This window comes from Lepisosteus platostomus, chromosome 4 (genome assembly GCF_059453375.1).
Source record: "Lepisosteus platostomus isolate fLepPlt1 chromosome 4, fLepPlt1.hap1, whole genome shotgun sequence".
NCBI classification, from domain to species: Eukaryota; Metazoa; Chordata; class Actinopteri; order Semionotiformes; family Lepisosteidae; genus Lepisosteus; species Lepisosteus platostomus.
In genome coordinates this window covers 46,288,221-46,576,578 of record NC_142614.1, presented here as the reverse complement: position 1 = coordinate 46,576,578, position 288,358 = coordinate 46,288,221, and the positions used below count along the sequence as shown (strand labels likewise).

General features: G+C 36.6%; 4 protein-coding genes across 7 annotated transcripts in view; 3 read left to right on the top strand and 1 right to left on the bottom strand.

Annotated features, from left to right (window-relative positions):
- Positions 1 to 63,198: 63,198 nt before the first annotated feature.
- On the top strand, positions 63,199 to 164,500 carry sv2ca (synaptic vesicle glycoprotein 2Ca). Its single transcript, XM_088629645.1, has 13 exons — positions 63,199 to 63,425; positions 90,799 to 91,487; positions 117,773 to 117,953; positions 126,905 to 127,056; positions 142,896 to 143,029; positions 145,108 to 145,197; positions 146,581 to 146,691; positions 147,535 to 147,623; positions 154,490 to 154,654; positions 156,345 to 156,478; positions 158,814 to 159,017; positions 159,755 to 159,914; positions 161,148 to 164,500. The coding sequence occupies exons 2-13, from the start codon at positions 90,905 to 90,907 to the stop codon at positions 161,329 to 161,331; spliced, it is 2,187 nt and encodes a 728-aa protein (XP_088485771.1). The 5' UTR covers positions 63,199 to 63,425; positions 90,799 to 90,904; the 3' UTR covers positions 161,332 to 164,500.
- A 6,178-nt stretch (positions 164,501 to 170,678) lies between these two features.
- Positions 170,679 to 284,703, top strand: iqgap2 (IQ motif containing GTPase activating protein 2). Its single transcript, XM_088629641.1, has 38 exons — positions 170,679 to 171,021; positions 188,619 to 188,718; positions 216,997 to 217,153; positions 220,227 to 220,304; positions 221,780 to 221,856; positions 226,536 to 226,603; positions 227,219 to 227,332; positions 227,672 to 227,850; positions 228,962 to 229,049; positions 229,150 to 229,313; positions 229,790 to 229,877; positions 231,162 to 231,325; positions 232,432 to 232,592; positions 233,212 to 233,336; positions 233,694 to 233,857; positions 252,455 to 252,545; positions 253,149 to 253,316; positions 254,546 to 254,688; positions 254,965 to 255,135; positions 255,781 to 255,864; positions 256,758 to 256,829; positions 257,178 to 257,247; positions 260,125 to 260,333; positions 260,594 to 260,743; positions 261,379 to 261,542; positions 263,889 to 264,113; positions 265,300 to 265,440; positions 265,851 to 265,935; positions 266,189 to 266,421; positions 268,943 to 269,075; positions 271,579 to 271,681; positions 272,139 to 272,280; positions 279,776 to 279,863; positions 280,234 to 280,446; positions 281,153 to 281,313; positions 282,222 to 282,365; positions 283,430 to 283,538; positions 283,840 to 284,703. Exons 1-38 carry the CDS (start codon positions 170,976 to 170,978, stop codon positions 283,951 to 283,953), a joined length of 4,986 nt encoding a protein of 1,661 aa, XP_088485767.1. The 5' UTR covers positions 170,679 to 170,975; the 3' UTR covers positions 283,954 to 284,703.
- Positions 235,925 to 249,600, bottom strand: f2rl2 (coagulation factor II (thrombin) receptor-like 2). 2 transcript variants are annotated; one of them, XM_088629642.1, is made up of 5 exons: positions 249,344 to 249,599; positions 240,499 to 240,603; positions 239,171 to 239,281; positions 238,702 to 238,809; positions 235,925 to 237,583 (listed from the first exon to the last, which is right to left on the bottom strand). In XM_088629642.1, exons 1-5 carry the CDS (start codon positions 249,408 to 249,410, stop codon positions 236,520 to 236,522), a joined length of 1,455 nt encoding a protein of 484 aa, XP_088485768.1. In that variant the 5' UTR covers positions 249,411 to 249,599; the 3' UTR covers positions 235,925 to 236,519. The 2 variants fall into 2 exon arrangements, with proteins under 2 accessions (XP_088485768.1, XP_088485769.1); XM_088629643.1 differs by lacking the exons at positions 239,171 to 239,281; positions 240,499 to 240,603 and having other exon boundaries at positions 249,344 to 249,600.
- A 3,385-nt stretch (positions 284,704 to 288,088) lies between the features above and the next one.
- f2r (coagulation factor II (thrombin) receptor) overlaps positions 288,089 to 288,358 on the top strand; it is a 6,590-nt gene continuing 6,320 nt past the window's right edge. For 2 of the 3 annotated variants that reach the window (XM_088629639.1, XM_088629640.1), the window contains exon 1: positions 288,133 to 288,358. This exon is cut by the window's right edge and continues 148 nt beyond it. Coding sequence is in view for 1 of the 3 variants with exons in the window: in XM_088629638.1 (XP_088485764.1) it covers positions 288,104 to 288,191 (88 nt within the window). In the remaining 2 variants the exon portion in view is untranslated. The other variant, XM_088629638.1, reaches the window with a different exon arrangement.

Sequence of the window (288,358 nt, the reverse complement as noted above, 5' to 3'; positions counted from 1 at the left end):
TTAGGATGCAATCACAGTTATTCTTTTGCACGTGGTGGTACTGACAGTTGTAACAGATACTGGCTACCCCATAATAACATACTGTAATGGTAATCTTGTAAACCCATAAATCTCACCACTAAAATTGAATAAAGAAGGAAAAATATAAGGCGATCAGTGTTTCGCTTTTTATTTTATGGGAATGTTGCATGTCTGTATTTTCTATGGTTTTATCTCTGCACAGTCCTACCACGCTCCATAGAATCTATATTCTTCATACTTAATCCTGAAGGGATTTTCTAAAGCACAAAAACCTACAATACTCTCACAATCACCTGCAAGCACAGTTGTTCAGTGAGCAATCAACAAGCACGGGTGAGAGTGATAAATCCCAGAAGACAATTCACTCTGAAGCTGACTAATGTGTTTGTCACAGATGTTCTTGGTTTAAAATTTGTATATTTTTTTGAACAGCACAATTGTTTCTGGAGTGAGTCATAGTGAGTCAGACAGAAGATAGCTGTCCTGATAGAGCACGATCCAGAGTTTTTTGAGCTTGTTCTGCACCATTAGGTAATTGTCTGTTGCTTTCCATCACCAATAGTCATATCCAGCACAGAAAGACAAGAGCAGTGGGTGTTCAGTGGGTGGAATCATGTTTTTTAATAATAAAGAAAGTCTGCTCTGACTGATAACTATTTCATTGCAGCATTCCAACGACTATTAACTTGCTTGCATGTGAAATAGTAGGATACTGCAGGTTTCTCCGAATATACACACAATTATTGTTTTTTTTCTGAGAATATGGGGCAGCTAATCTGATCTAAAGGTCATGCAGTGCCTTACAAATTATATCTGCATCAATTTGCTACATTTATCTTAGTTGCTCTATTTTATCAGTTGTGCCACAGGTTTAAAAGGCCATTTGTAGTCTCATTTTATTATAATTCAGATGTTTCTTTTGATTTTTTAAAAATAAATTACATTTCTTCAGTTAAAATATTTTTTACTACACTTAACCCTAAACAACAAGGTTCAAACAAGAAACAAAATCTTCACTTGTACCGTCACGTGATTCGTTTTTACCACAATTGATTCATTTTTACCACAAGTGATACTATTTGTGATGTCTTTTAGTAGTTACACAGCTTAATATATGTCTCTTAAGACACACTCATTTACATACAAGTGAAAGACAATGATATTTAATTACCTGGAAAGCAGTAAAACATTTAAGATTTCTTTGCACAGCAACACCTGAGCAAAGAACTGTAGTTTCCATCATTGTCAGTGACAGTTGAGTTGGTACAGAAGCTTCATTGTGTTTTGGATTTGCAGTATTGAAAAAAGTAGCAGTCATGCATGAATTTTCAAGAGCCACATACATGTACAGTAGCTGGACTTTGTCTCTACAAGGACAGTATGGAGTTAGAATGGATTATTAAGTAGACCGTTTAGTAATATAATATGGTGTATTATGTATTTTGGTTATAGTTCTATTTAATACTTTACAGGCATATTTTGATGCAGTAATGAAGACAGATGAAGTAAATGTAGGCTTTTATGTGAGAGTATTATTTCAATTGGATTTTATGTCTTACCTTTAAAATTCAAGTGTAGGTGAAATTCACTGAGACCTTTGTGTTACAGGACTGGAACCCTCCACAGAAACTTGTCAAATGTTAATCCATTCAGACTCTAATCTATGTGGCAAACACTGGATAGGAAAGTATTCAGCGGCATAGATATCTACTGAAGCATGAAGATAAAACTTGTTTTAGGAGCTCCTTCATTATGTCCCTATTCCTTTCAATTCACTCCTGTGGAAAGATGTTTTTGAAAATGAAACCTTCAAGGCTGGTTTCACAGTTCTGTCTCATTAGAGGTTTCATTTATATGTGAGGCTCACATTGCTTTGGGGAAGTGTAGACTGTCCAAGATGGTGCTAGATAGTTCTTTAGTCTATTTTGGGGGTTACTTGTTAGCTGAGGTATTTTTTCATGACAGTCTGGGATGATGTAAGGGATCTCTTAATAGCTTGACCCTGATTAAGGACAGGGTTACAGCAATCATTCCATCCATCCATTTTCTAATCCCTTTAGCCAGTTCAGGGTCGAGAGGTAACTGGAGCCTATTACAGCAAGCAATGGGGGATACACCCTGGATGGGACGCCAGTCCATCACAGTACAGCAATCTTTATTTATGTGATTTTTTCATGTAAAGAATGAGAAAAACTACATTGTTGTAAAAGTTGTTTAACTTTTGAAACTTCTGTGAACTGTCTTAATAACTTGTCCTGTAGACAGAACTACATTTATCTAGCACACATTTAACAAAAAAGTGATTACTACCTCGATTGAATTACACAACTCAGACCCTCCTGTTCTACCAAGTAATCAGTTAACACAAAACAGATGAGGTTCAGAGCACGTCCTTAACAATCTTCACTATAAAAGAGGAAGCTGTCATTACTTAGCTCTAATGCAGTATTCCTTTGTCAAAGAGGTTTACAATATGTATTTATTTATAACTCACCTTTGTGGAATTATGTATGGAACACAACAATTTTTTCTTCTTTGTTGCATCACATAATTATATGTGGGGGAGGATAATGGCTGAGCAGCTCCAGAGAAAGGGTCATTAAACTCCTCCCCCACCAACCAAGATCAATTAGAGAAAATTACAGCAGGTGCTGAACAGCACTGAAAAGTTTGGAGCTAACTGAAAGTTTGATGGTAAATGAAGCATTTACACAACCTTTCTGCAGCTCCTGCTGCATTTATATAGAAAGAAATAATCTGCATGTTGATTGAAAGGAAAATATTGTAAAAAATAATAACATGCAAGAGTTAAAGACTTTGTCTTTTCCTTTTAAAGCACAGACAAGTCTTTCATCCTTAGTCAACATGGAGAGCAGCTACATATCTGTAAATGTTAATGGGTGTATAGGAACAAAAGCTGTTCAGGAGTTATTGAATCAAAGAGAAGTGGCAGTTTCTCATGGTCTGAAACGTTAGTGATGGGAAAATGCTCATCAGTTTTGTGAAAATCAAGTTGGGTTTTTTCTCCTTTACCACCAAGGCTTATTGTGAGTGAAATGTATAAATTAATTAAAGGAAAAGAGGAAAGGGCACAAAAATGTCATTTTTCCTGGTAGTTATAAACAGTGGTCCACTTGTGCTGTTTTTCTGGGAGCAAATGAATAAAACACTGATCAATCTTGTATCCTAAAACCAATATTACCTGCCTGAGCTATTAGAAATAATGATTTATTTAATGACAGTCATGACATGAGTTTGAGGGATTACTTAAGAAGGTAATGTTCCTTTCAAACAAACATTCTCTTTTAAAACTGTTACCATGGATACATATTCTGTGATTCTTACTGTACATAAAGCTGTTGCTTTGCTATTCCTTTTTTATGGCTCAGTTTAAGTTTTTATACATAATGTATACATTTTGCAATCTGATTGAAGTCATTTTTTCAAGGTACAAGCATCACAGGAATGAGCAATGGCAAACAAGAAAGCCCCTATTCGGTAGCACGGCTTTGTATTTATAATGCAGCTAAAACTAACATGTACTGTTTTTGATTACATACTGTACTAGTAAGCTACTCAAAGTAACGCGCAGTAACAAAGCAACTTCAAAAGAAAGGCTCCTAGATTTTGTGCAAAGTACTGGAGAAGATAAGAAAGACACCGTAAAAATTTAATGCAAAAGAGGCTGCACTGAGTTTGAAGTGTGTGACTGGTGAAGCTTCAGCATTTAAAAGCAAATCAATGTGGTATATTTGGTTATAGATGTCACAGCTAAGACATTTGCTGTTTCTTGTTCTGTGTATACCTATTGTCTGTTGTCATTTCAACAGTGGATGAAAAAAGCTAATACCATCTGTACCATTTTAAACTAAGCTACCCCATTTGTATTGCTGTAAATATTTTGTGAAAGTAAATATTGTGCGTTTTATCAGTGGTCTGTATGTTGATTTTTTTAAAAAGAAAAGACTTTGTCATTTGTAATTTTATACGAATGTGTAGAACTATTTCTTTAATAACTTAAGTTATTTTAGCTGATATTTTTAAAAAGGTAATGTACAAAGCTCAGTTAAACAAAATCCATTTATATAATAGTGACAGAAATAAAAAAGATTGACATAGTTGTGAAAAACATAATGGAACCTATGAAATGGAGTGGCGATCAAATTCATATTCACTGAGCAAGTAGTTGGCCAGGTAAACTATAGTACGTATTTGCAATTTAAAATACATGGTATATTATTTGGAATGAGATATCAATCTAAAGAAAAATGCATCAATGACATCGTCCAGACTTAATGTCTGAAAGTATATGTGAACTATTAAACAGGCCTTGACAACATTCTGTTGCTCAACTATTTATTATTTTTTGTTATTTTGTGAATCCATGGCTGTGAAAAGGGATTTTCTTGTCCTTTCATTTCTTACTTTTTACATCTTGTGTGGATAGCATTATTCTTTCTTTTGACTGCATTGTTGCTCATGTCGCTCACCACAAATTCTACAGGGGAGGCAAATTAGTAGCATCATTTTTTTTTACAATTTGGTAAAGTGCGTTAGTGTTACACTGAACAGCCTTCTGAGGGCACTTAATCTCAGAAAACGTTTTTAAGGAATGAAAAGAGAATCATGCGAAACATATTTGCTACAGTATATTACAATAAAGATGATCCATATAAGGAAAATGCAGATGAGTGATACCACCAGTTATTGGGAATGTGATCGTGCAGTGGAGAAGATTGGCTAGATCTGGACAAATACACACTGTGCCAGCTCAGACTGTAGTTAAATGGCAAATCTAGTCGTTAGCAGGATCTGCACTGCTTTAGCCATTAACATTGTTATTTTACTCTTGTCCTCATATGGTTACATTTGTATATAGCACTATAACTTGAGTCCAGTCATTTACAGTGCCCTGAAAATATATTCACTCCTTCCAGTTATGCCTCCTTTTTTATTTAATTACAAATGATGTAAACGTATTTATTAAAGCAAAAAAAGCAAACCTAAATTAGTTTGGATACAGAAAATTCCTTTGACAAGAAACAGGGTTGTGGTGTCTGTGTGCAATTAAAGTGGCTCACATGATTTCAGAACATGTCGGATCCTCTGTCGCATAAGGAATTTCAAATAAAGAATCTTTCAAATAAGGATAAGCTTTCAAATAAGCTTAAAAATAAACTAGAATAATGGAGGGAGAGAACAGTTGACATATTAGCTTTGCAGTAGGTACAGTACTGAAATATTTTTGTATTTGCATTATAAAGAAAAAGTACTATATTTGCTATAATGGACAAAATCACCAAATGTTTAATATACCAGATCTTGTTTGATGGGGAGTTTCAGTTCTTGCTGTTAGTTTCTGTCACAATATTTTTAAATACTAAGATAAACCGTACTGTAAATAAACATTAACATTTTTATTTACTGGGAGAGAACTTGCACCCAAAAGGCAATTGATGCAATTTATTTCTTGGAACTGAATAAAGGTTAAACAATGCATCGAAAGCTCTCCCTGGGTGCCTTATATTTGCTGACACTGTGTTTATGCCATAAAATGTATTTTTAGTATGCATTTTTAAAAGGCAATGTTTTGCTTTTTTTGGTTGGCATGCTTTGTATTACATGACTGATTATTAATAGAGCCGGAGCACAGACCAGTTCAAACAAAATGTATTTTGACATCTGACGGTTTAAAAACAAGTGAGCAGACAGAATGTTTCCAATTTGATAAAATGCCTCATATATTCTGCACTGATTGTCGCTTTTTGGAAATGTCGAGTGTTGAAAGAGGAAGGAAAGCACATGCAAGACAGATATGCTTCTGCTTGCAGCAGGTTCAAATGAGAAGTCACTTTGGAGAGAAAAAGCCGTTGATACAAACCGAGGGTCAACGAAATAATAATCTTGTTCTGCCACCATCATCCCGCACTACCCCCATTCTACACCCCAATTTATAATTTAAAATATTTTGCACCTTTCATTGCTGCAAGTGCAGTATGCAGGGTGGTACAGATGGCACAGAAGCTGAGACCCTGGGTTCATTTCCTGGGGTGCTCTCTGCGTGGAGTTTGCATGTTCCCCCTGTGTTTGCATGGGTTTAGTCCAGGTGCTCTAGTTTCCCCCCCACAGCCCAAAAACATACTGGCAGGTTAATTGGCTTTTGGGAAAATTGTCCCTAGGTGTGAGTGTGTGCTTGTTTGTGTCTCTACCCCACGATGGAGTGCTGTCCCATCCACAGTGTATCCAGCCTTGCTCCCGTTGTTTGTTGGGATAGGCTCTGGCTATCCTGTGATCCTGTATTGGAATGAGGGGGTTAGAAGGATGGATGGAAGTGCATTACACTACACTTCAAAATATCACTAAGCATAGAAACCAAGAAGGTATTTTCTATGGACAGAAGGGTCACAAGATATTTCTTTTATTCTTTTAGAGATATTGCTAATAGGAAGCTGATAGTCTGTTTACTAAAACTCTGTATCATTGCTTTCTTCCCCACTGTAAATTAAACACACAGCCTGCTTAAGCTTGGTGGTTTGCAATGGAATCCATCATGCTCCCTTTGTTTAAATTCAGTTCACATCGTCTTCTCATAGGCTATAAGAGGTTCAATCTGTTCCAGGACAGTAATCACAATCCATTAAACTTTGTTCCCTGTAGTCTTTGTTCCCAGGTACATATACTGCCACAATTCCCTGCAGAGCTAAAAAAATGAAGCAAAGAAAAGACGCACAGAAGGAATCATTTGCTTTTACTTGAAAGAATAAAGCTTAGTCAGCTGCCACTGCTTTTTCAGTTTTGCATGTAATCTCTTATTAATACTATGGTTCCCTTGAATTTACTAACGGTACAATTGTAACCCTTCGTGTCACATTAAGTCAATAGTCCTGTGACAGTCCTGTAATTAGTTAGGAATACTTGTAAGTGCCAGTAATTCCTTAGTAATTCCTTTTTCCAGATTATAGGGGTTTTTCCTGTTACTGTCTTGCAAACTCAATTAATACGTCTGTGTAAGACCTGACAAACTGTCCACGTAGATCCATTTATTTAATTTATGTACAGTATAGTTTAAAGTTGTTAAGCTTGTTTCAATTGAAATGCTTACCAGAAAATCCTGTTATGAACAAGAGTAAAGATCACTACTTTGTCCATCTATCTAGCTGTCTCAGCTGCCTATCAATTCTGCATCTTCTGCCCGTATCTGAATTTCAATTAATTACATTTATAACTTAATCTGAAAACACATGGACAAGAACAGTGGAATATACCACGTCCCTGTTGGTTTTGCTTCCAAAAATGTAGGAAACTTCAGATCTAATGGCACATCAGACTGAGGATTCACAGCTGAAATTAAAACGTGCCTGTCAGCACAGTGCAATCAGCTATTCCCTTTTTCCACCTTGTAAAAGCATGATATACTGAGCAGCTTTGCTCATGAAACAAAAACAGTACCTGGCACCTGCTTCATGCAATTAATGCAGTTCTGAGAATGAAGGTAACAGCAGACTGGCAGTCTACCTGACAATTACCATCAACTACATGGATGAGAGCATTTTTCAAATGAATAAGATCATAATAAACACAAAGGACTAGGCTTGGAAAATCCCGCTGCGACATGTAGTTTGGCCCTTGTGTCATGGGACCTAAATGCCAATGATTTAATCATAATAGTGGTCTGTAATGTGAGATCCATTGTTTTGTGTCAACTGTCTAACACCCTATTTACTAAATGAATTACATGCCAAGGTACCTCATGTGCAACATATATTTAGCATACTGCTGATGCAGATTTACAGCAGATGAACATTAGCTTGTGGTGGCAGAATGGGAAAGAACGGGAGACAGAGAGAAGGAGGACAGTAAAAAAACACAAAAGGATTTAGCTGCCATCAGATGAATTGCACGAATTACACCCTTTGGATCAGTTGTCTGCTGATTTGAAAATCAGCGGAGAGATAAAAAAATAGTTGATTGTTGTGTTCTAGGGTGATGTGTGAACCAATTCTCTTATGTCTTGCTGGTACAGCTGTCTTTGAATCCTTGCGAAAGGACACAGTTAAAAAGCTCAGAGTCATTGTGGTTGGGAAAGGTAAAATAGCTATCAGCTTGGAGAGCTTTTTTTTTCCCCTATAACACACGTCCACAGGTACGTCTTTTAGTTGTTTTCTTGGTTCCTTTCCCCACAAGTGCTACACACTGCAGTGGAAACCTGTGGATGTGAGTTTTGGGGAAGAAATGCTTTAGTCTTGACAAGGGTTTTGGAGAGATACTTTGTGTGAGTCCGGAATCCCAGGGATGCAAACAGATTGTCTTCTTCAACTTGGTCAGTTGACTGAGAGTAGCAGGTCATTCCCCACAGCTTTCTTTGGAGTCTCATTCAGCCCAGAGCTGCCATTTCTCTCTCACCGCTCCAATCACAATATGTACGGATCCTTCATTTAATGCAAGTTAGTGGGTAACAGCTTTCATGCATTTATCAGTTTCCCCCTGTTAAATTTTCGTTTTCTGCCATGTGAAGGGAAAAGTAAATAGGGCACAACAAAATAAAAAATGCCACATTTCTTTTTTAAGCAGTAAGTCTAATACCACTTTTAGTAAGTCCCATGCAGTGGATTAAACAATAAATACATTATTGTTGCATTTTTGTTTGATGTTTCAATGAATGCCCTAGAAACATATCTCTTTTCCTCTGTAAACTTACACGTCTCTGTAAGCATGCTTTCACAATACCGGAATGCTTTTTTACTCACTGATCTCCTGCGAATAATGTGCCTGGATGTACCAATATATTATTCTAGCAAAGTCATAGCTTGCTTAGATAAACTATAGCTGGCTGAATGGATATACAGATAAATAGATTAGGCCCTAGTTCATGGACTCTACATCCATCAAGCTGTGTACGCCTAGCCTTTCCTCCGTAGTGCAGCTTGAAGTCATGCTTTGACGTGTTCAGCAACTTGAACGCTTAATGATATTAAGCAAATTGACTTCCAGTGAGATTGCTGTGATTATTGCTAGAAATTCCCTGAACGTCAAGAAGCACCAGTGTCTGCCAAAAGTGAATTCATCACAAAACAAGGGATCAATCCCGCACAGTGTATTATTATTTAATGTGCTTTAACAATGTTTGATTGAATTACATGTGTTTTTTTTTACTTTAAAGAACTGTTAACATTATTGTTTCCAAACAGCACATCAGAGTATCACTGCCATAACTTATTTTCCCTTGCATTCATCCTCAAGTTTATGCAATGGTCTGGAAATGTTGCACCAGGCATGAATCGTGCTTTATTTTTTGCTTGCAAAGTTATTGCTCTCCGGGATTGTTTTTGCATTCTGAATCTCTGCAGCAGCTCACCAGTTACTGTGGATACTCGGAATAAATATGGAGCATCATAAGCAACTACACTGCCATCACAGGAGGGGGGCCCATCCCTGCAGGTTGTGTGATTGGAATTTAAGAAGCAGAGGAGAGCGTTTGTGAAAACTCATTACTGTTTTGTGCCCACAGCATGAACACTTGAACAGCCCACCCAACAGGCTGTGAAACTTTCTCAGTTCTTGCATTCAACTTTTCCATTCTGAACATTTAGCTCCAATTGGAGGTTTTTGAAATACCAGATACAGTAGGATTCACTTGTTGTGCTGAATTGCACCGTTATACAATTACAAAAATCCAATTATAATTTTGTCCTCCTTTAAGAAAATGGCCTTTGATTATGTCCTGTGACAATGTAAAGGGTGTCATTAATAATTGTGCTTTGTCTTTGTGTTGACGTTACAATACCTACAATGTCCTGTTCTGATGTATTTTTTACTGCTTACAGAAGTAATGGTGGTACAAAGTGAGTGAAATGGCTTGACACTGAAGATCAGAAATACAAATACAAAAGGAATTTAAAGTGTTAAGAGATCATATACCCAATGTTCTTTCCCACTAGACCATTAAGGATGGATAATTCTTCTTACAGTACATCTCATTAAAAAAAAAATAAACCCATTTTCATGGAACCATTTTCAAAGGTAGAAATAGGTGTCTTTCAAGATACTAAAAACTTGACAACATCACCTGGGCTCATATTTACTGTGTGTGCTGTATTTATTATTTATGGCAATGTGTCCCATGTCAAAGAAATTTGGGCCTCTTTTCATTTTATCTTCAGTTAGCAAGGAATTCCACTGAGATACAAGCTCTCTTTTTCAGGGGGAAAGAAATGCATCCATTTGCATACATTTATATGTTGTCAATAAAAAAAAATAAGGACAGCATTTTCACAAACAGATGAGAAATATGTATTTCTTTGGCTTAATTGTTAAAATGAAAAATTATGTCAAGTATCAAGCACTAGGTTTAACATGGACACAAATGTCCATTGGGTCAGAGCTGGGATTTGAGCTCTTAATCTTTCGTATTTATCCTGAGCAATGACTAGCTGTGGGAGTTATCATTCATAGTGAATATTTGGAATGAAAAGAGGATTGATGTGTGGGATGTATTGGGCTCAGTCAGAGATGCAGCTCTGGAAAATAAACTTAAAATGAATGTTACAGAGACATTTGCTGAAAATGCCAAACCGATTCTAAATATGACCAAAGAAAGTATGTTACATTAGTAATGATATTCTAACAACTAGACTTTGTAGTAATGGAAAGAGTAAGGAAGCTAAGCATTTTTTATAACAGAGTGAAATGTGAAATGCAGTGTTTCAAAGAACGTGGATCTTTGATTGACAAAAATGGAATGGAGACTGTTCAAACAGATATAAAGTACAAGAAAACATTTAAAACATTTTTTACTTTTGACAAAGTTTATGGGACAACTAAAAATCATCAGCTGAGATAATAACCAAAATGTAAAGTTTCTTGGGATGTCTTCCAGCACTATTGCTTTTATATAAGATATCAGAATATATCTAACTCATACTGTATCAATACCAGAATGGATGCTACAGATATGAAAAAATACTATGTTAAGATTTAAAAATGGATAAAATAAATACTATTGCAAAACGGACTTAAATCAACTCATACAATGTGATGTGTTAAAATTGTAAGTAGTTTATACCATCTACATGAGGCCAGTCTAATTAGAGAAGAACCGTTGAATGTTAGAGGGCAGATACAATAAATAGAATAACTAGAACTAATAATTCAAAAATTAAGAATTTGATATTTATGAGATCTTTTAGGAGGTGTGATTTAATATTTGGGATAGTATAGAAGACATGCTCATCACTCAAAAGTTCATGTACATAGTACAGGACTGGAATTTCATTTGGAAAGTGTAAATCAATGTGTAAATGGAAATAAATTAGTTCATCAGCATGACAGATCACAAACTGCTCAAATAACTATAATTTAATTAGATTAGATTGAGTAAATACAAAACATATTGAGTACATATAAAATGAATATATTACAAGTAACACTTTTGACATATACTGTACTTATACTATATTTTTTGCCACTATAAATCATTATACAAAAGCAGCACTTAGATTTTTGTATAGATGCTTGTGCTTCCTACTTGAAATAAGTTTGATTTGCCACTTTTTCTTTATCCATTTCTTTTTTAAGGTCTGAAAGAACAGAACACAATTGCTTAAATGACTTTTGAATGGCTTTTAAATATTTGGTTAAATGTGTGTCGGATTTTTTTATTTCAGAAGCTAGAACCCCCATCAACAGAGTACACAGTTATTTTAATTTTAAATTTTGGTGGACAGTTAAGTTTTGTTTTAATGGCAACCCACATATTAAAAAAAACTAAATTATGAATTCATTCCCAGTCCAGAATATGGTACTAAATTCAAGGTCATTATCTAGGAAGAAGAATACACTTCTTTTGCTGTAACTGGGTAAAATCCTAATAAATACGAATAGAAAATATCTGCTTTGTCAGCTGAGACTCACTCATAAATCAACATCAGTCCCTGGGAGAGGAAAACCCCCCTATTGACCTGCGATTGATTTTTATTTATTTTCTGTACAGTAATCCCCAGAGAATCCCCCTTGTCATTTGCATTGCCTCTTCATTTCCTGTTGAATAAGATCTGCTTATTGGAATTGAGCCAGACTGTTAATGATTTGACCTTATCATTGTCAGTCAATGACCTGTTTCTGACATATTGGATCAGCTTTCAAAAGGTAAATCATCATAAAAGCACTCTTGCTTTTTATGACGTGAAGAGATTAGACACAAACGCTCAATTTTAACGCATACCTTGAATAGTTTGCTTAGTCTTTGAACAGTATTTGAAGTACAGCTTATCTTGCCGCAAAAGAAGTGAAGCTACCCTTCAATTTTCTGTGCTCCTTTTTGTTCCCATTTTTTATTCTTTAATTTGATCTATGATGTCAAAAAAGAATACTAAAGGTATGAAAAGAAATTGAATGTGTTGTCAGTGCATTGAGGGCAGTTGTCTAGAAACTGTAATTGCTTACCTCTACATAATAATGAATTACAATCAATGCTTTGTGTACACAGGAGGAGTGTATGTCTATAATAAATATGTCTGAAAGTGGGTTAAATTTTCATGTCTTGAAGTATTTCAACGTTTCTGCTCTTTCAGCAGAAACGTTGTGCTTTATTTGAATACCATGCAGAAAGAAAATGCTAGATATTCATTTTAACAGAAAATATTAAAAGCAACTTATTTGGCAAAACTTTTTCCCTAAAAGACAACAGCAGGCATAAGCAGTTGAGAAATGTGTCTCCCAAAAGGCAGAAGATAGACCTCTCTTCAAATATTACCAATTGGCCAAGATGGAGAGTGATGGCCTAACAGCACCCTTGTTCTGTAGAGATATGGGGATAGCATGACGAATTTCATTGACAAGCTTGCAGAGAGGCTTACAAGCAATCCTAAGGTGTTTGGTGACTGCTATTCTCTTCCCCAGTTACTGCAGTAACCCTACATTGATTTTCAGTTTACTCCTCAATGTATCACATGCTATATTGGCCCACAAGAAAATGTTATTGTAGATGAGATGAAGGCAAAAGGAAGAGGATAGAAGCATGGAAGGGGGAAGTGGTATTCAGAAAGAACCAAAAAAAACTACTAAATACCAGGATAAAATAGTGACCTTGACAGAAAGGACATTTCACTGACCTTCGAAAACACAATGGCAGGCAAAAACAGTTTTTACAATAAGAAAATGATCATCTCTAGATGCTGGATTCCACGTGAGGACATTTAGCAATATAATGAGCTGGAAGTGTGTGTGTCTCACAGAGATGACTTACACTTTTGAAGAACTCGGTAGACAAAAAAAAATGGGCTCCAGAGGACTCATCATCAATTTTGGTATGATACTTAGAAGTAGCAGCTAAATACATATTTAAAGTGGTTGGTGATCAATCTTCCTCTAAGGGGGAATGGCAGGATTGCAGGACTGACTCTGGTCCAGACACCACTGCTAGAACAATTGCGATTTATAAGAGGCACTCCAGACAGTAGTGAAAGTCATTGTCTAAAGCTGACAAGAGGTCCCATTCCAAAACTTCCAAAGCTAATTATTATAATGGTAGAGTAGGGTGTTATTTTAATATCTCTCTTTCAAGAGAGAGAGTGGGTCAGTCCAGGAAAGTGGTCCAATCCGGTATCCAGCTGGAAGCATGCTTACAGAAAGCAAATGGAAAGCTTAACCGTAAGAAAAAACTAAAATGGAAGAGAAGCAGCCCTACATATTCGCAGAGCAGGTCTGGAGAGAGAGAGTCATGCTCCTTACTCATCTATGAACACTGTTACTATAGAGCTCAGGTCCCTTGCCTTCTGGTTGGCAATATTCCATTTGTTGGTAGCTTCCGTGAACCTCTTAGGTTTGTCTGGTTTATACAGTATATTTTAGACATAAAAAGTAATTACTGTAGATCCTCATTAAAGTCTTAATAAAAGATGACTTAAATATATAACACACACACATAAGATGTATTTGGGTTACAAAATGTGAACCCTTAAATTTGGTAGCTGGTGGCACCTCCTTGAGCACTAATGACTTCATCTAGACTTTTGAAGGTTTCCTTGCATGAATGGTTCTTTTCAGGTCCTACCATAACCTTTCAATGGGAACTTTACATTTCCTAAAAGTGCTGGTACTAAAGTGTATGGAACTGACCTTTACTATACAGTGCAACACATTATTTATTGAATATATTATACAACAACCCACAAAGTATTTATAAAATGAAGGGTTTTAATGCTGTTTTTAAATTTCTCAGTCAAATACTCATTGTGATCTGTAAAGGATATCGTATGATGTTATGTCTGAAATTTGGAACTTCTTACTCGCAAATCAAATTTATACATGATTGTACTGAATAAAAATAGATGGGAAAGATATTAGAGTATGGTTGAACATTTCCATACAGTGCCAATATTCTTAGGATTTTTATGAATTGGAACATTGAGGAGATTTCAAGAACATTCAAATCAGCTGTATTAGTTTCACACCAGTTGACGTGTTATTTACTTATAATAATAAGAAATGCTTCAAAATGCTTTGACCAGAGCAAGCGTTATAATCCCATTCTGCCTAATTACGTGCAAAAGTGTGTTCAAACATATTTAAAAAGTAAGATGAGTCTTCATGATGAGTATGGTTTAAACTTGCTCTTATAAAAGGAAAACAACAGGCAATAGTGAAAGTGTTGTTCTTTGTAAGGTAACCTTGTTTTATGCTTATCTTCTTGGTCTATTTTAATTACAAATGTACTTTCCAAAAAGCAATCGATTTCCACTGGAAAGAATGTAGCAAACTTCCAAAGCTTTGGATTAGTCCCATAGGCAATTTTAAATGAATTAGGTGTTTGATCAAGGCTGATTAGCTTCACAAAAGAATCACTGTAACTTATCACTGATTACTGTGACAAATCCCCACCTTGTGGTAGTGTGGCTTTAGTGATCTGGGCATTTAAACACCCAATGATGGCTCTTCCAAATTCCAGAGATTTTTCTGACTTAATTTAAGTGAAGTTGAACACAAAGGAATATAATGCTCCTCTCTCTACCTTTTTTTCTGCCTTAGTTGTGGTCTGGTGAGAGCACCCTGTGTTCTAATTGAATTCCTGTTTCTAGGTATGCTGCACTGTGTCTGAGAATGAGAATCTGAGAGAAAAATATATGAAAGCCTAATTTATTTCTGTCTGCCACTGGGTCAGCTGCTGAGCCAGAATGTCCTTTGTAGCCTGACCTGACCTCAATTTCGCTTTGCACATTTTTCAAACACTCTCCTTTAAAATGCATGTTTCATTGGCTTCCAAGTTTTTCACAAAATGATTGCAGTTTTTGATCTTTTGTTGTTCAATTTTCTTTTGAGAGAATTTCTGTTCTACTTTTCCATTCTTCTGACAAGCCTTCAGCCAGGCTTCTGTAGAGAGAATCTTCCCTCCAGCTGTCTTTGCTTTGCTATAACCTAGCTGAGCTCAGGCTGAAGACTCTACACCAGTGCTGTCCTATTCTTTACTTCAACGTATGCTCCTGACATCCTGGACTGGAGCTTTGAGAAGATTGTTATCTCTGATTTTGCCTTTTCTAAGGTCTTTGCTCATTTCTTTCACTTATGTCTGCAGTGTATGTTCACTTCCAGCCTGCCTGGACTGCAGCTTATTGATCTGTGTCTTTTTGGACACAGATCTCATGTCATGAGGGAGTCAATGGCCTGAGAGAGGTACTGCCAGTGTACTGTTATAATGGTGTTCTGTTCCATTTTTCTTCTTATGAAGGAAGGCTGATGTGTTGTGGACAAAGACCAGACAGGATGAACATAGAAGAGTCTTCACCAGCTCAAGCTGCTTTTAGTTTTTCTCCCAGCCACTTGCCTGCATTTCCTGGACCATGTCTACCTTAGCATTAAGGACTCTCTTGAGGCAGGGAATCTGGTGCTGTATGGCTTCCCTCTGAAATCCCTCATTTGCCCTCAGAATGTCCAGCATTTAATATTGCCTGGGAGAAGATGTTTCGTGACCTCTGTTTGCAACCAGGATTCTTTACTGAGATCACGACTACATTTCTTAATATAAAATATAGGAGCACTATCCCATAGCACCCACCACATATGACAACTCTCTGCCTTGTGGTAGAGGGACTACAAAGGTTACAAAATAAAGTGCTTTTTTAAAACAAGATAAAGTTCAGATTAAGTTAGTAACTGAAAAGTACATTTAACTAGTGATACTCATTGCTTGACTACTATGCAGCCCCCACTAACAATCTGCAAGCCCCTTTTATACAACAACACACCACTAATTACTAATCTGAGAATGAGGACTCAAGTCATTTACAAATTATATAATAATTAACACACCCACAGAGCTCCATCTACAATTGCCAGAGGCTTTTTAGTGACTTCTAGTGGTAGCTTGTCTATTACAGCTGTCCCTGCACAGACCAGCCTGCCTCTATAGGAATACTGCCCTCTATCTTATGGCCTTGCTGAACATGAGGAACAAGATCACACATGAACCACTGCTATTCACATCAGAAATCTCTAAATAAATGCGAGGCATTCAAGCCAAATCAAATATGTCCATAGCTTGAGCAGTATGTAATGGAAATAGAAGGCTTCTGAGAAAATGTAAAAATAAAAATGAGATGTAAATCTCACTAAGATTTAGAAGGCAATTCTTCAATTACCCAGTCACCTGATATTTTAACTGGCACCTCTTCAAGATGATCAACATCACAGAATGCTCTTCAATGCATTGTAATAAGACAGGGCAATTACAGAAAGGTAATCTTTAAATTTCAAGAATAAATCACATTGTAAACCTTTGATCTTAAACATCATTCAGTGCAGAGTATCCTGTGTGAAGGTTTTAGTATGAGAGGTCATAAGCTTTGCAGAAGAAAATGCTAAAGCTCACATTCACTTTTTCACTTAATTACCTTCTGTGTATGAAATGACAAAATCTGGTAACATAAAATAAGAAGTCTGTTGAAGACACAAAAAGATGATGTACAGTATGCACACATACAGTAGAAGGCATGCATGTTTAATGCTTTTAGTTACATTACAATAATTTAAAATTTCAATACTGTGGCTTTCAGAAAAGCCACAATGCAAAATCACATGTAGGGTCTGTTCATCCACTGCCCCTTCAGAATTCAGTGGTGATAACCCACTGTAGAGTGGTATCCAGAATCGACTCAAGACTGCTCAGTCACGTGTGTAGACACAGTGACTGGACTGACAGGAAGGACCCCTTCTGCCCAGCAGCAACTGCTACTGATGGCGTACCGTAACTACACATTGTAGAAGACTTATAGACTTGTAGAAGACTTATAAAACTCATCTGACACCCATGGTACCATCACAAGAGTTAACCAATGAACAAAATTCTATCGTATGCTGGTTTATGGCAGCGTAACTTGTTATCCTTTCTTAATTCTGCTGCCCTACTGGGTGTGTTATTTAACAAAAAAGAAATGTTCACAACATAAAATATATGCTATATCTGCTTCTTGCTACTATTCTGTTCTCAGTCACATGCACAAGTTGTTCTCAGTCTATAATTCTTTTCCTGGCCATTTCCTAACATTTCTATGGATTAATTTCTTCATACAGCATATTAGTGCTCCATTTTTAGACTGTTTTATGATTTATTTGAAGTGAAAGTGTAACATTGTAATTCAACAATGCTTGCCATTTCTTTTGGTCAGTCACATGCTTTTGCTACTGTAGAAGGATTCCTGTCATAACTGTACGATCTGTTATGAGTATCGGGTTTATTCCACTCAAATAGCTCCCAAATGCACTGTTCAGATTTCTAAGACTTCTGGTTTATGTGTGACATATTCAAGAAGGCTAAGCAGATGATTACATGTATATACAGGATCTAACTGTAAACAAAAAAAAAATGACCATCTGGGACAATATTGCTAAAAAAATTGTTCACATTTTTCACAAAGGCTAAAAATGGAGACATACAGTGCCTTGCGAAAGTATTCGGCCCCCTTGAACTTTTCAACCTTTTGCCACATTTCAGGCTTCAAACATAAAGATATAATTTTTTTATTTTATGTGAAGAATCACCAACAAGTGGGACACAATTGTGAAGTGGAACGAAATCTATTGGATTTTTGAAACTTTTTTAACTAATAAAAAAATGAAAAGTGGGGCGTGCAAAATTATTCGGCCCCTTTACTTTCAGTGCAGCAAACTCACTCCAGAAGTTCAGTGAGGATCTCTGAATGATCCAATGTTGTCCTAAATGACTGATGGTGATAAATAGAATCCACCTGTGTGTAATCAAGTCTCTGTATAAATGCACCTGCTCTGTGATAGTCTCAAGGTTCTGTTGAAAGCGCAGAGAGCATCATGAAGACCAAGGAACACACCAGGCAGGTCCGTAATACTGTTGTGGAGAAGTTTAAAGCCGGATTTGGATACAAAAAGATTTCCCAAGCTTCAAACATCCCAAGGAGCACTGTGCAAGCGATCATCTTGAAATGGAAGGAGTATCAGACCACTGCAAATCTACCAAGACCTGGCCGTCCCTCTAAACTTTCAGCTCAGACAAGGAGAAGACTGATCAGAGATGCAGCCAAGAGGCCCATGATCACTCTGGATGAACTGCAGAGAACTACAGCTGAGGTGGGAGAGTCTGTCCATAGGACAACAATCAGTCTTACACTGCACAAATCTGGCCTTTATGGAAGAGTGGCAAGAAGAAAGCCATTTCTCAAAGATATCCATAAAAAGTCTCGTCTAAAGTTTGCCACAAGCCACCTGGGAGACACCCCAAACATGTGGAAGAAGGTGCTCTGGTCAGATGAAACCAAAATTGAACTTTTTGGCCACAATGCAAAACGATATGTTTGGCGTAAAAGCAACACAGCTCATCACCCTCAACACACCATCCCCACTGTCAAACATGGTGGTGGCAGCATCATGGTTTGGGCCTGCTTTTCTTCAGCAGGGACAGGGAAGATGGTTAAAATTGAGGGGAAGATGGATGCAGCCAAATACAGGACCATTCTGGATGAAAACCTGTTGGAGTCTGCAAAAGACCTGAAACTGGGACGGAGATTTATCTTCCAACAAGACAATGATCCCAAACATACAGCAAAATCTACAAAGGAATGGTTCACAAATAAACGTATCCAGGTGTTTGAATGGCCAAGTCAAAGTCCAGACCTGAATCCAATCGAGAATCTGTGGAAAGAGCTGAAAACTGCTGTTCACAAACGCTCTCCATCCAACCTCACTGAGCTCGAGCTGTTTTGCAAGGAAGAATGGGCAAGAATTTCAGTCTCTCGATGTGCAAAACTGATAGAGACATACCCCAAGCGACTTGTAGCTGTAATCGCAGCAAAAGGTGGCTCTACAAAGTATTAACGCAAGGGGGCCGAATAATTTTGCACGCCCCACTTTTCATTTTTTTATTAGTTAAAAAAGTTTCAAAAATCCAATAGATTTCGTTCCACTTCACAATTGTGTCCCACTTGTTGGTGATTCTTCACATAAAATAAAAAATTTATATCTTTATGTTTGAAGCCTGAAATGTGGCAAAAGGTTGAAAAGTTCAAGGGGGCCGAATACTTTCGCAAGGCACTGTAGGAAGAGTGAACTGACTGGCAGAAATTTTATCTTGGGAGTCTGTAGCATATGTGAGATGTATCTTGCTGTTTTAAGCAGGGTACTGCTTTTTTCAAAGTATTTTATTCCCTGCAGCACTCGTTTGATGTTTCCATATATCTCTCTATTACCTCCTTAGCCATTGTTCACCAACAAAGAAGGGGAACAGTGATGGTGAAGAGAGTCTATTCCCACTGTCGTACCACCCACCATCCATGTCCTTTACCACTATCATAGCTTCTCCACTGAGTACCTACAGTATTGGTAATGGGGTTTCCATAAAAATGCCAACTTTCCTTACTGCACCAAAGTACAAAGTCTGTACAGATCTTCTCAGTGTTGCAGATATCACTGTGTGTTTATATGCTGAACCTTAACACCTACTACAGGTGTTCTAATAGACAGTTATGGTTTAATGTCAAATTCAGTCTAATGCAATCACTAGTGTGGGAAAAGAATTTCACCTGACTGGCTGTGGTTATGACAGCTTGGCAACTTTACATTCAGGCAACTTTCTTGACCATCGCATTATACTACCTGACCCCAGAGCCAGGCTTAAACTCTGAGCTTCTGTGTGACTCAAGAAAGGTATGACAACTACAAGCGCAGGGTCTCTGAAAACAAATGGCTAGAAGAACAAATGAGAAAATCAATATCCTTTTCAGAGCAGTATATGATGAGTCACACACCTCTCAGGCAAGCAACAGCAATAGCTGACTACTTATATTTTATGGACTGTGCACGAAATATGAAGAAAAAAAAAGACAGGACAATAGAAAAATTAAGAAAAAAGGTTTTTAATGTTTGAGGTAAAACTCAGGCAAATTTTGAGTTAATAGCAAAATTCATGCATGTTCATGCTTCCCATTGGTATTAGGCTTAGCTGAAGAAATCGTAGACTAAAGCCAAAAGGTAGTTTGTTGAACCCAATGCAAATTCTTTAGATGTTTCCAAAGGTAGCTGAGCAACAAGTCCAAATCATAATCCAAAACGGTAGTCAGAGACAAGCACGAGATCCAGAGAGATAAGTTAATCAGGGCGCGTAGAGAAGAAGGATTTACAGGACAAGGATGAGCTCCGTTTGCAAAGCAATACTGAGCGCAGTAATGTGAGTGAGCAGAGCTTATGTAGTAATGGCAAGGAGGGTGTGGAGCGTGAGTGTGGTTTGTGACAATTGGCCTTGACCTCATGACCCATCTATGAGTTGGCTTCATTACTCTGTTCTCCTTCCCATTGATAGCTGTTGTGTGGTGAGTGTACTGGCACACTATGGCTGCCATTGCATCATCCAGGTGGGGCTGCACATCGTTGGTGGTGAAGGGGTGTCCCCATTACCTGTAAAGTGCCTTAAGTGGAGTCCAGAAAAGTGCTATATATGCCTAAGGAATGATGATGATTGTTGTTGTTGTTTAGAGTGAAGTCTGGTGAAACCCTAAAAGAGGCTCTACACGTGGAATGCTGTTAACAGTTTAGTCATTACAAAGGACAGTGTCACATAGAAGATTATAAATTAAAAAATTAGTCCAGCTTCTTTTGGCTTCATTGGCTTTTGCTCATAATTATTCTTCAAACCATAGTCATAAAACCCCCCATCACATCTGACCACTGAGTTCTGGGAATAATTCTCATCCCAAGAATTAAGGAGAACTACAGCGCTATTTTTATATTTAAGCGTTAGAAAGAATTGGCACTGATGAGTGCATTTCAAACCACAGATAAAGCACTAGTCATTACAGTGACTAGTGAGCAGGGAAGGCCACTTCACTGCAATTCTCTCGAACTCATGCATAACCATAATTTTGCGACAACAAAGTGACTATACAGTACTTTCACAACGTTCACGATTTTGTAAACGTTTTAATTAGGAATTTGTAATAATTTGCTATACAGTTAAATAATTTATTTTGTAACCAATATTTTACAACTGGTTTGAGAGATTAGGACTGCAATCCCCCTTTAAGGTAAAAATGAGATTCAAAGCACAGAAAATAGTAATTTAAAGCACTGACTAAATTCATTTCAATGGTGAATAATTTACCAGCATTTAATATTTTGACCAGCCAAGCTAGCAAATATCCGTTGCTTTTGAGAATCATCGGAATGCATGCTTTTCTCATAATAATCTTCTTCATTTCTAAAGGAAATTTCTGCTGTGTAGAGCATTCTATCTTTATTATTTTGCTGGATCCCAAAAGGTATTTTGCCTGGTTTTGTAATAAAACTTGCAAGATGTATGAAGATGGGTAAAGGTTCTCTGATAGTTATACTGAAAGAATAAAAAACACATATAGAAATATATAAACTAATAAACAACATTGTATTAGGGCTGATATTCAGCATATTTTGACAGTGTACTCAGTATTGAATGTTACAGTTATAGATACAGTAGTAAGAGAATTTGGAAATTAAGCAACTTTGAAATTCCCAAAGACTAAATCACAACTACTGTACCAAAGTCTAACCTAAAAACTAAGGTGACCTTTTCAGAGAACTAAAGTACCAATTCCATTAAAATACCATGTTGTAGAATAAAACCATTTAGTTTATTGTACACTATACAGTGCCTTTCAGTATGCATCATCTCAAGTGTCATTAGTCTATACAATATAACTCTATAGACCAGCTGTATTTTCTGCATACCAAAGTACAGTAACTTACTTCCTAAATTTTAACTTGCAATTCTGCTCTATCTTCTTCATCTTATAAAAATAATTGAAAAGTGATGGAAAAGGCACAGATATGCACAAACGTTTCACTGTACATTCAGCAACCAGGCAATAGATTATTCAGCCATTTTATATATCAGATACGATGTTTTATTTATCAAATAACTATTGCTTCATATATAAAACATTTTTATTACAAGAAAGATGAATGTTAAATCCATCTACAGTATCTTTTCTAGCCGCTTCATCCTGTTCTGGATTACAGGAGAACTGGACCCTGTCCCAGCAAGCAACAAGAGCAAGGCTGTGTCATCCTGGATGGAACACCATTCTACTGCAAGGAGCACAGCCACACACTCTCACAAAAGGGCCAGTTTTCTCAGAAGCCAATCAACCTACCAGGATGTATTTGAACTGTGAGAGGAAACCAGAAGACTTGGAGGAGACCCACACAAACATGGGGAGAACATCATAAACCCTTAATGAGATCAATTCTGATTACCTTCCTGGTTTTTGCTTTATGAATTACAAAATGTTATTTTCCAAATGCAGGTTTATTTTTATGGTCTCAGCTCCAGTTATGAATTCAGTAGTTTGATTAGATCAAATTGAATGCAAAAGAGGGATGAAATGTATAGAGGGTATTTTGTGTAACTCACCAAGATGAGGGAACGGCAGCCTAGCTTCAAGGGTGAGACTGCTGAACCCATGAAATGTGAGAAGGAATATATATATATACTGTGTATAGATGTTTGAGAGCAAAAGAGGGCGAGATTAGGGTCTGACCTTCCTTTAAATTGTCTGTTACAAATTCCAATACCAGATATGCTTTTAATAAAACATCATTTCCCATGTCTGAGAACATCATGTTCATTTTATGGAAGCTCTAATGCTCTTAGCCAGCATTATTAACAACTTGAGTGCTAAGAACACTGTATATGTTTGTCTAGCTCATTTCTGTTTAATGAAAACGTAAGCTACATTTACATCCAATACCTACCTTATGGCAAATATCTGACACTTTGTTGTCCATGGTGCAACTTCGTTTTGCATAAGGGAATGGAAACTCCATTACTTGAACACATAAATCTTGCAGGACCTAAAATATGGGTTACTGGACTGATGATCCATATAATTAAGTAAGCAGTTAAGTACATTGTTATCATTGAAGGAAAAAACCAAGACCTTGATCAAACTGTCTATCCTGTTCTATATTACATAGCTTGGCCTGCTTTATGCTGATAGCAAACACTAAACTGAGATAATAGACCAACTGTAGATGCAATTCCATTGTTTTTGAGGGAGCTCATTTAAGTATGTAAGTGTAGATCTAAACTAAACTACTACTAATGTTTCCTACAATGTTTCAACACAGTGCCATCTTTGGACAGTAGTTTCTGTTTCATATAGCCCACAAAAGCTGAAGCCATATAAAAATATTTTATAATATTTCAAACTGCTGGCACAAACTCTTGTGGAATTGCAATTGTACTCCATGTTTTGTGTTTCCTGGAGGAAGCTTTTCCACTCTTAATTTCTGAAATTTGAAAATTTTGAAATGTCTTTTCTCTATTTTTTTCTAAAACCTGCATTTGTTGCACTTTAAGAATACTGTATACTCAGTAGATGATGTTTTACTCAGAGATCTTCCTTGCAATTTGGGAATAACTTGGGCTGATTCACATATTCCACAGACTGACTGTAAAAGATACACTGTATGGTCTGGCCATGAATGATTTACTCCCACATGAACACTGAAAAGGGCAACACTGATAGCTACCTTGAGTCTGTAATTTAGACAGTGTCAAACTGTAGTGTTTAAAAAATTCCATTTCAAAGCAGCATCATTGAACGTCTCCTGCTCAGCAGAACAGCTCACATGCAACCGATCTAAGGTCTGATCACAAGCAACTATAGATCCTTTTTTATTCCAGATATTTCTTTCCATAAATGCTACCAAAACACTGGGCTTTGTTTCTGACTGTTCATCTGCTATCTCTCCTGATTCAAGAAAGGACATATTTTGTTTAATGGGTTTTTCTGATCTTGGCTGTCATTTGATGAATTATGGGCACTAAATTATTGGCTGGGAGCTCATTACTTACTGACATAAAGCCATTAATCAATACAAACAATTCAGAAAGAGGTTTTTACGCATGCTCAAAACCTACTGTATATTCTTAGACATACTCACTATTGTCAGCTTGTCAACAGAATATTCCTTAAGTCCCAGAACAGCAATATCTTTTTGGAACATAGTGACCAAAATTGTACACGGTATTCTTAATTAGGTCTTAAAAGTGCATTGCAGCAGTGTACAATTTTTACATTGATTGGCTTAACAGTGATCCTTCTCTTATTATTGCTACAACACAATGTCTAGAAGAAGAGAAGAAAGCATGTGTCAAGATAGAAAAAAATCTTAATTCTATTTCATTGATAGCTCACTGCTTCCCATCTTGTATTTTTATTTAAAATTTTGTGACCTGCATGTAATGCTCTGCACTTGTTAGCTGCCACATATTTGACTGGTCTTATATACTGTATGTGTCTAAGTTTTTGAATTTGCTTTGATGCTTCTAAAGTGTTTGCTGATTGGTATCACCGGTGAACATGACCATTTTCATATAGTAGAATGTAGACCATTTATTAAAATCAGAAATAATAGTGGTCCTGTTACAGATCCCTGTGGAACTCCACTAATGACACTACCACAGATTCAAGTGGTCACTTCATTGTACTGATGATTGGATTTATATCAGTAGAAAATGCACTCATCTCGGCGCCCATTTAGTGCCCATAATAATTAAAATGACAGCCAATATTGGCTATACAGGATTCTATTTACAAATTATTATTTTGAAACAACGGCTTGAAATCTAGATATGCTATATCATAAACTCTGTTCATTCCCATTACTGCCCATGCTTGGTCAGTAATTGCCTTGTTATTTTCTTCTTCAAATTATGTTCTATGAACACTCAAATATAGACAATACATCAAAGACTTATCTAAGTCACTTAAATTTAGCTGACTGTAATTGGAGCAAAATCCTGGTTTCTCTCCAATTGTAATCCACAAATTTGAAATTCACTTGTTTCTGTACTGTATGTTATGTTATTACAGTGTATTTGAACTAAGCCTTTTAGATTGGCTTTGTGGTAATCTCTTTTGTGTAACTTTAGGTTCCTTTGTCAAAATGTGCAATGAAGCAATATTTATTTCTTTATAAAGACATAGTCCACAAACAACAAATCACTGATCTTAATTAATGTATAACAGATTCAGAAATAATGAATTAGAGATGCATCCACATCATTTGAAATGTTATTTGGAAAAAAAAACATAGAAACAATAAGACATTGTATTGTGAGCAGCAAAATTAGTCTGTAGTACATACTCCAATGTAAAGTGTAATTGAAGGAAAGATGTATGTGTGGCTAAGATATAGTGATAGCCAGGATCTTCTAAACACCCTGGTCCTTTGTAGGAACTACCAGGAACTGCTCATTTTGCAGTACAGTTAACTATGTTTTTTAGGTTTTTTAAGAAAGGGAAATCATCTTTAGCATTGTCTCACAGCACTGTTTCCTAGATTCAATTCCAGACATGAGATATTGTCTGTGTGGAGTTTGTATATTCTCCCCACATTTGAGCAAGTTTCCTCTGGGTGCTACAGCTTCCTCCCCCAGCCCCAAAACATGCTGGCATGTTTATTATCTTCTTGGAAAATTGCCCTAGGTGGGAGTGTGTCTGGCTGCCCTGAGATGGACTAGTGTCCTGTCCAGGGTGTACCCTGCCTTGCTCCTGTTGCTTGCTGGGATAGGCTTTAGGTCTACCACTACTCTGAATTAGAATAAGTGGTCAGAAAATTGATGGATATCTAAAAAATATCCTTTATTTTTGTTTTTATTTATTTATTGCTTTTCTTTCCACATTTCATAATTCAAAGAATCAATACTGCACACATCCAAATCTATCGCCAGAAGGAATATGCTTCAGAATACTGTGTTTTCATTTCAAAGATGTGACCTTTATCAGGAGGAAAAAAGGGGATCATGAGAGACACAGCAATTATTTGTCGTGGTGATGACAGTAATAGAAGTCTGACTTTTGGACAAGCAGAATTTGTGATGTGATAAATAAATTCTGCCAGACATATTATTTCCTTTAATTGCGCCAGGATTAGACGTCCTCTGGAAATGTGCAGTTAAGAATGATTAGTGACAATAGATAAATCTAATAAAACCTGCATTTTAAACAGATATGATGCTGTGCATTATGGGAAGGGTTCAGAGCTTTAACCTGATTAACTGTAATGAGCCTTTGCCTTCCCTTTTAGGTGGTTCTGGATTGTCCTTCTGTGGCGATAATCTAATAGAAGTGAAAGGCATGATGAGTCTGCTTAATGTAACCATGCAGAGCGCTTCAGCTTGCAGTATCTCATAGCCATGGACATAAAACATGTGATGGCTAGCCTTATTTCTACTGGAAAACTAAACAAGATGTGGAATTCATATTTATTCACTACACAGTCTATGTACAGTATGTTTTTTTATCCTACTGGTTTATCTTTATCTTTATGTTTTAATTTTTAAAAAGTCCAAATCCTGAGTTTCCAAGTGGCTGGTAGAAGTTGGTAGAATGCTTCCAAGGCAGGGCGGGAGTTAGACAGCTCTTGGCTCTTATCATAGCGGTGATTCCTCAGTGAGAAGCATAGAATGCCTCCATTCAACCACTGCTAACTTAGAGCAAATTACTGTGGAAAGCTGTAAAACACAACTAGGTCTGGGTGTGTTGAAGGAGCCCATCTAATTCACTACCAAGAGGCTACAGTTAGAAAATGAATGAATGGATGGATGAATGGATAGATATGCAGTTTAGTTAACCTGCCAAAAATAATAAAAAAATGTACTCTTCCATTAATCACTTATTTATCTTTCATGATTATTAAATGTTTAAAAGGAGATGGAGTTGAACAAAAATAGGGAACAGATAAAAGAACTTCAGGTAAACTGCCAAGAAGGAAAGAAAGCCTCTAAGATTTCTCCTGAATCTTCCAACATCCTACTAAGATCCACAAGGATCATAATCGGCATTTTATGCTTCTTAACACTGAATGATAGAATTAATTTTTACCCAATTTGTTTGTGATATGTAATCTCAAAATGTACTTCAATCAAAAGACAAGATAAAACATTCAATAATAATTCAATAATGTTTTATCTCCATCGTTGAAACTACTAAGCTCATATTACGTACGAATTGAGGGGGATGTCTGCACTCTCACAAGGTTCACAATCTCTTAAATCATCTTAGACTGCAGTATTTGCTATCTTAATACGAAATTAAACTAACAGAAAATAATTACAATGATCAGCAATTACAATAAATAGCATTTATCTTTAGTGATATTAGGTGAGGTGAGCTACTGTATGCATTAACAACTGCTTCTGCAAAGTCATTTTTAAACAACACCCCTATCTTCTGTTTAATCTCAAAAGTGGCATTTCAGTGGGAAAAAAACAGGATGTGAACTGGAAGACTCCTGGTTAACAATTAGCTTTTAATTTGATATACAGTTGATGTTAAGGTGAAACAAAAAGGGACATATGGAAGTGCATTGCTGCCATTAAGGAAAACAATTTATTTAATGTGGTAACGCACGACTCACTCCCTAACCCACCTCAATTTCCTCAATATCAGATGCTGCCACTCATCCTTAATAATAAACCACGTTAAAACACAATCCTACTGTAAAATTAAATCAAAGTTTAATGGAAACCCTAGCAATATCTTAAAACTCACAATTCAAAACTTAATTCAATTGAAAACAATCCAATTGTGCCAGCGGCAACACTTACTTTTAAGTCATCGTGTCGAAATGCAACCTTCACAAAATGGTTGGGTATTGTGCTTCTTGGAAAATTCTGCTTCCTACTTTGTTGTTTTGATTTCTCTCCTCAGAAAGGCATTCTGAGCAATTTATGACCCATTGACCCATAATAATCCAGGGCTGAGCCTTCCTATTCCTGTGATCATACTCAATGCTTCTCTGGCCTGACTCTCAATCAACCTACCCTTTGTACTGTACATACATCATGGAATGCTCTTAATAATAAAAACAATAATTATAATAATTAATAATAATAAGTGACCTTTCCAAACCCAAGGATGCTGCACATAGTGATAAAAAATAATAATATTAATGATAAAGAAAAATCATATTAAATAGTTCGAGAATTTGTCTAGAGTTTACGGAAGGGCATTCCATAACAATGGAGCAGCGACAAAAAAAACTATCTCTGTGAGTTTTGGACATGTCGCAACTGTGAAGAGTGTTAGGGAGCCCATAGAGCAAAGGGTTGCAGACATCAAGCGATGATATTATGATTGCAGGAATCAGGCACTCTGGATTGGACATTAATAGAAATTGCCTAATGTGGACAGTATTTCTAATGTGAAGGAAGGTTGTCTCAATCAATTTTTCATGTGGACAGGAGAGGTTCAAGTGTGACTGTCAGTGCCTTACTAAAGCTCTCCAGGTTTTCCAACTGACATTCGCTACCCGCTAGTAAAATTACTGTTTTGTCACTATTTAGCTTGGGGGGATTTGTTGTCAGACAGAGCTTGATGCTTCACAAACAAGAGATAAGTGACGGGTGGGAGGGATCAGAGGGGGAAGAAGTTTTAATATAAATATGACCAGTGAAAATGAAGGAAGCATATTGTACAGTATTTCCTGACTGAGAGGAAGCATAATAGAAAGCAATGGGCCCAAGCCTGAGCCTTGTGGCACACCATGATTGACTGGAACCATGGGGGATTTATGAGCATCATGGGAAACAAAATGCTGCCTGCTGGTCAGATAAGAGCAGAACCAGTTAAAGACAGTACACTTGATAGACAAGAATGTTTGCAAGCAATTTAGCAATGCTGAATGATTTACTGTATCTAAAGCTGCACTAAGAAAAAGCGGCTTATAAAAATCCTGACCAGAGCGGCAAAGTGGCACAGCATCTGAATCCTACTTCTTGATGTACAGACCAGTGACAACTCCTTCTACCACACATTCTTAAGTGCTATATTCAACTAACACAAAGCTGCTGTCGATCTTTGATGGAGTTCAATAGATTGAGTTACATTGAGTTACATTACATAGCCAAAGGCATGGACAGGCCATTGTTTACATGTATTTTGTTTTCTTCTGTGTAGAAGTCCATAGATGTCACATTTTCCCACTGGGGAGCTGTCAGTAAACTGATTTCGTAAAGCTGTAGGAATGAAGACTACCACCTTGAGTCGCATAAAATAATTTATAGTGCCCCTAGGTCAGGTCTATTTGAATAAATCAATATAACCACAGATGAAATCCTCTGGGTTTCATTGTTCGGTCTGTTTGCTGTTATTGCTCATTTGAATTCCCTAAGATAGCATTTGCAAAAATCCCTTTATATTTGAGTATTTTTTTTTCTTTATGGAGATAAAAAGAAAATGAGAAAAGTTAGAGCTTGCATTAACAGTAGAATTCCAGGTAGATTTCAAGAAGAATTATTTACATTTAGGTTTAAAGTCTATATTTAAGGTTTACATTTTGATAGCTTTCATTGTAAAATTAATACCACATGAGTTTCCCAAATTAATAGCCTACTAAATATTAACATAAATCTGAGAGTAATGTGGCCTAAAGATAATTAAACACCTAACTTCTGTTTAAAAAGCAGTTGACTACTGTATAATTCTTAATAAAATACTCACAGGTCTGTCTATAAAAAAATAATACAGATATGTCATACAAAGAACTAGCTAGATGTCTTGTCCTTGTCCATCCATGTCATTCGCCTAAAGAATTCAGTCTTGAATAAGAACAATGAATTACATAAATAAAAATGCTAAAATAAAAAAAAAATCAGTCAAAAAATAAATGACAAATTCAGCTACAACTGCAGCTAACACCTTAACTATATACTGCAAATAGTTGGATTCAATTGTCAAAAGTGCATACAGTACAAGACAAGATATTCTTGTGAATTTAAGAGATTACTAATAAGAATATTATTCAGCTAAAATTTAAGTCTCTAATCATGATTCCCTTCTAGTAATGGGTTCCTAATAAGGACTAAATATGCCAGTAGATAGTTCTTGTTACATTGAAATTCCTTGAAGAAAGCATCTGGACATGCAGTGAAAATGGTGCAGCAATCTTCAGTTTGTCGTGAGCAGCATTCTGAAGCTCTGCAATTCTGACCTTTCCTTTTCAAGCATAATGCATATGCAGACAATTCTACTGTTGAACCTGGTTGTGAAGGTATATTTTAATGTCATATTTAGGAAATTAAGATCATATATAATATAAGATTATACATTATATATATATTTAGGAAAACCCATTTAGTAAAGCATGACCTAACAAACAGTCATGACTTGATGTGATTGATTATCAATGGTAATCTTAAAATTATTATAAGTCTGGCAAATTGTCATCTATACTGCATTACTGCATTACATACTTTACCATTCTATAATACCAGAAAGCTCCCACAAAATAATGAACAGTTTTGACAGAGACAAACTGAATTTCTTTAAATATTTAATAGAAAGGGCTTCAATTTATTATTTTTCTCAAAAACCATCTGTGGTTGACAAAAGAGTAAAAGAAATCATGAAGAAAAAGGAACATCTTTTACAACAGGTACTGTACAAAAATCCAGTTGGACTACATCAAACTTTTTTTAGTGGAATATGTTCTCGCTGCAGAAAACTAGCAGAAAAGGCCTGAAAATTACACAATTTGTCATGTTGTTTTGTTCCTCAGATAAAAAAAGCATGCTGGATTTTTTTAATACAGTATATTAAAAGAATCTCTCCCAACTAAAGAGCACCAAGAAAAAAAACTGTTTCTATGCCTTGGACTATTTCTCAGGTTATTATTGCCAAATATTCTGCATGAGAACACTGCTGTCAAAGCTCTAGTGTACTGGGAAGGGGACACGTGGAAATCTTACCACATTTTTGTATCTTCACCAATAGTGGTTTATGAGATATGTATTTTGAGAAAGATTATAGACAGAAATTAGATGATGGATTGTATTAGGTTTTATGTAAATTAGCATCAAGAATCCATTTAAACTTAGTGATTACTCTGATCTCTCATTATCTGATTTATGGAAATGAATAAAAGTACTGTACTTTTAAAATATTTGTTCGATTATAGCATATGATACATATACATATATAATGACACCTACTGCATATCTGTTAACCTGCATGTACAGTACATTATAATATTTTTTAGAAATGCAAGGTTAGGTGTGTTTATAATTAAATGATACATTAATTAGATCAGTCAGTATAGATCTTGCCGGGATGATGAGTAGTCAAGTTTAGTGGAACTAATTCCATTTATTATACAATACATTATTTAATAATGATGTTGTAGACAGAGGATATTAATAACTGTGTCTGAAACTGTACATGCACACCCAGTAATTGCACATACTGTAAAAAGAGCTCTACCTGTATTTGTGCCAGAGCAACACATCGACTGAGGTCAGAGACAGATTAAAAAAATATATCATTCTGATTGGAGGGTAAGCACTGGGCTTCTAAAAAATCCATTAACTTTTAATCCATTGAAAAAACTTTCATTTTAATTAGAGTGTTACTGTTACACACGAGAAAGTAGATGTGCATGGAGCTGTGAGTTGTGAGGGCTAGAGTCTGCCCCCCTCTGTCATCCAACGCCACTTCAGCTCAGGCTTGCTCTGGGCCAGTGGTACTGTGCTGAACCCCCTGCCTCCCAGTCCTGCTTGGCAGCGCAGAGACCCTGCCTGCTTTCCCCTGCCTGCTCTTCCCTGTTAGCTGCGCCTAACCTTCAGTCTCCGATCAGCCGATTGCTTAACGAATATCCTGGGTGAAAATATCTTCCTGTCCTCACAGTGCAAACCGTGATTGTCAATCCCACATCACTGCTTTTATCCTGTTTGGCTATCTCCCCCTGCTCTAGCATCTTCCCTTGCCTTAACTGGGATCAAGCACTTAGATTTCTCAGCCTGTCCAACATATGTGTCTTCTTCCATCTATCCGCTGCATCATACCAGTTACACTGTTTTGATGCTGTGGTTTTACATACAGTATATACTGTACCTTCTATTTTAACTATGTCAAATTAACTAAGTCAATATAGCTAATTTAACATAGTTAAGAGGGAATTAACTAAAACATTTACTAAAAGTTTGTATTATATCTTGTTGACTATGTATCGTTTAACCTACATTTAGCTAAATCTGTCTCGGGATGTCTGGTCTCAAAAGATAACATTGCCACATGGTGCCTTTATGCATACAGTAGCTGGCATAGTTCTCAGGGAAATGACTAGTGATCTCTCCTGGAACAAAGGGTCTATTCAGCAGAAGGGGCTGTTTGTCACGCAAGCCCGCAGTAAAGACAATATATGTACTGGTCGGCTTTCTAGAATGACCATATATAGCCACAATGCTAGCAGAGAGTCATGTGGAAGTGTATCTTGTATCATTTGTTTCACTGCATAAAAGAGCACTGTAAACGTTGTTTTTTAAGTCTTGAACCACAACACAAGACTTCCATATGCATATGAAATAAAGACAACTTTCAACACACACACTCTCAGCTGATGCCCTTTTTTCTGGCACAACATGTCTTCTTTTTGCCTGGTCAGAGAGAATGACCACAGGATGAAAAACTAGATTTTCCAAATCACCTGATAACACACAGATAATTTGGTCATCCATCTACCTACCCACCCATTTTCCAAACATTTTAGCCAATATGAAGTCAAACAACAGGTGCAAGACAAGATAATCCCTGAAGAGGATACCAGAAGTCTGGACATGGTTACTGGAATGAAACGAAAAGCAACTGGTGCAGCCTTTGTACAGGTATTGCAAGGTCTATAACATCAACTCAATGAAAATGCTGTAGGGTGATACTGACAAGAAAGAGGCAGCGGGGTTTGAAATCAGCATAGATATCCCTGGGGAGAATATTAAGCCAATATTATACGGCCTGAAAATTATGTTACATACTGTACTGTAACTTTACATGCATGTAACATGCAGAAAAATTGTATATCAATCATTGAAGCAATGCATAGATATGATCGTACAGTGGTGCAACTATTCTGGGAGACACAGTGATGTGGCAGTCAGCTCTGCATCAGAACTCTAAGTTCCTGAGTTTAACACAGGAGCACTTGTTTGTGAGTGTTTTCTCCTGATATTCAGGTTTGGAGCAATATTGCGTTTTTGTGACCAGATTTTGGTTGTGATGACATTTGGGAAGTTTCTACTGTTAGTTTATTGGCAGACCTAAGGGAGATAATACAGTATGTGAGTAATGCACTGGAGCTATTCACTGCCATTGCTTTTCAAATTAGCCCATGAGCTTGAGTCCACAAACACAGAGACAGCACCAAGAAGAAAACAGTATATCAGTTTTCTCTTGGAAATGGTAAATAAACCTGGAGTCAGTTAAATAAAAGCCCAAATGAGGTACTTTTAAAACTATGGTGATATCTTACTCAAATAGAACGTAGCCTTTTGATGTTGTTGCTTTGCTTGTTGCCTGGGATACTGAACTAAGGTACATGCTTTGTTAGATATCATTGTGTATTTCACATTCAGCCTCTATGGATTTCCTGTCAGAGTCTAGGCATCAGTCATATAATGCATGGTGGGAGCCAATAACAGGAGGTGTTTAAATATAGTAGGCCTGTGAATGAAGAATACACTGAGGAGATAACATTTTTTTATCTTTCCTTAATCAGATAGCCAATCAAAAATAAATGTACTGGCCTGAAAAATGGTATTGAAGGTTTGGAAAACAAAATAAAAATGTAAACCTATTCAATGTACACTGTACACTGATACATATATTTCTTATGAAAATATTATTATTATTATTATTATTATTATTATTATTATTATTATTATTATTACTTTCATACCAGACATCAAATATATTTAATACTATTCAATCCATTTTCTAATTACTTTGTATTAAATACAAGTTTGGGAGCTGGAGCCTATCCTGACAAGTAATAGGCACAAGTGTTACGATCCCTGCCTCCCGGCAACGGAGGAGGCAGAAGTAGGCGTAGCCCCTATCCATCAGTTCACCTATCAGTTTTCCTATTCACCACCACACCCACGTCTCATCCTACTTAAACACCTGTCTTTCCCTACCTCTTTGCTCAGTATTGGTTTTTCCTTTCGAGCTTCCTGGTTGCGCTACTCCTACTTTTACCCTGTGTTCGTCTTTGCTTTCGGTTTTCGGTTTTTCCCTTTGGACTTCGGCTTTTCGGATTTCGGCTTGGCTTGGTCACTTACGCTCTATTTCGGATCACTGGCTACCCCTGGATTATCGGATTGCTCTACTGACTACGACTTCGGATCATGCTTCGGTTTCGGTACTCGTTCCCTTTCGGATATCTGGCTTCCCCTGGACTCTTGGCTCGTTCCTTCGATTACGGCTTGCTTTTGGATTACGGCTTGGCTTTGTTCGCTCCTGCAAGTGGGTTCACTCACTGGTTTCGGTCCCTCTTACCGAATCCTTAACAGAATACTGAGCCACTTAACATGGACCCAGCGGAGCAAGAGGAGATTCGCTCGGCTTTGGATCAGCACGGGCAAGCCTTACTCCAGCTACAGGCTTCCGTCCAACAGATCTCTGCGCACCTGTCTGCAATGCCGCCCATCGGCAATCGAGGAAGCAACGCCGGAGCTGCCGCTTCGGCTCCGCCCCCGCCAGCTCCTACACCTGCCCCTCGACCTCTTCCACTAACTCCACCTGACAGGTTTGACGGCAAACCTACGAAATGTCGGGGCTTCTTAGCACAGTGTGCGCTGGTTTTCAGGCTCCATCCGGAAACTTTTTTTTTCTCCTCAGGACAAGATCGCCTTCATTGTTTCACTGCTAACTGGCCGCGCTTTGGAATGGGCTACTGCTCTGCTTGATCGCGGGGCTCCTGAAATTCAGGATTATGATCTTTTTTTAGGAAAATTTAAGGGGGTTTTTTGTCGTCCCATAGTTGGCCAAGACTCTGCCTTCCGCCTCTCCTCCATCCACCAAGGCCGCCGGTCTGTACATGATTATGCTATGGATTTTCGAGTAGCAGCAGCAGAGACTCACTGGGATGATGAGGTCCTTATTTTTCTTTTCCGTCAAGGACTCAGTGAAGAAATAAAGGACCATCTGGTAAATATGCCGCAATTGGGCAATACCTTGGAGGAAGTTATTTCACAGGTATTGGAATTAGAACTCAGAATTCATCATAGGAGTGCTGAGAGATCTCGGTTCCCTACAGTATACTAGAGGCTCCTCGGCTATCACCTTTCGGATCTGTCGACTCAGAACAACCTATGGAAATAGCCCGCACCCGGTTAACCCCTGAAGAACGAGAGAGGTGCCAACGAGAGGGTCGCTGCATGTACTGTGGGAAATTTGGACACTTTAAAGCGGTCTGCCCTGCTTCATACTCATCCTTGAGGCGCCGCCCACCTTCTCAAAATCCTAAGGTTAGTGAGAATTCTCAATTCCCTCAGCTTTCCTCAGGATTTTTTATTCGTTCTACACTATTCTGGGGTAATGAAAGGAGACCCCTTCTTGCTTTTATAGACTCAGGGGCGGCAGGAAACTTTATAGACGCCTCCATCGCTCGAGCTTGGAAATTACCCTTGACCCTGGTGACTATCCCTCTTCGTGTTCAGTCTATTGATGGCTCCCCCGTATCTCCAGGACTTATTAGGTGGCAAACTGAAATTATAAGCCTGCAGATTGGCGCCACCCATGTGGAAGACATCTGGTTTTATCTCCTTGAAACCCCAACACATCCTCTGGTGCTAAGCTTTCCTTGGCTACAGCAGCATGACCCTAACATTTCTTGGTCCCGTAAAGAAATTGTAGCTTGGGGACCCAGATGTATTAGAAATTGCTGTTGTCTACCAGTGAAAATTGCACTCACGGCGACGTCCCCTTCAGGGGTTCCTACCATACCCCCTCAATATTCTGATCTACAGGAAGCCTTTAATGAGCAGAAGGCCTTGGCCCTCCCCCCTCATCGACCATACGATTGTGCCATTGACCTTTTGCCAGGTACCATCCCTCCGAAAGGTCGTATTTTTCCACTCTCCAATTCTGAGTCTGAGGCCCTGAAAGTCTATATACAAGATTCTCTGAAGGCTGGACCCCAACCTCATCCAAGACTTCCACCTTAACTTCCCGGATCGTCCCGCTAGGGCGTCAGGAGCCGCCCGTAGAGGGGGGGGTAATGTTACGATCCCTGCCTCCCGGCAACGGAGGAGGCAGAAGTAGGCGTAGCCCCTATCCATCAGTTCACCTATCAGTTTTCCTATTCACCACCACACCCACGTCTCATCCTACTTAAACACCTGTCTTTCCCTACCTCTTTGCTCAGTATTGGTTTTTCCTTTCGAGCTTCCTGGTTGCGCTACTCCTACTTCTACCCTGTGTTCGTCTTGGCTTTCGGTTTTCGGTTTTTCCCTTTGGACTTCGGCTTTTCGGATCTCGGCTTGGCTTGGTCACTTACGCTCTATTTCGGATCACTGGCTACCCCTGGATTATCGGATTGCTCTACTGACTACGACTTTGGATCACGCTTCAGCTTCGGTACTCGTTCCCTTTCGGATATCTGGCTTCCCCTGGACTCTTGGCTCGTTCCTTCAATTACGGCTTGCTTTTGGATTACGGCTTGGCTTTGTTCGCTCCTGCAAGTGGGTTCACTCACTGGTTTCGGTCCCTCTTACCGAATCCTTAACACAAGGCAGGATACCCCCTGGAAGGGGAACCAGTGCATTTACGGGCACACACGGGCACAATCACATACAAACACATACACTCACACCAAGGCCAATTTTCTCCCACAGCCGATTAAGCTCCCAGTATGTCTTAGGACTGTGGGAGGAAACCCATACGAGCATGGGTAGAACATACAAATTCTGCACAAATAGACCCAGGACCCCAACCCTGTGAGGCAGCAATGCTAACAACTGAGCCATGAGCCCATATTTGATACCATCACTTTAAAACACAAAGTTTATTTTTTAGCAGTTCACAACATCTCCGTAGCTTTGCAAAGTGACTCTCTTATAAATGTGTAATTCATTTAAAAAACACAGCTGTCACATAATTGGCAAGAAAAAAAAACTGCTGTCCTCTGGTGAACAAAATCTAATTTGTATCACAACTTTTCTTTTTTATCAGTGTAAAAAATAAGTGACAACCTCCCAAGCAAGTCAACTCCTGTCCTTAACTTTGTGTTAAACCCTAAATGCTACATTACATCAATTTCCCCACGGGATTAATAAAGTATTATCTATCTATCATAGTATTCCCAATTGACCCAATTGACGAGTTTGGGGGTAATATTCTGCACAGTTGTGTAGCTTGAAATGTGTTATCTGCTCTTTTTTGCACTTTTGTATGAAAAATTAATTTGCAGTTCAGTCAGAAAATTTTCAAATTGGCTTAAATATACTTTGCACAAAGTTACTTAAATGTATAAAGTAAAATATATATAATCTGGGAGACAAATTCAGGAGAAATAAACAGGCTGAAATTTGGAAATTAGTGTGCTGTAGTTGGTCACTGGAAGCTGGTAGTTCTGTATTACTGGTGTACTGAATTTCTCTCCCAGATTTCCATTCCTCATCCACCCTGCCCAGTATTACATCTCTTTCATTTTTCCTCTTTACTGTTGTGAGAAATTCTTCATCAGAGGACAAGGACACAGTCTTGTTCAACTTTATTGAACCTTACTAAGTACAGCAATGCACGCTGGGTCTTCCCCACAGAACAGACACACTGCAAGAGGTTCCCAGCTCTTATATAGGGTCAGAAAGAAGTTTGTTTCAAAATCAGAGTGCCAGTGCTGTTTTTTTAATATGTAAATATTTCTTGTCCTTGCCTTTGATACGTAACATAGTTTGTTTATGTTGGTCTTGTTGCCTGTAGGTGATATGCTGGTGGGTGTTTGCCCTATTCTTTGATACAGTATGTCACACTGTTGATTTGTTTGTCTTGTTGTATGGGAAGTGTTTGTGAGTGTTATTCCTGAGACGAAAATCAGTTGCTTTAGCTGCTTTAATACCTTCCACAGTGTTGTTAAGAAGTGTGATTGAAGAGCCAGATATATTCAATATTTGTATGACCCACTTCATTGCTCACCATGTTGTCTCATATTCCTGCTCTCCATTTTCTTCACACTCTAAGGAGCCTTTATAATAAAAATCTTGTGATTTTTCTTCTTGCATAATACTTTTTGGTGTGGAATTAACGTCTGCTTTTTCCTTTGGGGCTAGCATGCTAATACAACTCCACACTAACTTTACTTCAAGACCTTTATCTTAGAAACGTAGAAGAGAAATCAAGCCTGAAGACAAGCAGTTATTATATTAAAGAGGGACAATAAGAAAATGTGATTATAGTGTCAAATATGCAAATCAACTCTTAATTTGAGCAGTAGGAGGCTGTCGGGTGTTGAAACCAGGGGCATCACACAGCTATGAGCTTTTCTAGAAGGTACAGTCAGTTATCTGTCCATGGATCCTCATTGTACTTCTGTCTTGTAGAAAAAAAAGCAATTAACATCAATGTCAGAATCCATCTATTATTAGACAGACAAATATAAAATGACAAATTACAGAGCACACACCACACTGCATCATAAATCTGCAGTGTTGACTCTCTACACATTCCAGTACCACACAATTATCCTGAACACCAGCTCATGAACTCTGATCTGGAAAGGGAAGATGATCCAAAACAGACCCTTTTGGTAAATTATGGCTCATTGGTTATGTTGAAGTAAATTTTGATATTTTGTTTTTTTAAAAGCTTAATATGTAAATAGATCTACAGCTCTCTGACATACAGCTCAGCCCCATAATTATAATTGGGACAAAACCTTATAATATCTGCTTCCCTTGACAGTTTTGTTGGGGTTATGACTTCATCTGTGAGTTTTTTTTTGTTTTAATATATTTCACAGCTTTCTGTATTTCTCATCTTGTATTTTTCTACCATATCCTTATTTTCCTGTATTCATATTATTACAATTGTTCCATTTCCCCCCATAATTCCTTACATTTTTTCCTTTATGCTTTTATTTAAATTGCTGAGCACTTCTTATGTTGACCAGGTCCCCTCCTGTCACTAAGCGTAGTGTCATTCTGACTGATGTGCACGACTCAGGCAAGTGCAAGCATTATAACACCTTGAGTCAAAATAGTGTCTATTTCATGATTTTTCCAAGTCATCCTTAAAGTACTAGTTACTTTTACTTTTATTAATCATTTAAACATTGTCTTGTTTCAATAATCTGTAGTCATCAGTGTATCACCGAAAAGTGTTGTTGTCATGACACCATACTGTATCTGAACTGTGAGTCTCTTTTAACAACCAGGCACTGTCAATTACATTTTCTTTGTGACTACTGAAGTTAGGAAGAGGAGGTGGGAGTAACACTACCCCAAAAATAGCATTTAGGCACAAAAACGTAGCCTAGATAAATCAAGGGTCTCAGAATCTATATGGTCAAACTTATGCAATATACAAAAGGCATATTGTTAGTGGAGTGCTACATAATGCTATCAAATTAGAATAAGAATTATAGTTCATACATAATGTTTCAATGTTTAAGGGAAAAGGAGTTTCTCTTGGGGATTTTAACTTTCCTCACATATGAGGGGAAAACTCAGTAAGAATGTCAGCAGCTGAAATTGAAATGGTAGACATAGACTTCTTTCTTACTCAGTTTGTTAGAACACCTGCTAGAGAAAATGCTTGTATTGATTTAACCTTTTCAAAAATCAAGACAGGGTGAGGAAAACAGAGGTGAGAGAACCATTAGGGAAATGTGTTTATACACATGTAGAGTCCAATAAAAAGGTTTCCAATTTCAAGAAAGGGTACTATGAAGGCATGAGGCAGACCTTAAGAGCAGATTATAACTGGTTTGATAAGGAATCAGTATATTAAGATGTGTCTCTATTACATGCACAGCTATGAACAATACTATTTAAAGTAAAACAGAGGATCATCTAGGAACTTCTTAATGGCAATAAGCATAGTCAACATGAATCTAGAAAAGCTAGGTCTTCCTTAACTTTCTTGTTCATTGGACATGAAGCGCTCAATTCATTATTTGTTTGACTTATTTACATGTTAAGAATTTCAATACTCTTTAGACAAAGTTCCTAAAGAATAATTCCAAAAATTGCAATTTATTTATATACTGTACTAGGATTAAGAAGTGGCTAATGGACAGGAAATGGACAGGAGGGTGTAGATAAGAGGCAAGTGCTGAAACTGGGTTGAAGCAATCAGTAGAGTACTTCAGGGACATATGCTAGGGCCTCTCTTTAATTTGTACTATTAATCTAAATTCTGGTATAGCAAGCAATCTAGTTGCAGATAATGCCAAGCCAAGAAAAGTTTGGCAAAATAAAGTTTAAACAAACTTAGACGAAATTCAGGACAGTTTACTTACAGTATGAGAAAGACCCAGGTGTGTATGGACACACAATTTTCATGTTCTAGGAATGCAGGAAAGCAATGTTAAAGGCCATGCATATTGTTTGAATCCGTAGAGTTGTTGAAAAAATGGAAATAAAATCAAGTGATATTATTTTAAAAAGTAGCAATTCACTATTGAGACCTCTTCTAAAATACTGAGTGTGACATGGCCACACACAATTTCCAAAAATATATTTTTGCTCTGAAAACAGTTCAGAGAGGAGCAAAGAAAAAAAAACAGATACACTTGTGGGCTGAAATGTTCTGCAATGATAGGTTGAAATAACTTAATCTTTTCTGTCTGGAATAGGGGAGGCTACAAGGGGATCAGATTTGATCAATTTCATGTTCATGGCCATTTTTAGCAAAGTCAGCCCACTGGACTTCAGAATCAGCATCATAATTAATAATAATAATAATAATAATAATAATAATAATAATAATAATAATAATAATAATAATAATAATTGATTAGACTTATATAGCACTTTTCTGGACACTCCACTCAAAGCACTTTACCCCCCCGCCACCACCACCAATGTGCTGCCCTATCTGGATGATGCGATGGCAGCCATAGTGAGCCAGTACACTCACCACACATCAGCTATTAGTGGGGAAAAGAACAGAGTCATGAAGCCAATGCATAATAGGGGATTATTAGGAGGCTATGATTGGTAAGGGCCAATGGGAAATTTGGCCAGGACGCTGGGGTTTTTACAGTATAGTGTCCCTGTCACTATATGGGGCATTAGGACCCTCATAGCCTCCTGCTGGCCCCACCTACTGTACATCTATTCCAGCAGCAACCTTAGTTTTTCCCAGGAGGTCTCCCTTCCAGGCACTGACCAGGCTCACACCTGCTGAGCTTCAGTGGGTTGCCAGCACACAAACTAGCAGACACAAATGGAAACTATAGGGACTGCATCTAAAAGGTTCTGAAGCTGCTCAGCCATGCTGATGAAATCAGTATCCTGGTTTCATTTAAAGAATCAACTTGATGAGATCCTTCGATCAAATTTAAAAAAAGTTAGACTAGCTGAATGGCCTCCTCTCATTTATGACCTTTCTAAAGTTTTACACCTCACTGCACTGCTAATTATTAAGTTCTTTAAAATGTTTAATTAAGTGTAATACGGACTTTAATGGAATTGTTCTTCTTTTTTAAGTGCAAGGATCATTGGTGTTGTGCTCAAGTGTAAAAAATGTGATCAAGTGTACGTTTCTGTCACTAATGATACAGCATAATGTTTTCCATCTTGTTACAAACTCCTTGCCAGTAGTTTTGCATAATGATGTATTTGTATTCCACATGTGGGACACATACTGATAAAAGAGCAAATAGCATTAGCATTTCAGCTGAATATTTGGAGCATTTAGGCCCTTTAGAGGCTCTATAATTAAAAAAGAAAATCTGCTCAGCTTTATTGAGCCAATGAAACAGGAAAGCAGGAGAAGAAAATGTTTCATCTTCTTTTCATTTTACTTTACATTTATGTTTTCATTCCATGATTTATAGCTCTGGTGGTATTTGTACAGCAGCAATTTACAATGCATGTGACTGCCAATATGAATATAGACTACACTGCTATTACTACAGCCATATAGTAGTAACAATATTACAATTCCGTAGAACATTAGATTGAAAACAAATCTATTCTTAATAGATTTAAGAAAAAATGCAGAAGCACTAACAGAAATGCATTCTGACATTTTGCCAAATTGGCCCTTTAATGAATGACTTACTGTCAAAGGTGAAAAAATAAGTAAGAAGCTGTTACTTCCACTACAACAAAAAAATATATATTTTATATATGGATACGTTCATGAGCTGAGTCCAGGGAAACTTATTGGGCACAAGCTCATTTATCTGTAAGCATTCAATTTTATTATTTCTTGGATGATGGGTGGATGTAACATACCGTAAATTTTGGAAAGAACATTAAAACATTTAGCAATCATAGTAGAATAAATGTTAAATCTATTCTTGGAATTATATTAGGTTATTGTGAATCCATGCATGTCAGGAAGTAATAATTGTACATATGCCTTATTGTGTGTCTTAAATTGTAGTCTTTTCTGAATTGAAGTGTCATTCAAGAAAACTATCTGTAATAACCACATCTGTGTGATTTAAATATTATACTTTAAGTCAGATTTTTAAACATGAAAGTTACTGTATAGTCTTTAAATTTTAAGTTATTTACCATTATAAAACAAATTATATGATTATATATACACACATAGTCTTTCCTCCCGGCGGCTGTCAGGGTGTATAATGCTGCCCTAGGCTAGGACAGTTAGCCCTTCATTTGCTCGTCTATGGACAGCATGTTGCTCCATTGTACTTTTTGGACAATCAATCTGTATATACGTATGCACATTTTGCACATATTTTACTGTTTTTACAGTATGATCATATTTTGCACACACCTAAAGTATGTATTTATTTTTATTTATCTATTTTATTTTATATTTATTTTTTATTACTGTACGTATTCTAATTTTTCATCTATTCTGATGTCTGTTTTTGCTTGTCTTGGGCTGGACTGCCGTAACACATCAATTTCCCTTCGGGATCAGTAAAGTCTTATCTATCTATAGTATATTCCATTTTAATAATGTTTTTAGGCATCAATGGAATTAGGAAAAAACAGTGAAATTTGTAGTTCAATACATTGTTGCATTTTACTGTACAAGTTACATTATTTTATATAGTTCATGGTATCTTTAAGATGGAACTAAGCTAAACAAATTATTCTTAGTTGTAAGAGCAGATTAGTTTCTAGCTGAACGTTTCTTCCACCAAATCTAGAACTCTCTTGTTCCCTGTCATCTTAATTTTATCCTCTGGGGTGAAGATGACAGAAACATAGTTCTTGCAGTTTGTGATAATTTCAGTGGAGTGCCCAAAACATTTCAGTATTAGGAACTCCATAGTGGAATGGTTATCCCATTCCTGTGATCAAGAGAAGAATTCTGTGCTTGTAAAATAGGTCAAGAGCTGAAGATGATTAAAAGAAATAAGGAAGACTAACAACAGTAGGATAAACAACATTGAGACAGGTTAAAAAAACCCAGTTACACCTTTTCTTTAGAAAGCTAGGCTGATAGCTGATTGATAGAAAAACATTTGGAAGTTTCACCTCCATTGTGTTAATTAAATCCTACTACAAGTGGACCATTATTGAGGTAATAACTAAGCACAAACTGGGAACAGCATTTATATTCAGCTCTAAGTGGTAATAAAACACTGGGGACACAATAAATTAAAGAGAGGAATCATTCACCTTTCCCATATCTGCCACTGACTGCACACTTTTAAGATAGAACTATCAATAAAAAATAGTCCCTATGTATTCTATGTGTATCCTATTTATTCTATGTGTATCCTACTGTATGTGTTCTATATATTCCTTATGCGATTTCCTCTACCTGCTGCTATTTATTTTATTTTTTCATAAGCACTGTAGGCAACTATTATGGTACAGTATACAGTCTACAGTACATTGCCATTGTATCCTGGTGCACACACACAGACATATATATGAGAAACACATAGCTACTGTATATAGATTACAAGCCCATGAAATTAGTATATCAGATCAAACTTCTTCACAAAAGATTATGAATATAACATAATTTTTACCAAGAAACAAATAGCCTTTATGTGCAACTGCAAGGGCTTAAAATATGCTCCCACTTTCCCTGAAAGAAACACACAGTACACATTTAACTATGAAACCACATTATTATACTGTAGCTAGATTTTGACTTCAAATTCTATTACTACACTAAAACCCAGAAGTCATCATTGAATCATGCGCTTTATTGAAGGATTGGACATGACAATACATACTGTAGATAAAAGATGTAAAAATATTTTACATTTTTGATCCCATTGTTAAGTTTAAATATGGTGTAGAGTACTGTAGTACTTCTGAGATGGATTACATTGTTTTCCAATGTCACCCAAGCAAATACAAAAATGTAGTAGTTCAACAGCCCTCTTAATTATGGAGACGGCCTTGATTATACAAGAACCTTAAGGAAAAAATCACATCCTTCTACCAGCACTTTGTGCTAGCAATCAGGAATAATGAGGACTGGGCAATTTTTCAAATGGAACCTTATTTATGTTTCTGCCTTCTTTGAAGTGGCCATTATCTTGATGCCCTTGTTTTTCTACTGTTTGAATGATTATGAAACCCATTTCAACATTCCATTTATTTTCATGATGTCTAAAAGTAGGACTATATTTTTGGAAAGACAACATACCGTACAGTGCATAATGTTACTACTGAGAGTCTCAAATGTGCTTGAGCTTCATCACTGTGAGTGTACTGTTATACAGCGGATTTGAAAAAGGACATCTTGAAGTTTGAAAAATACTGCAAAAGGACAGAAAGCAAAAAATATAAATTCCGTTTATTTTTAAACCTGGGATATAAAGGTCTCATAACTGTCAAAGAGCAGAATATTGAATATTGTTACTGACATCTCAATCTCCATATTTTTGCAGAAGTTCATGGCATGAAAACATGACATGAAAACATGTCTGTGTGAATCTTGTTTGTGGACTGTCTCTCAGTGAATCTTGAGGCACTTTGGAAAATTAAGGATACCTTCTAAAATTTGTTAACATCCTTTATGTGATTCATAATATGCATGCAGTAAATCTTGGTGAAGCACTCTATCACAGGATCTTCTAAGGTCCAGACACGAGTATAACAAGGGTCTCTCTGCTCCAGCTCTATTTTCAATATTTCTGATTGCCATACTCCATTTGATAACCGGCAAGCTTCCTGTTGGAGAGCAGCTGACTTTTTAAATGGATAGTAAATTTTTTAACTTCCAGAACCCCTGCTCCCAATGTCAATCATCACACTCAGTAAGCTGTAGGTGCTGCAGTATGTGTCTTGACAGACGTGGATCTGTCAACATATTTACTGAGGCATATCAGAAGATGAGACCTAGACATCTGACTCAGAAATCCAAAGTTCTTCATCAGCAATCTCCAAATGCACACATTCCAGCACCATTAATTCTAATTCATAGGGAGTGTGAAGAAAATAGATAGGTTCTTTCACAGAAGAATGATGAATGAAATTTATTTCTACTATATACAGTATCCTATCATTTTATTTCTTTTTTTTAAATTGGAAATAAAATGTTAGAACATATAGTTACAGGTATAGAATTTAAATCTAAGGATGTCATGTAAAAATTGTATAATGACCTACAGTAGTACTCATTGAGATCACGGTCAGTTTTAGTCTCCACGTTATAGAAAATATATTCATTTAGCTTTCAGATCCTTAAGGAAATATCCTGCACTGAAAGGCTGAAGGAAATGAGTCTTTTAGGTTGTGAATAGAGAACATTATGAAAGGACCTGATACAAATATTTAAAATTCTCAAAGACACTGAAAATTCAATCCAGCTGATTTCTTCAGATTTAAAGAAACATAAACCAGAGGACACAAATGAAAATATAAGAAAGTTCTTTTGAAACTTGGAACAGGAGGCTTCTTTGAATAAATTGAGATCCCTGGATCAATTAGCTACTAACTACCAATCAGGCTACTACTGCTTTCAGGCTAGATGGGATGAGTGCCTCTTCTTGTTTGTAGGTTTACTTACAGTATGTTATGAAAAAAATCCAGCAGTGTCTGTAATTGCAGCTTTTGGCCAGAAGGTGGATCATTGAGGATTATGATATGTACAAGTGAAACCATGTGATGGGCTACTGAGCAGTCATCATTCCTGCTTCACCTGCTGAAATGTGGTAGCACAGAAAACAACTGAAAGGATTACAGTCATTTTAACAACTTTGTTTTCAGTTTCTGTATCCAGAGGGAGGACAGATACTTCAACATCAGTGTTCTCTCCCAATAAATATTGAAACTATGATCATCTGCTATCAGCTCCATTGGGTTTGTCGTGGTGTCAAAATATCAGACTGAAGGCTCATAAACAAGGTTCTATTTACCCAGCACAGTCAATGAACTACATGGCTGGGGGGATGAGGAATTATGATATCAATACCAGTTATTGGGAGATTGTTGTCCTGGACTAAAGCAGATGGAGGAAAATATTTGAGGAAGGAGCGTAGAACTTTGAGATCATAAAGTTTCAGAACAAGGAAGTGAAATGAGAGTGTCAGGGAGAGCTCACTATGACTAATCCCTGAGACAATACCTTCTCAAGCTGCCAGAGAGTGTGCAGATCCTGTAACAACCTTATCAATCACCTTCACGTTCATGGAAGACAATGATCTTTAACCTCAAGGGGTAACCAATGATTATCATGCTTTAAGACTAGCAAAAAAAATTGAACATTCATATTGCTTTTGTTGAAATTCAACATGGTTCTCAATATCACCACAAATATGAATAGCAGATAAAACTCACTTTGAATATTCTTCAGGCTTTTATTAAATACAAGTAATAGGTTTATTCCATGCTGAAAAGAGAAGAAAGAAAATGCAACATTTCAGCCATGGAGCCTTCTTCAGGTGTGACCTTTTCAGAGAAGAAATTTTAAAAAAAGTTTTACATTTCAGGATGCAGCAATTTGGCGATTTTGAAATCTAGGGATTTGGCTTATGTGGAAAAACACGCCACTGATCTGTTGTAGTCATGTGCCTTATTTCCTGTTTCACTTATAATGGTGAAAATTGTTTATTGAAATTCCTAGCATTCTGTTTGCTATGGGATATTGTGTGAGTGTGGCAATGGCACACAGAGGAAAACAGATCTGAATGCACTGTCAGCATATTTATAGTATAACTGCCACTGAAAGGCCACTTAACGAAACAACTCAAATGAAAACTTTTATTTGTAAAATGATGAACCAGAAAAGACATGTTGTGGGAAATTCTGTTTAGTTTTTAGATAATGAGATTTAAACCATAGTAGTGAGCAAAAATGCTGTTACTAAATTTACATGTTTAAGTAGGAACTGCAACATGGAGACAATTATGGAAACCTTTTTGTCTTCCTCCCATTGGCAATACAAGAGAATAGTTGGCATTCAAAGGGATACTTTTACTTTTAGAAGCATCACAAGTGGCTCTCTAGTCAATGCTCCAGAATATTCCCATAAAAAGCACAGATTGAAATGAACAGATTTTCACATCACTAAATTTGGGGAAAAAGTACAGCCTTTCTCTGAATCATTTAAAATTTAAAATGTTGTCATTTCAACTACAGGCAAAAGGGTTAGGATCTGCTTTTGGGATTTTCAATAAAAGAGAAGAGCTGTCCAGGTACTGTACTGTACGTCTGGGCTATAAACTAAAAATAGTTTAGTGCAGAAAAGGAGCCCAATCAGAGAGACACTGTGATCACTTTAGAAGTGAGCCTGCACAGGTATACCCCCTTCATGAGGGGAGGAGGGGGGCAAAAGATGACAAAAGGAGTGCCTTCTGGCAAACCAGATGCCAAATGTCATGTCACCTAACACCAAGATTTTATTTCGCTAAAGATGCCACCCTTAGTCTGCATAAGTACAGTATGTACTGTACAAGATAACATTTTCAGTCTGTGTTTTGGCTGCCCTGCTGGAATACTATTTTAATTTTACACTCATCTGGGTCCTGTACATAGGCTAACCTGTTAAATACAGCACAGGATCTCTCCCAGTATTCTTGACAAGGGAAGAAAATTCATAGCCCTGCTCTCTATTGGATACATCCCAGTCTTGAAGAGTGCAACATTGCAGATAAGTACTGTAAGTATGTTTAATATTTTAACCAGAAGGTATTAAAATCAAACTGCCCAACTATTTATAGATCACTATAGCTGGCAGAGGCGTAGAATTGTCAAGATCTGACTCAAACGTCGTCCATGCATACTCCTGAGGCTGTACCATGAGCTTATCAAATTTTTGTGTGAAATGTGTGAATGCGGATCACGTGTTTACACCCACATCCAAAAATTCTTTAAACAATTGCATATTTTCTTTTGCATATCATTGCTATTTAAACATTGTCACACACTTAAAAAGTATGTTTTCAAAAGAATTGTACAGTATCTTGTAATGTATGTAGTTACTGTACTGTAAATAGGCACAGACAGGATATATTTGTTCTGTCTCTATATTTGTCCTGTCAGGATCCTGTGTTATCTGTTGTCACATACTGTGTCAATTTGCCACTTTGCCTATATACAGTGATTGTGTTTTTTTGTTTTTCACTGAACTTCTGACTTTTATGATGTCTTTGAAAATCTTTATAAGCTCTTGATCTCATTACATGCGGCTGCTTCATTGCCAAAAAGTCAGTTATTTCTAAAATGGCAGCATGTCTTGGAACACAGACTAAGAAAAATTAAAGTAATTGTGAGTTCAAAGTCTAAAATTTCCCTGCAGTAGATGTAAACGTATTGAAATAATGAATACTGAATGTGGGCTTTCTGTTTACCCAGGTGCCTTCAAGGCATGACGAGAAAGCTTGCTGCCTTTTATTGTATCTTGTTTGTACAGTATTTTAGCTATGGCACATGCCGCAGAGTTGTAAAACATCTTTGCACAATGCACATACAGCTGGGTTGAGTTTACATCAATTTAGAAAGTAATACTTTAAGTGAAATACGTCATATTTAATATTTAGCGTGTTTCGTACTGTATATTCATTTTTATTTTTAACTTTATATTTACTTACAATTAAATACAAAAGGTACACCAAATCTATCAAATATTTTCTTTTACTACATAAATGTGGAGCTGAGATACTTTCAGTATTAAATGCCAATAATGAAAAAAAACATATTGGAGATTGCATGTCATATATAAATTTTAATACCTTAATCTGGATTGAGGATATTGTAAAAAGATAGTGGGTGGGGGTGAGTAACAAATGTATGATAAATGTTTGGGTTCTTAAACTAAATAGCGCAGCACAAAACAGACGAGATTTATTTTGGCACAGGAAGATAGCACAAATAGGAAATAACTATTTCCCCAATTCCTTTTAACAGATTCAGTTTCTTTAGGTTACAGGTTACTTGGAAGTATCTGTCTGGTCAGGAGCTCACTCATAGTGCTGGTACTTCTTCTGTCTTCCATGTTGTCCCTATATCTTCTTTCTATCCAGATCTGTTTTCTATATCCTGCAATTTATGCTTTCTTGCTTTTCCTCTGTCCCATCCCCAGGGAGCCTGGCTAAATGACTTCACCAATAGTGATCATGTCATTATTAATTATTAGTCAAATTTCTTGGCCACCTGTCTTAGGTGATGATATAAGGTAAATGACAGCCTATGAAATGGTAGTAGAATACCCCTTGTCTTACCTAAACACTAGGGTACTGAGAGGTAAAATTCCAATATTTGATATCCCCAAAATATAAAAAGATCACTTATTCTATGCCAAAATACTGAAGCCTGTCATATGTATTTCAGCAGTATATACGATATAATATTTAATAATATTATTAAAAAAATATTTATTATATAAGCCGTGTAAGAAAATAATAGGTAAGTCCAAGGAACCCTATATAAAATGGAAGCTTTTTTGAAGTATTTACAAGTGCGTTTGAACCTTAAATTAATGTGGAAAAGCCACACTAGATTAAAACCGTCTATTTTTATTGAACATCATAGTTCAGGTGCTGTGTAACCCTCTTCACCTGATTATTTTGTAACAAACGTTTGACAGACAAATACGATATTCCATATAAGAATTTCAGAAGAGCCATCATATTTATAGGGAATGTGATTTTGTACATTTGTATAAGATCATATTTTCAAATGCTTGAAAAAAACTGCAGTGTAAGAATATTGTTTTCTGTGGTTAACATTTCTGAGTTTAAAAATAAAGTCATTTTGCACAATTTAAACACATTCAATTATAAATATGAATTTAAGTTTTCTGAAATGACCAAGCAATTGTACATAGGTATTAGTGAAATGCACATTACAATTTATTTTAATATAATATTTAATTAAAATAATTAAAATTACATTTAAAAACTATTTTTCAACAATGTAAGACGATAGCTTGCACAGTCATGTTTTTGAACATGAAGGTTTCCATTGTTGTTTTATACTCAGCTATGATTCCATTGGAGTTATTCCTAAACTATTATTCTGCACTTTTTATCTAGTTAGCTGAAATATTCCTCTCTATCAAAATAATGTGCGGATCTTCACATTTTATTGTTTAAAACTGTCAGCAAAGAACCTCTACAGCTATGCACAATCAAAGTGAATTCTAAGCCACATCTTTTTCAGGGTTACCTAACCAGAGGTAATCAGTAAAGACCAATTTTGTTTAAGGTCATACATTAAGATAAGTGCTTCTTTGCTCTCCAGCATTCTAAATGGAGTTATCCACCCTAAGGATTTTTGTTTTGCTTGCTATAAAAGGATAAAGAAAGGTTCAGACCTCCAGGTCAATGAACATTGTGAATCAAATTTTAAACGATAAAGAAATGTCCTCTTTCAATTTTGGGATTGGCCTCTCTGTAAAATGCCTTTTCATAGCACAAAAGATTTTTAAAAGAACAACCCCAAAATAATAAAGAAAATTGTGCTTTGGATAAATAGAACCTTAACTTTCAAAGTTTGAGCAGATGAATGTTGCTACTTTATCTGCATGGTCATGTACAATAGCTATGTTAGAAAGCAAGAAGGACCATAAAACATCAAAAAAATAATTCAAATGACTAAATGAAGATCTCCTTATTCTTTTGCTATGATTACACACGCAAATTTTCAAAAATGTGTTGTTTTGTGAAGCTGACAGAATCTTAACTTTGAAATAGTAACATGTCATAATATTAAAAAGTGAAACTGTTATATTAATATTAATTGCATCTATTGGAAAGTGCTATTAAGTGCAGAGTACTGTACAGAAGGAGCCACAGAGTTGTACATCCAGGTGGATGCTGCACGTTGGTGGTGGTGGAGGGGAGTCCCCATTACCTGTAAAGCGCTTTGAGTGGAGTGTCCAGAAAAGCGCTATATAAGTGTAAGCAATTATTATTATTATTATTATTACTTAAATAAGATATGGCAATACACAAAAAACACAAAATTTGCTGACAAAGCTTTAGTTCGAACATAGAAGGACTATTTGGACCACGATGATCACAAGTTACAGTCATTGCACTAAATTCTTACTTTTCATTTTCATACACATAAAATATGATTACACAAAACATACAGTAACTCATCTTCACCCACTTTTGTAAAGAACTATTAGGAGGATAAAATTGGAAAATGATCCAAATCTCTTTTCTTCTTTGTTCAGAGTGAACATACTTTCAGTGGTGTCAGAAAACAAAGGTTCAGCAAGGCAAGAAGAACCTGCTAATATGTTTTGTTAATCTTTTTAAGGTTTAATAATAGGCAATTAACACAACTAATATTGGATTGCACAATTTGCCTAAATAAAGTTTACTTTCTGATATTCATTCCTGGTATGCAGTAGAAATATGTTACAACTGCCTCAACAACCTCTATAATTGAAATTTATAAATGTTAAATTTAGCTGAATTCTACATACAGGTATAGCTTCCAGAAAAACTCACAAGAAAAACTCACCACAAGTGTGAGGTTTGCACCGAGAATTGCTAGACAGCGCTTTTAAAGTGTGGCAAAGAGTATCCAAAATTTTGCTGACCAAATGTGGTGGATAAATACAGTATGATGAAGCTCTTTGTTCTCAGTTCTAAAGATACAAATTCCTCCATCTTTGATTGAATTTCCGATTGTTTTTCACATCTTGACTCACAGGCAACAAAGCGTACAAACACTCACTCATTCATCTTTTAACACGCTACAGGCTATGCAGTGACATAAAGGAGACTGTGTTAATTGTAGGCAAAGTGCATCTCTCACTGACGGCCCCACAAGCTGCCGATGCAGTCCAGGTTAAAAGAGCAATTTCCAATTAACTCCTTCTCTTCCTGTGAAGGGTCTCATCCAGATCACCGCTTGGACAGTATCAGTCAGATAGTGACATGGTTTTATCCTCACATTACATGTCCGTATCACAGAGCACATCCTGTGGTCAGGTGAGCTCCTTTAATGGCTCAAAGGTTGAGTCCTTTGTTCCACTACCCTAAATTCTGTTGAACACAGAGACATCATTCTAAATTATCCATACTTGGCATGGCAGAGCTACTGAGCATCAAACATGTTACCTAGAAGGCCTGGTAACCAAAATCATGAGCATACCACAAATCCATGGTACTTTAAAAGAACCATGCCTTACTATTATTTAGTCATTTTCATTAAGAGGGTACTCCTAACTAAAATTTATACTTATAAAATGCAAAAGACTATATACAGTATACTGTATAGTGTAACAGACTCATATGAATCTGTTGAATATTTCTTATCATCATGCTCCCACCTGTACAGGCTTAAACATTTATGAACTGATAGAGCCGGCAGGGTATACAAAAACAGATGTAGGAGAGCCACAATCCGGCATTCTACTGCACTTAGCCTATTGGCATAGCAGTAATTTTGGCTTATAACAAGGTCTCTATCAATGGGCTAATGGGATTGGTCCTTTAAAATCAACTTGTTCATGCTACTAATATTTGTTTTCCCACTTGGATTGCATTACACACTGTGTCATGCTCTCTATCATTACACTGTAGGGACTGAACAATTTATTTTATAGTAATTCCTTTCACTTATGTAGAACTTTTTTTTTATCTCAGAGGATCTTGAAGTGTATAACATATGGAGGGGGAACACTTTTAAGTCACCACTGAAGACAAAACAATCATTTGGGTGACATGCAGCTACCACTACTCTTTTGAAAAATAGCATTGGGATGAAGTGTCCCCATACTGGGGCTTTGGAATTCCGTACCACCTGTCCAATTCTGTCTCACCTTCAGCCCCATCTTCAATACTGAACAAAATTACCTGGATCAAGTGAGATTGTCTACAAGGTGGTACACTATCACGTCTACTGCAGTGTACAGCTACAGCTAATAGACAGGTTTGGGCTACTGTTTTTTGCTCCAAGACTCCCACTTCACCCTGGACACCTGTTATGACAGCAATAGGGTCTGCAGTAGGGTGCTCAATTCTGTGAGCACAGTTGTCATCTTTCTGCATTCTTTATTCTGTGTTCTGTGTTCTGTGTTCTGTGTTCTGTGTTCTGTGTTCTGTGTTCTGTGTTCTGTACTCGACAAACAGAGTTCATAATTTTTTTCCTGAAACAGACCCATATTAGCCCCAGCTTAAGCTGTTTGTCCTACATTTTGGTAACAACAGAGTTCTCTCCTCAGATGCTACTAAACTGCAAAGAGGAACTCAAAGAGACAACAAAGATGGTAAAGGGGAACAGGAAGTGAAAAAAAGTGAAAACTGACACAGAGAAGATGTAGGGTGAGGGGCTGTGTGTTTTAAATATTTTACTACCAGACCAGTAATGGTTAATAATCACAGAGCATTTTTAGCACAAATGCTTACAGCTCACTGACAGCCCCTGCTTTAGTCTTTGAATAAATCGTCAGCCTGCTTTTGGTGTTAAAATGTGCAAAGCCACCAACTTTAAAAGTCTTCTCATAAAATTTCCTTTCTGACACAATAATCTCTTTCGGAACCCTGTCATCTTCAACATCTGCTTTACCAGATTATTTGAGCTCTAATGTATGATTGTACACTCATTCATCTTAATCTGCCACCTTTTTGAAGTTTACTTTAATCTATTTGACTATAATCTATTTGTAGAGCCATCTTCAGGTGTGCAGTCAGCTGTGAGTAGTGGTAAAGACTGGTGGTGAATTAACTGAGTAGACAGGGGTGCAAAATCTTATGTCTGCATAATACTTTAAACCTACTCGCTATGTTACTTCCCTTCTCTCACTTGTGCCATTGTGGTGACAGGGATGTCAGAAGCTGAGAGGAATCAAACCTAGGATGTTCATAAGCAGGTTCCTCAACATTGCATAATGTAAGCTTTACAATACATGTATAGATGTGGTTTACAAGTTCAGGAGTCACTGGCAATCAACCACACATTGCTTTAGAAATTAAATGGATGGATGACAGTTCCATCAACTACAGTATGTGTGACTGTACAATCAGATCAATGTATCTTCACAGTTGTGTTCAGTGTTCAGCAAATCACAGAAACATGCCACAGGCAGCACATGACTAGTGCCAGCACAGATATACTGTACACGAAAGGGTTATACATGAAAGAAGCGAGAAGAAAGCTTCAGGTTTTGACCATAGATTCCACCTTGATGTGTGCATTTGATGCACTTGTGTTCATCTTATGACTTTTATCAACACCAAATTTGAAAAATACTTATTACTAGACCAACATAAGCTAAGACGTTTTACAAACTACTGCACTGGTTCATTTTCAGCCTTGGGTATCTCTTTAGGAAAAAAAAAAGAACAGTTCTTCAGGGTATGTCCATCTGACCTGAGAGACGAGCTCTGAATAGCTCCAATGTACTGTACATGTACTGTTTACCTAATGGGTCCCCAGCATATTGATTCACTAGGGCAAAACTGTCAAGGATGCTTCCTGATTCCTGTTGACAAGATGGAAGATACAAGATGGACCATTCTTTGAAGTTCCATAAGCTTGGCTCTCTCCAACACAGCTTGTACAGATGCTCTGATAGTACAGTCATCCTGCATCTGAAGAGATTTCATGCAGTCAGACATGTTCAAAACAAAATGTCTAATTTGAACTAGAGTATATTACAGGAAAACCAGCTTCTGATGGGAAAGAACAAAAAAAGGCATTATACATGTAACTCTGGATTTAAACTGGAACTACCTTTTTCTTTTTTCAGCATCTAAAAACTACAAACAAATAATAGGTAGTGCACAATTTCACTCTTACATACAGTAAGCACTCTCTAACTCTATGTTTTGGTAAATGGAAGAAAATCAGCTTTTCCCATATATTAGAAATCATTTCTTTAGGGAGAAGTAAATGACAATTTCAACAGATTGGGCTCGGCTTAAAACAATATTTAAAACTAATATTTCAAATTCCGTGGAGTTATATGGATTTATGATTTCTCAGGGGCTGTTCTCTGTTTGCCAGCTGGCTCTGTTCAGCAATAGAGTAAAGTGCATCTTAGCCCACGTCCAACTTGCCTTTCTCTTATTCTGTATGGTAAGAGATGTAATTAACCTTGCAGTGATCTTGCTTTCTGTCACACTATGCTATTTGCACTGCCTCTTAACATTGTGGTACTAGCATCCACCCTTCAAAAGGTTTCTCATTCTGATGTAACAATCTGTTCACAAAACTGAACAGTGTAAGTCAAATGCAAGATTTCGGAATTAGTCGGAAATCATGATTTCATTTAGGTTAAAGTTATTTTGCAGGATATACTGTACAGTATAGGCTACTGAATGGCAGTAATCTTCACAGACATTTGAATATTTAATAATTTATTTTCCTGGAGGAGCAATACTGTTTAAAGCAGTAAGTGTATAAGACACTAAAAAGAGGTCCACTGGAACTGTTATGCTATGTTGTTTTGCACGAGGATTGTAGATTAAATTTGAAATAAGAAGTTGAAATTGACATTCTAGAATACCTGCCATGAATACCAATTTCACAAATTCTTATTAGGATAATCAAAAATGGCTGGAATTGTAGTCATTGATAACACTAAAGGCACATTGTTTTGTCTTTCTTAACTTGCTTTAAATGCAATTGAAATTGCCAGATAAAAAGGCATAATTATTTATAATTATTTTCTCTCATGTGGAATAGTTAGCATTACTTGTTTAACGTTTGGCTGGAAGATTGGATGAAGTTTTTTTTTCAAACAGTTAATATGATTTAACTGTGACATTTATGGCTGATGTTTTGTATAATGATAGATGTTTTTTTTTCCAGCAAATAAGGAAGATTTAAAAGCTCACTGGTTCGTGGGGCCAGATCTACTCCTGGCCTCTATAGTGTTAAATGGACTAAAGAGTATGTCCTCCCAGAGATGCCAGGACATCACAGGGGTAACTCCCAGTAATGCTGGTCCCCACTTAACATCTGGGTGGACCCCAAGGTACCATAGTAATGTCTGCAGTGGTAACTTAAACTCACAACCTGACAGCAAGGTAGAAACACACTGTATCCACCCATCCATCAATTTTCTAACTACTTCATTAAATTCAGATTGCAGGGGAGCTAGAGCCTATGCCAGCAAGCAATTAGAACAAGGCAGGATGCAAGGGACAGATGTCCATCACAGGTCAGACAGACACAGAGACACACACTCCAGGACCTGTTTTCCCAAAGGTCAATTAACCTATGAGTATATCTTTGGATTGTGGGAGCACTTGACAAAAACCCACACAAAGAAAGGGAGAACATACGAACTCCACACAGATAGCAGCCCAAAACTAAACACAGAGACCTAGCACATTGAGGCAGCAATGCTAACCACTCCACTACCATGTGGCTCTACTGAAGCTGTAACCAACTCCTAGCTGACCTGATTTTCTTTCTTCTTTATAAAGATAAGGCCTCCATTCCTAAAGTACTGCACCCGGCTGGGAGACATGTGAAAGCAGCCCCACTACACAACAGATCAGAAAGACAAGTGAGAACTTACTTAATTGCCTGAATTTTGGGGGGGGGGGGAATTTGGGTGGTTCTGGTTGAATAAGTCTACAGAGAGGTTACCAGGGTTCACCACCCCTACTCTTACAAACAGTGCCTAGGGCTCTTTAATAATCTTGTAGTTAGTAAGAAAAAAGTACCAAACTATGTCATTTGTAGGAAAACAAATGAAAAGCAATAAATTGCATAACCACCACATTTTTTTTTTCATAATAGATAAACTTTGCATTGAGTACTTTAAATTTTGGGTTAAAGTCTTAACCATTGGAAAGCATCTCATATTGCATAGTAACCATAGGGGGAAATTAGTTTTTCCTCTGGTCTACAAACATTACTTAAGGCCACATATTGTATTTTCTTAGAGGTCTTCCATTCCAGTACTGATCGTACAAAGCTTTACTCATCGGCTGATATCTGATGGGATATAGATAGAAAAAACAGAGGCATTTCTAAACAACCTACAATTAACACCCTTTCTTTTTGACACCTACAGGTGTCACTTATTTCTAAAGAAAATTATATATGTTCAGGAGCAGAGCTCAAATCTTCAGGAGAACAAAACCCCTCTCAAAAACCTGACAAGTTCCCCAGTTTCACACACAGCTGTAGACATTTGTGCTGTGTGGAAAAGAGAGAGAGAGAGAGAGAGAGAGAGAGCAACCACTGTGCTGCAATTAATTCTGAGGGGGAAGAGGTTAACAGTCTTTTTGTTTATTAGCATATAACCATTTGCATAAAAATGTAAGCATCAAACCATGTAATTTGAACCAAAAAAAACATTAAGAAAATAATGCTGCATATTCATCTAAAATATTTTTAAAAATAATTAAATGAGCTGTGTATTGGAGCAAACTTGTATCTCCAAGGGGAGAAGAAAGAGATGGATTAGGTCAGCATAGATACACACAGCGGTATTGTTGGATATGGGTGATCACCAGGTCAAATCCCGAAGGCATAGTCACACAGATTCTATTGATTTTTTGTAACTGTCCTGCTTAAACTGGTTTAATTCTAGCAAACCTAAGTCTAACTATATTTATGAGCTTATTTGTAATGAATACCAGAGGTCCTCACGGTTTTAAGGACTGGTGATAAGTGCTCTTGATTGGCACCAATGCCAACTCAGAAACCATGGTAGTCCTCAACACAAAAGCTACTTTTTATGTATATTAATGAAACAACAGCAGGAATACTGTATTCAGCTCCATTTAAAAGGGCTCCACGAAGGAAGATGAAAATACACAATTATCTCATTTTGTCGGAGACTGGTGTGTCCATGCTCACAGACTTAGCACAGTCCTGGAAAACAATAAAAATATTCCACATGGAACTAGAAGAATGTTTTTTTTCTTTTACAGTATACTAAAGGAAATTTCTGCAATAGCTGAACACTTCTTGATGGATAAAAAGTCTGTTGTGATGATAATATTATTCCAAATGCATCATGAAAATTGCACCTTGGTAAGTATTTGAATAATAAAATGATCCTATGTTATCCTAATTCGTAGAAGTAAGCCATATTTATTAAGATCATACACAATGCTGGGCTAACTTAAGCCAGACATTTATATTTTGGTAGACAAAATCAGAAACAAGTGTTTAATTTTTAAATATTAAAGAAAAATTACAAAAGTTTGATCTTTGTAAATTGATACATTGCGTGCTATCACCAGACTAGGTGTGATTCATTTCATGGGACATCAGGGGTGTGCTTTATACTTTAATATATAAATACAATAATCTAATAATATAAAATTAGAAACTTTTTTTTTATTTTCTAAAAGATTACTTAGTTAAACTATCTTCCAATTGCAATTCAATATTTAAGAACTCCTTCTTGCTGTAGACAAAGGACAGAATCATAAAAGGTCAAAATCCACGAAATAAGGGGAAACCCGGATGTTTCAGTTCCTGTAAATCTGTAGATTTCCTTCTTGACTGTGTTTCTTTACAGATGCATGTATGCCTATGCATTTCCAGGTTTATTCAGAATGAGAGTGCAGCTTAACAGAACTAGAAACTGATAATTATCAGAGGAGATGATCTAATTGGTAAAGAAGAGGGGGTTAATTAAATAAGATGTCAAATGAAATGAAGCAAAAGCTATTGAAACATGGGACAGGGAATGCCAGATGCCCTGTAATCCAACAGAGAAACCATCAGCACCAATATTATTTTTATACTAGAGCAATTATCTACAGAGGGGATCCAATCACAGCACCCCCTGCACCTCATGATGCTATTCATTTAAAAGGTTAAAAAACAGCTGTCGTTATTGTTAATTGCATGGAATGTTTATCTGCATTTAGAATTGAGTACAAATTGGCTTTGGGGCCTCTTTAAACACTGTGTCTTATCGGCCTTACAATTATTTCCCATAAATGAAATCACCATGTAAAAATTTGTTTGAATCGAAATTGATTTTGGAAATTGTTTCCATGAAATCAAGAAAAGGAGAGGGCTAGCTGGCAGTGATAAGCTCATGTCATCTGTCTTTACAATTTATAACAGCTCCGCAGGTGGCAATCTCAGGGCTAAAAAAATGAATCTGTCTGTAATTACAAAGTGTGGAATACCACTTGGAGAAAGCTCCAATTGGACATCTGTGAATGACTGTTCATAACTGGAAGTTCACACATCCACACACACATCACACATTCGTCTTTCCAGTCCATTGAAACAATTGGTGTATAACATCTGAATTTCCTTTCTGATCATTTCATAAACAGGGAGGATGAATTATTATTATCCACAATATATGGCAGAAGGATTCTAGAATAGTTAATGCGATCTTAGAAAAGGCACATATTGTTTAGCTAAACAGCTTTCCTTAAACAAGCAACTGAAGGAGTTTGTCACGATCGTAATCCCTCCTCTTAAGGGCGCTCCTGCTTTTTCACATTTTAGTTGATTATGTGCACCTGCCTCCTATCCTGCTCCTCCTTATTTAAGCCAGACGCTCTTACTATTCTGGGCTCAGCATTGGAAGATGGATGCCCGGAAGCCCGTCTACCAGCTGGTACTGGAGTGACGCAACAGCATAGGCTTCACCACACCCCTTTTTCTCCCCCGTCCCTGCACCAGATCCAGTTCCGGTTTTTAAACTTTGTCTTGTTTTTGTCTTGGATGGATCACCCGGCTCTGGACTCTCGGACTTCACCCTGGATTTCCCTATGGACTCCCTTGGACTAGTTCGCCATGGGCGCCCCCCCCCCCCCCCCCCCCCGAGCACCAGTTCACTGTTGTCACGCCCCCCTGTCTGTCAACCTGCCCAGTTCCTCGTTGTCTCCTCCCTGTGTCCATTTCCACTTACTTCCGGATAATACCATCTGCATAGGGTCCTGTACAATGCATTATTACAGAGTTGACACCAACACAGTGCATATCTTGTTTATATTTCCAAATGACTGTTGAAGTGGTTCCGCTAAAATATCAAATTCAAAGTTGTCTGAATTTTGATGTAATTCATGCTGGTGCATTAAGAACTTAAATGGCAGGAATCTCAAGTTAGAGTGCAAGGATCTTAGCAGTACCATAACATCTATCAATTTTCTAACCACATTATCCAAAATAGGATCATGGGGGAGCCAGAGCCAATCCTGATAAGCAAATCTTCCGAGGATACACCTTGAACGGGATGCCAGGCCAATTAACCTTCCAGCATGTCTTTTTGTCACAGGTGCCGGTCCAGGCTCCCGTGAAGTGTGTGGTTTAGGACCCTTTGCAGACGGTATAATCCAGATGTAACTGGAAAAGGACAACTGGGAAAACACGATGAGGATCAGGACGGGATGACAGACAGGGCGGCGTGACAATGGTGATCCAGTGCTCGGGGGGTGTGGCGCAGGCGAACAAGTCCGAACAGTCCAAAAGGGAAACTGGTGCGCAGTCCAGGGTCCAGGTGTTGGGAGAACCATCCAAGACGGACAAGGTTAAAATCCGGAACAGGAACAGGGAGTAAAAAACAGGATAACGAGGCCAGGCGCTCAGAGCCCCGGACTCAGACGGTCATGACACCAGGGAATAAGACCAGCCCTTGGTCTACCCGTCAGCCTGGGAAATAGGCAAGCCTCGTGGCATCCATCTTCCAGTGCTGTGTGCACTCCAGGAGAGCACCCCAGGTCCAGAACTGAACCCAGGGCCCCAGTGTTCTGAGGCACCAATGTTAACCATTGTGTTATTAATCAATGTTAACAAGTGTAAATTATTACAAGGAGGTAGGAACTACATTACAACCATAAGATGGAAGGCTCTGGCCATGAAAATTCAACTTACTGTAGGAAAACGTAGGATTTGAGTGTACATATTAACAGATACAATAATTGTTCTTCTATAGTAAATATGGGGACATGTTAAAACGGCTGAGAAAACTTTGATTGACATTAAGACATTATGTGGGCAATGCTGGACAACATCAAGACAGTAGTGGTGCAAGTACTGTATGTTCAGGACAAATATTGCCTTTAAAAATCACTGTGGTGGTAGCTGCGAAATTAAATGATATAAACAATTTACTATAGTACGCTGGCCCTAATTCTATTACACCATGTCACAATATGTCCTTTAATGGAATAGAAAATGTGAAGTTTTTATTATTCACCTTGTTTTAAGTAAATCTTAGAGTTGTGCTCATATAAGTAATGGGAACCACTGGTAAAGTTATGAAACTATATTTTTTACATTTATCACTTAATTTACAGTATTTGCCAAAGCAATTTTCATCGTAACGGTTATTTAATAACGGGCTCCACTGCAACGATCGTAAAATGGGCTTAATTTAAAGGAAAAATATATAAAGAAACACAGGATTGTCCCATCTGAGAAACAGGTTCACATAATCCATGCTACATTACTTTGACGAAATTAGTTTTAATTGAAATAAATATACGATGTGGAATTAATATAAGTGTGGGAAAATGTTTTTTTGTTGGTTCATTTTCTGAGAACAGACTAAGAAGCCTTTGTTAAGACTGAGAAAATCGTGGAAGAAAGCAGTTGCGCGATGTCCCGGCACTCCGCTTCAACTTAGCGCTGGCATTTCAGCACCACGGCCAGCTCCAGCAGTAGGAGAAACTTGCAAAAATCCAAAAGCAATATGTGTCATACATAATACGTTAGCATAAGAATTCCAGATACATTATATATATTCTCCCTAATGCTTGATATGTGATATTTATTCAGGAATTATAGCTCAAATTATTTTTAAGGTTCGCTGTTTCCAAGGTGATGTGACAAGCCGTGAAACGGAGTAACATGCTCACTTTCAAAAATACTACATTGTGTTCTGTGGTCAAAACAATTTTTTAAATGGAAGATATACTGTACAGTACACTATATAGATGGCAGCTGTCTTCTAATAATAAAAACAAGCCGAGTCTTGATATAATTTGATTTCCATCCTTTTTGTCGTGAATACTTCACAGGCATTTGTGATCACTGGATCACTGCGGATAAGGATCCAAAACGTTAAAAAATAGTTTTTTTATGTCATGGGCTGTTATTCAGTCCACAGACTAAGTGGCTAAGGTAGGCGCACGTGTGTCGTGGAAACATATAATCGGAAAACAGAATTATAAGATAAAAAAACGTTACCAGTAAAGAGTATTTAACACGCTATTAATTCTGTTCTACTGTATATTCTGCGGCTGTAATCCTAATATCATTTTGCTTCTATTGCTTTATTCTTACCTTAATTCTGAAGCTAAAATACCCATCCTCACATTTCTACCAACTAGCTGTTCAGCAAAGTGGATTGTTCACTTCACTCCCTGGGATACATTTATTGATTGCATTCTCCCTATGCTCTTCTCTCTCCCTCCCTCTCTGCCTCTCTCACTCACTGCTGCTGTTCTGTTCCTTCTTGTAGTACTGCAGAGGCTGAAGTGCAACGTCAAAATATTCTCCGGTAGTTACTACATCAGTTCCTGTGATATTATTGTGGGATATCAGATATATTCTATCCAAGACACCAACTGCTAATTTTGTGCGATGGTATCTGCTTTGAACAGTCCATCCTGCTAATCGGGTAAGGGGAGATTTTTCTTTTCCTATGAATAAAGTAGAATGGAAGATTTTCACAATCTCTGGTTAAGATATTTTACCTGCATTATAACCAAATAATAAAAGTGCAATTATTCTGAATGGTATGTTTGCGTGGAGTGCCTTTTTGGTAAAGAGAACTGGTAGAATTTTAACGTCCACAAAGAAGTTTATTTTGTATATCGCGGAGAGCAGGGGACTTTTTATCTGCATTATGCCATACATTTAATGCACTTAAAAACGCTTCAACATGTGCTCGCAACTTCAGTCTGGTTCGTCCTGTTAAGTACAGATAACTTTTAGAAAGAAAAAAGACTGTTTCGACATTGTACACATTGCTTATAATATGCAGTACATGTTTAAGCATATAGTTGGTACTGTAACAGTTTTCATCCTTTTGAAAGTTTACTGGAGTGTTTGATGGAGTTGATAAAATAATTATCGAAATAAGAAGTTTACTATAAATTAATTGCGCAAAATTTCATTTTACCGCATAAATAAAATTATTATAGTAAAATTATTCACTTATGCGAAGGAAGTAACTGATGCAGCGAATGAGCAGTGCAAGTAACAGTAGTAAAATCAATTTTACAAAGACGAGTAAAATGCTCTTTGAATTATTTGCAATGGAAATTGATCAAGTACGGGCAGAGACAGCTTTCCCCATACTAATACTTAGTAGCAGTTCTCATTTTAAAGCAAGGATTTGAAAACCTAGAAAAAAGTTATTTGTCGAGGCTTAATTTCACTTGAACTGCATGTCTTGCACAAAACAATGTACAGTATAAGGTGTTGCGATTGCTGTTGAAAGACAAGGTTTTTCATGTACTGTATGTCTCCGTGTTTTTAACAGTATAAAAATACTTGTGCCATACGTTAACAGAGGACAATCAGATATGGGGGACTAGTAATCAAGGAAGGCATCGGTTTACTACTCCAGCAACGCTGTGGTGCAAAATTTGTATTACAGTCATTTGCTTCAGGCGCACAAAGCACTCTGCATTACGCAAAAAGATCCATCTATTTAAGTGGAGCTCGATGCTGCGGGTACTGAGTCATCTTGGGATTGCAGTTTCACAAAGGAGGGGATTGATTCCAAAGCACAATGTCAGGGCACCAGAAATCTTATTACAAAAGGCAGATTGCGTCAGACTTCAACCTGTGATTAATGTCATTTTGGTTCTTACAAACAGTATTAGACTGATGACTTTTTGGAAAGGGCTTACGCAGAGGGTAAATCCACAGTGCGTGAAATGACCGATGCATGTGATCTGAGCAAGGGAGTTATTGCAGAGAACATGGAATCTTCTTAACTACATTTCACTCCTGTGTAAATAACGATCCTGGAAAAATTAGCCAGCCGTACAATTGTGTTTAAATAAAAGACACCGACTTAAAGAAAATTAAGAACAAAAGCGTTCTTAAATTGCTAAGAAATGTAACACATTAACGAGAAAAGATGTCTTTTAAAGCAAACTAAAAAAAAAACCTTGCACTTCAGAATAAATCATTAAATGAAACTATGTTTTTCGGTGGAAATACCAACTGTACAGTATATACAAGACACTTTCATTTAATATTTAGGCAAAAACAACATAAAATACTCATGTAAATATGTTTGAATATATTGAATGATTCTTTTATTGTGACTGCTGCTAAGTCATGAAACATACTTTTTATTTTTTTGCGATTTCATTTCATTTTAATTGAATCTCTAGGCATTATATACTGTAAATGGACATCTTTTAATTCTTATTCTTATTCAGGTCTTGAATCAATTTAGGGAATGCAGGATTTTTGTATTTAACTAAAACTCTATCCTCCTATGAATGTGCATCAATTAATTAAGCTCTTATTGATTTTTATTAATAAAGTCAAACTATAATTAAGTTAATGGCCTCTTCAAGATTGAAAACAGAGCTGCTGTTTAGAAAGTGTTTAATATAGCCATACAGTATTAGCATTTCAAACATTTTAAAAATGTGTCAATAACCTATAAAAGCTGTTATTTTTCAGTGAATAACACAACCCAATGTATACTCAATGAGTTTGTGAAGTCTTAAAATCAGTTCACTAACAACTATTTTACATTCCATGTACAGTACTGCCTTACCATGCCTTGCACAAGACAAGATGGCGTACTGAGTACATTCTCTTATTCATCACTGATGTGGTTTTCCATATTGATACCAATATTGATATTGATCATATTGATATGAATAAAGAAAAACTGAACATTTGCAACCATAGAACTCTCATCTTTCATGTTGTTTTAAAATTAACTTACTTATTTATTATTTAATTTACATCTAAACTCCCCAATGCACCTTTGGAAAAACACTTTTCCTACTGAAAAGCACAAGAACCTGAAACCATAAGAAAGGTGACTAATGGACTAGGGCATTTAGCCCATCTTGATTTCTTTGCTGCTGTGTGCGTGTTATATTCAGTTATGTTCCCATAATGATGTCGCTAAAGTGGACTGGTGAGATCATCCAATGACAATAAATGATATTTTGAGCATTGGAAAACAACTGGATTATAGCTCAAATAATAAAGTATAAGATGGGAGTTAATGAGTCTTGAAGTAGAAATAATAAGATGAAATAATCAATTAAGATAAAAATACATATACCAATTTCATTAACATGCTTGGTGTATCCTCTTAAACTCCAAAATTTATCCAATAACTATGTTGTCAAATGGGTGATTTGTGTTAAGCTCTCATGACTCTTAGAGTAAAAAAATGACCTAACACTTTCAGCTCTAAAATGTGTCTCCTCCTAAAATGCATTTCAAAGATGGGCATGAAGTAGTGACATGAAGTGACTTATTCTTGAATGCTTGAATGAAAGCTCTTCACACCTGCCCCTGTTTAAGATAAAGGAGATAAGGTTCCTTCAACCTGTTTATAATATTCATTTGACCTCAGAATTATCATGGTTACTTATCTATACATTCCATGCAAGGGAGCAAAAAAAGACCTTGTAGTGTTCTGACCAAAGCTGAACAGGATTTTTATGAATGACTAAGGAATCAATGAATGACTCTACCACAAATAAAGCAATGTTTTGCTTTGTGTTCGATTCTGCACTTTTCAATACATACTTGTATGCAAGGACATTTTCATAATTTCTTCTTATTGTGTAAGGGACAATGATGAATCACCATAAGTATGTAAACTGTTTTCAGAGGCTGCTGTTTTAATTTAGTAAAACCTATTTTGCACATTGTTGTATTCATGCTACTGTACCCATACTGTACTGTATGTAGCACTTTTCAATATTGGAATTAATTTGCTAAATGTGTCTCTAATTTTTAGGTCCTTTTGTATTTTCTTTTTTGCTAATACTGCATCTGCTGCATCCTTAACCAGGATAAGCAGTCTGGTCCTCCTGTTTATATAACATTTATAAAATGAGCAAAGTTACTAACCACCTGAGTGGCTCAGAATGCAAGTTCACATGTTCAGCTCTATGGCCCTGAGACTGATGGTTCGAGACAAGACTATGATATTGGAGTGCAAAAGCTCTATACAACTAACTGAGTACTGTTGAAGACTGGAGTGCTTGAGTAAGCTTGGGAGTTCCACAGCTTCCTGCACAGCAATGTTTCCTGTGACCTACTGTGGCCATTTAAGAGCTTGCAGTGGGACAGTCACAGATGCACTTTTCCTCTAGGTAGTGCAAAATGCTGTGCAGCTTGTACTGTGTCAGAAGAATGTTTTCATTTTCCCCATGAGAGCTTTTAGGTTCACAATACTAAAAATAGAAACAACTGCAAGCTCAAAATTTGGATTTGAAAACAAGAAAAATATTACTTATCTAAAAAAAACAGGTATGTTGTGATTCTATATCTAGATTACTGATAGAAATCAGAAAGAGCAGTGGGCCCAAGACAGATCCATGTGGCACACCTCTGTCTCTACTAACTTATTAACAAATTCTCAGTCCATGCACACACATGGTCTTGGATGTCTCACATCTTTTAATTGTATTTTTTTACATGCAAGATGTCTCTACTTAATAATACTGTTAACGTGGATTATGCTGTATATTAGCTGCTTCTCAGTCTTCATACCTTTATATAGTACATCCATCCTGGTTCAGTTTTGTTCCCTTTTCTGTTTAAGTATATTTCATTTACATTTATCCATTCACTGGAAGCAACTTTTTAAAATTTAGTTCAGAGATCATAATCAGTGGTATCTCTTTTTCATAAATATATCAAAAGTAGTCAATTAAATACAACCAGAAATCTGTATTGAAGTTTCTGCCAGTTTATTCATTTCAGTTATCCAATACAAAGAAATATTTCACTTTCAATTACTCTATGTTAAGCTTATTGAAAGCAGAGTAAGGTCTATCTTCTATCTTATGGTTTTGATTCTTCTTTTGATTTAGTCATCAAAACCTATTATATTATAATATACAGTATATAAACATATTTGTTAAAAAATCTTAAAACATGTAGGCCCAGAAAAAGATAGCTCAAATGGTTTTATAGATCAGTACAAAACAATTTAGGAGAAGTCCAGCACATACAGTATATGGTGTGTGTAAAATGATTGTTGCTGAGGGAAACAGAAAGAAAGGAAATCAAGAAACTAAACTGCAGACTCATGCAAGAAACAATAAAGGAAATGTCAAAAAAGGAAATAAACATGCTATTCTATATCAAAACAATACAAGGGATTTTGTTCAGTACAGCCCCAAAACAGCAAGCAACAGTAAACACTGGAAACAACAACAGCGGACTAATTGTAGACCATTAAAGGTAAATAGTAGAAGTATCAGAATTTGACAATGTTTTAATGATTGGAATGTATTACTGTCTTTTTGTAGTTGGAATAGAATTTCATATCCATTGGACTCCTGTCTACTATTTGCAAGCTTTATTTCATACTGTAATAGTCTGCATCTTCTGAAAACAATCCTGAGACTCTACCAGATATCTATTAGATTTTTACAATACACTTGTTGTTGCAAATGTTGCAGATCTCTAGTGATTTTCTTAATTCTGTTCCCCTTCTTATCTGAAGGTTGTATTGGTTGTTTGGAGAAAAGATAAGAGATCAATACAAACATTTGCTTTTTCCAGAGCCTAAATACATTGGGATAAACATTTCAGTTTGCATATACTGAAACAGACCAATTAATGCAGAGAAATCAACTTTGCTACATAAATTCTTAATTTTGATGTGTAGTAAAAAATTAATAATGCATTTTGTAATGTAATCCTACTATTTTGCCATTTAGCATTTTATCTATATTTCTGTATTACCTCAAAATAAGACAATAAAGAACAGCAACAAAGTTAGAATTAATTTATTGTGAATCTACAGACGTTTTTTTCATGCACCCAAAGTTTGTCAGAGTTCCTGTTAGTGGAGTATCCTTGTGTCTACTGACTTTTGCTTGTGCAGAGCTTTCTGCCAAGATCAAAATCTTTATATGTAATTGAAATTTTAATTTAAGTACTGTAACAATGTTAGTTCGCTTTTAGTGTGGGTTTCTGCTCTTAAATGGTGATTTTCAAAGATAAAGGCTTTAGTTTTAAATTAAGAAAACAATTAAAGGACAAAATAAAACCAATAAATAATAAAAGTTTCCGTTCATCAATCTTTAATAAAGTTAGTATGAAAATCAGCAAATACAGGGTCAGTTCAATATATGAGTTGGAAAATGTGCTTTAAGGTTTAAATAAATACAGACAGTATCTCACATATTCTACAACATATAGATACAAATGTTATTTTTGAGGTTCAAAATTGAAAATACTGTTTGAATTTCTCTGGTTGATGTTGTTGATTACTACACAGCCGCTGTGTTAAAAGCACATACAATGTTTTAAAAATAAGAAGAAGCTTTCCCACCTTAGTTTTTTGGTATTTCTGTTCTCTCACTCAGCCAAGTGCCATATGAATCAGTTAAATAAACCATCTCTGGGATCTGGCTAGGTCATACACCTATATCTCATGTTGTAAACTGATGTCTTCTGTTCTAATCTTGAATGTACTTACAGTAAAATTATACTTCTCTCCTGGCTCTGGTTGCATGAAAATATTAATGAACTTAATATTCCGATTGTATATACGTACCTGGAGTATATATTGAAATATTTTCAAACAACTATTGTATTGACTTCAATGTGTTCAAGAAAACCCTTTAATTCAAAGAACACTGAAAGGAAGAACTGTGGGAAAATTTAATCTAAGACCTCCTATGGAAATTGCTAGTGTTTGTCATGCTATTCATTACACAAAGAATCCCCTACTCTGCCTTACATACACACACTTATCAAACAATTAGATACAGTAACTTTGTGTTTTGTTTCGGTACCAATCCAGGTCTCAGTTTAAGACGAATCCTCTGAATATAAGGTTGCTAGTATTCGGTTCCTTTTTGCTTTGATGAAACCGTACAATCTCCGTGCATTTTGCTTCTACAAACTCAAATTGGCATAGCCAGTAGTGTGTTTTTTACACATCTTGGCTCTCAGCTGCAATGCCACATACAGGTGAGAACGAGGACATGTAGGCTGACACCTCCAACTCACTCACCTACGGCCCACTCATGTTTTTACATGTCAGACACAATGCAGCTCCCATACAGCCTATTGGAGAAGGTGTGTGTCCCTCACCAACAGCTCTGCATGTCTGCAAGCATGAGGGAGACCATCAGGGTTGCTGTGTTGCTCAACATGATACTAGTTGTCAGATTGTGCATTCAAGGTAACGTGGGTAGTAATGCCACTTCGATGAAATTTCTCTCTCTCTGCGTGACAAAGCACCTGCAGTTGCTACTCTGCTGCCCACTCGTGCCTTCATTTTACTTTTTAATTATTTTGATCAAATCAGCTACTTGTGAATTCAAAGGCGGGTGTGTTGTTTAAATTGGTTACAGTGATGGTTAATATTAATTACCCACCATCTGTGTATTCAAATTTCAAGTTGTGTAATTTGAGTGTTTAACATTTAACTTGGAAGAGAAAGTGAAATGTGAATTAAAAGATACTGTGGCGGTAAAAATCCAGTTGTAGTCTAATGGAAAGCACTTGATAACAATAGGAAAATTTGTTTTCAGTGGCACATATACAGTAGTATCTTTATACCATGACAGAAATCAAATACATAAAATATATCTGTAATATTTATTTCTTGTGTAGCTTCAAAGCATGTTAAGCATGACATGACTTATCTTCTATTGTTGTCCTAATTTTACATTGTTGGTAAATATACCCCTAAATGATCTACAGTACTGTATATGTAAGTGTAAATGTTTGGTCAATGGTGCAAACCTTCCTTCAGGCTGATATGACAACATCTCTGTGAAGAATAGTTTCTCTGATATTAGCTATTTCTTTGAAGAAAACAGAATTTGAGAAGGGTAAGAGAGCCGTGAAATAAAAATGACAAGTGATCATAACACTTTTGTCTCTGTGATTGAGCACGATTAATCATTTTTATCAAAGTGCTCCCATATAGTTTTAACTGTTGCAAAAAGAAGGCATCAGCTCTTCACTTAATGCAGTGTTTTCACAGAAAATCAAAATTGGGATTTAGATGTACATTGTCCAAACAGGGCACAGTGGCTCAGTGGTTAGCATTGCTGCCTGGTAGCACTGGGGACCCATAGTAGGTTAAATTCCTCACCTGGGGTGCTATCTGCATAGTTTGTGTGTTCTGCATGGGATTCCTCCAGGTGTTTTTTCTTTCACAGTCCAAAGACATGCTGTTAGGTTAATTTAACGTTCCGGAAAACTGGACCTGGTGTGTGTAATAAACTGAACGTGCACATCTGTGTGTGCCCTGTGATGGACTGGCATCCCATCCAGAGTGTACTTCACTTTGCATTTGTCCAGGATAAGCTACAGCTCCCTCGTCATCCTGTATTGGATAAAGGCAATTAGAAATTGGATGGATGGATTAACACAGGTTTGTACTTTTCTGGTAAGAAAAAATAATTGACAAATAGATGATGAGTTAGGGTGGGTAAAAGCTGTAGCTTTTAAAAGCACAGCTAAAAAAGTGAGAGAAATACAGATTCGAACTTGCCCGAACGTTTACCTGAAGGACTGCAGGTAGAGGTTCTGACTGTTGTGGCAGTTGTTCCTTCAGCAGCATTACGAAACACTGATCAGAAAGGGCAAGCTCAGGTGGATGAGGGGGAGGAGTAGCTGGAAGCCATATTGTGCCAAGTTGCAGGTTGAACATGGGGAACTTGAATCAGAGTTTTGTCTTGAAGCATGAAAATGTCTTGCCAGAGTTCTCCTAATGCACAGCTTTCTTAAGGCTAGCTACAGTAGCTGCTTTCAGCTGTATTTTTTCTCAAACGTGTGCACTTGCTGTTCTACACACTTGAAAAAGTTTGCGATCTTACAGCCACTTCTTCTTTGTTAATATTTTATTTTTGGTAAAGAGTCTTATAAATGATTAATGCATGTGAAGCAACAGCAGCTGTGAAAGATTTATGGTGCTTGGGCTTGTGTGTTTGACAACTGTATTTGCGTGAATGTCACATTTCAGTTTCAGTTATTCAAAAGCATTCCTTCATTTTACCTATTTACAATTTTCATTTCTCCTTAATTGGGATGGACGTGCATTTTTCCAGAGAGTTTTCATTGTCAATAGCATTAAGCAGACTTTTTTTTATGAATGGCTGCTTCTTTTTTCATTTTCACATCTGTGTAATTCCTCAGACATTTACAGTAAGTAGTTTAAGGTAATTCTTTTCAGATAAACCAAAAAATGTTAAATAATGCTACCACAGGCAACTTAAACAAAAATGGGCACCTTTTAGTCAGGCCATGTTCAGCACAGTCATCCACATGACAACATTTTAATTGCTTTGTTCTGTATTTATGTGGATTGCATAATTCAGGTATTGATTGGAGTGTCATGAATCCCTTATCTTCAAAGTGCAGGGTAGTTTAATGGTCAGAAAGAGCATTTCTTAATTAATGATTGCAGGTATAACTCTTTGGATACACAGTAAAAAAGGATCTATGCAGGAGCATACTACACTGCCAAGATGGGTAGTGGCTTTGAAACATGACACTACCTCAGAACAAAAGCCCATGCTACAAAGAGAATCAAGAAGTAAGAAAGTTGTTATTCATTGTAATGCTTAAGATCAGGCGATAAATGAGATAGCTCCTATCTTTGAAGCTATGCATCTTTACTGTCTTTAAAACCTTCTTTTTAAGCTATTAAATGTAATGGGTTATGTAACACTGAGGAATAAAATTAAAGTTTTCACGTTTGTATTTTTGAAAGGGTCTAAGAAATATGTTACTTTTTTCACTTGAGTGTGTACAGTATAGTGTTGCAGTCTTTTTCTCAATAATAGCATTGATGTCTGATGAAATTTGGTAAAACAAGACAGCCCAGACTTTGAGTGCAAATATAATCTTGTTAAACTTGAAATAATTACATATTCTGTACTGGAGCAGTCTCTCCATTTAGAGACTGAATCTGGCTGATCTGCATTATCAGGCATTAAGAAGACTTTCTTTCAGGAAGACAGTAGGTAAATTTGCATTTTTTAGGAATTTTCCCAGGAAATTATTTTTTCAGTCTTGGAATTAGGTCTTCATTAGATTACACATTCAATTACACATTTTTGTTTTCAAACATGTATTTTTGTTTTCAAATATAGCAACCAACACCATACAAAACAAGCCATTGTCATTGTAGAGCCTTGAAATGTTTTGCTTCCTTGAAAGAAAAGCTGTATCATGAGATGTACAGTGTCATCAACAAGCACTATTTATTTAACTGAACTTGCAGTAACTTTGGGTAGTAGGGACACTTAATTATATCTACCAGAGAAGAAAGGTATTGAGACTGTGTACAGTATAAGTATATAAAGAAGAGAAACATTATGAAACATTAATTTTCTTTTAAAAAGTCAATTTCTGAAATGACAATTTATTAATTTATTATCTGAGATGGAACTATAGATTAATAATAGGGTGTGGAATTGTACTATATTACATCTTTGTGCAGTGTTGCTGAGTGTAGTTAAGCCTGTTTCTTTGGATGTTAAGTTGAACATGTGTCAACACAGGGCTGACAGTAGCTAGACCTAATGAAGAAAGCATCATACAGTATTAACTCATTTTTGTTGTAGTACAAAATGCTTATTGTCATAATAATAATAGTTTTATAGAGTGTTCTTATTCAAGGACACCAAAGCCTTTTACACAATGGAGGGGTCCCATTTCATCTACCATTCTACATATTCTACAGCACCAAAGTTTGAACATTTAGTCCCCATGGTAGAGTACTGTATCTCCTGCTGCCTCACCAGCACCACAGGTACTAGTTTGGTCTTACTTGGAGGCCTTCAATCCTAGTGGTAGATTTGACCTTAACATAGTGACCTATTTTAATATTCCAACATAAGTGTGGGAAATTACTATCCTCCATTGATACCATATACATATTGCTATTGTAATACCTTCTGAAGTCTTTATAAAGTAAGTTGATTGCATTTATACCTTGTCTGAATTTGTTGGTTTTTAGCATACACCTATTGCTAAACCTTCAGAAGTTTTATTTTTCACCACTTTTGGATTGTGATACTGTCTTACTTCAGTTCCTCAATCTATGGATACCATTTAATGTAAAGTTTCACACATCCAACGCTTTTAGCTAGCCCGTGTTTCTGAAACAATAATAATTTTATGTGAATACGTTAAATAAAACCCTTGCATTTTATTTGTTAACCTTATACAGTTGAGATATAATCATTTAAATGATTAATATACTCCTGTTTTTTTTTAGATTACACCATCCTGCAATAATCTCTCTACTTCCATGGTTCCCAAGATTAAATACTTATCATCTACTCATATTATTCCTTAATATATTGGTGCTCCTCTGGTTCACATGCCACTCATCCCATTTGTACTGACCTCATTTGTTTCAGAAAGACTCTTAGAGCCCCATAAATTATAATTATTATATATCTATTACTCTACCTGTATGTATGCACATTACATAATCCTTATGAATACTAAACTGAAAACATTCTACTTGTTTTTACTTAAACTGATAAAGTGATTTGTAATTTACATGTTGCAATGTGGATTTGTAATGTAAATGGAAAAGTAATTTACATTTTATTAAAAGTGATGCAGTAACTGAATTATTATTCACATAAAATATTATCCAATAATACATTTTCTGAATGATGACGGCGGCATGCTAATAAAAGCACATCATATGTCATATGCAGTATCATATTGCAGTAATTAACACATTACAGTAACTAAAATACATACACACATTTTATGCACACATATAAGTATTTAGGCTTAATATTAGTCATTTAACCAGCTGTTTTGGAATATGGAGTGTTCTGTTCCCCTGAAACACTCAATATTCCAAAAAGAGAATAAAGACATGGGGTTTTTATCTTCCACCATTTGCTAAAGCATTAGAATTTTAGTGGAAACAATGAAGATGACAGGGGAAAATGACAGAGCAAGGAAAGTAGAAAACTACAGCTAAACGCTTCCAGTAATTTATGACACTTTATGTGCCTGGCCACTACAATGGGGATGGCTATAAAGCACAACAAATTGAATCCATGCAGGGAAATTCATGTACAAAGCTAGGCAGCAAGCGCCCCAGTTCTTTTCATTCCTGACCAAAGACCACAATAAGCCTGACTCCCGCATTGCACCAAATGGTTCATTAGTGCTGTAATGTGAAGTATGCCCTTTAAAATATGCCACTACTTGCTTGCTTTATGTATTTTTGAGGAATAGACACAAATAACTTTCTAAATGATGGACAAATCTAACCCAACTTATCATGTTCTATGAAAAAAAATTGTGGTTTCTGTAAAATTGTGGTTTGGTTTTTGCCTTTGATTAATATGTTGTGAGAAAAATGTTGCTGAAACTTATTACCCCAGGCCACACACTGTCATTGAAATTGTTACTGATTGTGCTTAAACAAAGTTTGCTGAATTTTGGAATGTAATGTTGTATGTGCCTTTTAAAGCTTATCTCTAGAATTTTAATGTTAAAGCACAATATTCATTTATCTTTGATTTTGCATGGATTACATGCACACTATATCTTGGTTTAATTATTTTTATTTAACTTTTTGCTTTCAAATCAGTTTTTAAAGTTAAAAGCTTTGAAGATTATGATATAAATATAATTTTCAAACCTTATAATCTTTTGAGAAAACCCCCAGAAGCCACTGAAGTTGTGCTTCATATTGTTCTGTATGTACTTGCCTGCACAGATGCCATGACACAATTTGGTTAGTTGGGGTCTTCCTTCATGTGTGTTTCTGATTGTGCACCCCTTTCTGATCTTTATCCCTTTACTGGCATTATGTTTTAGTTAAAGCACATGAAAGTTTGGATTGCTTTCAGAGTATTCTGGACATTTTCAGCACTTAAAAAGAATGGTAGTTCAGGTGGGTAGTTGCATCAGCATGTGTAGGCTGCAAAGGAACAAGTAATAGGTTTATTCCATGCTGAAAAGAAGAAGAAGGAAAACACGTTTCGGCCGTGGAGCTTTCTTCAGGTGTGAGGAACCTCACAAATGACATTTTCTTTACCTTTATTCAATTATATTATGTGATCTGAGAGAGGCAGAATGATGTTGTGGTAGGCATTGCTGCCTCACAACACTAGGCCCCTGTGTTCAATTCTTGAGGTGGTATCTGTGTGTAGTTTGTACAAGTATGTCCTCACTGTGCTTACAGTACGTGGGTTTCACCTGGCTGCTCCAGTTTCCTCTCAGACGCCAAAGACATACTTTGTATTTGTGTTGGTGTGTGCCCTGTGATGGACTGGTATCTCATCCAGGGTATATCCTGCCTTGTGCCTTTAGCTTGCTGTGGTTTAAAGCGGTCTCAACCTGTTAGCTGAAGTTTCTGTTTTTAACTGTCTTGAGGAGAAAATGTATCCAAGCCTGCCCTTTACGCAATGTTATTTACTAATTTATTGACAAACTGTATTTATTTCCTAGGTTATACATACATATTTATAAGAAAATGGATGTTAACAAGATCTAGTGAACTTAATTAAAGTCACAAAGCCCAATGATTTGTGTGATAAATTAATTTTACTGTTACTGTTGATATCAGAGCTGCAAGAACCTGCCGCTTTACCATCATAGAAGTTACAGAAGTTTGGAAACTTGAAATCCACTGCCACTTAGACATTAATGCTTGACACGTATGTTATTATTACCAAATTCAGAACAGCTCATGTTGATGCTCATTGTTGTTGACAGAGGAAATTCAGGTTTCTGTTGAATTGGCTTCTGACGGACAGATGTTAAACCTTTGCTCATCAAAGTAGACTTTTCTATGGGAGTGGGGTGGGGGGGGGGGGGGGAGAGGTCTGGTTTATGGGAAGCCAAGCTCTGAATTTTTATCGACCTTAGATTATGCATTAAAGATGTTAACAGTCTGAAAAACAAGTCTTTTTTGTCAGCTGCCGTTCCTTTTTGGTAAACTGCAGACACAAAGTGCTCATGCAGGCACAAATAGTTTAGATTTTCCATGAGGGAGAAAAAGAGCTTTGGGACATACTCACTGCTGAAGGAGCAATGGTTTTGTGTGACAGAAAAATAAAAGCAGAAATCTGAAGTGGAAAAACTTTCTCTCACCTTTTGTTAACTTGTCTCCAGGAGTGGTGGAATCATCGTGGAATCCAAGTAAAACATATTAGAGATGTATAGTAGCTAAAATGGTTCTCTGCAAGAATGAGAAACTATATGCATAGCCTATCAACAAAACTCTTTCATTGGTTCCTCAAGACAGGGGTAGTATCCAGGGACAAAAATTGCTAATGTATTCTAGCCCACATTCATCACATGGGTGACAAAACAAAATCAATTAAAGATCAATAAGGCTGACTTATAATACTGTATGTAAGGATGAGAACTAATTATTAGAATGAAACTAGGGAATATACTATATGTCTAAGAAATAATATCCTAGGAAATAATCAATATGGAATTAGAAAAGCTAAGTCTTGACGATCTAACTTATTAGATTTTCAGAAAGCTTTTTATAAAGTTCGTCATAAAAGATTATTTCTCAAATTGCAGTAAGCACTCAGGAAACTGTGAGAGTTTTTTGTTAATGAACAAAAAACCAAGCTTACATACTGTATAAGGAGTGAAAGTTTGAACTGGGGGGTGATGTAATAACTGGCGTAGCACAGGTGATCTGTACTGGACCACTGCTGCTCCTAACTTATTTCACTGATCAAATCTTTGTACAGTTAGTATAATAGCCAAGCTTGCAGACTCAATTAGCAAACACCGTAGAAGCAGTAGATAAAAATAAAAAAGATTCTGTTCAAATTCAAGACTAGACAATTACCTTACAGATGACAGACAATTTAGACAAGTGCAGGTTTTGCATGTACAGTAGGTAGCTAGAACATAAAATATAATTACAAAATGGGAAACAGATATAGAAGAGGTTACTTCTGAAAAAGACTTACTTTAGGTGTTTATGTTGACACATCATTTACTGTACATCTTCTTGACAATATGGAAAAGCAATTACAGTGAAATGGCAGATAAAATGTTAACGTTAGGGTACACAGTTAACAGCATAGAACTCAAATCAAATTGTATAACATGATAATAAGGCTTTGTTTAGAATACTGTGTACCATTTTGATCACCACGTGGTTGAAAAGATATTGCTTTTTTTGATATTCCAGATACATTACAGGACTTAAGGTAATGTTTTTTACTGTCAGACTGCAGCAGCTGAACCTTTTCTTTAACAGAGTAGACTACAAAGGGACCTGATATAAGTTTTCAGATTCCTAGACAATGACAAAGTCAGCCCAACAGATTTTGTTTTTCATTATAAAAAGTAAAACACAATCCATAGAACAAATGGAAACTACGTCAAAGTGTGAAACCAAGAATATGGGAGAAGGGGAGTTGTGAGAGTGGCAGTAACAAGTAACTGAAGTAACCTACTACCCTAACTTGTATCATGAAGTGGCTGATGACATTTTAGGACTAATTACAGTAGCTACTAAACAACAAATGAGCTTGAAGGGCCTCATGGACTCTTACACTCTAAATTTTAATTCTAAAAAAAGAAGAAAGCATGAACCTTTTTAATTATTTTAACAGGAATTTAAAAATATTCATATTGGGAGGAAGAATCGGTGCTAAATATTTTGAATGAAAGTAGCTGCTTGAAATAGTGGTCATCCTACTCATAGAAATGGTACAATACATTGATTTAACAAGCAATTTATATTCATACTCACCTCAAAACTGCGTCATACCCATAGAATGTTATTTTTGTGTTAGAGTTCTGTACAAATTGAATGTATAAAACCTGCAAAGCTACAGATTAAAATAAGTGAAATCCATTTTTTTTACTCCAACTGTGGGATTTACGCACCCAAGCAGAAATACTGTAGCCACAAAATCTAAAAACTCAGGCAACTGAAACCTCCTGTTAAGCAGTGCGGACACTAGGGGTGGGGCTCCTGTTTGCCTTCACCCTTCACAGTGACACCCACGAGCATCCCTTAAAGAAAAAACTTAGTATAGCCAATACATGCCAATAAATGACATGCCAGATCTCTCATTTTTATAATAAAGGTTTGTTCAGAATTACCTCATAAAACAATATTTTATTATTGTATATAACAATACACTTAGTAAAGTTGGTGGGTCTAAAAAGCATATTCCCTTCCCTTTATGAAGATAGTTGTCAAAAGCACACTGTACATTAGTGGTAAGTATGAAATTACTGTATCTTGAAATCTACAGCCAAGACAATCAATCCAATTGAAAATTGCAGAGGCAGCCAGAATAGATTTCAATGTTAAAATTCTAGCATGCTGTTGGAAGTATTGATTTTCATGTCAATGTCAAAAATTGTCCTTAGTTTTTGATATACAGTAGCTCATCGTGATCTGCTAAACATGTCTGCAGGGCATGGCTTTAGCAAGTGGTGTCTATATTTTATATTTTGTATTGAAAGAGATGCTTCAGACTGCTGCTAATTAAATATTTAGAGTGTGTCTTACAGAATATGAAGGGCAGGAAGTTTTGTCTATTCTCTAATGATGATGTGTAATATTTTGACAGAATTGCAGAATTGTTTGGGTTATAATGTCACAACAGTGGTTTTGAAAAGCCACAGACAAGCAAAAAGACTGCATTACTGTAGAGATTTATGTCTACCTTTTAGCCAGTACATGAATTTGAGAGGCTAGTGGTGATGTTCTCAATGTTTTAGTATGAGCACATGACTCTGACAAACTGAAAAGGTTTATTCATTGATAATGAATAACCTAATGTTTACAGTAAAATAGTAGGGGTTCTATCTAAGTAGACAAACTATTTTTCCATTACAGGTACTGTATAGTTTATGTATGAAAATAATTATACAGTTCTGATTGAAGCAGTTTTCAACACAAATTGTAGTTATGACATATATAACAAAACATGATGGTTTCTAATTATATTAAAAATTGTAATATTAAAAACACAATGTTTATTATGTTGTATAATAAACAAGTCAGGTGAAACTTTTCTGAAAAGCCCCTCAAAACAAAAGGTACAGTATGAATAATAGTGTTATTTCTTCACAATATAGAATTTATTCTATGTCCAAGTCCATTTTTCACTTAAATTCTTGAAAAAATCATCAGAATTTTAACGATTTGTGTTAATATCATAGAGAATTACTGTAAGACACCTTTAAACTGTCAATGATAATTAGTGCCAATTACTTTAAAAATGGACTTCCTCCTTATTGTCCTTATCCTTATCCAAGGCTCCAGACTATTTGGGGTAAAATAAAGTGGATACTAAAGTATTTATACAAGCTGATCTTATGGAGCAACATACCAGACCAGACATCAGCTCAGAAAAATGTAAAAAATAATCCTCTGGAGATGACCGATGGCTTATACGAGTGCGTGTTATACCTAGAGAGATAGTACGCAAGAGTAGGGAAATAGGGAATAGGGAACCTGAACAGCAAAACAGAACAGGGAGAGCAGGAGACAGGTGTGAGAGAGTTACAAGCATTCAACTTCAGCACTAGACACCTCCCTAATGGCTAAAAGCCCGCAAAGCACTGAAGGGAAATCTTCCAAATTTAAGCCTTCTTTTTATAAATCTGCCATATAGATTTCTCTTGTTTATACGGATACATAGGATATTTCAATAACTGTGTTATGGATCAAAGGTTTTCTCCTTGTTTTCCTTTACTTACCATTGAAGGATTATTAAGTTTAAACTAAACTCCTTCTCTCAAATCAAAAACTCACAACACATCCATTGGTCAGTCGGTCATTTGGTCACTTGACCACATCTCCCTCTGATGCTTCACATTGCACAGACTCTGCTCTCCTCCTGGATAGCAGATGCCAATGGTTCCTAGTAGCGTCTGCTTCCTTGTTTTTAAATGTCACCCGATCAATTAATTGTCTTCCACCAGTTTGTTGGCCAACTGAGGATGACAGGACCATTCCTCATTGCTCGCTGGGGAATGCAATTCATACGAGAATCCTTATCTGGTCTTCACCTACCATGCTGTTTAAATCTTTGCTTTTGTAAAAAATAGTTGAGACAAATGCTGCAGAAAATGGGTACCTTTGTCCTCTTGTTCAACTGTTTTTTAGTTCCCTGCTTTTCGTGGCTATCCAGGGTGATTCATAAATCGCATAACATTCTCAAGCCATCAGGAAATCCAGCTGGTTAGAGGAGATGCACTAATAAAGTATGCAGGACAGTAATAGTGTTATAAAGATTTTGTTTTTCAGGCGTTAAAGGCTCGATGTTCATAGGTAATTTTACTGCATGAAGCATAATCCGTGTAGGAGCTACACAAGATATTGCTTTTTCCAACACTCATTATATTCCTACTGAATAGAACATGCAACAGCAAACAATCATATTATAAGAGGTGGTTTAAGACAATACATTAACTATTAATGCAAAGTGGTCCTGAAATGTGATACAGTTAAGTTTGTTTTGTTAATTGCAAGTAGTATAAACTAGAACTACAATTGATTTTATTTTGGATTCACAAGCAATCTGCCTTTTGAGAAAGTGATTGGTTTTAACTAATAATAACAATAATAATAATTAATAATAATTGCTTACACTTATATAGCGCTTTTTCTGGACACTCCACTCAAAGTGCTTTACAGGTAATGGGGACTCCCCTCCACCACCACCAGTGTGCAGCATCCACCTGGATGATGCGACGGCAGCCATAGTGCGCCAGAACACTCACCACACACCAGCCATCGGTGGGGAGGAGAGCAGAGTAATGAAGCCAATTCACAGAGGGGGATTGTTAGGAGGCCATGATTGATAAAGGCCGATGGGGAAATTTGGCCAGGATGCCGGGGTTACACCCCTACTCTTTTCGAGAAACACCCTGGGATTTTTAATGACCACAGAGAGTCAGGACCTCGGTTTTACGTCTCATCCGAAGGACGGCGCCTGTTTACAGTATAGTGTCCCCGTCACTACACTGGGGCATTAGGACCCACATGAGCCACAGGGTGAGCGCCCCCTGCTGGCCCCACTAACACCTCTTCCAGCAGCAACCTCAGTTTTTCCCAGGAGGTCTCCCATCCAGGTACTGACCAGGCTCACACCTGCTGAGCTTCAGTGGGTTTCCAGTTGTGAGTTGCAGGGTGATATGGCTGCTGGCTATAATAATAATCCTCTGCTGGCAACTAGGAAAGCACTAAAAAGTAAACTAAGTTTAACTATTTTAATAGTTTAATACGGGTTTGTCCAAGAATATTCTGTTACAAAAGTTAATAGCTGAGGACCCCAAGCAGAAAACAATTCAGAGATAGAGGTTGTGGCCAGGCTAGGGTCCAAGAGGCAGAGAGAGGCTAGGAGACTCATAAACCGAGGAAACAGGCAGGGTTCGGGAGAAGAAAAACCACAGAGAGGACTCAGGAAAGACAAGGCTCTGACAAGTGTAAACACAATACTGTCCGTGAGGCAGGTTAAAGTAGCCAGGAGGAGGGGGGGTGTCTGATTACTTAATTGAAACTACACTGGAATGCAGAGAGTGTCGGGTCCTCATTGGGCGAAGTGTAACACATTCTCCTTTTGTTATTCTTTACATACTTTTCTTGAATTAAAAGCTGGGTGCTGTATTCACTTTTTAATGCAATTGTACTTCTAATTTCATTAAGTGCACCCAAGAGTGTATAGCTATTAACAGCGATTTTAACTAATGAAGGAGGCATAAGTATACCTTAGAGAATTCCCACAAAATTAAGATCAGCAAGATTAAGCAATCAGCTTTTTGTTTATTTTTTTTTCTCAATGGATTGCAATGAATTCTAAATGTGAGTTCCAGATTCATTGTATTTAAGCAAATTCCTCAAGCTATCTTTGTTATTCAGGACAGAGGTGCTTTTAAATAACAAAAAAAAGATAACTCTTCATTCATTATTCTGTAGAGTTATTTCCATTGCACTACAGTGGTACTGGTGCAGTGGTTACCATTGCTGTCTTGCAGCACTGTGGCCCTGGGTTCAATTTATGGAGTAGCAGCTTGCTGGGCTAGGGTCTAGATCATCCTCCTGCAACTCTGTACTGGATGAAGTGGTCTAGAAAATGTATAGATGGACTTGTGACACTTGAACAATATATCATATTCTTTTCATATTTTAACATTGGAGCTCTAACACTCTACTAACTCCACTAACATTAAGGTCTTCTTTAATTTTGCTGCACCACATTATTTATCCATAATATCCCATGATGACTCAGCAATTAACCTTCATACAGTATGTTCGGATTGGAGTCAGACTTGGATTCATGTTAGACTGATATACAAATGAGTCTATAAACCTGTATACCTTGTGATGCCGCGTGGGGTGGCTCATAGTAGAGGCACACAGGTTCTGCGTTGATTGATTGTACAGCTTTTCTCAACAAACCTACTTGATTTAGCTAGATACTTCACTTTAATTCCACAGCCTTTTTTTAGAAGATAAGATTAACAACATGGAAAATCTTAATTGGGAATATACTGTATAGTAAAAATGCAATTAAATCAAGATAAGCAATGACAAAAGCAACATTCGCTAGGAAGAAGGAATTACCATAATGATAAACACATAACTGAGGAAAAAGATCGACAAGACATTGATCTGGAGTGTATATTTTTGCACAGTAGGAAAGTGTACTCTTAAGAAACAAAGACAAGATGGGAGAAATTTGAAATATGGATATGGCAAAGAATGTTAAAAACACTGGCTGGATAAATATTATGTCAAATGAGGAAGTATTGCACAGAGTATATATGAAAAAGGAAGTTAATGGACACTGAAGGACAAAAACAGAAAAGCTGGACTGGCGGCATTCTGCTCATCAATCAGTAGCTCAGAGCTGTAGATTGAAGATGATTGAAGGCAGAATGAAAGGAAGAAGAGAGCACTACAATACTGAGATACATGCAGGGTCAAAGAATTTAAAGCCACCTGTAAGAAAACACAATGTTTTGCATGGAGGAAGGACAGCAACTAAAACTCCGTGGCTGAAAATCTGATGTACGTGATGATGAACATTGCCATGAATCATCATGATTCAATGTTTATAATTTGTGTAATGGTGTAATGTTGAAATTTGATGTAAATCACCTCAAAGGGATGTTACAAATAAAAAGCATTGCTCCTAAAACAAAATATTGAAATATGCTGAAGAAGATACTAGGTGCTGCATGTGCTCAAGTTAGCTATCATATTACTCCTGATAATCGCCTAAAGGTTGACAAACCACACCTAGGTATGGTTTCCTTATGAAGTGGCCAGCTGGTTTTTCTATCCCTGCTGAAGTGAAATTTACTTTCTATCCCCCACATCATGTCTTCACCGCTCCCGAAACCCCTTTCAGAATCACACTGAAATTCATATTTCTGAGCTGTCTCATGAAAGGCAGTCAAGTATGTATTGAATACATTAACTTTTTCAGAAGAAAGGCATTCATTCATAATGAAGTAGAGTGCTCCATGGAGCTAAGCTATTTTCTTATACTCTGGCAGTAAGTATTATATAGCTGATATGTACACAGCGTGATACATCTAAGTGGTACTTCACAGCTAGGTCTGAGAGATATTTAAGAATTCTTAAGAAATGCAGAGTTTTGACAATGCTGAATTGGCTGAATCAGGGGTTGGGGCTTTGGTTTGTCAATCCAGCTGAACGTATTCCTCAGCAGGAACACAGGGTTACATATTAGCAGTCTTAATTCAAGCATGCTACATTATCAAGGACAAAAACTTGTCACAACACATAGGTGCTTAAAAAGCTCAATTTTGTTACTGCATACTTTAAACAGCACTTGCTAGCCAGAGTGTCTCTGAAATGTTGCTACTGTTTCTCACTCAGCTAGCTTTACTAAGATAATATTGAATAGAAATCTTAGAGTTGTCCTTTAACTTTATCAAAAACCACAAAGGAGAATTATTAAGCAAAATCCCTACTGTATGTTCTTGACATGCAAATTAAAATCTCTAAATGGTAGCCCAGGTTGCTGATATTCTATACTACTTTTTAGGCATTTTCCACTATTTTGTGGATATTCCTCAGGCCCATTCCACTCAACACTGTCTATGAAATAGTTCCAAGGGAATAGATATAGACAATAGGAATGGATATCCAGGCCACAGTCAGATATTCAAGCAATAACAATCCTACCTTCCTGGCATTTTATCCTCTTATATTGAAAGCTCTTGACCAAGCCTGTCTAAAACATTTAATAAGAGACATACAGTAACTGTTTTGACAATTGAAAGTTTTCATCTTTTCAAACCTTTTCTTTGTTGTCTTTATTAATTGACTCATTAGGGGTATATGCCCTGCTTTAGTTCTTTATTAGTCATAGCTGTAAGCATTATTACCATTATATATAATTTTGATATTGTTACTGCTCTGACTGTCATAACCATAAACACACTATTCCAGATGTTGGAAACAGCTATACATTAACAGAGCTTAGCCATACTACCAATGTAATAAACTACATTGATAGTTTAGCTAAGTTTTACCTATTTCCTGCAGGTTTACGTTTCTGAAGATTTGTCTATACTCACTTTTCTTGCTTTGCCCCATATTAAATCTAATAAATTAAATAAATTAGTGGCAATCTTTGAATCAAAATAATATAGTTTATAAATTTTAATACTCATTTTTGTATTCAATGTAGTTATGTTATTGACCTAACAATACAATTCAGTTTGCTAGAATAATGTTGTATATTTTATCTAAAATACTTTTTGTTCCCATGTAATGAGGTAATTGAAGTGTTTGAAGTTAACTTTAATATTAATCTGTGGATAGAAAGGCACCATGGGGATATGTAATTGTATGTTCAAGTTCATATCATACAAAAAAAAGAAAAAATATTCATACCATACCAGGATCTACATTTAATTTATATTTGGATCCCATAAATAATGTTTGACAGGTTTAATCAGAAGAAGAAAAATGTTTTGGGCTCCAGAAGAATTCTTGTGAAATACAATATGTTGTTATTATTAAACATCATGTTTCACAAGTAATAGCAGCATCAGAAAATTAGTTCTGACTGTTTATTCACAACTTTGTCTTAACCGGCTTGGTCGCAGGATGAGAAAGTTTGGACTCCAGGTGAGGAGGCGAAGAGTTAAACAAGGGGTAGCTGCAAAGGTGGAGATGAGATGGAGGCGGAGGAGAGATACAAAAAATAAAACAATTGTGAGGAAGAGAGATGGACTTACTGTTGTTATTTATAGCACACCAGGAAGTGATGTCATGAAGACTACATGTTACAGCAGCTGAGGTGAAGCAGAACCTGGTCACATTCCTTCCCAATTCCTCATCAAAAGAATTATATTTCATTGCATTATTTATCTTGGTGCTCACCATTCACATTACTCAACTTTCCAAGTAATTGATGTTTACCTTTCCTGACCACTGATACCAGTGATGATGCTCATACAGTAGTACTGTAAGTTGAAATTAAGTGTCATGATTACACTTGAGTGTTCTTTGTTGATAATGATAGGTTTTGGTAAAGTTTCCTGCCTGAACACCTTAACCACTACTGAACTATTTATTGTGATGACACAACTTTTTTAGGTTTAATATGTCCCTTATGAAACCCTAGTATGGGCGGATATTAAGATTTGCTGTAACACTGTGCTTTCACTGCATGGTACTGCACTAGTCTACCTACATACAATGATTTTAAAAGAAGCATATATAATTTTAAGGTATTTACAAACATATTATTATGCTCAGAATTTGGTTCTCCCCTTGCGCCTGTATGTATTATTCTTGTAACGTTTGTTTTAGCCTTTCCTGTCAACTTTTAGAAGAGTTGATATGAAGTTTAGTGTTTTTGGATTAAAATAATTCCAGTATGAAACATAGAAACAAGGAAGTCAAGTCAAAAGCTTTTTATCACTAGCACAGTAAAATTGCTCAGAAGTTTTCCACTGTATATTGCTGAAAAAAAGACCTGGTAGGGATAGTTTTAAAAATTGAGACAAGGCATGAAATCGGTATTTCTTCAGTAAGCCATTTCTTGAATACACTACATTCTGTCTTCATGTTTCAAATTCACTGAAGCTTGGAAGACAGATTGATGTTGTCATCGCCGTCATCTGCGCCTCACACATCTAGTGATGAAAACTTGCTGAAATTTACTCGGGGAACAGCAGTACCTTGCTTCTCGCAAAGTCATTTTATTGCAGCAGATGTGCATTCAGAAAGCCAGCTAACAAAAAAGCAATGAATCCCAGCTGTGGCTCTCATCAAGTTTTCTATCAGGCTGCCATTCAATCATAAAAATAAGATGTGGAAAATGTCTATGTTTGTGTCTTTGTGTTTTTTCTTCCTGGATGCATTCCAGGTCTGAAACATGTCTTGTGACCTTGTGATGCTGTAGATTATTGATTATTCAGTGACCAGTAGTCTTAGTAGTCTTCCAAGATTTCATTGCAGTCATGGACTGCTGTATGATGTAATCGCAAACATTGCAACCATTGCAATATGTTGGGAAACTTTGTGACGATAACTAGCAAAATCGGGTCATATCGAATTAACCTAAATATCCTTTACAAACAGAGTGTTGTAAAGGAGGCTAAGAGCATTATGGAGTGTGCGGTTCTCTCCCTGCACTGTAAGCTGACGCTACTCCCATCTGGGAGACGCCTCTGTGTTCCCTGATGAAATGGTAATGGTCTCGGGAAATCTTTCATGCCCTCTGCAATCTCAAACTCAAACAATGTAAAGTAACTCTCTTATCTCTTAAAACACTGCTGCACTGTCTTCTTTGTTGGTAACATTTATCTGTCTTTGTTGTATTGCTGTAAAGGACTGTGCTGTGAAACAAATTTTCCCCGGGGCATAATAAAGCTTGAATTGAAATCCCTGACCTCCCTCAACGTCCCTCCAGAAATTCAACATTTTGTTTCCTCTGCCTGTAAGAGATAAATAAGTGTCACTATAGTGGCATATATTTAAAGACATAACCTCATATATCCTTTATACTGCATCCATAAATGCCATACTGCAGTGTCATTGATTTGGCCAAATACGTCAAATCTAAATAGCAAGTAAAACGTGAGCAATAGATACAAGATTAATACTAAGTTTCCAATATTAGAAGTGACACACTGCAAAAATTAAAATCTTTTTTAGCAAAGTATGTGATCTCCCTGAGCTCCAAATACCCTGTGGCTGAACAACTAAACAGACATAAAAATGCTCATGACAACATGCTTCACACATGTTGGCTACCTCCAGGTCTGTCAAGGGCAAACGATATTCCGCAGTGAATTAAATGCTATTACCACTTTCTCTTTTACCACTGCCAACTTACATATTCCCTGACCCATAGAAGATGGCAATTGTGTCTACCAGATGTCAACATATTACCCCTGAACAGCCTTCAAAGGGGCATTGTCTTCATTCAGATTGTGAGCTACTGTGCAGATGACTTCAGGTGTGTTGACTCTCTGCATTCCAGGATATGACCTGTTTCTCACTAAGCCAGTTCCTTGGTGCCTCTGGAGTTGTCTGCTGATTCTAATTCTCAGCTCATTCTCCTCGTAAAAAAATCTCACAGGCTGCCTTAAATTCTGTTGACAGAAACAAGGAGATTTTCATTACTCAAGCAGGCTGTGATCATATATTTTGCATTTCCTGTGTTAATTATAATAATGCTTTTCTTAACATGGCTGTTTCTAGAGATGCTTTATCAACTTGTGTAGGTAAATTGGAATGTTTGGGAATTTCAATTTTTCAAAAAAATGCATCCTGTGACAAAACAAATTGAAAAGACAAGTACTTCATGGAATACACTGTTGCAAGATTTTTTTTTCAAATGAGATGCACTGAAGTTGCTACAGTATTCCCCAAAAAAGGTTTTCAAGTTAACTTAGGTTTTCTTCATATTTTTATAATCATAACCGTTACTTCTCCTTCTTTCAAGAGAAGCATGCTACTTATCAATATCAATATGAAATATGGTTAATTTATTTACAATGGGTTAACTTAAACCATGTCATTTATCTGTGATGAAATGTATCAAGTACATTTAAAGGGGGAGAGGTGGTGATGGAGCAATATTAGAAATTTTTAAAATGGTAATTTTTTTAATATACTGTATGTGTCATATGAAATTAGCAACAATGCTGTTTTTATATTGACGAATGTTAGGGATGTTCAAGATTTTGCTGGTTCATTCTATTTTGTTGGGCTAGAGAAGCAATGGTTGATGAAACAATACTTTTTTATAAAACCTTGTTATGTAGCAGGACAGTTCCATTTTAATGAAGAAACCTGCTGTAAATACAATTTCATGTTTAACACTGAGACGTGGAGGCACAAAAAAAACGTGACTTGTGAGTGTCTCAAATGCAAGTCACAAAAATAATGAGCACTAAGTGAAACATCTTCCGTCACAAATTTCTTCTAAACCAAGTTCAAAACTAATTTACCTGACACAGAGGCAATGCAACTTACCCCATCAATAAAAACAGACGCTTCTACATTTTCACAATACATTTAAGACCTAGAAATGTAACACTGTGGTGTCATCCGGACATACTGTATACCCTTTGCTTCTAAAACTGGAGTATCTGAGAGAGTATGGTTATTCATCTCAGTATTTACACCCAGAATGCCACTTGATACCCATTGGCATAACTGTCGTTTACCTCAGCAAGTTCAAGACATATCCTGTTGTCAGCCTCCATAGGCTGTATGAGGGCACATTATGGTAAATTGAATTTTAACTGAACTGAATAGTTCTGAGACAAGCATGCATTGTAAGTTCTGTCTTTGTCTTTTACTTTGTCCCAGAAGGATTCAAGGATCAGCCAGTCATTGCTGATTTTCCATGCCAAGCTTCGAGGTTCTGAAATATGAGTAGAGATTGATTAGGATACTTCTATCCTAAAGCTTCACATTTGAGAGAGAAGCAAACACCATTTGGTACTTTTCAGTTCGCAGTTTCTTACAACTGTATTTATAAAAGAGGCCTAGAAAGACTATGTTCCACAAATTGGATAGCAAGTTTTGTTATCACTAGTAAAAGGGTGAAACAGACCAGCATATACTGTAGATGGAAAACATTGAATTTTGATTAAGCCAGCTGTGATAAAGAGTTACAGTAGGTGTTTATGTTATGTTTATGTTGGTTAGCAATATTAACGTTCAAAGTGCTGAATTAAAATCTATGAAAATTCTACATTGTCCTCGACCTCAATTAGAATAAAGTGTGCTCCAGAGAAGAGAGAACAGACATATTAATGGAATTAAAGAATGTGAGAGGCTAAAAGAAGAACTGATTTGTATTAGTCTTAAGCACAGAAAACTACAAAATGGGCTGATTCAAAATATTTAAGTGCATAGCCAAAATCAACCCAACGGTTTTTGTCAGAATCAACAGTTAAACTCAAACCAGAATACATAAATTAAGTGCACTTAAACATTGTGAATAGGAGGCACTTTTGTACATGCAGAATTGTAGGAGTATGGAAAAAAACGCCCAGGCATATTTTCAAAGCGGATTTGCAAGTCTCTCCCAAAACGCTCCTGAATGACATCTTCAAATCACTTACAGTAGCATCGAACAACCAAATGAGTTCAATGGTCTGAAGGGCCTGGTCTTGTTTGTTACTTCTCTCTTGTTCCCATGATGCTCAAACAGACCAAAGAGGATCCACAATTGTTTTTTAATTAGAATTAGTCATCTCATTTATAAGTTTATTAAAGTTCAATCATTAAATCAACAATTATTACTTGGAATGAAACATGGAAATATCTCATAGTTTGCTTATTTTGTTTCCTCTTGCAGACTGGTGAAGAGGACAGACTTGCTTCGTAATCCCCTGGCCAGAACTCTAGCTTGATCCCTAGTCCATTCCTGTAGGAACTCTACAGCTGGGTTTTGCTCTAGCACGATGGATGATACATACAGAGACAGGACTTCACTGGTTAAGGGGGCAAAGGACATTGCCAAAGAGGCTAAGAGGCAGGCAGTGAAGAAAGTGAGCCGGGCCGTGGACAAAGCCCAGGACGAATATACCCATCGTTCCTACAGCCGATTCCAAGACGAAGAGGAAGATGATGACTACTACTACCGGCAGGATGGAAACTACTCTGGAGCAGCCAATGACGAGGAAGGCTCCAGCGACGCCACCGAGGGCCACGATGAGGAGGACGAGATTTATGAGGGCGAGTACCAGGGTATCCCCACCACGGGGCAAACCAAGGAGAACCAGGTGGCTCTTGGGCAGCCAGTGCCAAATGAGTACAAAGACCGCCTTGAGCTGGAGACCGAGCGTAAAGCCGATGAGGAGGAGCTGGCGCAGCAGTATGAGCTCATCATCCAGGAATGTGGCCATGGGCGCTTCCAGTGGCAGCTGTTCTTCGTGCTTGGCATGGCACTCATGGCCGATGGGGTGGAGGTGTTTGTGGTGGGGTTTGTGTTGCCCAGTGCAGAGACAGACATGTGCATCCCTAACTCAGGATCAGGTTGGCTAGGTAAGTGACTTTCTCTAACCTTGTTTTGGAACAGCGGTATTTGTCAGTGTGCCATGACATAGTCCCATGTATCTGCCTTAGCTGAACAATTAACCGTTGCTAAGTGGCATTTTTAAAAAAATGTTTACACTTTTCAGCAGTTTAGCATATACTGTATGTTGGTTTTGTGTATATGCAGTTTGTGCAGAGGTTTTATTCAGAATAATGAACTAATTACATGAAGTTCAACTCCCAGGTAGATTATAAAAGTCTCTCACATACGGTGCCTTGCAATAGAGTTTGCAAAAGATAGAGCTTGAGCAAGTTTACAAAAAATAATAGATGCAAGTTTCACCTTCCCGGTGTGCAAAGCTGGAAATCCAAAAGGGCAACAAGAAATGTTTTCAAGGGTGGTTCCAAAAGTGCGTTCAGTGGTGACTCAAGGTGGGATGGATGATTCAAGGGATGAATACAGTACTTATGCAATCATCATATTTTACTTACTGTGCAGTATTTTTCTGACATTTAACGTTTTTGCTAAGTGCTCAGTTTGAGCATTCAGCACTCAGTTAAATTATTTTGAATAAAAATATTCACTCTAAAAGAAGCCAAGGTAAATGACAGTGTCAGTATACAGTATATCAAAGAGATAGTATAAAGTTTTTATGATTTGCTCCATTCTGATCTTTTACCTTAAGAAAATAAATAATATGACACTTTTTTATACTGATAGTAACTGATTGTACACAGTCACCTTTTTCTTTGATTCAGTTTTTTGCTTCCTTGTTATGAATCTAAAAAAATATTGACACAGGGATTCAGCCCTCTTACTGGACTTTTATTCTAGAATAAAATAGTAGAAAATGAAATGAAGTGGATAGTAAACTATTCAGTTTTTAAACATCTCATACATCAAGTAACCAAGAAATAACTGTGCTTTAAGCAGAGGAAATCAGAAATACTTTTTCTTTTGTAGTTTCATGAAGCTTATAGCTAATTTTTTTTCACAGCTGCTTCTTCAAATGGTTAAGCTGAGCTTTGCAGATGACATTTTTAATGTGTATTTGCATTGGGTTTGGTACAGGTCATTCGTTGTCATGGCACCAAGCATTGCCAGACAGTAGTAGGAGGCCACATGAGTAAATCATCTGCATATTTTTTTATGACAGTAGGGTGTGTGTGTTTATGTAAAATAAAATAAAATGGTTGTAGGCTGGATGCAAAACATGAAAATGTCATGGAAAATAATTGTTTGATTTGAGGATAGATATCCTGGACTTAGTTTTAAATGAAATGCTGTATTGAGTTCATGATTCAGTTTCAGGGTTATCAAGAGAGTGTGTTTAATTCAGGTTTCATAAAGTGTTGTTGGTAATATCTGGAATTATTTAATAATTAATAATAATTGCTTACACTTATATAGTGCTTTTCTGGACACTCGACTCGAAGCGCTTTACAGATAATGGGGACTCCCCTCCACCACCACCAATGTGCAGCATCCACCTGGATGATGCGACGGTAGCCATAGTGCGACAGAACGCTCACCACACATCAGCTATTAGTGGGGAGGAGAGCAGAGTAATGAAGCCAATTCATAGATGGGGATCATTAGGAGGCCATGATTGATTAGGGCCAATGGGAAGTTTGGCCAGGATGCCGGGGTTACACCCCTACGCTTTTCGAGAAATGCCCTGGGATTTTTAATGACCACAGAGAGTCAGGAGTTTACATCAAATCCGAAGGACGGCATCTGTATCCCTGTCACTATACTGGGGCATTAGGACCCACACAGACTGCAGGGTGAGCGCCCTCCGCTGGCCCCACTAACACCGCTTCCAGCAGCAACCTTAGTTTTTCCCAGGAGGTCTCCCATCTAGGTACTGACCAGGCTCACACCTGCTTAGCTTCAGTGGGCTGCCAGTTGTGAGTTGCAGGGTGATATGGCTGCTGGGTAGCCCAAGACTCGATGATGAAAGAATTCTAATCAGTCTATCCATTTTCTAAATGCTTTATCCAATACATGTAATGGAAGCTGTTCCAGGCTCCCGTGAAGTGTAGTTCAGGACCCTATGCAGACAGTATAATCCAGAAGTAAGTGGAGAAGGACATCAGGGGAAGGTACAGCAGGTTAAGTGCCGGTTGACAGACAGGGGGGCGTGGCATCGGTGATCCAGTGGTCGGGGGGCGTGGCTCTGGTAAACAAGTTCAGACAGTCCAAGGGGAAAATCCGGGGTGTGGTCCAAGATACAAAACCGCGTGATCCGCGTGACAAACAAGGTGAAAATCCAGAACGGGATCCGAAACAGGGACAGGGACTAAAACCAAGGTAACGAGGCCAGGTGCTCCAAGCCTCAGACTCAGATAGTCAGGATGCCGTGATGAAGCCTATGCAGTTGGGTCTCTCCTGGACCCGCTGGTAGATGGGCTTCTGGGCGTCCATCTCCCAATGCTGAGCCAGGAATAGCAAGAGCGCCAGGCTTAAATAGTGAGACAAAACAGGAGGCAGGTGCACATAATCAACTAAAACACGAAAGGGTTGGAGCGCCCTTAAGAGGAGGGATGACAATCGTAACACTACAGTGTTGCTGGGGGAGCTGCAGCAGAAACTGGCAGGCACAATCTGGATGGAACACCAGTCCATCACTGAGCACACATGGACACTAACACACCAGGGCCAATTCTCCCAGAAGTCAATTAACCTACCCGTATGTCTTTGGACCATGGGGTGGAGACCCATGCAAACACGGGGAAAGCACACAAATTCTGTGCAGATACTGTAGCACCTCAAAAATTAAACCCAGTGTCACAGCACCATGAGGAAACAGTGCTAACCACTATGCCACAGTGTCACTTATTCAAACACTGTACTGTATATACAGTATGGGGAAAAAGAAAATGAGGCAATTTTCTCAAAGAAGCTGCATGACAATCAGAAGTAATTCAGGTAGCCAACTGCAGTGTGTTTTAGGTAGGAAAACAGGAAGAAGCTGCACACCTTTTGAACAATGAAGGATAATTGCATCCAGTTAGGTAACTCAGTTTGAATTGTTTTCTAGTCAGTCCAGTCCTCTGTTGGGCATCATTTACAGAAACACTTGACAGGCTGAAGAGATCTATTTGAAAGAATGGAGAAAATAATTAACATGAAAAAGGAGTTCTGTTATTTTACACTTTCACTCTAATTATCATTAATGAGATATATTATGATATGTGAATGTGAAATATAGTGAGTTTTATTGTTTATTTTAAATTCCTTGGAAAAATGCTTACATTGGTCAGATATGTGTTGCCAATAACATAAAAAATATGAACATGAGTGGTATCAGTTGGTTATATAGTACATATGTACAGTATTCAAAAAGACGAAGGGCAGAAGTATTTACTGTATAAACCACTGTCAATGGTTTACCTGTTAAAAACAGTTAATGACTTTAATTTACGGAGTTTGTAACAAATGTTAATGACAGACAATAATAACAACAAAGCATTTAAATTTGATAGTTTTGTTTAAACGACATACTTTTTTCTTTTAAATGAGAACATTTTGCATTTAAATGACATTTTCATAGTACATGCGATAGTACTCTTAACACATCGGCATTGCCAAAAGGACTCTGCATTAATCTTTTACTCTGTTGGCTACAGTTTGTATGCTAATCTAGAATTGTTTTGCATGTTGTGAATAACATCTCACCCTACATGTATGTCTTTACATTCCTGTCTGTAGCTGTATGATACACAGACTTCTGTTTGTGTAGACACAGGAATACTGTCTATTTATTCTCCCTTCACATGACACATTTAAAAAATTCAAAAGTATTTGATGTACAGTAAGTATAGACTAAAAGCTTTAGATGTTTTTGTATTTAGAGATTCAATGATCTACTTACAATAACAGTAACAGTAAACCAACAGTAATTCTAAGTTTAACTGTCAAGTATTTTGTTCATGTTTAAAGATTGGTCAAAAACATTGAAGTACATACTGTACTGTATTTCTGCAGTATCAGCTGAAGATTTGTAAAACAATGTCTTTTCTGCTATTCACAGAAAAGAAAAACACACATTTAACTCAGGAATGCTCACTCACAAGGTGTTCTACTAAATGTATACAAAAGACAGTACACATGCACAAAGAGGAGTGTGACAATATTCTTCTGTTGTTATAGCAATGCTATTGTGCAAGGGACAATATTATTGCAATATATTGCACATTTTCACAATCATTGAAAGATATTTATATATATGCAGACAACACAATCCGGGGGGGGAGTGAAAAAAACACAGGGAAAGGGCATGCAAGGGGGCTGGAAGGAAAACAGGGGGTGTGTCCATGGTGCACTGGTGTTCGGAGGAGGTGTGGCCGAGGCAAACAGTCCAAGAGAGTCTGAGGCCATGAGTGAAGGAAATGTCCAAGACCGGGTAATCCATCTTGACAGACAAACAAAGTTAAAAGCCGGAGCAGGATCCGGCGGAGGGTCGGAGCAATAAAAAGGGGGTAACGGGACTAGATGCTCCCTGATCCCGGACCCAGATGGTCAGGACGCCGTTGTGAAGCCTATACCGTCGAGTCGCTCCTGGACTCGCAGGTAGGCGGGCTTCCGGGCGTCCATCTTCCAAAGCTAAGCCCAGAGTAGCAGGAACATCTGGCTTTTATAGCACAGGGCTGGAACCAGAGGCAGGTATGGGAAATGAGTATAAAACAAGGAAGGCCTTAAGAGGAGGGGTTTACAATCGTGACATTAATATAACCATAAAACAAATAAAATACAAAATATTTGAATATACAGAGAGCTTCTTGTTGAATTTTATACCAGCACACAGTTACTACAATATCAAAAGTTAGCAACTTTAAACCCTGGTTATAATTGTGTTAACAATTTAGTAATATAGCCATTTGAAGAACAGCCCAACTGTACTTCATAACACTTGTTTGACTGATAATTGTTCTCTTTGTGTTTTTTCCTAAATAAAGCCATTCAAATAAATAAATCAATCATAAATCTACAATAATAAACCATTTTAATGTATATATAAATATAGGAACCCATTTTCTGAAAGGAGTATTATGATGCAACAAGTAATAGGTTTATTCCATGCTAAAAAAGAGATGAAAGAAAATACAATGTTTTGGCTGTGGAGCCTTCTACGGTGATGTCTCAAAAAACTGTGCAAAACTTTTGGAACCTATTAGTTAAATAGAACTGTATTATATGGGTTCACACATCATTCTAAAATATCCCCCCTCAGTGAAATCCAGCCTTTAAACTTGTCATCTTGTCTTCTCTCTGACCTACTCCTGCTCTGGTCTTTCTTGAGAAGGTGCCCAATTGGATCTAGTCAGGGTGATTCAGGTACTTTCATTCTGCCTTGCAGACACTGTGCTGCGTTTCTCTCCATTGACCTCTTCTTTTCACACCCTCTTAGTTTCCCTTTTAAGAGTACCTGGTCTGAAGGGTATGTGGTCATGAGGGGTATGAGTTCAACCCTTCTGGCAGAAATGATGATCAACACAGGGTGAACAGCGAAGGACTCATGATATTTCCTGTACAAGCCTTCCCTGGGAAGAGAGGTAGTTCATGCCCATGTCCTGTTGTCCAGAATAAAAACAAAGATGTCGGGCTCCCAGGTGCTTCCACTATTAAAGGGACATACTCAGCCTGCAGGCTGAGCTCTGTGCTCTGAAGATCGTGCAGTATGTGCTTTAAAGTGACATATGCTGTGATATATTAATAAGAAACACCATTCTTCTTGTATAACATAGTCTGGTGCAGCAGCTGAATAGAAACAAGTGGCTTCAGTATATTTACACAGACTGACCACAGAAACATCATTCTAAACACAGTATGCAGTATATAATTATGGAAGCAGTATACAGTACTTGTCACAGTACACAACTGTAGATTTATATGGGCTGACTAGAAAAAAACTTAAAATCAGATAAATGAAATACAATTAAACAAATGCTTTGAGCATAAGCCTTTTCAGTCTTTCTACACTTTGACACCTGCCACACTTTTTACCTGTTTACCTATTCAACAGCACTTACAATATCACTGTGTAGTTTCATTGTTGTTCCGCTTCACAGAATCAGTGATTTCTCACAGGTTTCCATGACTGCTTTTCTTGCATCAACAGGGTTCATTAATGTGCATGTGGTGCATCAAATAAAATGAAACAAAAATCAGGATACCGAGTCCTAGGGAATCATACAAGGTCATTGAACCCATAGAGACGAATCCATATTTAGCACATCTTTTCTGCAAATTAGCATCTGATTGTGTCTTGACTGACCTCAGAACATAACACACTTTATAGTGGACATATGGGAACAAATGTTCTCCCCCTTAAGGTCTGATGTGCAGCGAAGCGTTAACTGAAAAATGTTTACGTCAATGGTGTTTTACCAAGCACAATTTCATACTCTCACCTACTGTTGAGAAAGATAAATAAAATAGAATTATTCTACAATTGCTTTGGAACAGAATTCCCAGTCACATGTTGTCTCATAAGGTGTTTTCAGGATTTATGTTGGAATAGTTAAGAAGAACAGTTTAGTCCAGTTCATGTGGTTTTATAGAAACGTAATTTAATAAAAATTCTATTAACAAATGTTAATTAAGTCATACAATTAAATGCTTTGTTTTTGTTGAGTCACTGGTTTTACTCAGAACGCTTCACACATTCAGTGACTCAGTCCTACAGTACAGTCTTGTGTCGAGCTATGAAAACTACAAAGTGATCCGTTTTGAATTCTCTATTTCAGAGGAGTGAACATTATTTTATTTTTAACTTAGATGGATGAAGACTTCAGAATGATATCCTTTCAAAGTGTCCTTAATTTGATTGTATTTGGAACACAATTTTGTAATACTAAGAATCTTTACAACAAGAGAAATATCATATTTAATGTTAACAGAATCTGTTTAAGGCATCTTGTGTTTTCATTAGATGGGATTTTTGAAGTAAATCAAGAAGATGAATAGGAAAATACTACAATTTAAAACAAATGAAATACAGACCTGAAGCTTCACGGGCTTGTGAGCATAGCGTGTGGAGCATCCAAAGGGGTCCAGAGAGATCTTGTTGCACAACTGGTGGAATTCAGCTAGCCTGCACTTTCCATTATAGCAGAGGCTGCCCTTTACAATTCAGTACATCAAGTACAGAGAAACCGCTTTTCCATCTTTGGCACAGTAACATGTAGTAGGCATACCTCTAGATTAGCTAGAATTAGATGCATCATTGTCAGCACGGGGCCCATTGCTACCCAAGGTATAGAGGGTGAATGGAAAAAGTCTGCGTACTTGAAGTCAAGTGATTAGGCCATCCCTATAAAGAGCTGCTCATTAATGTACAGTATGTTTGGTAAAGAACCCATAAGATCTCAAAACACGATTTGTCCTTATGTGTTCTGTTTTATGTTTGGGACAATTGTGGGTTTGAAACTGATTGCAAATCATATGCCGTTAACTCTTTTTTACATTCAACCAACGAAAGGAGAACATTTTCCTTTGAAACAGCTGTTGTGTTATATATCCGTCCAAAGGTGTGAAATTGAGTATGAATCTCCCGGTACTCCTGAATCTCAGGTACTCCTGATACTTCCGTCACCTCTCACTTGTATTGTTTTTTTACTTTTCAATAATATTCACTGGAATGCTCTTTTACTGATATTCAGGCATCAAGACATTGGAATACGGGAGAAAATATTAAAGGAAAGCAAAACAGAAGCATTTATTATAGTTCCAGCATGACATATTTGAATTAAATACCCTAGAGCAGAGATTTAACAAAAAGTTTATAGTAGCCCCTGAGCTGCCTACTCCTGCAGTATGACACATACAGTAGGTACTTTAAAGTCTGGGAAGGTAGCGAGGCACCAATGTTTCTTTTATTTGTAGCATGAAAACTGTTTGTGTTGTTGTCACGGAACATGAGCTCTGATCTAATGGACTAAGTAGAAAAAAGTGTACTAAAGCCTCACAGCCACATGGGCTTTGAGAAAAGGGATTTGTTGCAGAGTTCAACTGGGTACCAGGAGCTAAGCTAGAAGCAGTTAAACTGGGACTATTTCTAAGGAAGTAAAGGTAAAAGCCACGTCAATTCATCTTACTGGTCAGTTGAAACTCTACAGAATGCCAGCAACCCTCCCTTTGTCAGCTTACGGATATAGTATTTTTCAATTGGTGTAAATCTTTCAAATGAACATAATGTGTTTACATTTTATTCCCTTGTGTTGTTTTCACATCCTATGCCATGAGTGCACATGCTCACATCGCAGAGTTCAATTGTGATTTATAAATATGCACAGACGCCTGTCGGGAAATTTGAAGCAAATCTTGTGGAACATATGTCAGAAAGCTTCTCAGGCATAACTTCCATCCTTACCTCACCACCAGGCAGTGAAAAGATGTGAATCCAGTGATAAACAACAGCAGTCCAGGATTTAATTATTTGAGATGCCAAAATATTTTTTGGCTGCGGAGCCTCAAAATAGGGGGATTTGCAGAAAACCGCTGAGCATTGTCACAACCCTAACCTAGGAATATCCATCTCTTTTCATTTCCTTCAGTCACCTTAAACTTCATCTCCTTTACCTTACTGTAATCATTTCTTTTAAGTCCATTTTATGACATCTACTTAAAGCATACTCCTGAAGTAATCAAAAATATCAAAACTACAGTGAAACTCACAGCGATGCTGAATATGAAGAGCAATCAGAAATCCAAAGCAATCAGGTGTTTACGTAGCACTCCTGTAAATGTGGTGTAGACCAACTGTACTGTATATTCCTCCTTGCAGATTTTTTTAAGCATTAATGTGCTAGTCTTTGCTTATTCTAGTATTATAGATCTTTGCAACGGTATGTTTAATATACATTCTGCAGCAGAAGGACTTGCAAAGATGTCTGATTTATGTAGCTGTAGGGGGTCTTTACTGATTCTTTTAGATTAAAACAAATATTGCAATTATTTTGATGTGTGTGAATGACACAAGATGTTTTCTTGTCACTCCTAGCACTTTTCTTCAAAAATCATAATGGGGTTTATTTGCACAGAGATCATTGAATTCAGCAAAGCTTGACATAATATTTAACAAATTTAATTACATACTGAATCAATTCAGAAAGAAGGGTAGACGAATATTAAATTTCCACTGCAGAAAATTGCTCTTTCCATATAACAGGTGACTGAGCATTTTACACCAGGCGCAGGTAAAATGAATAAAACAGAACTGGTTTATGTGCAGCTAATATAATTTTCTCCCTCTCAGAGGAAGCATCAAAGCGTGAAATCAGAAAAGACTCCATGATGCAGCTGAATGCTTCTGTTGGTTGTTAGTCTCTGGGGTCCATTCAGAGAATCTGACAGCACAAAGAATTTGTTCCATTCTCCCTGTGTTTCATTTCTTAACCTCGGTACCTTCAAAAAATGCTGATACAGGGAAAAAAGATTCAGCCTGCCTAAGACCAAAAACGTCACAAATAATTAACTATTTTTTCACAGTAATAATAATACCAGTGCAATTTTGCTCTAATGCTCTTTTCTTCTTCTTGTTTTATTCTTCAGTTAACAAAGTATTTTTTTAAACAATTCAAGATTTATGCTATTGGTTGACATAAATTGCTAGTGATATCATGTACAATCCAAGCTCTAGATTTGCTACAGGCTATAACATTATCATCCAGTTCAACAGATATTCTGTACAATTCTCGTCACATATTCTTGATTTTCAACTTTTGTGGTTTCATTTTCTGTGTACATTTTCACTCTTTGGTAAGATCAGTTTTGTTTAAATCATTATTGATAGATGCTTCATATTAAAATATGGTGCTATACAGAAACTGAGCACAAATAAGCCCGTCTTTTCAGTATTTTTACAGTTCTGACCTTTTCATTCCAAACTGTTTTAATTTAAATATCACAGCTTTGATTCAAATGCCTGTTAGTCTAATTTTAGTGTGATTTGTACTGTACATTTAAAACGTTTTAGGTACAGTAGATACAGTACTTTGACATATGTTCAGAATCCACCACACAACCTCCCTGGAAAAAGATACTCTTATCTTCCTTGTGAGTCCTCCTATGACGTTTGTCATTTCAGAGGAGACAGGAGAGGGAATACAAGCAAATGGAAAAAGACTAGCAGATCGCTGAGAAATTGATATCTGTTCAATTTCTGTTCAGAATGTTCAGCACTTCACTCTGTTTCTGATTGCTCTGGGCACCCTGGGGCTGATGCTCTATTGCTGTTCAGCTCATAAAAGTCCCCTTTCGCTTGAATTCAAAGTGTTCTGTTGTTGTAGATCGCAGTGTCCCCCCTCAGGTCCCACTGTGCAGAGCCATAAACCCCTCACCCTTCCGTCTATTCATGTTCTGGGGATATTGTGCTGTAGGAGGTACTTTTCTTTAGATTAGATGTCAATCAGAAAATCCTGACTACTTGGTGAAAGATCCCATGACTGAAAGAGTTGGGCATCTTACAGGATCTTCTCATGGCACACGGCACTCTGGGCTTCAACAGTCTGGCCTACCTAAAGTTCCCCCTTGAATCAGCTGGTGATCGTGACCTGGTCTGTGGTGTAGCGGGTCTGCTGACATACTGTATGTGAGAGTGGAGGAGAGTGGAGGAGATTACTGCACTTCAGTAGTGCATCAAGAGGACCCTTTCCTGTTTATGAAAAGTGCTATATACTGTAAATGCCAATTTTCTTAATGATCATTCATTATTAATCAATACTGTTAATGTATAAAGTATGACTACCGCATGCTTGACATACATCACTGTTTGACATTTCTTAAACCCAGATAAAAGACAAATGTTTATTTTCAAGGCTACAATGATGAAAGTTTGTTAGGGTGAATGAAAAATATTGAATATTTTGAAATTTCAGTTAAGAAGTAGACAGGTATTGAAATGTTACATTTACAGTGCAGCATAAGTAGACAGGTATTGAAATGTTACATTTACTGTGCAGCATAAGTGCATACAAAAAAATTGGAATGACACTGAGAATTTGTTTGTATAGAGCTAGCAGGAAGAGCATAAGGATTACAGTCACTGCAGCTGAAATGGTGCTTAGAGGTCTGAGGGAGTAATATCTGCCCCGTGGTTCGCTTCATCTCTGTTGTTTGTGTTCATTTTTTATGGTTCGAAAAGAAACAGACTGACATAATGTCAGTAGATTACCTAATTTAATTGGAATGTAAAGTTGCAACCCAGGTTTGGTGAGACAGGCACTTGATTGCTCTAATTTAGAAGAAAAAAATAGTGTCCCTGTTCTAAGAATAGCTGCATTGTATTCTGAGTTGAGGCTCTTGCAATCCCGGATAAGTTACCTCTCACCTGTTCCACAAACTAGACAGGGCTCATTAATCAAACCAACAGACAGTTTAAAGCACCTTCCCCACTACTCTTAATTTAACCATCATGCTCTGTGACATATTTTACATATCCTTAAAGTAAAATGCTATTTTCAGACATTCCCAATAAAAGTGCCATTGTTTCAGGTTCACAAATACTACAGTATATCGTGTGGCTGTACTGTATGTAATGTAAGAATCCCATGAATCTCAATAAATTCCATGCATTATATACTATATAAATACATAAATTCTTTATATATATCTGAATTAAACTTTATTAAATACATACCATAATCCAATAATACAATTTCAAGACACAGAGTGAGTCATTGTTTGTGCATAGTCACAAATATGAGCGCCAGCACAGCTACACTACATAGAACATTCATAAACCACAATAACGATCATCAAAACATCATAACATCATGATTCAATGGTGTGAGCATGAAAACAGATGACAACACCCAGGATTTTGGCAAAAGGTAGTGTTTTCTGATGAATCCCAGTTCTGTATCTTAGTCACCAACATATGAGTGCATATTTACAACCAAAACCATGAACAGTTCACTGAGGTCTGTGTAAAGGGAACAACATTGCATTCCCGATGAAAACTGTGGGAACAGTTCAGCATAATGTTGAGAACATTTTGAAAACTGCTCTACTTGTTAACTTGTTATTATAGTAACAGCAATGTCAGCAATAACAGCAAGCCTTAATTTTTCGAAATTACAACACTCGTTACTACACATCCAGGGTAGCTTTATACCTACGGGATTAACTGATGGCATGCACTTGCTACTCTATATATGGACCATTGCTTCATCAGCCACCTGGGGCAAGCAAATCAGCCACCTGGGGCAAAGCACATGTAGGTCACAACTACATCCAATTGTGTCACGCCTCTGGCAGATCTCTGTAGTCAATGTGGTCTTTTTTCTATCAGTCCATATGACACAAAATCAGTTACACAGTTGTACCTTACTTGAAAGCACCACACTTGTCTGAACCACATTTCCCAGAGAGCAATAGTGAGTGACCTGACTAATTGGAGGACCACAACAGGAAGCAGAGGTTCGCTTTAGGAAGTGAGCAGAGCCTCTCTAATGCACTGGATCATGAGAAGATAGGACAAGGGAAGCAATAGCCAAAAAGTGAGTTTTTTTTAAGTGTTGTGGAAACTTTGGTATCCAAGGGACATTTTGTGAAGACATTAAGGACCTTAGGCACCTGGCAACGCTTTGTAGAAGGGAACTTCAGAGTGGGAATTAGAGCTTAGAGCTTATAATTTGGAGAGAGCTGGGTTTTATTTGGTTTTGTTTTATTTTTCCTCACACTATTAATACTATAATAAACCCTATTTGTTTCCTTACACCTGCTTTTGTATGTCTGTTTACTGACTTCCACCTATTAAAAGATTATTGCTAAGGCACAAAACATAACGCTACAGTGCATGTCTGTGAATATGCATATTTTCAGTTGACATGGTGGTGTGGTGGCTAGTGCTACAGCGTCACATTTCTTGGGTCATGGGTTTAATTGTGGCCTGGGGTGACATTAAAGGTGTGGTCCAGCTGGGCGTCACCTCCCAGAGACCCCCTCCCAGGATGAATACTTACCTACAATGTATGGATGTACTGTATGTTTCTGTTTCAGTAACAGTCATCAAATGTGCTGAGAGATTCATTCTGTACTGAGTGAAACAATGTCAGTGAGGTTTTTATTATTTTTTATGTACTGTATGTATACCTGTGTATACAACAAAGATCACTGGTTAAAGAATGGGATATGGACAATATGGAAAAAGACGAATCCCCATCTGCATTGCACTGCATCCTGGACTTTCATCACTGTAAAGGTCCCCTACAGGGTTTTGACAGCTCCCAAAGAGCAATTAAAGAAGGTCTTAATCATTACAAAATCACTCATTCCTGACAGGCCATTCAGGGGCTGGTGTTTAACATACTATCAGACAGAAAACAAAAACAACATCTGTGAAAAGAGCAGTGGGCACTCCACCTCTAACTTCAGTGACTTCCCAAAAGGGAGTCTGTTGAAACGTCATAATAGCAGACCTTTTCTTTCTGGACATGACATGCTGGGACTCAGGGTTAAAGGTGAATTTGTCTCCATCTGTTGATATTTCAGCTGCTACTCTTTCAGTTCAAAGAAGCCAATCTGATTGTTTACTCTTTTTTCTGTAAGCATATATAAGTCCATTCTGATTCAGTTTGTATCATTTAAATTGCTTAGAACATGGCTAATTTAAGTTAAAACTTAAGTGGATGGTAGCTAATCTTTGCAGGACCTTTTTTATTTTCCATAGATAAAAAAGTGTTCTCATTTTTTAATTTCTAGTAAGACCTTTTATTTTCTTACAAACGTTCTGTAGCCTAAACTGTTGCTTAGTGTAATACAAAGTAATATTTTCACATCATACTTTTTTAACATTGACATTACAAGTCCTTCAGATGAGACGTAAAACTGAGGTCCTGACTCTCTGTGGTCATTAAAAATCCCAGGGCGTTTCTCGAAAAGTGTAGGGGTGTAACCCTGGCATCCTGGCCAAATTTCCCATTGGCCCTTACCAATCATGGCCTCCTAATAATCCCCATCTATGAATTGGCTACATTACTCTGCTCTCCTCCCCACTGATAGCTGATGTGTGGTGAGTGTTCTGGCGCACTATGGCTACCATCGCATCATCCAGGTGGATGCTGCACATTGGTGGTGGTGGAGGGGAGTCCCCATTACCTGTAAAGGTAATGAGTGGAGTGTCCAGAAAAGTGCTATATAAGTGTAAGCAATTATTATTATTATTAAGCATACGGTTTAGATTTTTCACTAATGGTGAAAACACAATTTTCACAGGCATCTACTGTATGCTAATGCTTTGTTGTTGTTTTTTGTGCCACAAATTGCATGGGCTAAACATTCACTAACTTACGGACAATTACGGTTGAATGAAGTACACTGTATTTTTTTTTTGCTAGTATAAAAGTAAGGGGACAAGGTGGGTGATAGTGGCGCAGTGGTTAGCATTGCTGCTTTTCATCTGTGTGGCCCAGGGTTTGGATCTGGGGGTCCAGTGTGTGTGGACTTTGTATATTTTCCTTTTGTTCATTTGGGTTTCCTCCAGGTGCTCTGGTTTCCTCCCACAGACCCAAGACACACTGTTAGATTACTTGGCTTCTAGGAAAATTGGCTCAGGTGTGTGAATGTTCTTGTCTGTATCTGTGTCTGTGCTGTTTGTTGGACTGAAGTCCTGTCCAAGGTGTATCCTGCCTTGTATCCATTGCTTGCTAGGACAGGCTCTGCTTTGTGACAATGTATTGGTTAGAGCAATAAGAAAACACTAACAGTAAGGCTTAATACTCTTTTCTACTGTATGTATTTTATATAGTACATCTAGGAAATGTTATAACTATATCAGCACTTTAACACTAACAGTGGCTGTCTATTCTGGCATTACAAGCCTGGACTTGAAAGAAAGAGGTACTGTATCTGCATGCACAATGTTTTCTTTGAGGAAGCAATAAGCATATTTCAACAGAGATTAGTAAACAAGTGAAGAGCCTTCCTTGCATTATGCTCATAGGGTTGTTGGCTTCTCATTATTAATAAACACATTGTTGCGGAACACACTTTTGAAATCCCAGACAGATGATAAGACAAGCCTGCATAATCAGAAGCTCACTCAGGAGATAACTGCATATGAGTAAAGAATATAATAAATATAAATATAATAAAGAAAAATATCATAAAGAATGTACTAATATAGAATAAAATACTAAAGAATATAATAAATAAGAATATGAGTATTGTCAAAACATAATTCTATTGTCTAATGAGTATTGTCTGAAATATTGCCAGACTATGTTCAATGTTACTGCTAACTGTTGCTGAAAAGCTGACCCACACATTCGTCTTCTCCCGATTTAATTACTGTAATGCTGTACTTTCTGGGGTTTCTAAATCCACATTGAACAAACTCCAGTACATGCAAAATTCAGCAGCCAGAATCCTGACAAGGTCTTGTGAAGTGATCACATTACTCCTATCCTGGAGTCCTTTCACTGGCTCTGCATGGCTTGTGTATTTTTGTTGTTGTCATTCTGTAAAGCATTTGAGGAGCCACCTTTAAATGTACAAGATAAAATAAAGTGTATTCTCATTCTCATTCTTATTCTCATTCTTATTTGAAGTGTTGGGAAAGCCGTCCCTGCTCAAATAAATCCACTCACTCTTTACAAAATTTGCATAATGAGTAAATACCAGGAGCACATTTTCATTTATTATTAATCTATTCCTTTTTTGGGGTGGGGGGTTAGTTCTGCTAACCCACATGTTTTGGATCTTGGGTTTGCTTCTGGTCTGGGGCCCCCCACTGTGCAGAAAATGCATGTTTTTCTTGTGGAGCTTCTCAGCTGTTAGCTGAGGTAATTGGTGTCTGAATTGTCCCCATGAGTTCCAGCAATGGACTGAAATCTTGTCTAGGGTGTAGTCTTTCCTGGTCCCCTACACTTGGGATAAACTCTGGGTTGCTGCAATCCCTTGCAGGAGTGAACAGCTTTCTTTTGTAATCATTTGTGTGCAATAATATATTGCCAGGCATATTGAATCAACAGAACAGATTGAAAGGCTGATGTGCTAATGACAAATGTATTGCAATTAAAATATCTAAGACTACCCGCCCCTCAAGGAATGCATCAGTCTTGATGTAAGGAAGTCCCATTGAAGAACGTGGGCAGCAGAGATTTGTTTTTTGCTGGTTGTATGATGTTTTTACACTACAGGTGGGATATTATTATACAAATGGTTCATTGTGTGGTGCTGATTTCATAGTGATGTTCTGGATAACAAAATGTTCAGAGTGATCCTTATTCCTTGCTCATGTTCACATGTGCAAAACAATGACTATTACTTGTCCTCAGAGAAAATACAGGTACAAATAGTGAGGCTGTCTTCTCTTTTGGTTATAAAAACGTTGTTGACAGCTAAACGTGCAAGTGAATACTAATGAAGCAATTTCTGTCACATAATTGCCCCTCTGCATTGTTCCAGATGAAGGACTTTTTGGCTTGGAGATGGAGCTAAGCAATTTCCTTGGTCATAAAGAAAGTTGGCAGAATAAAAATGTGTGTCTGAGCAATTAGAGAATTCAGTGCTCACAGCACTTCTGCAGTGAAATGGAGCTGTTGTTGAGAAACCCCTAACCCCCTGACTCAGTACAAATCTCACACTCCTGTACTGTGTGCAAGGCTTATTCAAAATACAGGAATTAAGTTTTCTGCTCCCTTGTCAGTCCCTCTGTCTCTCATCTCAGTGGTGCTGGATACAGAGAGGTCATTCCATTTGGTTCACATTTAAGGTGTTTTTCTAGCTGATAGAGTTTCCTGATAAGGAACAACTCCCAATGCTCACCAGCCACCCTAATAAATGGTCATCTCTGGCGCCTTACTGTCTGGGAGATTCCAAGGGAGAGTCTCATCCCAGGTGGTTTACAACCCTAAGGTCAGAGTGCATTGTTACTCATCATCCACCTCGATCAGCCAATAAGGAACTGGTAGGGCAGGGTAACCCCACGTGGGTCTCGGATACCCACGAACCTTTCAACCAATGAACGACCGTAGTTGCTCCAGGTAAAACAGGCAGCACACGGCCCAGAGGGTGCTCCTCCAGGACATTCTCAGACTCATCTCGGACAATCACACAATGGCCAGTGTGTCAAGCCTGCCACTGTTTCTTTGTGTCCACGGGAGATCTGAATCCACACAGATTGGATGAGTATTCAACCTTCTGCATTACAGCTCGAGAATTCAATTGTTAACTCAACCCCAGTTGATATCAATTTAATTCCTGTGAGTGATGTACTTGCCTTTGAGTATCTAGTGTAGAAGTTGTAATCTAAGTTCATTTATGAAATGGTATAAATGAATGGTATACTGAATGTATGTCCCTCTTGGTTTGTAACTCTTCATGAATGAATATATACCTTTTGTATTCTGCTAACCCTCACTGATAAGATCTGTTATGTTTGTGCATATTTTATGTATTAATAAATGTATTGTCGTGTATTAGTATCCGTGTGTGTGCGTTGCTGAGTTATTCCGCAAGGTCAGTTTTCTAAAAGCCATCAAAAAATCATTTTGTGACTTACTGCTACAATTAATAATTGTCCCAGTAAATGCACAAAACCCCTACATTTACTGGTGCCTCATGAGAGGATGCCTACAACTGTCAAGCTCATTATTAATGAAACACTTATCCTTCATTGAGAAATGATTAGTAAAAGGCTTTCACAATAACAACAATAGCATATTAGCATCTTTTCAGTAGGTCTTATTGTACTTCGTCAAACAGAAATTTTAAGATGTCCATATCGCTTAGTAGAAGACATCACTTGGTTTAAAAGAATAGGTTTTTAGCTTTGTTTTGTCTTGGTACTGTTCATGGGGTGTACCCACAGTGATCATTAAATATACCTATATATTTTTAAAAATATATAAATATAAATATAGTACATTTTCTGGACATTGATTACATTTTAATCATTATTTTGATAAATTTCATTTAATAAAAATACTTTAATAATTTAATAATTATAATAATACTTATTGTTGTGTCTGACAGACCAGTTGATGGGGAGGTTCAAGTGTGATGGTCTGGGCAGGAGTATGTAGTCACTGCAAAACTACACTCTACTTCTAGTAATAGGATGGCATCCTTATTGCATAACACTACACTAATCAAGAGGTGGGACTCATTGCCCTTCTTGCTGGTCATCCTGAAGTGACAACATTCTAGCAGGACATGTCCTCATGTTCCTCATGCAACAACATTTTTCTGGCAAGGTGAGTATGCCAATATGTGAATCAACATATTGAACTTACTTCATGTTTGTTCAATAAAATGTAAATCTGCCAGAAACAAAAAATTGTGATTGTTTTGATGACTGATTTCTTTTTGTAGAAAGATAATTTTGAGGTTTGGTTCAGTGTATTTCATATATGAATAGTTACTTCCATTAAAAGTGTTTATACATGTGTCTGTTAACACTGCACAATGAAGCTGTAGGATAAAGGAGGCCAAGACAAGACCATGAAATATCATTATTAGTGAGAATTCACTGATCCTGTTTTATCAAAGGCTTGCCAATGAGTGTTTTCATTGTAATACCTTTGGGAGCAATTGGATTAAGCAAAATCCTGAATAGCAGGATGTGCTCAGCTTCATTACCAACAGAATGAATCAACGGTTTCTTAGTATTGTCTGTAATTCCTTTATCTGTCTAAATAATAGAACATCATTTCAGGATGCCAATTGATATGGTACTTTTACTGTACATGATTCTTGTGTGTACTGTACATGAGTCATACTGAATACTTAATCTACTCAGTGGTAACATCCTGCATTAATACAAAAAACATCCTGTATACAGTATATAGTTTATCACAGTTCAATCACAGGAAGCAGATGGACAGAAGACTCTTCAAACAAGAATATTCTCACACAGTATTTTACTTTATAATCATAAAATTGAAATACATTTTTTAAAGAGAAATGAGACATCCCTTTTTAATTTTCAGAAAAGACTAAATAGATTACTTGATTATAGCATAATTCCACAATTTTGGTGGTGAAAATGTGAAACTGGGAAAAATGTAGCCTTTCACCCCCTGGCACTGCAGCATCAACATAATACTTCTCTTATTAGATTGTGTATCTTCTCTGTTTGCCTTCTCAGTTTGGCCACTTTGCAAGGATAAGCATACTATTGTCTTTTAATGCCTTCTCACCTCTATAGCTTTGAAAAATAAAGCAATTAACACTTGCTTCATTTACATGATCTTAGATAACTGTAACGGACACGGACTGGAATCCGTGTCAGATATTGTAGAAGACCCTATGCGATGCGGTAAGAGCTGGAGAAAACAGGAGGCGTGGTAAAAAGGAACACACAGGGGTTTAATAGTGCACAAAATAATAGTGACCGTCCGTGAGACAGTGTACGGGGAAGACAAAACGGCATCCAAATCCAAACGGGTCCAAGGGCAGGTCAAAGCACGGTCCGAAAGTCCATCAACTAGAAATCGATCCTGGAACGCGACAAAGTTAAAATCCCCGGGAGGGGGGAGCACACAGACAAACGAAACATGGAGGTCCAAGGGTGACGGGGCGAGATCCTCCAGACCCCGGGCTCAGGAAGCGGGAGGTGTCGGGGATGAGGCCTATGCCCTCAGGAGACGGACGTAGGGTTTCCTGGTGCTAGGCGGGCCTCGCGACATCTTTTCCTAATGATGAGCCCCGAGGACTGGAGGAGCTGGTCTTTAAATAATAAGACTAAAAGGGTACACCTGGAGAGCTAAATGACACGAACAATAATGGGAGCAGTGGAGCGCCCTCTAGGGAGGGATGTCGGGCGTGACAATAACCTGACAACTTCCTATGAAGGGAAAGGAACAATGTCAATGTTCAGAACCATTTTTCCAAAGACATTATTCATGATATCCCAAACTCTAACTTTAGTTCCACCTCTAACCCTAAACATCCATGACATCTGTCATGATTGTAAGTCCCTCCTATTAAGGGCGCTCTGGCTCTTTCTTGTTTCTGTTGATTTTTTGCACCTGCCTCCTGTTCCAGCCAGACGCTCCTACCATTCTGTGTCCAGCTTTAGAAGATGGATGCCCAGAATCACAAGATCGTCCTGACCATCGTGGTACGGGGCTTGGAGCGCCTGGCCCCGTTATCCCTTTTTATCTCCCCGTACCTACACTGGATCCCGCTCTGGTTTTTTAATTTTGTCATTTCTGTCGAGGATGGATTACCCGGTTCTGGACTTTTGCTCCCACTCTGGATTTCCCTTCGGAATCCCTTGGACTTTCGCCTGGACCACGCCGCCCCGAGCACCAGTGCATTGTCGACACAAGCCCCTGTTCATCTACCAGCCCCGTTCCTAGTCTTCTCTCCCCCGTGTTTGTTTCACTCCCTTTCCGGTTTCTGCCGTCTGCATAGGGTCCTGATTAACGCTTCATGACAACATCTGACAAATATTGTGAAACTGTGAAAGGAGGGTCACAATAGGCCACTTGATCTAGGCGAGTCTCTGGCCAACAGACATAACCCAAGCAAGCAGTTTGGTTCAAATTATACATTTTATTTACAGTGCAGACTTTCATTACCATGAAAAAAAAAACTAAACTTCACGGTATTCCTGGCTAAACTTCTTGAGTCCCTTACTATGCAGCTCGGCAGTTAGCTGTTTACTTGCTTTAATATTATCAAAGCTTAGGAGTCACACAGACTCCCAAACAGTCCCAACAGTCAGTATTCACAGTTTCTCTGCTGTTCTTGAATCCCAAGAACTTGGTCAGAATCTCACACAGTTTCTCCCCCCCCCCACTTGGCCACCTGCACTGCCTGACCCAGGAAGCCTCACCTTCCTGGTTAATAAATGTTCTCCTGTCAAATTCCCTTTTTTGGGCTCGCCAGGTTAAGCGCACCAGCAGCTCATTCCCCAAAAGCTTCTGTGGTTTATCTGGTGATGCAGACAAGGCAGCCATTTTGTTTGGAACAGCTATACCCTCACAGTATTATAATGAAAACCTATTGTATGTACCTTTTTTTGAACAATAGTTATTATAGTATCATACTGTATGTGCCCTTTGTGAAACTGTTGTGCTGGCTATACTGTATAAGACAGAGTTCAAATAAACCCTGCTCACATTTTATTGCCTAGTCAGAGTTTCAGAAGAAGTGCAGTAACCAGTAGGGAAAATATGTACAGTACATGTTGATTGATGGGAACGGTGCTGGTGTTAAAGGTAAATGCAATGTTTTGCAATGTTTAGTAAAAGAAATAACTGTTCAGGGATGAGGGTACCTGGGTTAGAAATAAATATGTTTGAGAAATAGCAAAGAAACAGCAAGGAAATATGAATTATATTGATTCCATTTGACCCTGGTTATTGTAGAAAATTTACTGAAAAAGATTGTGATTTGTGGGACCTGATATTTTCGGAACCTAAAGGCATGTGAGGTAAAAATAATGTTTTTCTTTTACTACAGGTACTGTACTATAGGTGTTTTTTTAATCAACAAAGTGAGTATGTTGACTCCTTTTTTAATTAAAGTTCAGCTGGTGCTTTTTGTAAAATAAACTGCCAAAGATTTAATGGCATTTCTGCGTCACTCTTCTTATTAATACTCTTGTTGATTGAACACAGAATCCTAAAGAAAATCCAAGGCCTTCTACAGGACAGATTGACTTCAGTATGACCATGTCAGAAGGTCAGAAATTCAATCACAGAAATGGCTGCACCAACCCTTTTTTGAGAAAACAGGATCAGACAGCAAAGACACACACTACTACAAATTACATTCCATAGCTGTTTTCACTTAAAGATTTTGGAATATTTGTTGATTTGTACTGTTCTATGCAGCATTTAAGACATTAAAGTGTTTCATTCAATTAAAAGAAAATACTTTTTCCGCTTTAGTTTGAGATTTGGTCTTGGTTGATGGTATTGATAAAGCAAATTATCCTTATTTTTACACACATGACATTTCTGCTTTCTTGACATATAACTGTTCAAAACTGTTAATTGCAATTAAATGACTGTATCAGCGTCAATGCATACTATATAATCAACCCCAGTTTGAGAAATGGAAAATGTAAAAGTACAATGGTAAATGTACTTTTTTAATCAAATGGGAGATTAAAAGTAATTGAGTGGTAAAGAGCTTGTTTGCTTTATTCATTCCTGCTGCACTGGCACATTTCTGGTGGAGTGCATTTAAACTCCTACAGCTGTCATGTGTAATGGATTGCAGGGTGAGTCAAGTAGCTGCCTCATCACATCTGTACGCTATGATAAGGAAACAAAGTTGTGAGTATCTTTCACATCAGAACAGAAAAATAAAGGGCTAGTGTTCTTGCTGGGAATGGAAGGTGTGGAGCTATTCTCTTACAAGAAAAAAAAAACCTGCATATTTATTAGCAAATTTTGATTTAGGTAAGAGGATATACAGCAACTGTGGTCAGCAAAACCCCAAAGATCTGGGCTTTCTTTGTTAATATGCATGTGCATACAATTCCTAAGGTAAGATTTTCTTTCAAACGTTTGCCTTTAGGGCAATTTAAGCAACTTCCCCTTTTGGAGCAATGCAGTGTAAGTAAAAATGGAAGAAACACATCATTGATATCATTGAAATAACACTTTTCCTGCACATAATTTCTGCCCTAAAACACAGCCATGCCATCAAAAACTATTTATGTTTTGCAGGAATCCTAACCCTAACCCTAGCTTTGGGTTTGCGCTAGGTTAGGGCTAGGGTTCAGAATTTCTTCAAAGAATTAGTGCAACCTTCCACTCATTTGAGTGCAAAATATGCAGTACTTACTGAAACAGAATATTTGTCAGAAATGGTTAAACAAACACTCCAAACGAAAGAGAACGTACCAACAAGAGTAAAATTCTATATTTTCACAAGTGTTCTACTATTGTTGGATGGTGATCACAATGAGCTTGGTTTTGGGCTTACATTACAGTACTGTAGATACATTGTTTACTCCATGATACAGGCTTCTACTTTTTACGAAGGACTTATTGTCTTCCAAATGAACTTGGTTGCCAGTAGAGTAATTGAAGAGAAGTGTTAGTGCTTGAAACTTTCAATAGTTAGGGAAAAGTCCTTGCAATATCATTTATAAAATGTATTGCAAGGACTTTTGCAAATGTATTGCAAGGAAGTAAATGGACAAGACATGTCAGGGTCATGTACTGTATTTTTCCTTAAACATTTCTAATTTATCAAAAAAATGAAACAGCTGTAACACGTGGTTTCCTATCCCTGTCCACATAGTTAAATATCATATTTCTGTTTTAGTTAAAATCTTATTTTTCTTTTGATGTTTTTGTCACAAGTGCTTAAAAGTTTAAAAAATACTGCATTTAGTACATTGAGAGAGTCTTTATTATCCCCAATGGGACAATTTGTTATATTTACTTAAGCTATATCAGTATTTCAAGGTTAGGTGGATTTGCTTTTATTCTAAAGTGATGTACACTTTCTTATAGGAAATTTAGATTCTTTTAAAGTAAAATGTTATTCCTGAATTAATAAAGGTAAGATTGGGAGGAAATGGCCATTCCAGGTAAGTTCTTTACTCAGATTTTATTCTAATTAAAGAATTATACATCTTACTAATCATGTTATCATTTGGGTCCCTTTAAAAGTCTGCCTTTAGTAACCTGAGCCCGGAATTAAGTGGTCCTCCAATCCCATTACAAGGAAGCAGTATATTAATGAGTGTAAAAGCTGTTTCGTCATTCGGAGACTGTGGCTTTTATCTTTTGAAAAGCAATATTCATCACATTTTGTTCCACAATTGTAACTGCTTTCACAAGCGTTTGGTCCACTGTAACATTTAATTCAGTTATGTACAATATAAACAGATTTAATACACTGCATTTCTTTCAGCAAATGTGTCCCTATGTTATAACATAATCCCACTAAGAGCTACTTTGGCTCTCAGCCACTGTGCACACACAGTTACTCTTTGATCTCCTAGCTGATGAGTGGGATGAAACCACTGTTTTCAAAACCTTCTTTTCCTCTCTCTAAGTCACACATAGGGTATTAATATTTTAGACTGCCTCACTTTCCAGGTGAACATGTAGTGTGCATGTATCTAAAATGACACATGAACAAGATAACGTTTACTTCCGATATTTGAAAATCCCAGACTGCAAACATCCATCACTTAATGTAAGATTCCACAATAATGTTTCATCAATGATGGGTGTGGCAGAAGCTTTCTGTAATTTCTTCTGTAATGTTGTGGATTTCTGACCTTTTGACTTGCCATCATAGTGGGGTCAGTCTTCCCTTTCACAAGCCTTAGTTTTCATCTGAAAACTCTTTATGGTCAGTGAACAGGAGAATAAGTGGAATGTATGGATGGCACTGACACAAAGCAAAGCCTTTAAACCAGTGATAGCACATTTCACATGTGCTTGCTTCTGGTCATTCAAATGGAACAACAAAGAACAAACTAATTATTTTTACTTAAAGTCCCACCGACAGACCAGAGGAATTTAAAAAATAAAACAACTGAGTTTACAACCTAAGCTATAGTGTTGCTGGTGTTCTATTGTTTAAGTTTTATTTTTTAATCACCAGTTTCATGTTCAAACTGTAGAGCAAAGTCATTTCTCACTCCAATGTTTGCTTTAGAATGCACTCAGCAAGTGTATCTTAACATACTGGAACAGCCAAAAACCTTATCGGCTTCAAATAGTCTCATAAGTACAGTACAAGTACAAGTACAGTACTTGTAAAAATGTACCATCCCATCCTTTTGAAGTCTCTCACTGAAGTTGCATATTATTATAAATAGTTATTAAATAATCCTTTAGATTGGATTAATAATAAAAACATAAGAAAGGTCTAGAAACGAGGAGTTCGGGATATTCGGCCAATCTTGCTCGTTGCGTGATTAGTAGAAAATCTTAAATTACATCCAGCCATTTCCTAATGGTGCCCAGAGTTTGTGCCTCAAGCAGCTGGCTGGGATGCCTGTTCCAGATACCCACAACTATTTGTGTAACAAAGTGTTTCCACCCAAAATGAATTCCCCTTAAAGGTTAATTGAGTCTTAATTTCTCAGACCGATTATTAAAATTACAAACGAAATTAATTGACAATATTGCAAAATTGACGAATTCTGAATTAAGTACAAGATTGTGAATTTTGTGAAGGTACTACAGAATATGGTCAAAATGTTGTGGCAAACCATTGGTCTTGACATGGGCATGAGCGAGAGTTTAACATGAAGTGAAGCTGCCCTTCCTGCTCATAAGTCACTGTAAGGATTAATGTAATATGATGAATGAGAAAATAAGTACAGTTTGTGCAGCAGACTTTTCAATACAATTGAAATTGAAATGGTGTTTAACGGGAAAATCATCTCAAAGTTGAGAGCAATATTTCTGTTGGATCAACAGAGATGTACAGTATTCATAAGCCTGCTTGTTTACAATATACTGTACAATAAAAGGGTCGCTACGTGTCACCGGAAGCTTTGTTGCCTCGTTCTGAATCGCAGACAATGACAGCAATATGGGGCTATGCATATCTGAAAATTTCATCTATTTTGTGATGTAAATTGGCAGTTTAATAAGTTACTGTGTACATTTTACTTTTATTATAGCTTTAAATTCACTCATCAACGGTGATTCTTTCTATCCCTTAAATATAAAAATAGCGTTGCATTTACCCTTTAAGTTTTCAATATTGTCTTCTTGATCTTGATTCACTACTCTCTGTGAAATATTCCTCGAGGTTTAAACTCATTAGTATTTTCTGTTAATCTCCTCTGTTCCAGACTAAAAAGATTTATCTCCCTCAACCTGTCCAAATATGACATCTCCATTATACCAGAATTCTAAGATCAAATAAGATACAGCTTAGTTTTCCTTTTTTGAGGCATGTGAAGATATCTTTCCATTACATATGTTCAGATAGGGATCCCTCTCTGAGAATATACAGTGGTTTCAGAATGGAAGTAAGCAAAACTTGGTGTTAAAAGGAGAAGTAGCCTTTACCTTGTATTGATTATGGATCCACCACAAATTTTTAATTTGCAATGGAACTGAATATTCTTATTTTTTATATTATTCATGTTAGTGTCAAAACAGCTTATCTTAGTCACAGTCCTCGATTAAATGTGTTTCTAGAAGTTTCTTTGGAGGTTGTAATTCTGAGCTACTGAACAACCCAAATTGTCCAAAAACGTTTCCAGCTACCTTTAGAATTTTCTTTGTATTATTCTGTCTAATGAAAATATGGGATCTTTCAAAGTTAATATCATAGCTGTTGTGAATTGGTTGGTTTCCCAATAGAAATGTTGTCCCTTTATTTTCTGTCTCTGCAGGTAGCGTCGTGTACTTGGGAATGATGGTAGGGGCATTCTTCTGGGGCGGCCTGGCTGACAAAGTGGGCCGGAGGCAGTCACTTCTAATCTGTATGTCTGTCAATGGATTCTTCGCTTTCCTCTCCTCCTTCGTTCAGGGCTACGGATTTTTCCTCCTCTGTCGGTCAATTTCAGGATTTGGGTAAGTGTTTTTGCCCCAAGATACTTTGTACTTGAGTGTTGTCTTGGGAGAATGAATGAAGTGCTGTACGAACAGCAACAGATATTCCAATGCTGTTTGTAATGTGTGGATTTCTTTGTTAATTAGAAAAATTTGAACTTTAGCTTAAGATTGAGGAGAATATTGTAAACAAACAAAAACAAGACAAGATATTGTTTCATGCATAAGGAATTACAAGGTTTAAATATTATTGACTTGTGAGGAATACTGCAATGATACCACTATAAATATTTTCATTTGTTTTGAAACTCTGTTTTAACATGCATTGGCCATATTACAGTATGTACTGTATAAGAGGTTATTATACAAGTTTTCAGCACTCACACGATAGAAATGGTTGTTACTTACCTCAAATTCAGAATATTTATATTTGCTCTGCATTATACAGTAGCTCACTTGAAGAGATGGTTCTTGATTTGTGCACAGGGCTATTCCAGTTTGTGCTAGCCAAATCCAAACAGTTGTGGTTCTGAAGCTAAGAAAGAACTTAAATTAAAAAAGGAGAATAATTTAAAATAATAGACTGCAAGCATTAGAAATTATGTTTTTGGATGATGTGTGGTTCTTAGTTTCTGAGAGGAACTACTTAAAAAGACTGCTAGAGTGGCCTCAGTCTTACAATAAGTCAAGAATTGCTTTCAGTGCAAATTTCCTTTGCCTTCATAACTTTTCCCCAGTTACTGCCTGTCATTTATTTGAGGTTAAGGAACAAGCAGTGCCTATTTTTGCTGTCTGGCACAAGACCATAGCTAAAATGGGAAATAAAAAAGTCTGCATAGCTAAGTAAATGTGCGTCATTGCATTTCAATATTAATTTAATTCATTTGGCTGTTCTTGTCCTTGCTTCTAAATGGTTTTTTGCTTGCCAAAACAGGACCTGCCAACTCTCTGACTTATGGCTGTGATAGCATGAGGGCAATTAAGAGAATTCGTAGCAACTGTCAAGAACAGAAAGTAATTCTTGGACACTTTTTAAAAGTCTTCAATCTTTCTTCAATATGCATTGTACATACAGTAAACAAAGCAAATCCAGCCTCATTAGCATAATGCAATTCCACATTCAGAAAAGTAGGAACCATGTTAGAAATTAAACTCCTTAAAGCAAGAAAAGCATTCTAAAGCACTCCATAAAGAAAGGATTATACAAATAAGGCAGTCTAAAAGATAGTAGCTGTCTGAAAAAGGTAATGATTTTCCAAACAAAATATACTTAAATTTAAAACAAGAACACAGTTTCAGTTTCAAAGGTCCAACTCATACAGTATATTTTCTTGTATTATTTTGTAACTGTCGATTTAAGTTTTTTCTCCTTCTCTGCCCATCTGGACACCCTGTAATGTCTGTCAGTGTAATTGTTTAAATTATCACTTGCATTGATTTTCAGCAGAAGACAGGGCATGACTCTATACACTTGTAGATTATCTTTCATTTTCTTCTTTTTACCTTAGCTGTTCACTAAAAAAATAAATGACTGTTAAAATTAAAGCTGTTGGATACTTTGCATTTCCAAACTACAATGAGGAACAAAGAAATAGAAATTTTCCACTCTACATCATAGTGCATTCATTCTTCCATAATTGTATTAATTTGCTGTAATAAATGCTATTCATGCTTTCTCCTAAGGCTAGTTATATGAATTGTTACATTTTTTAAACTTCATTACAATCTGTACTTTAGGGTTGACAAAGTAAAGCAAATGGAACAGTTTAAGTTCTATTATCAGTCTAATATAAGTCATTTGGTGCTATACTGTAACAAACAGCTGACATACTGTACAGTTTGTACTAGCCGGTTACAGCGTGGTGATGGCACCGCCCTCTACTCCCCTGCACAGAACAGGGATGTTGGCCACCAAGGCTGGGGAAGGCCTTCTTTAGCTCAGCTGGCAATATCCCCGTTAAATAATGCCAGAGACCCAGGTTTGATCCTGAGGCAGGGGACGAATTGGGAGTGGCAAGGGCAGAAACCACAAGAAACTTGCTGCTCAATTCGAGGTGGAGCTAATGTGAAGAATGTAGCTATGTTTTGCACAAAGGAGGACAAAGTTCTGACAATACCAAGAGTAGGTCTTGGCTTCAGCTTAATAATGCACCTATTGATGCCTTTTGCACAGAAAGAGATATTGACAACTTGATTGAGACATCTAAAAGCCATAAACACTACTGTTGTAATAATAATGAACGGGATAACTTTAAATCCATTACAAACAATAAATGCTTTATTTTCTAGCCAGTGAATAAAGATGGTGACTGTGCTTTTAATGACTAAAACATTATTTGATCCTATGCTTTATACAAAACTACAAGGCGATTCTTTTCCTAACTTTAAGTCAGAAATTATTTCTCTTCAGTTTGAACTGGTTATCATTCAGAGTTTGAACATACAGGTAAATACTTGAATAACCTAAATCCATATTGTACAGTATGTTGTGCCCAATGTACAAGAAACATTAGTAGATCAACCAGGAAGTCTTATAGTTACAGGCAGCTCTTTAATGGAACAGTTCTCTGTTTATATAGATCTGAATTTAACACCATTAGTGAAAAATTTGACTTCTTATCTTAAAGATACTGTGGATGTTCTTGAACATTCATTTAACTTAAAGTTAGAAGGGCACTACTGTATATGCTTTTGGTTGTACTAGAGGTCATTATTTACATTTCCCCATAATAAAGGTTAAGCATCAGTTTAATATAATGAGTCATTAATCAAAATTGGTGATACTTATAATCTTCCCATTAGTGTTTTGGGATTTGTATTCTTACAAAAAATTAATTGATATATGAACACAATGTTTAATTACACAAACTGTGTTTTCTCATGATAGGCTAAGTGCATTTTTAGACTCTAGGGTTACATAGTATCGAAGTGAGAAACATAATGCCCATTCTATTAGACCTACTGATACAGTACAAATAGCTTTTTTTCACTTGCTGCAAGCTATCATACCATGTCTTTAAAAAAGGACTACTGCACACTCAGATCCCTGGAGTGAAACATATTTGTACATAAGATGATTATTTTGAATTAGGAGCTAACAAATTGCCGGTATACAGTATATACTAAACAAAATACAGTACATCCTAGAGGCTGCCTAAATGAGACCCTAAGTAAATGCATTCAAATATAAATCCTTGCATAAAGACTATGAAGACTAATCCTGCTTGTGTTTACCTCATTACATATTCTTTGGAAATACTGTACAAAAGTTACAAGGAAACATTGACTTGTCTTATCTTCTTAGTTTTGTACTAGTATCATGCAATATACTGTTAGAGGCCAAAATTGATGAATGATTCATTATTATAATGCAATATAAACTGTTTACATAGAGATTTTACTGTGAATTCGTCTGTGAAGTCAACTACTAATAGAAATTTATCCTTGTTATATATGTCTAGTTTCATAATTCCATAATTGTCTCATGTGCTTTGTACTGTGTATTTGTAGCTGTGCTATTTCATTGAATACCTTGATTAATTACTAGACGATAGACTTGCCTGACATTGGTTCTGCTGAATATGGTTATATGAACTATACTGATGTAGTCACTTGGCAGCACAAAGGAAAGCTGAAACATTTGCATGCTTTTCGCTCTACAGCATATCTTGAGCATGTGTCTGTGATGATTAAAAAGGTTATTATACTGTATCTGTTCAGTTCTGGCATTTCCAGGTCTGTTTTTTTGCCTTTTTATTTGGTGCCTCATTTGTTGGTGATTGCAAAAATGTACAGTATATACTGTAAGAAGTGGAGTCCAGCAAATCTTCCAGAGAGAAGTAACGTTTGACAAAGGAACTCATTGCCATCCGTGTTGAAGTATGGAGTCAGATCATCCTTCATTTTTTCTCCACTTCAGATAATCCTTGATTTATTCTCCACTAAATGTGGTAGACACAGGATACTGCCCAGTTTATGAAAGTAATACTTTCAGTCTGAACATGTCCCATTTTTGGCAGCTTATCAATTTCTGTTGCCCTAGGATGGCAGCCTGTGTTAACCACTGAAGCTCTGCCTGTGAATGAATAAAAATGTGCTCACAGTGAAGAAAATACAAATGCTCCCGTGTCAATCTGGCTAGGGGGGGCAAAGGTCATACATCTTGAAATATCCTTGACCAGTACAATCAATTTGGTATGCTTATCCAAATCAGCCTGATTCCCATCTTCCAAAGCAGTGCACTTAGTCTAACACAAAAATCATTCTTTTCAAGTAATTTTGAAATTAAAATTTTTCATCTTGTATTTTGGAAAAAAATATTGATCATGTACTTGTGTGAAAAGTATCACATATGTACACGATAGCTTTGATGGTTCAGTAATTTAACCATTAAATATTAAAACAGACTGTTTCATTTCTAGCTGTGTGGTGTTCCATGTTACAGGAAGGTGTTCTGCTGTTATACACTTAATTGATGAATGTGTCTGTATAAACATATAGAATATCCAGTTGTGCATAAAATCTTCAACACAATCAGGACTTACAATATATACATTTTATGAGCATAAATGATTTGCTCAGCCTCCACTAGTGTTTTCTACTACTATTAAAAATTGAATTCTGTTACTGTAATACAGCTTAATTTATATACGTAGTAATCCTGAACAAAAAAAATATCAGACTATTTAAAAAGCTCAATATAGGCAAACTATAGATGAAGGCAAATGTGAAATATTATAGAAGCTAATCCATCACATTTATCAATTAAATATAATTGGGAAATTGACAGGTGTTCTTCATCATTAACATTATTTCTTCTAAAATACAGATGTATAATAAAGGATCAAATTAAAGTAGATAACATTTCAGTAGAAGATCATAAAAGAATTGTTTCTGTGAAACAAGCTGAAATATAATGCAATTTGATCCTGTAGGAGCAAAATAATATTGTTTTGTTTCCATAGTGCAAAAAGACCTTTGCCCAGCAGTGAACATGGGGACATAAATAAATGTGTGTTGTCTGCTCTCTTACTTACTGTATATTCTCACAGCAGCTTAAACTAAACATACTGTATGCTATTAACACAATAAAATCAGTTTTCACAGAGCAGGTAATTGTACTTGTAGCTCAGGTGGTCAACACAATTTGTAGTTGGTGGGAGCAGTTTTCTGTATTACCTTAAAACATAACTAGAAAAGAATGAGGATTAATTTGTGCTTCTTTCTTTTATGAAAACTTCAACATGCTGACCATTACATTCTGATTGTACACTCATTGAACAGGGTTCAGTGTTCTACAAAAATTTATCATATTCTCACAACTTTCATGTTAATTGAATGCCTTCACAAGATTGCATGGTATTTGTAATCTTGATGGTCATGCGCTACTGTACATACAAACATCCATGTGGTCAAATATTGAAACTGATACTGGAATCCTTATCATCAAAAACACAACGTGTCTGTTTTGATGAATAATAGGGTGAGAAAGAGTGAGTGAATAAGTGAATAGCACAATTATCAAACACTAATACACTGGTTTAGCTTCTCAGTTTTTTACCATCATGCAGGTACAGTAAATGGTTGACTTTGATGTCGCTGTATAGATGAATAGTCTTATTTTATTTACATTTCAAATAAGAGTTTAATCAATGAAACTGATGGTACAATATATGCCTGTATCTCCTATGAAGGCACCACTATTGTTCTCTAAATCACCATTATATGTTATTCACATACTGTTAGTGCTTGCCTGTAGTACAGCACATCAACTGATGATTGGCTTATTTAGACCAATTTTCCCCCAGACCCCATCTGGACTGTGTACCCTGTCTTAACTCAAGTCACATTGCATTGTTAGACAAGGCAACAAACATTTGATGCTATTACACATGTAATGGCGTTCTGTTAATGTCACATGTCTCAAATCATACATCTTTAAATTTTCACGTTAATCATTCCGTTTCCTTGTTAGCATTGATATCCTTTTTGCTATCTCATTTTGTAGCATCATTTTGAATGATTAAACAGTAAAAAAGTTTTAAACCTACCAAGGACCCACTCAGGTTTGACCATGTAATGAGTGGCATTATTCCCAGGATGCTATGCATGTAGCACAATTTAATATATACAATACTAAACTCCACCCTGTCCCCGGAGACATCATCATCTGACATAATTTATACTGTGATGTAAGATGAATGCTTTTACACATATTATATGCAGCAGAATAAATAACCTAACCTATCATGTCAAACAAGCTGGTCCTCTGGGATCTTTAACTTCATCTTTCTAGAAGATAAGGTTTTGTCAATAGTCTTCCAGTGAGCTGAGTGGGCCACACAACTTCTCTTGTTTCTAACCTTTCTTATCTTCCTATTTTTCTGATGGAAGAACCTATATTGTTCATAAGGCCATATGTAATTGAATATACTGAATACATTCATATTCAGTAAATGATACTTATTATGTATTATGTAGCAAAATTTGTCTGATCAAAGTACAGCAGTAGTCAATTTATTAGAATGCTAAGCTCCATCCGTCCACTTTCCAACTGCTTACAGGGTTGTGGGGGAGCCAGAGCCTATCCTGGCAAGCAACAAGCACAAGGCAGGATACAGCCTGGATGGGATGCCAGTCAATTGAAGGGCAGACTCCAATATTAACACACACAAACAGTACTCATACCAGGACCCGTTTTACCAGAAACTAATTACCCAGCCAGTATGTTTTTGGACTATGGGGGAAACAGGAGTACCCAGAGAAAGCCCACATGAACACAGGGAGAACATATCCACGCAGATAACATCCTGGGAATTCAATACTGCAGGTTAGCCATCCTGACCACTGCGTTACTCTGCCACCAAAAATGCTAAGCTTTCAATGAAAAGGAATTGTTAGTTGCTGTTGTTTGGTTGTCATGGGTTAACAGCTTATAAAACCAAAATGCTTCAATATTATGCAGTGTTGGGAAGTGTCCAGGCCTCATCTCTTAAATTCCATTTGTCCTGTCAGAAAATAAAATCCTTGCATTGCTTAGTTATGGGAAATATCAATTTTGCATAAATAAATTAAACTAAAGCCAATTTATTGTCCCTATTTTTGTCACAGTCCCAAAATGGTAAAGCCAGTCAATTTATTTAATATACTACTGGCTGTCCTGATTCCAAATCAGTTAAATGCAATAGCCCATTGAAGGACTAGGACGACAGAGTTCCCATACCAATAGAAAAACTGCAGTCATGTTTTTGATCATGTCAGCTTTAAACAAAGTGCCTCTTCTCCTTCTTTAGATAACAGTCTTCACCTGACAGAAGATACATTACTTTACCTTGATCAGTCTGTATTGCAGTGCTCATTTCACTTTACCTCCTGGCTTTCTTCCAATAGCAAACGAACACTGAAGTACCTGCAATCCTGTAATTAACTCAATAAATGTCCTAATTAATATGTTTCATGGTCTAAAGCATGAGACAGATTTTTTGTTCTTTCAGCTGCACTGCAGTGCAATGTGACTAATAAAATACAGATCTACAGTACGTAGACTCTAATAAGTATGTAGATTGCAGTCATTTGTATTTTTTTCTCCCATTTTATGTCTGTTTTACATTTTTCCCATTTAGCCCTTATCAATAGTTTTACTATTCACCATATTAAATAATTTACTATCTTCAGGGAATAGACTACCTTATGCTATCTGAAGGGATGACATGGAGGCCTAGTGGTAAGCACTGTTGTCCTGGAGAGTTATAAATAGGGCAAATAACTCATTTAAGGATGAGTTTAGGAAGATAAATTGAAAAGAATGCATTTACAGACAGTGATATATTTTTAAAATAGGTATACACTAAAAGGACAAAATTCCAAAAAACATTCAAAAAATATGTGAACATTTTTTGAGACACAAAATGTCTTAATGAAGCAGTAGTATCTTATAATGTATGCACCTGGGGAAGACAGGCAGTCTTGAAATCGCCGAACTTCTTCATTTAGGCTTTCTAATGTGTATTTTCAGTGGTCACAATTTATTTTTTTGCATCTTTGATGATTTTAATGGTTGCCAAAAATATCACAAATTAAAATAAAAAATTAACATTATACATATTACTTTTGTACTCTTAGAAGGTCCTAAACTTCAGATCTCCAGCGAAGTCATTACAGATACCGCAATTGTCCAATAAATACACAGAACAATAGATACATGGTAGCCAACTAAGAAGTGCAGAGTGCAGAGGTGCGTTGAATTCTGAGGCATTACGCAGTTAGCTTCTAATGATCTGTACTGCTGTGGGGTAGAAGCTATTGTTAAGCCTTGTGGTTGATGTATTTCAGTGGCTTATGAAGCAGGTATCATAAATGTACTTGTAATAACACTTTAAGTGCGCTCAAGAAATTGTTGTGGTGAGCATCATTAATTGTGAAAGAGAGAGTTTCTCCATTGGTATTAACAACTGTGATGCTGACTATTCCTCTCATACTTTGGAATTGACTTCTTTACATTCTTACTTTGTCCACTTGATAGTTTCTACAAGATAATTTTGACAAATCATCACAATAAAGGGATTGGTGGACTCTAAACAAGGTAGTTTATTGTTATTGTACATGAACCAATTGCTTTATCCTGATTAGTTGATGCAGAGAATATCAGAGAAGAAATGACCAATCATCAGCATTCTTATCTAATAAGAAGAAGGCTTCACAGCTGAAACATTGTGTTTCCTTACTTCTCTTTTCAGCATGGAATAAACCTTTATTTGTTCATATCTTTTACAGGCTCAGTTGCCAACTGTTTAGAATCCAGGCTATTAATCGACTTTCATACAGTATGTTTAGCAAAGTACATTTTGTGTCCAAGGTTATTGCCTGTAAATCAAACAATAATGTTATAATGCTCAAACAATGCTATACAGTATGACCACCTCTCTAGGCTCTATGGTCACTGGCCCAGCTGACAATGTGTCCTGTCCCTGCAGGATTGGCGGAGCAGTGCCCATCGTCTTTTCCTTTTTCTCGGAGGTCCTGGCCAGGGAGAAGAGGGGTGAGCACCTCAGCTGGCTGTGCATGTTCTGGATGATCGGGGGAATTTATGCTTCAGCCATGGCCTGGGCTATCATCCCACATTATGGTGAGTGATTAACACACAAGAGCCCCTCACTTTCCCTGCTGATGGAGTCAGTAACATTCAATTTGGAAATGTCCTGTTGGCTCTGAACTAAGCTTCTGACACATGTAGACACATTCTCGCAACATCAGAAACCTTGTAGTGTTTTTTTAGCCGAGACAATTATTTTTTTCGCTATCGTGAATAAATGAGGAAACAATTTTCATTCTGCAAAGAGCCACTGTACTGAAATGAATTGTTTGAGTTTATTTCATACTATGAGATTGTAATAGTTACTTTGCAGGAAGTGCACTTATTCAAAGCAATGAAATGAACTTCAGGTACAAGTAGTCACAGTATTAATATTTTAAGATCTTCTGCTGTGCTCACAGCAACTTTCAAATTCCAAAATATGTAATCAATCATGTTTCATGTATTTTGTTAAATATTTCTGACCATTATAATCAATACTTAGTTTATACCACAAATCAGTCAATATTGTTCATATTGATCATTCCTGTTTATTACAATATTGCTAAACTGATACTGTACAGTCATAGTTTGATGGTTCTTTTTCCTTGGATTGCGAAATGAACAAAGTGAGACAGAAAGTTATAGCAACTTAATTTTCACATTTTCCACAATGAATATAGATTTTTTAACCCCATTGTGTTTAGACATTTCTGCTTTTTAGCATTATCAGACAGAGCTATTTAATATTCATATATCTCGGTATTCATAGCAGCATCTGCTTGCTCTGAGGTTAAGTTAAAAATCTTATCTTTAGGAACTGTAACTGCAGTGCTGTAATTATGTTTTTATTCAGTACAAGTTCTGAGCACAATATTGTGATTAATTCAAAATGAATTTTTCAATCCAAATGCTTCCAAAGTCCCCAGGTTTGAAGATCAGTTCTCCTTCTTTTTGTTTGCGAGGAAACATTTGTTCTTTAACACTGATACCCTCCACAGATGGTGATGCCTTCAGCAGTCTGATCGCTGCTCCTTAAGTGTCAGACAAGTGGAAATGCTGTAGTATTCATTTGAATTATTTGTACTGTAAATATGTTCCACAAAGTGATCACTCAGTTTTTCCAGTGTGTTGCTGGTTGCAATTTTAACGGGTGAATTAAATGCAGAAACGTATTACTCACCTGCATGTGTATGTAAAGTTTGGAAGATGGTGACTGATAAATAATGAGTTATGAAAAACAGTAGAAAAACAGATAATATTCATACCCACAATTCACCACTGCTTTTGAGTCCGACACTAACCTGGAATGGTGTTTGTTCTAATATGGAAAGCAACTGCTTACTGACATTGAAAAGTGTTCCCTGTAAAAGGCATACAGTACTGTATGTGTGCTGGTGTCAGTCAACGATATACCATCTGATAAAACAGCTGTCCAATGCTGCTGACTTTGTTTTTTATGCAAAAGTGGCATTAAAAAGACAGTTTGATGGTTCTGCTTCCTTGCATTTTGAAATGGCCAGAGATCTATAGACAGTCATCGCCATTTTAAATATTTCCATAAATCCATTGAGTATTTGCCTGGACAATCTACCTCCCTACCTTAAACATATTCATCATTTTGACCTTAAGCCCATTTAAACACTAAAGCTATAATTACACTAATTCCCAAACAGGGGTTAAACAGGGGTCTGTGGTTGAAGGTTGAAGGTAGTGGTTATCAATTATGTCTAATCTGAGAAAGGTCATCTCTTTGAAATCAATTACAAACAATTGCAGTATTTAGTTGACTGCCTTGACAAAAGACACACAAAGCATGATTAAATATCTTCTGTTTCTAGCATTTTGGAATGATCATAATAATTTACTTGTATATTATAAGGTATACTAATTCACTTATTAGTCATCCCTGTGTTCTATGCATACTGTATATAATATGTTTGAACAGCTGGAGGATAATTTTTGTAGAAACATGTAATATTACACTAAAAGTCATTAATTAATTATTCTGCATAATGCTTGTCATTTCACACTTCAATGTTCTATTTGATTAATTATGCTCCATTAGTCAAAGATAAAGTGGTTCATGAAGAAAAAAATGTGAAACAAAGTACCATTTTCAAGCACTGCTTTTTCATCCAGATATCAGTACAGAATCATGTTTTTAGAGGTTAAAGGTAGCAGAGGCAAAACAAATAATGAAATATTATATGACCCCCTTGTCTAGTTTGATTGCATATTGAAAAACTTTGAAACTATAATTTTTAAAAATGAAGATACAATGTTATAACAGAAATATCTGAGGTGAGATATCTAGGAGAATAATATGCCATACATTGTAAATTTAAAGGAAATAGACCTCAGTGAGGTTGTTTTTTCTTTCATTGATTAGCCATTTATTAATGAATAAAATCCATTGTATTTATTGTAAGGTTTGTTTAGCAACAGAAACTATGAAGCAACAAGAATATGGGTGGTAGAAAAACAAAATTTAAAAAAGAGTGTTATTATGGATGACATTAACAAGAAAGACTATTTTTGTGAATGATTAGTATTAAAATAAATGATTCTTATTGAAAATAGAAACTCAGTTTAAACATCACGCATACTGTATACTATTTTGTATGAGGGAAAAGTCTTGACATTGAGATTAAATTTCTCATGCCGGGGATTTTATGAAACAAACCTATGTTTCTTTACAGTGGTCACTACAGGAAAAAGAAAATGAGAAAAGGGGAAGTTAGACAATGTGTGTCTTTCCAAGCTCAAATGGGTAACTGGTTTGCTGTACCCATAATGACTTGTGACGTGTAATTTCTCTAAGTGACTGGAGTTTGTGAGGTGTAGGTTAGATGATTAATGTGAGGCTGAACTGGGGTTATTCAAAGGACAAAACAACTACTGCAGCAGAGAAGGGAGAGGGAGACATAGCACAGTGATTTATCACTTAGTATGAAGCAAGTAAGCTGCACTCATCAATAAAGGAAAGAAATAACATAATGGAAATGATATAAAAGCAGCCTGGTTTGCCAGCTATGCTATATATTTTATTTCTCTTGATCAAGGCTAATTAGTTTTTCTCCTTGCTCTACAAAATGGAACATCCTGTCAATAATGAATTGTGTGTTATTTGCAAAGGAGCACTGAAACACCAGAACATAATGGGTTTTCAGGAAAGAAACTACCTACCTCAAACTCCGACTACAAACAGTGCCAAACAGAGCCCCAGTACAGTGGCAAAGGTACCGTGGGGTGATGAGTTTCATTGGTCTTGCTACTTTAGAGCCAGATCTCAGGCACAGCACAAAACATGAAAAGCAAGATGTTTCTAGAAATTTAGAATGAACTTCACAGTTACAGGTTACAGTCTGTAAATTCAAAAGAAATTCTGTCATCTTTAAGAATGATAACCTAAACTAGAAACTTTAAGCCACTTTATTGTTCACCTGGCTGGAAAATGTCTCTGTTTCTTTGGTGCTGTGATCAGAAACATACTGGCAGTACATTGAAATACCTGTGCCCATGCTGTATGCAAATAATGATATGCAAGTGAGACTTATACTGTATGTGTACCAGACAGCTAATAGCAATGAACTGTTAATCTTTTTTCCCTGTAAAAGTTTTTTGAAAACCTCCCTGGATCAATCCACACTGTCTTTCTCCATCTTTACTAACGATCCTGCTTTTTGTAAGAAAGCTCCTTCATTCCATTGACACTACATAGGGCAAAGTTTACTGAAACTGCAAAACCTTTCAAAACTGCATATTTTACAACTCACCTACTTCATATAAAAATTGTCCTACTTACTATCACATCGCCATTCCTGTCACTGATCCTTTGCACAAAGATGTTTATAGCGAGCTACACAAAAGCTTTTCACTAGTAGTCATTGATCCCCCATATGAGAATATTAATATTTAAAAAAATCTTTATTGAGCAAACTGTCATAAAAAAGCACTCTGCTTTGGTTGCATTAGCTTCCTTTAGCTCTTAAGAGCTGCAGCTTATAATTGAGGTCAATTGATCACTTCTAGTTTTTTAACACTTTTCTTTCTGTAACACCTCTCAGAGATGATTGGTTCTGCTGCATTGCTTTCCTTATTGACTAGCCATCAGCTCCAGATTCATTACAGAGACTTGTTTTCTTTCCCATTCTTCTCTTTTCTTTTTTTTTCTTTTTCATGTTCTGTATAATTTGAGGTGGTGCTGGCAGAACTGACTCTGAGTTCTGGCCAAGGACTCTGCAGCTGTGTGTAGGTACATAAATCTCTGGGGCTGCTTCTCAGTCAGTTATAAACTTTAGCCAATTACATACATAATCCCCGTAATGAGATTTTCAATAGCATCAGCTAAGCATTAAACATTAACCCTCTGGGTTTCTACACTGCAGTCCTACAGAAAATGCAATTATAACATCACGTCTTTGTGTCTGTGTTAAGAATCCTGATATCCTTCACTTCCCAGTGGTGTGGCTCCAGGGTTCCTTGACTCATAGTCATACACACTGTCATCAGTATTGGGACCCTCATCTAAAACAAATGTGCTCTCTCACACACACAAAATACATGCACCCACCCACGATACACACACGCATTGATGCCCACACACCATAACATCTCCCACGTACAAACGATTGACTCTGTTTGGTTTTTCAAATTTGACAAAGTTGGAGTCATTTTCTTTAAATGTGCCACACACATAAACCATTAAACCAGTATTTTAAATCCACTGTTTCTCTACCATGTTTTTTAGTTCAAGGAGTGGTTTTTGTCTGTATCTCTGAAGATCTCTCACTGGCCCTTATAGTACATTGCAGAGATCCTCCACGTTTTTGTAAGGTATTGTTTTGTAGCAAATGGTAGCCTGAACAAATATGAAGTATAACTCAAGAGAGTGTGGTTAGGCAGTGCAGATCTAGCAAAATCAATTATTTTGGTGACAATTAATTGATCATAAATTATTATAAAACTAAATATTTATGGCACTTGATAGGAACATTATTTTTATTGCTTTTTCCACTAACACCAGCCTTTTCTAGTTTAGAAATCAAAGGGATTCCTGCTGCAATCTTTAGGGGTGTCAAGACTGTGATCAATCATATCTTACTGACACACTGTACTGTATATCACATGAGCCATAAATCATCTGAGTCCTTGATCCCTAGAAGTTATATTCCAATTTCGTTGAAGTGAGATTCAATGCTGTCATAATGATAGAAAAAATAGAATATTTCTAATGCCTGGAATCAATATGGTTACAATTTTTTACTCTCTTTTCAGAAGCTCTCTAGCATACAATGAGTTAGAACGTAAGAATAAAAGAAAGACTGCTTACAACACAAGACCTGTATTTCTCATTTAGTTGTTAGTAATGCATTGACAGGGACCTGGCAGGACCACTTGTTCCAAACACTCATAATACTTTGTTTAAGGATGCACCTCTTGTGTTCAGTTATAAAGGCTCACCCTTTTAATATTTCCATTTCCTCTGGAGTTATCCATCCATCCATTTTCTAACCACTTTATCTGATACAGGGTTGTCGGGGAGCCAGAGCCTATCTTGGCAATGAGCAGGTGCACACTCACATCAAGGCTGATTTTCCCAGAAACCAATTAACCAGTATGTCTTGTGAGCATGAAGAGTACATTCGAACTCCATGAACGGGGGGGCATAGCATCCCAGTAACTGAACCGGTGGCCGCAATGTCGCAAGACAGCAATGCTGACCACTGTGCCACGTCTCTTTTGAGTCACTTGTTCTTCGTTTTGTTGTCGATCCTGAAGGTTTTTTAGTTTGACTTCGACTTTGACTTAGAATACCATTTAGGATTTTAAATACAGCACTTACATCAAGACTGTAATTTGTTGAAAAAACTAGCTCTCTGAGATCATCAATGTTGGCTTAATTCACATGGACCTAGAACTACACAGAATTTGAATCTGTAAATTTGTTCTTTTTTACAAAGAGTCAAGAAATATTAAATATCTAAATATATACCGAATAGAGAAAAAGGGAGATATGACAGTTTCTAATCCAATTTTATATTATGAGAATAATATAAGATTGGATTAGAAACTGTCATAGATTTATGCAATTAGAAGGAATTCTTTCCCTCTTCCCAGTTTTGCCTCAGAAGCAGTTTACTGTATATGTGGCTAAGGTCTTCCTTTTTATTTGTGCATTAGATGCTTGCTTGGTTTTATGACTGCAGACATTGGCATGTCATGTGTCAAGGGCATTTGATTTTTTCATGATTTAGAAAAGACAATTACTTTATCGCTCTTGACCCCAACTCGCAAAACATACACACACGCTGCTTTGGATTTTCCATTTGTCACTCAACCCAGCATGCTACCTTTGTGGGAGAACAAAAGGCAACTACTCCCGTACGCAGGGATTTCTTGTTGGATTAATCTGTGAAGCTTTTTAATGTGTAGGAGGCTGTGATGTGTGTGTCTTCTAAAAGTTAATTTGGGGGTTGTTTCCAAGCATCCTACACACACACAACCACAGATCTAGAGATCATATCCATTGATGGTTACTGTTCAGTCTGATGAAAACCATTGAATAATGGGCAGAAAAACATTCTTCTAACAGTCTTACTCAGACAGCAAAAGAGCACATTTATAGTAACTTCTTTGCTTATTGTTTACATGTGGTATTTTATTCAACATATGGTACTATGGAGTAAATCATTTATAGAGTTCTATATTTAAGTATGGAGATTCCGATTTCTGCAGCCACAGCACACCTGTACAATTTAGTGCAGTCATCAATCACGTTTTGGAGAAGCAGACATTGACAACCTTCATTGTCAGTGAAGGTTCTGGTTGTCACAGGATGCTTTTCTCTTTGCTCATCGAAACAACATGTACTTTAGATGGAAATTTAAGGCAAAAGGCATAGAATGTAACCCTGCAATTAACACATTTTCACAGTTTCTTCATTGTTTTAATTGTTATCTGCCATGTTAGATGTGTTTAAGGGGAAGAATAATTCGAAACCTGCTTAAATTAGCTGCCGCTGTGTCCAGGGATGTTTATGTTTCTCCATTGTTTTCTTTCCATGCGCAAGACCTTGATTCGAGATTATGTTAACATGTAAATAAATATGCAGATGAGAGCTACTGCAGATTAAACAGACATGTGATTAGACATTAAATTAAACAATATAAAATATTTTCACCCCTGTGTGATACAGTAGGTCTTATAGTATAAGATGAGACTGTTATGGACTATAATATATAACATATGACTTGGGTTTCAGTTTTTGCAGGCTTATCTCCTGCATGCTTAGACTTGGGCTCTCAAAGGGGCTTGAAAATGCCTTTGCCCAAGTGCACACTTTACATTGATGTCATCACACTAATCACTGAACATGACACCTACTCTTCACTGAGGTTGGTACACAATTTGGAAATGGAATTAACAAGAGGAGCGTGTGACAGGTCTTTAGTGTACCATAAGATGGTTTCGGTAACTCCCCAGGATGCAGCTTTTTAACCTTCCTGTAATGGAGGGAGAGGTCCATTGTGAAGCCACCATTCTGGCTCAAAACCTGGGCGGCGGTGTTGCCTTGAGCCAAGATGGCTGTTGAGTAATGGGAAAGAGCTATCAATGTAAACACACCTGAATGAATGCAAACCCTTTTGAATAACTGAGTGTATAGATAAGATCTGATTGGGCTGGATAGCTGGCCAGGTCACAATAAGCTATGAATCAGCGTGAGAAGAAATAGATAATGTTGTACCAGGGTATATCACACGTATACATGTGGGTATGTGAAAATGTGTTTGACAAGACATGTGCTGCTGAGGGAGCTTGAGTGATTTGTTGGACCAGGGATCATGGGAGACACTGACATCTGGAGGAGTGAGGTGAGGCATTGTCTGTCAAGGCAGGTGTGTATCTCCTCGACAATAGAGTCAATCACAATGAACACTTTGTGCCATAAGAGTTTTAGATGAACAGGCCAACTGCAAAAGATAACAGAAGACTGTGAGCACACAAAAAGTTTGAAAAATAAGCAGAGATAGTAATAAGTGAGACAGATAAAGCATAGACTTAGAGAAGGAGAGTTTTAGTGAGGATTCTTATAATATAGTATTTTAAGAAAGCTGGGAACTATAGAGTATGTCAGAAAGAAAAGTCAAATGCCCGGTGAACTAAGGAGTAAGATGAAATGTTTAGTCCTATACCTGGTGAAAGAGAGAGAAAGTGTGGGTGCCATCAAGTTAACTGTGCAAAACACTCTATTCCTGTATTCTGAGAAGAGAAGGGGAAAGGCCTGAATATATGTGTAAATATGCAGCATCAGGCCAATAAAAATGCCTAAAAGCCATGTGACCCAGCTAGTATGTGTCATTAATGGTTACAAACGATGTTATCTTGTTTATTAATTGTTGATTATGCAAGTTATTGAAGGAAGGTATAGAACATTCACATTGGGAAGGGAACTGATTCTATTATTTTTCTGAGCAAATGTGTTTTGCTGTGTAGTTTGCTCGACATTTCCTTCCTAAAGGATACAGCTTTTTTTAAATGGAAAGAGTGAAATATCCGGGCGTGACAGGAACACAATTTCAGTTCTTGAGAAATCAAGCACTTAGGCTGTATCTGATCTCTGTGGTAAAAAGAGTTCACCTTCTTTCTTCTCTCAGTCTTAGACAGAGACGGCACAATATTGATCCTTTCCCAAAGATTTACAGCAGCAGCTATGCAGTTCTTGTTTAATGATGGGTAAAATGGAATGATGTTCTATGATTAATTATACCATCAGAAGTGTATTACATTCGAAAGTATTTCTAAGGCAGCAAAATGGAGACCATTGGGGAGGGATTAAACATACTATTCATACATACCTTATACATATTGTACATATTATATATAGAATTTTAATACAGAATGTTCATTGCCTTGCAAAAGACTGTACTGTTTTTTGTGCTGTTTATTGCACCATAAAAGTGTTTATTTTAACAAGTTTGAATTAAAAAAATGCGTATAAATCCTTTGTTATTCAACTAGTTCGACACAATGGGAGACATCAGAGGAAGATGAATGCTTTTGCAAGACACCATATGCAGCTTTCAAAACTGAATCTTTCCCAAAAACATTGTGAATGTGAAAAAAACTGCCAATTTACAAAATGTCCCTTGCCTTTTAATGTTGATCTTTCGAAATGTATCCCAAGTTAGAATAAAAAATTGGGGTAAACTTGGCACTCAAGCAAACAGGCACAAATATTGGTACCAGCAAAGTTTATTCAAAATGTATGTGCAGAAAAAAATATTTTACTCCTCACAGTTAAATTGAAACTGTACTATTTTTAACATCTGTGAATAAATAAAAATATTGCGTTTCATGATCATGATCACATTTTGAGTATATAAATACTGTATTTAACCAGTCTTTGATATTTAACAATTATTACGCAAGTCATGATTTGGTACATCTACTACTGAAAGAAATAGTGTACCACCACTTGATGTGGCCATACACAAAGGGCTGCAAGAGCACTTTGCATATGTTTTCAGTCACATCAGTATTTGCCAGTTTCAATAATGAAATAATATGAAGCAACTGCAGAGTGATATGCATATACAGTAACCACATTCAGAATTTGAAGTGTACCACATTCTACAGTATTTCTAAGGCAGCAAAATGGAGACCATTGTGGAGGTATTAAATAAATGATTCACACATACATTATAGATATTGTACATGTTATGTGCTGTAAGTTTGCACCCTATTGTACCAGGAAAAGCAAACATAACATACAGTATACTTCCATGGTAAAGCCATCAAAATGTGCACTTTTCAAACATATCATTTAATATTCATGATCATAAGGTCAATATACCTTTCCATGCAAATAAAATAAAATAAAATACAAATAAAATAACACTGGATGTCCTGTTAGTCAGTGCACATCACAAGTGACAGCACATTAAAAAGAAATATGATGAAAATAGGAAAACACAAAAATAACTTATTTTGTTGGCATATTTCTCTTAGTGTTTGATACTGTAACTATGGGATTTCATTTTTCGCATTTGACATAATAATGTTATAGACTATGGATTTAAAGCACAATTTTACTTTAGCCATTTAGCAAATATCTTAATGCAAATTCAATACAAATTCCTAAAAAAATCAGACCAATTTATACTTTCTAGTCAGTGACTACAGTTCCTTCACCTTTTCATAACTTCTTGTTGAGACTGTCATCCCTTTCAATTGCTATAGCTGCACTTTACACTATGTAGTAATATACTGTAGTGTTTATAGTGACTCATCCCCAGAAAAATCTGGAACAGTTTAAATGAACAGGTGAAGTTTTATTCCATGCTGCAAGGAAATGAGACACAGAGTTTTTGCTATGGAGCCTTCTTCGGGTGTGTAAATGAAAACAGATAATAATAATAATTTCTTACACTTACATAGCATGGACACTCAACTCAAAGTGCTTTACAGGTAATGGGGTCTCCACTCCACCACCACCAATGTGCAGCATCCACCTGGATGATGCGACTGCAGCCATAGTGCACAAGTACGCTCACCACACACCAGCTATCAGTGGGGAGGAGAACAGAGTGATGAAGCCAGTTCATAGATGGGGATTACTAGGAGGCCATGATTGGTAAAGGCCAATGGGAAATTCTTTTCAAGAAACACCCTGGGATTATTACTGACACGGAGAGTCAGGACCGTTGTTTTATGTCTCATATGAAGGACAGCGCCTTTTTACAGAATAGTGTCCCCATCAGTATGCTGGGGCATTAGGACCCACACAGACTGCATGGTGAGCGCCCCCTACTGGCCCCCACTACTACGTCTTCCAGCAGCAACCTTAGCTTTCCCAGGAGATCTCCTATCCAGGTACTGACCAAGTTCACACTTGCTAAGCTTCAGTAGGTTGCCAGCGGTGAGTTGCAGGGTTGTATAGCTGCTGGCAAATATCATATTCCTAAAAAAGCCTGGTGGAAGTGAAAGTTCATGAAGATGATTGTAGACTGACCTCATGCACTTTGATCCGAACACGCTTTCTTTTCTATGACAGTGGCCATCTATTGCCTTTCATGCCATTTAGCCTGAAGACTCAAAGTACTTAAAGCCAGACTAATACCAGTCTAATGGACAACCTGGCTAAGAAGGTCTGTGCATTTTTAATTAGGTTCATAAAATGCATTTCCAGGCAGTGGTTTCCCCTTCAAGCTTAGTCAGTGGATAACTATATTATATTTTCAGTTACATTTCTATTGTGCGCATAGAAACAAAATGTGCTCAGTGTAAATTAGGAAAGAAAAGGAGAATAAGCCAGCAATTCAGCTATATACAGTACTGTAGTTCTGTTTCTGTGGAAAAGAAAAAATGGTCTATCATTTCAAGACAGGAAGATCAAGGACAGTGGAACCAGAGTGGGGTTTAGTTAGTCAGCAAATAATTTGTGCCATTATTGTGCAAATAATGAATGTCAGCTTCATTTAGTTTAATTCATTTTTTAATCAAGAATTCTGTAACCTTGCTACAATCTTCAGAGAACTAAAAATGCATTTCTTCACATTTAATATCAATTAGTATTTCATTCATAATTTCATCTGTATCTCATGTTCGTAAATATCTAAATTAATTTAATAATTAATACATTTAAATTAAGTACAGAATATTTGTTGAAAGACATAGGGATTTGCTCATGTTGCATTACTATAATATCAAACCAGTCTGTATCTTAAGCCCATTAAAGTGGTCATTTTAATACAATACTAAAGGTGGGGCATCAAGTCAAATATTTCCTTAAAATTGGAATCACATTTAATACAATATAATCACATCTTTTAAGTAGGCATTTAAGAAATGAATACATTTCTTAAGTCTTTTTAGAAAGACTTGGTGGAACAAGAAAGGAACTTAGAAAGGTGGAACAATTAATGACATAATTACTAGGGAATGTCTAATTAAAAGGAGCATGATGCATGGAGTTGTAGTATCACACAGCTCCTCAAAGGTAGACAGTACCCCCTGGTGGTCATAAAATTATTCCTTTCTGGTTCATTCTGTCCTTTCTGATCGAGTTTAAGAATAATATTGGACGTGTGATAATTGCTAATTGTCTTTAACCAAAAAGTGAGAACTGAAGCTGAAAACCTTTCTGGATATGAATGTTAAAGCCTCAACTGCTTGTTCATTACTTCCTAACTTAAACAATAAAACGTACTGTATTATCCCAATAATTCTTCCTTTCTTGTAGCCACTTCAAACCCAGCATTGCAGGCTTTGTCTGTGATTCATGGGGACATTTTTAGCAGTCAGTAGAGTGAGAAGGTGATATCGAACAGGAGGGGGGATTCTGCAGTTTCTGAGGACAATAAGATTTTTGTGCTGTGCAATGGTCTGTAAGAAAGTGCTCCCGGGACACAGCTGGGTGCAAGTTTTAACGGTCTGTGACACCAGGGAAAATTGCTGCCAGTAGGAAGATTGATGACGAAGGACTGCTACACTGGAAGGGCTTGGAGGTGACGTTTAACTTGTGGAAGCTGGAGTGTAATCGTTTGTAAGCATGTTCAATTAAATTGTCTTCCCTCATAGCTTGAAGGCTTCTGTGCTTGATGTAATGTTCTAGAGAAAAAAAAATTAAGTGTGCTCGTTTACCCATATGAATATTTGATATGAGTTCTATTAGGTGCTCACTCTTTAGCAACATGCTGTTAGATAACTCTCTGAAAGAACTAATAAATATGTTACTTTTGCCTTCTCATGCCTACAAAACCAAACACACCTTTTCTGTGCAAGGTTAATAGAACCTTAAAAGGAAAAAAGATTATTGTGTGGCATTTTTATAGAGAATTTCCTCCTATTTTTTAAATTGTTTTCTGTGAACAAGAATATTTGACTGAAATATCAGATCATTAAGCTGAGCAATATGAGTTTAGTTTGAAAGCATACAAATGCTGGATATATTGCTTTTCTGCACAGGCACTGTTTACCATGATAATTAATTATTTATTACAGTATTTCAGAATTTCCTAAAGACTTCTTAAGGTCAGCAATGAGAACATTGTGCTGTATGGTGTGTTTTTACCTGTTTCAGTTCACAAGTACAATATTGCCATTCTCTGGCCCTCAGGGTGGTTAAACATTTTTACAAGTTAAGCTGTAAAACATATATATATATAAAACATTACTATATTAACCCTTTACAATTTCTTGCATTAGGCATTATCTTTTCACATACCTCAGCTCGCTCGCCATGAGACACACAGACAGGGAGAGAGCCTGAGGTCAGAGCGCAGGGTCTGCCATTGTACAGCGCCCCTGGAGCAGTTGGGGTTAAGGGCCTTGCTCAGGAGCCCAACGGCATAGGATTCCTCTGCCAGCTGTGGGATTTGAGCCAGCAACCTTCTAGCCACAGGCGCAGATCCTTAGCCACAGCCACCGCTCCCCCCCCTTTTATAATATAACAAGAGATAAGAGGGGTTAAGGGCCTCGCTCAGGGGCCCAATGGAGTAGGATTCCTCTGTTAGCCATGGGATTTGAACTGGCAACCTTCCAGCCACAGATCCTTAGCCACAGTGCCACCACTCCACATAAAGCTATACAGTAATTGCAAATAAAAGTGTAAACAGGTATTGCAGATAATACACCAAATTATAATCACCAAGCTTTCAAGAATGAAATAACTGAAAAATGTTCAGTAGTAAACATCAATGACACCTACTACACAAATCAATTGTTGCTAAAAGGGTACAATAAATATTCAAAAAGTTTCTGTATGATTTCAAGTAGTTTTTATTCCAGCCATGTTGTTTAATGCTTGATATAATTATCTGACTGGTGTCAGAGAAAATCCACAAAATTTTCACATGGTTTATTTTGTCATGTTTACAGTATCTCATGTACATGACATACCTCTTTTTGCTAAATCTTTTTATTTTGCCTTTCAAATAAAATATTCAAATGAGAAATAAGACAAACCAGTCAATTACACAAAATTGGGCAGAGCAGTGGCTCTGTGGCTAAGGATCTGTGCCTGTGGTGGAAAGGTTGTTGGTTCAAATCCCACAGCTGGTAGAGGAATCTTACTGTCTTGGGCCCCTGAGTAAGGACCTTAACCCCAGCTGCTCCAGGGGTATTGTACAATGGCTGACCCTGTGTTCTGAGCCCAAGCTTCTCTCTGAGTCTGTGTGTCACATAGAGAGCAAGCTAGGGTATGTGAGAAGACAAATTCCTATTGCAAGAAATTGTATGTGGTTAATAAAGTGATCTTAACATTTCAATATTTATTTCAGCTGACCTGCCACTAGAGGCCAGATTAGGCCTCTTACAATATATTTGTAAATAGTCACACTTCAGGTAAATTAAGCAATTAGTTAATTAGATAAGGGTACGAATTGCACATTGTCACACAGGAATAATTAAGTTGTTTTGCATATAAAGGGCATCAGTGACAGGTGAAGGGATGGACAGCTTGTTGTTGAGTTTTGGAATAAAATGGCTGTATGAGTATCATGCTATGGTAATGCCTTCTTTAGGACATTGCTTGGTAACGTCCTGTGAACCAGCTTATTTAGTCTAGCACCTTTCATGGGAAACAATATCAAATTCTACCTGACAACTTTTTTTTCCATTGACTATTGAAACTGAATTGTCTCCCCTGTACAGTATTTATTCTCAACATTGGTCAGTGTTTCTGTTCATTCAGTTTAATACCATTTCAGTCCATTTAAATAGCATCAGGAATACTGATTAAAACTTTAATTGTGTGTCTTACCAATCACATTTTGGTTGTGGGTACCTTCATTTGTGCTGGACCTCTGACATGAGAGTTATCTGCCCAATGTTCTTCTTAAGGTGGAAATCAAAATGATCTCAGAGCTCCAGAGTATCCAGTCACTTGCTGGTAGACAGTGTGGTACAGTAATGTACTTGATGCAGGTTATGTGCTTTCTGTTCTTTCAGGTCAGATGTGTGTCATAACAGAAAGATGGTACTGGAAGTGGGCATGACAAACTAAAATCATAGACAAGTGCAATAGCTGGTCAAAAATGGCTCCTGTGAAAGTCTAGACGAGGATTTTTGTTTTTTAATGAATGACATTCTACCTTTGAAATTAAGAGTCGCCACTTATTTTTCGTTTCACCCACTCAGCCTTCGATTATGGCTACATAACCACAGCAACCTCAGGCTCAAGAAAACAAGAATTTATGCTCCTGAAGCCCCCTGTGTTTGAGCTGCTTGTCTTTAACACTTCAGGGGGAACAGAACTCTGAACAGAAGGTTCAGTGCTGATCGGAGGGGAGGCACGTTTCTCACAGACAGCCCCACCCACAAGGCACTGGGAGGCCGAGCGCTGAAAGAGCTGGTTGACAATTCCTACCCTGCATTCAGCAGTGGTAGTGACATGACCAGTTTTGAATCTGTGACCACTAAGACCAAAAAGCTTAACCTCTACACAGTGGAGCTCCTTCACTACTTGCACCAATAAAGAGGCCCCAGTAAAGCCATTCTTTTAAATAACACCCCCACTCACAGAATATAATTCACACATTAAACACTATGGAGAAAAATCTAATAAAATCACACTTCATTTGCTACAGGATTGGTAATATGGTTTGCCCAAAGCTTTAGGTAAATAAAACTGCTCATCATGGTTTCCAGCCATATCCACACTGTCAGTGATTGTAATTAATCTGAAAGCATTGAAAAAAAAACTTTTATGAATACTTTTAGTGCATCTTGTGTCTTCCAATCGAACACGGTGTGATCAAATCACCCCCAGGAAACACTGAAGCGCGTGGAAGGGAGAGTGGAAGCTTATGGGCTTTGAGTGGATGTGTGCAATTGTTATTGTCATTTGACTTGTCAGGTGTTTCAGATCTTTGCATCACATTTTGCAGGCTGGAGTTTCAGCATGGGCTCGGCATACCAGTTTCACAGCTGGAGGGTATTCGTGGTGGTGTGCGCCCTGCCCTGTGTTTCTGCAGTAGTGGCTCTCACCTTCATGCCCGAAAGTCCCAGATTCTTTCTGGAGGTAAGGAGACATTACGCTTGAAGAGTAAGAACAAGCAGAAAACAATAGAACTTTGTGTTCCTAAATCCAGGGTTTTTTAGATGAGATACCCTTTCACTGGTGCTTTGAAGCTGATGGCAGAGATATGCACGTAAGTACATGTACTGTAAGATAAGATTATTTTACTCATTTCAGAAAAACACATCTCCACACTGATGAAATGGTCCAGAAATACAAGAAAGCACAACAAAGCCTATTAATTAGTCTTTTGTTGCCATATTTTCTGAAGCAAAATAATTCCCACTGCGAGAGAAGATGAAAGCAGTAGACAAAATGCTTTAGATATGTGGAGGACTCAAGAGTAGTTAAGTAACATACAATTTAACCAGCTTACAAACTTTTGTATCTTGGAAAAAAAAGCTTTTTTAAGTGCACTATGAAAGAAAAGAAAAGTAAAATCTAAATTATAGGCTTTAGATAATGTGAAGTGAAAGGCTGTCTAGCATCTAAAGAGACAATACTGCATTTAAATGATGAAATTCTAAAGTAGTATAATGCATTCATATACAGTAAACTTTAATTTTCAGTTTTGTGTCTTACATTTATAATTTACCTAGGTTTATTTAGATTTTTAAGCAAGCACCCTAAGGGTATGCTATTTTCTTTCATTTTCATACATTTAATTTTTTTTTCTTTTGGCTCCATTAAGATACTCCACTAGGTATTATTCAGTTGAAGTCCTTGGGTGATTCACTCATGTGAAACAAAGTAATCTCTTCAGTGGTCCAGTTAACAGAGGCCTCCCCAGTACTGGTACTGAATTCATAATGACTTAACTGAATTGTTTACCTAGTTAAACATTTGCAAATACTTGGCAATTAAACTAGATCTAAAAAAATGATGGTCAGTACTGGAAATCACTTTAATAGTCCCAAAAACAGAAAAGTAGCAAGTAGCAAGAAAAAAATAAAGTATAAGTAAAACTTAAGAATCAATTTTGAAGCAAGTTCTTAAAGACACTAGCACCTCAAAGACAATGCTTGTAAACCTTGATATACTGTACAGTATCTCAGTCTCATTATTCAATACTTACTTCTAAATTATATTAATTGATGTGACCTTTAAATCACAATCCAGTATTCTAATTGGGGAGATTAGTTATACATACTGTATGCAGCCTTTGTTCTGGCCTGTACAGTAGACAATCATATGTGGTTTAGACTCATTGAGAGCAATCTGTCTTGTCAATAAGGTTTTCTGTGATGTCATTGTCATTTCTGTGGTATTACTGGTGCAAAATAAGGAAGTTAAAAAGTCACTGAGGTAATGATGTAAAATATGCATGAGAGTTATATAGCAGCTGAAGATTTTTCAGCAGTAAATACAAGTTTACAAAGTCAGACATACTGTAGATGTAAATAGGAGCAGCTTTAATCTTATATGGCTCTGTGTTGCTGTAGGCCTGTATTTTTGTTAGCTTGGTTGAGGTAACACAAAATCAAAACAAAAAGCTGAATGCTTTTTTCACTTTATGCGGTTTACTCTTGTGTTGTACATGAGTGGTCCTTTTATTTATTACAATTAACCTAGATATATGGTGATTTTATTATATAATTTTTATACAGTGAACAACATTTTCAAAATTGTCAGCCTTGCACATACTTACTGTTTTAGTCCAGTTTTGCATTCCATCATGCAAGCAACAAAAATGTACAAAGCAAAGGTCTATAACCAATTTTTACTGTACAGTAAATAAGCATTGTAAAGAGTATAATAAACCTTTTCATTTTATTTTATTTTCTATCAAGGGAACCATTAAACTAAGTTCAAAGCAAATCTACATGACAACGGACGATTCACCCATTTATTTACAGATACAGTAGTTGCTTATACCTGATGTCATGGTAACTTGGAGCCTGTCCAAGATGACTTGGTGCAGAACTGGGCAAAAAACATCCTGCCACCCCATCACATAGCAATGAAAAAATGAAGATAGGAAATATCTTTCACTGTTTGACTGTGTCTCTAGCGATTGCCTATGTCTTCATGATCTTCACAGTCATTGTTAATCCGTATAATTGTTGCTTTTCACTAAACAGGTTGGGAAACACGATGAGGCTTGGATGATCCTAAAACAGATTCACGACACCAACATGAGAGCACGTGGGCAGCCTGAGAAGGTTTTCACTGTGAGTACTTCTCAGAGCAGAATTTAAGGTGTTTTTCTCATTATATATCCTAATCCACACTGGGAGTCAGGTTCTAAATCAGGTTTCTGTTTGCAGCTAATTTCGACAGGGATTGTCTGCTGTCGTGCGTGGGTTTGAATTAAATGTTAATATTAATAATATATTTTTAGAAAAGCTAATATTAATATTTTTCTCCCTGACTGCATGCAGATAAATTAAGGGAAATTTAATTAATACAGAGTTTCATGTGAGGTGGGCAGATCTAAAGATCTAAAGATTTCATTTAACATTTAAAGAGCATCTTTACTGACATCAGTGACAGAACCCTGGGTGAAACAAGAAAAGTGACATGAAAACCTTTTCTGGGAGGATTGCAGTTCCTCTTGGCTCAGCAGGAATGAGAATGACTACAACATGCAGGATGCTAAAAGGCTGATTACCAACATGGCCTTTTAATTTTCCTAAATTAACAGCCGTTACCTTTTTAGTGTGCCTCACATTTTAAATGAGGATATGGCAGTTCAGAGACAGCTCCATTGTCTATGGGCCTCAGGGATAGACAAGGCCTTTTTGAAAAACAGTTTCTTTGGGGAGGCAAGGCCGGCTTTTAGAATGTGTAACAGGGAAGATGATTTTAGGCAAACCAGTGAATGTCTGAGAGGTTAACATTGATTGTTAAGTGTAAAACTTTGTAGGTTAAAGTAACTTGTAAATAAAACCTATGGAGCTTTTTTTGAAGCATCATGTACTGTATGGATACTGTAGATCTTTTTTATGCAAGACGACAAGCTTAAAAAAGGTTGATCAAAAGCCTAAAAGAGTTGTGGTGACCATCAACATCAGCATTTCATATTAATCATATTTCCCTGTTTGATTACGGGATAGGTATTGGGTACCTTTTTCCAACCTTGATCACATTTTATCATCTGACCTTATTGTATGGGAAGTAAAATATAGTCTACAGTTGCAATGCACCACTTTCCTTGTTACATGAGTATCTCTGTGGCTTTTCCACACTTTCCTTTTCAGTTATCCTTAATTTTCTAATAAAACTCCTGAAAAAACAAATGTTACAACCAACAAACTAACGATTTTGGGTTAGAAATCTGATACCATTAACTTTGCCCTTATCATTGCCTGATACTAATTTAGTCAAGAATAAAGAGCAAGATAAAAAAAACAAAATTGTGCTTTAGTTTCAAAAGAAGTCATTACACTCACAATAATACAGTAATATGTGGCTGGAAAAAGAATACGATATATTTTGCTACTTTGCTTACCATAATTTGTCCTGCACAGGAGTAGACCCAGTAATGATCAACTACCGGGTGTTTTATTAATTGTAGTGCTAGAAAGTCAAACTGAGACTGTGCATATCCACAGGTGAACAGGATCAAGACTCCCAAACAGATTGATGAGCTGATTGAGATCCAGTCAGGCACAGGAAATTGGTTTTTGAGGTGTGTGGTCAGGATCCGCACCGAATTCTATGGGGTGAGTCTAAAAGCACATAAATTTCAACCAGTTTCTATCCATTATCATTTTAATAGAGAACCTAACCATTATGAGAGGCATCTAAAATGGCTTTTGGCCCACATGTAGTTCACTAAGTACTATAGTACTACTTTGAGTGCTTTACATACGGATGATAGGATACTCCAAAAAAGTACAACTCTTATTTTATATGATAAATATAATATTTTTGTGCATCACATTACCAGTTGGCACCAAAACAAAACTGCAGTTTTCATCTGATATAAACTGGAGCTTGAGAACATACAATACTGGACATTTAAATCATTTTCTTTGTTAAATGTTCCTTATGGATACAGAAGCCTGTTTCTGATTCTGCTTACATAGACTAAGGAAGAATGGGCGTATTCATAAAATGTCTGTTCACTACAAGTTTTAGGAGTCAGAAATTCCTAATTTTACAAATTCAAAGAGATTTGTGTCACTTCCTATTAACTGAAATGGAGGAGGCATGTTGTAGGCATAAGATGATTTACTGATCTGTCATTTTTTTAAAATAAGTATAAAATGGCAAATAATTGGATAGTCTTAATCAAAAGCTCCTTTCGTGTCAGGATATTTCAATTCTTTTCCCAAAAACACATGAAAAAACCTGCCTTTGTAATACATTTCACTTTGCAGCTGTAGGTTTCAAAGTGGAAAATCCAATATTATCTTTAAATTGTCAGAACAGTTCGCAGAGCCAATCTAGCAGCGCCAACACTGTTTTGACTTGTTTTGAATGTTTTTTGAGATTTGCTTGTCATTATTTCTTTATTAATTTGGATATTCTTCTAACTTTACTGCATATTTCTTCCTTGACAGATATGGTTAACCTTTATGAGGTGTTTCAACTACCCTGTGAAAGACAACACCATTAAGCTGGCCATTGTCTGGTTCACACTTTCTTTTGGGTAAGATTAGCTGTTACTTTTGGTAGTAGTTTTGGTTACTTTTGTAGAATTTGTTCCATCATCAAACAAAAAGCAGAACCAAATGATGCAAAGACCAATCACTTTAATGCAGTGCCAAATTCTGTTCCACAACCATATATTATTAATATATCATAAAGGAAGTTGATTAAATGTTCTTGCTGAAGGACCCTGTTAACTGTATGTAAGATACATTTGTCACCTGTTCTCTTAGGAAAATAATAAAGGTTTAAAAAGCTCTCCTCTTTCTAAAATAGTAGTTCACGTAGCAATTAATTTCAAATTATAGCATAGACATGTAACTTTTAGTGCATTATATTTTCTTGGTGCTCTACAGTATATGCACCTCTATGCTCAGTTACATTTACCCCTAAGGCTTTTCTGCTTTCTATCATACTTTTTATAGTAGATTGTGCTTTACAGACACAGCTTATTATGCAGATATGAATAGTATAATGTGGTTTTTAAACATATTGAAATCACTTCTGAAAAATAAATGAAGGCGCTGTGCCCTAAAGACCTATATAATCCAGTAGTTAATTGTAATTGAGGTGCACTTTTACTTCAAATGAAGCTTGGTCCTAGAAATATTAACACAATTATTTTTTCAGCAATAACTTTAAAATGACAGAGAAGCCAGCCAAGAACACGCATATGCATATTCCATTTGATATTTAATTTCTTGTGAAATGTGAAGTTGGTTCCCCTTTGAATTTACATGTTAAACCTCTCATTTCCCTGGTAATTCCTGCTTTACCCTGAATGCCATGCAGGGAGAAGGTAATAATGCAATTAGCTACACATATGATCCACTTTCATTCTGGTGCAGTTTGTCGTCAAAGTCCAAAAACACAGTTTTTCATCAGGTGTCATCAGGTTTGGCAAAAATGGTTGAATAAGTCTCTCATTTGCTGATGGAATAAGCTTGTTTTTGTCATACTCTGTGGTAGTGTTGGTACCCGTACTGGTGTTCATTTGTGTTCAATAATTTGAATTAAGTGTTTGAGTAATTTATCAATTGAAAACAGCACTTTAGCAAAATATATAAGGATTCTGCCCAGTCTTTGTAGTTCAGCTCGTAGTGCTGAATTCTAGTGGTCAGTTCTAAATACCCTTTCAGACTGGAAGGATTCCAGGTTTCTGTGTGACTATTAAACTAACAACCTCTGCCTAGAGATCACCATGCTTTCTAACATAATTTAATCATTTAAATTCCTAGTAATGACGGAGTCTAGTGATATAATCAACAACTTGCTTGTGTGCTGTTTGTTTCTTTTAAAGATAAGCAGTGAGTAGAAAGATTTTGGGTCATCTGAGCAACATTTAATACAATAGTTGAGTTTGTCAAAGACGACTGTAGCAGTCAAGACCTGTATCATTTGAGATACAGATATATCTATAACTCTGTAAAGGCTTCAGGAGCCGAGTACAAGGTCAGTGTGTTTGGGGTACACTGATTTACAAAATCACTTGTGCCAGTACAGTACTGTACATAAGAAAGCTTCCCAGTTCCTGCTGATTGTAAGTAGTTTTCTGAACAGTTTGTATGAGGAGCAAAACCAGCTTGGATCAGTGCCTAACAATATTGCTCTCCTGGCTCACCAGACAATTTTGTTAAATTAATATTGCTTGTATTATTCTAAAGGCCATCTTCCAAGGTGACTGTGATAATTACTGCTCTGCAATGTCATGGTGCTCTATAAAAAAAGCAATAGCAATACATTTTATTGTATACTATTTACTGTATACTATTTTAAAAACCTTACTATCAGAGATACATTTCCATCTTACTGTATGTTCATTTTACAGTATGTGCATCAAAGTTAACATTTTATATTCCCTTTCACAGATTTGGTGTGATTTATTTGTAATACAGAATTGCAAAATAAAAAATACTCCTATATCATTGAAATTCTGCAGTTATGTAGTTTGGGATCTGTATGACCCTGTAAGAGTCCTGAAAACCTGTTTCTGTGTTCATTCTATCTGTTTACTAACGTAAGTAAAGCTTCAGTTGCAGACAGGTCCAGGCTGGTTGGATTCATAGTCTTTATTCACACTTTGGAAGAGTCCCATGGCTTACTGCAGAGCAGTTCAAACAATATGTAATGATAAATCACTGACCTTTACAAACTGTTCCAATGTGACCTACAATTTATAAATTCCCTGAAATTAATAAACTGTAGCTGCTGCCCCAGTGACAATCCCTTGGATAGATGAAAAACAGGCAATTAAATTTGTAGCAGATGCCTATTGTGTGTGTTGAATGTTCTTTTCTGAATCTGGTTTTGAACGTGACCATCTGCATAGTCATTTCAAGCATGGTGTCTGTGATTCGCTCTTAAGCATTAAGATCATAAGAAATATTTTTTACTATGATAACTATGGTGTAATGCGCTAAAATTATGTTTTATACCAAAAGGACATTCAACAATAAACCAGTCATTCTCTTCTTCAACTTATGTATAGTATGTAAAACTATTGTTGCAGGACACAGGGTACTTATCTTAAGACAGGAAATAACTGAGAAAGAGTTGTGTTCAGTCCATCAGTCAGAAGTAAACACCAATGCAGTATTACCAAAAAAACACAAGACACTGACAAGCCAAATGGTGAGAAACAAGTTGAGGTTCATTTCACACAGAAAAATAGAAACAATAAAATACACTATATTACGTAAGTTGAGCCTTCTTCAGGTGTGAGGGAGAATGAGAGAGAGAAAGAGAGAGAGAGAGAGAGAGAGAGAGCAGGGATATGAGGCCAAGAATTTGGGAAGAAGGACAAAACAAAGAAAATGTAAGAAAGGGTACAGTAGGTGGGAGTGTCCAAAGGAAAACCTGGGATACTCCAAGAGAGTTGTGAAAAGCCAACATTTGTAAATTAATGGAGAAATTAATTGATCAATGAGAACTGGAGGTACAGTAGGTGTGAAACTAGTTTAAGGGTAATTGTGGCTTACATTGTCTTTTTGAAGTACTGTACTGTCCTGGAATCCTTGTGAAGAGACACAGAAGTGTCTGTGTAATCATGGCTGGGCAAGAGAAAATGAGGAACTTGTAGAAAGCTTTATTCCTCACTGACATGTTGTCTGGAACGATCTGCCACTCTTTTGTTTAACAATATAAATGGCAGGGTACTCGGTAAATGAGATTGTTTAATAAACAGTGCTAAAAATTCCCACAGGAGTCTTGTATTTGTGTGATGCTGGTTATACTGAACAGTATGATGCAGTAATACTTTGTCTGAGTTCTCAGAATTATTTTTTTTGCATCCAAGCAGCTATGTTTTACACACAGAAAGACTTACAAAAACACAAACAGTACAAATAAACATTACATTAAAAATAAATATAACATACATTACACAAAATACAGTACATCAACACATACAGTAAATAGTCATTATCCACCATTCGTACAGACATCCACATACTGTAGATTATCAGAACCTGTAATTTTACTGTTGTGACAAAGGCTCCTTACAAAGATTAAAAGTTTAAAGCTGTCCTGTTAGTCCTAGCAAATTACAACTTCTACTCTGTAGAGATCTTTTCACCTGCAGACAGAGTGTACACTCACAACTGAAGCATGATCATCTGCAACACATCCTGTTTCTTGTGGATCTTGTTGCTACAGTATGATGAAATCCTTAGTTACCTTAGCTGTCCTTAGTTATCAGGTTGCATTCATCTGAGGATCAAAAGCACACGTTGTGAAAATATTTTGTTTCACAATAGCTCATTTAGCTGTTTAATATATGAACAGTACAGTATATAAAAAAACTTACTGAATTTACACTTACTGTTAATGACAAACCTACTGTATGAGAAGTGAGTGTTATTTTTAGCTGTATTCCCAGCATAGGGCCCTGGAGATACATTTATGGTAAAAAACAAGATGTTGTTGTATTCATAGTACCCGGTATAATTGGAAATGCAAGTAATGCTTTTGATTATCATCTGCAAATGTTGACATTTAGATAGAAAATAAATAGAAAACCCATTTGGAGCATTTTATACAAATCAAATAAATGAATTAACATAGAATGACTAAATTCATTTTATTTTTTGTTACTCAAGCATCAGCCTGTGCACATGATAATGAAACTGGAGCATAGGACAAAAACTGGAGCATAGGACAAAAACCCTCATACATACAGGCACTCAGATTGCACATTCCAAGAAGGTGTTTAGCTTTTTAGATATGTGGGTGTTAATTAATGTTGATACATCAATTTAAAGTTTAATTAATAGAAATAAGTAAATTAATCAATTAATCAACAAAATAATCAATTAAAAGAAATAAGTTGTGGTGAAAAGGCTTGAAATAATGCATTATTATAGTAAGTACTCTATCACATATCTATAAGATATTCACAAAATTGTTACATGTCTACACTGCATGTAGAAATTATTAAAACACAGTCCAGATATGGTTATACAAGAATACATCTATACAAGTTTAGAAAATAAAGTAAGCACCTAAGCAAGGATATATAATCTATTGAGACAACTTTCTCTTAAGGACGTAGTTGGTATTTTGTAATAACTATGTTCCTTTCTCAGTAAGCAGTTTTACCCAAGTAATTGACTTCACTGAGTGTGTTAAATTCCCTGCTTTAAAATATTCCTGGGTATGCCACATGTACAGTATACATGACAGGGATATCTAAAGGTTATATAGTATATTTATAAAGCCACTATGTGCAAGCAGACAACTCAAATCATTGCACATAATAGTCTGTCACATGAAGAGGATTTAATGTTAATTTTGCACAAGATTAAATAAAATTGTGCTTAAAAAAATGCTTTTGATCATTCACAAATTCAGCAAGTATAAATTATTTTTTTCTGAAATTATCGTTACTGCAGAGGTACTGGTATAGTAGCTATAGTGGTAGAAACACAGTTAGAAACTCCTCTTGCTCTTCTTTAAAGCAATGTCATTTTTCTGTTCCTCTGTGCCTAAGAGGTGGTGTGATCTGTGGTTTTGGCCTAAACCACTCTGCAGGAGTGATTTATGAAGCCATCAAGAAAATGGCTGGCCAAGCCTGTGCAGTAATAACACAGGCAAGATTGCACTGCTGCACGGCCAGCAACTGTGTCACGTTGTGTCACTTTGAACTTGCTCTACTGTATGTGTGGTCCAAAGACTCTGGCAGTTAATCTGCACAAATTAAGTTCCTGATGTCACGTAAACTACACACCTGCACTCATAACCTTCTTTTGTGTTCATTACAGTGTGGGGATATTGCAATGATTGTCTTTATACTTGCAGTATTGCAACTCCCTAGTCCTGCCCTTGGAAATATTATCAGAAGCCTTTTTCCTTCTTGCCGAAATAATTTGTTGAATAGCACAAAGCTGATCTCAGGAACAGTGGCAATGTAGAACTTATGAACACAGGGCAAAGGAAATAATACATTGAATCAAGTATGACCTCCATACTATGGCAAGGTGAAACTCAAGTAGTTTGGCAGCATAATTGTTTGTTCTATTATATTCCAGGAATGTCTGGGAGAAATTGTTTGGCTTTCACATCATGAATGGAAAAGGATGTGATCATGTCACCACACCTCCTTTTGTTACTGGAAATTCACGCATTAATCATAGTTCCATAAATGAACTTGTTATACAGTGCAAAATGTCTACTACAAATGTACAATAACACCTGGACAGTAATTTGAGATAATGTATAACGCACACATGTTTGGAAATCATGTGAAATGAATGCAGAAAATGCTATTCTGAAAGTGCCTGAATGGCCACCACTCAAAGCCTTCATATGAATGATGCTGAGAAATTAACTCCAAGTCTTAATAAATGTAAGAAACGCAGTAGCCTTCTGGAATGGAATATGGAATATCTTTGTAAGATATCTGAAATAAAGGTTCTTAGAATATGACTTCCAATCTTACACAGCCAGTGTGTTTATGCAGTATGTGTACAGTATAAAGACACTCAGTATAAAGTCACTCAGATGACTCAGATGACATGAGTATAAAGACACCCAGAAAAGCAAAAGATGGCACCAAGCAAAAACTAAGCAAAAGCATCCAATGTCACATAATTGAATAATATAGAGGCCTGTTCATTATTGTTATTGGTTACATATGATGGTTGATGACAGTACAAAGAAAAGCCAATTATTGTTCTCTGAAATAACCCAGACATTTGCACAGTACTGCAGAATACATACAAAAACTATACATGTACTGAATTAGTAGACACTATTATTAGTGTGTAAAAATATATATTATTATATATAATAAACTTTAACTTTAATATATATTTAATAAATATGTAATATTTTAATGTTTTTTTAGCTTTTACTTTAGTTCAAATTAATACATAGATATGGTATCACTTTCACAGACCATAAAAAATAATAACTGTATACAGTTTCATTAATCAAAAACATGTAATTTGTGTTTCTACAGTTTGACAGATAAATACATATTAAAATGTATCTTTTAGATTTCTAATGTGTGCATTCACTGTTACACAACAGGCTTATAATGTAATGAAGAGCATGTTAAAGAGACTAAGGTATATGAGTATAATTACAAAATGTGTTCGTGTTCTGTATTAGTACTTATAACACCATATTCTCCATCTGACTTATTTTTCATTTTTTAAATAATTGGTTACATATGTATTTTTAATATAGAGTTGTGTTTATATATTCATTGTTGTTTTTTACATAAAAATATTAAGCTGTTCAAGCCCACAGCAAGAAAACAAATCCTAGAAACTAATATTTGCTAGAAAATTGTCTGATATCAGTGCCAGTCTGAACAACTAATTTCCTATTGCCTCTGTTGTTGTTATTCTGTTTGTCTGGGAACAGATACTATGGCCTGTCTGTTTGGTTTCCTGATGTCATCAAACATCTCCAGTCTGACGAGTACGCATTGAAGGTTAGAACCTTTAACACAGAGAGGGTTGAGAATTCGACTTTCAACTTTACTTTGGAGAACCAGATCCACACTAATGGGGAATTCATCAATGACAGGTAGGGAATGGCTTTGTGGCCTGTAATTTATACTGTCTACCTTATCGGCTCCTAGGCCAGGAAATTAGAAACTGTTATCTCTACATGCTCCTCTTCTGCAGCTCCTAGCTTTGTATTACATTTTTTTGAAGACTGAAAAAATCTTGCAGTCCAAATATCACGCTACAGAGTATCTTTCCTGAATATTAAAATGAATTCTTGTCCATCTACTTTTCAGCATGGGAGTAGATTGAGTAATGTGACATATTACACTCATAAACATTAGGGAAGACATTAAATTTTTTTACAAAGTTATATTTTATTTTAAGGTTCCAATGGAAGTCCAGCACAATGTACTATTTACCCTGTTAATTATGTTGAACAAAGGATCCTGAAAAGGATGCGTAACCAGTTGGCTTAACTTTCATTTAAGAATTAAATTAAGAAATGCTGTGTATTCTTCTAAAAGAATCAAACTACAAAGTTTGAAACTATAACTTCAAACTATATTGTGTATTTTTACACGATAAAGTGTTGCCCACATTATAGCATTTTAAGAACTAGAAAGCAAAAAGCAGCAGAATTCTTTGTACATGGTATTTTGAATCACACCTTTAGGATCTACGCGTATATAGGTTAATGATATCTGCATTGATTTCTGAGCAGTACAGAGAAAATTCTCACTGCCAGTTAAGATGTGAATCCTTAATGCTGGAAGCACTGACTGAATGGATCATTTTCTTTCAAGTATGTTTTTAATCAGCAAAATGAAATTAATGTTCTGCATTGTATCTTGTTCATTAGCTTTTCTTAGTATTGCATTTGTTGTTAACATCCTAACATCCTATGACATCACTAACTGTTGCTGTTGCTGTTGCTGTTGCTGAAAACCTGGTCAACACTTTCGTCTTTTCCCAAATTGACTGCTGTAATGCCCTACTCTCCGAGGTATCTAAATTAACATAGAATAAACTACAGTATGACCAGAATTTGGGAGCCTGAATCCTGGCCAGGACTAGTACAGGTGGTCACATTGCTGCTATCCTGGAATCCTTGCACTGGCTTCCGTTCCATTCAGGTTTAATGTTGACTTCAAAATCCTCATGCTCACCTACAGTATAAGGGTCTTTATAGCTTAGACCTTGTCTGAGTTACTTTCATCCTGTTCCCCACCTCGCAGCCTTCATTCGTCAAATTCTGGTCTTCTATCTGTTTCCCAAGCCTGTCTACACTCTAGACAGAAGACAGGGCCTTCTTCTGCTACTGTATATCTCAAAGCTCTGGAATTCTGTCCCTAATGATATCAGAGAGTCACCTTCCCTAAGCTGTTTCAAATCAAGACTCAATACCTTTTTTAGAAGGGGTTTTACTTAACTGGTTCTGTGTGTCCTTTTGCTCCTACTTTAGTCCATACCTCTTTCTACTACCTCCTCCCATTTGTACAGTATGTTCATTGCATATATTTTTCTTTTGTTTTGTTGTTGTGTTGTAAAGCTTTAAAGATTTGTACTGTGGCTTTGAGAAGCCACTTTTACAGGTGCTACATAAAAATAAAGTTTATTATTTATTATTACCCAGTCAATCACAAATACCAGTTGGTTTGTGCTTAACACACATGTGCGTAAACACTGTGGATGATATTATATGAGTATAGACCTGTGCGCAAATTACACATCCTCTACTGAAATAAGTCCTCTCTTCTCTTTAACAGGTTTAATAGTATGAAATTCAAATCAGTTACTTTCATCAACTGCACCTTTCAAAACTGCTACTTTGATAATGTTACTTCCCTGGGCACTTACTTCAGGAGCTGTGTTTTTATTGAAAACTTCTTCTCCAACACTGGTAAGCCATTCCAAGTATTGGATTGGTACTGTTCTTCCTTCACCATGCCAGGACACCAACCTCTTTCTTAGAGGTGCAACGTTTCGTAGGTGCAAAGTTTACTGGTGAGAAAGGCAATTGATTCAGAAAATGCTGTTTAAAAAGGACATTGTCTGTCAGGTGAGGGATCAGAAAAATGATAAAGGTTTGTTCTTTAAACCAAATCTTGTTAAAAGATTTTTTGTTAATTTATGATACAAGACTATATTGTACTTTTCGAATGTTAGTTACTAACTCAATTAATAAACAGAAAGAGGTAAAAAACTGGGGACACTGGTCACCACATCTGGGCTCTTTTAGGCTTGTTCTCTAGTTTATGGAAGAGTCTGTGTCTCTGCTAGTACAAACTATGAAGGTTTGACATTTTCATGACCACTTAAGATTTTCTAAAATTTCCAACAATACACCATAGCAAATAGCATTTGTGAAAACATGAACTGAATCCTAAATAACCTGCATTTGACTTCTCCACCCCACCATATAAATTAATCCCAGGAAAAGAAACTTTAACTTCTATTCAGTTATTATCATCAAATATTATCATCAAAAATGCTTGCTCTTGTTAGTCAGTTTGGTATAAAATAACAAGTTTTATTTTTGCCACACCCTTATATACAGAGAGCACAGCCCTTCATTGACAACACCTGTGCTCAGTTAACTCAATAAATCTTACACTTGCTCTTACTTATCTAGTGGCCCATGTAGTACCTGCCCTTTCCTATGAGATCCTTTTGCTATAAACATAAAATAGGAAAAATTACAAGGGGTAAAGACTATACTAGATTTATGGTCCATAATAGACAACCCCTACAAATGATCACATTCTGTCATAGGAGGATTTTATGTGTTGTTTTTATCTTCAGTGTACAGAGCTCATTGTGAAGTTTCAGGGGGAAAGCACTAGAATCAGCATTATCTCTAATACTGGAGATGTTATTGTACATACGCAAGTCTACAGGCATTGGTACTTGCAATTTGTGATAACATAATATACTGAAGAAAGAAAGACAATAAAAATATTAAGCAGGTGTGAAGACAAATGAAAAAGAAATGCAATCATACAGTACATACTGCATAACCCTGAATATACAGTACCATGAAACTAACATGTACGCAAGAAGGCATTGCCCCAATCATAAACTTATATTAAATCAGTGGCTTAAGTAACCATGCACTCCTAAGCTTAACAGTTTGAGGAAAACAGCTGATTAACTAAAAGTTTTTTTTAGACGTTTGGAAATACATTTGCATCAACATAGAAAAAAGGAAAATGCTTTCACGTAAATGCATTTGCTTACCATTATGCTTACCGAAGAACTGCAATCACACCAAGTGACACATGACAAATAGTTTCAATGCACCAGAGGGGTTTAAAGAAAATATAGATTGGATTCTGGAAGCCTGCATGCTGACAAACAACAAACTGCAATCCACACATCTCAAAGTGAAGTCATCTGGGAAAGTGCAGAATCGAAGGGCACTGTAGATTTTGGCTGACTCAGACTCCAGCCCGAGTTAAAAACAAAGTAACACAACATGAGCATAAAGCAAAGTGCAAGTGTGTCATAATGGAAGTGTTTCAAAGGAACAACCTTTGCCTGAAGGCTTACTTTTCAGAGACGCTGTACAAGGAATTTACTAGATTATGCAAAACACATACTGCTTAGTTCAGTGAATCTCTGCAAGCTGAGTTTTTAATAGTTATTTTACTTTATGGAAATTGTATTGTTACATTTCACATCAGCTTTTGCTTTGGTCTAACCTAGAGCACAGTGTTCCAAAGTCACATTTACAGTAGGTGTTGGTTACATGAATTTGAAGGTACTTAAGGAGATGTTCAAAGAATTATGCCATCCATCTGTAAGAGTGAAAAGAGGAAAGGTGTTCTTGCAGAGCAAAGGAATACTATTGCATGACAGCTGAGTGTGTGCTTTGCAGCAGGGGGAGATGGGAGTAAATGGCTTTTTAGAGGTATTCCATACTTAATGCAGCTGATATAAGGAAGATAAAACAGGGAAACCAAGAACATATGATGCAAGTGAAAGTGAAACTCAAGGGAGAAAAGGCACTTTCCACTGGCATCAGAACACTAATAAGATGTCATACAGCATAATTGTATCACATTATTGTCTTAATATTGTTTTGGAAAACAATTTGCGGTTAATCTGAAGATTGAAAAAGTAGAGCATATTTAGAACTGAAGCTAAAGGTTTTACCGGTGGACACATGCGCATGCATTTAATATGAAGCGGAATTGTTTGTGTCTCCTCTAATCAGAGGTCTTATTTCTCATCAGACATTGATGACTCCAAGTTTATCAACACTGAGACAATAAACAACACATTTCATCAAAACAAGACTGGCTGCCAGATGACGTTCGATGACGACTACAGTGCCTACTGGGTATATTTTGTCAACTTTTTGGGGACATTGGCTGTGTTGCCAGGGAACATAGTATCTGCGCTGCTCATGGATAAAATTGGACGCTTGACAATGCTAGGTAAGGGAGGAGGCTATTTTGGAACTAATAAGGCTTCCAAATATTAAGTGCTCAGTTCAGTTCTTTCTTTGTATGTCTTGGAAGTAAACACAAACACATTTTAGCTAAACAAGGTGTTTTACCGTATGTAGCTGCCCTCAGAACATAAACATCTCCTGTAACTAAAAACAACCTTTTTACTAATTGTGAAACTAAACTACTACACAAAAAAAACAACAACTTGGTTTAATGTAGAATCCTTATCAACATGAATGCAAAAACATGGTTAGACAACCTCGGCACAGTGTTTCTTAAGTATTATTTTTCATACAAATCACAAGCATGAATATACAGGGGATAAGGAAACTTATTACTCTTATTTGTGGTGCAACATTAAACAAATTACTGGTAGCTGTGCTTGCAGTCAAGTTGGTCAGTTAGGGTCTTATTCTAATTGCTTTGATTAATAAATGTCTAGATGAGGGCACTTGTCTCTAATGATTTCCTTAATGAAGGTAAAGTGAAATCATGGGAAAAGAACTGGTAGCAGTCTTGTGGGAAGCATAGAGATTGTTTGCAGAGCTCTGCAATATAATTTTTTTCTAGGCCTAGAAATTATACAATAGGTAAAAGAGAGCTGTGCAACCTCTCTCCCATGTAAAAGCATATGACATTTGAACAGAACGTCTATAAATGCAAGTCTTTCTTGTCTCCAAAAAGTCTGTAAAGGCTATGTCTGTCTCTGTTATGTTGTGCAGGTGGGTCCATGGTTCTGTCAGGAATAAGCTGCTTCTTTTTGTGGTTTGGAACCAGTGAATCAATGATGATAGGAATGCTGTGCCTTTACAATGGCCTTACTATTTCTGCTTGGAATTCTCTTGATGTCATCACTGTGGAACTCTATCCAACAGACAGGAGGTAAGGGTAACAGATATACAGTAGAGATGACTGCAAGTGTAAAGTGTACCATTATTACAAATCACTGCCTATTTTGTTTTTCTTATTTATTTTGTCTGAGTAAAAGTGATTAATGGGAATATTAAAGACTGAATTTAAGTATAAAATTAAACATTCATTTAACAATATCAATATTTTAATCAATTCAGAAATTGAAGTTCAAGGGAGCTCCCACTTAAGGAATATGTCTAAGTGTTAAGTTTCTACTTTAAAAGTGTTACTGTACTGCATAGTTGACCACAGAGTCACTAGTCAAGCTAATATATAATGTTCAAATCAATCATTTACAGATCCATTAATCTTGTTTTCATAGTACCTTTAACTAGATAGGTATTTAAAAACCTTGAGCTTAGGCATTTCTGATTTGGTTAGGGAGCTGTTGAACCTCTTCACAGAACTCACAGACACCTGCGTCTGTACAGGGTTTCAGCAAAGCTACAACACCCTCAAGTTAATGATTTTACTCACTAGTATTTGTGACCTGTAACATAATATTGTATTCTGACCCAAATATCCACAATTTATAGTGCTTTGCAGTGAAAAAGGGGCATATATACATACAATTAATTAAGTAAATTATCCATAACTGAGATGGTGATTCACTTATTGTAGCGTAATTCCTCCTCTTTTACCAACCTTGAGCGTTCTTAGTTGATACTGTATCTACTCACATTGTACTCAATCTGATCTTCTTTATTTATCCAGGTTTCTGTAATACCAATAATGTCATAATCCATTCCCGTAATAGCATACATAATCACCTCTAGCAATTGAGTTGATTATGTTTATTTACTTCATTTCGTCTAGGTGTTTCGGTTTGTTTTCTAACATTATGTACAGTAGGCGTTCTATTTCTCCTGTCCTTGTTGTATAAGTCATTAATCACAAAGGATGCCCATCACCTGCCTTATCTCACAGAGTAGTAAAGTTTTAGAACATGTTGAATGCTTTTTAAAGATGTCTTTGATAGTGGTGAACTGATGATAATGTATAAATTACTGGAAAGGCTGGTAATAAAGAGTTTTGAAAACAAAATGATGAAATAGCTTTAGTGTGGATCATTTCACAAGCCCTGTTTTATTGCATATAACAGTTTTAGGTGTGATTTGTTGACATTCCATATTTCATTTAGAAACAGTGGCAAATTGATGTTTTTTATTGATGAGCTATTCTTTTTCTCTTTGTGTGTTTCAGGGCAACAGGTTTTGGATTCTGCAATGCGCTGTGTAAATTAGCTGCAGTTCTTGGTAACCTTATCTTTGGCTCCTTAGTTGGCATCACAAAAGCCATCCCCATTCTTCTGGCATCCACAGTGCTGGTCTGTGGCGGACTTGTTGGACTTCGACTACCTGACACGAGATCCAACGTCCTCATGTGAAAAAGCACATTTCCAGGTGCCTAAGTGGGGAACTTAAGAGGTGCAAAAGGCTTAGATATTTTAGAATTTTCCATGGGTTTGTTTATTTTGCTTTTATGAACAATTCGCAGTCAGCGTTAAGTGGAATATTTTTAGTCCCTTATTTCTACATGTATGCTTCTGAGACAGCAGTAAAGTAAACATGCTGAATAAATTTAGAATATGTTAGCTTTCTTAAACAAGGAATTGTAAGCTAGATGCGTCCTTGCTGCAACTTGTTGGATTATTCAACTTTCAGTTAGCCCCTTCAGTATTTCCATTGGTCTCGCATGGATTAAACACTTGGCATAAGACCCAAAGACAGACAGATCACCATTTCCACCTGTCTACATTGCATAACTATTATTTAGAACTGGTTTTATCAGCATTGTAACCCTAAACAAAGTACAGGAACTTAGCATACTGAAAAACATTTATATTAGTTGTTACAGATTGGTGTAATCATTATTACTGGAGAAACTTGACCAATAATAAACTATTATTACATTATAATGAACTATTATTATAACAGTTCATATGCTGTTAGTTATGAGCATACAACTATTCTATTGAGCTGCACCACTCAGTTCTTCAGGTTACAATCACTAAATAATTGCAATATCATTAGAATGTCAAAATCGAAATACCTATAGCATGTATCCTTAAATTTTCTGAATTCCCTCCCTTTGGAATTGCTATTCCAGAGCTGAGTGAAGGCTTTTGCCTTTTTAATGATCGGGACTAATAGATGAAACATCCTGTACTGGACCTATTGTTTTTGTAAAGTAATGTCACAAAATTTGTAAGACTGTACCTCCCCATATGTACAGTAAGGTTGTGTATTTTTAGTTGTTACTTTCTCTGTCTCTTTATATATTTTTAAAGCACATACTATACCATTGAATGTAATGCTGCTACTATACATGATGACTCCCCCATCACATTTACAGTGATCTCTTGCTATTGCTGTTCAGTGTATTGTAAAACACTATAGTTGTGAATATCTAAGCCTTTTGCACATTTTTTCAGATTTATGAATAAAAGGCCATACAAAATATTAATAGTAATAATAAGTGTAGTAAACATTCATGGCTACTTTGTCTACAGCTTCAGTTTTAACAGTTAGTTTCCATTTTCTGCATATTGAAAAAGAGGTCAACAGAGATCTGAATCACACAAAAACATTGTGTTTTTATATGGTTCCTTTACAGTATTTCACCAAGCTCAGTGTTAAGGGCTTCGTTCTCGTTGGATTTTGTTGTGAATAGACTAAATGCCTCCTCTGTGGCAGTACTAATCGTTCATGCTACTCCTCCAAACACATCCTTTAAAGCACTGAATGGCCTTTTTAAATGTTGTGCCTCTCCTTCAGTCGTTTGTCCAATAGTTCTGTTTTTTTTGCTACCATTGTACGTGTTTTATCACATTAGGTTAAGTCAGTCAAAATGAATTAACAGAATTAATTTATAATAAATGCTGTAATTTCCATCCGTTTTAATTACTACATGTACTGTACAGTAAATAAGGAGAATTCTGATTTAAATTGTGGACAACACTGATTTCACATTGTTTCATAACATAAATAACAGCAATTTTAAGCCACTAAAAAATGAAGTAGGTTGGAATACTTCCTGTATTCTAAGAGAATAGATTATTCAGTGTTGAGTGGCATCGAAGAAAACATTTCATGAAATAATGTTTTCGATGTGTTACATGCATGATTTCCCTCTCATTGCTGCCTGTAAGTATCTGACAGTATCTGACACTGGGAAGACAGTGGCTAGAATCTCGCAGAGCGACTGACAAATTTTGAACTCATGTTAATTTCTCTCAATATAACATGCTGTGTACTTGATCTAATGGCTTCAGTTACATAAAGACATGATCTTCATGACTACTAATCCAAGTCGAGTTTTTATGTCTCTGTTACTGAAATTTCTGTGTAACATACAGTAGGTACCTCCCTATACAATTCACCAGTAATGTCTTTGTCCTCCAATGTGTTTGTTGCTTCTACACTGTGTAACTGTGGCTAGTGCAATATCCATACCACTGTGTGAACCTTCAACCTCATGACGTCCATCAGTTTGCTTGTATAAACTCCCATTGCCAGGATTCTTAAAAGTACAAGTACGTGAATAAATAATGTGCATTTTTGGAAGTTATTTATTTATTTCTGTTTTACTGTAGTTCAGTGATGTAAAAATCTACACCAACCATTTGAAGATCAAAGGAAAACAAACACCAATTAGAACGGATTCTACTGAAAAAAAAACATTGCAATTAGGACTGAGTTAAACCAAAGGTATACTGCAGCCACCACCTCTGTGGGTTACTGAAGTCTTTATAGTTTATAAAGTCTATATTAAATGAGGCGTGTTTAATCTTTGAATCACAATGGTTAGAGTAGTGCTATAATTTTGGTTTGTTATAAGACCTATGTCTTAACCAAGTGTATTGCAGTATATTTTGCATTTAAGATTTTTTTTGAAAGAATATCGTTTGCTTTTTTATGGACAGAATGTATATATCAATAGATGTTATCACATTGCTATTATGTTATTTACAGTCTGGAATTTGTGTATTTATTTGCTTCATTTACTGAATTATCTCACTTCTTTTCTTATTAACTTGTGACTGCTTTGTGGGACATCAGTCTCGGCAATGGCCCTGTACATTTTCACACTGCTGTGTATCCTAGAAGTGCAAGACACTCTCGGCTATTATGTGTGTTTGCATGTGTGTCTTCTTCCACTTTGCCTTTGATTTTGTATTCTTTAGAAATACACGGATTTCACAACATGTGGATGTATCATTCTCGTAAGCTCCTTGGTGTCAGGTTTGTGGGCTTTACTTTAACTTATGTACTGTATTTATTTTGATCCATTTTGTTGGAATTAAAAAAATATAGAAAACAGAAAAAAAGCTGTGTCTATCGTTGTGAAAGGGCATGCCAATCGTGGGATGACTGTATGTATGGTACAGATCTATAAAATACGTGAAGGTGTGTATAAAAGTATTTGCCAAATACCTGTACTTCAACTAACGTCTTAAGAAAGCAGAAGGTGCAATGTACTGTAAATCACATAGAGGTGGATGCATTTGTGCATCCTCAAGTATTAAAATAAAGAGTTATGTTCTATATAATAAATATGGTGTGTCTACTGTTTGACTTATACAATTAAGCTGTTTGATGAGGCATACATTTATGTTCTTATGCCACAAATCGTCCAACACATCTTTGTAATTGTTTTATGGATAACTTACCAAGGCTCATCATTGCCTGTTAGAAAAACAAATCTTCCTTTTGGTGGTTTCCTGCACTACAAGCACGACAATACTAAGCAGATTCTAATCACAGTCACACAATAACAGAATAAAATACTAATGTTTCTGTGAAGTACATGATAAAATAATATCACTACTCTGTGTGTTGTTCTGTATTGTGGGTGTGTGGGGGAGGTATGGTGAGGAAACTACAGTCTGTATTTTGGGGATTCCTTAGAAGAAAGATAATTTAACTGATAGTTTTAAAGTACACTGACTACTTTACTGACCCTTTCTTGCTTTGCGTTGAGCGTATAGTGACAAATTATTGTAATTAATAAAATGGGAAGCATCCTGTAGCAGTAAAACCCATTTTTGTCCAATGTTTACCATGTTAAAGTAAAAACAACAATAACAAAACGGGGGGAGATATTTGATTCAGACTTGACATTCGACCCACATGTGCAACATATTGTCAAAACACCATGCTTTCACCTCAGAAATATCACCAAACTACATCCAATGTTAATGCTAACTGGTGCTGAAAAGCTGATTAACACATTTGTCTTCTCCCGAATGCTCTACTCACTGGGGTTTCTAAATCCACATTGAACAAACTCTATTATGTCCACAATTCGGCAGCCGGCATCCTGACCAGGTCCAGTGAAAGTGATTATATTACTCATATCCCTCCTATCCTGGAGTCTTTGCACTGGATTCCTGTCAGGTTTCGTGTCAACTTCAATATCCCCATGCTCACCTACTGTATAAGGCTCTGCATGGTTTGGCACCTCAGTACCTGCTTGAGCTACTGTTGTCCTACTCCCCACCTCACAACCTTTATTCTTATAATTCTGGTCTCCCATCTGTCCCCCAAGTCTCCTACACTCTATGGGTAACAGGGTCTTCTCCTGTTTGCCCCAAAGCTCTGGAACTCTCTCCCTAAGGATATCACAGAGTCACCTTCCCTAAACTCTTTCAAATCTAAACCTAAAACCTTCTTCTTTAGAAGGGCCTTTATGCAGCAGGTTCTGTTATTTACGCCTCTGCTCCTTCTGTATTCAGTACCCCTATCGTCTGTCTCCACTCACTGTGTATTTTCACTGTGTATATCTTCTGTATTTTTTGTTATTGTAATTCTGTAAAGCACTTTGAGAAACCACCCTTAAAAGTGTTATATAAAATAAAGTTTATTATTAACCATTTATTTATTATACACTTAATCTTTGTAAGATGCACATCCACACAAAAGCTTTTAGCCTTAGGAAGACTTTGATTGGAGTTTTTAAGGTATATTGTGTACATCCACATACAATTTAATATTTTAACATTTTGGAATCTCAAGGAATATTGACATGTTAATAGTGAACTTATTTAGTCTAAAGGTGGGTGATTTTTAGGTGGACAGAGGGATAATTTCTACTTTGCAAAGGCTGCAAGGAATACAACTCTTTATTAGTCAGTGTTTATGGGAAACATCAAAATTTATTATGAGAAACAAATATCTTACGATTGCACATGTTCTCGCTCGAATATTATAGACTGACACTGAAATTGTTCATGTCACTTCAGAGTCACTTGCGTTTTGTCTCTGCTGCCTACAGTTGTAGGTAAACTGTTCTGTTCACTTTTTCCTTTAAGAAATTTAAGACAGGCAGTTCTTTTAACATTTTGTATCCCAATATCCCCACCTAGTGGTGCATTTAGTTACATAGTACAGTTGGCAGATGAATTACCTCAGCAGCATCTGTAGGTGAGTCACTTTTTTCTTCTTGATGTTCTTGATTGGAGCACACAGAGTTTAGTGTAAGGGAAACTCAAAATATTATCCTCCTCCACATTTTTACATTAATAAAAACCACAGAGCAGACCCCAAACACTTTTATCCTGAGTAACACCCTCCATGAGTAAATTTGACAAGAAGTTCCACACACCCACTGTATATTATTTTCTTGCTTCCATAATAGGTAGAACTTTGGAATGAACTAGTGTAAGGTTAAGTTTGATTAGTAGTTCTTCACACCCGAAGAAGCCTCCACAGCCAAAGCTTTATGTTTCTTTTCTTTTCCTTTCAGCATGGAATAAACCTTCACCTGTTCTTAGTGTATGATTATCATTATTAAAGAAAAAAGATTAAGACTGTAACCAATAAAATATTTAACGGTAAACTTTGTAGCGAACAAGTGAAATACAGAAAATGAGTTAATTTCTTAAACCAGAAACGCAATGAAACCAGAAATTCAAGCTTGAAAGTTCAAACTGAATACTTTCAAAAATAATAAAAAAAGAGAAAATACTGATTGTACAAGTATTCACCACTTAGCTATGGCAAATGTGAATTTGAGCAGAAAATTAATATGAGAAACCTATGGTATAAATGAGTCTCAAAGATATAAATGAATATCCCTTTGAGCAGTGATGTTTTTAGAGACATTTTACTTCTTTGGCCCATTAAAGTGTTCAGTTTGAGCGTACAGATTTCAAATAAAAATATTCACTTGAAAATATATAGACATCATATGTAATTCAACAAAATGGGACATCATTAGAAAAGGCCGATTAACTTTATAAGGCACCGTACCTGTAATAAAGCTTATTTTAAAGAATGCACAGGAGGTTTGAAAAATAAATGGTACCTTTACCTTTTAATGCTAGTTGATCAAAATGATTGATGAAGTCCCTCCAAATTCAAGAATAAAATTACATTAAATCTTTCCACTCAAACATGCTGATTGAAAGTGTAATATAAAATAATTTTACATCTTTAGAATTCACCTTGATAAGCTATTGCAAGGACAGGAAAGAATAAAAGATTTTTTTTAATTGTAGGTGGATGTTTAAGCATGACTGCAGTGTTCTGAGATCTTGGCTCTGCCTGAAAATAAAAAGAATAACAATATTTTTTATATACAAATTTCATGGAGGATAAAAAAGCTTCAGAAATACCTATAGTAAATGTTTTTGCTTGCTTGTTTTATAGAGATATTTTAAGATAGCTAAAATTAGATTTATCAGTACAATAGTGAAGCAAAGTTATTTATATTTCTAAAGGCGAATCAGACAAAATAGCAAGAAAATAAAACAATTCTAACTATGCCAACCACACATTTTTCATATTAACAGGAAGTGGAGCTGTGATATTTTGTCCTTCTTTTACTGGAATAGGAAAACTACAGTACAGTCCATTAAAAAGCATGTAAATTATAGCCAACAATACTACCATCATTCAAAATAATGAAGGTAAATCCATTTATCCCTAATCTATTAAAAACCTCATAATGGAAAAGTGAGTTATTTTCAACATAAATGTCAGAATGAATGACATCACTCCTGCCCATATTTCTTGGCATAGTTGGTAAGTTCCTTGTGCTATTTCAAATTTTAGAGCTCAGTTAAAAAAAAAACATGGTTCTGTTTCAGGAGAAATACAGTATTCTTTCTCACTGTTGAGATAGAGGGCAGATTCCCACTCCAAGCTACACCTTCTACTGATACAGCAAGTTATTTACTGTACACAGCAGAACAGCAGATCAGTGGATGATGCTGTCTCTCCAGCTCTACATACAGCCTTGGAACACCTGAACACTAAAAACTTCAGCATTCAATCCAATCATACCCAGCCAACTGGTGACACAGCTCAGGGGACTAGGACTATGCAACTCTGTCTGCAACTGGCTGCTGGACTTCCTAATCCAGAGACCACAAGTGGTGTGGATAGGTAATAAAACATCAACACCACTCACCTGAGCACTGGCACCCCACATGCCTTCTGCCGAGTCCAAGGTTGTACTCCCTATTCACTCACAACTGCACAGCAAGACACAGAAACAACCGCATCATTGAGGACCGCTGCCGTGGTAGAATTCTGGCCATTACAGAGGACAGTCACCACCCCAGGCATGAGCTCTTCACCCCACTGCCCTCAGGCAAGAGATACAAAAGCATACGGAAACTTACTGTACCACCAGATTCTTAAATAGCTTCTACCCACAAGCAGTGTGATTGGCGAACGCATTTGGCCATGCCCCTCGTACCACACCTACACCATCTACCTTTTTATAATTGTATTTATTGCACATCTGCAGTCATTGTTTAAATGTATCGCATTTACATTCTAACTGTTTACTTGTTTACTTGTACATTGTATACTGTTTGTATATTGTCTTGATGCACTGTCTGCACTTCGTCCAATCTAGAATAATTTTAGAAGATAAAGCTAACTGATATAGTGCAGTTACATGTATGAAGGAAAGTGGTGCATTTCAATATAAGGATGTATACAAAGGTCTTTAAGACAAGAGCTCCTGTGGTGCATGCATTGATACACAGCTAAACAAATATCCAGTAATAAGGCTGCAGTACATGCGTCTTTTACACATAGTTTCCAGATCCATTTAATCATGTCCTACTGTTACATGAACACACTGAATCTGGTTTCATGATCTGTGTCAAGCTCCAAGAGACAAGAATGAACTATCTGCTGATCTTTTGTTTTTAAATGCGTATCACCTGATAGACAAGACAAGTGCTTCTTTAAGGGATGGGAGATATGGATGCCAGCCTCTCCCATTCACAACAGCACAGATGCTCAAGGGTGTGGTGATAGTATGTAGCCTGGCGCTATTGTGCTTTCAGATAACACCCTGATGCAGCCACCCAGGCTGTTTTTGATGAATGGCCTCTTTTTCACAATATCACCTTGAACAGGACATCAACAAGAAACACATGCTGATGGATCCAAAACACAGTTAGCAGGGCTGTTCCCACTGATGGAGTTGTTTTAAATATCTTGGAAGTGGGGAATGACAGACGTTTTGATGTCTTGGATACTGAGTTAGGCCCTGGTGTCACATGGCCCTCACAAATAATAAAAGAGATATTTTGTAAGAAACTGATTTCACCAAGACTATTAAAAGTCTAGAAGCATACGCTCACTGTGTCCTCCAAAACTATTGCGACAACAAAATCTATATTTATTTTGCTTTGCAGCCAAGCAATTTCTATTTTTGATTGTGAGATAAATGTAAATAATAGATACAGTATAATATGTTAGATTCTTGGACTATTCAATACAAACTGTGTCTTTGTAAAATAACAAAACGATGCATACATATTTTAAAACTTAATATTTTATTTAAACTGGAAAAGCTTAAACTGGAGATTCTAAGGGTGAGATAAGTTATAGCCAATGTCAACAAAACCCACAAATTCAGTAATTGGTGGAAGCGCATTTGGTGGCAATTAGTGCGCATGCAATCCAAAGTTTATTGCCCAAATTAAAGTGACATCCTGATTTAGAGCTATGTGTCATCTTGGTTTTGTTAAAAGATTGAGAACTTAATTAAACAATTACACATCAACATTCATTTCTTTAAATGTAGTCACCTATAAATCACCTTGGAGCCTAGTTAGAAGTCTTTCAATTATACTTGGAATTCCAGAACTAGTGTACAGTATATAACACAGATTTTTTGTTTTCATGCAACAAAAACCAGAAGCCTAGAAAACTGCTTAAGACCTTTAAAACAGCATGGAAACATTCATCTTTGTACTTCAGGGCAAATTCTAATCTGGCTTTTCTAATGATCAAACATGTACAGTGGTTTATTCCAGTCTCTGTAGCAGAGTACCTTGGTTTTAATTTGTAACTTTATGAAATATTAGTTTCTTTTTACTTTCATCAAAATGAGGATTAAAGGCAAGTATAGCTTATGCTCCATCCGCCTAAAACCTTTCACAGCCCCTCAACCATAACTCAGCATGCACTATTTGCATGCATTTCCTTTCATTAAGATTGTCATGCTTTTTCAAAACAAAAACATGTGTCAACGCATGCGTCTCTCGAACCACCCGTTTCTTAAAACACAGAACAAGCCTGCTTCCCTCTCCTTTTTGCTAACCGCATGATGTATAATATTTAACCATGTGCTGTCACGTGGAGTAGTGGTTCCCGCCTTTGTGTGCCAGGCCCTCGGCAAATAAAATATTTACAAAAGTATTTTTAATTATACCACCAGGGGGTGCTAGGGGGTACTCTTTTTTGTGGTAACAGAGCAAAACGTACAATAGCTAACGGGGCAGGGAGAGGAAACGATTGGTATGCTCAGCTCTGTGACAAGAACGAAGCAAAGGTGCTTACAGAAGGGAAGAAGGGGCTTGTGAATGAGAGAGAAGAAGGTACAGAGGGCTTGGGAGCGTGTAGCTGTAAGCGTACAAACTTTCAACATAAAGTTTAAACCCAAGATAGTGCGGGGTTAGGAAAAGACAGGCTGTTTAACCTGCCATCAGTTACATCTACAGAAAGCAATTATTTCCTTCATCAACTTTTAAGAACGTTACACTGGAGTAACTGAAACAGGATGTACTATGAAGAAAACACGAACTTACTCAGACCACGTTATGGATGTAAGTACTTTATTCTTTTTCACGTTAGGTTCTGCTTTACTGAACAATCCATACGAGCGGCATGAGAGAGATTTGCATGCATATTTTAAAGCGACAACATCGTTTCATGTTAGGAACTGGAGCGCAGGTAGTTTTGTAGGTGTGGTGTCGTTTCGCAAAGCTTTCCTAAGTTTCTACAGGCCATTGGGGACAGCGCACACGTTATTCTTTTGCTTCTTTCTCTAGTGTACAGTTATTGAAGCAAGTTATTTGTAATTTTGGAAGAACTTTGAGAAGCAGGAAGGTGACAAGGTGAAAACAGGTGTTGGTAGAAGGTACAATACAGTTTGTAAACATCGTTCTGTAGTGCTTAATAATTACTTTTAATTGGCTGCCTTTCCTGGCGTAATTGAAGAATTATTTTACGTGAGGGGTTGCTAACATTGTAGCTTATTCAGACCACCGCAGGTGCACATCCTGTTTAACACACATTTGTAATGTGATTTAATTCAAACAACCTGATCTTCACGTTTTCTTTTGACTGTTGCTACTGTTTGGAGGGAATTTGCATGAAATGTTTGCACCATGCTTTTGAGTCGTGTTATGATCTCACGTATTGCTTAATATCACTTAGCTATCCTCTAAAAATGCCAATTCCGACTGAGGGTTAAGGCAGCAGAAGTTTCAGTAATAAAAAAGTTTAGTTTTCTGCAGAAAGGCCGTGAGTGACAGGGTTACAAGAGGCCAGAGTTTGGGTTAAATAAAGTACCCCGGGGACGAAGCCTCCGTTCAACGCTCACAATTGAATGGACATATTAATTGGTCGTCAATGTGAACAATTATTCTTTAAAACTGGAGTAGTTTTGAGTTGGCATTAAGCGTTACTGGCGTAAATCAGTAGACGCCTTCCAAGGTTAAAACAGGCCAGGCCTTTCATCTGGTAAGCATTAGGACTTTAAGTTACTTGATCAGGTACTGTAAGAAGCCAGAGCGAAACCTAAACTTGCATGCAGCAATCTGGGAACTCGTAAGAAGTGATGGATTTTGAAAGAGCCACGCAGTTTTATCAGCTACTTGTGGATCCCATATACAGTATCTGAAAGCATAGAATAGGACAGAGGAGAGCCAGACTGTAGTAAGATTCAGCAGCACAGGTGTCAGGATCATGTGCATGCGTACAAGCAGGTGTATGGATGACATTGTCTTCACATCATTGGTGTACAGAGGAAGCACAGCTAGAGACAAACCCCTTTGCGCCATGCAGCAGAGAGCATTTGTTACCTTGCCCTCCTGCCTTTTGGACTTTTTCAAACAAGTCCGCTGTGTGAGCTCTGAGAGAGTGTTTATGCAAGGACGGGTTGTTGTCCAGCTGTAAAAGCTCTGTTATGCAATGTTTTAAAAGTGCAGTAGGCTTTGAGCTCTGTGTAGGCCTACTTTTGTGCTTCTCCATTTTCCCAGTGTTGTGTGATTTTAGCATGGTTTGAGGTGGTGCCACCAAACAACATGAGAAATGATTCATTGCTCCTGCAACTTGAAATATTAAGGCAGGTGGATTTACAAGGTTTTTACCACTAAATTACAGTATCGATTTTCGGTCATTCTTTTCCCAGTCTGACAAGAATTGTCAGGTGCTTTCACCTTTCATACCCGATTCACACTCACCTTGGAGCAATCTTTTATGGCATCTACTGTAAGCTCTTAGGCAGCTATAGTTTTTTATCCAGGGAGCAGCCTATGTTCTGTCTATGAGATTGTGCTTTGTTGTGGGATAATTTACACAGATTTGAAATGAATGGTGTTGAGGATTGTTGTTGTGCTAGGATTTTCAGACATTTTAAGCATAGTAAAATACTACATAGAGAAGAGAAGTCTTAGTGACCTTTTTTCACATGTACAGTATATGCGCAACATTAAAACTATTTTTTAAGATTACTAAAGTGATGTCACTGATAGCAAAGCCGATAATTTAAGTTTACGTGTTTTTTTTTAATCTACTGGTAAAAAAGTATCAGAAAAAATTTCAGTATCAGAAAAAAAAACGATGACTTGTTGAACTACACTATTTAAGGTTAAATCAGGATTTCAGATGTTCTAAGAGGAACTCTAGGGAAAAGTTACAATGTAAGAATTATTTGTTTTTCTTTAGTTCTAAAAAATACACTGTTACTGTTCTTTCCATTGAACAACCTAGCTGCACATTTTCATGAGAACTGTTTTTTCTTCTGTGCTGTTTGTTTAATAAGAAAATATTTTTGTAAACATTAGAAATGTTTTCGGTTATTAGAAGTTTTGTTACAGTGCTTCAAGGGTTGTAATGGTACTTCAAGTTAAGGCTGAACATTTCTTTGTTCCAGAAGGCCAGGCAGCAATGCAGTGAACCTGGGGCAAATTTGTCATGGTTCTTTTTATAGGACCTTTATATTTTCCAGATTTCTATACAGTAGGTAGTGACATAACCTGAATCTGAAAGCATCTTCTTTTTATCAAACTCAGTAAAATGCATTGTAGTTGATATAGTTGCTAAAAGATGGGGTGTGCTGGGAGATTTTTTGCTTTCAAGCACTGACTCAATTTGCTATTCTTTCTCAGTACTATAATGGTGCAAAGTCCTTGTTTTGCTTGTGGTTCTTCTGTAAGCGTTCTCAGCTGCATAAACAAACTGTCCCCTCCCCCGTCTAGAAATTTAAGCTAGTTGCATGTTTATTTGCTTTGCATCCACAATATTAAACCAAGCGGGATTTGAAGTTTTACCTTTAATATTGTGTTATATTATTTCACTTTTAAGAACTGTATAAAACTAAAACATGAACAGGACATGTAAAATAGCCAGGAACTTAAATGTTTATTTTCTTTTCCACTTTGTTTTGAGTGAGTTCCAATGCTGGCTAATACTGGTATTTATATTTTTTTTTTGTACTATATTAGCATTCGTATGTCATTGTTTTCTATATTAGCCTTGCACAGACAGTGGAAAATACAGTAAGACCGTTGCAAGGTATGATGTCATCTATTTGTATAAATAAATGCAGAGTTTCTCAAGAAATGGCATCGGTGTTGCACCATGAAAAGGAAATGCTTAATTTAGTCACGTCTCCTCTGTACCTCATGTGTGACCCAATTAGACAAAATAATGAAAAATCTGACTTCCTACACCCCAGCTCTCAGCCTTCGGTCCTCTGACTGTGGTCCCCTGTCTGTCCCCAAGCTCGTCTACACTCTATGGGTGTTCTCTTGTTGTGCCTCTAAGCTCTGCATTTCTATCTCCAAAGATATCAGAGAGTTGCTTTCCCTGAGCACTTGCATATCCAGACTCAGGACCCTTTTCTTTAGAAACAATTTTTTTCAATCTAAAGTATTTAATTTGATGTCTGTGTCTACCCCTGTGCATCTTCTGCTGCATCCTAAACCTTTGTTTCCTTGTGCTGTTTTTTACGTCCTATCTTTGTTGCCATTTGTGTTGTTTTAACTGTTTAATGTTTACTTTTTTTCTGCAAAGTGCTTTAGGAAGCTGCTTTTAAACGCTCTATAAAATAGTTTTATTATTATTAAACCAGAACACCTGGAGGGATCCCAAGCAAACAGGGAGAACATACAAACCACACCAATATCACCTCAGAAATTGAGTACTGAGCCCCATCTTTGTTGTGATGCTGTAATGCTAACCACTGCGCCACTGTGCCACTAAGATTTAACCTCTTGAATGTCAAACCGGGTGAAAATCCATTTTGCCCTCCTTATCAAGAGACTGTTGCCTTTCTCCATCTTCACGATCATTTTCACTCTACCTGTTCCATAGCATCTGAAAGGACAGCTTTGCAACAGCCCATGTACAGTACAAGCCATTGAGATGTGATTAGGTGGTGGAGCGAGTCAGGACACTACACAATGGTCCAGTGCTCAGCACTGTTCATCACCGTTGTGTGTCACTTTTGTGTAGAGCTCCGTGATGTGTGCAGAGCAGTAAATTCCACACAACAGACCAGTCCATGGGCAGGACAAAGTGTGAAAGTCTGGACAGGACTGTCTAATTGCTGCAGAAGTCCACTTGTAGAGATTAGGCCTACCTGTGCGGCACTACTTTCATCAGCTACTGAAACCTATCCTAATTCTTTCTTTTAATTTAATATTTATGCATCTTTTTTTTGTCATTTCTGTTTGCTGTACGTGTTTTACATGTATATTTATATAAAATGCCTGGAGGTGCTCTGGATTGAAAGGCACTGTATAAAAAATCAAATTGATTGATTCCAACATGCTGACTTTCCTGTGGGCTCATTCTGACATAAACTTACACAAGCAGCAGGACAACGCACGCCCCCATGCTACTTGTGTAATAATGGCTTTCTGGAGAAAGGAGTGCGACCTTTATGCAGTGGGATGGCCTACTCACCAGATCTGTGGGAAGTGTTTACATTAGTTGTGGCATCTGGAGCTCAGACACCAGTGGACAAGCACATCATTATTTGGGTTTTGAGAATATAGGAATATTCAATTGCAGTAGCTGGTAGTGCCATCATACTATTATAACGTTGACCAATACGGCGCATGTAAAATGTTTTCCAGAATACTGTATATTCAAAAACAGTGGAAGGTGACAAATATTTTAGGCTGAAAGAAAACAGTGCGTTAACCGATAAATGAAATGCTTAATGTTGTTTGTGCTCCAGGTGTTACTTTGTTTGGTTTCTGATTTTGGTCCTAAAAGAATTTTTCTTTTAGCTTCGTGGCTGGAACCTCAGTGCTTGGCTCTAACCTGATAGATAAATATGACACAAGTCACCATTGCCTGTTTGTTTTGCATTTCCAAATGCTATCATATGAGAGTTACACAGTTTCAACGGATGTCGAAAGCATGTGGATTTCTGATGGTGAACACTGGATGTCCAGTAGTTAGGGCATGTAAGCACATGATGTAGGCTTCTCTTAAATCTTCAGCAACTAGAGCAGTTAATCTTTATTGATTTTTACTTTCCCTAGCTACTGTATTTATGTCTGCAGGTTTCCTTTGTTCTTAAATAATAAAAGTGCCTGGAGAGGGTAAAATTGCTTCATTTTTGAATACTGTTGTATAATGTGTTTCTACAATTCTACAAATGTTTAGAGTCTTTCTATATTAAATGTGCAATTCCAATGCACTGTGGCATTTCTTGTAAACATGTGATAATGGATATTGCCCAGTTTGCAGAGTTTATCAGACTTAAACTTTGCTAGTAGCTTTGATCCTATTGCGATAAACCCTAACTCTGATAAAGTTATTGTCTGTTTTGTAGGAATAGATTAGATAGTAATGGAATTATCTTTTCAACCTGAGAGCATCAGTAATCAACAATCAGCACACTCTGCTAAAGGTGCCAGAGAGGTCAAAGTTTTCCCAAAGTATTACTGTGTAATTCATTATGGTTTTACCCATCTAACGTGAGCTGGCACTCACTAAGGTTTTTGTGCCATGAAATGGGTGCAGGTGCAGGTAATTCATATGCAACCTTACAGCTGAAATAAAACCTTTAGAAAATTCATTTCTAATTTCATTTTCTTCTACATCTAATTTTTTTCTCGGACCTGCTGTTTTCTGTAGAGATTGATTTTGGTCGTATTTAAATTCCATCACTTTTTAAGGACGCAGCTCTGAGAAATAATTAAACCCCCAAGATGTCATTTCTAATTTTCTTTCAGTTTAGAATCTGCAATATGTTTTGTTGATCCCTTACAATTTTGGAAGAGCTGATTATGTGTTTTTCGCATCTGTGTTTTTCGTAGCTACCTGTACAAACACTCAGACTGCCATTGGGGAAGAATGAGGAGGTGTAGGCAGACCTACTACTCCTCTTTCAGCTATTTGTCGACAGCTAACACGTCGCATAGACTCATAACGAAGATTCAGCACTACTGGAGGTTCAGTACTAATAAGAGGAGAGGTGCATCTCTCACTGATCTGAGAGGCTGCTGGGTTCACTGATAGCCAATAGATTCCTGGCTGACTAATCCCATCCTGCCCCTGGTGGGTCTCAGCCAACTGTGCACCACTGCTTGGGGAATCCCAGTCATAGTCAGCTAGTGAACCTGTGTTCATAGAGCTCCGTCTGTGCTGTGGCAGGGGCCTCTTATGGTCTCGGGGAGCTCAGCGGATTTTGATTTGAGGATGTAAAACAAAGTATGGAAGTGCTCTTGACTCTTCTTTAACCCTAGCACAATTTCATCATTTTAAAGCTTTCACAATATTAAAAGTGTTGAGCTTTATTCCACTGAAATCGAATTGCTTTTTTATTATTTCCCACCTTTATCAGGTAGGATTACAGTGGTTCAGTAGTCCACGAAATCTTTATATGTAGGCCCTCTCTCCATATATATGAAATAAGGCTTTTTTGTTGGTCAAAGTAGTCAGTGTATCAATTTAACATTTAGGATTTGGTACAGGTCTCCAAGGCTTATAGTGCTTCATTTAACTTGTAAAAGACTTTATCCCATTTGCTCAGACCAAATGTTTGGCTTTGATTTGCTGGCTTCCTGGTGCTCATCTAGTAGGATTTATGAACCATATGTGAGACCTGGTATTAGATCCAATATCAGACTTGATCATTAAAACAAAATCCAATAAGGAGGTAAAGTGTGTAGGTTTACATGCAGGTTCATAATAATTAACGAGGCTGAAATCATACAGTTAAACAGGAGCTGTTGGCCCATTGTTTATTGTTGAATTAGCACTGGCATATGGTTCTCTGCTGGAAGAAGGCACTGAACAACAGAACAATAAACCATTTCAAAAGACAGCTTAATATAGAATCGAGAGGAAGTGTGACCGTACTAAGGGCTGTGTGTCCTGTAGTGACGCTTTAGAATGTTTACAGAGTGCTGGCTGCACTGCAGTAGCTCAGTGTGGATACAGACTTTGCTGTGACCCTGCTGTCCGCTCTGGGTATGTGTGCAGTTGTTAGGGGGTGTGTGTGTATACATGGTGCTCAGTAGGGAGTTTGGTCCAATAACATAGCTACTTGTTGTAGTGAAATGTTGGTGGGGGGGTCATCCCAGTTCAGCTAAACAATCATTAATACATAAACAAGAGAATTAAAAAAACAGTAGCAGAGATACGGATTATGTGAAGAGAAAACTAGGATTGGAAAAAGTCATGAGCGCATTGATTTTTTTTTTCCATTGAGGATAGTCATTTTAGCTCCTATTGAGTCTCCTTTCTCTGCATATTTGATGTATGTTTTGAGAATTTCACCTTATCATTAATTACATGTTTTGGGAGGATTGAAATACATAAAATGTCACCATAAATGATTAGTGTGCAAGAGGCATAAATATTAATGTTAATGTTAGATAAAGCAAACACATGTAGAGGTATTATGTAGAAGTTTACAAAAAGGCACACTGCTTTTAATTTCTAACATTTACTTCAGTTTAGTTATATTACCGTGCCTACACAAAGAACACTAGACAGCATTGAGAAATCACTGCATGATCTGATCTCCAGTTGCTAACATGATTTATGTGGATTTAAACTCTGCCTCCAAGGCTATTGTCACCATTCTTTTTAAAAAAAGATCATTCTAATTGGAGTCTCGAGTGCAGAAAGTGGGATACCCACCTGATAATGTCTATAAATGTGCTCTGCCCTTCTCAATAGAGACAAGCTTTATACTGATACTCTAGAGAAGTCTGGGTTTGGTTGGTGCCCTGAAGGCAGCATTCTTAGCCATTGTGTGCACTGATGTGCCACTGATGCCAGAAACAGAATGACCACTGAAGCCAATATAACTCTTTGGTCATTGTTCTGGAGCCAAGTTATGGAAGATGATGGAACAAAACAAGAGATACAGTACCAAGAAAGTCCCCAATATAATTATGGGAATTTTAGTTCTTCCCAAGATACTCTAGTTTAATCAGGTCTTTTGTAAAGTAACCAAAATGGTTTATATTTACCAGTTCAGTGTTTTTTGAGACACAGAGATATTGGGGGGGGGGGGGATAAGAATTTGTGTATATGAATTTATAAGTGAACACCTGGTTATACTTAGTCCAATTAAGGGGTTTAATTACAAGCATGTGGATAATTAAATGGAAACCAAGTTAACAAGGATGGGGTTTGGTTAGCCCTGTCCTATATTATGGACAGAAACAGCAAGTTTGGTGTACCACCATACGGGTTAGGAAGAAAACACATCATGCCATGACCAAAAAAGATTTCAGAAAAGTGTAGTTGCTGCTCATCAGTCTGAAAACCATTTTAAACATTTGCGGCTCTTTTTACCCGTGGTGATTCTGATCATCTTGACTAGTTGTCTCACTAAGATCTTCCCAAGTGAAACCTGGAAAATCATCCAGGAAGTGACAGAGCCCTAGGGTAACATCTACACATCTGCAGGCCTTTCTCACTGCTGTTCATCCCTCAGCAATCAGAAAAAGACTGAACGGGAATGGTTTTCATGGGGAAAAATAGCCAGGAAGGAACCATTACAAAAGAACCTTGCTGCTCCTCTTTGAGTTTTCCAAAGAGCATCTGAACCATCCACAAGACTTGTGGAAGAATTTTCTCTGGACAGACAAGCCTTAACTTGAACCTCTTGGTCTCAATGAGAAAATATGATGAAAACAAAACACTGCCTTTCAACAGAAGAGCCAAATCCCGTCAGTCAAATATGGTGGGAGTATCATGGTGACGGGGTGCTTTGCATCCTCAGGAGCTGGACAGATTGCCACTATTGACAGACCCAACAATGTATCGGCAAATCCAGGAGAAGAAAGTCAGGCCACCCCTTCCTCAGCTGAAGCTGAACCAAAAGTGGGTCATGCAGGAAGGTGGTCATCCTAAACATATAAGCAGCTCTATAACAGAGTGGCTAAAGAAGGAGGAATTTAGCATTTCAGATTGGCCAAATTAAAGTCTGGAACTAAATCCCTTTGAAATAGTGTGGCAGGAGTCGTTCATGCAAGGAAATCCTCAAAAGTCACCAACCTTAAACACTACTATTAGGAAAACTGGTGCAAAATTCCAAAATAAAAGGTGATGCGACTGATTGATAAACAGTTACAGGAAAGTTTTAAGTAATTTCCGCTCAATGAGGCACCACCAGTTATTGAATCTAAGGATTTGCATGCTTAACCCCATGAGCATATTTACTGTTGTATCTTATTGTTAATGAATACAAATATATGTTATGTTTCTGTGTTATATGTTTATTAAGACTTTCATGAAAATTTAATTATTTAATTATAACAGAATACTGGCTGAACAGCTTTTTCTTGGGACTGTATTCTATAGGGAGTCATTTGAACTTCCCTGGATTTTATATTGACATCTACTTTCCTGAACTGGAAAACAAAACAAGGAGCATCTTTCCAGCACTTCCCTGGAAAGTGGAGTTCTCAGTAAAAAAGTGTTTTGCAATTTTTTTTATGTTGAAAACTGCACAGAAGTGTACTAAATGCAAATAGTCAAATATATGCTTTGCCTTCCTGGAGGTGGTCTAGAAAAGACCTGTACAGGGTTTGACTGAAAAACCACACACTTCATAACTAGGCTGGACATCCTCCTAGTGTTCAGAATGCATGGCATTTTATTAATACCTTTCTGATAAGGTGTTGTGCTAAAAACAATTTAAACATTGTGCTGTTGGAATTTTTTTTTCAAAAGTAGTGTTTCTTTCAAACAAAGCCTTTCATTTTCGAGCAAATACGAGTCATGGATGTTTCTAGGTCATCATACAAGATGACTCTTCCACTGGAACTCTCTTTCCTGACCGCCCCACCATCTCATATTGCCGTCCACCTAATCTGCACCACTCTGTAGTTCACTGATCCCTTAACTGCCCACAGTAACCATCCACACCAGGTACTTTCCCCTGCAACAGAATACACTGCATCACCTGCAAATATATATCCAATACAACACACGTTCAAGGCCCCTCTGATCAGGTATTTCTAGCAATCTATTTAACACATCTCATACAGAAAATGCCCAGCCATTTACAGTACATTGCTGAGACAGGCAGAAGACTGGCAGACTGTTTCAGGCAACATGTCAGAGCTCTGAGGATCAAGGATCTATCCAACGCGATAGTTCCCCACTTCAGCTCTAATGGATGATCTTTAGATTGAAGATCTAATTGGGAAGCAGCCAAAACCAAAATCACCCTTAAACTTGGATCACACCTTTCCCCTTCTCTCAATGACCGGTTCATCTCCTTTTAAAATCCTCTCTGTTCATTTGCAGATTTAATCTTTCCATACCCCTCCTCCAGTTCTCCATGATTCTGGACACTAGTTTTCACTTGCTTTATGCCCATTTCCTCATTTCTCCCTGCTCCTTCTTAACTATTGTTTTTGGTTCTCCTATTGTACTGTATGTCCGTTTGTTACTCTACATCTCTCCTTCACACTTGAAAAGGCTCTACAACTGAAATGTTTTTTTTTGCCTTCCTGCATAGAATTAACCTTTACCTGTTCTTTTGCAGCCTACACATGGTGACAGTTCCCTACATTTTTGTAGTCTACCGATAAGGGCAAACAAAGATTTACCATGAAGCTTTCTACGTGGTTCATTAGCCTTTTTCATATTTCCAAACCAATGTGCCAAGCTATGGGGCAATACTATCATTCATAAACCACTGAACTCTTCCCTGCTGAAATTTGTCTGCACATTTGAGTGAATGAGTAGAGGGCAAGCCTTTAAAATATACATTTCAGTTCTACTGATAAGTGGGCAGGTCTTAGTTAAAGAGCGGCTGAGTTTGTTTGTTCAGTCAGGTGTTGGCCCGGTTGTTGTGTTTTAAAGGTGGACCATGCCCTTTCTGTACCGTATCGAAATATAAATGTGTAAAAATAGGGTAGGTAAAGCTGGTCAGCCGCATTTTGCTTACAAAATCTTGCTGGAGTAGCATGCATAAGATTTATGTGATGATGCAGTTGTGTGTGAAGTGACTGATGCTTAAAAGAAAGCCTGTCTGCATGCTCTTATTAATAGATGTGCACACAGATACAGTATGTACACTAGTATTTGAACTCTTCCTGATGTCAAGTTTTAGATGTGCAACGTTTTCCCATTTTTGTCCTTGCTCGGGTTCCTTTTCATATTTTTTTTTGATCTGGAGAAATCTTGGGATTCCATTCGCCTCTGTGGCGCTAAAATGTGAATCTTGTGGCTGAGGAAGGGTTGTGTTCGCGCCTCATTCATGTGTGTAACAGATTTAAGAGAAAACGGATGTTCGGCTTGTGTGAAAAGATGAGTCACTACGCTTACACCCACCCCGCCTCCACACACTCCTCGATTCACATGACTAGTTATCCTTTCATTTCTATTCAGAGGCGCTGTCTATCCTATTTCTTGTTGGCAGTAGCTGTGTCCTCAAGGACTGTTTTTAAGTAATCACCTGTGGGAGAAGCAACAGGTCTTTCTGCTGTGTAAGTGACAAATAGCGCTGACAGTGCAGCCCGGCAGTCTCATTTATCATTGACAGTAAACACGGGAGAGCCTGGAAAAGTATTATTAATGCTAGATTGTAGGTCAGCCTTCAAAAATCAGCAGATGTTTAATAGTTCAAATTATTTACTTTAAAAAAATTAAATTTGTCTACATTTTCTCTTAGACATTGCTCCTGGATATCAGTGACTAATAGTTGTATGGTAACTTTCTGTCACTCTTCTGTATCTGAAATCTGTCCTGCCAACCCCTGGTTTTAAACCTCTGGATTTAAAGTCTGTACATGACACATCAAGCAATTGGTCTGCATTCAAAAATGTGCATGTGAAATGTAAATCTTATGTTTTGTACATAATATGAAGATACCATATACGTACCTGCAATGATGTTCGTAAATACAGTATATACAGGGTGAGAAGGGTTGTGAATCTCTGAATATTACTTTATTTACTTTGTACACAGTATGTAAACAGTATTCTTAAACAGCTTGTTTAGAATGCAAAAATCAAGTTCTGTTCTGGCTTAGATCTAATCTAAATATCATGAGCTTCAAATCTGTTTCCAGACTGCTGTCGATCAATGAGAGAGAGCCTTTTCTTTGAAAGTCACTTAACTTCACAAATAATGACTGCGTTAGGGCAACATTATTTACAAAGGCTTGAGTCATTACTTCACGTGCTTCATGACCACAATATGAAGCTTAAAGGTTAAAAGATTGTGCAAACTGAGTGGTTTGTGCAGTCAGTGTTTTTGATATACTGCTTTTTTCACCTCAGGCTATACAATTTGGGAACATTAAGATCTTAACTGTTTGTTGTAAGGGAATACAGTTTGATATTTGTTTTAGTAATAAAAATCTAGTATGAACCCTTCTGAAGATAAAACTTTAGACCTTCTTTGGAAGCTAACACTTTTCTATGCCGTTGAGGGGTTACAGTATGTGTCCACGTATTTACAAAGCAAAATGAGTTATTTCATGCTGATTATATTACCACTAAAAAATATACATCAATTCAAGAGAAGCTGTCCTTGTTCTTATTCTTAGAGGCAGAGCAGAATCAGGTGACACAATCGTGTGCTTTTTGCTGGTTTGAATACATCTGAAAGCTTCTATTATCTGCAGTTGTAAGCATCACTTAAGATGTACAGTACTTATGGAAAGGATTATTTCTGTGAACGGTAATTACAATTGAATGATTAAATACACTACTTTTGTTCCTGTAGAACAAAAGTGTTTTTTTATGCAGAGCTGGAACACATTTAGTAAATTTTGTCTTTGTATATACAACTTGTACCGCCCTCCATTTTCCAACCACTAACCACCAGTACAGGGTCACAGAGAAAGTGGAGCCTATCCCCAAAAGCAATGGGTGTCAAGCAGGATACACCCTGGCAGGACACCAGTCCATAACAGAGCAGACACAAACATGCGCACACTCACACTGAGGGCAGTTTTCCCAGAAACCAATTAACCATCCTTTGAGGAAGCTCAAAGGAACATGAAGAGAGCATATGGAGTCCACGCAGGTGTAACTTACACACGTCTAGACAAAAACACATTTAGCTCAAGTAGGTAGCTGTGTCTGCATGTGTAGGCTGCAAAGGAACAAGTTAAGGTTTATTCCAGCTGTAGAAACGGCTCACACCTGAAGAAGGCTCCACATCCGAAAAGTTGCGTTTCTTTTCTTCTCTTTTCAGCATTGAATAAACCGTTACTTGTTCCTCAAAACCACTGTTACTTGAGTAATAATAGGTGCTATCAGAAAAGAGTACTTATATACTGTAGATAACTCTGTTTATCATATACAGTATGTGTAAATTTAAGATGTAGGTAGTATCGGGGATAATTAAAATATTGGCCCGTGTAGGGCTTTATTTTAGATGGTTAAACACTTTTTAATTTTGTTTTAAATGTCATTAGGCTTCAGGTGATCTGGCTTGATTTTAGATTAGAATCTAAACTTTCTAGATCTTTGGAATACAATGAAGGACGTTATCTGGTTCAGAGAGTACAGTAAACCTGTAAACTATATTCCTTGCCTTGGGACATTCATGATTTGGTAATATTATAGCTTAAGTCTTGATGTAAGAAATCACAGAAAGTAGTTTTTTACCCTTTCCATACAGCAATAAACAGTCGATTTTTTTTTTCTGTTAAGGCACTCCAAAATCTTATGAGACTTGTTTCACAGCCTTCCTATATCTTCTTACATAACCTTTGTGTTAGATATCTTATATGGTTTATTTCTTGTAGTTCCTGAGATTGTCAATTAACATCAGACAATTACACATTAGTCTCAAAACTGGAGGAGGGGTTCATAACAGTTTTGTTTCTAAAGTTCAGCCTAGTTCTTTACCTCGGAGTTGTAAAAATACTAGTATTGGTTTATAAATCTTATGAACAAATACTCCAAAAATTGATAAATAATCTTGTCTTAAGTTTCAGTTGAAATAAATCATATCGGGAGGATAATAAATTTACCTATAAGATGGTTGAAAATAGCAATTGATGACGTGTGAGAAAGAAACGGTATAAGTCTGGTCAACAAAATCAGTTTCTGTGTTCTTGTATTTGTGTAACATTCTTGTGAACTACTAAGGGGTTAAGTTCAGTTCAGGAGGTCAGAATATAATACTGCACAATGTCCCTGTGCTGAGTCATTGTATATAAAGTACCAGATGCTCGAGCAGTCATTACTTTTATATAAAAAATAATGCTGTTTCATGACATTCTAAGTTATTAAAGCAGACTAGACGTCCTTTCTTTTGGGCTAATCCAGAGACAGCCTGTTTCCAAAGGTCACACACAGCAGACAGTCCCATAAGGGTTGCTCTGTGACCTTCTGCAGTGTGGGCAGCCATTAGCACCATGTGTCCAAGACAAAAGGTGATTTGTAATTGCAAATGGCTACAACTGAAAAGTCTAAAATATAAATAAAACCTGTCTTCTGTAGAGTGTGAACAGAATCATGAGACTTGCTCAAAACCAAGTTCTCAAGTATAGCCGAAGTATCAGTCAGCCAGAAATAAAAGGATTTTGCTGGATTTAGCTGTGTGTAAATTGTGGGGGATGGGCGGGTTTATTAGAAGGGTGAAGGTCAGTGCTGTTCAGAAGCAATTGAGTTTTCTGACACCTTCAACTCTTTTAATCCTGTTGTTTCTACATGGAGCTGCAGAACTGTTCCCTTGCTTGTTGCGGGGCTTTCAGGCTTTCATGACTTGTACTGCATTTTCAATGGCATTCGTAGATTAAATGTACTGAGCAGCATGGGAAATTTGTGTTTTTAGAAAAATAAAATGCACACATTTTGGTTATCAATGGATTATCGATTCCACATATTTGGCTTCATTTTGATTAATGAATCATAGAAGATTGCTAATCGCTTATGACAGTGTTGCATAAGAGCTTAACCACCCTAATGTTGTGAGAATTGATTGAGCATAGGCGGTGAGGTGATTTAACCTTTGTAATGTCAGGTCTGGTGAAATTCAAGGAAGGAAAATGGCGATATTGGTTTCTTTATGTTGGACGTTGAGCTCTGGCTCTCAGTCTGGGATATTCACTTCCAGCAGTTTCTAATTTGGAAAGACATTGCAGCCATACATAGTCCATCAGTGACAGAGCACAGTCAGGGAGACGTCATGACTCATGGTCTCCCTGACTCTGATGAGTGTGGTGCTCTGGGTGGAGTGCCCTGTCTCTCTAGAACTCCACCTCTCAAGTATGATGGCACAGCACTACATTGATCAGTCCTGGAGCCTCACTCACTGCCATTCTATTATCAGCAGGATGGTGCATGTTTTCATTGCTTGTTCCTGTAACAATGGCTTGAGAGATGAGAATGTAACAGTTATGCCGTGGAAGCCCTGTTCACCAGATTTGAGCCTCACTGAAGTTTTGCTGGGTGGGCTGAGATGATATCAGGTTCTAGGAACTGGAGACCAGAGAACAGGCTTGTTTGCCCAGGCTCTACCAGAGGAAGGGAATGATCCCAAAACACAGCACCTGCTTCCTGGTGGACAACAGCAGCTTGTACCGTTTCTTATGGTGGCCACACATGCTACTAGTGTGTGATTTTCACAATAGACGCCCTCATGACAGATGTCAGGGGTGTGAGTGATTTACTTATTGCCTCTGACTCGGGGGCTATAAGTATCCTTATGCTCCTTGATCTTAGTGCTGCTTTTGATGCAGTAAATGTTTGTGTTACTACTGTAAGTTGCTTGCAACTTAATTTGTCAGTGGTACTGTCTTTGGTTTTGCTCTTATCTGACAGGCACGTTTTGTCTTCTTGGTCCTCAAGTCCCCAATGGCCCCAGTCATTCACGGTGTGCTTCTGGGTTCAGTTTTGGGCCCTTTACTTTTTATATTTATATGATACTGTACCTCTCTGCCAAGTTATATACAAACATGGTCTTCAGTTTCACTTCTCTGCAGATGATACTCGGATTTATTTTAAAACTTCTTCCCCCTGTTGTCTCTATCACTTAGTTTGTGAGGCATCAGACTCTGGCTAACATCAAATTCCCTGAAGCTAAATAGTGACAAAACAGAACTTTTACTGGTAGGTAGCAATTCTCAACTGGAAAAACTCAAGGGCTGCACTATAATGGTTGATGGCTTCCCATTTCACGCATCAGCCAAAGTCAGGAATCTGGGAGTCGCACTTGATCCTCTCCTATCTTTTGAGCCTCATGTGAAAATTTTGATTAAGACCATCTTTCACCATGGAAATATTGTCCACATAAAGCAATTTTTACCAGTGTCCGGTGCTAAGTGCCTGATTCATGCATTTATAACATCAAGGCTTTATTTCTCCAAGTCTTTACTCTCTGGGCTCCCTAACTCTGTTCTTAACAAGTTGCAATTTATCCAAAACTCTGCAGCTCGACTACTAAATCACACCAGACCCTGGCAGCACATTGCAGTCTCTACATTGGTTGCTTATAAAGTCATATTCAATATAAGATCTTGTTATGGACTTTCAAGGCTCTACACAATCTGGCTCCGTCATACATCTGTGAGCTCCTCCAGGTTTACACTCCCTCCTGTAGGCTCCAGTCAGTTGAGGTTGGTCCTCTGCTCACTGTCCCCAGGGTTAAATCGAGGACTTTTGGAGACTGTGCCTTTTCTGTCGCTGCTCCAGTGTTATGGAATGACCTTTCTTTAGGTTCAAACTTCTTTGACTCTCTTCTAATCCAAACTCAAAACTTAACTTTTTTCCTAGGTCTGTCTGATTGCCTTACATCTGTAAAAACCTGTATGCTCCTGTTAATTTTGTTCTTCTTTTATCTTTTATTGTACTTTCTTTGTCCCTTTTCTCTGTTCACTTTGTACATCGTCCTTGGGTTTGGAAAGGCCCTTTATGAGTAAAAGTTTTATTATCAGATGTTAATCAGTAAAACACATTTATTATTAATCCTGTCTAACAGAATTATAGTACACTGCTGCAAGTGCACTTGAAAATTGTAAATTTATTGCAGTTCAATTTTTTTGCATTTTCAGTATACAGTATGTGTCACATTATATTTCCCAGGTAGTTTCCAGTTGGTGCCATGTTAGTTATAAACCCCTTTGAAGAAAATTACAAGACCGGATACATTTAAGAGAGTTGTACCAGGTGACTGAATGTACAGAAAGACTCAACGGAAGTTGCAAGGAAAAGATTAGATCTCTTATCTACATTTCTCACACATCTACATTCCTGTGTTCCCAACCCTAAATACTGGAATTGAATAATTGGTGATTGTTTTTAAATGAATATATTTAGTTATTGCAGTCATTTCCATTAAACATTCCTTTCTTGTCATGCTGACTGTATTTCATGTTAGCAACATATATACTGTATGTAGTCTCTTTTTTGGCCAATTTAGTTCTAAGACTTTTTTTCTTCTCCCACTTTAATTCATCCTCATATAAGACCCAGGTATACTGTAACTACTGTATATACAGTATTTAAACAGCAAAGCAATGATAGCCAAAGTTTGCAAAAAGTTCTCAGTTTTTGCTGAATACCGATGCAGCAGTGCCTTGTAATTAAAGTCCTTGGAAATGACTCCTACTGACTTAAACACGTAAGAAGATGAGCACATGCCGATGTTAAGAATCATTTGGTGAAATGTTATTAAAATCAGCCTTGTTTCTGTGGCCTTTTATTTGGATTCTACTGAATGCTGTGTTCCTTTTTTATCTTTTCAGCTATTGTTGATGATGAGAGGCTCACAGCAGAGGAAATGGATGAGAGAAGGCGGCAAAACATTGCGTATGAATATTTGTGTCACCTAGAGGAAGCTAAACAGTAAGTTGTAGAGAAACCTGATTAGCGGAAATATCTATTGCTGTAACCTCTGCCATTATATGCTGGGTAAGGGTTTCCCAGAATCAGATTTCTCTTAAGCTTCTTCTCAGTAACGGGTGCTCCTCTATCAAATCCTCTGTCAAAGCAGAATTTATACTGTAGTCATTTTTAATTCATTTTCACAGAAGTTCTAATTATTACAAGTTTTTTTTTTGCAGTGGTCATAGTTTGTTTTACAACATGTGATTCTTTACTCTTCAGTGCTGACTGTATCTGATGTTCTTCTAAGAAATATAAGACGTTTTGTATTTTTTTGTTTATAAATGACCAAGTTACACGTACACCAGTCTAAGCAGGAAGTGAGAGGATGTTATACAAGTTGAAACATTGATATAATTTAAAATAGCAAAACCTTGCTTTGAAACCACAGTTTGGTTTGCACAGAACATACAGCTGAGAACTGCATGGTATCCATATGTGCTGTCTGGGTACTACTGTATGTGGTAGCTCTAGGTACCTAGCTAAAGAAAATCTAATATTTACTGACCTAGTTTGTGCTGTAATGCTGAATCGGAGTACCAGAGTTTCTTAATTCTTTTGTTTAAAAGCCTGTCCTCCAGATATACTGTAAGAGTTTTCTTCAGATGAAAACCCTTTTCTGGTCTTCGTAAGGGTAAAAGTGTGCTGCTGTACTCTTGAGCAAGGCTTTTTTTTTTCACATTGCTCCAGCAAATGCCCTGCTTTATAAATGGGTCTCCAGGCTCATGAGCCCCATTCTGAATTAACTTACCTGGTAATAAATAAAGAAAAAAATCCTGGAGAGACCTGTAAATTTCCTTTTTACTATGTTTTGGACAATCATTGCATGAAGGTTTTCCTTTTCAAATAAGATCGAATAAATACCTGCTGTATTTGGGAACAGCTGCTCCCTCTGTACAGCTCTCGTTCAGTCTCTGGGGGGAAAAAGGGATTTGCTCTGCTCTATAAATTAAATGGCTTGAGCAGTATGTAGTGCAATAAATGTCAATAATGTTCTTGACTTATTAGTAGAGATTTCGTAGCATATAAAAACATCAATACAATATACCTTAGAATAAAACTACTTTGATATACTGTATTAATTTGTGAAATCATGCACTTAAAGATAGATTGTGCTGTTATACGGCTGTGTCTACAAACCCTAATTATGACTGAGTCTAGGAATGTCAAACTCGGGGCCCAGGGGCCGAATACAGTTCCCTAATTGTTTTAATGTGACCCTTGTGAGAATGATTTATCATAAAATAATTTGGCCTGTGGCTACGGGAAATTGTATATGAAAACTGTAAATCCTTTTACTATTATAACAGAAAGAAGCACAGAGTATTTTCAGCACTCTCCTAAAAAGCATCTGTCACAGAAAATTGCCCCAAAAAGAAAATTGACCGGGAGGGATTCAGGAAAATGTGGAATTGGGCATATTTTTTTGTTGAACAGAGAGAACAAACTACATGCCTCATTTGTAAGAATGGTTTGAAAGTGATGAAAGAATAGTACTGTGTAGTATAAGACTAAATAAAATGAAAAATGAGTGAATCAAAATGGTTTCGTATTTCAGCAAAACATTTTCAGAAGGGCAAAAACTGAAAAAAATTGAAAGCAATGTTGCAGGTGAATTATTTGAATACATTTTAGACTTCAGAGTCTTTCACTGATTGAAAGATCTCTATGGGTAAAGGCACAGAAGTAATGTGTCCAGGGAAAAAGCAAGTTTTTGCAAGTTTTTTGCAAGTCTCATGAAATATAGTAATTAAGAGTGAAGAAGGTAATGCCAATCTTAAAGAAAACCTGACTGAAAATGCGAATGGTTTCATTTCATTCTCACTTGCTGTTGCCCAAATATCTGTTTTTATCTGGAGAGTAAATTTGGGCTAAAAGCTGCAATGCAATGCAATAGTAGTTCAGGTGGGTATCTGCGTCACCATGCGTAGGCTGCAAAGGAACAACTAATAGGTTTATTCCATGCTGAAAAAAAGAAGAAAGAGAACTCAACGTTTCGGCCGTGGAGCCTTCTTCAGGTCCATATGACTGAAATGACACCTGAAGAAGGCTCCACGGCCGAAACGTTGAGTTCTCTTTCTTCTTTTTTTCAGCATGGAATGCAATGCAATGCAGTGCAAAGCTACAGCACACCCCTATGAAAAAGACTATTTGACAAAGATGACAGAAAAGTTTAATATTCCTGGAAGCAGAATGGATAATCAAGAAGTGAATAATTACAACTAGACCAGTACACAGGCCTGGCAAGCCAAGGCTTACTTACAGTGTGTGAAATGTGCCAGAAATCCATATTTTGTGATGAAAGTTTTAATTATAGATGTGGCCAGCATGAGTGAGAAACAGATTTACTACATTTAACATTATTCAGCAAATTCATTTAAATCGGATTGCATTTTCTTGCAAAAAAAGGCTACTCCTTTATTAAGATTTCAGAAAACTTTGCAGATAGGGTTTTTTTTCTCTTTTTTTCATTTGGCCATTTTCCATTGCAAGTGTGGAGAGAGCACTGCAGGTTTTTAAAAGGTTGTCTTGTTGCTGTTTACATAATAAATGGTATGTTTTTACTAGTGGAAGACAGGATTCTGGAGAGGACATGGCCTACATCTGGAACACCACACAAAACTATCCTGTTTTGATTTATACTTCATCTGTTTTCTTCTTAGTAAAATGCCCTGTTCTTTGTTACCAACCCTAAGTGATATTTACATTAGAAAAGTAAATACGAAGGCAAAGTGCAAAGTGAATTTGTGTTTTATCCAATAAATACTCTTTAAAGGAGTAGGCTACAGTTTTATTTCTCATTGTAGTACACTTACATCCAGGAACCTCTTCAAGGTTATAAATGTCCTTGCCATAAAATGATGTTGGTTAGTTGCTGAGTCTTTGTTGTGTTGGCTTTTAGACCTTCTTGTCATCATTGAAGTTCTGAACCTGGAGGTACAGTAATTGTCTAGCCCACCTGTGTAGATCTTTTGCTAGGTAATTTATACCTGTGTATAATAGTGCCATATTCTCATATACAGTGCCTTTAGCTACTTAAAACCTAATGTACTCCATATATAGACTTTCTAAATACAACCAGCACAGCATTGGCTATGGTAGTGCAGAAATGCTGTCTTGATCTAGCCCCGAGGTATTCATAGAAGCAGGAAAACAAACTGAGAGCTACATACAGTACAAACCTTAGACATTCAGGAAAAGAGTAAGAGTAAATCTCCAAAGTATACAGTATCAGTTAATAGGAATGTAAACATTTAGTGTTGTGGAAATAACACTAAAAATGTAATTGGTTCAGGTACAGTGTATTCTGATGTTCATAGAGATGCCTTATAAACTGTATGGACCTGTTTCCGAAGTAGAAACCAAAGTGTGTTAGAAAAAGAAAAGGAGATGCTGATAACGAAATTGTCCAAGCACCAAGAGTCAGACATGGTGGCAGTTTTAATGTGCTGTCTCTCTCTTTTGGATGGAAACTTCAATGTTTTTTCCAGAGCAGCAACAGGTAAGACATAACTAGTGACAGAAATTATGTGATTTTTGTGGGCTTATTGAACATAAGTTGACCTTTTAGTGTAAAAGTTATTTTAGAGTCAGTCTTGGAGATGCAAAAAAGTTCAAGCACACAACAGAGGACTCGAACATCAGACTTGTAGTCAGCCGAAACTGTAGAGTTCTGGTTTCTTTTTACCCACCAATTTAAATAAATTCAAAGTTGTTCGCTTCACAGAATTAATGCCTACAGCTCATAAAGAGTTCTAACTAAATATTTGCTTTTTGTTCTACAATAGAAGGGAAATGAATGCACACTGTACCAATTTTCTTGTGGTTTTATGATGTTTTTCCATTATTATATTATTAATTAAAAGTTAGTTTTGCATATTTCATGCAGGAAAAATAATGTAATGCCTGCATTATGATCACAGCTAAATAACTTTCCACATATTCCCTCATGCCCTTTTGTTTTCACCCTGGTGCTCATTCAGAGGTAGACTGAAAGTTTTATACATTGACCTTGCTGAAGCTATATCGATTCTGGTTAATTTGGCTATAAAGTCTATCAAGCACTTTTGGAACGAAACTGCTTTTGATGTACAGTATACTCTGTTTAACTTGGCATCTACAGAAAATACCAATAGAGAACTTCAGCTTAAATCAGATGAATTTCAAACTTTGTTTAGGTATTTCAGTCATCTGGTACTGAAGACAAATTACTAGTTTTTGTTTACAAAAAAACATTTTATAAACTGCATTGCTGAGAATCGTCTCAGTGAAAGACAAATGAGTGGAACCTTTAGTAAGCTGCTTTGATGTAAACACCGGGCTGTGCTCATTGTCTTTCTTCACTTGCAGCAGTGGCTGCGTTAAACGATATCTTGAGTAGGAAACTACATTTTAAACAAGACTGTGACATCTGGATCCTTCACACAGCACAGTAGGTTATTCTGGAATAGATATTATCACCTTCGCTTGTTTTTCTCAGTAGTGCTAATTAGAAACAATGGAAAGATGCTGGCTCATATTTAACTGAATTATAGTTTCATCCTGACACAACAAGCATTTTGAAATGAAAAAAAAGGGAGGCAAACCAAATGAAGATATTTTGTGATTTGCTGCTGTGTGCCCTCTCTCTCTAGGATGCTGTGCAGTTTTTTCAATGGCTTTGTTTTCTTACAAAGAGATACAGTTCTTTTGGTGAAAAGAGAATGAACAGAAGCTACTGTAATTAATACAATTCTATTTATTTTTCCCTGAAGGTGCTGTTTTCTGTAGATCTGGCATTTCCAAACCGCTACTTGAGACCTTCAGTTCATAGGATTTACAGTATAGGCAATTATTAAATAATTAATTTCTAAATACCTGGAACTATTTAATCGGGGTCAATTTCAGATTATTTCATGAATTAATTCAGCAATTACTTTGTGTGGAAATTTAGTCCTCGGGGACTAAGGAACTGTTACTTGTATTCAACACTTGTTACATTTATAACAAGTGCATCCAGTCTTTAGAAAAAGGTCATTTAAGGTGACCTTTGAGACCTCCTGACCTGGAGCTCTCAAGGAACAGGATTGTATATACCACTACTTTTATATATTTATAACTTTTCATCTAACTTTTAACCCTTTTTTAGTAAGAGTGTTGTGTTCTAATACTGAATTGTGAATTATTAACTAAACTGTTTACACCGTGCAATACAGTAGGAGAGACAAATGGTCATTGAAGCGCATGTATTATCATCTCAAGCTCTTTGCATATCTGATCTGGAAATCAAATAGAGTTAAATATAGATAAACAAATATGCTCAGCATTTTTTTTCATTCTGATGTTTATATGTTTTAATAATGTCTTGCACACGTCTTCCCGGGTTTTTTAATACTGTATACTGTACCTTAATTTCTACTTGGTTCATTCACTGCCAGGTCATACTGTATTATAACTTCCTGTTTGCTTGTACAACTAAAGACCTCAGTGGTTTACTTACAAGTAGTATCCTAGAAAATGTAATGTCAAATTCTTGCAATTTACATTCCTGGAATATGTTTTTAGTGTTTTCTGTCCTTCTCTCAGGTATAGACATTGCATTGCAGTTTTTGTTTAAAATGAGAAAAGGTGATGCTGAACCCACAAGCATATATAATAGATGTTTTACATCAGCTGTAATTTTGTGTTCTGCTTTACATCAGCAGTTTTTAGTATCCTGTCAACTAACAATTCGCACAGTTCTGTAATGTAACTGCATTTTATTTAAATTTGTGTTCTTCACTTAAATGAACAGAACTTAGCTGTGTTATTTAACATGCTTGTATGATATTTCTGAAATCTTTCTGAAAGAGCTTTGACAACTACTGTAATGTTATAGTAATAAATAGTGTATATTGTACTGTATGTTTTGTCTATATTCTTTGTATCTGAAAATGGAATGACTTCAGAAGTCTTCTGAGGTAAATTTAAATGTTAACATTATGGAGACTGAAAGCACACAAGGATCTTATAACATTTACTGATGGTCCTGTACAACATCTTCCATGAAAGTTTAAGAGGTCACCTGCATAACTTTTCTACAAAGTTTTCAGAATTCTGAGTACAGTAGTTACTGTATTATTAGATATAATGAGATAAGAGAGCCACCTGGGAAGTGAGATGATAATATAATTTCTTGTTTTTTGTATTTTCATTTGTATGACACAACAGATATTAGAGTGCTTTGTTGGCTCAATTTGAGAGTTTATTATTTTCTCAGTCCTTCAGTTCCTGATATTTGAAAACTTCATCAAGAAATAATAGTGTCTAAAGGGGGGCTTCCATTAGTCATTCATATTCTAAAATATAATGTTTAAGATTATTTATAATTTAGTTTTATGCTAAAGTATTGTGCTGGTCCAGGCTTTTAGCTTAGGTTTGAGTAATTAAGACCATGACATTGACTTTAACAAAGGGGACAGTGTATTTTTTCATTGTTTTTCTGTTTTTTTATTTAATATGAGGAATGTAAATACACTGTGTCTGCCAACTAACAAATCATTGAAAGATTTACTCTAGTTTGCCGTGCTTAGTCAAACCAACTCTGGGAGAACCACAACTTATTTCCATACAGAAAAGAGAAATAGTCACTGCAAAAAAAAAAAAAACTGATGGGAAATCCCACCTTTTCTACTCCAGTAATGTATATATTCTTATAAAACATGGAAGTGAAAGATAACTATAAAGAACAATGTACGGCTAATTGGCTTTCTTTCTCCTCATTAAACCCTTTTGTCCCACAGGGACAAAGATCTTAGGAGGCACAATGGAGATGATCATGTGAATGCTCACTACAGAGAACATTTAGCTATTTTTCCATTTGAAATAATTCTTGTATACCATAAGAATGATCAGTGTTGTTTTGTAACTTGAGGTGCTTTGTAACTTAGTATTGACAATACTTTCAGGGTCCTCAGCTTAAAAAAAGAAAAGTGAATTCTGTGCAGGTTGAAGGTCAGCTGAAATTGCAAAAAATAAAACAGTGAGGTTCTGCATTAAACTCTGCAGGAACAAACAAAAGCAGCGCAAATCAAGACACAGAAAATGGGACGAAGGTGTTGCATTCTCTAAAAAATGGGAAAATGGCACCCGTGGCACATTTTGAAGAATGTCAGCTGTAACTAATTTGCTGCTCCCATATTTGCAATCAAAAAGCATCTTTAAGAAAGTTTTTTAGTTCTGTGCAATATTTTCCCCCCTCCTTACTATTGCAGGAACAGTAGAATATACAGGTTTTGTGAGATGTATGTGATAATGCAGAGTTAAGCAGTTCTTAAAACATTGAGCTGTGTGGAGTTATTGCAGTTTCTATCCTCATTAAAATGTACCACAACACTTGTAAGCGGCTGATGTAAGGGACTTGTGTGTATGTGATGCGAATGTTTGTTTCTGGCCTCCTCCAGGGTGCTCTTAGTATTTTTGGGCCAGAGGGAATAAACCTAAGTATCTATAGGCAAGCTATTCCACTGGGAAACATAGTAGATAATAATATGTTGTAAAATTTTTAATAGGCACTTTTGGAAATTGGAATTTCCAATAGAATTGATTAATAATTTATCTATATTAATCAAATGTAGTAGGATTCATATTATGCGTGGATCTAATTTCAGTAATTAATTAATTAACAATTTTCCTCTTGAGTTGAAAATATCCTGCACCTGAAGAAGGCTCCACGGCCGAAACGTTACGTTCTCTTTCTTCTTTTTTTCAGCATGGAATAAACCTATTACTTGTTCCTTTGCAGCCTACGCATGCTGACGCAGCTACCCACCTGAACATATACCTGATTTGTCAAGCAAACTTCCCAAAATCTAATCCAATCCATGCAGTAAGCTTACTCTTGCCTGTAGGGATGCAGTTTTCATTGAATGTTATTTGGAGAGGTTTTAAAATGTTGCTGTACATCAGTATTTTTCAGCTGTCTGTGTCATGTATAATGTAGCCTGACTGAATGTGTGGACAAACGCCTTTGCAAGAGGAAGCGTGGTTCTTAGGAACCTTGAAATCATGTCTTAACTTTTCTCAGTTTCACCCCTTGACCACATTCTGTTTTAGTTACTCAGATAAGATTAATAAGTTTTCTTAACATTAAACATTAGAACCCCTCACTAGCTATGGAGCTGTTAAACTCCCTATAAAAGCAGTGATACACCCTCAAGGGGTTAATCATTTGCTATGTGGGTGTGAATTGAAGAATTTGTAAGAATTCTTCTGTAATTTGTTCCTTAATGTCTAAACCGCATTGTTCGTTAATCAGTCCTCATTTTATGTAGTTTTTATTTCTTTCAGGAAGGTCATGCTTTAGCTTGACATTTGGAGAAGTTCTAAATTTTATTTGTAGTCCTCTCTTCCTTGTGGGGCCAAATTACGCCTTTTGCAGTGTGAAAATATAGCACAAATATCACAAGCGCTGTTAGTGGCAGAGCAGAGAAGCAAAGTCTCATTACAAGAATCCTCAGTAGAGATTTAAGAGTTTCACATAGGTGGTTATTAAGCCTATACAGTACATGTCTGAATAGACTTATTCTTGATTGTTTTGGCAGGTTTCAGTAGTGAGTACAGAACACAACAATCAAGCAGCAGTCACAGAAGATACAAAAGTATTGGTTGTTTCTGGGCATTTAAAAAATATTTGTGATAGAAGGGCATTTAAAAAATGTAGAAGAGCTACAATTTAAAGAGTACTATTAAAACCGCTATTATGCTATTATTTTGTTTTTGATGTACTGTACTAGACAGGTGATACACAAGGGAAGTTACCAGATGTTCCTTTTATTAGGGATATAAAAAATCCTGAAATTAAATAGGACTATTATTATAGTTATAGTTAACCTGTTGTAAATGCAGTTTATGTCCTAGTTTCCATTAAGAGACCTACGTGAGTAGATGGTGTTTGAGAATCCATTTGATTTGGTCAGGTGTAATTGTGGTTGATTTATGTATTGCTATGCCAGTGTTTAAAACTGTAGTGCCACTTGTAAGCCACACCTGTTTTTTCACCCTGAATGTTGGGAGAATTAGACTTTGAACCAGTGGCACAAAGCAAACGCATTAAGTACACGTGTCCTTTCAGTTAGCTTACTGCACAATACAAAAAACTGCTTTCTGACCCCACAAGGACATACTAACCCATGACTGTGACAGAAAAAAACAGGCTTGTGGTTAAAAGTACATTGTGTTTAGGAAAAAAATAGCAAGATTATTCGTTTTTTTTCTTAGGCTAATGGCATCTTGAAAATAAGTCATGTTGGCATTTTTAAAACCAAGTGGTTCACAGTCAGGCTGTTTAAATCGTCAGTATGCAGACTTATATTAGCCAGCAGGCATATCACCCTGCAGCTCTCAACTGGCAACCTACTAAAGCTAAGCAGGGTTGAACCTGGTCAGTACCTGGATGGGAGACCTCCTGGGAAGCTATAGTTGCTGCTGGAAGTGGTGTTAGTGGGACCATTTGGGGGCTCCCACCCTGCTGTCTGTGTGGGTCCTAATGCCCCAGTATAGTGGAGGGGACACAATACTGTAGTGGGCACCATTTTTCAGATGTGGTCATTGAAGATTCCTGGGCATTTCTCGATAAGAGTAGGGAATTATCCCGGTGTCCGAGCCCCCTCTGCCTTTACCATGGCCTCCAAATTGTCCCCATGTATGGTTGGTTTGCACTTGCCCTGTGATTGACTGGCGCCCTGTCCAGGGTGTACTGTACCTCGCCTTGCGCTTATTACTTGCTGGGTAGGTTCCAACTTCCCATGACACCGAATGGTATAAATACAATGCTCTGCAAAATACCAAGTCAGATAATTGAAGACCAGTTATTTAATTTACCTGCCCGTAATGCTAAATATTTTCCTATAGTCTTATGCATCTTCTGATTCACTTTCTTAATAGCCTTTTATAAACTGAATACTATAATAATACAGCAATGGGGACTCCCCACCACCACCAATGTGCAGTATCCACCTGGATAATACAGAAGCAGCCATAGTGCGCCACTATGTCCACCACACACCAGCTATTAGTTAGGAAGAGAACAGAGTGATGAACCCAGTTCACAGATGGGGATTATTAGGAGGCCAAGATTGGTGCTATACGCTAAATGACTGCAGTGCTTGATTGAAGTGTGCAGTTCTAGATCTTTTCTGGGTTGTGTGGAGTGTAGGTTCAAAATCATTTGGCTGCTATGGCTTTGTGAATCCAAAAGTGGACTGAGTTGTTTGCTCTGCCTGTTAAAAGCTGTTGAGGTTTGTTCCTCATATTTGCACATCCCGGAGAGTATAAGCAGGTAAATAATACTCAGAATTTTGACTGCCATGGTGAGATTCACAGGCTACTTGGGGATGAATAGAATTTTTTCTCTGGTTCCTTTGATGGTTTTCACCACCATCAATGTTATGCCTCTATCAAAACCAGCATGTCACCAGACTCATGTCCCTTTACTCTTAAGTCTTTACTGAGGGAAACAACAAAAGGCACTCAATCTGGCTTGTAGAAGTTTCTCAACCTGGCTATTGAGTCAGTCATAGTTCACTCCCAGTTACTAATGTATTGCCACAAGGAGGCTCAACAGGAGTCTTTAGTGAGGGAGAGGCTATGTACTGTAAAGGGCAGACTATGCACAAGGCTGTGCCCCTGTTTGCCACAGGGGAAAGCCAGCAGCGGCAGACCCTTCCCAGCACCCTTCCCTTAATTATTTGTCGTTCTTACAATGTGATTCCATATAGTATAGTTTATCTTCAGCCAGGTTGTGCAAAGCATCTGTGGCACTTGGCACTGTTTGTATATGTGACCTACAGCTTCAACAATTGCGGGAAATAAGGTTAGATAAATAAACAGTGTTGTTAGTTTAATGTGGTCATTATGATACAGCACATCAACAGTTGACTTTATTTGAAACTTCTGTAAGGTGCAGTCTCTCTATCAGCACTTAAGACCAGCTCAAGATTCTGAGCATTTTTGTGATAGCCAGCCGTTTTCCTGTTACACATTACTGGTTTTGGTTTGTTCATAATAATGCCACGAAGATTAGCTCTAGTGGGATCTTACGTTTTTATAAGGTGCTATTTTCTCATTTATATTTTCTCATTTCTCATGTATAGCTCTTTGCACGCATTTTTGTAAACAAAATGTTTATTTCAGCTCTTTCAGCTTTAGCATTTTATGTTCGATCTGCACATTTTAAAGGCTATACTGTATTAGAGTGCTGTCTGTGAGGAGGTTTTGTCCATCCCAGTTAATTATTACTGGATTGAAAAAGCAAATTCCTCGATGGAAGATAAAAGAACATAACTGGTCTTGATTTGTTTAAAACTACATAACCTTCTTAACCCAGGTACTGTATTTAGAATACAAATGACATTTCAAAATCAAAATGTAATGTTTTGTTAACTATTGTATAATCTTCTTTTAAGATTCCTCATGGGCAGCTGAAAGTTGACTATCGTCATCACAGCAGTGCAGCCCTGTGGTATTCAAGCTGCTCTTGGCTCTTTATTTCTCCTTATTCAGTTTTAAATAACTGCCCTCTGTGAAGCCTCTCTTCCCCACACAGTGCCGAGTTAAATAGTTGCCATGGTATCTGTGCAGTTAGAGGGTTCTAAGGTGACGCAAACCTGGACTTTCCAGCAAAGTCTAAGAAGGCTGGCTTAGTGAAACAGTCACTCATTATTGTTCCTGCAAGGTGCACATGTTCAGAATGCAGAGTAATGAAAGCAGAGCAGAACCTGGGAAACTGCAGTCTTTGATAGGAGTGGAATTAATTTCAGTTGTATAATATGTGCTACAGTAAGGTGTGAAATAATGTTAGTTTAATTCTATGAAATTGGGTATGCATGGAGTTTACTGTATGTATTTTAGTTTAGGTACTAAGCAGTTGAGCATTTAAACCTTGAACAGCAAACCAAATCAACATCAGACTTCAGCTGAATTATTTTGTATACATAACACAAAGCTCTATGAAAAATAGAGCTTTTGCGGATGCAGATCTGGGCTTTTAAGCTTTATTTAACCTCCATTGCATTTGGTAGTACATTGTCCTTGACATTTGTTCATGTAAAATGAGACCTGGCATCGTCTTTCATCACAGCATTCTGTATATCATTAACACTTGGTGGAATTCCATGAGGCGTTGTGCATAAATCCAACAGGTTTTATAGGTAACCATTGATTCAATATTTCTCAAAAACTTGGAACAGTTGACTTTGGCAGGTTATTTGTTAAATTACTTTAAGAAACAAAAAATGTTTCTTGTCATTGAACCGATTGTGCTGCAGAACTCTAACGTTTCCAGTCTTCAAAAACAGGGTACTTGGAAAACATATTGGATCTCAGAGCAGAATGTGGAGACCCCTGGATTAGACCATATGAACAGAACCAATCCACTGATTAATACATTATTTGTGCTTTATCTTCCTGAGGATGAGGCATAATATATGCCTTCCTTATTTGCATGTAGCAATACTACTAGTAATACTAGTAATACTGTTAAATTGCTGAACTGGTGCTTTCTTTAAAAGTGATACATAGCTGGTTTTATTGCATACAATTTGTGCTACTGGTTTGCTGGAGTGATATTGATTTTAGTTTAGTGTACAGCAACAGTGTTTCCACTGCAAATCTAAACTCAGAGGAGTGCAGTCCCTAGTCACCCCTCCACATTGCTACACATTGTGATTCCTGCATGAAATCTGCACACTGCTGATGTAGGCAAGAGCCCTTTGTCTGTTTTTTGCAATGGTCATTACCAGTTATGTCTAATGACTGGAATGACTAATGAATAATTCCCAGAAATAAATGTGGATTTTTTCCCCCATTTTTTTCTCCAACCTAATGCTGTAAAATTGTGAACAGCTTATGAAAGCCTAATACTTATTGTCAAGTTGGGTAAAGTACAGTATGTCTGGGTGTAGTGCATACTTGCTTTCATTTCTTGAAAAAAAAATAGTCCTTTTTCCTTGTGGTGCAGTATGGGTCTTTGATAGATTTCACATTATAGTTTGTGGCCTGGCATTCCATACTATAGAAAAAGTACCATTTGAAGACTACATCACATTGAACTGCTGAATTTCCCAACCTCACTTTAAGAAAGCTGTCTAATCTCCACTATTGAAGATAAATTCAATTGCAGGATTCTCATATTTCCTTTAGAAGAAAAAGCCTATCAGGTTATTGAGTCCCAGTATAAAGCCTTTATTATGCTAGAGCTGAGAGTTACAGGTACAGTACAGTAGTCGCCAAGATTCATCTTGAGAGTGACTATACTCATTTTGCAAGACTGTCGAATCCAGACAAAGACATTTTGAGCTGATCGTTAGCCATGAAATCAAGATGTAATGTAAAAGGTGAATTGAAATCATTGACATTTTAGTTAGAGGAAGATTATGATTCAAGGAAGGGAAGGTTACAACGAGAGAGGCGGACAGATGGAACTCAAATAGGTCCATGCATAGCGTTGGTATCGTTGACCCTTAAGTCAGATTAATTTTTCCTGCTGAGTTCTGCGTTATCAGATTGGTTGTCTCAATTATGAAGGGTCTTTTCTTGTATTTAACATGGGGTTATAACTAAATGTGTCCAGAGCACACAAGAAACTGCGTTAGAATGGGTGTACATTTGACCAATCAGACTAGTTGGGCAGATTCCTTCTTTCTACTAGTGATTTTCCATTATATCCCCTAATGTATCCCCAAAGTTGGATGGTCTAAACAAGTTGAAGCTGGAAGGTGTTTCCAATTTGATTCAATTACACCCCAATATTAGCTCTGACACTACACTTCAGTATCTCACCCCCAGCCAAATCCAGCAGTGTTGGCTGAAAATAAATTATACAAGGTCTGTGCTAAATCTGACAAAACACTGTTTTAAACAGTATCAGTGAGATATTTTGTGATTTCAGTACATGCAAACAAATAGCACACGTGAGACAGGTGAATTTAACATGTTCAAAATATTTGTCAGATGTTTCACTTCTAAGTCATCTTCTAAGATTTTTCTCTTTTGAAATGAAAAGCTCTAATAAGGTTAACATCAACCATATAGCCAACAAAAATAGAACTGATAGCAAACGTTTGTTCCACTTCATTGATCTTTGCTAGGTTCTATTTCTCACCTTAGTATTTTCTTGATCTTTAACTGACACTTCATGGGCCATATTGTAGACATACTGTATTTTACTATAGCTTGGCCAGAATGCCCAGCTTAGCTAGAATAGAGAAAAGCTACTGGAAACAAGGTATTATTCTCTAAACTGCATTTTTATCCAAACATCAACATCTCAAAGAAATTGAACCCTTCTTATTGTATAAAGAGCCAGCCTTCATGATAGTTACAACATATGCTCACCACACGAAGTGAGGATAACATACTTTAGGAAATTGATGAGAATCTGTAAATGCTCTCTTCACTGTTGGACCAGTACAACATTGGTTGTATTTCTTTTTAGTTTATTATTTTAAAATTTATTTAAACATAAATATTAGCTTTGGTGTGTTATGTGTAATTTAACACATGTCAGCCATGGTTTCAGCCAAAGTGGTACAGAGTGAAACTGGCATCTACAGGTCCTGCCTACTTGGTTGTTATAGAACCTGTGGCACTGTTAACCCCAACTCCCTGACCAAGATCAACTCTGGGCTTGCTCGGTGTAGCCTCTCTAAAATTTTTGCGTAGCTGAATTTGTTGAAATAATCTCACTTCTCTGCTGAAAGGAGCCCCTGCTGGCATATAATGCTCACCACACTAACAATCATTTTTAAAATGATTAAAAATAAGCCTTTTCTTGGACACACCTTGAAACATTTTGATTGCTTCATAGAGGTTCACTGTGGCATTGTACAGAATGGCTGTGTTCTTTATTAATTCCACGCCACAACATACTCTGGCGCATTACCAAACTTTAGGTCTTCAGCCGTGAAAGTTTACCCGATGATCTACAATCTTCCTCTTCATTCTCACTGTGCATCAAGCCTTTGGTCTTGAACACGTTTATGCTGTAATGTTCTATTTACCTTCTGTAAGCCTCCCCCTAATTTTAAATTAAAATGGACTAGAATCCAATCTCCGACTAGAAACCGTAATGTAATTAAAAGTATTTCTGTTGCACTACCCCTTAACACCAGCATAGATCATCATGGGATTTACAATGCAAATACTTTGTGGGGGAGAAACTGGTTTATGAATTATTCGTTTTTTCTTGTTGAATTTGAATATTAAAAACAAATGTGTCGGTTTCGTTGACTGTCAGTTGTTGTGTTTAGCACAGAGTCATAAAAACAACCTTTTATGTTTGAATTTAGACTTGTTTCGGTAAAAGGAGTGTTATAAGATGGATTGTCTTAGATGAATTTAAATGTTTGGTCTTGATCTTGGGCAGCACTGTGGTTAGCATTGCTGCCTCACAGCGTTGAGGCCCAGGGTTCAATTCTGGACCTGGTGTGCTATCTACAGGCATATGGAGTTAGTACTGTACTGTACATTCACCCTGTATAAGCATGGGTTCGTGTGCCCTGTGATGAACTTGTGTCCCAGACTAGAGTGTATCCTGTCTTGTGGCCTTTGCTTGCCAGGTTAGGCTCTGGCTCACCTGTGGCTCTGTACTGGATAAAGCGCTTAGAAAAATGGCTGGATGGATTAATCTTTTCTTCAGCCTGAGTTAGTCATCCGTCAGCTCAATACCCTTTTCTGTGGCAGTGATCTACCTGCTACTTGACACCTTTGCTGTTGCCATCAACTGTTAGATTCCCTTTCCTTACTTCTGGTTCATTCCTATTCTACTTCCTACAACTGTCTGCTGTTTATCTTCTTTTCCAGCTGTTTCCTGATAAAACTAAACAAAGCCTTTATTGTACCCGTTTGTCTTGTCCTTTGTAGTCTCTTCCTGAAGCAGTGATTTTGTGCACATTTGTAACTTGCACTGCTGCCTGATGCACTTTTGTTGTAACTAGTTTAAAATATTGATATCTTTGTTTGGCAAAGATGATGGATAAAATGTGACAGCAGAAGTGTATTAAGTATCCACGTGGAAAGACATGCTTTCTGCCTGCTACAGTGTTGCATATTAACACTCCCTGAAGGATGGGAAAAATTGAAGGTCATTTTCTTCTTTGTCTTGCATAATCAGCACTATTTAAAGCTTCTTAGAGAACTTAAGCTGAACACTCAGTCCATGTGGAGCAGGAAAAGATAATTGATAAACTGAACTGATGGGAATGGAGATCAGAATTAGGACTGTGAATGTATGGGCAGCCAGTGACGGTTTATTTCCAGTATCATTTACATGCTTAATATTGGTCCTACCTGTTAACATTAGTTTGCTGTTTTCTTTCGATAAATGCTCCTTGCTTTTTAGAAAGTTTACAGTGCTGATATCTTTTAGTCCTACCAGTGCTCAGGTTTGTAAGCATTGTTTGGGATATACTTCTTAACGTAAAACTATGCTCCTCAGACTTTTAACTTTAAGTAACATGAAACTGCCTTCTCTTTGAGAGAGATTTTTTTTCTCTGAGGTGTAGTCAAGTTGTGTGAATAGGGAGTAGGATTGTATTGAATATTTTGGTTTAAGATAGTCATTTCTACTGTTTACATTAACGCTGTGCAAGGAGGGTCCTTGAATTTAGTTATTTAGACAAAAATGTGCTGATGTAGTATAGACCTTATGGTGGTTTGGCAGATGGGAGATTTAATTAAACATCTTTTGGAATTCAATCTAACTGTAAAGCAATTAGAATAATGAGTGGGGGGAGCCCATCTCTAATTGTACACTGTTGTCAGAATTAATTAGAAACCTCCCTTGCGATGCTGTAATCAAGGAGATTAAATGCTGAATCCTGTGCATTCTGGGGCTTTGGTCTGTAATCTTTGTTCATTATTTTAAAATGTTTTTGTGTGCATTTCTTTACATTTTTTAGTCTTAGGTCTCCTGTTACTGTGTAGTAGCTGGAGACAAACTTTTAAGTTGTATTTTAGAATGGATGAGTGGGGAGAAGCAGCCTTGAAAGATACAAGTTAAAATGTTTTCTCCAAGACTCTGCAAGTATGGTGAACAGGAAGTATCCATGTTTTGTACAGAATTTCATAGTAACTAAGGAAAGCTGTGATGGACTACCGTGTCTTAAATTAGTTGCAGTATTAAGATCTTATACTCAGCCTTCTAACACCTTGTTAAGGGGATCAGTTTAGCTACTGGACTCAATCTGCTTAATTTAGAAGCATTATTAACATACTGTATATATGGGTTGTAGATCCTCTGAAAAATGTTAGAAAATGAGGCTCCTCTTCAACATCTATAGAGGCATTAGATGTTGCAGGATGAGAATATATTGCTGAGTAAACTTGATGTATTTTTTAATAATGTTCTGTATCTCTGTGTTATAGGCCAATGGCGTTGTTCTGCAGTGTAAAAAAAACAGCTATTGTTCAAAGCATTTATAAGGGCCCATCGTTTAGACATGGGGCTAAACAACCAAATGTTTTCTGGCTGAGTGTTTCATAAGTATGCAGTAGTTGTGCACTTCGAGCACTTCTAAAGGACCTTTTATATTGAGCACACATTCTCCTGAGGTACTTTTGATATTTACAAAATTAGTGAGAATTTGCTACTTTATAATTTGCTACTTTGGAATGCATTTCCAATTATAGGGAAAACCAAGTTCTGTTTTCTCTACTGTATGGGTGACATACAAACTGGTACAATTTTACCACCTTAACTAAAATGATTCAAAGAGATTTTACTGTTGTGTTATCGTGTGATAAATTGAAAAAAATAAGAATTGATCAGCAGGATATAATTTTTTTTTAAAGAGAATTTTGATTTGAAAAGAATTTTATTTCGATATTCCTGATTCAGTGGACTTAAGCATGGTTGGTCATTTGCAGTACCTTGTCAATTACAAAACTATTATGCAGCAAGATTTCTGCACAAAACATCTGTGTAATAGCCTGTTAAATGATTATTACTCTTAGATGTAAACCATTCTGCTGTAATATGGTCTCCTTTTATGCTGTGAGAACTTCTGACCCGTGCTCACATGACCGTACGAATTCTAATTCTTGTGGTTGTGATAGACGGCATTTTATGTATTCAACAGTTAATTCCCCAGTATCCACATTTTATGGTCTAGCAGAAGTGAAACGTGTTTGCTCACACTCAAGGGAGCCTGAGCAGTGCATTCTCAGTCAGTGATGTACAGCACATACCGCTCATCATGTCTGTCTGGGGCTCACAGATGGCCAATTTTACTTCGACCAGCTTCTTTCATCAAAATAGTTCAGACTCTGAAAAGAATCCTTAAGAAAGTATATGCAGGTAGCATTCCATTTTTTTAATACTAGTATAAAATGTCAGGACCATCTCCTTTCTTAAAATGTGTCTAATTTTAGTGAGATGACAACCTATGAAATCCATTTTTGACTGTCATGCCTTTCTTCCATGCAAATCCCATTTCTGTAGAATTAAATTGAATTCTACTCCTTTTAGTGCAGAACTTTCCTTGCGATGCTCAGTTTACATTAAAATTTGATTTGTCTTGTCAAGTACATATTGCAATCTTTATTTGGACTTTAAATTGTCAAATTGCTATCGGAAATTATTGATAAATTGGGGGAAAAAAGTCTTTGTACAGTGTCTCCTTTAGTAGTACTATATTTGGTGTTATTTTTCTTCTGTGGGTTTTTTAAATTTCATTTTCTCAAAGGTTCTGCATGTCATTTTAATACCTACTGAAGAATCCAAAACAGAAAATGGAGTCCATCAAAACACAAGATGTTAAATTTCTCAGTCTTTCCCCCCCTTTTGAAATCCTTTTGCAGTGCCTGCGATGCCTGTGTCCACTCTTTTCACAGTGGGTAATTGTCTTCTTTTTTCTTCACACACACAAAGGGTGCCTTGAGGAGTCTGGCATTTCTTAGCAAGATAAATGTGTTGTCTGCAGACAGTCACATTTGCAGTAATTGTCTCGGTTTAAATAAGGTTCTAGCATTTTATACTCCACAGTTCAAATAGTTGCATTTTGATTCTGGTCTTGGCAATGGCATTGTGCGTGCTATTGTCCAGATTAAAGGGGAATAACAAAACATGTTGTTTAACATTAGATATAGATTCCATGAAGTTTAAATGTTTTGTAAATTGATTTATGCCATGTGGAGAACAGTACTATATTTTATGTTCAGAAAAATAGTGATCAAGTAAAGTTCCTGAAGTTAAAACTAGCCTTTTGTATTCTTGTACTTTGTAAATCCTGTTTAATGTTGGATTGCTTCTTAGAGCGAAGAAGCCACTATTGAACTTGTTGTACAGTATTCTGTGGTGAGATATAATGCTATACTGTATTAATATGAGACAATTAAGATATGGTCACTGGCTGTCATTCCCTTGTTTTCATTTTTTCATCAGATCAGGAAGGCGTGAATGGTCTGGATGTTATACTCTTTATTCAGTCCCACAGGGCCTCTCTTCGCTAACCTGTCTCTATAGTACACGTAATAAGTACAGGTCCTTAGGTCTTCCAGCTTGTACCTTCAACAAATCAAGTACATTTCTTGCAATTGTTTTGTTCATTAAAATAAAATCTTGAAATGTTGTAAACTTATAAATAAATCTTTACTGTTAGCACAGTAATTCATAATTCATAGTTAGAGTGGGTTATTTATTGAAGGTGTGAGTAAAGGGAGTTGCTGTACTTTAAGGATAAAAAAAGTCTTAAATCTTGACATAATTTAATGGAGCATGTGTGTAAAAGTATTGAATTAAGAAAGTTTTACTGATTTATCTTGATTCTTCAGAAACAACTTCTTGCTTGTTGTCCTTTCATTCTGCTTCAGCTGTCAGTTGCTATGGATTCCATCAGTCTGGTATACCGGAGACTGGCGGTAGATTTAAGTGTTTGATATGTGGATTGCCAAGGTCTGTCTTTTTTGCCAACAGTGACTGAAACAAGTTTGTCAGAGCTTGTTGCGTTATTGCACAGCTGGAAAGTAATTTGATCTTGAGCAGCTTAGTATCCAGATACTTGTATTTCAGTATCTCTGCTCGACTTCCATCTAGACATACATTTTTGAGCCAGTCTGTTGTTCCAAGACATACCAGGTAATGCACACTAATACAAGATATTACATGAAATAAATTCTAGAGTGTTTAATAAAAGAGAAATGGCTGAGTACAAGTCTTCAGAATAATGTGTCACAGTATTGTAGAGGACTAATATTTCAGTTCAACTTGAACCAACTAAAACTCTCACACGTTTTATTTTATGAAAAACTTTTCCATTGTCTTCATCAAATTTCAAGTTCAATGCTTTATTGCCATTACAACCAGTTTGTTGGAATTTGGTTTGGTGGGCCCATTCAATTAAAGACGCACAATACAAATATACAGCATAAAGGCAATAATAGAATTCATCCACCGAACACGTTCACACACCATCCTAAATCCACAGCAGCAATAAAATAAATAAAAGTGAGATAACTAACAGTGGGGAAATGCATTAAATCTAGTCTGTCATATTTAAACACACATACTGTACAGAGAACTTGGTAAACAAAAAACAAAGAGAAATTACCGTTTCACCCTGGGCAGTGCCATCTTCATTGCTGCTGTATGTGTTACATGATGTATTTTGTTTCAAAGCAGAATTCAAGCAAAGCAATTACAAATTCTAAGCCTGAATGAAACAGGGTTTTGTGATTGTCTGTAATGTTGTATTACATGTAACTTTGGGGCTCTTAACATGCCTGACATTGGGTGCCATGCTGTATAAGCAGTGTTCAATTGATTATACGAAAAAGTCTGCAGAGCTAAAAGTTAATGGGTTTCTTTGAAAATTCATTTTACATGCCCCGTCATCCAAAAAGGGGAGTATGTGTCTGTTAAAATTAGTGTGAATGGATTAAGAGTCTGTTAAAAAGCCGAAGGAGACTTTGAAATGTTGCATGAAAATTTAAGTTCAACTAAAAGTCAGTGCACTGAAACACCCATGGAACTGTATTTCAATAATATACTGTAAATAGTAGAACCAAGAGTATGAGCTGTCACTCATTTTTATTTAAACCCTTATCTTAAATGTTGTTTCCACTTCTCCATTGATATCGTTTATATGGAACATTATACAGTAGCTAAGCATTCTTATTAGGCTGGAGTTTAATGAGTAACTTGTTTCTGGTTTCCAGAAATGTCTAACCAGAGAAAAGGGGATGGAATTTGTAAGGGAACGATCATTAATGTCATTGTTAAAGACTGTGATTGTGAGGAACATCTTAGGAAGCATTTGTAGTAATTAATCTCGTTGGTTCAATATTTCACTGCTTGGATAATTTTCAATAAGGAATATAAAGATTTTTGTAAGCAATATTTTATTGCTTTTTCTTTCAAGTTAATTTTATTAGCATTCCATGAAGGCATGCAGTGTAAATTTGGGAGAATGGATTTTTCAGCCTTGATTGATCAACCTCTGTGACATTGTATTCTGTGCTGGAGTGTGTTAAGGTGCTATAGTAAGCTGCTGTCTTTGTAGTCCAGGATTTCTTAATATGTTTTTTTTTAATACAGCTGTAAAATACAGATGATTTCCACCATGTGTGCAGTTCCTCAGTCTGTTAATCCTCTAGACCACACTATTCTCAATTGGAATTTGGTCTGAACTTTTTTTTTTTCATTTTTAGCTGAAGTTTGCAGAAAACAAACCCAACAGCCTACTTCAGGTACCTCGCAAAACTGTTCACTCCCATCCAATGACTTCTCATTTTGTTGAATTACAAATGATTAATCCAATGAGAAACATTCACTAGAAAACTGTACCGTACTTTGGTTGGTGTTTTCTGGATTTAGACTAGATGCACAGTTGTAGAGTATATTCCAACTGTTATAATTTACCCACTCATGCCGACTTCATACTGGGTTAAAATTATAATTTTAGCACCTTTTGAATGAAAAGGACGAATTGTTGATTTGAACAACAGATCTAAATTATATGATTGTGGGATAATATAAATTGCAAAAACAGTGGTTTGCAAAAAATAGTTTTAGCATGACCATAAACACAGAAATTAAGACTTCCACCTTCACATGCACTCTTTGTTTGTAATAACAATGTAAGTTTTGTATCAGTTTCCAAATGTTTAATAAATAAGTGCTGAGTGCAATCATTTCTGTCTCTTTTCTTAATAACATAAAATAATTGGCTTCTGCGTCCTCTTCTGATGTTTGGAGGTTTATAATCCCTTAAAAAGTAGCTTGAGGCAGTGCCATGTTTCTTTTGATGTTCGCTTTGTACAGGGTTTCTGAAAATAGGAGATAATAAAAAAGAAATGTTATACTTTTTCTTCCACACTCTAAACCCTTGTCATGATTAGTTCCAATATGCTAAGACTATCCGCTTAACAATGAGTGATAGTTTTTTGGTTGGAATGATTTTCTGTTTGCTTTTTTATACTGTATATATAATGCACATATGCATAAATAATTAAGCCAAAAAATGGATATCTTTAGTCTTGAACAGACTTAAAAAGCACTGTATCATGGGATTTAACTTTGTCCTGGATGTTAAATTATTTCCATTGCAGAAGTACAGACTAATGCAGAACAAAATCATTAATGCTTTGGCACTCTAAAGTGGTAGAGCAAGAGTCTAAACCAGATCATTTATTTGTACTTAGAGCGGTAGTCTTATTTTAAATGAAAGCACTGTTCACCATACAACACTGGCGTGAGGACCTAGATCATTGTGGTCAAGTGTAAACATGAGCAGAGTGGTTGGGGTTGACTTGTTCAAGTCTACTGAGACCTAATGCACCTCACCTCAGACCGTCATTAAAATCTAGTATTCATTAATAATCGTGCCTATTCAAATCATTAGACAGATGAGAATTTGAAAGAAAGGGGTCTGATCGCTTCTTTCCCCCTTCTAGTACTGTGATAGTGAGAGTGAAATGGGTGGCCTGTTGAGGACTTGGATTTTGTTTTAAAATTCATCCAACTGTTTTCCGACTGCTTTACCCAATTGCGGATGGTGGTGGTTCCAGAGTCTTGGCAAGAAACAGGTGTAAGGTGTGGATATATCTTGGATGGGGTACCAGTCCATCACAGGGCACACAGTCACAAACACAAAAACCTTCACACCAGGGCCAATTTCTCCAAAAGCCAATTAACCTACCAATATGTCTGTGGACTTTGGGAAGAAAGCAGAGCACCCAGAGGAAACCCACACGAACACATGGAGAACACACAAACTCCAAACAGATTGAACCCCAGTAATTGAACCTAGAACCCCAGTGCAAGGCAGCAATGCTAACCATCTCTGTGTCACCCCGAGTTTAAAATCATAGAGGTATAACTTATTCTTCCTTAAGAGGGGACTAGTGGTTAAGAACTAGAAAACTGGAGGTAGTCCGAAAGACAAGGACAGACTTATTAAAGCGCAGATTAAAAGTAACACGATGGCAGTGTTAGAGTTTTGGTGTTGAGTGTGCTGGCTCTTCACACTGCTGTTGGATTTACAAAAAATATTCTGAACTATGTAATTCCTATTCCATGTGGAGGCTAGATCATAAATCAGTAACATGTTGTGTGATTTTTCTAGGCTTTTATATACTAGAAATGACTATTGACTAAAAATCTCTCATAGCGTTCCAGTACTTCTCCTCGTAGTGCTCATTCAGTGACATACCTGGCATTGATATACTGTAATAAAGTAAATATCAAATCTGCATGCGCCTTCTTTGTTATTGGATTGGGGCTGTCTGCAAATACAACCTTTTTGGACTACATCACAAATGCCTTACTTAGTAATGGAAAATGTGTGGCTGCTTTGGTTGGGTGGTGTTGAGTTCTAGAATTGTAATGCTGTCTGTAGAAAATAAAAACATTCCCCCCGGCTGATCCTTGTTCTGACAGACATTGTCCACTACATGCATGGAGTTCTGCAATGTGATGCTCGCTTAATTTGGTTACAGCCGCCTACGTGTTGAAACTTGCTTTCCAGATAATATCCCAAGTTAGAATACATTTGAAAATACAACTTAGCTTGGTTTTCTGTTTGGCTGACCTGAAGCAGGTTGATAAAAAAAAAAGTAAAGGGGTTGGACTCCAGTCAGAGATTCAATAAATAAAGGCAGGCCAGGGCCTATAGCATCATGCCCCTACACAGGCATGTGAAAAACTGTACAAGAGTAGGTGCCTCAACAATGCTTCTTTGTTTCAGGAAATGAAAGGTCATTGAGCAGTTCCCAAATTTCATTTTCCAAAGCCCTTCTGAGTCAGTGTAGTATTGGAGAGGAATTTGTATAAGGGATTTGAATTTCCCACTTTTAAAGGGTGTCCTCAGGGAACAGAAAAGAAGTGATCATTATTTTTAATGAATTTATACATTGAATATAAAAAGGGCTAGGGACGATCTGTGTTTTATTGATTCAATTCCATCATATTGTTGTGCAGTTACACTTTGCATGGCTTGGCTTGTGGTGCTAAATGAGTCATTTCACTTGGTAAATCACTCCACACCACAGCACTTAAAAATCCCATCAGATGTTCCAACTCAAACCACTGCCATGTCCTGTTAGATTATGTACTTATGCCTAGTACCTGTATATAATGAGGTGATGGAATAAGTAATACTGAAGGGGTCACAGAATTTTATGCTCTGACAGGTGAGGCCTACTGCATTTGGACTTGTTGGACTCCTGCTGTCAGAACTTGGATTTAGTTTGCTCAGAATATAAACCAGCTTGAGAAAAGTTTGGGAGTTAAATATACTGTATTCAGATTCTTTTCTTCTAGGAGTAGAAAAAATAATCTTCAGACTTAGATATTTTAGCTTCCAGTAAGTACGTTTTTTTAGCAAAGTCATTTTGCTAAGTAGTAACATGAATTCTTCATCTCTCCCTGGGAACAAGGGAGACAGAAACAAGAAAGGGGAAAAGAGCCTTGTCAGGTAATGAATTGATAAGCAGGTAGCTGCGTCAGCATGCATAGGCTGCAAAGGAACAGGTAAACGTTTATTCCATGCTTAAAGGAAAAGAAAAGAGACAATGTTTTGGTTGGGGGAGCCTTCTTAAGGTGCCAGTTGATAATGCTGATTCAATTCAACAACCAATTCAGGTGTGAGTTGTTAATGCTGTTTCTGTTCAAGTGATGACTAAAATCTAAATTGTCTAGTCTGTATTTAAAATAAAATATGACAGTGTAATATTTGTTAGTTCAAACCTCACTTTATGAATTCGTTAAAGTTTTTATATTTTTCTCATATGAATCACATGTTATGGTATACTTTTGTGCAGTACCCTTTAGATTTGTCTGGTTTTTAATAATTCTTTTATTCAGTTTAGTACTGAAAGGTTACTGGAAAGTCTACCGTGTAACACGGCAAACTTCTCGCTTTCCATAAGAAGTCCACTATTGTTCTGATTTCTTGGAGAGACAAGTGTGATTAATATGGCTCCTAGAGGAACCAGAGAGTATTGATGTTTTTCTGACTGTGTTATAGCAGTGATGGCTTTAGTTGTTGCTTAATTGCTAACTAAGTTGTTATGGTACTTGCTAAACAAATTGTGCTGCAAAAATGTGTACCTGCCCCCATAAGTTACTTTCTTTACAGCCTACGAACAACTGCACAACAGGAACTTGTTTGTTTCTTTTATACCAAGGTCTGTTGGATGTCTGAGATAAACTCAACATTATTAAAAGTAGCTGTAAGCAATCCATTTACATTCAAACCTGCAGAGGATAAGTATAGTTAGAACCAAATTGAGGAACAATGTTAAATCCTGTAAGTATGACAGTAGATACACATCATATTGTTATTGGTGAATACCAGTATGTGCAAAACAGATAGTCTTATGCAGGTTGTCTTTTAGTGGTTTACAAACATAAGATAATAGTAGTGATACTGGTGGACCTGTATTGTTAACTTTTCCTTTTCTGTTACAAGGCTTAATTGTATACATGGTCATGGTGTATCAGCAGTTCAGATAATGTTATATTTAAAATGGTAATTTGTCAGGATTCACAATATAGCTTGTGCTCCTGACAGTGACTGACCTACAGAATAAGTATTTAGGCATTATTTCAACATTGAAGAACTATACAAGTCATTTGAATAATTGATCCCTGCCAGAATAGAGAATTCTGTAAAAATATATACTGTAGATTGTGACAAGAACCAAGCTGTTTTTCAGAGGTTCCATGATATGTTACAAATCATCAGCATGAATGGAGCCCCTTCTTATTTATGTAAGGATACAGATGGTTTAGAGTTTCTCTAAGGTATGCAATAGCTTGGCTCTATCCGGCTGCAGTCATGATTTTAAATCTTCATCCAAAAAATAAAAAAAAATATGCTCAGACCTATACATCTTCTTTCTGTTGTCACTATTGTCACTATCCAAGTTTCTACAAATTCTACAATTGCATGTATATCTCCCAGAAACATTTTTTTCTTTTAAATCGATACAGAATTTAGTTTTAGGACCTTTCCAGGAACAAATTAACTTCCAAAATAATGAGAAAAATATTTTTTCTTGATGCCGCAGTGGTTAACATTACTAAGCCTTGCGCTTGGGCCCTTGGTTCAGTTCCTGGGTTGTGATCCTCATGAAGGTGGAATGTTCTCCCTGTGTTGGAGATTCCACTGGGTGCTCCGTTTTCCTCCAGAACTCCAAAGATATTCTGCTACAGTAGACTGGCTTCTGGGAAAATGGGCCGTGGTATCAGTGTGCGTGTGTTCGTGTCTGTGTCTGCCCTGCAATGGACTGGTGTCCTGTCTAGTGTTTTAGATAAATCAGTTAGAAAATGAGTGGATGCATTATTTTTTAAAATTCCCACACAAACATGTTCAATGTTAAAAGTCCTTAAAAATCAGCAATATTTGATTTACTATTTGTAAATTGGACTACTGGGATTTCTAAACTAATGCCTACAAACCTATAGAAAAAGCAAATAATCATGCTAGCTGTTTTGCACTAAAAATAATAACTGACTTTTAATATACAGCATCTACCCTTATCTTCTCTTACAAATTAAAATGTGATATTCAAGCCCTGAAACAAGATGGTGAATAGAATAAAATGATTTTCATGTTTTCTCTGTGTCGATGAGGATTCTGCCAAATATCCCACTTTTTAGAGGGGATTCTGACTTAAAGGCATTCAGTCATAATCCAATTGTAGAGGTTGTAGCTTCACACCACTGGCTCTTCAACCAAGCACAAACATTGCTCTGGATGCAGGTGTCCATTGCTCTGTAAAACGCATAAGCATTCAGACTCTTACAGAGCCATCTTTACATTTACATGACTGTAAAAAGGTTTTTAGAATCACATGCTTTACAGCAGTGCTGCCTGTTTACAGTATTTCTGTACAATAAGCATCTTCATTATTGTATTGGTCCTGTTAGTAATCATTAAAGAAATGAGCAATAGGATTTTTCCGTTGTTAGCTAATGGACTGGACTGCAGAGGTCACAGGTTGAATGTGGAGGAGGTTTACAACAACCACATTCCACTTTTTCATTTAAGAATTGTAATGGTAGTGCTTAATGTGTTTTAGCTTGGCATGAATATTTATTATTTTTGTGTAGTCAGCTTTTTGTGAAGTAGGAGAAAGCTATACCTTTAATTGACTAGCTCCAATCAGTTTACAAAAATAACACTGAATTTTTAAAGCATTCTTCACCATGAGTATGTATACATGAAGGTGTCCATATATCAAATGCCAGAACAGCAGAACAGTTGTAAGTATCCTTGCCTGTTGACTTGATATGGAGAGTATCCCCTCTTTTCAAATCCTGTGTTTCTTTGGAAAATAATTCTGTAATAAGATAATAAAGCTGTTGAAGATCTGGAGAGTGGTTTATGAATTCACAGCTTATCATTTCAGGAATTACAGCCAAGAATGATCCCACTAACACATGTTAGGAGATTTCTTAGACACCACGCTTGTTCAAGCCACCATATTTTCACTGAGTGCCTCTCTGTGCACGTAGTATTCATGATGCAGCCCAGAGAAGTTAAATCACTAGGCCCTTCTATCTTGGGTGGTTGTCGAATTAGTAATGACTCTAGAATCTCATCCAGCAGTTTCTCAAAGCATCCTGAGGAGTTTTCTTTAAAACATGGCTGGGTGAAAGATATGATCTAAGAATCAGAGTTGATGCAATAGTGATGGATGAAGCACGCTTGTAGGCTAACAGTGGTTAAATGGTATGGACTGTAGATTGAATGGAGTGGTTTTGTTTGGTGTTCTCAGGTGGATGGAAGCCTGCCTGGAGGAAGAGTTACCTCCAACTACAGAGCTGGAAGAGGGTCTGCGCAATGGAGTCTTCCTGGGGAAGCTCGCCAGGTTCTTCGCTCCAAAAATGGTGTCGGAGAAAAGGATATACGACCGAGACCAAGCTCGTTATAAGGTAGTTTATTTCTGTATTAATTGAAATTAGACCCCTGTTTTGTTTTTGTCCAATGTATATGTGAATCACCATTTTTTAGTACTTCCTCTTCCCCCCATTACCAGTAGGGCCGAGGTCAGTGCACGTCATGCTCTGAAATATGCACTGTTGAGGTTGAGACCTCTCTTTTTTTTTTTAATGGATGCCCCAAAGCCTGGCAGCAGAATTATCATAAAATGGCTGAGCACTGCAGCCTTTAGCATTGGGCTGTTACCTTCAGGCTTGAGGATACCTGCAGGCTTCCAATGAGAAGGACATCTTGGCTGCCCATCTTATTTCTAGACCAAAGGAAGAGTGGCTCTCTCTTGAAAACAAATTTGCCCCCTGCCAATAATATCACATTTTGGTGAATTACAAGTAGTGCATCCATTCTTTTAACATCAATGTTTTTGTTTAAATATTATGACCAAACTGAACAGTTACACACGAAGGAGGCTGAATGTCGGAAAACCTTGCATAGAAGAAATGCAATCGGTAAATTTCACTTAGCATATGTTTTAGGTTAGTACTTAGTACTGGAAAGATCTTAGACACTAATTACTGCTATTGGTACTTTTACGACTCTAGCAACATTGTGGGATGATGTAATTTAGTCCATTCTTCCTGGGACAATTGCCCCAGTAGTAAGAAATCTTTTGGGGAAAGTTTATGATCTGCCATCATCAAACCTCAACAACTTTTCTGTAGGATTTAAATGAGAATTTTGGTCAGCTCAAGAACATTAACATTAACTGTCTTCTAGTCAGACCACTCCAGTTTGACTTTGACCCTGTGGTGCAGGCCTTTATTCCGTTAAAATGATAAATCGTAATATTAAACCATCCCTTTGCAGTATGTTTCAAATGAGACTTAAGTTTAGTCTTTTTCTGTAAAGGCATTTTTCTTGCTGTTCAGCTGTACAGGTCAACTTTGAGTAGGGACAGGATTACTGTGGATGTTTGAACAATGCTTCCCATCTTAAAAATAGAATTTTGCAAGCCTTTCAAAGTCACAGTGGCATCTCTAAACACATCAGCTACAGTAAGTGTGGGAGCGAGGCCTGATCGGCTCTAGGTACTGTCTGGGTGATGTGGTGATCTTTCCACTTCTTAATGACGTCTTTGTACTCATAGGGACTACTGACATTTTCCTGATCTGTGGCTATTTACCACTTAATTTGTCTTCACGGTCGACTTGTTATATCATCATGTAAGTTGTGGCTTGATAATCAGTCTATTGTAGGGAACTTACAGAGACATGCATTTACACACAACAATGTATTGACCTTTCAGATTATTCTTTTTCTCCTAAACTGATTAGGGCTCCTATAGCAAGTGGTTAGTTGTGCAACTGAAAATCTACTTTCTTTATGGTTAGCTATGCTGACCATAATTATAGGCATTCAGGCCTGTCCAGTATTTTTATACATGACCCTAAGCATGCTGAGAAATGTTATTTGCTTAAAGCACGAGCCAAACCTGTACCTGTATTAAATCCTTGTTTTCTATATACAGTATTAATATACAATACAGTATATTCCCTCATTTACTCAGGTGTTTCAATTTTTTGTTCACTACCTGTATATTCACATATTGGCCAATGTAGGCAGAATTATTTAAAGGTAATTAGTATCTGGATAGCTTTTAGTAACCCCACGCTGCATACTCTCAGCAAAGGAAGTGCTGTGCTTAACTCCAACTCTGTTATAGACATCCTATTTCCTTTAGACAGTTGACACAGGCGACAAATTAGCCATTCCTCTTGTTAAACAGAACAGCAGTAATGACACCAGACTCTCAGATTCTCACTCAAAAACTGTCAAGGATCAAGGATATCAGCTTGAAAATACTGTAAAAGTACTGAATCAAATGTGTAATATTTGAGTCAAAAGAAACTTGATATTCACAATGTTTTCAGGTAGTTACATTTTTTTAGCAGGTACACTTACATTTTGTTGAACAAATGCAACTTAGGTAAATTCATTATGTTTATTAATGTTGGTAATCAATCAGGAATGTGCTAGAAAAATCACAGCCAGCTGGAATGTATGGTTACAGCTTCCAAAGTCATTTCAGTGTATTCAAATTAGTCATGAAGGATCAAAAATTAAGATGAGCCCAATAACAATTAATATCCAAAACCTGTATGATTATGTTTCTAAACATACGCACTTGTACTTCTTCCAATTTCGAGTTTATATATGGCTGCAGATCTAGTATGATGCATCTGGTAAATACAGATTATGATATCCCACATTAATATATACAATTGTACAAATGGGGGGGTAAGTTAAAGTTAATTACGCACCATACAGTCCGGACTGATTGTGACTGTATGACCACACGGTTTCTTTGTTTCTGGCACTTTAATGACACTTTGATATTCTTCACAAAGACCCAGGAGTCTGGAACCAGTCCGTGGTCAAGGCCTTCTCCAGTCCCTTGTATAGAACAAAAATCATTTCTAAAAGTGATGTTTAGCTGAGAGAACCAATTCTTTAAACCAGAAAAACAGAGATGGTCTGCCTGGGTGTTAAAAGGAAATGTTCCTTGAAATATAAAAATATAGCTCCCTTACCCTAAATTTATTGTTGGTCTCATTAGTCTTCACCAATGGCTGTTAGTGTTCAGTCCTTGAGTTGGCCCACGTTGCTGGAGCTTTGGCCTGTAGAAAGCTGTAGCTCCTCACATCATTCTTGCTTTTTCAGTACCAAAGAGAGTATTACAAGTTATGATATTTAGAGCTGGTCTTTTAGACTGCTCATTGACTCTCTTAGCTTGAGATATTGTTGCTGTGTGTGAACGCTTTTTAAGCACATCTTCATCTCTTTGTACTTCCTGCTTAAAGGGAATATGTTCAGTGAATGTAACTGCAGTGTGCTGTCAACTGAGCTTTGCATGAACTATATTGTTATACAGTATCTTCTTTACCCCTGACGCATACAAAAATTCTGAACTTTATATGACTTTCCAAAATTCACATCTAATTTGAAGAAAATTAAGATGTGTTTTGAAAGACTGAGTGCTGGATAAATCTTTTTTTTCTCTTGTTGCAGCGATCTGGACTTCATTTTCGACATACAGACAACACTGTTCAATGGCTGAGAGCTATGGAGTCAATAGGGTTGCCTAAGGTAAGGATCTTGTTTGTGAACTGAGCCAAATTCAAGAATTCACTCCGCCTTATCACTGAAATTGCCTTCAGTCCAGTACTTCAACCAACCTTCAAGAGAGAGTTTAATCTTTCACTATATTTAATAAATAAAACCATTCATTGATACACATGAAGAAGGCTTCACAACCACAATGTTTCTATGTTTTTTCAATGCAGATTAATATATCCAGTAATTGTTCCTTAGCATTTTGCACACTGATGCAGCTACCCACTCTGAAAAAGTTCATTGTCATTTTCTTTAATGGTAAATCCTATGGCTTCCATAGGAATAGAAAATATGATGGAGGAGGAGGATTAAGAAAGAGAAAAGATTAGACGAATTCTAAAACCAAGTGGGACTGCATTTCATATATTGGGTAATATGCATCAATATGAGCTTAATTTGTTTCAAAAACCACCATCAGTTTGTTTAATCTGTACATCAGCTTTGACATTCACATGTGACACTGGCATGTTGATAACCATGTCCCACATCAGCACTTCCTTCAGCCAGAAGCAGTATGTTAGTGTTTAGCTGACAAATGGAAAATTGGTCTTTTGCTGATACAAAAACCAAATGGAATGCAGGTTTTAAGAACTATATATAAAATAAATAATGCCCAAATTTACATTATGACAGGATCATGTTGTAAGCGGGGCCTGGTATTCGTTAACCTGGTGTCTGGTAAACGTAAATATGACACCATGTTTTATAGCTAAGCGATGTGTGTGTTAAGTGTGTGGTTGTAGAGACTCCTGGTTTGAATCCTGTTCTCACGATTTAGTGGGGAAAAAAATGTACTGGTTCTGCTGACATATTGAAAAGCTGCAGCTGCGGGGCTTTATTTTACAAATAATTTGTATAAAATTTTAGATTGAGAAAAGGAGGAAAGGCAGTTTTAAAACTCTGGACCTCTTTTGTCTAATGAGCACAGGTTGATTACAGACATGAATTTGTGAGTTTTGTTAATACGATAAATATCATGATTGGTATTTTATCTTATGTAAGAAATGATTGGAATCTCTTAATATCAACTAATATATTAATATTAAAAGTTAGAGTTTTTGTTCATTTGTTTCAAGGCAGTTTTAAAGTATGCCTAAATAGCAGTATATTCAATGTACAAATGCAGTGTGTCCTTTAACTGTTGGAAATTATTACTTTTATGATTCATTTGGGATATCCAGTGTTACTCAAAACACAAATGTACAGTAAGCCAATCCAGCCTGCTGTTTAGAATGTACTTTGCCATTGGATAATGATTTTATGCACCACATCTCTAAAATGCCACAGACATATGTTGATTAAAAGTTGGGTGTTATATAGTCCCCTACATTTTATTCTCAAAAATAATCTGTCAGTATGCTATTAAGATTATTAACTACCAGAAGATTGCATGCTCTAAAAAAGCGACACAAAACATTCTTGTTGAGTCTTGTTCTTGTTCTTTTCAGATCTTTTATCCTGAGACAACAGATGTTTATGATAGAAAGAATATGCCCCGGGTGATTTATTGTATACATGCATTAAGGTAAGAGAAACATCACAGTCTAATAGTAGCCTTTCTTTTCAAAATTACAGCAGTTGCTAAACCATTTTGAAATTACTTGGTCACTTAAAATGTATCATTATTTTATACTGGGACTTCATTCATTACCTGGAACAAAGAACAGAACAACTTCAGTCAGTTGTTCTCAGCATTTTGTTGTCTGTATAAAATATGAGACAATTAATCTTACACATTTTAACAGCTTTTACAAGTTCTGTCATGACAAACTTGCAAATGCATTGCATCTTTCTTTAATTTGTAGGGATAAGCCCTATTCTTTAGAGTTTGCTAAACCTGGTAAATAGGAGTTCCTTGTATTCATGCAGAGTTACATAGTTGTATAAAATTGCTTGACAATCTAGACAATAATGTAGTAATCTTGTAATATTAAAGGAGACTTTTATTGTGAGACTTCATTTTTGTTATTATGTTTACATTTAATATCTCGTGCTATAAGGTCATTTACATTTATAAATGGAAAAAAATATGTTTTCAGTATTTTATGTGCCGAGAGGCATAAACAAAATGCAACAAAGGATACAAATTTTTTGCTTTTTAATGCTTCTCAGTACAGAACGTTTAAAATGTAGTGTTGTATGATGATTCTTAATCCAAGGTATGCAAGGTATGAAAATAGGCAGATCATTCATACACCTCTAATAAACTTTACTTTTCATCAAAGAATCTTTCATATTGTTTTTCCCCCTCTTTTGGTAATAACGATGGGCATACTGTAGATCTTTAGCCCAGCCGTACTGGTAAGCCACTTCCTGTCTGCTCTAAGTCACTTCCTGACAACGGATACCTTTTCCTTTTGCCTTTTTATCACAAAGTTAAATCTGGAGGGTTTTGTCTCCCATTCTGTTAAGTAACATCAGCGGTTTACAACCGTCTTAGGAGAAGCCAAATGGCTACTTTGTGTGTCATCTGTTATCATAAAGAAATCCAGACGGAGACAGAGGTCTTTTAATGCAGTTCACAGTCTTACCTAATGTTTTTCTATTGGTAAAAACTAGACATTATTTGACAACTTCTCTTCTAATGTACATACCAAACCGGTAGACAGTGAAAAAAATAAAATGTCATCAGCTGTGTCTGACCCCAGTGCGGAAGCTGGTATCTTATAAACTGAATTTTAAATGTTTGCTTGAGATGAAAAGCAGTTCATGATGGTGTACATTGCTCATGTTGATTTCTGAGGTCTTCACTATGTCACTCTTGTTTCAGTTCCTGACATCTATTGTTTCCTTAGTTCTTGTAACATCTTGTTTTTGGTGCTAACTACAGCTGTCAGTATTTTGCCTTTTGCTTGGACATCTCCCGAGTCAGCTCGGTTGGTCTAGGTAGGGTGTGGCATCTCCAATTAAGCAGCGCTGACACTGAGCAGAAAGCGGCGTTTTGCTCTCATGTAATCAAAGTGGTTTAAACCACAAATTGAAAGATAATATTTTTCACAAATGCAAGCACTTGCAAGATACTAAACCGTATTATTACTTTCATTTCAAACAGACACATTTAAAAAAGCGTCAAATGAGAACTGCAGGACCTCATTGAAAAGTGTTCTGCTTGTGTAACACCGTGTACATAGATCTCAAGCTGAGGCATGAATCGATAGATATGCCTTTTTATTTTAACAGAGCTGCAAGCATAATCACAGTTAATGTCTTTGTGCAGGTCAAGAATGTAAATGTGAAAGGAAAACATTATTTTAAACACAGAAACAAGTATTTTGTTTTGATTTTCTCTGACCTTTTTGAAAAGTACTAAGAGACCTTCCTGGGATTCAAAATAAAAGGAAAAAAAAAACACAAGTACGATGTAAGATGTAAGATTTTTGTATTTCCTAGTTGACTTTTCTGAGTATATTCCAGCCACTGTATGTTGAAAGTGAATGCATGCACAGGCTAGCCTTTTTTAATACATTATTACATTGAAATTTACACTAATATAAAAGCCCTCACTTTGAAAGCAGCTGTGGTCAAAACAGAGCTATTCTGAATCTAATGACCTATTGATATCAGATCACATTTTATTATTATTATTTTACTTGTGTTAACCTTCAGTGGGAAACATAGTATAGTCATAGTCTGGAATGGGTACAGTAAATCCCCTATGTATAATTTATCACAAAATAGCTTAAAATATTTAGAATTTATCACTATCAGCTTTATCTTTAAAGGCATACTTCATATAGATACAGCACAACTTTGACAGTTTTAGTACTAAAGAGGCTTTTGCAAATAGTAGCAGTATTTTAAGTTATAATGCACAACTTTCAGCATCTTATTATACTGTATTCTTATAATGTATTTTATGAAATATAAGAATTTAAAAAAGGATGGTTTTAATGATTAAAACTACCACAAAACACATTGTTTAAAGTTTAACAAAGTAAGATGTTTAGGCATTTATAAGAATTTTAAAATAAACTTGAAATGCTGCACTTTGACATAATGCATGCGGTTTCTACTCAGTCATGATGTGGTTTTCGGTGATGGATATCTGTCACTTTTCACAAGAGCTTATTTTTATTTAGAATTTCTTACTACAGTTTGTACTGTGCCCATCCCCCCCACCCTTCTGAATGTGAAACAAAGCTCTTCTACCTAATTTTAAATGTGTTTCTGAACTTTGTGAGCTTTGGATAGGACATTTCCTTCCCCTTGAGCAGCACTCCCCATGCGCGCATGACAAACTTTTCACTACACCGTTTTCCGAAAATAGATCACTCAGAAGACCAGGCAGTCTCAGGAAAGCAACTGTCATCTGATTACAGTACCATTGTAGATGCAACAATAGCATCTATACTGTCTTTTAACTTGTAGTACCTAAGAAAAGACGAGCATAGAACAAAATAACAAAGACGACCATATGGTAGAAAATGAAAAATAAAACAAACATCACGTTGTCTTTGTTGCCCTCTTCCCAAAGGTGCTGAAAGGTTTGTGTGGGAGAGTTTTTCTGATGTTTTTTTTATTTTTAGCTGGGTCAGAGAAGTAAATTTATCTTCATTAAACCCTGTGCAGTCAGTCATTTGCTCATTATGGCTGAGGATTGTTTACAATTAAGTGATTAAGCTCTTGCCCTCCACAGCAGCCAGAGCTGAGGGTAAGCGTCAGTGTTCTAGTGCTTTCTTCTTTAATGCCAGGTTGAAGGTACTTCTCCACCCTGCTAGCCAGTGCCTGGTACTGAACAGAGACCAGAGGCAGCCACCCCTTTAATAATTTAGACCTGCTGACAGACATTACCATGAAATGTTAATGTAGTTTCCACTTACTTGCTCCAAGTTATAAGCAGGACCTCCGAGTTATAATTGTGGTTTTGCTGTTTTTAAAGCTATTGTTTCTGAGTAGTAGTGAGTAAATAATGCCACCTACTGGTAGATAAGTCTAAGTCTTAAAGTAAAAAAGGCAAGTGTGGTGACCAAATTGAAGCCTTTGTTATTGTCCTAATTCCTATTGCAGTTGGAATCTGTCCTTATTCTTAAGATTAGTTCCACATGCAATCTGTGAGACTAAAATATTGAATAGAGCTCCCCACAAAATAAAACAGAGAGACTAAAAACCTAACGATTGCAAAATACAAAATGCAACATTTTTCTTTCAGCTGATACAGTGCAGTTACAAAGCAAAATCTAGAGACTGCATGTGAAAAAGAAAGCAGTGCTTTAATAATGCGCCCTAATCCTCATTCAATCCCATGATATTGAGTGGTTCAGTGGATGAGCCATATGAGATGTTCAGCAGCATGCAGAACTGGAACAACAGCGCGTTCAGGAGGCTGCGGCAATCACAGCACCCTGCTGGGGGGAATGAGCCAAGGCTGTGTCTGTCAGGAGATGACTGATTGAAGGGAGGAGTGCACAGTGACAAGCTTGGGGAAGAAGTGTTTGTTAATCATATTTGTACCTAGTTGGGTGTGACTGAGGCCTTTGCCCTCCCAAACCTTAGTTCTATAGAGCTAAGATACTGTGAATACAGTAACGTTGCAGTTGTAATGAGACGGGTCCAGTCCTCAGCTTGTCTATTCACACATTCTTTGCTTGCTCATATGTACCAATCCCATTTCTATATTGCTTTTAAAAGAAAAGGTTTGAGAGATGTTAAGTGAGTTTGATTGTTAGATAGTACAATACATATGTATAATGTAAGGGAGAGTGGGATTTTTTGGAGGGAAGAGCAGGTTGAACACTGTATAATAATCTGAGAACATGTCCTTCTAAATCATTCCTTAAAGCAGGGGTGTCAAATATGTGGCCTGCCAAGTGGTTCAGTTCTCAGCTTGTCTTTGCCTGCAAACTGCATGCCATGCAGGCACACTTGGTTATGTTACTGTATTGGTCTTGAATACACAGCTCTCTGTGGTTCTCTACCTCTACATAATAACATATCCCATATTTGACCCTATTGTTTCCAGAGATCTAGGTTGACAGGAGTGTCTTTAGAAGAAAATAAGATGCCATAGTAAATAAGTTTGATACACATACCTTAAATTATACCTTAAACCGTTTATTTTGATGAAGCATCATGATAATTGCAATGAATACCAAAACGTTTATGCATCCTCTGTCATGTTCCTTTTGAATTTAAGACAGGGAATGTCTGAATTAAGGATCTCTGAAGTCTAGGATGTGTGACCTTTTCCTTCTGGATTTGTTTCAGTTTATACCTTTACAAGCTGGGAATAGCTCCTCAGATCCAAGACTTGTTGGGAAAAGTGGATTTCACAGGTAAAATGTGCTCACATGTTTGGTCATGTAATAGCATTGCTCATTTAGAACTGTTATCTGAGGAACTTTCTGTGCACAGCCAGCATACAATAACATTTAAGCACAGCGAAGATAATTGACATACAAATAGTAAGTGTTGTGTGGTCTGTTAAGTTTAATAATTAAAACAGATATTGTAACCTTCTTTGTCAAAATGTAATATGTAAGACTGAATACTACTTGTGGTTTGACCTACAGTAGTACCAGCTCTACTTGCAAACTTAACTGTACTGTCCACATATCTGTGATTTGTACTTATCCAATTGTTGATTATAAATGTCTGCCTGAGAATATGAAAAAGACCTCCTTTTCATTTCACTTGACTTGATAGTGATAGTTCAAAACCTAAATTATTATTTCAATGCTAAAACATTATTTCTTGTTTTAAAAGAAACTGCCCACAAAAATGGATAAATACCAAATAAATCCAGGCAGAGTTTAAACTGCACTGAAGACTTTTTTTGTATAAATTGCTGGAACTTTGAAGCGTAATAAGTAATATGCAGTAGCATTTGCAGTGCATCGATAACAAAGCACAGAGACCTGCATTGTGTATGTATTTATTGATATCCACAGAGGAGGAGATCAGTAACATGCGGAAAGAACTGGAGAAGTATGGAATACAGATGCCAGCGTTCAGTAAGATTGGAGGAATCCTTGCTAATGAGCTTTCTGTGGATGAAGCTGCGTGTAAATACATTTTAATATATTTGAGGTTGGAGGAATGGGGATGGGATTCTGTTTCATTTCTATTGCACATTACTAAATAGTTTTGAAAAGACTGACAACTGGATTTCAAACAACTAAATTAGTTTACATTTCCGTATTTTCCACAGTAGTTCCTAATGTTTTTTTCCCCAGAAGTCTGCAGTTTTGCGTTTGTCAGGATTGTCTACTTTCTGTATAACATTGTTGAAGAAATTGATGGGTCTTCCCAAGATGAAAATTCCTTTAACCTTTGGCAAGATTTTGTAAAATTGGGCGTTGACATTTTCATGAAATTAGCTTCTAATGCTTCCTGTTTTCCAGTGCACGCTGCTGTTATTGCCATCAATGAAGCCATAGACAAAGGAGTTGCTGAGCAGACCCTGAGTGCCCTTATGAACCCAAATGCAATGCTGAGAAACACTGAGACAAATCTTGCTCGGGAATACCAGGATAAGCTCAGTCAATCCAAGAAGGTCAAAGAGGAAAACACTGCAAGCAGGGTATTTTTTACTGTGCAAATAATTCCCTTATTACAGTTCATAAAGTTATTTTTAAGCCCGCTTAACTGTTTCAGTAGTGGAAACATAGAGCTGGACCTTAATAGTCTAAAAACGTGACAAACTGGAGCAGCCACTAACTCAACTGAAGTGTACAGTATGTACAAATGGACTTTAAATCGACTTCTGCACAAGGGGACCTCATTATCTCAGGGTGTGGAACCTATCAAGGGTTATATTGAATTTAATGTATCATATTTTGGGAATTCACTTACCTTTTTCATTCATTATATGTGATATGTCCAGTACTCTTATCTTAGCGTGTATGACATAATATGTTGTGAAATGAGTTTTGGTAATAAAATAAATATTAATTTGTTGTACTATATATACATCAGCCTTGTGTTTATGAAGGTGGTAATATCTTATAATGTAATAACCTTTACTGGTTAACATGCTTTTCATGGTAAATTATATATTTTTTATTTTTCCAGACTTTAATTCAGGGGGAAAAAATGCATGCATGTCTAATCACTTCTGGCTAAGGGCACATGATACAGTATATTATTTCAACTTGGAAATAATACGATCTAATTTTTGTTTGCATTTTTTAAATGTGAACTTCATATACATTTATCTTTAGATTATTCTGTTAAACTGGTCAGTAAATGGTGTATAGAAATTTGCTTGCCCTTGGTTATAATAGCCTTTTCTGTGCTATATATGTAATTAATTCAGGTCTGCACATGTATGCAGAATGACTGGTACTGTATGTTTTTCCTTTGTTATTTAAGGACCATTCTAATGGCTGCTGTCTCATCAAAGCAGAAGTCCAGGAAAGAAACTCCTCTTCAGTATTTGACTCACTTTATGAGGGAACAGTTGTTGTTCTAAGCATCTGTCATAAGGCTTCAGCAGAAATTTAGCTGACCCATTGATTTCTGAATAAAAACTCTCAGTGATTACTTAGTGAAAAACTAACCTCTACCCCATACAGTATGTTGCCTAAAAATTCTTAGATAAAACCAGTATAACTAAGCTACTGTACAATACCAAAACTGAGGATTTTATGGAAAGGTTAATGTTTATTTTCCTTTGTTTTATCTCTTCTTAGCGCTCTTCTGTTTCATCTGAAGAAAGAGATGTTTACGAGGAGTTGCTGACCCAATTAGAGATCCAGAATTGTCTTAACGCTGTGAACAGTAAGTGTTTCCTGTGAAAAAGAATGGGTCAACCATGTCTTGGGGGTTAAATGCAAAAAGGCACAAACACTGAAACACTCTTTTTTTGGTTTGCTGTCAGCACAAGCAGCAGTGACTGCTGTGAATGAAGCAGTCAGCAGAAAGGATGAAGATGCCCTATTGACAAGCCTTAAGCTTCCAGCTCTGGGGTTGCTGGGAGTCCTGACTAGCAATTCATCCTGGTACCTAGAACACTTCTGCACCTACAAGGACCAGAAATCTGTGGTAAGTGGCAGAGCCTGAAACGGCAGCCAGGTATTGACAGCATTATTCTCTCAAATGCAGTTTATAATGTGATCGGCTTTGGTATCTTGTTGTAGCAGCACTGTATAAATGTGCACATACAAGTTTGTATCTTTTTTCACAGTCTAACACAAACTTGCCAAATTATGGAGATGTTCTTTCCAGTGCGAGTGGTTTTCAAGCTCTTCTTCTCTTACTTTTCTCTGCTTTGCTCCTATCCTTCTCTAAAAACACTTATGCACGAAAAAATATACAGATAAGCCTCACAAATAAGATGAATACAGAATAAGTGTCTATCTATATAGCTTTACCACAAAACCATCATCCCCTTTGTGTTCTTGTACAGTAACTGCTAGCTTTCTGAGCTAAATAAAGAGATTCTGCAGTTGTCACATTTTTACTTAAGTTAAAAATGGAGAAAGCAAAATGTACACCTTTGTTTCTTCTTCTATGTGCAGAGCGCAGGAGCCCCTGTGCAGCTGGAAAAGGACGAAATTCAGCAAATTGTGAGCTCCTGCAATGATTTTGCTGAAGCTCATAAACGAAGTATGTAGAGTTTGTGTGTTTTTTTTAATCTTAACACCACATTCAAACAGCTTCTTAGAATTGTTGTTATTTAAAGAATATGCAACTATTATAATACAACATGTTTTGAAAAAAATCACAAAATTACTTGGGACCACATTCCTTGAAATCTCTCATTCTAGCGTTAATCCCGCAACGCCCGTCTCCATTTGGTGGTTTGAACCAAATCTTTGAGCTGACGTTGCCATTAAATGCGACCAAGAATACTCCAACCGGCGCGTCGCTCCGCCTGCCGTCGGAGGGGGGGAGGAGAGCAAAGTAATGTAGCCAATTCATAGAAGGGGATTATTAGGAGGAATAGGAAATTTGGCCAGGATGCCGGGGTTACACCCCTACTCTTTTCAAGAAACACCCTGGGATTTTTAATAACCACAGAGAGTCAGGACCTCGGTTTTCCGTCTCATCCGAAAGATGGTGCTTGTTTACAGTATAGTGTCCCCGTCACTATACTGGGGCATTAGGACACACATGGACCGCAGGGTGAGCGCCCCCTGCTGGCCTCACTAACACCTCTTCCAGCAGCAACTTTAGTTTTTACCAGGAGGTCTCTTATCCAAGTACTGACCAGGCTCACACCTGCTTAGCTTCAGTGGGCTGCCAATTGTAAGTTGCAGGGTGACATGGCTGGTGGCACCGACCACATTCCTTGAAATACCAGATGTTTATGCTGAGGAAAAGGAGATCACAATTTTATATATTTTTTATTAAGGCTTTCTGAAAGTTAAATGTAATAAGAGCCTGCTTTGTAATTGTATGTTTTTTTCCTCATTTTTATTTTATTTTATAAGCTCCAATTGCAACAGAACATTTAGTGATTCTGATGTTGTGGTTGTTCAATACAAAATATTATGTCCTTGTTTTGGGAAAATATGTTGTAAATATTGTACTGCAGATATCTCATAGTTTTAACAAAATCTTTGTTTCAATACTTGTCAGAATGTTTTTAATAGAACAGCCTTCATTAAGATTTACTTTGATGCCTTTGTAGATAAAGTAATGTGATCCTTATTGCAGCAAACCAACCTGTTTCAAAATTCATTGACTAGGACAGGGTAGCTAAAGTTGTCAGTCACAACATGAAATAAAAATAAATCTCTTCCGATCCAGCGTTAAACAAAACAAAAAGCCAACCAAAGATGCCATTAGCCAAATAACTACACCCATTTTGCCGTGTATAAAAGAGACCTTTGGGTAATGCTAGCTTGGTCATTTGTTTTGAGTTCGACTTGTTTGGCCTCTTCACAGAGCTGGAGTCTGTTGCTGCAATCAATGCTGCCATCCGTGAAGGCAACTCTGCCCACACTGTGCGAGAGCTGATGAACCCTGAGGCTCAGCTTCCCATTGTGTACGAATCTGCAGCTGACCTCTACCAGTCTGAGCTCTTTACCCTGCAGAAACAGAGCGCTGGTGTAAGCATCTCCGTACCTGTGCAATCCAAAGTGCAGTGTTTTTGTTTGCATAATCAACATGTGGCTATAAGGTCCATGACCTGATACAGCTTTGGTTTTAACAGACACTGCAGAAAGCTCAAACCCAGGACGAGGGAGTTCTACACTGGGAGGGAATGAACTATTCAGAAGTGATTGGGCTATAATGGCCATATCTATACCCCCTGCATGTGTCCTTGTTGGGGGAAAAAAAGTCTGAAACAATCCTTTACTATTGCACATCAACTGCTTATATACAGCAAATCCTAATTGACATAAAATCCTAATTGACATAACACAAATATTTGGTGAACTCAATGTTAAGACGTACAATTGCACAAATTTCAATGTGTCCAGTTTTCATAAAGTCAAGCATAAAAAGAAGAAACTGCTGCACAATACATGATGCATAAATCACATTTTATTGTAAAAAAAATCTGACCTTCATCAGAGCTTTGATGAAGGTCTCTCACCAAAACTTTGACTTTCTTGTCATCTTGCAGGTTCCGAAAGTTTATTTTTTTTTATAAATTAAACAATTTCCCTATGAGATCAGTCAGATGTTTTTTTTTTAGAAAAAGTCATCAAATTTGTCTCAGTGTAATTCTCTGCACTTGGAAGCATGCAGAGTACAGCATAGAATTGTAGTTAAAGCATTCAAATAAAAACAATTTATGCCTTGACTAGGAAGAACTAGTTTCAACCTTTCCAACATCAAACAGAATAGAGATAAATAGAAATTAAATGTAACAGCAAACCATTCCAACTATTATTTCCAGTTGATTTCGGGTGTTTTTGTACAGTCAGTTTTGCTGATCTCAAGAGACAGTACAGGAACATGTGGATTAAATCGCTTCTGAAGGTTTATAGCACCTTGACCTTTGTATGAGATATAAAATATTTATATTACTCTTTTGTCCATTATAAGATTGACAATCAAAATGTTATTTTTGCTATTACCTCCTGATTTACTGTATTTTCTTCTCCTTTCAGGATAGAGGGGCATTTTTTTCACATCAGTTATTTTGGCATCAAGGAATATTATTACCTTCTTAATTCTTGTGCCATTTAAAATTGCCTTTGTGCAGGTGGTCCTGGGACATGAGGAGCTCTCTGTTGCTGTAGAGATGCTGTCGGCTGTGGCCATCCTGAACCAGGTGTTAGATACCAAGGACTCGCAGGCCGTGACTAATCAGCTGAGGGAGTCCCCCATGGGCTTCAGCAATATGGATGAGGAAAACCTGCAGAGGTGTGTTTCACCGTCTTTAGTTTCATTCCTGGCCTCTTTTGGTCACCCTTCTTGAGACTGTGTGGCGCAGTCTGTGTGTAACAGTGGCTCTGAACCCATTACATTTGCATAGTGTAAACCAACATAACATGCAGTTTGGCATTACTTATACTTTTATGAAAAGTTCCTTGTAACTCAGGGAAGTGGACTCCTTGTAATTAGGTGAAAATTACAAAGTAAGAATTAGTTTGTATTCTCTTAATAAAACATTGCAGCTTGAACCATTAGGAACATACACATATCCTTACCCCTGAATGTATATTATTTGGTTAAAACGTTTTGCAGACTTGCTTGTTAAAGCTGAAACTCAATATTCTTTATTTACTGGCTGGTGATTGCTCAGGTATACCAGAAGGTGGCGATATTAAGCTGTGTATACTTTTCTGGCCGTGATGTTGGCTAAAACTCTCATTGTTCAGTACAAGTACATTAATTAGTGCATTCCTTAATAACAGTGGAGTTTAAAAGGATTTGCAAAAATGAGCTTTTCCATTTGTGTGTGTGTGTTTGGTATTCATGCACCCTTCACTGATGTGTAATTTAAGTCTCTTCTTTGTATTGACGTGCTCTCCTGAGACAGGTACGCTGATACGCTGATCTCTCTCAAGGCTGAAGCAGCTTCCCAGGGACAGGAGTTCCTGACTTGGAATGATGTGCAGAAGTGCATCGACATGGTCAATATTCAGGTTCAAGAGGAGCATGAGAGTAAGTGTCCCTATGCCATCTTATGTTAGATTTTATTTTTGAAGATACTGTATCAGTAGCATAAATAGTATAAGCAGCATAAATAAAATCAGCTTTAAAAGTAAAAATGTCTTAAATAATTTTGGAAAGCAACTTTGATCATGAGAAAAACAGTTTGTGATTTGCTGTCTGTCATCCTTTACCTCATCTGTGATTGAGATATTTCCTAGAAACATACCTTTGTTTCTGAGCTACAGTTCACCAATCAAGTTACGTATTATTGAAATGTAATAAATGCCTCTGTGGTTTTACAGTATTTTTGTCAATACAGCGAGATGATTCACCAATATTCTGATGACTGGATTTCTTTTACCTTAGGAATTATTGCTATTGGTCAGATTAATGATGCCCTTAATGCTGGTGACCCAGAAAAGACTCTGGAAGCATTACTGTTACCTACAGCCAAGCTACAGGGAGTGAATCCAAAAACAGCCAGGCATTATCAAGATGTTCTTCAGGATGCTAAAGCTGAGATATGCAAGGTAGGTTATATGACTAAATCTTCTGCTAGAATTAGCTGAAAACTGTTCTGTTGAGCTAGCTGAAGTGCTCCATTTCAGTTTGTCTCTCGTGTTTCTGGAAGTATTAAAAAGAACGCTAATTTATCCCTATCGTAGTATCATGAAAAGGCAGAAAGTGCTAAACTCTTAATTTTGTGACATTCTTTGGGGGTTATTCAAAGATGGCCACAAAGGAATTTAATCTTTTGATTTATTTATCAAATTACTTGTTTTGCCATTTATTTTTAAGAAAGAAAATTAAATAAAATAGTGCAAAAGTGGGAGGTACAGTACATGCAATGATCATTTTTTCCATGATTTCCAGGATGGATGTAAGATGAAAGTACATTTTATTGTTTTTAAACAGTATGTTGTTATGGTTTTTGGAAGTGGCAGTTGAGGTGTCTTAAGAATATAGAGACAATAATTAATACCTGGCTAGTGACAACTTTTATAGTTCTTAGGAGCTTTAAAGCAAAAAGGGAACTGGGGTGTTTGCTGAGTGGGAGAGGGTCTGATCAAAGGAGTCTTCTGGTTTAACTTGGTTAATTAAGTTCAGGGTCAGTGAATGAGAGTCATCAACAGTTGGGGAACAAAGGATAAAAACAGGCAGGGTGCCAGACAGGGAGAGGAAGGGGGGAGGACACAGAAATATAGGGAAGGAGCAGAGAGAAGAGTAGAGACAGTGTAGGCAGAAGGGCTTTGTTCCCATCAGTTTTAAGAAAGGATTTGAGTTACAGTAGGTGTTTGAAGACCGTTAAAAGAGCTCGCTCGTCAGAAACTCTGATTTCCTTCGTAAAGAATACATTTTAGTTGCTGCATTTTTAGAATAGAGAGATAGGTTTCCTATTGATTTTGTAGCATCTAGGTTTATATTTAACTCTAGGTTATATTCTGTTTGGTGCAGAAGGCTATTTTTGAGCCTGTTAGGAGTCATATAGGATTCAGATACTTCATAGCAGTCTGGGGTTTTTCTGGTTGGTCAGGATGTAGGCCTTCAAGACGCATAGATGTCGCATATTTTATATTTACGTTGTGTGTTGTCATTAATAAAACAAAAAGTAGCCCAAAATGCCCGATTTATTACTCTTTTTTATCAAAGCTGTGCCAGAGAACAAAGAAGTGCCTCTAATTATACCAACCACTGGAGTACATTTCTGGCATATGTTTTACAATTTGGGAGTTATGATTATTTATTTTACTTATTGACTAACCTGCTTTGTCATTTCTGGTATTCTTTATTTTGTAACCCCTCTGTCTGTAAACGTAGTTTTCGAATATTTGAAGTACAGTTCTGTATATTCCCAATGTTTCAAAAAGTGTTTATTAAGATCCAAAAATGTTTCAGTTATAGTACTGGAGTTCTAATCAACTAATTCTGAATTCAGTCTTATTGTAAAGACTGAGACACTGTATCAACTAGATTACTCACATTCTAGTAGATATGAATAAGTGCACGCCCGTCTGAAGCTTTCCTCTGACATATTCACACAATGTTTGCAATGCACTGTAGCTTCAGGGCAATGCATTGATCAAACCGGTTTTTACTGGCTTATTTTCTTTAAAGCCAGGTGTTGCATTCACTAGGTACTGTAACTGGGTAGAAGTGAAATGGTGTTTGGAATTGTCTTGTGTTGAAACTAATTTTTGATAGTCTTGTGCACAGAGCCATACTTGGAGTGCATCTCCAAGTAGTTAAACTAAGCTTCTGAGACCAACCTTTGTTAAAATTATAGCATGTATCTGTGGTGGAATATGTCCTTTCATATAACAGATTTTTATTTTAAATAAGGTCTTATTGTTTTACTGTCCATCAATGTCTAATTCTGATGGGTTTTTTTTAGTTATGGCTACAGTAGGTTGATTACTAGTATTTACTGACATAATGCTACAAAATTCATTGTGCATTCTTTGAAAAATAAATTTGAGTTACCTTATAATTAAAATATTTTGTGAAGGATCATGAAGCATATTTACATTATTTTCAATGCATAAACATTCAGATAGCATATGTATTAAATGTAAATAATAGGCAAAGGCAACAGAAAATTCTAAAGATTTAAGTATATATTCAATAAGCTTTTCATCATGGTGAAAAAGAAGAAATTATTACCAGACACCTCAAGATGAACAGTCATTTGGTTACATGAGCCCAGATCTTTCTTGTTTGGGTGATATCAGAGAAAGACGATGTTCAGAAACAAAGAAGATGAATTTACAGAGGAACACAAAATTACAGGAAATTACAAGGAACATTTTTTGCTAACTTCTTCTACCAAAATAAAAATTCAATGGGAAAAAAGTATCCTGAAGATGTATTTAAGCAAATACTGTTTTACTTCACAACAGTCACATTCTTCATAAAAGATTAGACAAAAATTAAATTAAAAATACTTATATACTACAACTCTTTTCATTTACTGGTTGCAAAATAAAGTGCATTAAGATTACACAAGGGTCTTCGTTCTTCATAGAATGAACCATGTCCACATAAGCAAAACATGCTTACATTATTTTGCTGTAATGAAATTAAAATGGAAGTAAATTGAGATTGAAATTGAAATAAACTCACTATGAGTTTAGAACCTTTTTTTTCAGCTGTGTAGTCTTATATACTGTAGGTTCTGCTTTTCAGAGACAGTTCTTAAGTAGAGTTGCTGAAATCTTTCCATTTCTGCCTGACAGAAGTGAGGTGCAGGTGTTTGGATTGTGACATGAAGAAGAAAAGAAAAGGATCCAGACAGCTATGAAAGCTGCACAAGCAAGCTGCAATACTATAATACATGTAAAAATAATCTTGACTGGTAAAGTAGAGCTTGATGTAGTGAAGGAAATAAATGACATTGCTTGGTGTGAAACAAACTGTGAAAATGATAAAAACCAAAGTGCTTGTTTTAATGTAATAACAATAGTCTTGATTGGATTTGTGAAGCTCGTTGATTATTGAAACATAGGAGAATGTAGTGACTGCAAAGGGTATGAAAAACCCGAAAGAAATCAAGCCCAGGTAGTAATAAAACAGGAAGGTTTGGGATCTGTCCTCAGAAGGACGTACGTCATGGCAGGTGGTAATATTGACTTCTGATACACTGTAGCTTTGTGTGACAAGCAATTCCGGCACAGTGGCAAAAGAGACCATTATCCACACCAGCACACAGCTCCAGATAGTGCACGCTCTTTTTGATAGGCTTCTGTAGATAAAAGGTTGAACTATGGCCAAGTAGCGATTTATGCTGATGCACATGAGATTGTGAATGGAGCAGTAGATATTTCCGTAAAAGCTGGCGGTCACCACCTTGCACATGACTTCACCAAATATCCAGTTGTTGCCATTGAGATGGTAGTGTACTTTAAAACTCAGCGTGACTAACAGCAGGAAGTCAGACAGGGCCAAGCTGAAGTAGAAGATGGCTGTAGAGGAAGTGCTGATTTTTCTGCCAAGTATCCACAAAGTAACGAGGTGTGTGGGAATTCCTACTATCATGGTAAAGATGTAGGTGGCTGGGATAATCTGAGTACTTAGCTGACCAGTGAAATATTCAACTACTTGACTCTCAACCTTCAGTTTTGTCTGGATAAATTCAGGAAAGCTTTCAACGGTGATGTTTTCCATTAAGCTTCTTTGATCGTGCGAGGGCTGTCCCATGAATGTTCTAGGGTTGGCAGTGTCATTTCCGTTTGTGTTCTGCTGTGCATCTTGGTTTCCTCCTGAAATTCAAATAAGGAACATTTGTTGTAAAACAAATACCCTAAATACAATTCTTTGTGTTATTATTTTAATGTTATGTTTAATAATGCAAGAATATACTGCAGATCACTAGGGATTCAAAGCTTTGTATTCCCAACATTGGTATTGAGAGAAAATGTCAAGAGCAGGAACCTGTTATTTTAGGTTTACACCAGATTGGGAACTTTTATACGTCATCTGCAGGTTCTGTGTAACACAGTGATTCAGCCTATGACAATTTCACACTCACACTTTGGCGAAGCATTCAAGATTCTTGCTGCAGGTCACCCAGGTGGGTTCTGCTTCAGTAGTGTAGTCGGGATATTTCCACTGAATGATGTCCTTTTGGCATCGTTCAGGGTAAAAAATAAATACTTTTGTGTGCAGAGGATCATTGTGGTGCCTTGAGATGAATAGACAGCTTAAGACTCATAAATGTGAAGAGGCTGTATGGCAAGCTCAAGATAATAGCTTGCCTGTTGCAAGACATTGTCAAGCATGTCTGTGCTCCCTTTTTTAGTTTACAAAAAAGGATTTCCACATATCATTGAAGAAGAATTGATATTGGTAAGATGTGCCTGTTCACTGGTCTTTGGGCCCAAGATGCCACATCATCCCAGTTAGTCCTACGTATTTTATACGAGTCTCAAATTGTAGAGCACAGAGCATTCAGGACATAGGTAACTCTCATTCTCATCTGACAGCGTGAGTACATGCATTGTTGTGCTGGACGAGCCAGTCAGGTGGCCATCAGTCACCACGTTTGTGATTCTGGCTAAGTTGGTAAATTGGTTGTACCCAGTCAACTCTCCAACTCTCCTACTTTTTTTGATTCTCAAGATATATACACAAAGCATTTGAAATCTAACCCTAATCTGGTTCTCAGCACCTTAAATGAATTTATTATATGCTGATCAAGGTCTGCAAACTGAAACACTTCCGTATTTAATAATGTCTTTGTATTTAGTATTTAGGCATTTTTTTAATTTTTTAAATAAAAAAAACATTTTGACTTTGAAAAGGCTTTTTGTTTTGACTGTGCAATTTTGTCTGATAGAAACTACCCCTTCAGCAAGGAAAGGTTCAGTATTGTTTTCACCTGAGATGTTCATTAAAGTTCTTTGATTATGAGACCTCTGTCCATTGGATGATTTAAAGTTGTCAGTCTTACTTGCAGGTGTTTCCTGCACTTTATGATTTCTTCTTCCTGAAAATAAAATTCCGAAATTAGTTTTGAAATGACAGAAAAGCATACATTGCTACAAATATGCATAGATAGTGATTATTTTAATTTAATGCTCAATATATAAATGCAAAACACAATGTAAACCAAACTATAACCTAATCCTCAGCCCTTCTAATGAATTCGTTATATGCAGATGAAGGTCTGCAGAATGGCACACTTCCATATGTCTTTCTGTTTTAGTATTTCATAAAACAAAACAATTTTTAAAATAGGATCTAAAAACACATTGTTCACAGACTTTGAAAAGGCTTTTTGTTTTGACAGTGCAGATTTGTCTGATAAACTACCCATTTAGCAAGAAAATATTCAGTAGTGTTTTCACCTGAGCCTTTTTTCCCTAAAATGGTTTGATCATTTGAGCCGTGTCTCTTGATTGTCTGAAGATTGGCAGTGTCATTTCCAGGTGTGCTCTGTAGTTTACGATTTCGTCTTCCTGAAAATTAAGTTAGGAAATGAGTTTTAAAACAAATGCCTTACTGATATATTTTTTTAAATCTTAAGTTTGGATTGTAAAATTATTTTATTTTTATATCTCCAGTTTTGGAAATTGGAATTGCCAGTTGTACCATCTTGGTGGAGAAAGAACTTCTCTGAAACAAGCGCTTGTCACTGTCTTCTACTGTTTTCATGACACAGTATGTACCACATTGTCAAGAGGAGAGTTAGCTTTGACTAACATAATCTTGGTCAAAATTAGAAAATTACTTAGCACAGACTACTACCAGTCTCTTGTTTAGAAGGTCTACCTGGCACTAAGCACTATAGTAGATCAGGTGGGTAGCTGCGTCAGCATGCGTAGGCTGCAAAGGAATAAGTAATAGGGTGTGGCTCACACCCGAAGAAGGCTCCACAGCCGAAATGTCATGTTTTCTTTCTTCTCTTTTCAGCATGGATTTAAACCTATTACTTGTTCCTACTAAGCACTTTACTTCATTTAATGGTTGAGCAGCCTGAGAGAACCCTTATACTGTATTATAATGTTTTAAAGGTTCAAAATACACAGCTGTTAAAAGATCTACTGTACAAACCACAGGATCCCAATCAAGCTGTTAGCAAGTGTTAAATCAGTCTTTAATAATGGATCATCAAGTTAATTCTTAACTCAATTACCTGTTTCAAAAAAAATGTTATAAGAATTTATATGGTATATTTGATCATTCATCCCCCATACAATAGCTCAGAAGACTATTTAAGCCAAACTGAAGTGTCCTCGAGACTCAGTCAGTGATGAGTGCTTATGTACTGTAATAAAGTAACTTAAGTATATCAAGATCGGTCATGAATGATCAGTCAAAACAATGCCAAAAACATTTGAAATGTCTAGAATCTGCATACATTACTAAACACATGCAAAGTGATTATTTTAATTTGATACTTAATATATAAATGCAAAACACAATATAAACCAAACTATAACCCAATCCTCAGCACTTACTGTATAATGAATTCATTATATGCAGATGAAGGTCTGCAGAATGGCACACTTCCATGTCTTTCTGTCTTTGTATTTAATAAAACAAAACAATTTTTAAAATAGGATCTAAAAACATTTTGTTCACAGACTTTGAAAAGGCTTTTTGTTTTGACAGTGCAGATTTGTCTGATTAAAAACTACCCATTTAGCAAGAAAATATTCAGTAGTGTTTTCACCTGAGAAGTTATTCGTTAAAGTGCCATAAGAGCAGTGTCTCTTGATTGTTTGAATGTTGGCAGTGTCATTTCCAGCTGTGTTCTGTAGTTTACAATTTCGTCTACCTGAAAATAAAATTAGAAAATTAGTTTTAGAACAAATAACTTACAGATATTTAAAAAAAAATCTTAAGTTTAGATTGAGCAATTATTTTATTTTCATACCCCCCGTTTCAGGAAATGGAAATACCGGTGGAGGCTTGTACCGTCTTGGTGGTAAAAGAACTGCGAATGTCTTTATCTGAAACAAGCGCTTGTCACAGTCTGCTGCTGTTTTTCATGCTACTGTATGTGTCACATTGTCAACAGGCGAGTTTGCTTTGACTAACATAATCCTGGCCAAAACTAGAAAATAACTTACAGATGCAGCCATTCAAAATGCGCGGGTGATACTGCATTATTTTGCGGTGTGCTTTACGCGGTTTACCGCGAGTTACCGTAAATTCTCCTATAATACCGCAATTAAAATAATATTATCCAGAATTTCCGCAAGGTGGAGCTAGTAAAGCTCAACCTCTCATGTTTGAGCTGTAGCCATCAAAGTCTTTAACGAAGATATTACTAATAGTATTAATAATGAATGACCTTGGACAAGCTGTAAACTCAAAGTATTGCCCTGGTCCACATTCTTTTTTTCATTGACCATCTTTGTAAAAGTAACACCACAGCATTTCGCAATCACACATTTGTTTCCAATCATGCAAAGTACAGTAATTTTTGAGAATCGATTCACCATGCCTTTCACATGCTCATAAAAGAGATTGATTTAGGAACATAAACATATTACCGTATGCAAACTGTACTGTATACAGTATGTATATGTATATTTAATGTCTTAACTGTGCCCGTTTAAGTATTGAATATTTATATGGAATTTTACCACTGAAGGGAAATCTTAGTACCTGAGCATAAAAAGAATAGGAGCATACTGTAACGCGTGTGAAGGCCATAAACGATTTTAATTTTGGAAATTAAACATACAGTATATGGCTGGTCTCGGTACTTTAAAGAAAACATACACACCAGTATTTCATTTCTCCCTAAACATTTTAAGCATCGAAGTCTTTAACTAACGTGATACCGGAGTCAACAAGCATACTTTTAGAATTTGATTAAAAGGGAATATAATATGGAATCGCATATCTAAAGAAATTAATAACGATATAATTATATTCATGTTGCAAAAAAACTGCAACGGACATAAAAACTCCCTTGCATTTTAAAGAGCGTTCCATAATTTCTAACTAATTATTATTATTTATTTCTAACTATAAATTATTTAAACTGCGGCACTTATCATTCAACCAGAGCTCGAAATATCACAAGCATCCTTTAGAGCACAGCAAAGACTGTATTAAAAGAATCGCGTATCTAAAGAAATTAATAAGATATAATTATATTTGTGTACGGTGACAGGGCTGTGTAGGGCTGTTGCACCTCTCTCTTCATGTGACTCTATTCAAAAGCCATTTAGCAAAGAGGGGATGAGAAGAGTGACAAACTAGTATACTTTAGATCTTTTTTTCTGAACCGGGGAAAATCTGATCATGTTTCTCTATAACAATAATAAAAAACATTGCCACACCCGGACTGTTAAACCAACACATTAGCATGTCAAAGCCCATTGAGGAGCTGATTGTTTTGTCCCTTGATTTACTGATCTGCATTAATTACAGAAATTGAGTTCCTGCTCTTTGCAGACGACCTGGTCCCGCTGTCGCCCATAGAACAGAGGCTGCGGCAGGACCTGGCAATGCTGGAGCAGCACTGTCAGACCAGAGTTATGGTTTTCCAAAAGAATATTAAAGTATTGGCTTCAGTATTAGCCATAGAGAATATTAAAGTGCCCCTTTCCATTCAGCGGATGTATGAGCCGCTGTGTCCTATCTTCTGACAATCGCTGTTGTGAATGTCTGTAGAGTGTATCTTATTTTTAGTACTATATTTTTATATTATATTCCCTATTAATCTAACTCTAAGAGCACTTTGTCAAAGTGCAATGAAATACAATATTGTTGTTGTTGCTGTTATTGTTTTTATCCTGTAAAGCGTTTTGAGAAGCCACCTTTAAAGGCGATATATAAAAGCGCTGATTCTTATGGAATGTGTTCCACCGGGGAACAAGTATAACCTTGTTCATGCACAAACAGTGGCATGTTACATTATTAATTTGGGTGTCTCCTCTTGCCAGAAAGCTCTAAATTGCATTTTGAGTGCGGTATTTGACTTTTTTTAAATTGCAACCCGTAAATAAAGCTGATACTGTTTAGATTTATATTAGGATTTAGACTTATATTAGGATTATATACTTTGTGAAAAGTGATAGTCTTTTAACCTTTTCTGTGAATTCGCTTGTTATCTAACAAATGCATACTTTTAGAATTTGATTAACAGGGAATATAATATGGAATTGCATATCTAAACAAATTAATAAAGATATAATTATATTCATGTACTGTCTGGCGGAATAAACTGAAGAGGTTAGTTAATGTGACACGGAATTACTTTCCACCCCCTCTACATTCTCAGGGTAGAACAGACTAACCTTCTAATGAAAGACGGTCCACCCCCCATGGACAGGAAGAGTGCCCACAGGCACTTAAACTTAATATGGTCAGTAACAGTAAACAGTAACATGGTCAGAAGGAGCACGTACAAACGTTTCCGAAATAACGACATGTAAGACTCTGATGCTTAAAATGTTTAGGGAGAAAGTGGAATACTGGTGTGTATTTTTTCTTTGAACTACCAGTACCAGCCATATACAGTCTGTAACGTAGGGATTTTTATATGTCTTTATTTAGTGGTTACATTAGTGACAAAGGCTAAACTTTTAGCTTCAGTAACGCGTACATATCTCCCCTTTTTATAAAACAACATGGTTGAAAACTGTTCCAGAGCCACTGTTGTTTCATCAGTGAAAAGTACACCATGAAATGCCTCTCCCTGTTCAATCCACTGGAAAAAAGAAAAGGAGCATAAAGCGTCTGATGGTCATAAACGATATTCGTTTAGGAACAGCATCAGAGATATGTTTTTAACTGCACTGCATCGGAGAGAATACCATAGTGTGTTTTTTTTTACTCCCTGGCGGAAACTGGCTTCCATAAGAATCAGTATGGCTCAGAGATTAAATATAACTTCACTCGCACCAAACAAATGTATATTTCTAAATATCACAACATGATCGAATTTAAGTCATTTTAATAACAATGAATAGTCACCTAGTCGTTACAATATAAACATTTATATTGATTTAAATCACATTTTGATTTAAATCGCAAAAGCGGGTTTAAATATATGTGTTTTTTGATTCACAATCAGACAAATGCAACATAAATTGATATCTTTGTCTTCTAAGTATCTTAATAAACTTTCAGCATAGCTTTCTCCCCGTTTAGATTTATTTTTCTTGGGATCTTGGGATCAAACGTGGAAAGATTAGATTGTAATCGTTTTTATTTTTTAAATACATTTTAGATAAGTGTAATCTATACTAAAAAGCTGTACACCACCTGCTATAAAGATACATATTGTGATACTTTCGGGTTCGGATAGGACAGACACAAGAACTCAGACTTGTGTAGTTAAAGCAAGTTAAAGCCTTGATTTCATATATCACCTTTAAAAGTGGCATCTCAAAGCAAAGTAAATACCCAACACTGATTGTACCCATCTGTCATGCTAATAAAGCACCTTGAATTGAATTGAGAGAGAGAGATTTAAACTGTGACACTTATCATTCAACCAGAGCTCGAAATATCACAAGGATGTCAAGAGCACAGCAAAGACTGTATTAAAAGTATACTAGTGACAAACTAGTATACTTTAGATCTTTTTTTTTTCTGAACCAGGAAAAATCTGATCATGTTTCTCTATAACAATAATAAAAAACATTGTTTTACATATCACCTTTATGTGATATCACCTTAAGGACAGCACATACAAGGGTTAATTGCACAATGGACCGCGCAAAGAAATTTAAAATAGTCTTCTTTAGGTGTGAGGGCAGGAGTGGATCGCAGAAGGCATAATCAGCAAATTAGGAAAACAAAGAACAGGACAGGTGAGACGTTTATCCAGAGAGCGAGTGATCAGAAAAAGGAACAGCTGTTACGCCCAGGTTTTACGCTCTCTCTCTGCTGAATGAATAAAACCATTTTATTAAAAACGTGTTTGCGTTTGTCTGGGTATTTACTTTGTAATCTGTGGTTTACATCTACTGTATTGCTTTGAGATGCCACTTTAAAAGGTGATATGTAAAATAAAGTTTTTTTATTATTGTTATAGAGAAACAAGATCAGATTTTCCCTGGTTCAGATCTGTAATCTGTAATCTTTCCACTTGTATGTCATCGGAAAATACAAGAAGTTTCTGCTTTGTGTAAGGATGGTATCAAAAAGTAATCTAAGTGGTGAGAAAGCTGTGCTCCTCAAAGGACTTTACAGGATAAAAACAATAAGAACAATAGTGTTAGGCTGGGCAAACGATTTTTTTATAGAAATACAAAATGAGATATAATGATGTGTTCCGGCTTAGACATTAACGAGTACAACCCCCCTCTCTGCGGGAGTGCTGGCTGTGACGAATTAAATAATTCACATGTATTTTCAAAGTAGAAGGGGGTGAGATTTCCAGCGAAAGACCCCCCCCCCCCCCCCCCCCCCAAAACCAAGGAAGTACAGTACTTACTAGTTAAGAAAGCTAGGCTCCTCAATGAAATCGCTTTAACATGCTAATGCGTTGGTGTAACAGTCCAGGCCGGGCGTGGCAAGCTTCTACTGTAATGTCAACTCGACTCGATTGGAAGACAATGAACATATTCTAGCCCTTAATGAATTAATAGCAAACATGGTTTACATAAAAGAAATTTTTCCAAGAAAGTTTATAATAATACGATCTATAGTTGAAATCTGAGCTTAAATAAAAAGAAAAAGCATTTTCAGAGAGCAATTACACTGTGTTTATGTAGAATAATTGATTAGGTTTATGAGCAATCTAATTACTTATTCATTTAAAACGCTATATAAAATAAAGTTTATTATTAATTAAATCTAAGTGGTGAGAAAGCTGTGCTCCTTAAAGCACTTTACAGGATAAAAACAATAAGAACAATAGTGTTAGGCTGGGCAAACGATTTTTTTATAGAAATACAAAATGAGATATAATGATGTGTTCCGGCTTAGACATTAACGAGTACAACCCCCCTCTCTGCGGGAGTGCTGGCTGTGACGAATTAAATAATTAAATAATTCACATGTATTTTCAAAGTAGAAGGGGGTGAGATTTTATGTTTATGTAGAATAATTGATTAGGTTTATGAGCAATCTAATTACTTATTCATTTAAAACGCTATATAAAATAAAGTTTATGATTAATTTGCTGGACAGAGCGGTGAACATTATTATGCATAAGACAAAGATAACGATCCTGATCAGTTTAGAAATCTGTGTATGCTGTAAGGTTTTTACTTCTTAAACTTTTAAAATATAAGTTTCGAATAGAAAGAAATCCTCTTCCTGGTACAGTATGTACGTATAGCAAACCAGCAGGTCTTTTTTCTCCAATCAGAGGGGTGTCAGATGGTGTCAGCCAATCACCATTCTGAAGCCCTACCATAATCTCTGGTATGGGGAGACCCCAGAATTCTGTCCCATAGTTTAGACAGATGATAGATACTTTTATTGATCCCGTGAGGGAAATAAAGTAAATCATTTTCATTTTAGGAAATTATTAAACGCTCGGTTAAAAGCAAAGGAGATTGTCTGTTATAGTGGACATATTTGGGTACCATTTCATAAAACTTTCATGCTTAAAATGTTTAGGGAGAAATGGAAGACTGGTGTGTATTTTTTTCTTTAAACTACCAAGACCAGCCATACACAGTACAGTTTACGTACATACAGTAATGTTTATGTTCCTAAATTAATATCGTTTATGACCTTCAAATGCGTTATGCTCCTCTTCTTTTTATGCTCAGCTACTAAAATTTCCCTTTAGCGGTAAAATTCCATATAAATATTCAAAACTAAGCGGATTAAAATGTGCACAGTAAAGACATTAAATGATTAAATCTTTTCACTACCAACCAATGCACCACAAGTGCCCCTGTCGGTCATTTTGGCCAGCCAATCACTTACCGCGGTGCACTCCGGTGCCCCGCGGTGGCTTGTGGGTAGGTTACCTTACCGCGGGTTTGTACCGTGCATTTTGAATGGCTGCATCTGTAGTACAGACCACCACCAGTCTCTTGTTTAGAAGGTTTCACAAATTCAGAAAACAATGCTGTTAAATGTTAAGAAAAAAAGATCTATAAACCATAGGATTCTAATCTACCTGTTGCTATAACAAATGTGAAATCAGTTTTTAATAATGGATTATTGAGTTTATTTGAAATTCTGTGACCTGTTCTAGAAGGATTTTTTAGCTGCAGTATAACTTGATAATTGATCCATCATCCAAAAACTCAGATGCCTGCTTCACTTTGTCCTGAAGAGTCATCAAGACTCAGTCAGTGATGAGTGCTTATCTAATAAAGTAACTTGAGCATATCAAGATCAATCATGAATGATCAACCAGTCAAAATAATGCCAAGAACATTTAAAATCTGCATATATTGCTGAAAACATGCATAGAAAGTGATTTTTAATTTTATTCTCAATATATAAATGCAGAACAAAACCTTAAATGAACCCTGACCTTATTCTCGGCACCTTAAATGAATGGAAATCTGTATATGCTGATGAATGTCTGCAGACTGAATCACTTCCATATTTCTTATATTTCTGTGTGTTATTAATTAAACACGAATTAAACAATTTTTTTTTAAAACAATCTTAAAACATTTTGTTTGCAGACTTTGTCCCCTGCTTTTTGTTTTAGCTGTACAGCTTTCTCTGATGAAAGAACTACAGCTTGATCAAGGAAAGAATCTTTTCTCTACCTATGTCAGTGAGTTGAATTCAGTAACACCTAGTTGATAGAAACTTTGAATTAGATTTTTATAAGCTGGTTTTAAATTTTTATTGCAATTACGTTTCAATTATATTGGCTCTTTGATATCATAACAATGCTGCATTAGTAGTCCCTCTAAGCAAGAAATAAATATTAAGAACAAATTTTAACCATTAGCAGGTGCCATTCTGAGAAATAATTTCCTTTAGGATTTAAAAATATCTGAAATACAAATTATTTACAAATTTACCTTCCAAAATATTTCTGAAATTTTTGAACATCTACGGTTATGAATGTGTCAAAATCATAGCTCTTTCTACTATAAAACATTGATGTAGCCTGGAAACCCTTCATACAAAGGGTCCTCTTTCAGTTTGAAATTCACATACTTCCACACTTACATGACTGATATTTAATTAAATTCAATTTAATTAAAATGACAATTCCTCATAATACATTCATCATAACCTGTAATAGGTCAGCAGACCATTAATGCAATGTTGATAAATTAGTATATATTGATAAATTAAAGTTGTGAACTAGTGGATCCCTCCCTGTTCTATACGTTTTTCTTAACAAAACTGAGTTTTTCAAATGTCAATGTTTTACTTGATCAATTACTCTTGATAGCTTGTCTTTTATGCATTTACAAATTTTAAATTGCAGCTCCTATATAAAATATTGTCACTTACAATTTTAACTGTTAATGTGACTTTCTGGGACACAAAAACATCAAGAAGCAAACCTGATTCAAAAAGCCCTGAATCACCTTAAAAGTTTGCAGGAAAGGAAGAACTGTTATCTTTGACTAAGGAACTGAGAAAGATATACTGTACACTGTACTGGGAGGGAGTATTACTGTTCCAAACTACAAATGGGAAAGTATTGTTAGCATTATTTCTTTTTGGAAATTTGTCTTCTCTGAATATTTTCTTTCTCTTTCAATACATTACTAAAATGTCATATAATTAGTCTTTGACTAATGTTATAATTAGTCTTTCAAAGAATGTAACTTTTTTTGTTGGTCTGTCAGAAATGCATAGTGTTTTTCCCATCAGTTAATCAGTTAATTGAGACAAATATCTTAACTGGTTAACTGTCTTAATTGTAAGCTACTGAAGCCCACACTGGTTGACAGACACTCTCTCAAGAAAGTGTTTAATAAGTGATCATTCATCTATACCTTAGTACTTTAATCATGCACAACATATACTGTAGATCTCTTTTTGCAAGTAGGTTTTGCACAACTGGATCAGTCAGTATTTCTTTACCCGCTGGTTTACTTAATGATGGAGTTGCATCCTTTGATAGACTCATAATACAAGGGAAACTTTGACTGAAAGCTTGTTTTCACTTTCCTTCAGTTAGAAGGATATTGATGCATCCCAAAAGATTTTATACAAAAAAATTGTGAAAGTTTGGAACAAACTACTCAAGCATGTTGTTGAAGGGATTACCCTGGATTCTTTCAAGAAAGGTTTGGATGAGCTCTTTAAATCAGCTATCTACCCTTTTGATGTCCATTAGATAAATTGAGTGAGCCTCCTAAGATTGAACATTTAACTTGGATTAAGTCAAATCTAAATGTATTGCCATTACTGAAAACCTAACCAACTGTAACAGAAGTTTCCCTTTCTCCTCCTGCTTGTGAATTTGCTAGGTGTACAAGTTTATTTTTGTTTCTGTATGACAGCTAAACAGTATTTTATTAGACTTAAAAAGCCTAGAGCTTAAAACATCCTTGAATCCTCAAATCGAATCCTCATAAAGAATTTTGATCATTTAAACCACTAAATAAAAAACTGTGAGGTCTACTTTGCAGATTATTATAGGTATAAGTTACAGTACGTACCGTTTTTCTGTTGATCAGAGACCTTGAATATTAAAAACATCACTGTTAAAATCAACAGTTTTGTCATCGTTGTTTTGAAGTCTTTTGCAGGTTGATACAAAGTTTATTTCTTTACCCTGTTAGAATCGTTCAAATGCTGAAGTAATCCAAACACTGTGTACCTCCTTCATCTTCTCAGCAGTCGATTTCAAGTAGGTGTGAGCTTGGCTCAAAGACAAAGCTGTATCCTGTTTCACTGGGGTGTTCAAAATGATCAGGGTTAGTCACTGCATAGAGCTTGATCACATTATTTGAAATTAATCATTAGTCATTTTAGGGGGAGTGGAGTTTTCAGAATTCTTGTTTTTTTCTTTGTGTTACAGTACATTTTACAGCTAATTGTAATGTATTTAATTATTGGGAACAGGCTTTCCTAGGCTATCTGTATTTATTTGAAAAGAATGATATTTGAGTGCACTTCTGTAAAGGATTGGTGAAGTGCCATCATTTGATTACTATGAGGATGGATTGAACTATTCAGCCTTAGGAGGCTGAGGGTAAAAGTGTCAAACATGAATCTGTCAAAAATAAATAAGATGAATTCTAATTGTAAGTCAAATAATAAAGACAATTTTAATAATAGTTCTCTGTTTAATCTTTTTTGTTATACCTCACCAGATCCAACTGAATGTTATGATAATACAACTTAAATGAGTTTTGTTTCGAAAGTCATTACTTTCGTTTGTAAAGTCATTACAAACCTGAGAGGAGGCCATTTCACTTATCAAGCCCGTTTGGTGGTTAGTAGCAAATTGATCCAAGGATCTTGTTCAGTCGTTTCCTAAAAGAAACCAGGGTATCAGCCTTGACAACATTCTTGTTCTATATTCCTTTATGAATGTCTCTCCTATGCACTTTCCACGTAGTTGTCTTCTTTTTTAACTGTTTCTTCGGAAGTAGTCCATAGTTTTGAGTTTGTACAGTAAATGCCTTTGACAGTTCCGAGTACTTGATTCAGGCAATCTGTAATCCTCTCAGTTTAAGACGTTCAATTCATTTAGCTTTTCTGTTTATGATATTCCTTCAGACTTGGGATTGCATCTTGGGATTGCCACCTGGTTAAATCTTCTTTGCTATTTTCCGTGAATTTCCTTCTCAGCTGTCAGCAACCGCGAAGATGGTATTAAAAGTTCTTTGGCGTCACGCACTCGCCCTGACATGTTTTAAGTATCATTTGAAGCCGTCTCGTAGCAAAGAGAATGTGTCATTATACGCTTCTTCCTTTGGGTCTGCTGTAAATGTTTACTCAATCAGAAATGTGAGTGCCGCAACGTAAAAAAGTTAAACTAAAACAGGACACACAAGTTAGAAGTTAATTTCTAAGGAACACTCTGATCATTGTTTCCTGTGGGATCATTGTTTCCTGGTTTGATACATTAAGTAAACTAAGCATCTGTCTAAATTTTGTCTGATGTATGAAGTTCTCAATTATAAAGAGACAAAATCACATGAACTAGCTGGGTTGAATAGCCTCCTCTCGTTTGTAACTATTCTTATGTTCTTAAAAACAGCTCTGCTAACAGACACAGATGGATTCTATTTCAAATGAAAGTGCAGCAATGAAACTCAGATGAAATTTTGACCTCAGTAGCTCATTGGATATACACATAGTACTGTAGTATAATGAATAATACTATCATTATAATTAATAATGTGTAGTATACACGAAGTACTCGGTATAATTATTGACCATGTTTCATAAAAACATCAGTTGTTCTGTGTTTAGTACTTGACCTGAGTTAACATTACCCAAATTTAAGAGAATGTTTAAATAGCGATTAAAAAAGTGATTTTAATCGAAGCAAGTAAAAGATAACTTCTCTTGAGTAATGAAAGTTGTCTGGTTGCTGCTGGCATGATTCAAGATGGCCAGACTGTAGCATAAAGCTGATTTTCCACCTTGACTAGCATGCAGGGCAAGAATGATAGAAGAACCTACAGCTGGTCCATCCTGAGACTGATCAGTTTTGTGAATCAGTTCTGCTAGGATTGTTCATGCTCAGAGAGGTGATATTTAATACTAATTGAAATGTAAACCTCCCCTTAAGATGTAAGACATCAACCTCTGCCTCCTGTCAGATTGGTCTTCCCATTTCTAGACAGTATGACCCTTCCAGGGTTCAATACATTAACACATACAGTTAACATATTAAGAAAAATACAGTTACTATTTCATTTCAGCTAGATTGGGATGTCCAAGGATATATTGATAAATTAAAAATGTAGACAAATTCTAAACAGCAACATATACTGATGCACAAATTAAAAGTAACAATGAATGCTAATGGATTAATTTAAACAAAAAAATATTGTAGTAAATGTGAGAGAAATATGAATGAAATATTATGATATTCACTATAAAACTTGAGGTTGATGTCTTACATCTTAAGGGGAGGTTTACATTTGAGATTTTGCATCTTAAAAAATATGACATCCTGTTGGACCTTTTTAAAATATGAGGTGGTGTGCACAAGATATATTTAAAGTTTTGTTTCTAGGATAGCCTACAAATAGTGTTGGTAATGCTTTAAAAGTTTCTGTAACTGTTCAAATAAAAAATGTATTTGCAGTTTTTGCCATTTACATTAATTGAAATAACCTTTTAGAGAAGCCGTTATATTTATTTTCTGTGTACATTCTGCTGTACCTGGGTCATATTAAACTTAACTTCTGGAATTCTCAGTTTTCTAAAATACATTGCAGTTAAAAGGTTTGAATATGTATTTGTTAAGCATTTGTTTGAAAACATTTGAAAACGTTAATTTCTTTAGTCTCAGTCATTCACACGATAGGATGTTTTCTGCTTTAGAAATTATAATTAAAGACTGGAATGCAGACCTTTTGTTACTACTTTGATTAACATTTTCTTGGGTGTCTTGGGCCTTATGTCATGTTAGACAGAGCAGTTTTTTTCTAATTGGTTGATGTGTTTGTTTTATACCATATAAGTTTACAAGTTTTACGAATGTACAATTGTAGAGCTCAAGAGGGAAAGACTCATATAAAATGGAACCCTTGGGTAACACAGAAATCTGAACCTAAATATGAGCCTCCCTTTATTCTGTGTTTCAGAGCTCTGGAGATGACTCAGCTGTGCTGTGGGTGGACCAGATTCAAGAAGGAATACATAACGCCAACAAGAATGAAGAGGAGGCTTTGAGATGTATGTGTGCTGCATTCAAGAGAGTTTTTGAACTATTCACTCCAAGACAACAAAATTACATTTCATTTTTCTTTTTTGTGTGTTTTTTTTTCCTAGAATCAGATCATTATATTTAGAATAAATCCCCAACTGAAAGTAACAATTTTAATGAAATAATGAAAAACAACTTTATACTGGGAGGATGGATTTACTGGAAGTATAAATTTTATAACTATATTTGTTTTATTTTAACAACATCCAGTTTACTTTGGTTCATTTTGCATGTACGGTTTTATTTAAAGCAATTCCATATGATTTATTGACAGAAATTATTTTTTAAAGAATATTCTCCTTTTTTTTTGCTTTGTGAAGAGCCATGAATGAATAAATAAAAAATTCAAAAGAAGAAATGCAAATTGTTTTCTTTCACTGCAAGTATATTCATGGCAGATTCTAAGAAATCCTAGACTTATTTTGAGGGCCAGGAAAGGAAAAGGTGTATAATCAAAGTATCATTTTAACCTTTATACCTTACATTAATAGCTGTGTGTGAAAGAAAAGGAGTGAATTGTATTATCAAATACAGAACAAAAACATTATGAAAGGGTGTTTTTTCTTTCCTAGTGGCTGTGGCTCTAGCGGACATCAACAGGGAGGTAGCGGGAGGAGATGTACAAAAGACGCTGGCGTCACTGATGTCCCCTGGTGCTGGTCTGAGAGGAGTACTGCTTGAATGCTCGGAGACCTACTTCAAAGACCTCTCAGAAAAACAGGCTCTCAAGGCTGCAGAAGGTAGAGAGCTCAGCAGTGTGTGGCCTCCTCTAAAAATGTTGAAGCAGATTTGAAGTCCTGTGAATTATTCTGGTTGTTGTGTTTATTGTTCCCTCTCTATCCTTCTGCTGCCTGTTGACACACCACAAAAATATACATAGCTTTGCTTTGAGATGGAGCTGACTGTGAGAAAAGTACTCCCTATCATTTACCCCATTGAATAGGGAGTGGAGTCTACCTGCTCACACTTCGCCCACTGAGAAGGGTTTTCTTGGCAATGCTGGGAGAAGGTCAGGACTGTGTGTGATGAGAAAAGCTGGTGTACATGGAGATTTGTATGTCAGTAGCCGCACCCCTTGGATGCCCTTCCTGAATACAGTACAGTAGGGTCTCGACATTTGCAAGGGAGAATTGTTGCAAATGGCCAAATTCACATATAAGCAGTTCCACTCCTAAACAGTCACATAACCCACTGTGCTTTATAATATGTATGATTAAAAGATATAAGTAGCCCTACCTTGTATGATAATTAATTAAAGTATTAATGAGGTGGCTTTACCTTAATTAAAATAACAAGGATCAAGGAAAACGAACAACAGTAATCACAAACGTATAATAATCAGCTAAAATAAACAACATGAATCCCTCCTCAGCATCCAACGCATGCCTGAACTCTCTTTTCTCTGCATGACTAACACACTCCACTGTAATAAAACAAGCAGTAGAAGTATCAGAGACACTTTTACAGTGTCTGTGAAGTTGTCTCCAGCCTGTCATTCCCCATGCCGCCAGTACAGAACTGGGAGTGTTTGTTAAACTACAAAAACAAGGCCATGTTTAGATGCTGGTTACCAAGTTCTTGGGCAGAGGGCAGGAATAAGCTCACTCACGATCTAGATTCATGTCATGATTATAGTCTGTTGCACCACTAATTTGAAAGCTACACTTAACAACCTTTGGATTGGTTTCATCCCGCTCTGCTCTTCTCCCATTCAAGACACCTTCAGCTAGACCGAATCACAAATAAGAAAATTTCACTAAAGTTACATTTGCTGATGTTGAGACTCTAATGTATACAGTATGTCTTCCAAGTGTTTCTCACATTTTACTGTTAACCATGAGAAATGGCTGTGATGTTGTTGAAGGCAATTTATATAATCTTATCCCACGTAACTCCTTCATATCAAGTGAATTTGGCCCTTTTGTATATAAATTGCTTCAGAGAATTTGCTTTTTCTTTGCTCTTTTAGGATCTAATGACAGTGCATGGGTGAAACACCGCATCAGGGACAAGTTTTATTACTTCTACAATTTGGAAAGTGGAGAGGCCACCTGGGTTGAACCAGAAGGCTTCATTCAAAACAGCACTCAGCTTTCCAAGGAGGAAATACAGGTGTGTAGCATATTTTTGCAAAAGATGGAAGGATACAAATTCATGCGAAGCCTAAAAAAACAGTGTTATTTTCTATTTTAAGTCATGTTCCATATATACAGTATACTAAATTATCAGAAAGTTGCAAGTCTTATGCCACTTTAAAGAAGTGCTCCCTCTTAGCAAACAAACTCTTTCCTTAGCAAACAACTATTAAAACAGTAATTAAATCAGTTCTAAATTCGTTAAAATCTCATTTATTGTTATTTTTTTTGTTGTTGTTTATCCTGAATTCAGAGTATTATTGGAGGCATCACTGCAGATTACAACCGCGAGCAGCTGTGGCTAGCCCAGGAGCACCTTGTCATTCAGCTGCAGGCCTGGGCCAGGGGGTACCTGGTGAGGAAAGCTCATAAGGGAAGACAGGAGTACTTAAGAAAACAAGTGCCCATGGTCATCAGACTGCAGGTGACTGTCTGCTTCACTTTCAGCTTGGTTTGGCGTTGTGCGCTGAGAACTTCAGCACTGTCCTTTGGTGTCATTTTGTTTTAGTTTTCCCATGTGTGTCATGAAGGTGGCTTTTCTTTTCCTGTTTTGTTTTGCCGACCAAAAACAGGTCTTCAATGACATGAACAGGTTATGCCGATTGATGAGGAAGCTTAACTCACAAACATCTTATGTTTCTCTCGTGCAATCCTATTTTCAGCCTGCTTATACAAGTTGACAAAAAGAAAGCTGAGGTTGTGTTTTCAGAAACTCTGTTCTCAGTGGGGGGGTCACTTGTTTTTCAGAAAGGGGTTGCCTGTTTCCATTGCAAAGTCTGAACGCAACTAGTTTTGTGTTCAGAAGGATAAGCCCAGTCACATCTGTTTTGACCACATATTGTTTAGTGGGCCTTTTCTGATATTCTGGGAACATATTAGGAAGTAGAATGTTTTTTGAGTAAATATTTTAGGAAGTATACATACGTAGTACATACCAGTCTGTTCAGTCTACATGATACTGAAAATCCTATGGGAAACAGTAGAATTCATATCCAGTTGGGAAAAAGATCTAAGGTCAAAGTCAATGGGTTTACTGTAACTGTTAAAAGTTTGCCTGTTGTTTTGGTAGGCTTCCTGGAAAGGTTATAAACAAAGGAAGATCTACAAGGACAGGCTGAAAGTGCTGCAAGATAACATAGTTGCCATCATCAAGGTAGTTACTTTGATTTTGAACCAAATGAATATCCAAATGTGAAAATATCTTTTTGAAAAGTGCATGATAAAAAAATATAATTGAAGTAATTAAAAAAAATCCCAAATTTCCTTTCTCAAGGAAAAAAAAATATTTTTTTTTCACATTGCATTCAAATGGTTTCCGAAAACTACCTTCATGTTTATTTCCTTTACTCAAAAAGATTTCAAATGATTCCTCTTATTCCAGACAACAATGCAACTCCATCACTGCGCACTATAGCCTCCTTGGCATAACTGTTATTGACATGGTAACATGGTGCTAGACTATTTTTCCTCAGGTGTTATTTCATGCACATTCATGTTGGAGGAATGGGTGATCACAAGAGTGTTCTGAAATGAATTGGTATATTTAACCAGTTGTTGTAATGCTACACAAAGCTGAGCAGTATGGTTTGGACACGTAGACTATGGCCTACGATCCTGCTTGATCTTAAGAAACACATTCTCTTAAGAACTTGGACAAAAGAGCACTGATATAATGTCTGTCCACTTGAATGTGCACCGCGTATGTCTAGATTCTAAAACCTCCAGCCTACCTGTTAGTTTTATGCTTCTTTGATTTTTTTGATCTACGAGAACATTAATGTCATAATCTCACTTGTATGTGTACTAAACATCTTTGCTTCAGAGTTCAGTTTCCACAATACAGCATTTCAATAAGGCAACCTTTGAATGAAAAATGAAATCTTTGATGGAATTGTAATGAATTGTGGCCAAGTTCTAATGTTCAAAAGTACTCATGTAGTTGTCTGTATGTTCGTCAAATTGGCATTTGTTCCATTAATGTCCTGAATATAATGTGTTAATGACCACCTTTGAGGTTGAGGTAAATATACATTTTTTCTGTTTCAGATTCAGTCATGGGTGAAAATGTGGAGAGCAAGACACAGATATTCTCAAAGGTTACAGTATTTTAAAGAGCATGTAAGTTAAAGTATCACTTCAAAAAATCAAGGTACATGCATTAATTTGGTAATGGGACAATAGAGCCAAAAACAAAAGCATTGATTTTAAAATATTGTGCCCTCTCTTTAGTACAGTCAACACTCATTATTTAACCATTTCACAATAGTGTCCATCTTTTTCTAAGCATGAAGCATTTTTGTTCATCCCATTGCTTTAAATATTTTTCTGTGAAGAATTAAAACTTTCTTTTTAAGCATATTAACTGATTTGTCAAGGTAATGGATTAGAACATTAGAACATCAAGAGTCTGTGAGTGGGAATGTTGTCAAAAGCAACTATTTTGTAATTTGTTGCTTTTATTTACAGGAAAAGGAGATTGTTAAAATCCAGGCCTTCCTGAGGGCAAATAAAGCAAGAGATGATTATAGAACACTGAGTAAGTGATTTTAAAACCTCTTTCTTGTTCAGGGAATCCACTTCAAGCTTGATTATATCCTGGATGTTACTGTATGTTAATGGTATCTTATACCTTTTGATAGTTGCCACTGTAGCAGACTTGTCTGCCTTCTACAAGCACTAGAAAAGGAATAATAATGTTCATGACTAATTTCATAGACCTTTAACCCTTTTTCAGAACCTTTCTCACAGCATTTTTCAAATGCAAAACAGCTAACTACTTATGGTTTTAGAATTTAAGTAATATTCCAGGACTGTTAAACTGTGTTACACCTTAATTTGATTTTATCAGGCCTTTCAAGAAATACTATCATTTGAACTCTTACATTTTTATTTTTGTTCACAAACACGATCTTGAAGGCCACAATGACCTACATAACTGTCCTGCCTTGAGTTTTTCAAAGTTTTATCAAGAATAAATTCTGTTACCTCACTTTACTGAAATGTTCAGTGCTTTTGGCAATGGAACACACATAGCATCACCATCATCAGTAGAAACATGATACTGCTTGTATCCTTGCTTACTAAAGTAAATCTCATTGCGAAATGTGAAGTCTCTTTTTATAGGTTATGAGGGTTCATTGATATTGTTCTGAAGCACCGTGACGTGTTTTTCTGATGTGTCTTGCACAAACTTGGTGAATCTGTGTGTGTAACAGTCATTTCTGGTCATTGGTAATATCCTGCATGTGATGTATGCAGCTATTCCTTAGCCAATGTTGTTGATATTATTGCTTTTGCTGTTTCATCAAGTTAGGTTACTCAGTTAACCGGATAGCTTTCGTAAACAGGATTTTTGGCTTCACAAAACAGGGTTGAATTGTTTCTGATTAAGTTGCAATATCAACGTAGCCTCTATTATTAATCCGCTCCTGACTTTGAAGTTAAAAGCTTCACTCACAGACCAATCAGTCCCCTTCAAAAAACAGTCACCTTACTTTATACTTTATATTTACATTTGCAATACCTTATGCCCATACGTACAGTGAATTGTTAATACTGCTCATCACAGCTTATAATGTTTAATTTTTCCCAGCCCTACATTAGTGGACACCATGAAACGGGTTTCATGAAATAACAAAACTCTTGTCTAATAATTTTTACAGTACTTAAGTCTTTCTGCAGTGTGAGCATCACCTATACTACTTGATTCATACCACAAAAATGCTGGAAAAAAATATGGTTTCCCAACAGGGAATACATTATTTATTGTGTTGATGACCACTGTGGAAGATATTCCTGTATTTTGTCTTGACCTGCTGCCAGGTCCTTACTTTATAGTCCAGCTACTGAAATGCATAAATTTACTGCTGCATAAAAACAATATTGTACAACAACACAAAAGCTTAAAGAGAAGCTCCACTTCAATGACATAATAACGTTAATTACATAAAATTAACAAATGTGTTCTTGTGCAATTTTATCTTTTGTTTTAACTTGGTATATTTAATCAGATTTCATAATTAATAATTACACTTTCAGTTTATCTGCAATCCTTTGCCAGTTGTCTCTGTAGCTTTTGCAGCAGTTACAGTATACAGTAGCTCTTTGTTACTACAACAGATTTTATCCTCATACTTTGCCATAAAGAGCTTCTTTCACCAAAGTTTTGCTGGCGTGGATTAAGGATTTAATGCTTGACTCTCTAGCCTAATTACTGTAACTGCACATTTCATCAGCTTGTTTAAATTTGATTTAAGTTATCGGGTTAAGTCTATCTAGAATTAGTTAATTTGTGTAACTTTGTGCTTCGTAAAACAGCCTCCTGATTTTGTTTAGATCAAAGCTTTTAGCTTCTTAATTCTCTGATAAAATAGAAAAATAAAAGCTTTTCTTTTAATTGTTTTTTTAAATAGAAATTAGTCTTCCATTAATGTTGCTGTTGGTTCCCAAAAGACATGGAACAAGCAATCTGTACATTTCAGAGCAGGAGTGACTTGTCATGATTTTTGTTTACTGTGACCCAGTAGACAATGAATACTCAAAATTACTCTCATTAAAATGTGGTTCGGTATTTAGTAGTGTTTAGATTGCTTGAATTTATTTACATATTTAATAAGACAATAACAGACAATATGACAATAAACATAGAGAGTACGTTATGGTTGCTAGGAATGAATCACATAATGGCACTATACAGTATACATATCGATTTCAAGAATACGATATGCTATTTTACATACAATAATAAAACATACACAATAAACTAATATAATGAATACGTACTGCATATTACTCAGTCTGCCGTGTTACACAAATTGCTGATTAGTAATTCATAGATTGTAAAGATAATAGTATCAGATTTAAAACTCTTTTATTCTAATAATTACATATACGGTATATTAGTCTCATACAATTACTTCAACATTGATATTCCGGCATGAGTGCATGTTTTGAGCTAATGTTGTTCCTGCTTCAGTTCAGACAACATGTGGCAGATTTCTCATTGGTGGATAACTTTGGCCCTCACGGTGGATTTATGACAGATGACCTCCATTTGAGGTTCAAGTCCAGATGTCTCTCCCTTTTATAAGGGGTGGATTAAGAATTGTTGTTGTGGACATTTCCATCAAGTGTCAGGATTTACGATGTCCTGGTTTGTGTTAATGATCCAGTCCATCCTAATTATCAGCATCCCGTCTTCCCAACATTCCTAAGAAACTGACTCACAGGAGTTGAGCAGTGCCAGGTTGATTATCCTTTCAAGGAAAAAGAACTGTTATCACATTCTTTCTGAACACTGCGTTCTAAACATAAGGATAATAGCCTTGCTGAAACAATATCCCTCCCATGTAGTGTGCTTTACTTGTTCCAAGAGAGCGTCTGCAGTAACGTACCCTGCTGTGTTCTCCTGCAGCGGGCTCAGAGAACCCTCCCCTGAATGTGGTGCGGAAGTTTGTTCACCTGCTGGACCAGAGCAACCTCGACTTCCAGGAAGAGCTGGAGGTGACCCGCCTGCGGGAAGAGGTCGTCACCAAGATCAGGTCTAACCAGCAGATGGAGAAGGACCTCAATCTGATGGACATTAAGATTGGGCTGCTAGTGAAGAACAGGATTACTCTGCAGGTCACGGTCTTGAAATTACTTTTTTTTATATATGCAACGGGACAACGTATTGAAAGTAATCAGTTATCAGCCAATCCATTATGCGTTAGTTTGTTGTAGCAATATTCGTATTGGAAAGGCAAGCTGATGGAAACTGTAAACGGTAGGGTTCTGCCGTGATCAGCTACACTTTAGATTTACAAGATTTTGCCATTATTAAAATCCTCTAGTTTGAAAACGCGCCTAACTAATGCTGTAAATCTTTCTGCTTCCCACATCAGGATGTAGTGTCGCACAGCAAAAAGCTAAATAAAAAAGGCAAAGGGCAGATGGAGGATATAGTCATGGGGGACAAGCAGGGCATCAAAGGACTGAGCAAGGAGAAGAGAAAGAAGCTGGAGGCCTATCAGCATTTCTTCTACCTGCTGCAGGTAATACCAGTTGTCCTTAACCAGAATTAAATCAGTCCTACTGCAGAGTCAAAGACCTCTACAGAGCGAGAATAGTAGAGTAATATATTGACACACAATGAAAATGCAACAGTATACATTTTACAGTATATCAATAGCTTATTGGAATACATCATATGATTTCCATGTAGTGAGCAGCTGAGATCTGTTAATTGGAGTAATATTGTTCTTATACATACTGTATTTAAAAAAGAGCGTGTCAATTATGTGATTGTGTGAGAATGCCCCATGCTCAGTATTTGCTCTCTGAATTCACTTAAAATGACCAAAACAAGGTAAATAGGCCTTTCAAGAACCTAATTTAGATTTGCCATAGTAAAGTGAACACCTTTGCACTCAGTGTATATTAGTTTGGGGTTTTTCTTTGCAAGTTTTTGGCAGATATTTAACCTCTTTCACCCATATCAAGTATAGTATGCAGTTTGAACATGCAAGTTTTCATTGAAAGTGTTCACTTTAAAACATGTATTGTATGGGACATCACTGAAATGAGCACTGTAAGTTTCAGAAGATGGACTGCTGGTTAGAAATTAACAAACATCACCTACTGTAAGTAACCGTTGTATGTTATGGTTGACGATATTATTTTTCCACAGACGAATCCTACATATTTAGCCAAGCTGATCTTCCAAATGCCACAGAACAAGTCCACTAAATTCATGGACACTGTAATTTTCACACTGTACAACTATGCCTCTAATCAGCGAGAAGAATATCTGCTGCTGAAGCTCTTCAAAACTGCCCTGGAGGAGGAGATAAAGTAGGTATCGAATAACACAATCAGTTTATTGTAGAAATCATCTTCAACACATGAGACTGCAATGTGTTTAAGTGTATTTAAGACTGTAAAATTCATAAATGCAATTCAATCCACAATCCAGGTTTTCCGGAACAACACTTAAACATTATAGAATTGAACTGTAGAGAATTTAAGATAAACAGAATTTATTTTAAACTTATCCATATGTATTTTTTTTATTAGTCCTCAGAAAGTTGTCCCATTCTTAATAATCAGTTTAAATAACTTAAAAACGGACCATTGAACAAATTCAAAATAACCAAATTTAGTCTGACAACTCTTTTAAGGCAGCAGTTTAACTATGTGAAGGGATATTATTTTATTTCACCCAGTAGATGATTTTCTAAATAAATGTTGAAAATATAGTTCTTTGAAGACCACGGAAAATATTTATTCTAACATTCATTCAGTAATGTTAATTACCCCGTACAAGAGCCTTGGGCAGAAAACAAAAAAAGAACTCCCTTATCAGTCTGAAGGAACTAGTTTTTAACATACAGTATGGCTCCCTCCAGATGGGTTATAGACGGGCATTGCTGTCATCTTAGTTGTATGCATCTTGTTTCTCTTCCTTAAGCATTACCTCCAATTTTCCCAACATTTTAAATTCTTCATTTGTTTTTTTTCCCCCACTTACAAAATGACAAGATTAACTGAAGGCTATCCTGATAATTGAACATGGTGGTAGTGACAGGAAACTGAATACTTAAGATGTTTTGCATTTTTTGAATAACCACCATATTATATTGGCTCTTATATAGTACAGAGTTCAGAGTTCAGTTTATTTGTCAAATGCACAAACCAAATTAAATTCTTATAATTAAGAACTTACATTTAAAGTATGTTTGCTTGCAACTTTTCTAATGCTCTGTTCACTCACTTGTGTCACTCACTGTTTGGCTTCTACATTTGTTACACTTGTTGAATGTCTGTTAAATAACAGTAATTCTTACTTGGCATGTATTTAACACATTACAGCAGCAATATTGTGACATCTATAGGTTCCTTTTGTTTCAGATGACTTGGTGGGTAGTGTTTTGGATGTAGCCTAGTTTTGAGTAGCAGTAGCTTTCAGATGTAAGATGGATGTGCCAAGATTGAAATCCCTTTCAAAGACTGCATATCGTTCAAGAAAGCAAGAGGTCTCTAAATTAATACAATTATCATGTGTGACCAATTTTATTAGAGCGCTACTTTTGTGAATCATCTCTAGAAATTGCTTAATCATAGAAATGTGCTAACTCTTATAACATAAGAAATACACTACATTTTTAATCATAAAGAGATTTGGAGAAGGCATCTTGTACAATGCAGTCCTAGCACTATGTAGCTGCAGCACTATAACCTTAGCACAGGAAGCTGATGTCATCATGCATTCTTGGCATCCATGCAAGGAAGGAAATAACTGAACTTGAAACCCCCATTTGCTTAGTGGTTAAAAGAGCAGTAAGAAGAGTTCTAGTCTGGTATCAGAGAATTGCTGGTTTTAAAGACCAATAGTATAATCAATTTCCCTACGGGATTAATAAAGTATTATCTATCTATCTAAATACACTTGAAGGGCAGTTATCCTGAGAAAGAAGAAATTGTAGTTAAAGAAAATCAAGAAATCTTCGAAAATCATCCTTACAGATGATTTAGAGAAAGCAGACCAGTAATTGCATTACTGTTTTCATTTTTTAATATTCATATTAAAATTGGCATGGTGGCACAGTAGTTAGCATTACTGCCTTGTAGTGGTTGGAGCCCTGGGTTGAATTGCTGAGGTGCTCTGTGTGTTTGGTTTGTTTGTTCTCCCTGTGTTTATATGGGTTTCCTCGGGGTGCTCTGGTTGCCACCCACTGTCCAAAGACATACTGGTAGTTAATTAGCCTTCTGGTGTGAATTTAACTTGTTTGTGTCGGATTAATATCTTTAACTTACCTGCTTGCTTGTTGAGACTTTTGTTTTTCATGTTTCAGCTTTCAGTGTTCCAAGAGCTAAACATTTTTTTTAAATCTCAAATGTATGCCAGATAGAACAGTGAATTGTGTTTAAAAACTCAGCGAGAGAAAAATCCCACAAGGATTCTGTGATTCCCTGGGATCAATGTTGGGAACCAAGGATCTAGAGCATATTAAAAAACACTGAGCATTCATACCCACCCCCTGCAGTAATGTGTGGCTCTCATTGAAACATGGATTAAATAGTATCACGTTTTGTTTGCATTTTATAGAGTTGATGTAGTGTCATACAACAACATTGTAATAGGATTTTGCTTATGTGTATAATTTTAAGGCTTTCCTACCGCACTCTCCTTCTTTTCAGGTCTAAGGTGGACCAGATCCAGGATATCGTCACTGGAAACCCCACCGTCATTAAGATGGTGGTCAGCTTCAATCGTGGGGCTCGTGGCCAGAATGCTCTGCGGCAGCTTTTGGCCCCTGTGGTTAAAGAGATAATTGATGACAAATCCTTGGGCATTAACACCAATCCAGTAGATGTGTACAAAGCATGGGTGAATCAATTGGAGACCGCAACTGGGGAGGCAAGGTCAGTGTAGCAGCTAGCTGAGAAACACTGCAGTCATAGTGCCCCTATGGGTGTGAATGAATTGGCTAATATGAAGCTCATCTCTGCTTTCTGCCATTAAGTCACAGATAGGGAAGGAATTTGTAGATTTAACATTTTTTTTGATCAAATCAACTAAGAAATTAAAATAATTCTCTTGTGGTACCCTGTGGTACATATTATTTGTCGGACTAGTAAGAAAACACAACATTTTTAGAGGTCAGGTTTGGTTTGCCTGCCTTCTCCATTTAGGGCACAGCTCTCCAGCTGTAGTCCTGGAGAGCCAGTATGTTTACATGTTTTCAAGATCTCTTTAAAACAGAAACACCTAAAGAGGTTGCAGAAATTGGTCCGGTTCCACCAGTAACTGGCTAGTTTAGCTCTTTAAGAGCTGAATTGTGATGAACACCAGAAGACACACCTGAGCTTCAGAACCAGGACTGGGGACCCTTGATTAAGGGACTCTCTTACTCCAGTGACACACTACAGTGCCTTCACCTTAAGAGAGGAAGACTACCAGAGTGCTCACAGTTCAACATGTTTTGTGAAACAAGTGCATATTTTCACTTGTGTGTTTATGCTCCGCTAATTACGTACTCAAAGCACATCTGTTATTTTTAGAAAAACAGTGAAGTTTCAGTTGTAAAGGAATCCAATAAATAGTATCAAAGGGAGAAAAAAATACTCTTTTGATATCAACAACAACAATGTATATAATTAGATCATGAGGGCTGGATATGTAGACAAATTTATTTAGCCTCAGTACATTCTGAAAATATTGCTATAAAGTTATTCAAAAGCATTTCTGTAGCAGCCATATCTACATTTACAATTTTAAGCTTACAATATAGTATTACTGAAGATTTCTAAGTGGTGGCAAAAATCAACATTGATTTTTGAAAATGTTGACAAAAGGTTATTGACATAAGTTATTGTTCTGTGACATTTTGCTTCCCTGATACTTCTTTTCACTTCGCTGATTTAAATGCCTGGTATCTGAGCATATTACTAAAAGACCAATGGCATTTTAACTTTTTTTATTACTGCATTTTCCAACCACTTTGTAATTGATTAGTTGAACCTGAATATCTTCATCCTTGTATTTTAGTTATAGGTGGATATAAGTCTTAGATCTTTTTACTTAATTTTGTTGTATTTGTGGTTTTAGCAAACTACCCTATGAAGTCACAACGGAACAGGCCTTATCTCATGAGGAAGTGAGGGCAAAACTTGAAGTATCAAACCGGAGCCTAAGAGCTGCCACTGATAAAGTGCTGACCTCCATTGTGTCCTCCTTGGATAACATTCCGTAAGTCCATGCAAGAAACCTGGAACAGTGTAAAAGGATGATCTGTTCATCCTCAAAGCAGTGACCTAGATAATAACCCGTTCAGAAACACTAGATCCGCTCTGCTGACAATATTTGTAGTTTCCAGCTGAGGACACTGGTGTTCTACTGAATAACACGATTTGCACTTTGTTTTGTACTTTGTATTAACTGAAACAGTTCGTGTTATTAATATACAAAGGTTTAATCACCAAATTGTCTTATTTCCTTAACACAGTGAGTACCATATTTGTGTGTGGTGCATGTTTGGAAATGTATGTGTATATACTGTATATATAGTGTTTATGTTTAAAATCTTAGCAAATGGCATCATAACCATCTTGTTAGAGTGTTTCTTTTTCATCATATTGTTGCCTTTTGTTTGCATGTAGTTATGGCATGAGATACATAGCCAAAGTTCTGAAGAACTCACTGCATGAGAAATTCCCAGACGCAAGTGAAGATGAGCTTTTAAAGGTATTTTGTTTTTAAACTGTATTTTGTGTTGGGCCATTCTGTGTTTTTTTAAGCAGTGAGTGATCATTATACTGTGTAGTTACGCATCATATAGCTAGGCATTTGTGATCATTTCCTGTGGTGCTTAAGCGAGGACTTATTTCTTCAAGACATGAAAATGTGTTTTCTGTTATTTCATATAATTGACATTGTGTACAATACAAGGACAGCACAGGTTTAAATGGATAGTGTATATCTGTGTTGTTCATTGCAGATTGTTGGTAACCTGCTGTATTACCGGTACATGAACCCTGCCATCGTTGCTCCTGACGGGTTTGACATAATTGATATCACCGCTGGAGGACAGCTGCACTCAGACCAGAGGAGGAACTTGGGCTCAGTGGCAAAGGTCCTACAGCACGCAGCTGCCAACAAACTGTTTGAAGGAGAGAATGCGCACATGACCTCCATGAACAACTACATTTCCCAGACGTATCAGAAATTCAGGTAAGAAACACCCATGAAGTCCCCGGCCTCTGTGACAGTACCAGATCACTACACATCCTCCCATTGCTGTTGCCTTGAGTGGAGTCTCACACAAACTGTAGCTGAGTTATACTGTATAAACCCAAAGGACCACCCTCTATAAAACTATTCGAATGCCCCACTCAGTTGTAAGTAGACAATGTTTACAAAAAAGAAAGGGCATTTCAGCCCATATACTGTAGCCTATTTGCTGTTTATTTTTTCTTGTAGTGGAAATGAGAATCTTTTTCAGGGTAAAGGAACTCAGGGTGTTGATTTTAACTAAATCTCAGGGTAGTTTGTTCCATATTGTCTCTAGCAAGCCTTTGTGTAAGAAAGTACCCCCTTCCTCAGTTTTAAATGCACCTCTCCATAGTTTTCACTTTTGTTTTGTGACATGTGTGTGTTTCAGGGTTGATTCTGAAAGACTGTTTAGTTGATATTGTCAGTACTTTGAAGATTGTGAAGACTTGAATCCGGTTCCCACATAGGCATCTATGTTAAGAGATGAAAAAGGATCTGTTCAGTTTTAATCTGAAAGCCTGGGTTGTCCCTTTGACCCCAAGATTGAGTCTGGTCAATCTTCTCTGTACTGGTTCCAGGGCATCGGTAACTTTTTATATACAGTATATATGTATGCTAAAAAAAATTGTTTTGAAAATAAATTTGTTCCCAGTATGAGGTCTCACTTATCTCAATGTACAGTGTTAACGTAATGTCCCTTATTTTATATTTTACAATATTAGCTTTCTTAACATTGTTTGCTTTTTCTCTCCTTCCCACAGTGTCTCAAAATGAAAATAATGTAGATCTGTTTACATTCAAATAACTGTGGGATAAATCTATAGAAGTAAAAATATGTATTTTCTGTTTTAGGCACTTTTTTCCCATTAAAACAAAATCCATGACAGAATTTCTCTCTGTAGTTAGATGCTGAGTCTTCCCATCAGTTTAAAAAGAGAAATGATTTTCCCTGTTGACATAAACATAAAATCTTCAGGAACATTGTGTAACAATGTGAACCCAAGCAGACACAATATTTTATAAAGGCTGCAATAGGTCTTTCAGGGCAGCTGTTTCTGGTCTGAATAATACTGTCAGCAGTTAGTGATTATGTGTCATTGTCTCATAAAGAAAAGTACACCCGCAAAATACTAATTACTATGCGTCAATATTAAAACATGAAGGGTGAAATGTTTAAAGCATGTCATATAAGCCATGTGTGACAATTCGACTTTTTTATTGAAATGTAATACCTTTGCTTGAGGATATCTGATGGTACTGTAGAATGCAGATTTGGAAATTAAGTCCAAATACTAGCAAACACTACAATCGTTTCCAAATCAGTATTGCAAAATGGTGCATTTGCCCAATAACCGAAGTACAAAACCAAAATGGCTGCATAATGTGTATTTCAAATTAAGACTATCCTCAATTAAATTGTGTCAAATATATACAGTATAGCACTCTTTTTTTCTGGCAGGAATTAAAATAACATTTAAAAAGCTCACAAAGTGAATAACGTTAATCATTAACATTTGTTTAGATAATATTAATATTGCTCAATTAAATGTAGAGATATTAAAGCTGTAACAGTATAAAACTGCGTCCAAACCCACTTCATTTTCATTTTCTCACATTGTAATTAAAAAATGACATCATCTTAATATGTGCAAGTAGATAAAAAGGATCAAAGTATATTGTTTACAAGTTCTAGGAAGAATACACCACTATTGTGCGGCAGTTTATTCACCATGGTAGCAAACAAGTTTAAACAGATTAACAAGTAATGGGGCAGCAGCAGCATTTACTGTAACTCAAACCCAAAGTCGTTCCCACATTTACTGTGGCAGCCTTCCTCCCAGCAGTGATATAGCTACTATTCCACAAATTAACTGCTGAAGCTCTTCTGCCTAGTTCACATACCTGAAAATGTTACTGTAACTGGTTTTTAATGAGTTCAGCTGAAAGTATTCAAATTTTATAATCATTCAACAGCCTATGCAAATCAATCAGACAGTCTGATTGCCCAGAAAGCCAAGGAAATGTGTCAGTGCATGTAATCCTAGAGTCAGCACTGAGGAGTGGGAACTCCCAGTGTCCTCTACAAAGAATAAAGCTTTGCTGTTTTGCAGGTTTATTATTTCTTTATAAGTGAGGTATGCCCACAAAAGTAAATGTGGGGAAAAAAAACTGTTCCTGTTCAAAAACCTAAGATGAACTGAAATAGTTTTCAAGCCATTTGGAAACCATTAGACAACAAATGTTTCAGGTTGTCTGTAATATTGGCATTTCTGTGCAATCTGGATGAAGGCATTAAAAACTGTGTGAAAAAAACAGCAGTTGTCTACCCTATCAGGTACCCAGAAGGAGCTGGTATTTGCTCAGGAGGATGTTGAATACATTGTTGCTGAGGAACATTAATAGGCAACTGAAAAAAAATCAAAGTGATTTTTTTAGTTTTGTTTTGTGTACCCTCTTTTGCTTATTTTTTTCTCTACAGGGTTTTTTTCCAGGCTGCATGTGATGTACCAGAGCCTGAGGAGAAATTCAATGTTGATGAATACTCTGACATGGTGACACTAAGCAAACCTGTTATTTACATCTCAATTGATGAAGTTATCAACACTCATTCGGTAAGATCAGGTGATTGCTTGATTGTGGGTGGGCAGAAAGTGTATGGTTATGCTACAGTCTATTTTAGGCCATGCCAGTTCCAATAATTTATTGCATGTAATAATAAACCAGGACATTTTTTTTTGGCTGTGTTCTGGGGCATTTTGTTTTTCATAAAGTAAGTGTGGGTATACATTTTTCTTTTTACCATGTGTGACTGGAAGAACCAGAAGTTTATATGTGCTATTCTTTAAAAAACATGTTTATCACTACTGAAAAGCCATGTTGTCCTCCTTTTGAGATTTTGAATGGTGTGTCATTGCTCTCTATTGTGCAATAATCTCTCTCTCTTGATGGTATTTTATATTAGAATGCACAGTAGAAGACAGGAAAATGTTTTGAAAAGGCTATTGTGCATTTTTGTTTTTTTGCCCCGCAAGTATTAACCCACATTTTTATTTTTAAAGAACAAATTAGGTATTTTTCATTTTAGTGGAATAAAAGCTATTTTAAATGAGGGCTGTTGATGGTTGAGATGAGATTGAAAGTGAAGCCAAAGTGTTGAAAAATACTGGACCTACAGACAAGCAGATTTCCTAAAATATTCCTTGTTAAAGATAACATGATTTAATGCTCTCTTTAGTCACATATTCCAGTTCTCTCCCACACAAACACAGTAAAAAGGATATGCACCACCCCCTCCTGTCTTCTCTCCTGTTAGTCCATTGATGTCTGTAGCAGACTTTGTACTGAAAACCATCAGCACAGGCATTCTGTACTGGGACATTCATAAATGGAATGCACTGCTTGTTTTTACAAGCATATTTTCCATGTTCAAAATGAAATTGTAAATCTGCACAGTTTGTAGTTTTAACACTTTAAGAGCTTTAAAGTTGTTCAGTGATTTCATGTTTTTTTAGTAGGCATTTGTAGTCACCATAGATGATTCTGTAAAATGGGACTGTGTGTGTGGGCAAACTTTTTTCATGCTGCTTATGATTCATAGTTCTATACACAGCTCTGTGATTTAAAATCATTGTCCTGAAATTGTCCCTGTGTAGTGGTGGTGATAAGTGGGATTTCAAAACTCTTTCAAAGGGTTTCACTGGTTGAGAGATCATAAGCAACCAGGAAGGAATTAGAAGCAATTAAAATTTTGCCATCAAAAGTCTGCATACCTTAAATGTTATTAATAAAGCATCATTTTAATCTAAGCTTAACCATAATAGGTGGCATGAGCCAATTTGAATAATAATAATAATGTAACCTCCTTATCAGTATAGTTATATTTTCAACAACAAACTTGAATTTGTATGAACATTACTACCTGATAGAAAGCATTAAGACAATATACTTCCAAATTTGTCCTAGACATTAAACCGTCACCTCCACTAGCTGTTGGCGGAATGCCAAATTTCCAGTCAGCAGCTCCTATAGAGAATTATGGATTCCTTGAGTAAACCAAAAGAAAAGAGGCCTGATTTTGATAACCTGGGGGCAAGAGCAACAGGCAGTCATTACACATGTTCTGGAGGGAACTGCTTGTCAAGAGAGTGATTCTGACCAGAAGAACCACCCAGAACAAGCGAAATATACTGAAATTAGTTTACTGTAAACCACGTCAGGATCATTAACATCCCCTTAATTGTGTCATTTTCCTCTGGGATTAGATTTTCTGTAATTAACAAAGGCAAAATGCCTGTAGCACTGTGCAGAGGAGGAGGCACCACCACTGCCGCAAGAAATTCAACTGGCGTTGTTTCAAATAAAATTAATGGTACAGTATGTTCAACCCAAATGAGTCTGAGCTGTGTAAGCAGGAGGGGGAATCAGGGAAAATAGATATAAATGGTAGATAACATTGTCAAACATGGCAAAAAAGCATCTTTCTTAATTTTTTGTATTCACTGAATTAGTATGCAGCAGTAACTATCACAGGTTTTATTTGATTGCATTGTACAAATAATCAGTGAGTTTTGCCCTTATGTTGTCCTTTCACACATCATTCATCAAACAAAAACTAGAATGAAATTAGACCGCTGTCTTGGTTACATTAGCGGTACTATAGTAGTTGGATTAATGTATTGGTAATATGTGCCATATACTGTACCTGACAGATGTTGTCCCTGCTTTCTGTGTTGAGTCAGGGAAACAGTATATTCAATATTTAAAACAGATAGGGGCTCAGAAAACTGGAAACCCAGTATCTCCTTTTGCTCACCTTTGGAGGCATCTGTATTTTCTCTATGAACAGAGTTACCTTGCATTTTCCAGTCAATAAGAATCATGTTCAGAAAAGGGTTCTCTTCCTTTTACCTTGTATCTCTAAAGGAGCAATCTCCAGAAATCCCTCTGTAGCCCCCTGTCTGATGGATTGCTAGCAGCTACTGATTTCTGAAGGTCAAAGACACAGCTGCTTCTGATGGGCCTCTATGATGTCCCAAGTTTGCATTGTTGGAGCTGGATGTAGCAGAATATCCATGGCCTCAATTCAGTTAAATGGTTCTTGTTTTTTATCTGCAGCTGGTATTAGAACACAAAGATGCTATCACTCCAGATCACAGTGACCTACTGCATGAATTACTGGAAGATCTTGGAGATGTTCCTGATGTAGAATCTTTGCTGGGTAAGATTTCATTTTTTCCTTTTCTTGTACTGTGGACAGCTGCTGTATTGAATATATTGGAATTTTAAGAAAAATGCTGATCGTAATATCGTTGAAAGACTAAAATATTAGTGGCATATTGTATCTTAGAAACTGGTTATTGGAAGTTTCACTGATTGTACATCATAAACTTCACTTTAAAAAGTTGAAAGGAACCTGGAATGGAAAGCATGCATTACTGCCTTATTTTTGACAAATATTACCTGCTCATATTTTGTGTGTATACAGCTATTTTAAATAGGAAGCTTTGCTTAGATATTTTGTTAAATTCTATGAAAAGTTGTAGTTTTTTCTTGGTGTGTTATTACATCTTTGAGGCATTTCCTGATCTCTGGTGCTCTTCCATCAGTAAGGTATTGTTCCTTTGACTCATAAGTTAGGAAACCAGAACAATTGCTCTCTTGGTGTGTTTTTTCAGGGGAGGGAGCGGTAGATCCAAGTGACCCCAACAAAGAGAATGCACTAAGTCAGCTTGCCAAAACGGAAATCTCTCTCACCCTCACCAGCAAGTTTGAGTTACGGGAAGGAGACGACAAAGATATGAAAAGTCTCATGATAAAGTAAGTGTCTGCTTTCTGACTGCCCTGACTAATTCCCACTATAATGGTGTTTTAAGAGGTTTTTAGAGCCTCTTTAATTGGGTTTTGTAATCCAAGAAACACAACTAAAGCGCAGTAATATTTCTGTGTTCAATGAATTACTGAATGTGAACATGTCCAAAAGGATGACATTAGTTATTATCTGGTGAAATCCATCAGCTTGAGGCACTAGAAATACAAGTGTTGTCAAGTAACTAGACATAAATCAATAGAATGCTTTTCATAAATGAAGTTGCCAATTCCAGGCTGCATTAAGTTAAAGTGAGTTTGTATGTATGATGTACATAAAGGCCACACATTTCTGTGGCTGTTTGGAATTATTAAGGTGGCTTTCTAAGAAACGTTCCCCACACTGATAAATGTGAAACATAAAAAATATCCAAAAAAATCTGGCCGTTCTTTCTGTTATGAAGGAATTAAAGTCATCACAAATTAACTTTGGATTATGTTTCATAAAGGCAAAGGTTCTCTACTGCAAGTAAGAGTTATTAAGAAAACCTGAACAGGGTAAATCCTAATTGTTGAAGTGTTGAGGGTGATGGGCAGTAAGGGTAGCTTATCAGTGAGAGCTGCTGTATGTGTGTGAAAATGACCAATGACTCTGAGAACAAAAGTTTATAAAAGAATGCATACAGTAAATTGTGCTTATACCTCCCAGTATAGAAGGCATTCATTATTAAACTTCCAGTTTCAAATAAAAGGAAAATAAGAAAAATGAAAAATACTTGGTAAATTATGAAACTGGGAAAAGAAATCTTAAATCATACTATAAACAAGTAAATAAACTTTTAGTGCAGTATTAGCAGCATCGAATCCTGTAAGTCCAATAGCAGACCTTTAGAATGTTTATCAATTAACCAGATGAGGCAGATTAGTGCTTTTTTTTTTCAAAACTCTCCTGTCTCCTTTTCATTTTTACATATTATTTAAATATTTTGTACATATATTTGCCACAAAAGACTAATATGTGCAGGAACAAGTTCTTATTTTGTAACAGTGTTAATAACAGTACTAATCCCCAAACCCTTTAATTAATGTTAACTATTTCAAGCTGTTAACTGGCCCAAATGATGGTTGCTTAATGAAAATTGAATAAAATAATGTAGTTTAATTTTTGACTGAGCTCATGGAGCTCATGAGCTTCCAGGAAAATATAATGTTGGAATATGTGAGTTTAAAATTATATAGTATATCTAGAATAGTTCCCAACTGATTACTTTCAAAAGTGTAAAATCCAAGAAATCTTTTAACCAAGATTCCAGCAACCAAGTGCAACCAAGGGAAATATTAAGATAAAAAAACTTTTGTGACAATAATAACCTGTGTATGTCAGTTTAAATGATCTTTTAAAATGAATGTGCATACAGATTCATTGTGTGGGTTTGTTTTAAGTTACAATCGACGTAGAAATTGAAGCTTAGTATGTTAAAGAAATGAAGTGTCTGGAAACAAATGTAAAATGTTTTACCAAAACTCAGATCAGAGAAGAGAAAATTAATGTACATGCAGGCTGAATGTTGAGTAATGTTTCATTTTTAAAAGGAAGGCCCTGTAAACATAGGCATGGTCAGAGAGATGACCGATTGTGACATTGTAGTATTTCCTCTGATAAGGGACTGTTAGCTTCCTTTATGTTGTTCAGAGTCTGTCTAGAGCTTGATAAACAGAAGTACATCTTAAAAAACACTTTTACGTCTTGTATGCTAATAGAATGTACAATGTTGCCTAACATGTTGTATTTATATGCAAAGATAAAGAGTGTTTTTAAACTGCAAGTGTTGCATTTTAAAACAGTATTTAACTTGTATTGCTCTTCCTATAAGTGATTTTGCCATTTTGTTCACAGTTTATATTTATAGAAAGAATCAGTTCTGGGAAAACTGGGTGTATTTTCCATGATGAATTAAGACTCACTTGCCAAAAATTTAAGTTAACAAAAAGTTACTCTCAACAGAAATAAGCAATCCAAAGTGCAAACTTGGCCTTATAAGATATATGATACACATTCAAATGAAATAATTCCTTTATAAGACAAACTATATTAAACTATAGATGTACCAGTTTAATTAACTTTTTTTTTTAGCTGCGGCCTTAAAAATGGCTTAAGGAATTAAGGATTTCAGATTTTTAGAATTCATTTTCCAGAGTTTATAACACCTTTGGTTTAAATGTTTCTTTAAATGTAAGTATTTTTGTTTGTGCACAATGCTATTATTGTGTTCCCAGAGCTCTGGGTTCACCCATCTGGGTTCACTTTGTTGACATGTCTGAAGCCCTGTATATTAAAACCACTTATTATTTCCATTATGAATATTTAGATAATATGTTGATACCTGAAAATAAATGTCCATGTTTCATCAAATAAACCTTTGTTTTACACTAAAATACAAGTGAGCAGACCAAGACAAATATATGAAGAAAGTATCAACCATTGTATTTTAGTGCCTATCATTATTAGGTACCATCAATACCAGATTGACTGACCTTAGCTTCCCAGGGGAGAGAACAAAACATGGTTTTTGTTTGTCATTTTGGTCATTTCAGGAGAGGAAATAGGCAGGAAATGGTGGAAATAATTGCCCATTGTGCGAATGTTGCTTTTTGAGCAAATCTCATTCATACAAAGTATCAACTAAGAGATGATAGTTCATCAAAAAAACACTGTATTTACATATTAAAGAGCACATACAAGTAACCAGCTCTTTGTTGATAAGGACAGAAGGAAAACCCAAGAGCCTGATAACACAAATAACTTTCTAAGGTACTATTGCATTTAGTTGGGAACAAAATAGTTTTTAAGTGTTCAAAAACAATATTCTTGAAAGTTTCTTCAGAAAAAAACTCTCTTTAAGAAAATCACTAATGCCTTCCTGAAATCATTCTTCAAAGAATTCTGCCTAACATTTTGTGTTGCCACCACAAATAAAGAGCACAATTTCTTCCCCTCTATCCACACTGGAGAGTTAGAGCATTAAGAAAACAGAGGGCCTAGATGAGACTTGTCTGACAGACTGCAAGCTCATGCTTCCTACAGCAGGAGGTTGCTGCTATAGCAGAAGTCATGAAGCAGCACAGTGCCAGGCAAGATAAAAGCCACACCAAAATTCACCAGCAGAAAGTCTGTATCAGTTAATGGAACCCCCGCCTTGATGTGCTGCAGTACAAGATGGCGAGTATGGAATCTGGTGTCGACCTTGTAATGTCAGAATAGTTGGCTTGCTAAGAGTGTTGAAGGAAACAACCCCATTGACTTTTTACAGTAGACAATCTCATGGCAGCTTTCAGATATGAATAACTTAGTACATGTTTTTTATAATGGCACCAGTTCATGTTAGATATTATTTCTGTTGGTAAAGAGGCAACAAATCTCACAACAAGCCCCTTCGTGATCACTCAGTGCTTGATGGTGGTTAATGGCATTAGGGACCAGGGAAGAAGAGGGCTGTGCAAAGACGTGCGTAGATAGAATGTTGGGGTGAGAAATTATGACTCGTTATTAAGAATATGCAGCTTTCTTGCAGGTAAGGGTGCTGTGTCGTGGTGGCTTCATAACACTATAGTCCGTTGGCTGCCAAGTGAGATATCTAATTTTTCCAAATTTTCTGGTCTTATTTTTTTAATCGGGGATAAATGATGGTTTAAAACCTGGAATGAAAATTGTCCAATTATCATTTTAGAGGCTCAGTGTTTCTCATTAGGAGCAGAGATGATATTGCTTGTTTACAGGAAACGCAATTACTGTCGAGCAACATTGCACATTTTCAAAACAAACACTACAAGGTTATCACATATTATTTTTCTCAGAAGAAGCATATGGTGCTCTTACCCTTGGAAAGAGGCACATCAATCTCAAGATTTGTTCTTGGAGTCATGGTGAAACTGTCTGCTTACTCTGCAGGTTGTAATTTGCAGTCACTTGATCTACAGTTACTCACCTGTTGTTTTACCATTCACTGCAAAGGTGTACATAGATATCACAATTCTGGAGTATGCACTTTCACCCACTATTGCTTTTCACTGATTATATAAATCCTTTGAACTTCAATGATGAGCCTTCTTGGTCCAACACTCCTCAACAATCACCCCTTTTTCGTTGTCACTGAGGTCTCCTCCTGCAGCCATGCTAAGCCTGTCCAATGTTACATACATGATCCTAAGCATGCTGGGATTATTTGATTAACGCATGAGCCACACCTGTTCAGTGTGTTTGCTTTGAATATACTGTACTTGGTGCCTCTTATTTCCGCAAGTGTTTTTAACATACCAATATTTTATATTTCTACCAAGATCATTTTAAATTAGCTTTGTAAATTATATTAGCAGGGTCTTATATTCAGAAATTAAATGTAGCATTAGATGCATTTTGCCTGTTTTTACCCCTTTGTTTCTAAATTGCCTAAGTATATTCAGTTATTGAACTATTGACTTCCCTGACAACCTTGTGCTCAGGATAGCTTCTTTTTGGAAAGGAATATAATATGTAGTAGAACAGAAAGTGGTATCCTTTAAATAACGTGGGTTTGGCACAGATACCTACAAATATTAAAGTCTTCAACTTCGTTATGCTGCTGTGTCTAACACTTTTGATTTTACCTTTAGTTTAAAGTAGGCTAAGCCGTAGAGATGTGAATACTTTTTTATTGAGAGATAGTTCTCATTCAGCATTTAACAGAGATTTGGAGAACCCGTGTTGCTTGATGTATCCTCAGAGCTGATCTCTCACATTGTTTGTGATGTGGCAAAGTGCTAAATCCAATGCTGCACAATTTTCTTTTGCTTCCTGTTTGAATAGGTCTAAACCGCCACAGATTAAAAAGAACAAGGAGGACTCCATATCCATCAGTTACAGTTAAAATACAGTTCTCTGACTTCTGTTCTCAGCTTTATACATTTGAAGCAACAGCTGACGCTGACGAGTTTTTAAATAGAAATATCGATACTCTTTGGTTGCGTTTCTGTTTGTCAATTTTTATGTTAGTTCCCTCTGCTCAAAAATTAAATTACAAAATAAAAATAATAACGATTCCAAAATCCTGAATCCAAAGCATAGATTGTCCATTTGCAGTGATACTTATCAAACTTAGATTTAAAAATGTTCTTTAAAATGGGATTTTTCTCTGTATGCTGTTTGTGTTATTTCCAGGTGATTTTTCTGGTTATTCACTGAGCATGGAAGCAAAGATTATGCAGATATCGGCCTATGAGTAAGAACTCCCATAAGAGGTTATACGATGCACTCTGTCAGATGTTTCCTGGCTGAATTAATTACTGTTCTGACATGCAACAGCTCTTTCTGGGAAAGTTTTCAGTTACTGGAATATTGTTTAAATTCTTATTTCTAGTTTGTAGTGTAGAAATTAATTTACTGTTGTGTGACAGAGAAAATTGAAGCCCTTCATTTCAAAATCTCACTGAGCACAACTATAGTTTAAACATAAATCTATTGCATTATTCCTAACTTTAGAAACGCCATGAGCTATATACACAATACTGACCAATGATGTAAGTGTGATTTTGCTGTAGCCCATATATTCAGTAATGTTTTTGTCTCCATGAGCACATTACTATCTCCACATATCCTTTTCTATATCTAGTGCAAAGCAATCTGAGTAGCTATAGTAGTGACATACACTTGTTTGGGTAAACATTTGCAAAAAATACTATGTAACATTTGTGATGGATATTCAGATTCCCCTAGGAAATTTTAACTAGTGTGAACAGAATATGTACAGTATGTGTGTGTACTGTACAAATGGATGTGATGTACTGAATATTATGTATGCTCACTGGACAAAATATAATACTCAACATTTGCTAGAGATATTTGAATATCTAGAGCAAATATAAATCCCTGTAAGATTACAATTCACCAAACCTTTTAATATGGTCACTTGTGCCAAAGTTTGTAAATTGGATTATTTACTCACAGTACAGATTGCTCAGAAATCATACAATCTCCATCTTATATGGTATAGATTCAATTAAATACAGTACTGCTAGACTAAAGTTCTTTAAAGTCATTTAGCTTAAACATTTTTTTAAATCTGGAGTATCTAACTAGACCCAGTTTTAGAGTGTGTAGAGTAATAACTCCATCAGACATTTAAAATTGTTTTGCTGTATATATTCCGCCTACAGCATAAACATTTTTCCCTCACATTGTTTTTTTAAAGGGAAGAGATCAGCAGAGATTGCATCAGGGAAGTACTTTGTCAGAGTCTTATAAATGCATTATGACAGTAGCATTGCCATTTTCTAAGCTAATCTAAACAGATTTAGAAAGCAATGCTGGCCCTGCTCAGTTCTGGGATAGTTAAACTTCAAGCAACACAGACAACAGCAATCTGGTTGTGTTGGTGGATCCCCAGGTTGAACTCTTCCCTCTAGAGCATCCTGATTTTCAGTGTTTCTAAATGTAGGAGTGTTCATCGCAAAGTCCTGAATAAATTTTGCTCTGGGCTTGCACCATCTGGTCCACCTAAAGTAACCCATTAATTCAATTGGTGAAGCAGTTGCTCAATTCTCTAACTGATCTTCTGGAGCACAGTGACTGCCCCGCGAAACCAAGTAGGTGCTACACTTCAGTGGTGGTTGAAATGGGCCCCTTTCTATAGTGAAGTGCTTTAAGACTCTTTGGGATGAAAAAATGTTATGTACAGTTTGTGCAATTAATTTATTAACCACAGACAGAACACATTTGTCCTCTCCTTTTTTCTTCTGGATATGTTTCAGAGTGTTGAGTATGACCTAAACAGGTGAAAGCACCAATAACCTTCACTAGCTAAACTGACTTTTGACATTTTCAAGTATTTAAGCACGTGGGCAAGAAAGTTTCCTTTAAGCTTAGAATTGTGCAAGGTGGAGCATTCTAAGCTAAGAGGATTGAAGCTTATTTAATATATAGTAAATGCCTAAATTTACAAACCACAGAATCCTATGCATCAAACTAATATACAGTATGCTATGCAATTGTAGATTAAATATTGAGCAACATTATGTATACTGATAAAAATGGAAATGAGTGACTGGTATATACCAATGTATACCAAGTCAGAACTTTCTCTGCATTGAGTGAATTGCTTTTGGAAGTAAGGAGGGCATTCATATATTTTTTAATTTACATGTGACCTCGTCTTGTATTATTAGAATTATGACATGTGCAAAATATTAATGTGCACTATGGGATTAATCAAGACCATAGGATTGAGGCTGTGGTGGAGGTTGTAGGAGTGATCAGAATGGGTGCATTTCACAGATGCACCACCTGTCTGGCTGCAGTTCATCCCTCTACCCAAGTCCTAGCTACAGTTCTGCTGTAGCTCACCTGCTGGCATAGACTTACCCTTTTGTCTGCAGGTTAATAGTGAAAGACGGCACAGAATTGGACAGATGTGTGCCATCAAACTGAATTTGGTTCTCTATATAATAAATACATTTTTGCATTTGGTTTTTACAGGACGAAAAAGCTGATTGTGGATGTGGTGCGAATCCAGCCGGGAGAAATGTTGATCGAGATCTTGGAGACTCCTGCCTCTGCACAGCAGGTGAAGTGTTGTGGTTTTGCCACCACGGCATTTCAGTAATGGTGCTGCTTCTACAAGTGCAGTGATCTGCATTCTTTGTTTATTAATCTTAAAGATTTTTTTTAAGCATACTGCTTGAATCTTTAAAACGGGTTGCACTCTGAGGTTTTTGGAGAAGTGGTTTGGTGTTCCTCGTTAATTCATTTCACTGACGTCCAGAATATTGTCAAAAAACATTACAGGTTGAGCCAATATTTGGGTTTTTCATTTTCAGGACTATTTTCAAGTTTGTCGTTCCCCATCTGTGGCTGTAGACAAGAATGGGAAACACTTTTCCTTGACATAAGGGCTCCCACTGTCGATAAAGCTGGCAAATGCTTTGTTCCTCCAGGAATCTGAACACGCAAAAATAATTGAGAAACGTGCTGTTCAAGATGCCAAAACCCCTGATAAAATGAAGATCAGTCAGTCCATCCTTGAAGATGGACAGCTCCCATTAGAGCAGAAGAAGCGGAAAATCCTGAGGAACCTGAGAACACTGGAGCAGGCTGGTGTGGTCTCATCAGAGAACAAGTATCAAGACATCATCAATGACATCTCAAAGGTATCTGCTCTCAAAGAGACATTAAAAGCTAATTGAGAGCTCACCAGATTCTGATTTGGATCATTTTTGTTATTTAAAGAATCAGTTCCAGGATCATTGCTAGTAATGATCTGTTAAACTGAGATTATATGGTTGGTAGAAGCTACAACAAACATTAAGAGAACAGACTGATTCATAGTTGGCAGTTTAATTGCTTAAATAGGTCCATTCGTAATATATAATGTATTTATTACATGTATGAAATAGTTTGTTGGCTGAGGTATGTTGGACCTACAGTCTGACTCAAGAGTGTAATTTTCTTCCCACTAAAGGGCCATTGAATGCAAGTGTAAGTGAACTCAAGAACAATTTTCAATTAACAAAATACGTCGAAACACACTTGAGTAAAATAAAAGGCACTAGCAAGACAAGGAGAAATTCTTTACTTCTTCCTTTTATGGAGACAAATTAAGAAAAACAATTTAACCTGTTTTCACTGAGAAATTTAGTTCAGACATCTTCAAATATTACAACGATCTTGGAGCTAAGCTGAAATATGAGTAACTGCTTTAAATTCTGTTCTAATTTCTTATAAGAAAATGTTTGCATGTTTGCAAGGTTATTGCACTTGCATCAAGTATGCATTGGCTTAAAGACACCATGATGTCAGTACATTGGAATAGAATCTGTTAAGGAGTTAAATGGAAGTTGTTGTTGCGGTTTGCAGGACATAAGAAACCAGCGACGGTATCGGCAGCGCAGGAAGGCTGAGCTGGTGAAGCTTCAGCAGACACTGAGCGCACTCAACTCAAAGACGACCTTCTATCAAGACCAGATCAATTATTATGACACGTACATCAAAACCTGCTTGGACAACCTCAATAGAAAGTAAGTTCACCATTTCTTTGCTCCCAAGAGAATCCTCTTCACTTTTTTCCCCCACTTTCCAAGAATTCACAAATTCTTGTGAATTTAGACAGCTGTAGAGTCTTTTGTATAGCCTTGTTTCAGCAGCATTCTCACTCATTGTGTTGTCACCTGCTGAATTATATCACACATAGTGTGGTGGTTTGAATCACTATGTATATGGCTTAAATCTAGTATTCTTTTAAAATTGAAAAAGCTAAACTGCAACATCGTATTAATGGACAAGTTGTTTGAGTCCACCCCACATGACTCGTATTGTACACTGCCTTTTTTTATAAATAACTTCTACCTCTAGGAACAGCTTCCAAACACTCCAGCAATTCTTATAATTGTTAAGTTTGAAGGTACAGCACAATGACAATCAGACAGACTCATTCTGTACTTGTCATGTAAGAAACACAAAGGGAAATGTTTGGCATGAATTTACTTAACATCTCAGTTATCCAAAATGGAGGGACAGCAGTAAATGGTTGTGTGGGTGGACCTTGTAGGTCTTACACCGTGTGGCCTGATGTGTAAGAGTTCCCAACTCCAGTCCTCTGGTGCAGAATTTAGCAGGTCTCTTAAAATTCTAGCAAGTTTGTCACCTGGGAAATGTTGTAAATTGATCCTGTAAACTGTATCTATTAATCCCTTCTCAGGGATGAATTAAATGAGGAAGGATTGAAAGAGACCTAGAAAATCTGCAGGATTCTGATCGTACACATCAAGGAGCACTTTAAAATACAGCAAGAGCAAGCTTGAACAAGTGGCACAGGTCAAACTCCGCACTTGTTACAGAATCGTAGTCATAATACACTTTTATTTATGGTGATCCGTCTCGCAACTGGTATCTTAGAAAGATATCTCTGTCTTTGTTTTGATTGCAGGAATGTGAGAAGGTCCATAAAGCTGGATGGGAAGGGAGAGGAGAAGGGCAGTCGGAAATCTAAGCAGACGTCCTTGAAGTACTCCGCAGCCCGACTGCATGAGAAAGGAGTTGTTCTAGAGATAGAAGGTCTGCAGACAAACCAGTAAGTGCTGAGCACAAACTACTTTCTGCCATAATCCCTGGGCACTGCCTTTCGCTTACATGAGAAATAGCTTCCTTGTTAAAGGTTTTTGTGAAGCCAAAGCCGGGTCTTTCCATTACGGGAAGTATTGCCTCTTTTTCTTATTTCATTTATTGTCTGAGATTTCCTATTTTTATCCAAGTTCCTGGATTGGAGTTACTTAACCACAGGTCTACCAGAATACATATGGCAGACAACACACCCAGTCCCAAAAGACATTTCATCAAATGGATGGTATTACAACAAAAAGTACTGCAAACAGTGTACTGTGAGCAGTGTGAATTTGTGAAATGTCTTTTTATCATTTTGCCAGTTTTTTTTAAACATCTTGTTTAGTTGGAATCTATTTTATAAATACTGTTCGAAAAGGGGCTCCTTTTTTTTCAGAACATGCAATTAGAAAATTTGGTACAGAAGCAGTGCAGTTCCAGAGCATTTCAGAGTAATTTCTAAATTATCTGGACACTGTATAATCCTTTCTAATGGTCTTTGTTTGGTTTTTAACTTCACCACACATATTAGATTCTGAACGCCATGGCTAATGGATGAATAAATCAATCTTGATATTGGATAAAAAATAATTAAAGTCAGCCAGATTACAGGACAGCATTATCACTGCAAAATAGGAGCTTAACCTCTGCACCAATAGCCATTGATGAAAGTGTTTTTTATTAATTATTTGATAATAAAAGAGTTTGATGGATATTTTCTTGTGTGCTCTTGTTTTTTTAGGTTTACTTTTTACTTATTATATTTTAAAACACCAACTATGAAACCTTTCTTCACTACCTTTCTTCTGTAAAAGCTGACATTTTATTGAAAACACCAAAACAGAAAACACAATTGCAATTTTTGGCTTTCACTTTAATAGGCTTTCATATTTAAGCAAGTTAGGTTGCAGTGAAGTTCTTTCAGGTGCAGACTGCAGGGGTCAATGTAATGGAAAAATATTACTTGGCATGGTTGGTTTCACTGTAGTTACTTTGAGTGTTAATAGAATATCCTGTATTTTCATTGTTTATCAGGTTTAAGAATGTCATGTTTGACATTTCACCCACTGAGGAAGTTGGTGACTTCGAAGTTAAAGCCAAGTTTATGGGGGTTGAGATGGAAAAAGTCCAGCTGCATTTTCAGGTAGAGTATAGCAGTGAATTCCAAATTAAACGCATTTTCACCTTTTAAGAATTGCTGTGAATCTGAAAGGAGGAGTCAAAGCTAATTCAATTAGCTTACAGTACATTTGTAATCATAGCATTTTGTTTTTAATGTCTAAGACATCTGTGCTAGCAATTTTGGAATTGTATTTTAATGTAGCCTCTGTATTTATTGTGTAAACGTTATCCAGCATTTTTGTGGTATACTTAAATTAAAACAGACTAATAAAAGGAATGAGCAATGAGCTAGGTTTATAACAGCTGTCTTTTTACATTTTTAGGATTTACTTCAGCTGCAGTACGAAGGAGTTTCAGTGATGAAGATGTTTGACAAAGCTAAAGTCAATGTTAACCTGCTGATATTCCTTCTGAATAAGAAGTTCTATGGAAAATGATGTTTTCATTTGTGCTTCCCAATTCCAGGTTTAATTTAACCTTATGTCTTAAATATTTTACTGTTTAATTTGTAAAGAAAAGTTGGGGGGGAAAAGAATAGATTGTGCCTTCTTTAATTTCTGTCAGAGAAAATGTTTTTTCAGAACTTTAACTGGTTTTCAGCATGATATTGATTTAATACTGAAGAGTTGTCAGTATATGCAATGCTAATGGGTTTGAGAGAGAATCCATGTGAAAGCATAGGTCAGTAATGAAAAGAATATAAATCCGTAATGTTTTTTTTTTAATTAACTGGAAACAATTGTGAAATTTCAACCAAAATCTGCACATTCTTTGATTAAGAGTTTCTTATTTTCTTTATTCTACTGGTGATTGTATATGGAATATATTTTAAAATTATTAAAAATTAAATGTTATATACAAAGATATATGAGCGACAACACCATTCCTTTCACTTAATGTAAAAAATGAATGAATTCTTATTGTAAAATGCACTACTGCCTCACCGTCATTAAAGAATGCGGAGTGTCATGCCATTAGTAGTAAAACAGAACATTACTATCTGCCCAGATATGTTCTGCTTTTTAAGTGTTAAATTGTGCCTTTGAACTTCGCAAAAGTAAAACAAATGTCTATGCATATTTTAAAACTATAAAATAACTGGGTTGTTCTGCAGCTTTCTTGGTTATTGAAACAGTACGATATGACAACATGTTTAATGTTAAAATAAATGAGAGTTTTGACATGCATTGGTTTCTTTTTTCAAATATTAAAGTTTAATCTGCAGATCGATTGCACCGAACAAAGGGTGTTATGCTACATTGTCCTGTTATTGCCAGCTGAAATGTCAGATTTTAAATAATTACTGTCCTTAATCTTGTAGAATTGATATATTAGCGGAAAATACAAGAGGGCTTAAATATTATTTGTTTCATAATTGTGCACTCTCTGATCACTCCCATAGTGACTCACTTCTTTCCTGGCTGAAGAATGTTTTACTTAATGGTTTCAAATAAATACTTTTTGTTTACATGAGACTGTAAAGTTTACTGAGGCATTAATTTCTGAAAGGCTGTCAGTCCTGATAGTAAGAACTTTTTTATTTCTCCACAACCAAATTGGAAAGCAGTCTGTATATCGATTACTTTTTTTAAGCTCTAGCATCTCATTGAGATGATTAAGGGACTTCCTGGCAATCTATTTCTATACTAGACATCAACAATACTTCTCAAGTTTTACCGTACAACTACAACACAGTTGCAAAGAAATTACAACACAGTTGCAAAGCAATTATCAGGAAAATGGCAGTTCTTATCTGTAGCAAATACACTGATATTTTATTGAACAAACATAGGTAAACACATTATGCTGATTATCATTCATCTGTTACAAACGTGCCAATAGCCATCAGGATGATTTGCATAAAACCTGCTTTCATAGTTAAAGAAGATTTGGCTCCACTGCTGGCACATTTACCTCTGTGTCTTGGCTTCATTCCACTCTGGGCTTGTAGAATCTTGAATGCCCAAGTACAATACTCAGCCATATAAAGGTGGTTACTGCCACATGTTTAGGGTACCTTGATTGACCATCTCCCTACGAGAATGAGCAGGAAGCACCCTGAGAAGGGCAGCTCTGTCACAGTTACTGCTGCTGAAATCAGTTTCTGCCCCAGTCCAATTGCTTGACAACATTCTGTCAACAACTGCCTCCTACTCCCGTCACCATAAGCTGGTTGCCTAAGGACTTCAATGAGGCAGGGATAAAAAATGCCTGTGTATGGCATTGCTTTTTGTAGAGAAATTGTTGCCCACCAGCTTCCACACTTAGAGGGAGCACAATGGACACCACTGGAGCTTATTTCACTGCAGCTCTCTCTTCTGTGGTTGAGAACGTGGTTGCTAGAGCCCCTTTTCTTGAGCATGCAGGATGCCAGGTTTTCATGGTGACTGGAACAGTACAAGAACTGAAGTACTGTACCTCACTTTGTGGAGACTGACCCTACATTACTCATTGTCTAGGTTTGGTGGTGAGGATGAGAGGGCGGTCGAGGAATCTCTTGCTGTATGTAGTGCGCCTTGGGATCTTTTGGGATGAAAAGTGCTATCTATATGTTTACCCTGTGTTTGCATGGGTTTCCTCCAGGTGTTCTGGTTTCCTCCCACAGTCCATAAACATACTGTAGTGGTACAGTAGGTTGATTGGCTCGTGGGAAAACCGGCCCTGGTGTGACAGTGTACAATACATGTCTGTCCTTGGATGGGCCGGTACCCCGCCTTGTGCCTGTGGCTCCCCTATGACCCTGAATTGGATGAAGTGGTTAGAAAATGGATGGATATATAATAATAATAAACTTTATTTTATATAGCGCCTTTAAAGGTGGGTTCTCAAAGCGCTTTACAGGATGACAATAACAATAAATAAGAAGACTACAACAATAAATAAGAAAATTTCACAAGACAGGACACAATTATAATTACAACAATACAACAATAACAATAGAGGAGACCGTGGAAGATGGTATTAAGAAGAGCAGAGGGGTGAAGAATGGAACCAGTTAAGTAAAGGCTTTTCTGAAGAAGAAGGTTTTGAGTCTGGATTTGAAGGAGTTTAGAGAAGGTGACAATATATACAATATATATATTGTAATCACCGTGGGGTTCGGTACGGAATGGAGCAGGCGTAGGACTCAGGAAAAGGGGTTGAACAACACATTAACCAGAACCGGGGAAAGGTACACACACAGGAACAGGGGTTACAGTGCTGCACCTACACTAACACACACATGGGAGGGAAGAGGCCGCATCACAGCCCCTGCCCCCTTATATACAGACCAGTTCCCCCAAGTGCCTCCCCTCAGGCACTGTTGCCAGCCCACCCTGCGTGCACATGGCTAAAGGGGACGGAGCAGCTGTTGAGAGCCCCACATGGGTGCTACAATATAATAGACATATATACTGAGACACATTAAAATGGGAATCAAAAGCATTTGTTTTTTTAATATCTCTAAGCATGTGTCTATGTATATTCTGAGTGTATATTGACAACATTGTAAGGTTACTTTGGAAATATTAGAACAATAGAGCTAATGACAGGTCAAATTTTTCATTTTCACTTCTCCACTATGGACATGACTTCTAGAAAAAGCAGTTGTTTTTAAACAGACTAAGTGATGAATGAGGGTCCTCACACCAGCACACACTGGAATGTCAGGGGATGAACTCAGCTGAGCAGTGAAAAAGATTGATGAAACAACATTCTCTAGAAGTGTTGTTTAAAGAGTAAAAAACATTAATTGCAAGTGAACTGTAGTTTGTACAACTTAGTACAAGTAATTACAAGAGTTCTTTTTTTCAGTGAGAAAACCCATCAGTAAGACGACCACAAAAGGTGTATTCTGTTACTTTTTCTTATTTTTTTTTTCATTAATACTCCACAGATGATCCCATATCTTTGACCAACAGTGCAGATTTAATCAAAAACTCAAATAAGAGATATGCAACTTTGTTTGGTCACTACAACGACTGGCCAACATCGTGAATAAATGCAGTCTGTCTTTGATCCCTGAGACAATTTATGTTCTGAAATGAACCTAAGGAATGTAGTGTGCATGTTAACTTACTTCCTTTCACCATGACCTACTCATGTCTAGACACTGGCTCTTTAAGAGTGGTTCCATCTCATTTGGAAATAGTTAAAGCCAGATGTCTTGATATTTTATCATCTAGCTTTGTTAACTCTTTATACATTTTAGAAATGTTTAAAATGGTAAGTTGTAATTAAAATTCAAAAATATGCTCTTGGTATAGCACTGATAGAAGTTTACAGTAGGTGGGTCCTCTTTCATTAAATATTTCAGACTGGCTTCCTTAAATGTGTAATAATGGAATAAATATTGCACAAATAAATACATTTAACAGCTTCATACATATGTACAGTGGTTTATTGTACAGTACTTAATAAAGTCATGCTGCAGGATGAATGCTTTCGATTTCCCCTGTACAGTACGTGTATTAAAACTACTTTGTGATAATTGTTCTCTTATCACTGAGAGAAAAAAACTCTCCGGAATTCTGTCAGCGCTGCTCTTCCTTAAACCCTTTCTTTGGTAAAGCTCTCAAATTAGGATGCTGACATCACTGGAAAAAAATGTGCAGCCGACTGATTAATAGTTTGAACTATTCCTTGACAGGCCATAGAGAAAGAAGACGCCAGTACCAGGGAGTAGGAATAACAGGTCTGTTCTATACATTTCAGACTCGGTGAAAAACTGGGAACGTTTTGTCTTCTCTTTTGAATCGAATTCCAGATCTTGTGTTCTGCTTTGCTTTGCCTCATAAAACCGATTGTTCTTGGCTTCGTGTAATATAAAAATACTTTAAAATTTAAATTAGCAAGTATTTT

Bases quoted from the DNA above. Each gene is read 5' to 3' on its own strand.
- sv2ca (XM_088629645.1), top strand. From the start codon at position 90,905: ATGGATGATACATACAGAGACAGGACTTCACTGGTTAAGGGGGCAAAG. The intron at 127,057-142,895 runs GTGAGTGATTAA...CACATTTTGCAG, and splicing joins GGCTATCATCCCACATTATG to GCTGGAGTTTCAGCATGGGC. The intron at 159,018-159,754 runs GTAAGGGAGGAG...TATGTTGTGCAG, and splicing joins TGGACGCTTGACAATGCTAG to GTGGGTCCATGGTTCTGTCA.
- f2rl2 (XM_088629642.1), bottom strand. From the start codon at position 249,410: ATGACAAAACTGTTGATTTTAACAGTGATGTTTTTAATATTCAAGGTC. The intron at 239,282-240,498 runs GTGAAAACACTA...CTTAATTTTCAG, and splicing joins TTTAACGAATAACTTCTCAG to GAAGACGAAATCGTAAACTA. The intron at 237,584-238,701 runs GTGAAAACAATA...TTTGAATTTCAG, and splicing joins AACTTTAATGAACATCTCAG to GAGGAAACCAAGATGCACAG.
- iqgap2 (XM_088629641.1), top strand. From the start codon at position 170,976: ATGTACTATGAAGAAAACACGAACTTACTCAGACCACGTTATGGAT. The intron at 255,865-256,757 runs GTAGTTACTTTG...TTTCTGTTTCAG, and splicing joins ACATAGTTGCCATCATCAAG to ATTCAGTCATGGGTGAAAAT. The intron at 282,366-283,429 runs GTAAGTGCTGAG...ATTGTTTATCAG, and splicing joins GAAGGTCTGCAGACAAACCA to GTTTAAGAATGTCATGTTTG.